General features: G+C 39.8%; 4 protein-coding genes across 6 annotated transcripts in view; all 4 read right to left on the reverse strand.

Annotated features, from left to right (window-relative positions):
- Positions 1-403: 403 nt before the first annotated feature.
- arhgap36 (Rho GTPase activating protein 36) lies at positions 404-39,708 on the reverse strand. The gene is made up of 12 exons (XM_062993292.1): positions 39,638-39,708; positions 29,457-29,613; positions 25,413-25,481; positions 16,766-17,046; positions 9,766-9,967; positions 5,674-5,729; positions 5,271-5,421; positions 4,176-4,324; positions 3,557-3,727; positions 3,351-3,439; positions 2,836-3,032; positions 404-941 (listed from the first exon to the last, which is right to left on the reverse strand). Exons 2-12 carry the CDS (start codon positions 29,590-29,592, stop codon positions 616-618), a joined length of 1,827 nt encoding a protein of 608 aa, XP_062849362.1. The 5' UTR covers positions 29,593-29,613; positions 39,638-39,708; the 3' UTR covers positions 404-615.
- Positions 39,709-79,748: 40,040 nt separating this feature from the next.
- On the reverse strand, positions 79,749-196,172 carry nhsl2 (NHS-like 2). Of its 3 annotated transcripts, XM_062994261.1 has the most exons (8): positions 195,807-196,172; positions 102,284-102,436; positions 91,063-91,202; positions 89,209-89,398; positions 84,458-84,586; positions 81,737-84,232; positions 81,521-81,653; positions 79,749-80,196 (listed from the first exon to the last, which is right to left on the reverse strand). In XM_062994261.1, the coding sequence occupies exons 1-8, from the start codon at positions 196,084-196,086 to the stop codon at positions 79,914-79,916; spliced, it is 3,804 nt and encodes a 1,267-aa protein (XP_062850331.1). In that variant the 5' UTR covers positions 196,087-196,172; the 3' UTR covers positions 79,749-79,913. The 3 variants fall into 3 exon arrangements, with proteins under 3 accessions (XP_062850331.1, XP_062850328.1, XP_062850330.1); XM_062994258.1 differs by lacking the exon at positions 84,458-84,586; XM_062994260.1 differs by lacking the exons at positions 84,458-84,586; positions 195,807-196,172 and adding an exon at positions 131,476-131,742.
- Positions 196,173-206,657: 10,485 nt separating this feature from the next.
- Positions 206,658-213,104, reverse strand: rps4x (ribosomal protein S4 X-linked). Its single transcript, XM_062994262.1, has 7 exons — positions 213,053-213,104; positions 212,445-212,522; positions 212,173-212,353; positions 209,616-209,713; positions 209,314-209,485; positions 207,169-207,326; positions 206,658-206,811 (listed from the first exon to the last, which is right to left on the reverse strand). The coding sequence occupies exons 1-7, from the start codon at positions 213,053-213,055 to the stop codon at positions 206,710-206,712; spliced, it is 792 nt and encodes a 263-aa protein (XP_062850332.1). The 5' UTR covers positions 213,056-213,104; the 3' UTR covers positions 206,658-206,709.
- A 6,035-nt stretch (positions 213,105-219,139) lies between these two features.
- cited1 (Cbp/p300-interacting transactivator, with Glu/Asp-rich carboxy-terminal domain, 1) overlaps positions 219,140-223,451 on the reverse strand; it is a 5,292-nt gene continuing 980 nt past the window's right edge. Inside the window, exon 2 of the mRNA XM_062993293.1 lies at positions 219,140-220,716. Coding sequence (XP_062849363.1) covers positions 220,239-220,703 — 465 coding nt within the window. The 5' untranslated portion in view covers positions 220,704-220,716 and the 3' untranslated portion in view covers positions 219,140-220,238. The remainder of the gene's footprint in view (positions 220,717-223,451) is intronic.

Raw genomic sequence — 223,451 nt, forward strand, 5'->3', positions numbered from 1 at the left:
TGGTGGTATAGTAAGTTCTATAATAGATAGATACTTTATTCATCTGGGGGGGGGGGTGCAACTTACGTTGTGACACTTATCACCCATTAAATTTGACAACACCCATTATAAATATAATAATCAGTGGTCTTTCTGCCAAGGTAGGGAAAAAATTTAAGGTCAACTTATGCTTAATTGAAAATTTGTGTAGATGGTACAATTTACAAAAAAGAACAACTTCCCTCTCAGCACAAATTAAAAATTTGAATATTTCTTCTAGACCTTGGTAGACAACTATTCCATGTTATTTTTTAATAGGTGCAGTCAAACTAGACCTATTTAAATGGGTGTTAAACAAAATTAGATTTCTACACCACCAAAATCAAAGTTGCTGATACGAAGTCGCTGTTACACGTAATCTGTCTTTTTATTATTATTATTATTCATTATTTTATTTTTTTAAAGCAGTTTTTTATCATTCAGCTGCAGAAAAAAACATATATGTTCTTTCTCTTGCAAGTGTGTGTGTGTGAGAGAGTGCAAGTGTGTGTTAAGGAGTATCACTGTCTCTATAAAGCAGGTAAATACTGTCTGCTATGCTAGTGTGCTATGCACAATACACTTGGACATCTACAGTCATACTACGGTCTCTGAGCCGGACACCTTGCCAGTGAAAAAGTCCCAGAAGTTGCTTGGCGTCTTGATGTCATCAGAAGTGATGGAGGAGGCGTTTGAGTTCTGTCGCACCCACACGGCACTCCTTTCATTTAAGCTCTGTGGCTGGCAGGTGTCATCCTGCTGCACTTCGCTGTAATCCGTTTGGCATGACAGCCCTGTGCCACCCTGTCGCTCCTGCTCATCAGGTTGGTGGTGGGTAGAGGGCTGGACAAGACTTAGCAGATTGTGATGGGAGTGGAAGTGTCGCATCTTGGTTATGGACTTGGTCGGAGCTTCTGAAGAGCCTGGCACACATTTGAACATAATGCAACCATTTATCTGAACAACTGAAAATCTAAAATCAAAATGAAACTACTTCTAGTAATTATAATTGTAAGTTAATACTGAAACACCTAATATCCAAGTTCAATTTTCTTTGTGTATACCAAAGAACTACTGGTCCTGACTTTCTCTACAATCAATACCAGCACAAAAACTGTTTAAGTTCCAAGCAGCCCCGCATACAAGCCTAAAATTAACATGCACATTTGGGTTGGTTGAGTAGTTTTAAATCTTATATTGACTTTAGGTTGTGTATTAGTAAAAGCACATTATCTGGACTGATGGATGGATCCAGTTTTGCTCAGAACACTAGACTATTGCAGTTGGCTCTCCCTGTTCCATCTCTGATGTTTGTTGAGGAAATACTATTGATCGCTCTTTTTTGATGGGTTGTGCTAGACCTTTACTTTTAATAAATACTGCTAATAATGTTATGGCGTACAATGGTGTTTTATAGAAATGTGTTTTAAACTTTAAGGCACAAGTTTGTGGATGGCCTTTTTTTTAGCATGGCAATACCCCAGTGAACCAAGTCTATAAAACCGAGTGAACCGAGTCTATAAAAAATCTATTTGGTATGGCAGAATATGACTCTACCACATTTGGCATGAATGAAAATACTAATTCTAAGCAGTCCTTATCATCCAACATCAGTGCATGGCCTAATAAATGCTTTCTTATGTTAATAAATGGAAGTAAATCAAATTTGATTTAAAGTCTTCTGTAAAGTCTTGCCAAAAATGAATGCAAATGTAGCAGCAAAGTGAAAACCAACTCTGTATTAATGCAAACACGATTGGATATGTTTAAGAAGCACATAATTTTGGGGTGTCCACTGGCCATATAATGTACACTGATTAGCCATAACATTAAAACCACCTTTTTGTTTCTACACTCACTGTCCATTTTATCAGCTCCACTTACCATATAGAAGCACTTTGTAGTTCTACAATTACTGACTGTAGTCCATCTGTTTCTCTACATACATTTTTAACCTGCTGTTACCCTGTTCTTCAATGGTCAGGACCCCCACAGGAGCACTACAGAGCAGGTATTATTTAGGTGGTGGATCATTCTCAGCACTGCAGTGACACTGACATGGTGGTGGTGTGTTAGTGTGTGTTGTGCTGGTATGAGTGGATCAGACACAGCAGCACTGATGGATTTTTAAAATACCATGTTCACTCACTGTCCACTCTATTGGACACTCCTATCATGTTGGTCCACCCTGTAGATGTAAAGTCAGAGATCATCTATTGCTGCTGTTTGAGTTGGTCATCTTCTAGACCTTCGTCAGTGGTCACAGGACGCTGCCCATGGGGCGCTATTGGCTGGATATTTTTGGTTGGTGGACTATTCTCAGTCCAGCAGTGACAGTGAGATGTTTAAAAACCTCATATCAGCACAACACACACTAACACACCACCACCATGTCATTGTCACTGCAGTGCTGAGAACGATCTAACACCCAAATAATACCTGCTCTGTAGTGGTCCTGGGAGAGTCCTGACTATTGAAGAACAGCATGAAAGGAGGCTAACAAAGCATGCAGAGAAACGGACTACAGTCAGTAATTGTAGAACTACAAAGTGCTTCTATATGGTAAGTGCAGCTGATAAAATGGACAGTGTGTGTAGAAACAAGGAGGTGGTTTTAATGTTATGGCTGACTGGGGTATATTGAGTATTTTTATTCGTGTCATTTCTACTACTGAATTTCAGTCTATTAAACATCCACTGCAACATAGTGAAAAAATCTTTTGCAGAAAAAGACCTCAGCAATACAACAGCTTAAGTCACTAGCCAGTAGAAACAGGACTACAGTACATTTATATTTAGACACTACATTTAGACTCACATTTTTTGTTAGCGTTGAAGCGTAGTGTGTTAAAGAAGAGCTCGCTGCTCAGACTGCTTCCACCTGCAGAGTCTTCAAATACAGAGGAAACAGGCTCGATGGGAGTCAGGTCAACACTTGATTGACCTACAGAGTCCAAAGATGCCTGAGTGTCCCTGCGTACTCCCAAGTCTGGCTCCACCATCACACCACTGCCACTGTTACAAAGCACAGCAAAACTGTAAGTACACTTATAATGTGTATGTCTTGACAGTCTTGGGTTTTTGAAGATTTCTGCCTATGTTTCAGCAGCTTCTTGTTCATGGCAGACCTGTTTTTGTTGCTTACCACAACCCTTAGGAACAGCAAAAGCAAATTACTATTCACTGTATTATTCAAGTGTCAGAAAGTAAATAAACTACAAAAGAACATCTTTCAACGTTTCATGTCATTAAACATTTTATGGACTGAAGCTTTAATATGCAATTAAATATCAAAGTCACAAGAGCATGGAGGAGCTTTCTCATTTGACTAACCTAAGCTTTCTGCGCAGCAGATAGTCAATAACATCTGGATCGGTCTGAATGAGACTCATAAGCACTTCCTGCTGGAGCTCTGCAGAAACCTGCCCACATCAAACACACAGAGTTTCACAGAGTGCAAACAGTGATTTAGGATCAGATTATAATAATTAAATCCACACGGCTATTGTTCTAGAATTATTTATGTATCTAGAACTCACTGTAAAAAGGTGTTTATAGTGTTGGATGAGCAACAGGGTGACGTTAATAACGACTGCGCTGTCCTCAATTCCCAGAGCAACAGAGTCTTTATCTGTCCCCTTTTCCCTCTGCAGCAAATTCGGCCCAAAGATCACAGCCAGGTTGGCTGCTGTCATCTTATTACCTGAAATCTAAGAAAAGTGTAGCTATAACAAGGGTAAATTACTAAGCCTTTAAAAGGAAAGAGAAATTAGCCCTTAAAACATCAATAATAATTTAGCAAAATACAATATAAATAAAACATAAATAAAATGAAAAAAGTATTGTTAAAAGAATAGATCAAAATAAATGATATAAGCAAAAGCAAAAATAAAAAGTAAAAATAAAATGGTTACAAACAAAAGCACCAAAGAAAAATATACATTTAGAAATCTAAGAATAAATACAAGTATAAAAGCAAGAAAAAAAAAATTAAAAGGTTAAAAATGTAATAAAATATTAAAATTGTAAAAACTACATATATAAAAACAAAAAAATTTTTGCAGCAGATAAACTGACAAAACTTTTAAGAAATTGTCACAGAAATCTTGCATAAACTAATACAGAGGGTAAGGGTTTATGCAGGGTGTAGTGTATTACCTCCTGTTGATCTGGGGTGACTGAGTCATGAGCATGTTCCTGTACTGTATGTAATAAACTCAGCAACTTAAACAAAGTGTCACAGTGACACGGAGGCAACAGGTACAGCAGCTGCTGCAAGTACGCCAACTGATCCACGCCAGATAAATCTAAAAAATAACATGAATGTACACACACACACACACACACACACACACACTTTTGATTATTATGTAATAATATTCATAATATTTGTACTCAGAAATAAATATCTGACTATGGCTCTTCTCTACTATTAGGATCACCACTGACCAAATGTTATGAGTGATGGACAATTTTCAGAACTAGAGTGACTTGATTTAGGAATTTTACCATAAAAATAAGTGTAACTTCTGGGCTTTATATAGTCTGTCAACAACAATATTTAGGCAGAAAATTGACCCTGAGGGGCTGAAGGAAAATAAGTGTTTACAGTTAGTGCCAGAGTCATTGCAACCCAGACATGGATTAATCACTTAGTCAATGTATGAATGAAATAATCATTGGCAACTAACTGTACATGCCGTATTTATACACGATTCTGTGTGTTTTCACACTCGGGTGGCACAGCAGTTTATTACTCTACCTTGACAGCACTAAGAAACATGTTTAAATCTCAGCAGTGCTATTGGCCGGCCGGGCATCTAAGCAGATATGATTGGCTATGTCTAAAGGGAAATTGCCGAAGCCTTGCAATGGATTGGCGAAACAAAAGAAAACTTTTGCAAAGTATATTGCATAATTAATATGTATGAAATATAAAACATTAAATGTGCTATAATGTTTGCTCATGCCACATTTTATTTTTGCTAATTTGTTAAATTCAGTAGATAAACATAAATTCTGCATTAAAATGCTATGGTAGCTCAGTGAATAAAGTTCTGGGCTATCAATAGGAATGCTGTGTGTTCAAATCCCAGCTTTGCCAAACAGCCACTGATGAAGCCTTAGGCACTACATAAAAGTGATGTTAAGAGGTTTGTTCCCGCTAGAGGGTGTGTTTTTTAAAAGTCATGGAATTTGACCATGTGGTATCCAAACATTTGCTAAAAACTATATGTGTGCATGTGTTCATACTGTTAGCATGCAGAAAGGCAGAGTACAGTTCCCTGGGCAGCAGAGGGTCAGGCATATCCCTCAGGAACTCCTTTAACAGTGCAGCCACATCATGAACACTGTGCTCTTCATCCAAAACTACATCTGTCCCACTGTCAAAGTCCTCACGCAACTGAGAACACACACAAAGTGGTCATATTCCCACACACACACACACACACACATTGAACCATTTGGCAACAATTAAACAGTACACACAAACATAGGACTATGAACTGTTCACAGTAAATACATAAAATACATAAAAATAAGTCACATATGCATTATGTATATTATGTCAGGTATCAATCAGGTAAATAAATCAAAGGAAGTTGCCAGGTTTATTCTGAACTGGCACTAGGGAGCAGTGTGAGAACACACTTACTTGGCGGACTCTTTTTTTGGAGCTGCCAACTCGGAAAATCCCCACTGTCTGCAGCCCTGGAACATAAAGAGAAAGAGGAAGAAACCCAAATTACTCAGAGTCTGGTGATGCTGATATTTTTGTCTTAATTTAGGTCCTTTAGAGCTTTGAGTCAGTTTACCATATTCCTTTGTTCTTGAAGGCAAAGTGCATGTGCTACATTTACATTTTCAGCATTTAGCAGACGCTTTTATCCAAAGTGACTTACAGCACTGAGACAGTATATTATCTAAGCAATTGAGGGTTAAGGGCCTTGCTCAGGGGCCCAACAGTGGCAACCTGGTCGTGGTGGGGCTTGAACCAGCGACCTTTTGGTTACTAGTCCAGTACCTGGACTAGCCCAGCTTTGGGCTATCAACTGAAAGGTTGAGAGTTTGAATCCAAGCTCTGCCATGCAGCCACTGTTGGGCCCTTGAACAAGGCCCTTAACCCTCTCTGCTCCAGGGGCAACGTTTGATGGCTGACCCTGCGCTCTGATCCCAGCTTCCAAACAGGTTGGGATACGCGAAGAAAGAATTTCGTTGTACTGTACATGTGTATATGTATAAATGACAAATAAAGGCATTCATTCATTAACCACCAGGCTACAACTGCCAATGTGCTAGAAACACATGTTGGCAACAATGGGAAAAGCTGGCCTCAAAGGGCATACAGCTGCATCACTGTATAGTTAATATTAGCCTACAGTTTATTTATTTATTTAAAACCATTTTTTGTAATAAATACTTACACTGCCTTCTACACAATCCTAGACCAAACATGTTGGCATATTGACTGATATTTATTAATCACATAGAACACTTGGTACATTTTCACCCAGTCTTCTTTAGAGTGCTTCTAGCATTAAGATACTATTGGGCCATCTTGCTTTCACAAAATTCAAATCTGCCCACTTTAAATCAGGGCTATTCCAAAAGTATATCATATTCTTGACATATATTATCATGGATTTTGATGTTTGTTTTGCCTTTTCATAACCACCAGTACAGTTTCTTTTTAGTGTCTTAAGAAACTGTCAAGTTAGCATTCAAAACTTGCAGATATTTTGTTATGTCTGTCTAGTCTTCCATATAATCATTTAATGTTTCTGGTGCTTCTGGCTGCCACACTATCCTAAACTATTGTTCTGAACTAAGGTGGTGCGAAGAAAGGCAAATATAATGGATACCTGTGGGGTCTTTTGGGAGATGTGTGGGTGAAAACGGAGACTCAGGGTTCGTGTGTTTCATGAGAGCTCTTGTAGGGCTTGGCAATCTAGACGATTTCATGCCCGTATTGTTGTGGACTGTTGGAGCTGATAGGGACTCTGTGCCAAAGAGGACTGTTGCGACACAGAGCCGCAGTGCTAAACTTGATGCAAGTGCCTGCTTTGTTACCATTTCTTCCTCCCTGCCCTTATTTAGTGACTGTTTGGGTATTGACCGTTGTGCCACACAGTTTTATGGTTGTGCATACTTTGACCTTTTCAGTTTAATTTTTAACTTGTTTGTGTTTGTGTGTTTTTCCTTGTGTTTTTTCTTAGCCCTATGAACATATTTATTTAAGTGGTTAGTAGGAGAATTTGCAGTGTTATTTTAGCTGTGTGGTGTTTGGGTGAGTAATTAATGAAGGATGTAGGAATTACACTGGTGTGGGTTAATGCATGAAGTGTGATTATTTCACTGCCTGTGGATTTAACTGATTTTACTATTCTACATAACTTAATTAACTCTTAGTAAGGGACGTTTAGTGGTATTCAAGTTGTTTTTCTAGTTGGCTAGTTGGTAGTTGAAATGAAGTGGTTAAACAGCAGATTTTGTTCTCAGACTTTGTCTTCCTCCATCTGGACCTACCCGGGTTAAACAAAAGTGGTGGCAACAAATTCTTTTTTTGTAATAAATCTTTAATTTCATCTTTGTGACTTTTCTGTATAACAGTTACATTTACAGCATTTAGAAGCTGCCTTTATCCAAAGTAATTTACATTAATCACCTTACAATGTAAGCAACTGATGGTTAATGGTCTTGCAGTGGCTACATGGCAGTGGTGGGGCTTGAACAGGCAACCCTCTAATTGTTTGTTCAGTCCCAGTCCAGTACTTGTTCACTTGTCAATGTATTCTTTTTTTTCCAAGCATACCTTTACCGATTGTGTTTGAATTGTGAGTAAAATTTGGGTTTAATGAGTCCACAGCAGTTGTTTTTGGCTCCGTTCTGAACTGCCTTTGTGATAAGTTGGATAAGTAATTTTTTGTTTTTCACAGCTCTTTTTTGCTGATCATGTCCATACAAAAAATGCTGCACTATAAAATAAAGCACAGTCACTACTGTGTTAGATGAACGTTCCAGTTCCTTTGCTGTCATATGGGGTTTTTAATTTGGTCCCTTTTGCCAGAATAAGATCAGAATAAGAAACTTTATTTATTCATCAAGTACCAGATTTACAAGGAATTTCTCTTGGTGCAGGTGTCAGCATATTTTGGATCTGTCAAAAATATAGAAAAGGTAGACTATACACCGATCAACCATAACATTAAAACCAACTCCTTGTTTCTACACTCACTGTCTATTTTATCAGCTTCATTTACCATATAGAAGCACTTTGTAGTTCTGCAATTACTGACTGTAGTCCATCTGTTTCTCTACATACCTTTTAAACCTGCTTTTACCCTGTTCTTCAATGGTCTGGACCCCCACAGGACCACCACAGAGCAGGTATTATTCAGGTGGTGGATGATTCTCAGCCCTGCAGTGACACTGTCATGGTGGTGGTGTGTTAGTGTGTGTTGTGCTGGTATGAGTGTATCAGATACAGCAGCGCTGCTGGAGTTGTTAAATACCATGTCCACTCCCTGTTCACTCTATTAGACACTCCTACCTAGTTGGTCCACCTTGTAGATGTAAAGTCAGAGACGATCGCTCATCTATTGCTGCTGTTTGAGTTGGTCATCTTCTAGACCTTCATCAGTGGTCACAGGACGCTGCCCATGGGGCGCTATTGGCTGGATGTTTTTGGTTGGTGGACTGTTCTCAGTCCAGCATTGACAGTGAGGTTTTTAAAAACCCAACCAGCACTGCTGTGTCTTATCCACTCATACCAGCACAACACAAACTAACACACCACCACCATGTCAGTGTCACTGCAGCACTGAGAATGATCCACCACCCAAATAATACCTGCTCTGTAGTGGTCCTGTGGGGGTCCTGACCATTGAAGAACAGCATGAAAGGGGGCTAACAAAGCATGCAGAGAAACAGATGGACTACAGTCAGTAATTGTAGAACTACAAAGTGCTTCTAGATGGTAAGTGGAGCTGATAAAATGGACAGTGAGTGTAGAAACAAGGAGGTGGTTTTGGCTGATCGGTGTATATAAACATACAATAGAGACATAAATAGACAGTACATACACAGTATAAACACAGAATAGAGACAAATAGCCAAAAAGTAAAATAAAATGTGCAATTGAGATATACAGTACACCGACAACTAACTTCAAGTTAAAATGTGCAATGGAGATATTAATGAAGTGACTATTTAATATGTATTACAAGTAGAAATGTGCATATGTGCACTGACTGCAGATGGGAAAATTGTTAGAGGCATTTGATCAGGAGGATTATGGCATGGTATATACAGTGGATACATACAGTATGTAAAGCATGTGTGATAAAGTAAGTTTTTATTGCCTTGACTTGAGAGTTTCCTTAAGCTGCAACTCCTAAAGGACATTTCTTACAGAGAATATTGCAAGCTTGAAGGCTTTTTATAGCCTTACCCTTCCTTGTAGGCCTCAAGTAGCTTTGTTTTTGTTCAGTTGCTTCTACTGTGTATTGTATAAATTCTACAGAATAAGTCACACAGTGAATATTGGCTTTAATTATAACATTGACTAAACATAGTTAATTCAACAGTGCCTAAACTCAACCTGAGACCCCCTTTTAGGTTTTAGGAGTATTAGAGGTAGAAAAAAACTACCTTGACATTTTATATAATCACACCTAATGTACTCATGTAGATGAAGAGGTTTTCTTTAGTGTCTATAATTTGTTTGTGTGTATCTGTCAGCACTCACCATATGTGTGAATGTGTTGACAGCAGCGCTCCATGACGCGGGGAACCTGTCTGTAAATGGGATTTAGGCTCAGCTTGGCCTGTGTGCGACCCGATTGTGTCTTTTTCATGTCCAGTTCATTAGGATGAGAGAGCTGTAATGCCTCTAGAAGTCTTGACTGACTTTCCACCAAGTCTGAAATAGAGTCCACTGACAGGCCTCCCTAAGATGAAAAGAAAATCATGAAGAGAAAAAAGGGTGTAAGAGAAAAATAATGTCATGAAATGGAGCCTTGTTTTCTTTGATATTTGAAACCACAATCTCAACTACATAGAAGAACTTTCAGTGTTTTAAGATGAAGTCAGACAGGCTCTAAAATTACTACCCAAAAAGAAAGCCTCAGGAATCGCTAACCGTGCAACAGAAATATTTTTAAATTCTGAAGAAGATTTGAAGTGATGATCAAATCTGGTTAACCATTTAATGGCCTGAAGTTTGTATTTTGTATTCCAAAACCAAAGTAAGGAAATGAAGAGCAAACTACTGTACAATCTCCCTCATATCACACACCATCAACAACCTTTGATATGGAGACGACAAAACACTCGCTGAATACTGAATATTTGGGTTGAATCATTCTGATTGCAACTGTATTTATGTATATCAAAAGTATTTAAAAACCAATCCACTATTTAATAATTTTAATTAACAATACTTTGTTGCAAAGTCATAAAAACACCTTAGCTATAGCACCTAGAAATGTCCAGAGTTGGTTTTTAGACCAGTTACATTTACATTTATGTCATTTAGCAGACGCTTTCATCCAAAGTGACTTACCAGTTGTGACCAAATACAGTTAAAGCATTTGAAGGCCTCGCTCAGGGGCCCAACAGTGGCAACTTGGTGATATTAGGACTTGATTGTTTGTTTATTAGGATTTTAACGTCATGTTTTACATTCATGACAGGAATGGTAGTTACTCATTACACACAAGATTCATCAGTTCACAAGGTTATATCAAACACAGTCATGGACAATTTAGTGACTCCAATTCACCTCACTTGCTTGTCTTTGGACTGTGGGAGGAAACCGGAGCACCCGGAGGTAAATCACTCAGACATGGGGAGAACATGCAAACTCCACACAGAAAGGACCCGGACCGCCCCACCTGGGGATCGAACCCAGGACCTTCTTGCTGTGAGGTGACAGTGCTACCCACTTAGCCACCGTGCCACCAGTATTAGGACTTGACCTGGCAAACTTCTGATTACTAGTCCAATACCTAATACTAGTCCAGTACTGAGCTACCACTGCCTTTGAATTTTTCATTAACAAAGCGCAATTCATGTTTCCTCTAATGATCTGTAATGATCTATAATGGCACAATATTACTGGCATACTTTATGTGGGTGTGTTTGGGATCAATCCCTCTTTCTTTAGATAGGACAAACTGATTATTGCCAACAAGTTTTATTTTTGTTTTATTTGACCATTTTGTAATTTGTTCGAAGTTTCAGGTGTAAATTTTACATGTGTTTCTTTTTTAGCAGAAGTAATTTGCCTGGGCTGTAGGAACCGAGATGATTGCAGGGTATACATGTTGTTCCTGCTGTTTTGAAGTCATCCTGGGACTGAGAGCATGTTGTGCAATCAAATTAGGCACATTTTGATTCAAGTTTTGTTGAATCAAAAATTATTAGCCACTTAACCATCTAAATGCTACTCATTGTATGAAAACTTCATAACCAGTTGCAACATCTTGGTAGCCTAGTTGGTAGAACTTTGAGCTATTAGTCAGAAAATTGTCTGGCTCTACTATGCAGCTGCTGTTGGGCCCTTGAGTGATTCTGCTCCAAGAGCGCTATACAGTGGCTGACCATGTGCTCTGACCTGTGCAATGTACACTATATTGCCAAAAGTATTTGCTCGTCTGCCTTCACACGCATATGAACTTGAGTGACATCCCATTCTTAATATATAGGGTTTAATATAATGAACAGTGTGTGTAGAAACAAGGAGGTGGTTTAAATGTTATGGCTGATCAGTGCATAACATTATGACCACATCCTTGTTTCTACACTCACTGTTCATTTTATCAGCTCCACTTACCATATAGAAGCACCTGAAATTCTTCAATTACTGACTGTAGTCCATCAGTTTCTCTACATACTTTTTTAGCCTGCTTTTACCCTGTTCTTCTATGGTCAGGACCCCCACAGGACCACTACAGAGTAGGTATTATTTGGGTGGTGGATCATTCTCAGCACTGCAGTGACACTGACATGGTGGTGGTGTGTTAGAGAGTGTTGTGCTGGTATGAGTGGATAAGACACAGCAATGCTGATGAAGTTTTTAAACACCTCACTGTCCCTGTAGAACTACAAAGTGCTTCTATATGGTAAGTGGAGCTGATCAAATGGACAGTGAGTGTAGAAACAAGGAGGTGGTCATAATGTTATGCCTCATCAGTGTATGTATGTGTGAGAAAAATAAAAGCATTCTTCTTCTAACATTTAGATCTTACCTTAACGCAAATTCACTTCTAAATTTCTCAAAAGAATCAAATTTAATGTATTAGAGTGGCCTAGTCAAAGTCTATACCTGAATGCTGTGGTCAGACACGCAGTTGATGCTCAAAAGCCCTTTAATGTGGCTAAATTTAGGCAATTCTGCAAAACAGAATGACAAACTTTCTCCATAGCAACAGTAAAGACTAATATTTACTGATGGGAAGCATTTGGTTGCAGCTGCTGCTGCTAAAAATGGTACAAACAGTTATTAAGTTCAGAGAGGGCATTTACTATGGATTATATGAGTTTACTCAGGCTCGTTTAGTCTTATACCATTATAAACATCTAAAACAATTACAGATGACATGCAAGACAAACTGGACAGAGGACAAATATGTTTTTACAGCACTTTAACCTTCGCAAAAATAGTAAATACATCTCTGAACAGACAAATACTACCAATTTAAAGCTTACAAATACATTTAACTGACTGTCTTATACTTGCCTTTAGACCTAAAGGTAAATTGGTATTATCTTTAAAATAGATTCTATAGTAAGAACCAGCAGTTGCTTGACAGGGCTTTGCTCTTTTGCTCTTTGATCTCATTCCTGCATTCTTAAACAGTCTCACTCCACAAGTGGCTACTTAAGTGAAAGGGCAATGGAAAATACATTAGCATGCAATTACTACCAATCCTGGTTTAGGTATGCAAGTTTATTCACTGGAATGTAAACAAATTTTTTTAACGGCTCCTCAGCCATCTACACATTGTCTACTGGTTGGGTCTGTGTTACTCAGTTTACAATGTAGACTTATACACATCTTATAATTTCACAGCTGTCACCCAAAGAGAGGCAGTCTCTGGTCCCACTCAGCCAAGGGTGCAACATCATAACTTTTTTATCTATGTACCACCCATCACCAGCTTTTTTACTCTCATAACACTGAGGATTTATGGGTATATGCAATTAATTTTACTAAGACAATTTTTATGATTCTATTTTTTATTGAGAAGACAACTCTATATATACAGTATACACACCTATATACCACCTGCATACCACCTCCTTGTTCTACACTCACTGTCTATTTTATCAGCTCCACTTACCACATAGGAGCACTTTGTAGTTCATCTTTTTCTCTGCATGCTTTGTTAGCCTACTTTCATGCTGTTTATCAATGGTCAGGACTCTCCCAGGACCACCACAGAGCAGGTATTATTTAGGTGGTGGATCATTCTCAGCACTGCAGTGACAATGACATGGTGGTGGTGTGTTAGTGTGTGTTGTGCTGGTATGAGTGGATCAGACACAACAATGCTGATGGACTTTTAAAACACCTCACTGTCACAGCTGGACTGAGAATAGTCCACCAACCAAAAATATATCCAGCCAACAGCGCCCCATGGGCAGTGTCCTGTGACCACTGATGAAGGTCTAGAAGATGACCAACTCAAACAGCAGCAATAGATGAGCGACTGTCTCTTACTAGGTAGGAGTGTCTAATAGAGTGGACAGTGAGTGGACACGGTATTTAAAAACTCCAGTGGTACTGCTGTGTCTGATCCACTCATACCAGCACAACACACACCAACACAGCACCACCATGTCATTGTCACTGCAATGCTGAGAATCATCCACCACCTAAAGCAGTTTAACAAAGTATGTAATGAAACAGATGGACTACAGTCAGTAATTGTAGAACTACAAAGTGCTTCTATATGGTAAGTGAAGCTGATAAAATAGACAGTGAGTGTAGAAACAAGGAGGTGGTTTTAATGTTTTGGCTGATATATATATATATATATTCTTCAAGTTCTTCAACAAATTATATCACTTTTCTACAGTCACCCTCCGATGCATTTTTCCCATCGGATGATGTTTTTGGTTGAGCATGTACACCTGCACAGTGCTATCAGTCTGGCCGGAGCAATGACCTCAGCTGCTCCAATCACCTTCAAGATAAACTGGAATGTGGGTCGCAAGCCAGGCCTTCTCGTTCCAACAGTAGTTCCAAAATTCACAAATGCTTTGTTAACTGAATTGACACACATTCAGAATACTGCACATAGTTTTAAAATACGAAGCTTAACAAGCTTATGATCATGTGTTCACACACTTTTGACCATGTGTAAGCTGTACAAAGCAAAGCAACTATTTCAACATTTATAGACAAGCTTTATAGACTGACTACATCATCGCAACACACTTTTTAGATTAACTGTCTTTATTTCAACCGTTCTGCTGAGTTATTTTCTCTGCTTTGATTGTTTTTTGCAGTTACCACACAGACGATCTGGTTTGGATCAGCTTTCTTCTTTGTTTGATGGGAAGTTAAAGATTCACTGGCACTTTAAATAATCAAGTCTAATTCTAAGTAAAGCAAACATGGGCAAGAAAAAACATTGGTCTTGCTCTAGCAGTTTAACCTTTTCACCCCAAGAAGATAAAATAGCAACAACAATCACATATTCTAGTCGTTACCAAAAACATACACAGACTTGATTTTGTTTATAGACTTGTAGAATTAATCTCAAGATCTAATCTGCATGCATTTATTTACAGTAGTTCACTTTTGCAATCTGTTTATTTTAACTCGTTTGTCTTGTATGCACTTTTAGCCTCCTAAGCATCTGTGTTTTAAAATAGTTATGCTTTTAGGGAAGAGAAAGTATTGCGACACAAATCCTTCACATGTACTTACTGTTTTAAACACACTTACTTTTAGTTCTTGATTTTGTTTTAGTATTTCAGTCCATGTACTGATTTTGTACTGGCTATAAAAAGTTTTTCCTGACCTAGTGTACTATGTTACACATTAGCTACCAATTTGGAAGGGTGAGTGTTGATGCCCCCATTGATGTACATGAAGTTAACCTCTGCATATTTCAGACAAATCAATGCTCTTGAAAGACTGCATAAATAACTTCTACATACTTGTGCTCACAGATGCATTAGTTTGATTAATGTTACTCTTATCAGGAAATTATTTTGGCATCCAAACACTCACAAACAGTAAGTAGTCTTGCAATAAATTTATCATTATCTTATCTGATCTTAATCTCCTGATATAACCAAGGACTTTATTTACATTCTTGAAGACTGAAAGTAAGTAAGTTGATAACAAAACCTTTATGCCAGAATTCAGGTGGGCTGGACCAGGTAGCCTAGACCAACTCTAGGTGGCAGTTGTAGTCTAGAGGTTAAGGTACTGGACTAGTAATCAAAAGGTCACTGGTTCAAACCCTACCATTGTCAGGTTGCCACTGTTGGGTCCTTGAGCAAGGACTTAATCCTCAATTGCTCAGACTGTGTACTGTCACAGTACAGTAAGTCGCTGTGGACTTACACAGTACAGTAAGTCGCTGCTAAATGTCATAAATGTAAATGTCTTGTTTACCTCCAAGACTTAACACAACCCATATTTTTTATTAGTACTCATCTAATTAGTTATGCAGTTATGCAGGCTCTTTAAAATAAAATAATAATAAAATAATAATAAAAAATACCTTACATCAAACCTTACATCGAACACTTTATTTTACATATGAGAGTTAAGGGCATTGCTCAGGATCTGAACAGTGGCAACTTGGTGGCAATGGGTCTTGAACCAGCAACCTTCTGATGGCAGGTCCAGTACCTTTACCACCATGCTACTACTGGCCCAAGCATTTAGCAGAGGCTTTTATCCAAAGCGATATATATTTTTGTTTATGCATTTTCTACCCTTTTTCTCCCGACTTTTAGCAAGTCCAATGTGTCATGCTTCCTCTCCACTAATGCTGGCCCTGATTTGAGAAGAACAAAGCTAATCCACGCCCCCTCCGACACGTGGGGAGCAGCCGTATGCAACTTTTCACCTACACTAGATGAGATTAGCTGCAGATCAGCTCTGTGTATGGAGGGACACACCCTGATCCGCACTCTTTTCCCCGCCTCTGTGCAGGCGCCATCAACCAGCCAGCAGAGGTCGTAGTTGCATCAGTTATGAGAATCCCTATCCGGCTTAATGCCCCGCCCCTATATGAACAACGGGCCAATCGTTGTTCATGTGGTTGCTCATCCCAGCCAGCAGGCAGATCTGAGATCCCAACTCTGGTGTCAGCGTGTGTTTTAACCGCTGCACCACCTAAGCAGCCTGAACCAGCAACCTTTTAATCATTAATCCAGTACCTTCACCGCTGAGCTACTACTGTCCATTAACATAAATTAACACATGACATAGTAACTTAACATAGCAACTGATATAACACAGTCACAAGAATATAACATTTTTAGCCTAATTTAAGATGTGGATGAAGAATACTAAAGATTTTTTTGATACACTGTACCAATGTTTAGGTGCTAAGACACTGAGTGCCCCCCAAAGCAGACAATCTAAAACAAGGGATTACCAGAAGCTCAGAGAAATTCCACCTGTGTATGTACTGGGGTGTAAATATTAACACATTCTAAAAGGTTCAAGGGAAGAAGACAGAATCCCAGGGAATAACCAGAATGTATCCTCTTACCCGTCTATGGCTGCGGGAACTTTTATCCAGGAGGGTTGGCGAGAGTGGCTTGCTGTTAAGCTCCAGCACTGATGAGGATGCAGCTCCAGGGCATGAAGCTGTGCTGGCCAAGAGTTGGTTTCCATTCTGTTGGTGTTTCTCAGCTCGGAAGCGCATGACGCTGGCCTCCAGCTCCAGACAGTCTCTGCGACTTTCCTTCAGAGCATCCTGACGCTGCTTATAAGCTCGGTCATTTGCAATAACTAGAGACAGCGGAATCCCAAATGCCTTGGGAGCTGTTTCTATAAGCAGGGAGAAAAAATTAGAGAAATATAATTAGATTCAAGTTTTTTGATACTTTTAAAATCTATGTTGTGAACTTGTGATGCTATTCATATACACTGATCAGCCATAACATTAAAACCACCTCCTTATTTCTACACTTACTGTCCATTTTATCATATAGAAGCACTTTGAAGTTCTACAATTACTGACTGTAGTCCATCTGTTTTTCTGCATGCTTTGTTAGCCTGCTTTCACTCTGTTCTTCAGTGGTCAGGACCCCCACAGGGCCACCACAGAGCAGGTATTATTTAGGTGGTGGATCATTCTCAGCACTGCAGTGACACTGACATGGTGGTGGTGTGTTAGTGTGTGTTGTGCTGGTATGAGTGGATCAGACACAGCAGCACTTATGGAGTTTTTAAATACCGTGTCCACTCACTGTCCACTGTATTAGACACTCCTACCTAGTTGGTCCACCTTGTAGATGTAAAGTCAGAGACGATCGCTCATCTATTGTTGCTGTTTGAGTTGGTCATCTTCTAGACCTTCATCAGTGGTCACAGGACGCTGCCTATGGGTGCTGTTGGCTGGATATTTTTGGTTGGTGGACCTTTCTCAGTCCAGCAGTGACAGTGAGGTGTTTAAAAATTCCATCAGCGCTGCTGTGTCTAATCCACTCATACCAGCACAACACACACTAACACACCACCACCATGTCAGTGTCACTGCAGTGCTGTGAATGATTCACCACCCAAATAAGACCTACTCTGTAGTGGTCCTAGGAGAGTCTTGACCATTGAAGAACAGCATGAAAGGGGGCTTACAAAGCATGCAGAGAAACAAATGGACTACAGTCAGTAATTGTAGAACTACAAAGTGCTTCTATATGGTAAGTGGAGCTGATAAAATGGACACTGAGTGTAAAACCTAGGAGGTGGTTTTAATGTTATGGCTGATCGGTGTATGTGTTGATGTACAGCTAATAAAATGAACTACAGAATTTGACTAAGTTGTAAAACCATTTATTTGGCTGGTGTGCTCTTCAGCAGTTTCAGGAACATCTGATACACCTTAAAACACTGACAAATCCAGTCTGGGTTACAGTAAATAATGATGGCTGCACTGTACCCTGCACATTATAGAACAATATCTAATATATAAATAGCTATTACTCATAAGTTCATAACAAAACTTTTCCTGTGGTTAAACTGACTGATAAGCACATGCATTTTTCAAGCTCATTCAGCAGGAAGGATATGTATAAAACATATCAGTCAAACAGTTCTAAATATCACATATTTCACATAAAATGCTAATCACACTCAATAATTTACCAGACTTGTTTTACAGTTATGGTATTTTGACCAAAAGGTACTTTTAATCTCATGATACAACAAATGACTTATATTTACATTCTTGAAGACTGTAAGTAAATAAGCTGATAAAATGTTTATGCTATGAATCAGGTGGGCTGGACCAGGTAGCCTAGAACAACTTCAAGATTAATGAAACACAACCCATTTTTCTTTTTCTATCACTCCTGATACACTTAGTTATGAATTCCTCTGTGAAATGAAAGTAGACCAGGTTTTGTGAATACTAGGGCTCTCCAAATAATAATAGAATAATAGAAATAATAATACAGCACCTTTCATCAAACCAAGTACATACTGCCAGGGCATCATTAATTAACATACTAAAATGTGTGACTAAAGTACAAAAATCGGTACAAAAATAATTACAGTATTAACAATGTAATTTACTGTATTTGGCACATTAGTTAAGCCAAAGAACACTTTAATTTACACATAACTAGTTTATCACAAATGAACATACAGAAGCTTTAATACAGAATTAACTAGCAGAACTGAGGTGAAGTGTTAAACTGAAATAATAGGTCACAGGAAGTTAAAATGATGCCAGAAACAGCAGAGAAAGAGTGGCCAGCTCATCAAACCTATCTGTTCTTGCCGCATCATACTGAGTTCACTGGTTTTCCTCTGTACTGTTTCCAGCAGGAAAGGGTGTCACTGTTATCAGTTTCTGGATTAAGAGATACAGCCTTTAGTCCATGGCATTCCACCAGCAAAAGCCAAATTTAACATCTAACACTTATATTCTTCTCATAAGGTATGCTGTAAACTGCAATTTGAAAACACAAATAATACACTACATGCTGAAACATACACCGATCAGTCATAACATTAAAACCAATCCTCGTTTCTACACACATTGTCCATTTTATCAGCTCCACTTACCATATAGAAGCACTTTGTAGTTCTACAATTACTGACTGTAGTCCATCTGTTTCTCTGCATGCTTTGTTAGCCCCCTTTCATGCTGTTCTTCAATGGTCAGCCCCCCCCCAGAGGACCACTACAGAGCAGGTATTATTTGGGTGGTGGATCATTCGCAGCACTGCCTGACATGGTGGTGGTGTGTTAGTGTGTGTTGTGCTGGTATGAGCACAGCAGCAGGTATAAGACACAGCAGCACTGATGGAGATTTTAACACTTCACTGTCACTGCTGGACTGAGAATAGTCCACCAACCAAAAATATCCAGCCAACAGCGCCCCGTAGGCAGCGTCCTGTGACCACTGATAAAGGTCTAGAAGATGACCAACTCTAACAGCAGCAATAGATGAGCGATCGTCTCTGACTATCTACAAGGTGGACCAACTAGGTAGGAGTGTCTAATAGAGTGGACAGTGAGTGGACATTTTAAAACTCCATCAGCATTGCTGTGTCACTCATACCAGCACAACACACACTAACACACCACCACCATGTCAGTGTCACTGCACTGCTGAGAATGATCCACCACCTAAATAATACCTACTCTGTAGTGGTCCTGTGGGGGGGCTGACCATTGAAGAACAGCATGAAAGGGAGCTAACAAAGCATGTAAGCAATATAATTTTTGTATAAGCTTTCTCATATTTTCATTAAAAATGTGTCCAAAGATAAAAAAAAATATATATGAAAAAATACTTATTAACAAAAATCTGTGCAAGTGGGTAAATATAAAATGTTCACAATCTTTCTAGAGAAGTCTTTTGTTCAGCATTATCATTCATTATGGTAACATCAAAGAACTTGCCTATATAACAATACATTCTGGACAGAATAATGAAGAACTTTTCAATTCTATTCATTTAAATTATCCTCCACGTCACCCAAGAAAGATGGGGGTCCCTGCTGAGTCTGGTTCCTCTCAAGGTTAATTCCTGTATTTTTAAGGAAGTTTTCCTTGCTACTGTCGCCCTCGGCTTGCTTAACAGGGGGTTTTGGTCTGTTGGTCCTGGAGTCTGTGAAGTTGCTTTGAGACGATGTCCATTGTAAAAAGCGCTATACAAATAAAATTTACTTGACTTGACTTGACTCTACTTACAGTAGAGTCAAGTCAAGTCAAGTAAATTTTATTTGTATAGCGCTTTTTACAATGGACATCGTCCATTGTAAAAACATTGCGCTTTTTACAATGGACATAAGCAAGATTCTGCTTTTTTGTGAAGTTACTAGTACTTACAGTACTAGTAACTTCACAAAAAAGCAGAATCTTGCTTATAACCTTAAAATATCATAAATATAATAACATAAACACTGAAATAGTTCAATTATTATTTAATGACGACGTTTAGTGCTGCTGAGAAACAAAAGGCTTTACAGAAGTGACATAGTTTCTTTAATATTAATGTATGCCAAGCCTTAACCCAATGAAGCACCAGCCTAAATTCTGCAATAATAATCATAAAAAAATTACAAAACAAACTTTATAACACTAAACATAGAATGACCCAGTTAAAGTACCAGCTTTCATACTATGACGTTTTAATCACTGAAAGATCAGTAGATGTACGCCGGGAAAGATTAAGTCACCTGTTATAGCTGTAATGTCAGCTCTCATGCCACCCCTAAAGCAAATGGTACCATCAGCTCCTCTACTCCTCCTCTATCATCATTAGGGTGTACAGGCTCTCTGGTGGGTTTGACTACTCTGCCTCACTGGCTGGCAGTCTGCCATTAATCTGTAAGGATATGGGGATTAATTTAGCACACTCTGCCTCCCTCTTCTATCCAAGTTCTTCTATTCCTTCATCCAAGCTCGCCCCCCATCCCCCCATCCATCACAGCATAAAGGCTTAAAGCTGGTAGCACGTGCCAGGCTGAGATGCCAGACTGAAGTGGCGGGTCATAGCAGACTAAATAGCCGTCTGGTGTAGTCATGCTTTGCAGTGTATTCATGCCTATTAGTGAACTAGCAGATGCATCTAAGATGATGCAAATATATTTCTACAGAAACAGTTAGTTTTTCATGAATTTGAACAAAATCTTTATTTATTTAGTTCTTTTATGGCATGCGTACACCATAGTTGTATTATACCATTTTTTTTCCATTATTTACCATTATTTTGGCCTGGTTAAAGGTATTGCTGGAGATTGTTGTTCCTGTGAGCACCTAGTACATTCAGTCATTAATTAATAGAAACATACAGTGTATCACAAAAGTGAGTACACCCCTCACATTTCTGCAGATATTGAAGTATATCTTTTCATGGGACAACACTGACAAAATGACACTTTGACACAATGAAAAGTAGTCTGTGTGCAGCTTATATAACAGTGTAAATTTATTCTTCCCTCAAAATAACTCAATATACAGCCATTAATGTCTAAACCACCGGCAACAAAAGTGAGTACACCCCTTAGTGAAAGTTCCTGAAGTGTCAATATTTTGTGTGGCCACCATTATTTCCCAGAACTGCCTTAACTCTCCTGGGCATGGAGTTTACCAGAGCTTCATAGGTTGCCACTGGAATGCTTTTCCACTCCTCCATGACGACATCACGGAGCTGGCGGATATTCGAGACTTTGCGCTCCTCCACCTTCCGCTTGAGGATGCCCCAAAGATGTTCTATTGGGTTTAGGTCTGGAGACATGCTTGGCCAGTCCATCACCTTTACCCTCAGCCTCTTCAATAAAGCAGTGGTTGTCTTAGAGGTGTGTTTGGGGTCATTATCATGCTGGAACACTGCCCTGCGACCCAGTTTCCGGAGGGAGGGGATCATGCTCTGCTTCAGTATTTCACAGTACATATTGGAGTTCATGTGTCCCTCAATGAAATGTAACTCCCCAACACCTGCTGCACTCATGCAGCCCCAGACCATGGCATTCCCACCACCATGCTTGACTGTAGGCATGACACACTTATCTTTGTACTCCTCACCTGATTGCTGCTACACATGCTTGAGACCATCTGAACCAAACAAATTAATCTTGGTCTCATCAGACCATAGGACATGGTTCCAGTAATCCATGTCTTTTGTTGACATGTCTTCAGCAAACTGTTTGCGGGCTTTCTTGTGTAGAGACTTCAGAAGAGGCTTCCTTCTGGGGTGACAGCCATGCAGACCAATTTGATGTAGTGTGTGGCGTATGGTCTGAGCACTGACAGGCTGACCCCCCACCTTTTTAATCTCTGCAGCAATGCAGACAGCACTCCTGCGCCTATCTTTCAAAGACAGCAGTTGGATGTGACGCTGAGCACGTGCACTCAGCTTCTTTGGACGACCAACGCGAGGTCTGTTCTGAGTGGACCCTGCTCTTTTAAAACGCTGGATGATCTTGGCCACTGTGCTGCAGCTCAGTTTCAGGGTGTTGGCAATCTTCTTGTAGCCTTGGCCATCTTCATGTAGCACAACAATTCGTCTTTTAAGATCCTCAGAGAGTTCTTTGCCATGAGGTGCCATGTTGGAACTTTCAGTGACCAGTATGAGAGAGTGTGAGAGCTGTACTACTAAATTGAACACACCTGCTCCCTATGCACACCTGAGACCTAGTAACACTAACGAGTCACATGACATTTTGGAGGGAAAATGACAAGCAGTGCTCAATTTGGACATTTAGGGGTGTAGTCTCTTAGGGGTGTACTCACTTTTGTTGCCGGTGGTTTAGACATTAATGGCTGTATATTGAGTTATTTTGAGGGAAGAATAAATTTACACTGTTATATAAGCTGCACACAGACTACTTTTCATTGTGTCAAAGTGTCATTTTGTCAGTGTTGTCCCATGAAAAGATATACTTAAATATCTGCAGAAATGTGAGGGGTGTACTCACTTTTGTGATACACTGTATATTCTGCAGGTAATTTGACTAAAATGTGTTTGCAAAATCTGCAGTCACAGTAAACTGTGCCCTTCACATTTCTTTTTAAAATACGTCATGGAGCTCGGAGATATTTTTTGTCTTCATTTTTGGGTGAGGCTAACTTGAAGGCACACTGATTTTGGTAGATGCAGAAATGGAATTAATTTTCTTATATAACTTTTGGGATGCTAAATCAATAAACTGTCAGTCTGCCTGAGTTGTTTGCTTTCTAACTTGAAGTTTATACAAAGTAACCCAGCCCCCCTACCTTCGCAAAAAAATCCTAACCATAGTTATAAAGTGATGCACCAGCCATGTGACTGATGGCAAACCATGAAACCTTTTTTTAATTAAACCTTGTCAGGAATAACATAAAATCTCAGCTGATCCAACACTAAAATTAATGCTTCCTCCATACTAAATCTGTTGCACTACGAAGGAAGCTTGTATACAGGTCAAGAGAGCACAGCACTGGTAAAGCATTCAAAATATAATTGTGTTCAGAAAGTCACATCTACTGAAATTAATGTAATGTAATCTAATATGTAACATAGTTACATAAACATCACTGGGCATAAATACCATAAAACCTTACAAAAGTGTAACCAGAGTAACCAGAATTATTTTTACTATATTAAGTCATTCACAAGCCAGTCAAAGCAAGATAAACACCTTTGCACATGTCTCTTTCAGCAAGACACCCCTATTTTTAGAATGCAATTATAGTTTTAATTTAGCTAAATGTATATTTATGTAATTGAACACAACAATACACCAATGAGCCATAACATTAAAACCACCTCCTTGTTTCTACACACATTGGTTATTTTATCAGTTTTACTTACCATATAGGAGCACTTTGTAGTTCTACAATTACTGACTGTAGTCAAGTCAAGTCAAGTCAACTTTATTTATATAGCGCTTTTTACAATATACATTGTCTCAAAGCAACTTTACAAAATCCAGATCCAGGACCAACAGATACAAAAACCCCTAGTCCATCTGTTTCTCTGCATGCTTTGCTACCCCCCTTTCATGCTGTTCTTCAATGGTCAGGACTCTCCCAGGACCACTACAGAGTAGGTATTACTTGGGTGGTGGATCATTCTCAGCACTGCAGTGACACTGACATGGTGGTGGTGTGTTAGTGTGTGTTGTGCTGGTATGAGTGGATCAGACACAGCAGCGCTGACTGAGTTTTTAAACACCTCACTGTCACTGCTGGACTGGGAATAGTCCACCAACCAAAAATATATCCAGCCAACAGCGCACCGTAGGCAGCGTCCTGTGACCGCTGATGAACACACCACCACCATGTCATTGTCACTGCAGTGCTGATCCACCACATAAATAATACCTGCTCTGTGGTGGTCTTGATCATTGAAGAACAGGGTGAAAGGTTAAAAAACTATTTAGAGAAACAGATGGACTACAGTCAGTAATTGTAGAACTACAAAGTGCTCCTATATGGTAAGCGGAGCTGATAAAATGAACAGTGAGGGTAGAAACAAGGAGGTGGTTTTAATGTTATGGCTGATCAGTGTATATAGGTTACCTTAAACAAACACACTCACATGCTGCACAGATTGCAAGTGATAAACCCATGGTGGCACAGAAAGCCATGCCAAAACCTAATGTTCTCCTGCCAACTAAGACTGGCTAAGTAGCATGTCTTAAATATCTGCTGGAGAGTTCCCAGGAAGGAACTTGTGTACAACAGCTACAAAAGAAAAATGTTTTTTATTGCCCTCTTAATACCATCATAGCTCTCCAGAGATGAAGAATGTAAAAAGAAGAAAACTCGGAGAGAAGGATCACTGCCTGGGTTGAAAGAATGTATTTTAATTAGATTTTTTACAGTCTTAGTAAGACTGGCAGTTTTTTAACAACGATTTTATTTCAAACAGATGTAGACAGTGCACGGGAGTGACCGGATAAAATGTGGTGTTCTGGAAGGCTTTCAAAATGGGTATGATTATACTAGGGCCTTGATTTAACACTCCATATATTAACATCAAGTATTTCTCTTTTATGTGTACAGTTACATAAGAAATAACAGGGTGTGTAAAGTCCAGAAGCTGAGAGATTGAGTCCCAATTGTTTTACTAGGTGCAGGTCAGATAAAGCACAAAGAAGCCAGAGTCACAATCTTTTTATAAAAACCACACACATTGTACAAATATGATTTCAGCTAATTAAAAGGCTACAACATTACAATATCTCATCACTTACCTCTCTCTTTCTTTTCCTTGGAAAAAGAATCAAACTTTCTTCTCAGTGATTTTCTTATTTTGCGTGTTTCTAAATAAAGAACAAAAAATGTCAAATTTTAAGACAAATAAAAATGGGATAAAGGCATGACTTATTTCTCAACTTAAATGCTGTAATACTATGGAAAAAAGAAGAATTTTGTCATATTTCTCATGTCCTTATGCCACCCATAATTGTAGGACCATCTAATTGCTAAAATAATTTAGGTCAAAAAAATGTGTAACCCTATGTTCAGACTGGCAGCGATGCAACATGATAAAGTTACCTCCTGTCTGTCATTTTCAATTAAATCTGGCAATTTTCTGTGACAGGAGGCAGAGCGAACGTTAGCGATGCAAAGTGGATGGAGTTTGCGACAGAAAAGTCGAGCAAAGTTTAACTTTATGTAAATTAGGAGCAAAGTGATGTGGTGACTACCAAGAAGAATTAAGCAATGAGCAAAGCAGAACACAGTACCCAGTAAAACAGTACACTCTGTTTTTAGGTTCCTAAATAATAATTCCTACTAGAGATGAAAGAGTAACTAGTGTTAAACGCAGTGTTAAACGCCTACAAACAGACAGCAGCGGTCACAAAGAACAAACACAGTTTTTTGTCAAGTTGACTGCAAAGACAATGATGGACAATGCAGTGATGAAATGTATAAACAAGTGATTTCCCTTAAGGATATTAATTTTTTTGCGGGAACACATTTGCTCTGTAATCAAAAAGTTCTGTACAGCCAGTACAGTATGCTGCATGGTTATGGCATTTGCTTTTTTTCTTGCTTGACATCAGTTAAACCATAACAACCAAACATCCACAGGCAATGAAGACGCTTCCAGTGTGCACCGAGTGCAATGAATGATCAGCGATTCAGGTAACAAATCTAAAAAATCACTGTTGGTCTTAAAGTAGGTTTACAGGTAATCAATTCAGTGTTCTGCATTGCATTATCATATTCCTATTATTTAACTTTTAGCAAACTGAACTGCTGAAATATACCAGAACATTCTTGGTTTAGTATGTACTGCATGCATACAACTATTCTAACTGTTTGGCATATTGGTGCCAAACATATTCCTGTAGTTTTAGTTGTGTAAATCAAAGTCTCTAAATACAAAACTATGTATCCATATATTGCTGGAAGCCAGGAGTCGCTTTATTCCAGTCTGGGTAGCGATGGGTTTCACTACCCAATACACAGAGGGCCAATCCTTCACAGAGCATTACACACATGTAATAAGTACATACACCTAGGGGCAATTTAGAACAGCCAGTTTGTTTGGTTTTTTTTGTGGGGGGGATAAACCAAAATACTTAAAGAAAATGCTTGCAATGACTCACATAGAGTTACATCTACAGTGCAGAGCAGAAACTTCATTACAACAGTGTCCAGGAATCTTTTTTGGGCTTGAGATGCTCTAATGTATGGCAGAAATGTGTATTGTGGTCTGACAAGCATCTAATCAGGCATGGCTGAGTAATCAGAAAGTGCAGGTGCTAGACTGGCCTGTCTGCAGTCCAGACCTGTCTTGTATTTAAAACATGGCGCATTTATAAAGCACAAACTTTCACAGGTAAAAACTCCTGCTCTTGTCCATTTTTAAAAAATACATTTAAAATAATGCTGGACAAAGATAATTTTCAAATCATTGCTTTCTGTTTTTATTAGCAATACTTTACTCAAAAGGACACAACCACTATATCAGAATAAACATATGATTGTTTGTTTGTTTATTAGGATTTTGACATCATGTTTTACACTTTGGTTACATTCTTGACAGGAACGGTATTTACTCATTACACAAGGTTCGTCAGTTCACACAAGGTTATATCGAACACAGTCCTGGACAATTTTGTATCTCCAATTTACCTCACTTGCATGTCTTTAAACTGTGGGAGGAAACCGGAGCACCCGGAGTAAACCCACGCAGACACAGGGAGAACTCCACACAGAAAGGACCCAGACCGCCCCACCTGAGGATCGAACCCAGGACCGTCTTGCTGTGAGGCAAAAGTGCTACCAACTTAGTCACCGTGCCACCTGAATAAACATGAATCCTGTTAAGTAGCATAAATAAGTCCAAGCATAATGCAATATTGCAGCATTATATATGTATACCAAAATGTACATTTAAATCAGGGCATAGTTTGCACATTATGAGAAAGTAGTGACTCATTTTAATCTCTTTTTCCAAATATCCTATTTTACTGGAACAGACAGCCTGCTCCCTACAGACTGACCAAAATAACTTGTTGATTTTTACTGATTTGAGACCAGATATTGTTTTTTTGAGTCTACAGTTCAGGCAAAGTCCACATGTGAGAGCTACTGCTGTGATATGTCCAGAGGGAGGTAGAGAAATATCAAGAGAGAGAGGGTAAGAAAAAAGAGAGGCTATGACACCACGCTGGGACTTCAAGCATCATGTGAAGAAGCTTTAGGTGGGGTCAAATTCCCATGACTACAGGAAATGAGAATTTATTTCCACAGCACTTTTCCCTTCCCCCTTTCCACACCCCAAGGCATCACGGCCTATAAACGCTTCAGCTAGAGGGAGAGAAAGTTCATGCAAAGGTATGCTAGCAAGAAATCACGAAGTATGGAAGTAATTTAGCCAAGCAGCAGTGCGAGAAACAAAACAATGTCTTATAAGGTATGACTTTGAAATAAACCATACAGTTTTAAACAATTCAACCAGCATTACCAGGAAGAGGCTACACAAGACACAAACACAGCTATTGTATAAACATGACAATAAAACATTTTCACAAGGTTCCAGCAAAATACAGTGGTTTATGTTTGGACTGTGGTATTTCTAACAGATAAATGTTTCTGGAGAAGGAAAAGTTCTGTAACTACTCCTGCAAAGCCTCAATTCTCAGGATTGAAGCTGCTCACTGAGAACAAGCTAAAACTCACATCCACAGATTAAGGGCTAACATTCAACTGACCTATATTGAACCTAAGCATTGCTTGGCATAGTGCCTCTCATGTGTAACAAGATATATAGGCACATCAAGGAACATTCTGAAATTTGCATAGTGAACTCTCACACAAGTACAAGTACAGGGCTTGTTTGTAAAACATCCAAGGCTAGTGGTCACTTGAGTACTTGTGAAGAGGTCTGCAGTCATCTTTTTTAAAAGACTGCAAGAGGAAAATTTATGCCACCACCCATGTGAGAGTACAAAGAGAAGTGTCATTTGTCTTCCTTGAGTGCTGAGGACTGGGGAAAGTCAAGCCAGACGCATGACAAGAACTGCAATCCATTTCCAAAAGGGGAAACATGAAGAAAAAGAAGAAAACTGTTATGTTTTATTGTTACAACAATGAACTAGTAAATCCCTGGTTTTGTGGGTAGTATTGGAAGGTAGTGTTACGTAGTTTCAATCACCCAGGTTCCACCCAGATATCAAGCTGGTGGCCGCTCAGGTGGAGCAGCGGTAAAAACACACGCTAGCGCACCAGATTCCGGGATTTCGAACACATCGTATCAAATCTCAGCTCTGCCATCCGACTAGGCTGAGCGGCCACATGAACAACGATTGGCCTGTTGTTCATATAAGGGTGGGGTAGTAGTAAGCCGGATAGGGTCTCCTCGTAGTAACAAAATAAAGTAAACAAAATAATACAGAAATGCACAGAACAAAACCAAACCAAAGCTGCAGCCTCATGTAGTGCTGAAGAATAGAAATGACAGGCAACCTCATCATTGGAGCAGAAACACTGTGCTCCACACGTTCACAAAAAAAAAACACAGGAATATACAGGTACAGACTGGAGAACAATCAAAAATAGCACTGGAATGAAACTGCACCAATGCTACTGTATGTATTATAAGCATGTAGGATATATTTGTGTCTTACTCCTCTGGTTTTCCTTCTGGCTCTGGACTGTGAGCCTTCCCATGCTATGGTGGATAGTAAAAATGAATGAATGAATGAATAAATGAATGAATGAAAATAATGTAGCTAAGTGGCAGCATGTGTCTGTTGTGCATGGTCCTGATGTGAACACACCTTTTGGAATGCTAATCTTGAAGTCCAGGTCTCTCTCCTCCAGGTGGTAGAGAGCCACCTCCTGTAGACGGGCTCGTTCCAGCTCTGAGAGGTTCTGGATGGGTACTGCCTGCAGCTTCACACTCTGCCCCAGCATGGTGGCCCACGTGTGGTCTCCCTGAAAGAGACAGATGGTTCATTTACATTAACATCCACAGCATTTAGCAGACTCTTTGATCCAGTGGGACTTACAATTATCACTGAATACAATTTGTGCAATTAAGGGTTAAGGGCCTTGCTCATGGGCACAACAGTGGCAACTTGATGATGTCGTGGTGGTGGGGCTTGAGCCGGCAACCTTATTATTACTAGTCTAGTACCCTAACCACTGAGCTACCACTGCCCACCAAAAAGTTTCCTTCTTCAAATTCCAGATTGTTTGTTAGCCGAGGTCAGACAGAAAAAAAAAAACCCCACAACCTTCTAGTTGGTAACCCACAGCTCTACCAAAGGCTACCACCATCACAGTTTAGTGTTTTCACTCCTACTATCTTTAGCAGCACATCTATGTGATTATCACTGAGCAATATTGAAGATTGTCCTGGAAAAAATCTTTAATAAGATATGTATCATGACTGTAATAAAAGCATAAGAGCAGTTGTTTACTTTCTCAGTAAATGTGGAAATTTGACCCTATTCAGTCAATAGATGATTCATGAGGTCAGGCACTGATGCTGTATGATAAGTTCTGGCTTGCAACCAATGTTCCAGTTTAATCCAACTGTGTTTAATGGGGTTGAGGTCAGGGCTTTTGTCAGGGCATCTGGAAATCCTCCACTACAAAACTCATCAAACCATACTTTTTTATGACAGGAATAGACATTTCTTAAACTGTATAATTTATTTATATTAATGATTTTATACACCTGTTAGCAATGGGTAAGGCTAAACACCGTCATTATAGGAAGGGCTGCCCACATACTTGTACCATAAAGTATACTTTTAACTATAGAATGTTAACTATATAATTCATTAATTTATTCCTGTTATTTCTTAGGAACCTGTTGCTGTGGAACCTAAAAACACAAGGCACAAAACAGGAGCACACTCTGAATGATGTTCTCAATTATCAAAGGGTATATCATACACTTTCACATTCATTCACACCTAGAAACAGTTCAGAGTAGCCATCTACTTCCTCCAAAATACCCTGATGAAACCCACTCGGACACAAGGAGAGCATGAATGTGCGCTAGTAGTTTATAAATGAACATTTATAAACTGCTCCTGCATTTGACTCTCCTTTTATGACCAAGTCACAGCATCACTACATTTATATTTACATTTTTGGCATTTAACAGACACCTTTATCCAAAGCGACTTACAGTACTGTTACAATGTACAGTTACATTCAGAGCAGTATAGTAGAGGGGTAAGGGCCTTGCTCAAGGGCCCAACAGCAACAATCTGGCAGTGGTGGGGCTTGAACCAGCAACCTTCTGATTACTAGTCCAGTTTTTTTTAACTGCTAGGCTACAGGTAACTAAAAATGTTAGTGCACTAGTACTTAAAAACATTTATAAACTGCTCTTGCATTTGACTCTCCTTTAATGACCAAGTCACAGCATCACTAGACACTCACAGTTGGCATTTGGTGCATTAACACTAACCCTAACTTTTTTAGTTAATTGCTTTATTCTGGTGAGATAATGTGAGAGAGGACCACATCACTATCACACAGTTACTGACTAACAGTTTAGAGCTGCCAATCCATTATCATGTCTCTGTGAGGTGGAAGGAAGCCAAAGTAGCAGGACAAAAACTCATGGACACACAGAAAACACCACTTAACATTGTTTCACTCAGTAGAAAAAAATAATGTTGTCTATCTCATGTTTATCTAATCCATTTAGATGTTAGTCAGTTCAACAAAGCAGGTTTGGTGTTGATTGACAGTGTTTGACAGTTTATGCATCAAGGGTTTGCATACTGAACACATAAAGTCAATAATTAAAACACATATTTAAAATAATTTGTAGGATTTTCCTAAAAAGGTGATTGTACCCACAGCAAGATTATTTTTAACATGCACTGGCATAATAAAAGTCAACATTCACTAGTGCTGAGGTAGAGGGAAGAAAAATACTAAATGTTCTGGCAAATCATATTTCCTTCGATTGGCACAGTGTTGTTGTTACAATGTCAACTCTCAAACCAACCATCCAATCTTATTAACAGAAAAAGAGATGGGTGGGCGATACAGTTTTCTTTAAAAACATTGGGAAAATAACATTTGCAAAAGAGAAAGGAAGTGAATATTTAGTTCCTTATGGACTTCCATTTGCCCAAAGTAGAATAGAATAGAATACCTTTATTTGTCATATATACTGTACATATACAGATGTACAGTACAACAAAATTCTTTCTTCGCATATCCCAGCTTGTTTGAAAGCTGGGGTAAGATCACAGGGTCAGCCATCATTCGGCGCCCCTGGAACAGAGAGGGTTAAGGGTCTTGCCCAAAGCCCTACCCACTAGGCTACCACTGTCCCTAGGCTCTCAGTAGAAAAAAAAAACAGTTTGCACAAAAATTGCTATTTAGTAATATCTACAATACGACAACCCAATGTTCACTTTCCATTAAGCTGTTTCGAAGAAACACTTAAACAGCAAGTGAAATTGTGACACCAGTACCCCCTGTGGGTATATACATCCTGTGTGGAGTCATGAGAAGGCTGTGCGTGCCATGTTTATACGTCTCTGGGTATTTAGGACAATCACAACAACAAAAAATTACAGTTATTACCTCCCCTTACCAGCAGTGATGTAATAAGAAGTTGGACATGTGTTGACGTAGTAAAAAATTATAAAGACTGGCAGTCATCACTATACAGTATGCTAATGAGTGAGTGTTAACATTAACAGGGTTTCATTTTTTTGTATGCATGCAAACATTGGGGCACACTATTCCCAGTAGGCTTCAAATTGGTTGACTGCATTCTTGTTCAATCTTAAGCCAGAAATTTATATTGGGGTTTTTTTCAGATCATAACATGAAACCGTCAGTGTATGTTATTTTTAGTGGTGAAAAAACATTTTAAAATGCCAGAGTGTTAGGGAGGGTTATTTTAGCCTCCCTTTCCAAAAATTACTTTGTAGTAGCATAAACAGCTGTACATGTCCACAAACATCTTGTAAATAAGGGTGTTAAAAGGCTGTCTTTTCCACACAAACTGTTCACAATTCAGTTCAGCAAAAAACATGGCTATATGTTTATATGAGTTCTGCTTACCAATTCCTGTGCTTCACATATTTTTCCAATTTTAGGTCAAATCATTGTTAACTGGCTGGGCACATTTCAGGCTTTCATCAGCAGATGGAAATTACTGGTACTGTTTCCCTCAAATCAAGGATGAAAATGCTGAGACCATCATGCAGTTCACTTATGCTTTGTGAGTTTGGGGGAAAGATGATATTTCATTTGTTTCTTTGTTAAATTAAATTGCAATATGAGATGGTCTGGAATATTCATTATTATAATATAAAGCTACTGAAATACATTCTAGTATTCTTTTCCAAATGATAGATGGTTTAGCAGTTGTTTTCATTTGCGAATCATAAAATCTGTTACTGGTAAAATATGCCTGGATAATGGAAAGCAAACAGCGCTCTCGTCTGAGTATACTGCCAAAGCTCTAAAAGAGATACATTCCTTTGGGAAGGCTTTCCACAATATGTTCGGTGTTTGGGGGAATTTGTGCCAATCCACTCAAAAGAGTATTTGTAAGGTCAGGTACTGAATTTGGACAAGACAGCTGTGGTGTTATTTATTAAAAATACTTATTGTGTGTTTTTAATAATGCAATTGATTGTGAGTCTTACATATCTTTATAATCTAGCAAGGACTCTAGCATGAAAAATTTGGGAAATAATAGTTACTACCTCGTCTGGTAAAACACAAGCCCTGCTTTTGGTGTTACAGTTCGCACCAGACACACAAAAACCTATTAATACAGGTATTATTCAATTTACTATTAAAAGCCAAACTAATGTATTACAATGATGAAAAATGCCAAAAAATATTGCAAATATATTTTAATTAGATCTCTCACATTTACATTTTCAGCATTTAGCAGACGCTTTTATCCAAAGCGACTTACAGTACCATGACAGTGTATTGTTTTTGTGCAATTAAGAGGTTAGGTTAAGAGCCTTGACCAGGGGCCCAACAGTGGCAATCTGGCAGTGGTGGGGCTTGAACCAGCGACCTTCCGATTACTAGTCGAGTACCTTAACCGCTACGCTACAACTGCCCTCCATCTCGTAATATTATAAATAAAACACTATCAGCAGTTTGGTATTTTGCTACCTCAGATATAAAATATCACATATGCTTTTTGTTACAGTGAATAAAAAAACCTGAACTGATCTGTATTTGAAAAACCTGCTGCTCAGCTGGCGCAGCGGTAAAACACGCTAGCACACCAGAGCTGGGATTTCGAATACATTGTATTCCAGCTGGGCTGGGCGTGCTCATGAACAACTATTTGCTGTTGGTTACGGGGTGGGTAAGCCAGACCAGGGTTCCTCATAACTGGTGCAATTACAACCTCTGCTGACTGATTGGTAATGCCTGCGCAGAGTTGGGGAATAATGCTCATCAGGGTGTGTCTCTCCGTGCACAAGGCTGATCCGCATATGAACTCGCCTCGTCCAGGTGAAAAGAGGCAGTCAGTACTGAGCACGTGTCGGAGGGGGCGTGTGTCAGTTGTGAGGCTCCTCAGTCAGCAGTGGAGGGTTGTATCAGTAGAGGTGAAGTGTAACGCAATCAGGGTAATTGGATATGACTAGATTAGGGGAGAAAATGGGGGGGGGGGGGGGGGGGATTTGGAGAAAAAGGGGGGGAAAAAACCTAATAAAGCAAAAGAATAAACCTCTGTACAGTATCACATTTACTCACTTTATAGCCACTGCATTTTTAACTAGATAAGTTCTCTGTGAAGAACCAAACATTTTCCATACTACACATTGATTTTCTAATTTAGTTGTGGTTACACAGACTTGACTGAGGCAAATAGGATGTCCAGTCGATCAGAAAGTGCTGAGTATTGCCCCCTCTTCTTTGGAGCATTTCCCATCCGTTTCCTGGTGCCACTTCAGTGTCACTTTCCGCTATAGTCATCATCACACCACCTGCTGACCTTCCCGGGATGGAGTTCAAAGGTTAAAAGTTGTGTCCTGGTTTTTTTCTCTGATGTGCTGGAGTATCAGTGAATATGATCTGACCCGGAGTTGTTTGATCTTGGATCTGTTTATTGTAATACTATTTTTTTTATGACTTCTATATCTATTGTCTACAATACAGTAACAGTAATTTTTAAGTGGAATTGCTGATCTGGTATAGAATCAAGTTCCACTTATGTTACTGTTAATCCTAATTATTAGATCAAATGGTCCTGGTGTTGGTTGTAAACCGTGAGGTAATGGTATGCCTGAGTAAAGCTGTGTGTCTTGGCTCAGAAGTTAAGGCCGCAATTAGCAAAATAAACACGTCTTATTAGGGTGGTGAGAAAAAACAGCTGGCAACTACAAAGCAACAGATCAACCGAAACAGACAAAGAACTTGATTACTTAAAAAGAATGAGGGCACCCACAGGGCACATCAGTAAAGTGTTTACTCTACTAAAAAACCCAAAACCCAAGAGAGTCTAATTGATCCAGTGCTTTGGGGGGAAATTGAATTTTTTATATACTATTAATTACTATTAATTAAAGCAAAACTGGGCAGCAAGCACTTCCCCCAGTTCCTGACAAATGATGTTGCATGAGAGGCAGAAAAATAATACAGCTGCCTTTACATTTACATTTCATTTACAAGTTTTACAAAAAGTTTTCTCATTTTGCAAACATCATGTATCGTCAAAGATGAAAAGGACAAACCAGACATCTGACAAGGTATGGGGTGCTCAGTGCCCATGGCATGGGTGATTGGGTGGAATATTTGGTGACGTATTTTGCTTGGATGTCCATGGTTAGTTCAGCAAGACAGTGGCAGACCTTACTGCACACTCGCTACAACAGCATGACTACACACAGAGTGTGTGTGCTTGCCTGGCTGGCCTGCAGTCCAGACATGTTAAATTTATGGTGCATCATGACCCAGTTTAAGCTTGAGCAGCTAAAGCCTTGTATCAAGCAGGAATAAGCAAAAGATCCACTTGCAAACTGCAACAATAATTATCCTTAATTTATAAACAATTAAAAAGTATAATAAATAGAAAAGGTAATGTAAAACAGTGGTAAAATTTAGAATTTGATGCCTGTAGAGGCATCAAATTCTAAATTTCTGTCTATTTACGATTCAGTTGGTTATTGAAAACACAAAAAAATAATTTTCCTTTAACCAATGTCAGTTTAATAATGCTCTACAGAATCAACAAATCACAGATTTTTGTTTTTATTGCAGTTTACAAAGGGCCTTGACTTAATGTATTTATTATTTTATAAAGAAATTTTGCAAGTGTTATCCAAAACTCCTTACAGGCAGTGGTCAAAGATGAAGGTTAAAGATAACCTGGAGCCTGAAGCTGTGTGAAACCCACACTACCACAGCACTGTGCTGACCTTGTCTTAAATCGCAGTGACACCCTGAAGATGTCCCACATACTTGATTGGTTTGGAACTAAAACGAAATGCTTTGTCAGAACATAGTTACTTTTAGTTTTGGAGATCAGGGGTAATTAACAAAGTCTCTGGGCCAGTTTGGGAAAGTTGGAAAACCTCAATGCAGAATCTTATCTTTTACATATAAGTATTTGAAATCCCCTATACTATATTGTAAATAGATGTGTATTGCTTACCTAAATAATTGACCACACAAGAGATTCTTCGTGTCTTTAATCAAAACCTTATTTTAAATAATTCTGCTTATTTGGTATATGAGATTAACCCAGCAGGCATCAGTATTCCACTGTCAGTTCTTACCCTGCAGCAGGGTGCTTTAAAATCAACTGGATACCACAAACTGGGACAGTGGTCTCACACTGGCCATGTGTTTTCAATGCAGACAGGACAACAGTACATTCCAGACACCCAGTGAAATTAATCACATGATGCAGTAAGGGATGTTCTTTGGAATATCTGATCCTTAACAAGATCCCACATTTGTTTCGTGTGGATGAAGGTAAGTCGGTGATTTTAGAGATCAGCAAGCACAGAGTGGTGCACAGAGTAGTCTTGGGGTCATGAACTCTTAACATGGTTAAACTGCTTAATCCCTGTAATCCTGCTACCACAACACAGATACATGTCTGTATTACTGTCTGTGTTTTATATTGTAAAAACTTACAATATATGTTTACTGATTAAGTTTCAGTTTATTGGCACCGTACAGAGTACAATTTACATTATACACAGCTAAATCATTTATATAAGCCCAGTCTGTTCAAGATGGGATGTCTAGAACTGATCAAACAGAAATACAAATGAATACTTTTTAATACAAATTACTGATACACTATATAAACAAAAGTATTGGGACACCCCTTCCAGTTATTGAATCACGTGTTTCAGCCACATCAACTACTAACAGGTGTAATAAATCAACAATATAAAGGAATTAACATGCTTCCAACTATGCAGCAACACTTTAGATAAGGCCCTTTCATGTTCCAGCATGACTGCCCCTGTTAACAAAGCAAGGTCTATTAAGATTTGGTGTAAAGAAACCTCAGTGGCTTGCATAGGACTTTGACCTCAGCCCCACTGAACAGCTTTGAAATGAACAGGAAAATCAATTGTGACTTTCTTGACCAACTAGCTATACTGAATGGACAAAAATTCCCACAGACATACGTCAAAGTCTTGTAAGAAGCCTTGTCAGAAAAGTGACTGTTATCATAGCTGAAAAGATCACAAAGAGGTCACAATTTACTATGAGATCTTTTCAGGACCCTAATGTAGTCATTCATTTTATTTAAAAGGCAGCTAGGAGAGCAACATCTTTAGACAGCATTCCTAAACATCTTCGTCAGAAGCTCTTTAAGGTAATTTATTTTAGCCAAATTCAAGGGGCTGCATAAAGGTTGACCATCACATAATTTTGTTAACTGGAACAATTAACTGATAACTGGTAAGTTAACTAATAATATAACAAAACAGACATACTCACTAATGTATGGCTTGCAGTATTTCTCTGATTCACAGGTCCTGCTTAATATTCACTATGGTGAATATTTAGTTACCCCAGGAAGTCTGAAAATGTTCTTATAGAGCAAGAAACCTGAGTCAACATTCAGTGTCAGGTGGTTAAGGTAGTCGTTCACTGAAAACATCCAGGTGTTTGAATAGCAACATTTGCAATATTTGATGCATATAAAGGAGCCAGATGTCTTTGTGTTTGAGGTCATGAGGTGGAGGACGATACACAATACATGCGTTTATAAAGCAGTTTTAAGCCTTTGTTAAGGTGGAAAAAATGTCATCAAAAGAAACTGTACAGCTGCAGGCAAGTCACTGGTAAACAGCTATTATGTAAAAGAACATCTGGTCTTGTATCAACTAAACACGTTCATCTGAAAACCTAGCAAAAAAATCTGGACGAATAAAAGAGGTATAAAAGAATCATGACAGCCCCAGTGTAACTCAGATAAATCATCGCTTTTTAATTTTACTGAAAAAACATAGACACTTTTAGCCTAATCTAACCTTAACCTTTATCTATGTACCAGATTAGTAATTAGCACAGGCCATGATCTTAAAACCTTATTACTTAAAATTCACTTTATTCATTAAAATGAATAAATTCTGTCTATAAGCATTTGAAATATGCAACCATGTTTTTTTTTTTTTAGGATGTTTTAGGATAAAATAAATCAAATTAAAATGAAATCTCTGTTATCTAAACTCTCATTTTGTATAAACAGAATTCTAAACAGAATTTCCAGCAGTTATCGGCTGAGCGTGTACATACAGACATGATTGGCAGTTTGAGGGTGGCCGAGGCCCCACGATGGATTGGCGTCCTGTCTGGGGTGTGTTAGTGCATTGCTCCCAATGATTCAGAGAAAACCAGGATAACGCTGTAGTAAAACACTGAAAACTAAAAACATGATAACTACTATTTAAAAATATGTTTTACTTTTAGACACTGACTTTGTCACTACAACTCAAAGGCCACTTAGGGTTTTTTCGTTCCAAAATAAAAGAGCTCTATTGTGCTGTATGACAGTTAAGAGAATCACAATTTATAAAATAATAATTATAATAATAAAAGGTTTAAAAGGTTTCAAACATAAATCATGGCGAACTATTTAATTTTGAATTTTGACATGGCCTCAGTACACTTTTAATTTTATTTCTACATCTAGCTGACTGGCTTTTTAGATGGATTTTTATATTAACAGCTGGCTAGTCAGTAGAGTTTTAGACTTAGGAGTTTAAGAAGGCATTACTATTTTTTAATATTATATTATATATTTAATATTTGCAGAGTAACATGACAGATGTCATGTATGTATTAAATTATTTCAATTATTTAAAATAAAAAATAGAACATATAATAGGTTTAATTTCTCCCTCCATTTCTTGCCTCCTCAAGGCAAGAAGAGTTTTTTTCTGTTGTTTTCATAGTTTATCTTCAGGTACTCTGGTTTCGACCTCCCACAAACATGCCAGCAGTAAAATTTGTTGCTCTTATTGGCTCTTAAGTGAGTGAGTGAATGTGTTAATGTGTGATGGATGGATTGTCACCCTGTCCATAGGTATTCATGCCCTGAACTCAGTGATGCAAGTTGAAGCTAAAAGTAAAGATAAAAAATAGATAAATAATTCAACACAAAAAAAATGTGGTAGCCTCAAAAACTGCTTTTTTATTAAAAGTGAGTTTTATGTCATTGTTTCCTACAAGTGATTACACAGATGTGTTATATTATGGAAAAGACCAGCAAAGTCTAAATTCAGAGCAAAAGAAATAAATGTTTTAATTTTGACATCTTTTTTGGGAAAAAAAATCATGTTTTTATTCATCCTATAAACAAATAAGCTGTGCCCACACAGAAATTCTGCAGAAATTCCCAGCAAACAGATGTTTAGTGTAAAGCATGCTTCACCTATAAATGTTTGTTTACATAATTCTATACACACGCACCCATTATACACATATACAGCCATTATACATACATACATAGAAAACCTTACTGTACCTGTAGTATCTGAGCCAGGTGGTGTGTAGAGAGAAAAGTTATCAGTCACTGCTCACTACTAAAGTCAGAGAGTACCAGTCCAAATGAAGCAAGAGGAACCACAATCCAAACAACAGATAGAAACAATGTGTGTGTGTGTGTGTGAGAGAGAGAGAGGGAGAGAGAGAGAGAGAGAGAGAGAGAGAGAGAGAGAGAGAGAGAGGTCTGCTTTCTCCATCTGCTGCCTGAAGTAAATCAGCGTCAGAGCCACAGCCCAGCCAAGAGGAGCTCAAAGTAAACACTTACAGCAAACTGGAACGGAGGAGGAGGAGATGAGGGGGAAAAAATGAGGCATGAAGGAAACATATGAGGAGGCAGTGCACATATAATAAGACCTTAGATTTGAGCCCTATGTAGATATGAGAAAGCTTTACTTATATCCTCTGCTTCACTTAGTCAGAGCGATAATTCAGCTTGCCATTATGGTGGCCGGGGCATGATCAGGTATTGGCTGTCATAGTTTTTTTATACATATTTTGTTTATGCATTTTCTCCCCTTTTTTCTTTAATTGCCCCATTGCATTACGCTTCCTCTCCACTGATGCCAATACCCACTCCGATTGAGGAGAACGAAAGCCCCCTCCAACACGTGTGCAGTAGCCGACTGCATCTTTTCACCTGCACTAGGCGAGTTAATATGCGGATGCGCATGTGTCTGTTTATTACTCCGCTGTTTGTGTAGCGCAGTGCGCATATTTTTCCGCCCTAGGTTCGAATCCAGCTTAGGGTGAAACTAAAGTAACACAAGCAGGGCCGGTGCTATGGGGGCACTGGGGTGGGCATTGCCCCCCAGATTTACTCTCTGCAACCCCCCCCCCCAGCAAAGCAGTCCAGAACCGGGGCTGATTAGCCAGCAGAGGTTGTAATTGCATCAGCCATGAGAAAGTCCCTATCTGGCTCCCCACCCACCCCACAAGCCAATCGTTGTTCATGTCTGCTCCCAGCTCAGCCGGACAGCAGAGCTGAGTTTCGAATCAATGACTTCGAAATGTCAGCTCTGGTGTGCAAGTGTATTTTACCGCTGCACCACCTGAGCACCCTTGGCTGTCATGACTGACAAAAAATAATAAATAAAGATAAGCTTTTGTGTGTGACACATGAATTGTCATTTTATACCACAGCTGTATTTAATAAAATTCCATTTTTAATATTCCAATACTATGAATGTGTATGAATGAATGTGGTATGTGGTGTTTAGCCGAAATAATTTAAAAAAAAATGTTTAAAAAGGAAGTAAAATTAAAGGGACAATCTGACATTCCAGAAGACTAAAAGATTTGCACTAGTTCGGTCCTTATATGGGGGTTTAAACTAAAACAAAAAAATGTATATCTTTCTTTTTTCCAGTGTGAACAGCCTCACACAGTATTTGTCAATGCTGCAAAAACATCTGGGTCAAGCTACCATTTAGGATTAGCGTCTACCAATTAGTTTAAACTAAGCAGAGTTACACTGTAAAAGGCTTATTGGGGTCTATTATTAAATAAGAAGTTTAAAAGTCAAGTCAGGGAATCCAGAGGGCATCATCCCCCAGGGCTGTATTAGATCATTCCTAAGGTCTCATGATTTTACATATGGTTTTGGAAGACATTAGTTTTGAAAGACTCTTAAGAGACCTCATTATAATCTGAGGTAAAAATAAGAAGGATATTTAAATGCTTTTATTCCCCCTCAGACCTTTTCTTCCAGTCAGTGACAGTTATAAAAGTATTAAAAATGACCCTCTTTGTTTATGATATTTTTACCTAACTGTATAAACCAACGTGGCAAAAATGATAAGATTTTGGTAGAAGAAGCTGCTGCTAGAAATGTCCGGGGCAAGCTTCCTGTAGATATATGGATGGAAGTATGCTGTCAGCATGCACACACATAGATACACACGCAACACAACAAAACAAAGGAACCTCCTTTAAATAACTTTTCATTTGTGTGTGTGTGTGTGCGCATCATTTAGAGCATTCTTGCCTTTTTGTGATGATAATTATATAATAGCTTTTATATATTTACATTTACATTTTCGGCATTTAGCAGACGCTTTTATTGAAAGCGACTTAGTGACAGTATACCGTCTAAGCAAGTGAGGGTTAAGGACCATGCTCAAGGGCCCAACAGTGATAATCTTGCAGAGGTGGGGCTTGAACCAGCAACCTTCTAGGCTACAACTGCCCTATATATCAAACTCCCACCTGATTGTATGACATTTTACATTTAATGGTGGAAGTTGACCTAAGTTAGCTTACAATCCAAATCCTTAGTGATGCTATAAGCTGGTTGGGCGTCTATATACAGACAGGATTGGTAATTGGCGTCCTGTCCAAGGTGTGTTATTGAATTGAACCTGGGACCTAGCTGCCCAACATGACTTTTAGTGTAACAACCTCCGATACGTCGGCTGGATATACTTTAAAAGAAAAAAAGTAATTCATTTTAAACTGATTTGTAGTCATCAGGTATGGTGCGCACAAAATCTGCAAGCACAACTTCTAAACCACTGGTGCTGAGGTAACTGATTCAGACAGGCTTTAAAAACAGAATGTGGTCTAGATACCATCTAAAACCATTTTACTTTGTTTGATTTCAAATTTCAAAATCAAATAAGTACTCTGGTTTGGCGTAAACGGCATCATTATGCACTTCCTAATGAACCTTCCCAAAAGAGGAACTCCATCAGCAGCCAAAGACCCATGTGACCTAAAATCATTCATGACAGAGAGCGGAACAGAAACAGTACCCACTGTCCCAGTGGATTGACATTTTCCGTGAATGAGTGAATGTTTGTATCCGTCCAGAAAAAAAAGAATAAAAAAGAACTACTCAGCTTCATGTTTTTGACTTTTGACCTCCATCTAGGGTCTCTATATCCTGTTTTGTCCCTGAGAGTGTACTGTCAGGTAAATGTGTGACTCATACACACAATATAAAGTCAGCTGAATGTCAAAATGAGAAAAAAAGTGTTGACTTTAATGAACAAGACAATGAAATACGAGGGATTGTCATAAAGTTTCCGCACTTTTTTATTTTCATTGGAAACGGTGAGGGTGGGAGGAGTAGTAATTGGTCGTGTCTGAGAGAGCTGAGAGAGAGCTTATAGTCCGGATTTAGCACCATCTGATTTCCAGCCTTTTTGGACGCTCAAAGAAGCTTTAAGGGGAAGAAATATTCATGTGATGATGATGTGAAAGCACATGTGAATTTACACGCTCAACCAAAAACATTTTTGCTGATAGCATTAAAATGGTATGAAACTAGGAAAAATACATCGCAAAGAAAGTTGACTATGTAGAAAAGTGATGTAATTTGGGTTTTTTAAATTCTTATTAAATAGAGTTTTAAGAAAAAAAGTGTGGAAACTTTGTGAAGAACCCTCGTAGTTACATGTCTGAATATGACCATATTTACATTAGCAACAATTAAGAAATTAAAAACTTAAACCTGTAATGAACTATGGAATAGGAAGTTTGTATTCACTCACACACACAGTAAACAAAAAAGGCAATCATTTTCTCTAATGATTATGGTTAAAAACGAAAAGAAAATGGTAGCAATTTGTGGTCATTGCAACTGATAGCATTTCATGCAAACAAACTGTTCAAATGACATGCCAGAAAAAGCCTTTTCTATCTTACCACAAACAGACATGTGAAGTTCACTAGATACTATAAGAACTTTGACTGGAAGTGGTTGCTAGTCAGATGAAACACAAACAGTCTTTAATCATCAACAAGACAGTTATGCCAAATGTGTCCAAATTCACACAAAAATGTTTGATAAGCACAAAATCAAACCATCTCAGTAACCTGACCTCATCACCATGGAAACGCTAGGTGGTGAGCCAATACATGCACAGTTGCCAACTGCTTCTTTCTACCATCTAGCGGTGGATCCTTTAGTCATACTTTGAATTATCTGAATCCTTCAGCACATTTTCAAGTCTGTGTGCCATTAAGAACTGTTTTGTTACAAAGGAAAGTGTAAAAGCATGCATTATTTAAACGAAAAAAAGTAAATCTAGTAACCAAAAAGTCTTGGTTAATTAAATAAATAATTTCCTTTGTCTGTGAGTAAATTGTAACTCTATCCCAATAAAAACATCTCAGGAAAAAAGTGGGATGGTCACCACTCCATTGTGGGGCATTTCACAAACATCACACACATTTATGTATTCATCTGCACTCATTTCTTCAAACATAATTTGTTCACTGTTTACAGGGGTAAATTGGAGTAGCCAGTCCTGTAGCCCATTGACATTTTTGGGAATATGAGAAGAAATCGAAATACACAAAGGGACAAGCCAAACATCCCACAGACAAAATAAGGCTCATAATCAAAACTGAGATCCTGAAGTTGTGCAGCACAAAGACCTGTAAATGTAGTGATTTCTTATCTTACAGTTTAAATATCATATTGATACGTATAATGGTTCTTCGGTGTAGGTCCACTGAAGCTAGTGTACATTACACTGTAAAGCCGTTCACCGTCTTTGATCAAATCACTCCTCAGCAACTAAAATAAAAGTGAGGAGAGTTTCACATAGACTCCTGCTAAACCTGGAATGTCATAACTTTTAAACAAAAACAAAAAAAAACATAAAGTAACAGTGTGTTCCAGATGCTGAGAGAATCTTTATCTTGAGGCTATACATCTCTGACTCAGTAGAAGCTTTTAATGGTTTGGACTTCCGGGACCTACACTGTCTGGATTAGATTAGCAGAAAACCTGTATGTCAGATCACACTGTCTTTATACTGTAGATACTTCATACAGCAGAAGCTGTTATAACTTGTTGGCCAAGTATTCGTTCTAATTTTAGTCTTTATGTACAAGCATCTTTTTAATGGAAATGATAAAGTTGTTCATAAACTATTAAGAGGCAAGTTTCTACAGAACCCTACCCATGGATCCAGTTGAACACATACTGTACTGCCCTCTTCAGGCTGATGTGAGCAAAGGACCAAAACATAATCTGCTTCACACCAAAACATTTTCATATCATTAAAACACACTTAGTAACAATACTGAATAAAAACAACTGCAAAAATTGTATGTTAACCTTGTTGGCATTATTTCTGACTCCATTACAGACAAAACGTGGCTCAATGTTGTAAGTATAACAATACAAAATGTCTGAACTAGTAGCACAAAATAACAGTTTTATGGTTTTTATTAATTCTTTACTGCTTATGTGCAAAAATGTCAACCTTAGGGCTAACAACCTTTCCAAAAGTCATTGGTGGGTTTTTTTTCAGCCAGCATGAGCATGACAGGTTACAGTGAGCATCTGTGAACTGTTTGATTGGGTTTAAATATGAGCTTTGATTGGGCTACTCAAAAACATGTAGAAACTTGCTGCAAAACCACTCCAGTGTTGTTTTGGCTCTATACTTTGGGTCACTAGTTTTTATTTATTTTATTATAATTATATATATATATATATATATATATATATATATATATATATATATACATATATATATATATATATATATATATATATATATATATACTGTATATATATATATGGCAATGACCTGTCATATCAAGCAAGAATGGGGAAAGAAATCCCCTTTCACAACTATAACCATCCGTGTTCTCAGTTCCAAAACAATTACAGTAGTGTTGTTGTAGTGACATGCCCCTGTCCCAATTCTTCGGAAAGTGTTACAGCCATCAACGTCAGAATAAGCAGTCGCTCAGGTGGCGCAGCGGTAAAAACACACGCTGGAACCAGAGCTGGGATCTCGAATACATTGTATCGAGTCTCAGCTCTGCCTGCCGGCTGGGCTGAACAGCCACATGAACAACGATTGGCCTTTTGTTTAGATAAGGGTGGGATTAAGCCGGATAGGGTCTCTCTCATAACTAATGCAATTACAACCTCGGCTGGCTGATTGATGGCGCCTGCACAGAGATGAGAAAAGAGTGCTCTCAAGGTGTGTCTCTTTCTTACACAGTGCTGAGCTGCACTGCACTCGTCAAAGTGTAGCATACGGCATGCTGCCCACGTGTCAGAGGGGGCATGGGTTAGCTTTGTTCTCCTCAATCAGAGAGGGGATCGGCATGGGTGGAGAGGAAGCATGACGCAATCGGGCAATTGGACGCACTAAAAGGGGAGAAAATGCATTAAAAAAATATTTTAAAAAGTCACACTAAGCAAATATATCGAAAAAAATACAACAGTTTAGGAAAAATACATATTTTTTCTTGGAACTGTTTTTATTTAATTCAGTTCAAACAGGATTGGCAAATCATTGCTGTCTGTTTTGATTTTTACATTTTTTCACTTTCCTAACTGTTTTGGAATTCGGGTTATAAGATAACTGTGGTATTTGACCATGGTAAAGATAGTCTTGTTTTACTGAATTGTTCTGTAAAAGATCAGATAGGTAAGCATTAGTAGCTCTAAATGTCCTGATGCTATCTTGGCAATCAATGCACCTCTGTCTATACAGGTAAACTGTTTTCCTACTTGCTGTGCAAAAGAAATAAACGACCTAAAATGTGTTCACATTTTCCCCCTTTTTTTCTTTTCCACACACAACCAAATATTGCCTGTCTTCTATCCAACTATTCTGCATTATATCATCACTATGTTCTTTCAAAAATCTCCAGAGGTAATGAAGAGGAAATACTGATTACCAAAACAAACACAAGGATGCCATGCTTCTCTAAACAGGACATTCCCCACCCATGTCTTTGGCTTTTCCAATTATTCTTGTTGTACTGAGAAGCATGTTGTTCATACACAAACTTTGGAGTTATAGCACTGTAAAAAGTAATAATTTTGCCTTTTCTCCTTTCCTCTGTGATTTGGTCCTATCTGTTTTTACATCAGTAAATTTCATTTAATATATTTTGAACATTTTGTTAAGATGAATTATTTTGCTTCCTGTACATCGAGGATTTAGATTTTAACTCCAGTCTCAACTAATACAGCATGTACTTACCCACTTTTCACTATCTTTCACTATCTTTAGTCATTGCCAATACCCCCATCAAATCAGTCTAGGGCGGCACGGTGGCTCGGCAAGTCCTTTCTGTGTGAAGTTTGCATGTTCTCACCGAGTCTGTGTGGGTTTCCTCCGGGAGCTCCGGTTTCCTCCCACAGTCCAAAGACATGCAAGTGAGGTGAATTGGAGATACAAAATTGTCCACGACTGTGTTTGACATTAAACTTGTGAACTGATGCATCTTGTGTAATAAGTAACTACCATTTCTATCATGAATGTAACCAAAGTGTGTAAAACATGACAATAAAATCCTTCTAAATAAATAAATAAATAAATCAGTCTACCTTATTGCAGAGACAAACAGTGTAAGAAATATGGGAATAATTTACAGGGTCAAGCAAAGATGCATCAAGGGCACCAAATTACTCAAGAAAATTTAAACTGTCCAAGTTCTATGACATTTCTAGGACAATCACAGCACCTAGGAGTGAAAGAGCTAGCTTATACTTTCTCCAATAGCGATGCCAGACACCATCATTTTTTAAACTGCAGCTCATGCATCATCACTGACAGATCAACAAATCTGGAAAAGAGTGCTAACAGACTGCTTCTGTTGATGCCAGATACAGGCTAGTATGGCTCTGATTAATGACACTGACGTTCTGAATTCTGACGTTCTGACTCATTGTTTTTGTAATTTGGACTCATTTAGGAATTGTCATGCTGAAAACATCTAGCTTCTTCTGTGGCACAATCCTGGCATCTGCATGTGATACAAATCTTTCCATAAGCCACACAACCATTTCAGGCATACAATTTGTAGAACATATTCAGATCAAGGATGGCTTAAACTAGTCTCTTTAATTTTTGTAATCAGGGCAAAGATGATTCTCATAGAAAAGCCAGATAGCAGCAAGCTGTAGTGCTATCACTCAAATTCTGGAGCACCGCCTTTTAATATTAGAGCAAGACTCCACTCTTAGAGGGCAGTTGTATTAGGTCTCATTAAAATCATAGTTATGGCTGTATGACAGTTTTTAAATGGTCAGAATAGTAACTGGCATAAAAAGTAAGAATCTCCAGAATCTCTTGCCACTTCAACATGCATCCAATCAATAACAAAAAATGGTTGTGTAATGTGATATTCACTTCTGTATAAAATCAGAGAAATTACAAAACTGATCTTGTTGTAATTACTTCATTGTAATTACACCACATGGTGGGTAGCACAGTTGCCTTACAGCAAGAAGGTCCAATGTTCGATTCCCAGGTAGACCAGTCTGGGTCCTTTCTGTGTGGAGTTTGCATGTTCTCCCCATGTCCATGTGGCTTGCTCCAAGAGCTTGGGTTTCCTCCCACAGTCTAAAGACAAGCAGTCGAGTTTACTGGAGATACAAAATTGTCCTTAGATGTGTGTGTGTGTGTTAAGGTGTGTAAGTGTACCAGCAACCTTTCAATTACTAGCCCAATACCTAAACCACTAGACTACAACTACTTGCTTTAAATCAGTCAGTGATGCCCTGAGTCCAGCACCACCCAAAAACATAATAGACAATACACCATGGCCAACAGGCCACCAATCAATTACAGAGCATCACACATACACTCACATTAGCTTACTTTTTCCACACCTAGGAGCAATTTAGAATAGCCAGTTTACCTGCAAGTTTGAAAGAGAGGAAGGACACAGGAATACCATGGAATAACATGCCAAAATCCCTACAGACATCAACCAGAGGTGAGGTTTAAACCTATGTAGGTCCACAAGACCCATGTTACTGTGCAGCGTGCATTCTCCCATCTATTACATAATGCCACCTAAAGCTATTTACTTCACACAGATGTGGATGTCTCAGAGTCAGGTCCAGTGTATACATTATAATGTTACTGAAACCATGATAATATATATCATTTTCATTAAACCATTATACAATGTTACATTTTGCCTTTTGAGACACAGAGAGAAAGAAGCCTCTTTTAAATTGTAGTCATTGTTGATTTCAGTGTTAGCAGAACTTTTCAACAGTATTCATAACCTCACTTACACAAGCTTACACAAACCACATACTAAAACATTACAGAGCTGTGCAGAAAATGTAAAATAAAACCAGACAGAAATGCAGCCTGCATTTAATTACACCAATACAAAAACAATATTTAATGCTTTAACTAAACAATTGCATTGGTTTTTGTATGTACAGCACTGGAATGAATTAAGTGACCGCAGCAGAATTATCATTTTTTCTGGTTTAACTGTTTATATGTGTGTGTTTGAGTGAAACAAACATTTGTGTTATATTCTATTAACTGCTGAACATTTCACAAATTCCAAATAAAAATACTGCCATTTAGTGTTTTCAAATTTTAATACTGTTTCAACTTTTAGGAGTTAAAAGTGCTTAGGTGGTGCAGTGGTAAAACATGCTAGCACACCAGAGCTGACATCTCAGACTAAGTTTGAATCTCAGCTCTGCTACCGGCAGGCTGGACAATGATTGACTTGTCCATCGGGTTGGTTGCCGGAGGAGATTCATCATAACTGCTGCAATTACGACCTCTGCTGGCTGACTGATGATGCCTGAATCAGGGGTGAGGGATAATAGAGATCAGTGTGTGACTCTCCCAAATGAACTCATCTCGAGCAGGTGAAAAGATGCATTCGGTTACTGCACACGTGACCGATGGGGTATGTGTTAGTCACGGCTCTTCATGGTCAGAGTGGAGGTTAGCAACAGTAGAGAGGAAACAAAATGCAATCGGGTAAGTGGGCATGACTAGAGTTGGAGGAAAACTGAAAATGAACTTAATACTTTAATTTTCAACATTCTTGCTTTTCTCAAGTGTTTCACTTTCCTGTTGGGTGACCATGTCAGTTCGGGTGCAAAAAGTTCAAGCAGCTTGGCTTTGTTTCATAGTTTCATGATGTTTCATGATTACATTCTGGATGTTTTCCATGGGGTTCAGGGCTGGAAAGTATGCTGATCATGACAAGATTATGATCTGGTGGTCTTCAAACCACACTTTGATTGACCTGGCTGTGTGGTATATAGCACTGTTCTGCTGAAAAGACTGATTTTTAAAGTTGGGAAACAGTCAGAGCAGAAGGAAGCAGCTTTTCTTCCATGATAAGCTTCTACCTGTCTTGATTCATGCATCCTACACAATGACATTTTTCCAATGGACAAAGTAAGGTCTGTAAAGGCATGGTTGGGTGAGATAAAAATGGAAGATTCTCCACACTTGCCTGCACAGAGTCCTGACCTCAACTGCATCTAACACCTGGGATGAACTACAACAGAGATTGTGAGGCAGACCCTCTCGTCCAAGTGTCAGTGTCTGACCTCACAAATGCTCTTCTGAAAGAATGGGCAAAAATGACCACAGACACACTCCAAAATGTTGTAGAAAGCCTTTCCAGAAGAGTGGAAGCTATTATAGCTGCAAAGGGGGGACCAATACCATATTAATGCCAATGGATTATAAAAGCTTCTGTTGGTGTAAAGTGTAGGTGTCCCAATGCTTTTGTCCATATAGTGCAGCATGTCCAAACCGTGGCTAAGCCCTGTCTTGCTATAACAAGCAGGGATGCCATCTAGATGGATATGGTCTAAAATACATTTACCCCTCAGCATTACTGTCGCCCTCACAGATGTGTAGGTTACCCATGCAATTGGCACCAACACACCCACCAAATATGACAGATGTTGGCTTTTAAACTTTGTGTTGGTACCAATTGGAATGACTCTTTTCTGTTTTGGCTCAAAAACACAATATCTATTATTTCCTAAAAATAATTTAAAAGGTGGCGCCCAGGTGGCGCAGCCGGATATTCCACTAGCACACCAGCACCGAGATTCAGAACACCCCGGTTAGAATCTCGGCTCTGCTACCAGTCGGCTGGGCACCATCTAGCGGGCACAATTGGCAGTGCCTGCAGCAGACACAAATTAGCCACAGTGTCTGATGGGTGGGGAAAATGACCGGACTAAGTGGGTGGGGTCTTCAAACGCTGTGCAAGGACCCTGGTTACTAGATAGAGGTGTCTGTCAGAGGGCACATGAGCAGCAATATACCCTCCTCGAATGCAATCAGGGATCCACAGCAGTGGAAGACAATTTGACTACGCTAATTCGAGAAAGCTTGAACCAGGAAAGCTTGAACCAGGAGAATTTGACAGCATTTCTGGATGTAGCTATGCATGTTAGAGTCTTAACTTAAATTTGTAAGTGTAATGATGAACTGTCTTTACTGCCAAAAATATTCTAAAGTATTACTGAGCCCATGTTGGTATATGTAGCTTATGTAACTATATTTATTACGCAAGTTTGCCAGTCCTTTTTATAATGTTATGGACTGTAAAAGTGAAATAATTTCATAGAATTTAATTCTGTGCAAGCATGTGGCTGATAATTTTATTAATCCCCATTGCATCACATGTTTAAACCTGTAGGAGGTTTAAAGGTGTTAACAAGCAACAATAAAGCTGCCAAGAAATCTTTGAACTGCCTTATTCATTATATATGAGTTAACAGATTCTCACAATCAGCCAGTATAACACTGAAATGCCAGGGAGTACAGTACCGCTGTTTGAGTAAATGTTTTACTGTTGCTATTTCTACTACTCTTGTTGCTACTAAACTGTTCATAATATAAACCTTGCAGTGCTAAACAGTAATAAATGCAAATGTAGCTTTCCAAAAAAATACATAAAAAATATGTATAAAACAGTTTCCTTCTATCTACTTATTTAGATGAGCAGATTAGTTAAAAGTTACTGAGCAAAAAACCCAACAGTAGGTGTCTGGCCTCAGACAAATAAGTCCTTTGCAGATGTTTTTCAGATTTCCTTCAAAACAAATTTTTTGCACATTTCATGATTTTGCCCAAGTGTAGATTTATGTACAAGGCTCTGAGTAATGTTTGTTTTTTTTTACCAGTGAGGTTTTCCAGTTGTATTTCTGGTATGATTGGACCGTGACAGCAATAAAACACTCAGCACGGAAAGTAATAGAGGAGCAAAACATTTCCACCCTCATATCTACACTATATGGAAGCATTGGAAGCAATTTTTATATTCATGTGTATCAGTCACAATAATTGCTAACAGTTGTAGTATATGAATTATATGAAATTATATGATTCTAACTTAGGTTTTTTTCTGTCCTAGCATGTCTGTGCCGCCTGTGCACAAAGCAAGGTCTATAAAGACATGAACGAAAGCTTGGTTTAGTCCGCAGTAAAAAGTTAGAGAGAATCGTACTGAAGGAATTCTTACATTTTAAGTGGAAGCAAAATTTCAGTATGACATGACAATCGGATAGATATTGTATTCAGAATGGCCTCAAGACTAGTCTATTCATATTGTGGTGTTCCAGTTGAACTATTTTCTACTTAATGATCACATTGCAGTGTTTAATAATGTATTATACAGTTAGTAATAGTCTAAAATATGGCAATGATTAACAGTGCAGCAAAAGACACATTTAAATTGCAATTTGGTGTGACCAGCTTTTTACAGTATTAACAGCTTTAACAGTTTTTAAGAAAATCGGTTGACAGGTACAGGCATAATGGGAAGGGTTGATTTGCTATGTTTATACAATGCTCTGAAAAATTGCTCAATTTATTATTACTTCTGTTACTGCATGTTTGTCACACTAAATAATTCCAGACAAAAATGTAACACAAAGGAAACTAAATGTCATTTTTACATGACAATAGTATTAAACCCTTGTTAAAAAAAGCAACTACAACCTTACTTTAATACATGGTTGCAGCAACTAAATACAGTAATACAATTTAATATTAGTTTTATATACACTGATCAGCCATAACATTAAAACCACCTCCTTGTTTCTACATTCGCTGTCCATTTTATCAGCTCCACTTACCATATAGAAGCACTTTGTAGTTCTACAATTACTGACTGTAGTCCATTTGTTTCTCTGCATACTTTTTTTAGCCTGCTTTCACCCTGTTCTTTAATGATCAGGACCCCCACAGGACCACCACAGAGTAGGTATTATTTGGATGGTGGGTCATTCTCAGCACTGCAATGACACTGACATGGTGGTGGTGTGTTAGTGTGTGTTGTGCTGGTATGAGTGGATTAGACACAGCAGCACTGCTGGAGTTTTTAAACACCTCACTGTCACTGCTGGACTAAGAATAGTCCACCAACCAACAATATATCCAGTCAACAGCACCCTATGGGCAGCGTCCTGTGACCACTGATGAAGGTCTACAAGATGACCAACTCAAACAGCAGCAATAGATGAGCGATTGTCTCTGACTTTACATCTACAAGGTGGACCAACTAGGTAGGAGTGTCTGAAAGAGTGGACAGTGAGTGGACACTCACAAAACTCCATCAGCGCTGCTGTGTCTTATCCACTCATACAAGCACAACACACACTAACACACAACCACCATGTCAGTGTCACTGCAGTGCTGAGAATGATCCACCACCTAAATAATACCTGCTCTGTAGTGGTCCTGTAGGGGTCCTGACCATTAAAGAACAGGGTAAACTCAGTCTAAAAAAGCATGCAGAGAAATAGATGGACTACAGTCAGTACTACACTCACTACAAAGTGCTTCCATATGGTAAGTGGAGCTGATAAAATGGACAGTGAGTGTAGAAACAAGGAGGTAGTTTTAATGTTATGACTGATCAGTGTACATGTGTGTGTGTGTGTGTGTCTGTATGTGTGTGTGTGTGTGTGTGTGTGTTTATGTGTGTCCTAAACTATTTCTTATTCTATATTAACCAGGGGAACATACAACCTTAATGAACCACGACTATCCACTATAAAAAGACTGCCTTGTTTATTAATGAACAAATGACTAAATAAGTGTATGATTGCCACCATCAAACTAATGGTGAAGACGAATAAGAGAGGAAGGAAGGAAGGTCCCATTCTGTCATATGACACATAGTCCTAACTATATTCTGATTCATCCAACTGTTGAGTAATCTTGCCCAGAACAAGATGTTTAAAGCAATAAGCTTCTTTATTTCCCAAAATTATAGTGGACTTAAACAGGTACTGGTCATTTTATAGTCATTTCATTTAAACTTTATTTTTATCTTAGTGACCAAGGCACATTAAATAATTGGGATCGATTTTAAGAGATAAAACTTTTAGCAGTGCACATAATAAATCCCAAGGCTGCTTTTGGAATTTGCATTTTTATTATTATTTATTTACCATGCAATACACAGTACATTGTTGAACTTCTGATTACCCCTATACTTTTACATTTTTTGCCCTCTAGTGCACCTAATAAAGTCAGATATAGTCAGAATAGTGGGTAAGCTGATGGCAATTATTCCTAGATGAAGTTACTGTTTCTTCTACTCATATATGCAGACATTAAAAACGGTAAGTCCTTTTAGTAGAATACTAAATGCAGGAGAGTTGCATTAGTAGAATACTAAAATTCCCGGAAAGGTGCATATTAAAACCCACGTGTAAATGACTCAGTAATAGACAAAAGGTTGACGTTAATATATGATTGACTACTACATTTTGCATCACATGCCATCAAGTCATAAAGCTTGTACTGTCATGTCACAATTGCTCAACCAGGGCAAGAAATTAATATGCTTTTGTCTTCTATATTTTTCTAACACTGTCTTTCTTATGCATAGATGTTTAGTTCATGCCTGATTTAAAGCAAAGCAAAGCAAAAAACCTAATATTACACTTTATACAGCATTCAGTTGTTGCAACCACTTATAAAATTAAATTAAAAGAGTGAATACCTTTGTCCTGTGGAGAAAAATTTTAAATTTTTTCCCCTCAAGTTTTACATGTTTTTGTCGGAAATCATTTAGGTTGACAAATATGCAGCAACAGAGGCAATCAGAAAGTGAGCAATTAATTATTCATAGCATTGTATAAACATAGCAAATGAACTGTTCCCACTATGTCTGTACCAGCTGTCAACCGATTTCCTTTAAAACTGCTGGTTATACTGTGAGTTAAAAGCTGGTCAAATTGAATTGCATTTTAAATTTGACTTTTGCTGCACTGTTAACCCTTGGCATATTCCAGACTGTTACTAACTGCCTAATGCATTATTAAACACTGCGATGTGATCATGAAGTAAAAAAAACAGTGTGGCATCATTAATATTTTACACTGTAATTTCAAAATGACCTGTTTTACCAGTTTAAATTTTAGATGTCTCAGCAAGCTCTTAATTATGTCATGTGCAGCATGTTTGTTTAAGTATCTCACTTAATATGTGTAAAGAAAAATGTGAAAAAAAGGGTTTGCTAAAGCTGGTACAGAACCTGAATGTGAAAGCTTATCGGTGACAAAGGAGGATAATTTGCAGACGCATTTCCAAAGAACTTACCTCATCCTCACCCATGTTTCTTATTTATTGTCTGGCTCTCACTTTAAAGTAACTGAAAAGCTCTGATGACATTATGATTAAGACATTAGGACACACCCCAACCATGAATTGACTCTTACTATACTTTGGTGTCATAGTGATCTATACAGTAGATTTTTTAACACGTATTCATTATGACCAGGTATATATATATATATATATAAGTACTGAAAGTTCTGCAAGGGACGTTGTAGCCTAGCGGTTAAGATACTGGACTAGTAATCAGAAGTTCACTGGTTTAAGCCCCACCACTGCCAGGTTGCTGCTGTTGGGCCCTTAAGCAAGGCCCTTAACCCTCATTTGCTTAAACTGTATACTGTCACAATACCGTAAGTCGTTTTAGATAAAGGCATCTGATAAATGTCCAAAAATCTAAATGTAAATGAAAGTTCATAAGCATTCGGTAATTTATGCTGGGGTTTTACAGGATACAGGTACCTGTGGTTCCAAATTAGATTGTATGGTTTACAGTTTTATGACAAGTGTAATCTAGTGATCTCATACCACAACATCAAACACTACATTACCATGGTAGTGTAAATTACAATGCTAGGAATGGTCCACTGCCCAAATAATTTCAGGTCAGTAAGGGTGCTATGGGGGTCCTTTTTAATTTTAATTTAATTGACAAGGCATATAGAGCAACATCTAGTCTACAGTCAGTAATTATATACAGACAAAGTGCATCTATATACTGTATAGTCGTAGCTCATAAAGTGGCCAATAAATGTAAGGTGCTCATAATAAAGTTTTTGATTATTGAACCTACTTAAATGTAAATTAAAAATACATGGAAATCTGAAATATGAACTCAATTTTTGTATGTCAAAATACCAACTTGGTAGTCTGACAGTTGGTTAAATTAGAGTGACATATTCAGTGAACTTTATTCTTGTAAAAAAGTGTGCTCATTAAATGTAACTGAGTTACAAACCAGGTTTTAAAAAAGCTGTAAAAAAAACAGTGTAATTGCTAATCTTTGTGGGTTTTAGTGGCAAGAATTACAGTAATAAAGCATGGTCTACACTTACAGAATGACAGTAGCCAGTGTTTAGAAGATCATAACTCACCACATAGTAAAACTGCAGTTCCTGGCGCACAGGATCCTCAGGCTGCATCACTGTAGATGAGGCTCCATGCAATTCCACATAGAACAGAACCATACCACTACTACCATTAAAAGCCCATCACAGATGACCATCCACTTCTGCTGCTGCTGTGCCCACCTTCTAGAAGGGTCAGACATCTGGTGTGAGGAAGGGGTCCATAACCACAGGCATGCCTGACCTATGGACTAATGAAGTCCGGGAGACCTTCAGAACATCCTTGTGTCTTTCTATCAGTAAAGTGATAGCCCTTTTTTCCTGTGCAGTGCTTTGAACACGTGTGTGCTGTGTTTGATAAAATACGTAACATGCAGCCAGTCAGAAACAGGAAATGCTCCACAGACAGCACAGGGCTCAACTTGCTGAAGCACGTCTCTGTGTAGAAGAACACCTCAGCACATGGACCAACCAGGAATTTTCCTTACAATCCCTCCCCTTCCACTAGCTCTGAGTGCTCTAAGGTTACAGAGGGAGGTTTTACAGAGTTCTTGTACGTTTGGCAAGATGTGGACTTTCTAACATGTTTTGTTACCTTATCTTAGTGGTATCACAAAGAATGCATGTGTATTGTTCTTTAAAAAATACTTATTAACAGAGCCCAGCAAAAATGGTACAGGAATGCATATGTACCAGGTTATATTAATAAGACATGTTTCGTGAACACAACCAACTATTTGCTAGTAACTCTACTCCAAATATGAAAACTGAGAAATACAGAAAAAATACTTAATTAATACAGTAAACTCATACACATTTCTGCTAGTGAACCTGCATCTGAATTACACTGTGTAGGACAGAGATTCTTTACATTGTTTGTGGTCATGCTGGTGTTCTCATGTAGATGTAGTCCACATGTTGTCAATTCTAACACACACACACATTTTTCTCAAGTAGCATTCCTTTGTTTTTCCTAAAACATTTACTACAGGCAACATGCACTAGCAGATACGAATTCTTTAACATCATGTAGGAGACACGATTGAAAGTTGTCACCCAAAGTCTTGTCTAATGAGTATAAGGTCACATGACTTGGTGTATTAGTTTACATGACTTGGACTGCACGTTCTGTGTCATCAAATTTTGTTGTGTGATGGTACAGCTTGGCTCTTACCGTCATGCCACACAAGCTCACAGATTTCATAGTGCAAGATAGAGATTATTTACATATAATACAGTTAAGTGCAGTAAGTGACCAGATAAGTAAAAATGAAAAGACATATATTAAGAACAGTAAACAGACAATGATTGTACTAGTATATAATTGCAACGTTATGAAATGTGACTACAGTGGCTAAAGCAATTAACTACAATGGCTAAATGAATGACAATAAATAGAGTATATAAGTATAGCAGATAATACAATATATACATTATTGTTGTGCTGGTGTGATTAGTGCAGTAGTGCCATGTGCAAATATGAAAATACTGATATGTACACAGATGAGATGAAACACTTGTAAAAAGTACAAAGGTTTAGTACTTACCATATAGAAGCACTTTGTAGTTCTACAATTACTAACTGTAGTCCATCTGTTTCTCTACATACCTTTTTATCCTGCTTTCACCCTGTTCTTCAATGGTCAGGACCACCACAGAGTAGGTATTATTTAGGTGGTGGATCATTCTCAGCACTGCAGTGACACTGACATGGTGGTGGTGTGTTAGTGTGTGTTGTGCTGGTATGAGTGGATCAGACACAGCAGCGCTGCTGGAGTATTGAAACAAAATTCCCTGGTGCTGTGTGGCACTCACACAACCTGCGGCACCACCATGCTACCTGCTGACAGAAACGTCACTGAAACCATGCCGCAAATACACCGTTTGTGTTCATTTTGTATTTTACAAAGGTTTATTAACCTATAGAAAAGCTGCGAATAATTTAAAAAATGACATTATTTATATTGAATATTAAAATGATGGTAAATGAAAATGTAAAGTTATATGTATTTTTATTTTGCAAAGTAAAGAACAGGTATCACTAGTACAAACGTTTTCCACATTACTGCGCATGCGTGTTAGAGAGTAGGGGAATCTGCGCTTTTTTTTTTGATTGATCACGTGACGAAGCGGCGGCGCTGGGACGCTTCACACCTGCGCTGAGCCACTAGTTCTACCTACTGTGACGTCACAGAGCTCGGTGCTGCAGTTCTTGAGGAGGATGATGTGAGTTCATCATTTCATTTCTGTTCATGTGGAGAAACGCAACGCAGAGAGACGTGAGTACAAATAGCATCAGATCTAATGTCATCATTTATTTATTCATTCAGTGTTGAATGTATTTATAATGTTTTTATTTAAGAATTCAGTAATTGTAAATTATAATAATAAATAATAACAATAGTTAATAATAATAAATCCTTACAGCTGATTAGTGCATTTGTTCTCTGTGGTGCCACCCACCATTCGCCCTGTAACGCAGATTTAAAGCTTGCGGGGTTGGTAGGTGTGAAAGTGTTGGTAGGTGTGAAAATTAAAGTGTTATGTCTAGTCTCACATGCAGTCTCATCAACTACAGATGTGTGTGAATACTTTTTTAAACCAGAAGTAAACGTGACGAACAGGTCGCTGCTGATATGTATTTGATTGTGAGTTTTGTCTTGCAGGTCATTTCCAGATGCCAAAAAAGGGAAAAACCAAAGTTGTCGTCCCCATGAGGAACCTGAAGAGCTCGAAGGTTCATGTTCCTGTGGGGCGTCCCCAATATTACAGGGGCAAATTAGGAGAAAGTGTAAGTATCTAAGCAGGTTTTACTCTCCACTAGGGATGGGCGATATGGCCTTTAAATAATATCACAATATTTTGGGATATATTTGCGATAATGATATTCACTAGCGATATATATAAGAACACTTTTTAAAAAAGTTTTATTTCACTTTTGTTTTGCAGACAGTCAGGAAATCTAAGGTACAAATGTTACTAAATGTTCATTAAATTAAGCATCACTTCCAGTAGGGCTGGGCGATATGGCTAAAAAAAATTCATATCTCCATATGCTTTTGAGAAGTGGCTATATACGATATGATATAATGTAAACTTAAAGTACAATGGCAGGCCACTACCCGTATTTTACCTTATAATGTTTATAAGTTCTCTTAAAAACACAAAACATTGTAGTTCTGATAAATTCTGACTAATTACAGTGTTCTTTGTATTATTACAGGCTGTATTTGTATTCATATTGACAATATTTATATAAAACAAACCAGCAGAATCTCACAATCACATTTATGCTGTCCGTTTTACTTCAAATAAATGAGCATAGAAAAAAATCCTGATTAATATTTGATCATGCTTTGCTATCATTGCAAAATAAATATCTGTCAATTATACAGCAACCAATGAAAAGAGAGCTTGTAATTCCGCCCAGAATCTGAATTCAAAGCTCTGATTGGTTTACACATCTGAATCTCTTGAATTGGAGTTGTTTTGCCCACAGAGTGAGCAAAACGAATGAATCTTTACCACAGATAAGAGCACAGTTTTCTGATTCGATTCCAATGAATAATTCGTCTGAAAAGAGTCGTTTCTGACTCATTGATTCAGTGATTCAGTTTCCATGCTCATGCGCGAAGAAAAGCGTTCCGCGTAGCGCTTTTGTGTTTTAAACATTCTCAGATGGTAACCTGTGTATTCTATGTGACGCGCGTTTGCTAACAATATCACGAAATGGCAAAAACCATATCGAATTTACAACTATACCGGTATTATCGTGAACGATATTATATCGCCCACCCCTACTCTTCACTCTGATTATTAATCTCGATTATCAGATCGGTAGATGGATCAGACATGTTAGGTTTTTTTTTTTCCTGGATGTGGGATTGTTATCATTTTGCAATGTGTTTTTATTTTGGTTCTTTTTGTAGTTGAACCTGGAATCGGCAGGATTCAACCTGTCGGACCCAAACATGCGGGTGACGTGTGGATCGTATAACAGCTTCCATGATCCACACTTGAAGAGGTTCTTTTACCAACCAGAGAAAAAGAAGCAGCTGGTAAAACAGGGCCTCATCACCAAGGATGATCAGGTACACACTTTAGATCTCCAGGCATTAGGAGATCATATCCACAAGAACTAAACAATTAAGAACTTCAAGATTTCAATAGTGTTTTTAGGATCTCTGAACTAGCACTTGGTTTCTTTTAGGTGCTGTGCTTACTTAAAGAGCTGATCCAATATATGAAATACGTGGAAAACGTTCAGCTGAGCTGGCACAAACTCTTCCTACACGAAGAGGTAACGTAAAAAATAAATGTTCTTCTTTGAATTTACACCCCATCATCAGAAAACTCAGAGCAGAACTAAAACATCAACTTCAGTATAAAAGCATCACATTACTTCACTGAATTCAAGAGCTTTGTGTAATGGACTGGTTAAAGTGAAGTTTATTAGCACTGAAGTGAGCTTATAGTGTGTTTCTGGTTGTAGAAGCAGCTGCTAAAGAATTTCCTGCGGCTGAAGGCGAAAGCTAAAGTTGCTGAGAACATCAGCTCCACCCACTTTATAGACTGGCTCGTCCACAGAAGCAAGAGCTCCTTCAGGAACATGTACGCTTCAACAGCTTCTTCATTTCAAATCTATTTATTCTTTCATTCATTCCTTTACAGTGATATTGATCCATCATGATTGTTTTTTTTATGTGAAGCAACAAGACTTACCCGAAAACCAGCATCAATCCAAACTACGCTGAACTGGTATGACAAAACATTCATTACATATTATAATGAACAACTGGTGCTGGGAAACATTTTGTTATTAAATTCATTAATATTACTGATTATGTGCTCAGGTGTGGGAGATAAATCAAAGGGTCTGGCTGGAAAAACTGAAGAAAGAAATTTTACAAGAGCTCCGTGTGGAGCCTGGCCAGACGTCATTAAGTGCTGATAACCAGGCCACAGTCAACCATTCAGATCAGGACTCAACCCCTCATGGTTCTCTTGATCCTCAGCGTGGTTCGTCTCTAGTGGTTCTACCCTCTGGAAACCAAAATCAGTAAGTGCTTTTAACATTTAATCAGCATTTAGAAGGTTCAGAGAACAACAGCTGTGGAAACTTAAATAGTACTAAAACTCTTTTTTTGTGTTAGGAAAAGCTGCAAGTCGACTGATGGGGCTGAATTTGTGCTGGTGAGTTTATCACTATTTTATCTTCAGTGTTGTGATTAGATCAGGTTTTGCTCCAGATCATTCTGATTTACTTGAAACTTCTTCCAAGCAGTTTGTGTTGATCTCTTTGAACTCCAATTTTAGATTCAGTTCCAACAGTTATTGTTTGTATGTTTTTTCTTTGCTTGTTAGGTGATGGTGGATGATCTGCAAACGTTAATTAATGGAATCAGAACCAATACAGTGGAGGAAGTTCAAGATAATCTGGTCCCTGCTCTGGTGGAGTTTTTGAAGCCCACACCAACCACCTGTATGGATCTTCATGGCTCAGGGTCAAGTCAGGATAAAAGCTTGACATGTACAGATTTGGAGAGAAGGATTAATTCAGATAGTCCAAGTCTTCCTGACGGCTCAGTGTCAGTGTCCTCCAGCGAATCTGTTGAGATATCCTCCATGTATACGTCAGCTGAGCTTTTGGTGATGGAGGTGCTGAACCATTCAGTGACTCTGGTGAAACAACAGGAATGGGAACAAAGCAATGACAAAGCTTCAAATGTTGAGGACTCGGACTTGGATGGTAATAGTGAACAAAACTTTTTCGTGGAATATTCAAGTCCTTCAACAAGTCCGTCTCTTCTTTCTTTCCTTGAAGTCGCCTCAAATGAAAAGAAAACTCCACCTTGTGATGAATTCGCGACCTTTGAAGAATCTCTAATCAATCGGGTGACTTCTGGCTTGTCTGAAAGTATCCATTCTCAGACCACGCCAACTAACGAGTCTGCAGAAGTGGATGAAATTGAGCAATTAAGTAAAGATATTGTTGGACATACCATGGACATGGTGATATCTATTCTGGCAAGTCAAGGGCTTCTGTCATCAGATTCTGATACAACTTCACCATCCAAATCCACTACATCAGACTTGGGAAGTCGTGAATCTGTTGAATCATTTTTAAGCCAGAGTGACTCAGACAGTCAGTGGGAAGCCCTTAAAGGACAAGTAGAGAACACAAAACAGAGTTCACCCAGCACAGGTGTCCACTCACTGGACAAACTGAGTCCAGAATCAAAGAAGGTCCTCAGTGAATCTCTGATAGGAATCCAGGGTAAATTATCAACTGAGGAATTTCCTCTGCCATCAAATCAGATGATTCCACCAGACAACACAGATGCCATCGTGGACTTCATTAATGGCATCCTGAAGCAGATTAAGGAATCGTCCAGCTCAGATTCCATTCTTTCCGGATCATCCAACTCATCAAGAAGAACAAACATCTCCCCATCAAAAGACATTCAGTCTGGTTCTCAGGACAACAAGATCACAAAGAACACCCAGTCAGACATTTCACTTGAAGCTGAAGACATTATAAGTTCTATACTTCACAACATCACAGAGCTCAGTTACTGCAGCAAACCTGCTGACACAACAGATCTACAGAAATGTCCCCTTAAGTTCAGCGATGACGGCAAAAATTCTCCAGGTTCTGCTGATCTGATTAAGCTGTCCGACCCCTACAATCTGATTCCGGAGAAAGTTATGAACAAATCAGCCTCAAAAATGCTCATGGAGGAGTTCACCCTTCCTGGGTCGGTCTTTGAAGAAGAAATCCCTTTCAACCAGGAATCGCTTAGACCCTTGACTCCTGAAATCCAAACAGTTTTAAGGCGGCAGACATTGATTGCTTGGAAGACCATGGAGAATCTGTCTCTTACACAAACTGGTAACATAAACATTTAATATTTATAAAATAATTCATTTTTTCAAGCACGTATTTTATTTCTGTTAACTTCTTAAATTTCTTTCATCCAACAGAGACAATAAATGATGCAGAGAACAAATCCATACAAAATGTTCAGTCCATACAGATGAGAGATGAACCCAGAATAGCTGCAAATGATTCAGATGCTTTGGGTGCTGCTTCTGTCAGTAAAACTCCAATTAATAAACCAACCGGTGAGTAACAGCCCCACATAGATTTCTACATCAAATAATCATCCCATGAATTAGTGTTTATTTCACTGATATTTCATTGTTCTTTTCTCTGATCCAAAGGCACTAAAATGAAGAAGAAAAACCGGGTCCTTGCTTTCTTCAGGAGAGCCTGGCGGGCAGTGAAACGGACCTTTAACAAACCATCCAACAAGATTTACCCTGCCTAACTTTTCAGTTCTCCTCAATCCAGAAAGGACCAAAATTATATTAACTTCTAAGCTAGTCAGCACATTATGAGGAAAATCTCCTTGCACTTTTTCCACCATCAGGACTTGGCCTTTTGTTATTGTGTAGCTGCCTTTGTTTTTGCCATCCATCTGGCACTACTGTGTTCTGTCCCATGTTGGTCCCTCCAGATTTATAACACTCGTCAATCTTGTTCCTGTTCCCTACTCGGTTCTTAGCTGGAAGTTATGCAATCGAGAACTTTGTACTGGAATCTTCTCTGGTGCTCTTAGGGTAGGGTACTTAATTGTTATGGGGATTCAAACAACCCCTAGAGGTTAGTTTGGAACCACTACTCGGGAAATCAAGCTCAGAAACAGAAATCAATGAAAGAGGGTTTTAATACCAGTACCCCAAACTACAATCAGCAATGTAACAAAATACTACAGCGTAAGTAAAGGAAGTTAATGTTCATAAGCACATAACACATGTCCAGACGAACGGAGTCGGTTCCAGGGCTTCTAAAACGTAAGTGTCCCAATCTCCAGTATCGCCTGGACCGCTCCCACCTGCAACAAACAGAATAAACACAGCCGAGGTAAAGGCTCAACAAAATAGGAACAGGGATCTACTAAGAATGCTCTAGTCCGACGACCTAACGAGACCAACTGGCAACAAGGATTCCCACACCACTTCTATATATAGTGCTCGTGATTAGACTACTTAAGCCCCGTGCACCAATAAGAAAAGAACAAAAGGTGTGGCTAAAACCCTCCACCAATGTGACCCCGTAACAGTACCCCCCCCTTAACGGGTGTCTCTCGGCACCCTAACCAACTTGCCCGGGAACTCTCTCCGAAACTGTTGGATGAGCGAAGGGTCGAGGATGGCAGATCTCGGCACCCAGCAACGTTCCTCCGGTCCGTACCCCTGCCAGTCGACGAGGAACTGGATCCCCCTGCCCCGTCTCCTGGAGTCCAGCAGCCGGCGCACCGTGTAGGCGGGTTGATTCTCCACTAATCGAGGTCCTGGTGTCTCATTCGGGGAAGAATTAAGTGGAGAATGCAGCACCGGTTTAATGTGGGACACATGGAATGTGGGATGAATCTTCATGTGGCGAGGAAGCTTAAGCCGAATTGCCGATGAACTGATGACACGAGTAATGGGATAAGGACCAATAAATCGGGGGGCTAGTTTGTTAGATTCCACCCTTAAAGGAATGTTTTTAGAGGATAACCAAACTAGTTGTCCCACCTTGTACAGCGGGCTCGGCCGTCGCCGTCTATTCCCGGAGATGACCGTGGTCGCTTGGGCTTGGCGGAGAGCGATGCGCGTGTTCCTCCACATCTTCCTACACCTCCTCATGTGATGAGCTACTGATGGGACTGCTATGTCCACCTCGCCCTCCGGAAATAATGGTGGAAGATAACCCAAAGCGGCCTCGAACGGCGACCTTCCTGTGGCTGCGCTTCGTGCCGTGTTGTGAGCGTACTCCGCCCAGGACAAGAACTTGCTCCAGCTGTTAGGGTGTTGAGCGGCTACACAGCGCAGCGCAGTCTCCACCTCCTGGTTAGCCCTTTCCGTCTGACCATTAGACTGCGGGTGGAACCCCGACGAAAGGCTGACCGACGCCCCCAATGCCTTGCAAAAGGCTCTCCAGACCTGTGACACGAACTGTGGTCCTCTGTCCGACACAATGTCCGCGGGAATCCCGTGGACCTTAAAAACATTGTCAAATACCAAAGTGGCTGTTTCCAGCGCGGAAGGGAGTTTAGGTAAAGCAAACAGTCTGATAGTCTTGGAAAACCGATCCACCACATTTAAAATCACAGTCTTACCGTTCGACGGTGGAAGTCCTGTGATAAAATCCAGAGCTATGTGGGACCAGGGCCGCCCTGGAATCGGCAGAGGCTGAACCAACCCCGCAGGTGGTGCATGAGACGCCTTGTTGCGGGCGCAGACGGGGCATGCTGTGACGAACTCCCTCACGTCAGTAGACAAGGAAGGCCACCAGAAATGTCTCCGAACCAAATCTTCCGTCCTGGCCACCCCCGGATGGCAGGCGAATTTGGAGTCGTGCGTCCATTTCAGTACCTCCGATCTGGCTGTTGTAGGCACAAACTGGCGGTTGGACGGTCCTGTGCCCGGGTCAGGGTCAGCGCGTAGGGCCCTCTCGATGGATCGACGAAGCCCCCAAGAGACCCCAGCGATCACTCGAGCCGTCGGAAGTACGGACCCCTCTGCGTCTGTGTCCTCCGCCCCCGGATGGAGTCTCGAAAGAGCGTCTGGCTTAGTGTTCTTGGTGCCTGGACGATAGGTGAGGATAAAATTAAATCGATCAAAAAATAACGCCCACCTTGCCAATCTGGAGTTCAGTCTCTTGGCCGTCTGCACATAGGACAGATTCTTGTGATCGGTCCAGACCACAAACGGTTTCTCTGCCCCCTCCAACCAATGTCTCCATTCCTCCAGGGCCATCTTAACTGCCAATAGCTCCCGGTTGCCGATGTCATAATTCTTCTCGGCCGGTGATAGCTTCCTGGAGAAAAAAGCGCATGGGTGGAGACGACTTTCCTTACCCGAACGTTGGGAAAGAACAGCTCCCACTCCCGTGTTGGAGGCATCCACTTCAACCACGAATTGCAAGGATGGGTCCGGTTGAGCCAGGATCGGGGCGGACGTGAATCGGTCCTTCAAGTCCTCGAACGCGTCTTGAGCCTCTCTGGTCCACTTGAATTGTCTCTTCGTCGAGGTGAGGGTCGTCAAAGGGTTAGCTATATTGCTATACCCCTTAATGAACTTCCTGTAAAAGTTCGCAAAACCTAAAAAACGCTGAAGTTCAGTACGAGAAGAGGGCACCCTCCATTCACGAATCGCCCGAATCTTCTCTGGATCCGCCTTAATACTATTGGCCTGGATTATAAATCCTAGGAAGGAAATTGAGTCCTTGTGGAACTCGCACTTCTCAGCCTTTACAAATAGCTGATTTTCTAAAAGTCGAGTCAGGACCTGCCGGACATGTGCAAGGTGCTCTTGAACTGAACGCGAAAAAATGAGAATATCGTCCAGATAGACAAACACAAAATGGTCAAGGAAATCCCTTAGAACGTCATTAACTAAATTTTGAAACACGGCAGGTGCGTTAGTGAGACCAAACGGGACCACGCAATATTCGTAGTGCCCACTAGGTGTGTTAAATGCCGTCTTCCACTCGTCGCCCTGTCTAATCCGGACCAAATGATAAGCGTTCCGAAGGTCCAATTTAGAAAAAATTACCGCCCCTTGCACGGATTCGAACACCGTAGAGATGAGGGGTAAGGGGTACTTATTACGAATAGTAATCTTATTCAACCCCCGGTAATCAATGCAAGGCCGTAAGGACTTGTCCTTCTTTTCAATAAAAAAAAATCCCGCCCCCAGTGGCGACGAAGAGGCACGTATGAGACCCGTAGCGAGACAATCCGCAACGTAGGTGTCCATAGCCTTCCGTTCGGGAATTGACAATCGAAAAGACTTGCTCTTGGGGAGTGGTGCGCCCGGGAGGAGGTCAATAGCACAATCGTAACTGCGGTGTGGTGGTAACTGACAGGCATTGTCTTTAGAAAAGACTTCCTTGAGATCGTGATAAATGGATGGAACATTAGTTAAGTCAGTAGAGACCCTAAGCGACGCCACCTTCTTCCCTTCGTCCGAACGTAGACACCGAGATAGACATTCCCGGCCCCACGAAGTAATTCGCCCCTTGCCCCAATCGAACTGAGGGTTATGAGTACGCAGCCACGGATGCCCAAGAATCACTGGTGTGTCAGGAGAAAGAAAAACAGAAAAACAGATCATCTCTTTATGAGTCTGCTTCACTGTCATCCAAACAGGAACTGTGCGGTGCGTAATATGAGTTAATCTACGTCCATCCACTGCGATAGTGCTTAAGGGAACCTCTAACCTTACCAGTTTGCAACCCAAACTAACTGCAAACTTGGCGTCAATCAAATTCTCCTCTGAACCAGAGTCTATCAGTGCCCGAGAAGAGAATCTTCCCTTACTGGTGTGCAGGGAGATAGTTATATTACAACGGGGAACACGGTTAGTAGGGATTCGGCTCGACCATGCCCCGTAATTCACGGTCGAGCCTGATCTTTTGACCGATTAGGACACCAGGCAGCCCAATGACCCTTCTGACCACAGAAGCGGCACGTCCCATCCTTGTGAGGGGATTGGGCCCGCCTTTCAGTGATCTGGGTCTTACCCAGTTGCATGGGCTCGTGTACCTCCAAGGATCTGGGAGAGAATGAAGTGCCCCTTCTACCTATAGGTACCCCCCCACTAGGAGATTCCGCTCTAAGCCCCCCGGTCTGAAGTGCCCCCCCCTGAGTCATCCCATCCAGACGAATGGCCAGGTCTATCAGTTCTTGGAGAGAGTTAGGCTTCTCCCTGTTGGCCAATTGAGTCCGGATGTGAGGATTCAAGGCCCGTCTAAACACTGCCTTGAGGGCGGTGTCATTCCACCCTGCATCGGCCGAAATGGTAACAAAATCCACCGCGAATTCTGCCACCGACTTATTACCCTGACGAAGATCTAATAATCTATCGTCCGCGTCGCCAGCACGTTCAGGTTTATCAAAAACCGCTAAAAAACGCTGTAAGAACGCTTGGTAGGTACAAACCGCCGGAGAAGCGGTGGATTGTGAAGCCTCCGCCCATGCGAGCGCCCGACCACGCAATAAACCAATAATGTAAGTGATCTTGTGCACATCGGTGGGGAAACCGGAGGGACGGATACCAAACACCAATTCACATTGGTACACAAAACCACGGCACTTATCTAGGTCACCGAAATAGGGTTCAGGATGAACCGTAACGGAATCGGTACGAACCTGAGGTGAGTCGGCAGGTAGCGGAACAGCGTCGGCCGTGAAAATTCCCGACGAAGCCGGTCGTGACGGAGATGGAAACGGGGGGGCAGGTGCCGCGATGGCTTCCGAGATACGTTGCACCTGACGTGCCAGATCCGACACGAAACGTACGATCTCACGGTTGCTCTCCACGAGGGACGCCATTGTTGGGTCTTGGGAATTAGCTCCGGGTGGAAACGCGGGCGCAACGGGATCTGATCCGGGCTGATTTCCCGAGGGTTCCATAATGGGCCAGTTGGTACTGTTATGGGGATTCAAACAACCCCTAGAGGTTAGTTTGGAACCACTACTCGGGAAATCAAGCTCAGAAACAGAAATCAATGAAAGAGGGTTTTAATACCAGTACCCCAAACTACAATCAGCAATGTAACAAAATACTACAGCGTAAGTAAAGGAAGTTAATGTTCATAAGCACATAACACATGTCCAGACGAACGGAGTCGGTTCCAGGGCTTCTAAAACGTAAGTGTCCCAATCTCCAGTATCGCCTGGACCGCTCCCACCTGCAACAAACAGAATAAACACAGCCGAGGTAAAGGCTCAACAAAATAGGAACAGGGATCTACTAAGAATGCTCTAGTCCGACGACCTAACGAGACCAACTGGCAACAAGGATTCCCACACCACTTCTATATATAGTGCTCGTGATTAGACTACTTAAGCCCCGTGCACCAATAAGAAAAGAACAAAAGGTGTGGCTAAAACCCTCCACCAATGTGACCCCGTAACACTTAATGGTCTTTGCTTCAATCCTACTATGGTTCTACTTACTGTGCCACTGTCTTTAAACTACTCGGTGAAGGGTATGATTGGTGTTCCACAGACTTTTTGGTTCCATCTTTACTATACCAGAGTCTGTGGTTCTTGGTGTTTCTGTAGAGAACTGTTGGTTGCTAGAATCACTGAACGAGAAGAGTGGAGTTGGATTGTGGTGAGCTGAGCCTCATCTTTTTAGATGTTGGGCTCCTCCCATGACAGGATTCTCAGTTCAACAGCTTAGGTGTTGGATTACAAAACGAATACTGGGATTGTGTGAGCTGAGCTTCATCTTTATAGATGCTGGGCTCCTCCCATAACAGGATTCTTAGTTCAACAGTTTAGGTGTTGGATTACAAAACGAATACTGGGATTGTGTGAGCTGAGCTTCATCTTTATAGATGCTGGGCTCCTCCCATAACAGGATTCTTAGTTCAACAGTTTAGGTGTTGGATTACAAAACGAATACTGGGATTGTGTGAGCTGAGCTTCATCTTCATAGATTTTGGGCTCCTCCCACACCAGGATTCTCACTTCAACACTCCAAGCAGAGCGTCGTTAGTCACCTCAGCACCAACATATCTTTGACATGTACCTACTCAGCATTGTTCTAATCTGTGGCACTTTTGTACATCTGGAGGAGTAAATTATTTTCACTAGGGGGCAGAACAGAACTCCATGGTTAAAAAATTATGAAGACATCATGCGCAATGGAGACAACGATCTAGCTGAAGATGTTAATATCATATCTACAAGCCAGGACCAAGCACCCAGGTGTTTTAGCTGTGTTTCATCTCGCAGTGCCAGCCAGAGGAGGATGGGCTCCCCCTACTGAGCCTCGGTTCCTCTCAAGGTTTCTTCCTCAAAGCTCTGAGGGAGTTTTTCCTTGCCACTGAAGGCTTCGGCTGCTCACTGGGGGTTCAAGCACTGATCTTGGACCATCTGGTTTCTTCTCTGCATCATTCCTTTTAATAAAGTTTGTTTACATGAACGTTGGTGAAGGAATTGTGTTTGTCATTTCTCACAGTAGATTCTTTTAGAGAATCTAATCAAATGATGAAGAGCTTTTTACTGATTAGGTACAAATTAATACAAAAGAAGAACACAGGCACAAAGCTTTAACTCTTATTAATAATTAAAATACATTTATTTTGTGGAGCGCTTTCCAGAATACTCAAAGACGCTTTACAAAAGATACAAAATCAGGAGCACAACAAAAAACAATAGCAACAGGCTAAAAGCAGTTTTAAACAAGTGAGTCTTAATCAGTGATTTAAATTACTATATCAGAATAATCTTGAATATGTTTTAGGAAAAGAATTCCAAAGGGCAGGAGCAGCAATAAACACTTGGTATAAAGTAATGTCTGTGTATCCTTGTCATGCACATAATGTCAATTCTGCTTCATCATCTCAATTGAATACAACCCAGATAGTGCACCAGTCAGTTTTAATGGCATCGCTTACCCACTGACTCCTGAGATCAGGTTATAGCAGCTGATCTAACCACAAAAGCCCACGGTTAATCCTGTTCCCATCCCTTAGGCCTATGTGGGTCTGGCTTCCCTGAAATTACTGCAACACATCTGGCTGATAGCACAGCTGGGGATTCAATCACTGCATACCAGTGAAAGTGGGCAACTGTAATTTAGCTTCAACACCCAAACACCACTGTATCTGACATAAAAAATCTGATCTGTATCATCATGTCTTCACCACAATACGATACAGTTTCAATAGTCAAATTATTAAAAACTCTTTAGTTTATCTTATTCTTTACATTTACACACCATGACTTTTGTGTCTATAAATAAGAAGAAAAAATATGTGAGATGAGTTATGTGGCAATAAAATTAAGTCAGTGCCGACCTGAATGTACTGAATGTACTTCCTTCAGTGGATTTTTTTTCTTGATAACATAGACAAATTCCAGGATGACAATGCCAAGATTCAGGAAGGAATTATTTTTACACATTAACTAGTCACCACAGAATCCAGATTTAACGTTATTTAAATCTATAATTTATAATTATTTTAACCCTATTAAAGGTCTTTGAGATGTGCTGGAGACTTTGCGAATGGTTCAACTCTACCATCGGAAATATTAGTAAGCGACTTTTTTGGTCAGGCAGTGTATAAAAGTATAAATACCAAAAATGTAAAGTTTTAAGTAAACTTAAACTTAAAGTAAACTTTTAAAAGTATTCAGTCACAGTGTAGACAAGTAAAAATGTAAAGGCTACATAAAAATAAAACAAGTTATTAATAAAACTAGATATTAATGCCTCACATGCAAGCATAAGGTTGTGGCAAAAATTGCATTTAGTTTCATTATTAAAAAACGTGATTCGTTGAGAAGATTCTACACAGTGAATATCAATTTTGTTGAACCTTATGGAAGGAGATAAAATGATGAACCTCTTAAATGGAAAAAGCTCCAGAGTTGCAGCAAAGCCTTCAGCATCCCTGTCAGTGCAACTGGTTCCATCATCTACAAGTGGAAAGTTCACAGAACCACAAATGGTCCCTGTACAGGAGCACCACGCAAGATTCCACAACCTGCTCTCAGACTAATGAAAAGAAGGTAGGAGAGAAACCTGCAGACACTCATGCAGGATGACCTGAAAGCAGAAGGAACGATACACGGGCATACTGCCTGAATTGTAACGCTGATTTCTACACCACAAAAAACACATGACGGTTGCCGCTCAGGTGGCGCAGCGGTAAAAAAAAAGCGCGTCGTTTCTAATCCAGCTCTGCCTTCAGCCGGTCGAAGGCTGGGCGGCTATATGAACAACGATTGGCCTGTTGTTCAGGTGGGGGGGTGGGATTGGAGACCGGAGGGGGTGGGTCTCTCTCTGTCAGAATGCGATTGCGACCTCTGCCGGCTGATTAAGAGGCGCCTACACAAGTGATGAGGAAAGAGTGCCCTTAGGGTGTGTCTCTCCACATGCAACACTAGGTGGCACCAAACTCATCAATGTGTGGGTGGCAAAGATGCATCCGGCTGCTGCCAGTGTTTTGGAGAGGATGTTGGTTAGCTTCGATCTCCTCGGTCAGGGCAGGGTTCGGCATAGACAGAGAGGAAGCATGATGCAAATTGAACAATTGGATGCGCTAAAAGGGGGAGAAAAAAGGGGAAAATATTTTTTTTTTTTTAAACACATGACGACTCAAAAACATACTCACAAGGCAAAGCCTTATAACAGTTTCATTCAAAGCAAGCTGTCATTAATGAGTAAAAAAATGACTCTGCAAAAAAGGCTGAAGCCACCATGGCATTAGCTATTGCTGAACACTGTTCCATGCTGGCATGTGATCATATTGGGAAACCACTGCTGCTCACTTCAAAATGTACAGGACAAAGTGCATGAAAATGATTAATGGTGTTCTAGCACCATACTTTCTAAAAAAGTTGGTCGCAGATGTTGGTGACTAAAGTTTCAGCCTCCTCCTCGATGAGTCCACAGATGTGGTGTTTCCACTTTACACCACTGCATCAGACGCTTTGCATTGCGCTTGGTGATGTAAGGCTTGGATGCAGCTGTTTGGCCATGAAAACCCATTCCATGAAGCTCTCTACACACTGTTCCTGAGCTAATCTGAAGGCCACATGAAGTTTGGAGGTCTGTAGCGATTGACTGCAGAAAGTTGGCGACCTCTGCGCACTATGCACCTCAGCATTCGCTGACCCCGCTCTGTCATTTTACGTGGCCTACCACTTTGTGGCTGAGTTGCTGTCGTTCCCAATCGCTTCCACTTTGTTATAATACCACTGACAGGTGACTGTGGAATATTTAGTAGCGAGGAAATATCACGAGAGGACTTGTTGCACAGGTGGCATCCTATCACAATACCACACTGAAATTCACTGAGCTCCTGAGAGCGACCCATTCTTTCACAAATGTTTGTAGAAGCAGTCTGCATGCCTAGGTGCTTGGTTTTATACACCTGTGGCCATGGAAGTGATTGGAACACCTGGATTCAATGGTTTGGATGGGTGAGTGAATACTTTTGGCAATATAGTGTATTTAGGGTGTTTTTTTTACTCACTTTTTGTCTCTCCCACAACGTTATTCCTCTCTTCTACAACTTCCTTACTGAGGAGTTGGCAACACTGCATTGATTTGTTAGCCTAGCTCAAAAATGATCATGGTCACCAGTGATTACATAATAATCATAGTTATTTTTTATAACAATACCATCATTTCACAAAAAAATTACGAATTTTGATAAAATATTCGTGGTATTATTTAGCAAGTATTAAAAAGTATGTAGCACCAGATACTGCCAGATGATGGGTAAAAAAATTGGTCAGTGTGTAGTATTAAAATGCTGTTTTAAACAGGAAGACGTGTTAATATTTACAGCAAATAGAGATATTATCGTGTACATGTATGTATATTTTCCTGCATGGCATCATAATTAGCTCATTTATGGCAAAAGTCAGGCGAGTAGAGGAATAAGAGAGCAGCGTCCTTATTTTTATTAACTCATACATTTCCACCATAAGAGGGCGCCACATCCTCATATTTTTTATTGACTTACGTTTTAATTCTTTTTATCAATTCCAGTGGCGTAACTAGGAGCTCATGGGCCCCAGTGCAAAAAAAAATAAATAAATAAAAATTTGGGACCCCTCAAAATTGGTCTAGTAACGTTAACCCTTGCTGTACACTCACTGTGTATTTTGATTACATGTATTCTGATATTTCATTGTCTTTTAGTTATTTTAATATTTTACTTATTTGTGGGAATAAAGGCACACGACAAGGTAGACTTCACTTTAACTGTGTAGTCAGGACTTAAATGAGCGTTACAAAACTTTACACTGCCTAGCTCCAGCACCCGAACTTCAATGCTGGGACCACACGGCGAGTCTCATATACAAAACTAAGCGCAGAAAGTCCGAACGCACGTATATAAACCGGGTGCTGCATTGTGATTGGCTGAGCTGAATGTCACTCACATAGCGCCGCTACAATATTGTAATATAATAATAACGACCAGGCGAGTGCAACCAATGGGGGGCAGTGCGGTGGGGGGGTTGAGTTAATGTCGTGGAGGCCCCCCCGGCCATGGGCCCCATTCTTGAATTTCATCAGTTCTGTAATTTAATGTTGTCACAGTCTTTAATGATTTAGATCCATTTTAAACCCACATTAATTAGTCTGTCTTGAATTTTTTTTAAATTGAAACACTAGATAAAGACAAAACGGACTTCATTTTCACCAAATACACTGACTTTACATGGTCAAAGTGCGTAGTGTACTACATTCCCAACACAGGCAAGCCTCACAGTAAGAAGGTCCAGGGGTTGAAGCCCATTTAGATCCTTTCTGTGTGGTTTGCATGTTCTCCCAGTGTCTGTAAGAGTTTTCACCCACAGTCCAAAGACATGTAAGTTAGGTGAATTGGAGATACAACGGGGCAAACCGTAGCCTAGTGATTAAGGTACTGGACTAATAATCAGAAGGATGCTGGTTCAAGCCCCACCACTGCCAGGTTGCTACTGTTGGGTCCTTGAGCAAGGCCCTTAACCCTCAATTGCTCAGATTGTATACTGTAACTGTACTGTAAGTTTAGGGCAGCTAAAACCTAGTGTTTAAGGTGTTGGTCCAGTAATCAGAACATTGCCGGTTAAAACCTCACCACTGCCAGGTTGCTGTTGGGCCCTTGAGCAAGGCCCTTAACCCTCAATTGCTTAGACTGTGTTCTGTCACAGTACTGCAAGTTGCTTTGGATAACAGTGTCTGCTAAATGCTGAAAATGTAAATGTAAACATTACCTGTGACAGTGTTCAACAATTAATTTTTAAATCATGTGTAACCTGTAACTACCTGTCCTGAATGTAACCAAAGTGTAAAACATGACCTTAAAATCCTATTTAAAAAACAGGTATTCCCAACACAACAGTTATTGGGGGGAAACAATATTGCTAAAATCTACATATTTCCCTTAACTGTAAAAGTATATATATATATATATATATATATATATATATATATATATATATATATATATATATATAAGGAACATAACTAAGCACGTGTAGCATGTTACCATTCAGCTTAAACAAATACAGTACTTTGGTGAAAAGATTAAATAAAAAACTTACTTTGCCACTGAACAATATTAACAATATTAAAGACTACAAGAGTGTTTATGCAAGAAAAATAATTTATTTTATCATGTAACTTTGTAGCACATATGCAGGACATAGCTCCATGGAGAGCTCATAGCTACATATCCTTACTGCTGGAAAGTAAAGTTCATAATATGCAGAGTTTTATAGTATATGTCTTTTCAATGATAGAATAACAAAAATATAATTTCCCATATTTTCTTTCCTTAGTCCCAACTGTTTTAATCCCAAACACAAGGGGCAATTTGATATATTCTATGTTTTATATATCTTAAAGCTTTTCTGTTTTGGCATTCCGTCAGACTCCGTTCAGCGAGGAGGATTACTTTGATCTGTAATACTATAACTGTCATATTTTACATTTCATATTCATGTCTTTGTTAAATATAAGAAAGCTGTATTCTAATATAACATTCTGTACAGGTATTGGTTTTTCAATTTGGCACTGGCAAAATGAATGTCACTTTTTGCCAAACAACTGTCACTCTTTACAATATATAAGCCAATCATACACTGCTTAAAAAATAAGGGAACATCTAATCATCACATTATAACACCAAGTCAATTAAATTTCAGGGATCAACCTGCCCAGGTAAGAGACATAAGTAATTATGAAACAATTTTATCCTGGCTTAGTGCAAATAAAAGTGACAACAGGTGCACTGGAAAGGCAACAGGAAGATAACCACCAAAAAGGGAATGGTTTTACACTAGGTTTGGCCACAGATAATTATTTTCCTGACTGATTTTTCTCTAGTTTTTTGTTTTGCTAGTGTCCTTGTTACTACTGGTAGCACCCCATTCAGCCTGCAGATAGTCCAGCTCCTCCAGGATGGCACATCCATACATGCTGTCACAAGAAGGTTTGCTGTGTCTCTCAGTACAGTCTCGGTCAACCCAGCATCTGCTCCCTTTTGAGAGGAGGAACAGGAGGAGCACAACCAGAGCCCTACGAAATGAACTCCAGCGACCTACTGGTGTGCATGTTTCTGACCAAACTGTTAGAAACAGACTCCATGAGGGTGGCACACACAGGGTCTGACATCCTCTAGTGGGACCTTGCTTACAGCCCAACAGCCTGCAGCTTAATTGGAATTGGAGAGCAGCATGGTTGGCAGGATCAGCTTGTGATTTCCCTTTTACTTTGATTTCATCCAATTTCTTCTCAACAAATTACACAATTTACATTAGTGAAGATTTTTAACTTTATCTTTTTGTTTGTCAAAATCCAATGTGTGATTTAAGTGTTATCTTAATTTTTTTTAGCAGTGTACAAGGTTTTGAGGAAATTGTGCCTTACTTTGTGGGCTTGTCTTTTTTCTTTTGGGGAAGGGGATATGAAAACAAGTTTTTGTGGGTGCTGTAATAAAACAGAAACACAGAATAACAGCATGTTTTCACTTTTTTCCTTCATATAAAGCAATTCATATGTCACTGTTGTAGGTCATTAGGTCACTGTAGTTTGTAAATGTCTGTAATAGGTTATTCTGTATGTACTGTCTGACCCTGCATTCACACTAGTCAGTAACAAGCTGTTGCTATTGTTCCTTGAGAGCATACACACTTTTGTTTAAATTATTATTATTATTGAATTAAAAGCCATGAGAAAATAAAAGCATTTAAAGTTGTTATGTATGAGCTCCAAACGTGGCAACTAAATGCAGCTCAATAACTAAAAACAGAGGAACTGCTTACTATAGCAAGATTTATGCTCTATAATCTAACCCAAACTAACAGTCAGATGCAAGCTTAAAACAGATGGTGTAGCTGTCTCTTACTGTGCATTTTATTATTTACATTATTTACAGAGGTAGCTTAGCTTGCTAACAACTGATTCAGACAGGTCAGCAAGTGAGACAAATTGCCACTAAATACCCAAGGTAGAGTATTTTATTTACATGTAGAACTTAATTTGGTCCCACAGATAAATTTTAGGAGGTAAGAATTGCATTTACAAAGATGGCAAAAGAGTAAAAAAATTATGGATTATGATTATTATATAATAATTTTTTTAAATGCATTTTCTCCCAATTTTCCTCCCGATTTATCACACTCAATTTTGTCTTCCGCTGCTACCAGAGATACCAGATTGCATCCAAGGAGAGCACGTCGCTCTCTTCTCGCCCCTGCTTTCTGCACAGGCGTCTCTCTTCTGCCAATCAGGGTCTTTACACAGCGTATGAAGACCCACCCACCCACACATAGTCCGGCCCCCACCCTGCAGATACGGTGGCCAATCGGTATCTGCTGCAGGCACTGCCAATTATGCCCGCTAGATGGCACCCAGTGGACCGGAGGCAACACCGAGTTTCAAACCCAGGAGTTCAGAAACTCGGTGCTGGTGGTTATTATATAATCATAATCATGGTTGGTAGGAATAGAAAGATTCTGGAATAGCTGGTGGACCTGTCTGTGTTTTTCATTTTTGCGTCTGTTTATGTCAGATTAAATGTATTTAGTTTTAAAATGCTTGGGACACAATGCAGCAGATAAAATTATTTGCATAAAGTTGAGGTTTGTTCAGCTTTTGCCATGGGGGCTTGCAATGCCACAATTGTTCTGCATCCTGTGGATAAGGCAGAGCTCTTGTCCGAAATAAGGATGTAGCAGGGTGCAAAAAGCAAGTAAACACATACAGCTGGACTATTTGTGTGTTGGTCACTTGGATCTGTCACAATAGCATATTAATTTGCTTAAAATGACACTTGCCACTGTTGTTGGAATTATAGTTCTGTACTATGCTCACAATAGAAATGAACAGCTGCCTGCTATGCTGTCACTCTCTACTGTGAATACAGGGTTAGAAGCTAAATTAATTAAAACAATGCTTTTAAAGCACTGTTTTTAAATACCTTGGTAAGGATTGGCATTATCACCTTCTCTTTTTCCCACTCCCTTTAACCCTCCCTTTGAAAACTCTAAAAATGTTTGAAAAAAATATGAGACTATAATTTAGCATAAAGAGATGCAGCACAGAGTACACAAGAGTAATCTTATAGAAGTATTCATAAAAGGACAAAAAGAAACTCTGAATATTTCTACAGAAGTGCATTTCCAAGAAATAAAAAAAAAAAAAAAACACAGGCTTGACGCCGGGCTACAAGGCAAACAAACACTGGTTGTTTTTTCATTCACTAAATAGGTAAAACAAGCATCACACACTATTGTAATACTTTGTATTCTCTTGATGTTATATGTAGATGCTATGAGAATACCTGAAAAAAACAATATAAGAAAATTCATATTCGATCTTCATCCTCAGTTGTTCAGGAGAGTCAGATTCTCTATACAGGTATGTACGCTTTCCCTCCTGGACTGCAGGGGGTGCACTGGCTCAATAGCACCAGGTTTCTTGATTCTGATTGTGAGCCAGAGAAGCACAGTCACACATAAGAAGTGGAATGAAGTCTTCATGGCAGATGCTTGCCAAATGGTTTTCTTCATACATTACATGTATATTTGAACGTTCTTTAAGCAGTCCTGTATTACACCCTTTGGTCCTTCAATTCCTTCTTTGATGTGACGTGTGATGACTATACAAAAAATGCAAGTAAACAAAAAATTGAGCATTGCTCCCTCTTCCTGACATTCCTGGGCATTCACCACTAGCTCGCCTGTACAGGCAGAGAAGCAGTACATACAGCCCCAATGCATAGTATGAAATGGCCGTATTGTGAGTGACAAAACGCATTATGAGCATAGATAAAATGTTCTATACACACTGCAGCCACAATTCCACCTTTGTAGTGTTGGACGGAGCAGTATGCAGAACCTCAGTCCTTTCTCTGATTCTTTCCACTAGGAAGTTCCACAAAATGGACAGCCAGGATCAAACATCACACGACTTTTTGCCTATAATTTCTGACTAGTCATGGATCTTCTATTTCCACCTCTACTCTCATTTGGTACTTCCATATAATCTGCATTGTGTTGGTTTTATCTTATATATGGAACTTTGACACCAAATACAAATATCATCTCATTGGGAGGATATATTTTCTAGATAGGTTTCACAAAAGTGAACTGCAATAAAGTGGTTCTATGTTCAGTCCCTGTATTGTAAACATGCTCACAGTAGGCAATTTTCAAAGAATAGAATTTACACTTTATATTGTATATTTAGATTTGTACAGAGTATATAAACTCCATTAGGCTAAACATTGTGGATTATACCTATATTTTGGGGGTAAGAAAGATTTATAACATTTTGTAATTAAAAAAGTGCTTTGTTTGAAGGGGCACCAAACTGTCCTTGAAACCATTAAGGAATCATTCTGTTTCTGACCGAAACACTTTAACCTTCACTTTCATTACATTCCTTTTTCACAAAAAGATCCATTATATTAAAAATGGGCTTTGGTGATTTTGGCCATGAACACTGGTTGGTAAAGCATATTAACATATTTCCATAAGTGAGACCAAAAAACACCCATTTAGCCCATTTTTTTGGCTCCTCACATCAACACAGTTCCATTCCTCCATATGAACAGATCCCAGTGACATACATCAACCAGAGAAAATGTGAAATGCCAGTCTTTAAAACTCAAAAGCACTTTACTACAGATCTTTTGCCATCCTGTGAAATGAGGCCATTGATATTCTGAGTAGAGCGCTAAGTGGAAAAGTCATCACTGGACCCTGCGTTCGGTTCACTATTGGATGTATCACTGGTCAGGTAGAGTCGTTTTAGATGGTTCGGTCTAAGCATCTGAGTCAGACTGAGTAAACTCAGTGACACGACGAGCGAGAGGGTTTGTGCTCTTTAGCAGTTCCATGGCAGAGACCCGGGTTCCACTGCTTGACTTGTTGCTCTTCTTCTGGAGAAGAGCCATAAAGTTTTCGTTTCTGGAGCTTGATCTCGGAGTGCTGCCGAGGGTCAGTGTTCGAATGTCACTGCCGCTGCTTTTTACAGGGGACACAAGGTTTTGGCGGCTACCGAACGAGTCAACCGGCTCCTTACGACCTAGGACTTTCCTCTTAGATCTAGGTGAGAAAAAATGCATCATTAGATTATACAAGACGTGGTTAAAATTAAGCCATAACATATAACTAGACCCTACCTAGTTCAAACATTGTCAGCACACTACACCACAGAAATGTCTGTTACACTAGCAATCCTACGACAATTCAGTTAGCAACTGGTTAGTCCAAGATGTCAAAGTCTAAAGCAGCTAAAAACACTACTTGGGTAACTGAGTTTGAAAAACTCCCAACCAATTCTGTGGACAAAGAGGGGGGGTGTCAAAACATTGTCAAGTATTTTCATATTTGAGACGGTGCCTTACACCGATCAGCCATAAAATTAAAACCACCTCCTTGTTTCTACACTCACTGTCCATTTTATCAGCTCCACTTACCATATAGGAGCACTTTGTAGTTCTACAATTACTGACTGTAGTCCATCTGTTTCTCTGAAAGCTTTGTTAGCCCCCTTTCATGCTGTTCTTCAATGGTCAGGTTCCTCTCCCAGGACCACTACAGAGTAGGTATTATTTGGGGGGTGGATCATTCTAAGCACTGCAGTGACACTGACATGGTGGTGGTGTGTTAGTGTGTGTCGTGCTGGTATGAGTGGATAAGACACAGCAATGCTGAAGGAGTTTTTAAACACCTCACTGTCACTGCTGAACTGAGAATAGTCCACCAACCAAAAATATATCCAGCCAACAGCGTACTGTGGGCAGCGTCCTGTCTAACCAACTCAAACAGCAGCAATAGATAAGCGATCATCTCTGGCTTTACATCTACAAGGTGGACCAACTAGGTGGAAGTGTCTAATAGAGTGCACAGTAAGTGGACATTTAATGACTGCTGTGAAATGTGGTACTTTGCTTTAAAAATGAAATCTGTAATTTTTGAAAAACGAGGTCCGTGAAATTAAGCAAATTTACCCTTGAATTTAGTAAGGCCCTACATATAACACTCATTTTGATTATGGGCTCAAAAAGCATAAATAAGCAAATTCTTGACATTAGTCAGAAGCCACTGATGTACAATGCTTTCCTATAAAACTGCCAACCGCTTCTTTTCACCTGCACGAGGAAGGTTCACACAGGGATTAGTACTATGTAATAAAGTCTGATCCCCAAACCGATCACTAGTTTTCCCTGTCTCTGTGCAAGCGCCATCAACCAGCCAGCAAAAGCTGCAATTCCTGCAGTAATGAGGAAGCCCTTCAGACATAGTCAATCATGTCTGTGGAGGCGACCAGCCGGCTGATAGCAGAGCTGAGATTCTAACTCAAGAGCTCAAGATCTCAGCAGTGGTGGGTTAGAGGTAACATTTTTAAGCAAACTGTTGGCAAGACCTGTGTATGATGGTGAAGAGGTCCTCGGTTGTATGGGTTGAAGGTGTCTGCACTAACACATCATCATCTGTCTCTTCAGATATGTGGAGTTCCATCTTGTCACTGGCAGCACAATTTTCCTCCAGTGGAGTTTCTGTGGGCACATTTTTTTTAACAAATACTGTGTGTAACTGCTTGTATGAAAATCTTTCAGGAAAATGCATTTAGATAACCTACCTGTTACTACTTCTGCAGGGAAAGCCTGTTTATCTTGATTATATTCAGTCTCCGTAGGAAAGCTGTCCTCAGGTGCACCATAACTTTGCTGATTTTCAAGTGCTTCCACGTGTCCTTGATTTTCATGTTGTACGTGGCTTTTAGTACCTTCATGATTCTCCTTGTCTACAGGGGTTTCCTGGTCATCTTCATGATAAGATGCCTCCTCAGCTTCAGATGGTGGTGGGCCTAATGGTGATTGAGAACCGCTGTCCAGTAGAAAACCTTGCCTCTCTGTTGTACCATTACTTGGAACTTGTGAGGTAGGGGAAGGTAAGAGAAGGACATTGGGCTTTTTGGGCACTGGTGGGGGCACCTTGGGCTTCTTCTTGTCGAACTCTGCTGGACAGAAAATGGCACTTGGACTAGGAAAAGTCTTATAGGTATTGTCTTCTATTTCTGGATTTCTAAGAAACATAAAGTCTTCCTCAATTGGTATCCCATGTTCTAAGTCAAGTTCAGGATAAGTGGGTGGATGATTTGACTTCTCTTGAGGTCTGACTGCAGATGGATTAGCTGAAGATTGAGGTGACCTCTTAGGTTTGGGTTTCTTTACCACCATGTAGATATTTCCTACAGGCATGGGCCGGTTCACGGGGGAAGATGGTGGAGATTCATAAGCTTGTGGTGAAGATGTTGGAGACTTCAGAACCAAGTTCATGGGTCGTTTAGGAAGTGGAGGCTTCACTGCAACTGGTGGCTTGGGTGGCTTAGAGCTACAGGGGGTGACAGGAGGACTTATATCACGTCCTTGCTCCTCCTCTATGATGTCAGAGGAACCATCTGGACTGTCCTCAAGTTCTGAGCGACTCACTGAACGGAGTCTGATGTTCCGAAGGTCCGTAGTAGTAACTGTGGGCTGTGATGACTGACTAGAACCCGGTTTTCCTGGTTTGTTGGTAGTTGATGTGTCAGAGTGTCTTCGGTTAGCTTTCGGTTTGGGTCTGACAGAGGACAAGTCTACCTGAGAATTCACAGGTAGCTCGAAGGATAGACGAGAGCGAGCTTTCTCTTTAGGCGATGTGGCTGGAAGTGAGGACTTCCTCTCCGGGATCTTTGGGCGCATCTTACACCCTGCTGGGGTGGGTCCAGTGATTGCATTGTTTGCAATAGTTGGGGTAGGCGTTTCAGACTGGCTAGAGTAGCCACTTGAGGGGGACATAAGACATGGAGGCCTATAGGGAAAGACCTTAGTCTCAGCTTCAATGGAAAGTGGAGAAGGAGAAGTGGCTCGAGAGGTTGACGGTGAATTAAGAGACTCTGTACTTCCACGAACCTTAATACATTCAATCACTGTCGTACCTGTGGCGGTGCTGGAGCCTGATAAGGAACGATAGGGGTCATTATTGGACTTCCACTCATTTAGCTGCCAATGAGGTGGAAAGGCCAGGTCTCCTTCTCTGTAAAGGGCTTGAGGTGTGTTGTCAGATGCTGTCTCCAGACTGCTGTGTGTATCCTCATCTGGTCTGGCTGCCATTAGGAACTGGGGCTGAAACGAATCCTGTAAATTATGATCTCGAGGGATGTAAAGACTCTTGGGTCTCCCATCTCTGATATGTCCTTCACGATGGTGAAGCCCAATCCCACCAGCCTCTGACAAATTCTTTACTAAGGACACACTGCGTACTGGAGGTGGTGGCTTCTTTTTTTGCTTCTTCAGTGAAATGCTCCGCGATCGTGACCTGAGTCGACTCTGTGGGAAATAGTCCGACCCTGCTGTTACAGAGACATTGTCAGTGCTGGTATTATCCTCAGAGCTGTTGCTCGGGTAGAGCAGGGCATAGCTCTCAACTTCTCGGACCGCAGGCACCGACTCGACTGGACAACAAAGGTTATCTGTTGAGCAGAGTGATAAAGAATCTGTTGGAGTTGAAAGGGAACGCTCACGGAACATGAAAGCGTTGGACCGTGCTGACCTCCTCTCTTGTTCACAATTAAGGCCATTACCGGTACCTTGATTGAGAGCTGATCCATCAGTCTCATTTTTCTTAACATATATTACATTGTTATGTGTCACTCCATGTGCCGTGTGTCCAGAAGGATCTGAGATAGAAGTAAAGGAACTGGTATGTGACCCGGAGCTTATGGACATACCAGAGATGGTCTGGGAAGGGCAGATGAGGTTCCCTCCACCAGTATTTGGTGATAACATTCCAGGTTTAGACAAAGGATGCTTGGCAACCTGATTTGGAGTCAGACCATAGTTGTAGGAGTCATTCCAGGATGGAGAAAATGTTGAACCCTTTGGGCCATTCCAAGAAGGACTGGGGCACATTAGAGTGGCATGGTCCATTTTAGGGGATACGGGGATGCTGTGCTCAAGGTCACTCTGGGTTTTGCGTAAGGGTATGTGCTGCTCGCCTGTATGCTCTGTGGTGGGCTCCAGAGATCTGGGCTGGGAAAAGTCAGGAGAACAGGCACCTTGTATCAAATCAACTGCAAGAATCTTGCCATCACCTAAGAGAGATAAAAAAAAACAGACAAAGTAAAAACCAAGAACAAGCATACATATTTATTTAAGAAATACCTTTTGTTTTTACTCAAAGCATGAAGACCCATACATGTTTTTCCAGCAATGCCAAAAGAAAATATTTGTTAAGAAATTAAGAAATTGACTCTTTTTTAACTTCCTCTTGTTCTTAGTCCCACTCAGAACGTTTTTAATAACTTCCTATTCATCACCTTGACAGTGAAGCGTGACATCAGGGCCTGCAATCACACTCCTTGGTCGCCGAACAGTCTTTGGGTTTACCGCCTTTTCAGTTTTAAAGGGGGCCTGGAGTTCACTGGCGTGCTTATCAAAGCTCTGGCCTAAGGCAAGACATGAGATACCACTTCTCAATCTAAATGACAGACCGTTGTCAAAAAATTTGTAAAATAATATACAACTACTAATACTGGTTATATGGTCAGAGATTAATGACCACCTGACCTCAGCTAATATGCTATAGCCTATATTTTTAAGAATATAAGAATACCATAAACTACAAAATGTTGCATGATCGCTGTACAGCAATGATGAAATATGTACAGAAGCATGGCCAGCATGAGATGTCTCATGACGTGTGACTTGGTGGTGCTGTCTGAGCATTGAAAAATGAAATAAGACACTAGACAGTGGACAATGATTGAGAAAAGGGTCTGATATTCACCCCACCTATTTCCCAAATGATTTGTCTGACTCAAACCAAGAGTCGCATACATCCCCAAGCATTCAACAATTTCTTCTTGAGATATAAATGTTGCCTAATTAATAACTGGCAACCGATATTCAGCAGTTAATAACAGCCAACATTTGGGGATCCATAAAAAAAAGCTAAATAAATTGCTACATTCATGTAAAAAGCCTAAAAAGCAAACATTGCAGTTGATAACAGCTATGTTAAGTTAAATAGGACATACACCTTTCAGCCAAAGCATAAAACCACCCCTTAAAAATGTGCATACCACACAGGGATATATTTAATGTTGGGCTGATGGTACATAAACGTTACATGTGTTGAGTATAAATACAAGAAGGCAAAAAGATCTGAATGACTTTAATAACAGGCAAATTGTAATGGCCAGATGACTGGATGTATCCAAACAGCGAAGGGTGCTCACAGGCAAGGAGTACTCACTGACAGTGGTCCAAAAAGGGACAAGCTACAAACTGCAGACAGGTTGCTGAGCAGCCAAGACTCCTTGATGCCAAATGACATGTGGTGTCTGGTATGGACCAACAGAAAAGCTACTGTGGCTCATGTTGCAGATAATTTCAATACTGTTGATGAGGTGAATGTGTCACATTTACATTTTGGCATTTAGCAGACGCTCTTATCCAGAGTGACTTACAGAAGTGCTTCCATAGTAAACATTACCTTACTCTAGTTTAAGTAGACAACAGTTCAAGAACCCAAATCTGGTGAAAACCTGATATTACCAAAAGTTTCTTCCTCAAGTCCTGGGTGGATGATCAAGTCGAGCGAGACTAGTGGCTCGAAGGTTGCGTTGTACAGAGTGGGGTTTGATTGGACCTCGAAGGTAGCTTGGAGCTGGTCCATTTTTGTCTTTGTAGGCAAGCATCAGTGTTTTAAACTGAATGTGTGCAGCTACAGGAAGCCAGTGAAGAGAACACAGTAGTGGGGTGATGTGGCAGTGTTTAGGTTGGTTAAATACCAGGCGGGCAGCTGCATTTTGATTGAGTTGCAAGGGTTTAATAGTGGACATGGGAGAACCTGCCAGGAGGGAGTCACAGTAGTCCAGCCTTGACATCACAAGTGACAGGACCAGAATCTGAGTGGCTTCCATGGAGAGAAATGGCCGAATCTTTCTGATGTTGTAGAGGAGGAACCGGCACGATCTTGTTATGTTGGCTACATGAGAAGAAAAGGTCAGTTGGTTATCCAGGACAACACCAAGGCTCCTTACATTATCAGACGTAACACACAGTGTATCAAACACACAGTGCATCAAACACTTTCTGTATATGAGGGCTGTGTAGTCACAGGCCAGTCAAAGTGTCCATGTTGACTACTATCCACTATTAAAAGAATCTAAAGTGGGCACGCAGGCATGCGAACTGGACATCGCAGCAACAGAAGAAAGCTGACTGGTCCAGTTAATCTTGTTTTTCCCCCCCAAGATTATAGTGGAAGAGATGGCAGGATGCACTGTAGAATGACCCACCTCGCCATGTACAGTAGTAAAAGAATCTGCTGTTCTCGTACCAGATACCACAATACTCCTTCAGTTGTCTTGAGGAGTCCATGTCTCAGCAGGTCAGAGCTGTTTTGACAGCATATTAGGCAGGTGGTCCTATTTTTTATACTATTTTAGCACAGCTGTCACTACACTCATTACACAAATCCACCATGGTGGTCCTCTTAGAAAATGTTGAGAAAAACCTAAATAAAAAAAAAATTTATAACTATGTTTATTTATAAAATACATGTTCTTGCTAAATCTCCACCCTTGCTGTTACTATATGTCTGCCTCACTACCTCTCTCACTCTCTCGCTCACTCTCTCTCTCTGCAGTTTATTTCTCCTCACCAAGCTAAAAAGGAAGAGCTGGGCATTACCATGGCAACAGCTACCTGTTCATTTTCTTCAGCGGGCAGGGAGTGAAATGGCTCCTCTTTGGGATTTAGACCCCAGACTTCTAAACACGGTATTAACTGAGTTTACATGCCTGACCTACTCAACTGCAATACGCCTTAAAATGTATTAAGGGCTTAAAAAGGGCCAGTGATAGCTCAGTGGTTAAGGTACTGGACTAGTAAACAGAAGGTTCCCGGTTCAAGCCCCTGATGAAAGCAGGCTACCATCAAGTTGCCACTGTTGGGTCCCTGAGCAAGGCCCTTAACCCTCAGTTGCTCATCGTGTTCCGCTCATTGTGTAAGTCGCTTTGGATAAAAGCGTCTGCTAAATGCTGAAAATGTAAATGTAAAATGTAAAATCGGAGATGTACAGAGAAGCATAATCCCAAAAAAAGCTACTAAAGGGGAGGAGAGACCAGTGGAAGACGAGAACTCAGTGAGATAAACAGATGATCAGGAAGGAAGAGGAGTGAGAGAAGTCAGAAAACAGATAACTGCAAAAGAGACCCAGGGTTTGTCTGAAAACCTAGTGAGCTCTACAAATAGACAGCATTTTGTCATCCTTTGTGCACACTCCCAAGAACAAGCCTTATTCTGAGTGAATAATGAGGGAGCATTTAATGATTTCTAAGTGGTGAGGGCAATTCTATCATTCAGTGTGGCACAACTTTCTTTCAAATCCAATGAAGTTTCTTTGTCATATACAAGTCATACATGGTATAACTAACAGTAAAATGCTTGTTATAACTGCCTGGTCACATCAGAACACAACAGAAATAATTTTTAATAAATATAAAAACATTAAGGTAGAGACAAAAATAGAAAAAATAGAAGGGTGCAATACACTGTGCAATAAGTGCATAAAGCTAGTGTTGTGCAATTTTAGTAAGTTATGACTACATATAGGTATGCATACATACACTCACATGCACATATAAAATGCGCTCACTCGATCAGCCATAACATTAAAACCACCTCCTTGTTTCTACACTCACTGTCCATTTTATCAGCTCCACTTACCATATAGAAGCACTTTGTAGTTCTACAATTACTGACTGTAGTCCATCTGTTTCTCTGCATGCTTTGTTAGTTGCCTTTCATGTTGTTCTTCAATACCCCCTACAGGACCACTACAGAGCAGGTATTATTTGGGTGGTGGATTATTCTCAGCACTGCTGTGGTGGTGGTGTGTTAGTGTGTGTTGTGCTGGTATGAGTGGAAAAAGACACTGCTGGACTGAGAATAGTCCACCAACCAAAAATATATCCAGCCAACAACGCCTCACCACTGATGAAGGTCTCGAAGATGACCAACTCAAACAGCAGCAATAGATGAGCGATCGTCTCTGACTTTACATCTACAAGGTGGACCAACTAGGTAGGAGTGTCTAATAGAGTGGACAGTGACTGGACACGGTATTTAAAAACTTCAGCAGCGCTGCTGTGTCTGATCCACTCATACCAGCACAACACACACTAACACACCACCACCATGTCAGTGTCACTGCAGTGCTGAGAATCATCCACCACCCAAATAATACCTACTCTGTGGGGGTCCTCTGGGGGTCCTGACCACTGAAGAACAGGGTGAAAGCAGGCTAAAAAAAAAAGCATGCAGAGAAACAGATGGACTACAGTCAGTAATTGTAGAACTACAAAGTGCTTCTATATGGTAAGTGGAGCTGATAAAATGGACAGTGAGTGTAGAAACAAGGAGGTGGTTTTAATGTTATGGCTGATCAGTGGATATGTTATTTTTAAATGTAAATACATTCTAAGTGATTTTTCATTTATATACAGGTGTGCACGTGTCATTTATTTGCAAATTTGGGCTTGTCAGTGACAAACATTTTCGGTACATGGAGGGATATGTTAGCTAGCATGCTAGTGGGCTAGAGGGATATGTAATCTAGCATGCTAGCATTTAAATATTCTGCCTTATAATTTCATTGTCTTATTAGAATCCTCTCTACTTAGTTAGCTGGCTAGGTAGGCGGGAAGCAAAGCAGCTCAGGTTTTCAGACAGACCCCTGGAATGCTAGGTGTAATGACAAGTAGCTGGTATTTGTGACCTGACCACGAATGGGAGACACTTGACATGTGGTGCAAGTAATAGTTTCAACATACAAACTGAAGAAGGAAATGGGACCAGATAACAATGTAAGGACAAGCTGATGTGATGTGTGTAGGAAATCCTAAGAGCATCATCTGATTAAAAGCTAAAATACATAGAAATGAATTACTAGAAAACACTACTGTCTTACTAAATACTAAAATGATTTATCGTCAACTACAATTACAAAATGACCAAAAAATCACAAAAGCAGTTAGAGGATGTGCCAAACATTTGTTACCTGTGACATCGATGGGGACAAGGTGAGCAGAGGAGTGTCGATTTAGGTGCCAGCAGGGTTTTTCCGCTATAGGGGGCCCCACTGACGAATTCCAGCCCAGAAGGGAGCGGTCTGAGCCGCAAGCAGCCGGGTCCTGGGCCCGGATCCCTAATGACGTTGTCTCATCCTCGCAGACCTGTTTGTTCGCAGGCTACAGAGTAGAGGACAAATGCATCAGCTGAAGTGAGTTTAGTCATGTTATAACACCTAAGAAGCTCAGTTTGGAGGAATTGTGATTCCCCACATTCATTAAAACACTCAATTAATGACAAATATTGTTCTTGTTGATTTGAAGTTCTGGACAGAAGGTGGAAGGGTCGTGCTTTTCCTGGTCTAATGGGATGATACAGCCAGAATATATTGGTGACAAAGGAATTTGCAGCCACAGTCAAGCAATTTGTATTGAAGCTAAATATTGTTTTGTTACCCATAAAACAGAATAAAACGGCCGCTCAGGTGTCGCAGCGGTAAAAACACACTCTGGAACCAGAGCTGGGATCTCGAATACATCGTATCGAATCTCAGCTCTGCCTGTCGGCTAAGGCTGAGCGGCCACATGAACAATGATTGGCCCGTTGTTCAGATATGGGCGGGACTAAGCCAAATGGGGTCTCTCTCCCATCACTGGTGCAATTACGACCTCTGCTTGGTGATTGATGGTGCCTGCACAGAGATGAGAAAAGAGTGCTTTCAGGGTGTGTCTCTCTATACACAACGCTGAGCTGCACTGCACTCGTCAAAGTGTAGGTGATAAGATGCATACGGCATGCTGCCCACGTGTCGGAGGGGGCGTGGGTTAGCTTTGTTCTCCTCAATCAGAGCAGGGATCGGCATTGGTGGAGAGGAAGCATGACGCAATAGGGCAATTGGACGCGCTAAAAGGGAGAAAAAGGGGAGAAAATGCATAAACAAAATATTTCAAAAAATAAAATAAAATATATAACCGTGCATTTGACCAACTCAGAGTGAACGGAATCAGGCTTGTTTATTTCTGAAACATTTGCTTCAAAGATATTTGTTGTTTACTACAGTTTGAAATGTTTTAACCCTTCAGATGTTAAAAAGGGTGGGTTTTTTATAAAGCTTGGGGGTGCAGCCTGTGTTTGTTTTCAGTATAGTTTGTACCCCACATGCAAATCGTTTCCCAGATGTAGTTTGGTAGAGATCACCGGTGAAAAGTGTGATTTGTTACACAAACTAAACCCATAAGAAGAGAATTCCCTTTTGTGGGGCGCTCATGTGGCACCACGGTAAAACACACTTGCACACCAGAGCTGACATCTTGAACTCATAAGTTCAAATCTTAGCTCTACATGGCACCTACATGGACAATGATTGGCTCATTCGAAGGATGGGCACCCTAACCATGCACCTGCATGGAGACGGGGGATAATGGTGATCAGCGCATGACACTCCACGCGTGATACGGCTCTTCATATGAGCCCGCCTCATGCAGATGTAAAGAAGCTGTCAGCTACCTCACATGTGTCAGAAGGGGCATGTGTCGGTGCGGCTCTACTTGGTCAGGAGTGGAGGTCTGCAGCACTACAGGAGGTGAAATGCAATCGGGTAATTGAATACGACTAGATTGAAAGGAAAATCAGAAAAAATGCAAAAACACTTTTATAAATTAGTGTTAATAATTGATGAGTTTTTTAAAATCATTGTTATACATAAAAATGGTATATTAAGTGGTTTATATTGGTATATAAAACTAAAAAAGAAGAAAAAACACTAAATAAAACATCAAATACAAAATAAATGGAATGGAATGTTTTTTTTTGTTAATCTAAACACTGTTCAAAATAAAATTACCAGGAAGACAAACTCAGGCTTCTTGTTGTGTGAGGAGGGTGACTGGCTGAGCGTAGTGGAGGTATCCTCTGAACTCTGAGAGGAGGGGTGCCGGAACGTTTGTCCGGTTACCCTGTTATCATACAGCTGCTCCTCAAAGTCTGCACACAAACAATTAAAGAACAGCTAGCATTAGCACTGACTGATTATTCCCTTAACCACTGCTAGACATAACAAAACTACTATCATTAGTATGCAAACTATATGGAAGTTCTGTAAAACTCCAGTGTGTGTGTGTGTGTGTGGAGGTGGAGGAAGGGAGCAGTGAACTTGATCCCTTTCAGCAGAACTGAGATGCCGCTATCTTAAAGTTGGGTTGCCTAGCAATGAAGGGTGCTTCAAGACAATAACATACCTTTTAGTCTACAAAAGCCCCTTACTCAAGCCTACCCCCAAGAAACAGGAGACACACTCTCACGCACACACTGCACTGGAACTGGAAACTCAATGGACACAGAGACAAACAAGCAGGTACGTGAAGCATATGGGTTGATGTAGTGTTCTGCCAACAACTGACCCATGCCTATTATATACACAGCTGAAAATGGTCCAGACCCTGAGAGTTAATCGTGCTATTCTTAAGGGTTCACAGTCATTATATTGCAAGTTGTCCCCTTCAGGAAAACACTGGTTTCGTAGAGCCACATGCCTTTGTCTGGCCATAAAAATTAAAGCAGCCTGTATCCCAAATCACACACTACTGTACTGTAAGATTATACTACTGTAACATGAATAAATCGTTGTATAGGAAGTAAAAGTAAATAAAGGTGATCCTCGCTGACTATACAGTTGAAGAATGAAAAAAAAAATGAAAACTACGACTTGCATTTAAGCTAAGTGGTGTGCTGTCACCCATGATAAAATATTTAAGAGAATTAAACCAAACTCTTTGCTTATACATTTTAATTCACATTTTACTTAAATTTACACAGGAATTAATAGCCAACATTTAAAAATCCTCTGGAAATATGAAAAGAAATCTCATCTGGCTGCACAAGACTAGGTTAAACACATGAACAGGTTGTTAAAACATGCATTCAACAAGACAAAAGTTAATAGTAGGTCAGATGCTGTATAGATGAACTTAACAAAGCAAAGTTTAGGAATGAAGTTTGTTTGTTTATTAGGATTTTAAAGCCCTGTTCTAAACTTTGGTTACATCCACAACAGAAATGGTAGTTACTCATTACACAAGATTCATCAGTTCACAAGGTTATATCAAACACAGTCATGTCTTTGGACTGTGGGAGGAAACCGGAGCTCCCGGGAGAACATGCAAACTCCACACACGCAGACCGCCCCACCTGGGGATCGAACCCAGGACCTTCTCACTGTGAGACGACAGTGCTACCCATTTAGCCACGTGCCGCCCTAGGAATTACGTAAAAATGATACAATTCCTGGCCAGTACTATGTATAGTCCACCCATAGCCACCAAGACAAGAACATACCAAAATTAAGAGCAATCACAATTTACTGCTCAGTTCACCTATACTGCAAGTACTACAGCAGTACAGAGAATATCTTACAATAATAATAAAATTTAAGGCAGGTTAAGTTTGGAAATGGCTTGTATTTGGAGTTGCTCCTATATTTTGGGTTCGCAACGATGGATCTGGTCTGTATACCAGATCTTGCCCATTTTTTATGCTGGATGCCCTTCCTGACGTAACCCTTCATTTTTATCAGGGCTTGGGACCAACACTAGGAGCGCACTGACAAGTGCACCTTCCAAGGGCTAGGCTGTTTCGGCTTTGTTATGCCCATTCAGTCACACAATAAGGCCAGTTTCTATAAAACACACTGATAAAATTTGATTTCTACATGCACAATTATAAATAGCTAATCAAGTTCATTAGTTAGATATCTAAAAGATTTTAATTGCATTTTAAATGCAGTTTGGTGGAGGAAGATTTGTATCTTGTTTTTATCTGACAATAAATAACAATAAATATCTCCAATGTGATTAAAATGCAACACAGTATGTAATTATACACTATATGTCACATACATGTCTATAAACATAAACATGTAACAATACTGAAAAAAATCTAATATATAAATTTGTATCTAGTTTAGGCAGTTTAAACTCACCAAATAAAGAGCTGCATTAAGGACCAGTCAAACCACTTCAAAGATGTGAAAGCAAATCCAGCAGAGACACTAAATGTCTGTGTGCACGTGTGTACATTTCAGTGTGTATGGGAAGGTATTTTGGACACTCCCTCCCTTTTTTTTGACCTGGCTGTGGCCACTCACTTGCCGAACACTGCTAGGACACAGACGTCTCCATACCTCTAAGCCAATCAGATGCTCAAGCAGACCTGCAGCCAGCCACTCATGCACACTGAGAGCCACAGTGTCCATGAATAACCTCAAAGCATCTCTTCTAACAACATGCACCCCCGAAAGCAGCCATTTATTAAATATGGGTCAGTCCTTTTCTTGTGTATGCACACATAGCATGGGGTAAAGGACAGAAACAATGCCTCTTTGCTTGTCTATGCTGATTTAGTTTTGGTTTTTTGTGTGTTTTGTGTCTTTTATTTTCAGTCTCTGTTCTTGAATGAACAATCACATTTGATTAATGTTATGAAAGGGGAAGAACTGACAGCGAGTAGAGGATGAATTGTTTTTCTAAACTTCAGTAGGTTTTGGAAATCCAATTTTGCGCCCAAGGATTTGTTTTAAAGTACAGTTTATTTAATATCATTCTTCATTTTTTAGTTAAAGGTATTATGTACCAAAGGCAGTAGTGTTGTTAATAAATTGGCAGCTGTTGGTTAGTTGTAGGTACGTTTATAGCCACTTATAATTTATCCTATATGATCTGAAAAATTATTTATACTGAAAATATTATATTTACAGCATATGTTAACTTTTGTTCAGCTACACAAATATCTAAATAGTTTATTTACTGCAATATTATTTTTTAAATAGTAAATATTAATAGTTAATACACAGTATTATTTGCAAAGGTGGGCTGATTAGCCAAAACCCTTAGTCAAGTAAAACCCAAATCAGAAAAAGTTGGGACAGTATGGAAAATGTATATTTTTTTCTGAAATGCAGGAATGGATGTAAATGAATAAGTGAAATAAATAGCAGCCAGCACAACACACACTAACACACCACCACCATGCCATTGTCACCGCAGTGATGAGAATGATCCACCACCTAAATAATACCTGCTCTGTGGTGGTCATGTGGGGGTCCTGACTATTAAAGAACAGGGATAATGAAAAGGGACAATAAAAATTATGTAGAGAAACAGATGGACTACAGTTAGTAATTGTAGAACTACAAAGTGCTTCTATATGGTAAGTGGTGCAGATAAAATGGACAGTGAGTATAGAAACAAGGAGGTGGTTTTAATGTTATGACTGATCCCAAAAAGCTTTTAACTTTTTACACATACACTCCACACAGTGTATAAAGTAACAAGCCTGTGTAAGCACAGTATACCTGCCCATGAGTTCATTAGATAATTTATTAGAATTATAACGTCATGTTTTACACTTTGGTTACATTCATGACAGGAACAGTAGTTACTCATTACACAAGGTTCATCAGTTCACAAGGTTATATCAAACACAGTCATGGACAATTTAGTATCTCCAATTCACCTCACTTGCATGTTTTTGGGCTGTTGGAGGAAACCCGAGCTCCAGAAAGGAAACCCACATGGACAAAGGGAGAACATGCAAACTCCAGACTGCCCACCTGGGGATCAAACCCAGGACCTTCTTGCTGTGAGGCGACAGTGCTACCCACTGAGCCACAGTGCTACCCACTGAGCCCTGACCTGAACCTTCAACTTACTAAACATCACTGGGACTAGGGGTGTGCTATATCGTATCGTTCACGATAATACCGGTATAATTTTTCAAACGATACAAAAGGTACCATATCGGGATAAAAGCGATATTCTGCGTACTTTACGTAATGACATCACACAGTTACGCAAATGGCGTACGTTCGTTACGTGGGTCATTTGGGTACAGTAACGAGTATGGCAGAACGCGGCTCTGCGGTGGAGGAGATCGTTCCAAAAACTCCAAATCCACCATAAATTAATCTTTGGCAACCCAAACCCGCCGGCAACTTTTTTGCGGAAGTATTTCTGCACGTAGGTTTACACAGGGACACAATTCAACCGAGGACCTCCACCAACCAGTGCAGGAATACTCTTAACATTAATGTCAACCACCAACACAGATGTAGTACTACTATTACTTAGTATTAATACTACTACTGTACTTAGTAGTAATTGTGGCGCGCTACGAGTAAAGGCCCACCAGGCTCTGCGCGTTCCAGTGTTGCCAGGTTGGGCGGTTATCCGCCAAACAATTTAATAGCAGTTAAATAACACTTCTATTTAAAAGAAAATATTCCGTTTTAAAAAGCTCCAGCATTGAAGAAGGTTATTAAAAGTAAAGTCAATTTTCAATGCTCATTTGGCTTAATAGTGTTGGTCAGTCTGTATCATATTGTTAAAAGAAAATTAAAATGTGTTTTCCATGCATTCACACTGGTATGTTCTGGGGTTCAACTGAGTGTCATCATTACACACAAGTTAGCAGCCAAATGATACAGTATTGCAAAGGAATATCTTTGTTACATTATTTTTACTGGAAAGACAAAATAAAGAAAAGTGTGTGTAATTCTTACACACTTCCTACATTTTTTTACAATGTGTTAACTTATATTAATTCTAAATAAAACCTGAACATTATATATTTTTTGCAATAGTGTTTTCTCGAAATAAATAAAATATTTTTCAGTGTTTTGTTATATCGCCAAAAATATCGTTATCGCAAAAAACACCTGAAATATCGTGATATTATTTTAGGGCCATATCGCCCACCCCTAACTGGGACATCATTTGTGAGCCAGGACTTCTTGTCCAACATCAGTGCCTGACCTTTCAAATTCCCTTTTTACTTAAGGAATGGGTCTCCATATTTACCAAATACCATGCAGTCACAGTAAATAAAAGAATTGGCGGCTACAGTCATTAAAAAAAAATTATGATGGCAGTTTTCCGATGCTTGCCATCCAATTCGACAAAACGTGAGAGGATCGGTAATAAAAAAAATGCCCAAATCCAGGTGTGCAAAGCGTGTAGAAACATATTCAAGAAGACAAAACAGATGTTTTAAATTATAGCATTACATATTTATATTTTTCTCTTTACTGCCCACTATTCATTTTCCTCTTCCTCTTTTCATCCAGTTTTAGTGCCCTTGGGTATGTGAAATGTGATATACTGTATAAATTGAAATGTTCAGCAAAAATGTAACATTTTAGAAATAGAAATACTACAGTGTATTTACTTTCTACATTTAAACTGCTGGTTTACAAATAAACTTCAGTCTAAGACATCATATTAATTATAAAAACTGGTCACTGGTGTGGTTTACTTTAGCTTTTTAAAGACATTATACAGTATTTGTTCCTTTATGTTACTAAAATAATGGGCTGATGAACAACAGGATGAAGTTTTTCTATGTCCTTTACAATATTCCGTGTTCAACAATTTAAAGCAAGCTAACATAACCACACATTAAGATATGTCATCAGCAAATATTACATTAAGAGTTTGAGAGGAATATACTCCGACAAGGCATAACATTATAACCACTGACAGGTGAAGTGAATAACACTGATTATCTCTTCATCACAGCACCTGTTAGTGGGTGGGATATATTAGGCAGCAAGTGAACATTTTATCCTCAAAGCTGATGTGTTAGAAGCAGGAAAAATGGGCAAGCGTGAGGATTTGATGGCTAGACGACTGGGTCAGAGCATCTCCAAAGCTGCAGCTCTTGTGGGGTGTTCCCGGTCTGCAGTGGTCAGTATCTAGCAAAAAAGGTCCAAGGAAGGAACAGTGGTAAACTCGGCAACAGGGTCATGGGCAGCCAAGGCTCACTGATGCATGTGGGGAGCGAAGGCTGGCCCGTGTGGTCCGATCCAACAGACGAGCCGCTGTAGCTCAGATTGCTACAAAATGCGGATTCTGATAGAAAGGAGTCAGAATACACAGAGCATTGCAGTTGCAGGGCTGTTTGGCAGCAAAAGGGGGACCAACACAATATTAGGAGCGTGGTCATAATGTTATGCCTGATCGGTGTATGTTACCACACCTACAAAGCAAATGCTCAGCTGAAAAAACACTTTGATCTTTTAGTAGGTGTGCTTTATTAGGGAAGGACCATAAATGCATTTAACTGTCATGTCAACAAAAGCAAACCAGTAAATACTATTTGTACTGTGTTCTTTTGTTATTGCATAGATGAAAGATGACATTGCACTGGAAACAAGCAGAGTAAAAGTTAATTTACAATAAAACTGTACATGTATGAAATGTAAGTTTCATATAAGAAAAATTCACTCTTGTATTTATATACTCCTGATTTGGTTGAAGATTATTTAGTTGTGTAAGTTGTTATAAGAGTGCACTTCTCCTTTTATTTAAGTGAAAAAGGGAAGCTTTTATTGTGAAAGAACAAAAAGACGTGCTTTTTCCTTTCCTCTAATCTCACAGTCAGATTTCAGGAGGCTTTTGGGAGTTTATTCATTGTCTGTATTACCACCGCTTTATCCTATTCAGGGTGGTGAAAGGTAGGAAACACCCTGGACAGGTCACCAGTTCAAACACACACAGGGCAAACACACACACATTGACACCCAGGACATTTTAGTAATTCCCACTAATCTGATTGCATGTCTTTGGACTGTGGGAGGAAACCAGAGCTTCCGGAGAAAACCCACACAGACACTGGATGAACTTCACCCAAAAAAGACCCGGACCAGGGACCTTCTCACTGTGATGCGACAGCGCTACCCACCAATCTAAATTTATTACATGCACTTATGTGAAAGCCTTCATGGCTTAGTTACCTGCTTGCACTCCCTTTTAGTTATGCTGTAATAATTACACTGTAACTACATTTTCTGTTGTTTTACCCCGAGGTGGTTCTGACGGAAACCTGTTTATCCACCCGAGGTTGTCGAGACTGCCGTGCTAACAATGCTGCTCCAGCTAGATTTGACGGAAACCTGGCGTATTTGCACCAAAAAATGTCAGGAACTCACTGCGGACTTCATCACAAACTAAATAATGAAGAACTCCAATTATTTTTGCAAGTTATAACTTTTCGTTGAATTTAATTTTGTGTATGTATAATTTGTGTGGATTCTGCTCATTTAAGTTGTCCTCCCGCCCAAGGAGGATGGGTCCCTGCTGAGTCTGGTTCCTCTCAAGGTTTCTTCCTGCATTTTTAAAGGAGTTTTTCCTTGCCACTGTCACCCTCGGCTTGCTAAACAGGGTTTTTTGGTCTGTTGGTCCTGGAGTCTGTAAAGTTGCTTTGAGACAATGTTCATTGTAAAAAGCACTATACATATAAAATTGACTTTACTTGACTTGATTTATCTACATCCATTTTAAAATATGCCTAGCAGTTCTCCTCAAGGAGCCCAGGAGAAGCAGTTTGGCAGATTTGGAAATTGAATTCACAACATCCAGACTGGAAGGTAAAAGCCAAACAACTGAGCCCCCACAGGCTCCACTTCCACTGCCACTTCTTACCTCCTTTATAAGTCTCCCCATTACAAGACAGTCACTAATCCTGTGGGTTGGGGGCCATTATGTGCTTCCCCCCAATATATAAAGACAACCACTGCCACCTTTTTAAAACTACTACACTCTAATGCACCAATAACAACAGTGATGTAAAGTAATACAAACTTTTTATTTCTCTTTTCTCAGAATTTTTCCTCCAATTTTCTCCCCTAATCTAGTCGTATCTAATTACCCGTATTGCATTACACTTTATCTCCACAGATACAACCCTCCACTGCTGACTGAGGAGCTTCACAACTGACACACGCCCCCTCCGACACATGTGAAGTACCGACTGCATTTTTTCACCTGCATGAGGCGAGTTCATATGCTGATCAGCCCTGTGCATGGAGAGCCACCCCCTGATCAGCATTATTCCCCAACTCTGTGCAGGCGCCATCAGTCAGCCAGCAGAGGTTGTAATTGCACCAGTTATGAGAAACCCTGGTCCAGCCAATCGTTGTTCATGTGGCTGCCCAGCCCAGCTGAATGGCAGAGCAGAGATTCAATACGATGTATTCGAAATCCCAGCTCTATACTTGAGTGGCGTATAGAGTAACTTTTAGAAGAAATGGTCTAAAGTTTATTGACTGTCCCAATAGTTGCCAGTAGACCTCAATTATAGGCAATTATTCATTTTACCACGTTTTTCTAATTTATTTGGCTGATTTCCTTCCATAGATAAGTCTTCACTATAACACGGCAGTCCCTTTTCCTGGTGGGTAAATGCTAGCATGTTTTTTGTCCAAGACACATGATGCCAGGCAATGCCTTCTTGTAAGCTGCTGCCTATACATGGACGAAAACCTCTGTCATCCCTATACATCAACTCACAGACGGACAAAACTGTATGATTAAACTTTATCCAACCCATAAAAATTTAACATGCACCCAGTCTATAAATTGCTACAGGTAGGGCACGATTACACGTGCGTTATTGATCAGTATGGACCAAAAGCAATGGCCTGTGGATAAATATGTAGGGAGTTCCCCTCACAGGCCAGCCGTGCTGACCAAAAGATTGCAATGACATTTCGGTCCTGGCCAGCGGGGCTGGTCGTAAGATAAGGAAAGGTTAATAGAGACAGAGAAATGTCACCAAGAGTGCAAAAGCAGCTTCTAGCTACTGGACACAGTATGGCTTATAGCATCATCAGGGCTTAAACTGTTCTGCTCTCAGTACTACAACATGGAAACAAATGCTGAACTGTGGTAACTGTGGTAACGCATGACTATTAATTAAAAACTTATTAGCAGTTGTATATAATTTATGTCATATTTACTATATGACCAAATGTATGTGGACACCCCTTCCTCCTAATTATTAAGTTCAGCTGTCATACTGTGCCCCTGTGCACAAAGTGAGGGCCATAAATACATGGTTAGATGTTTGTGTCCAACATCAATGCCTGACCTCACAAATGCTCCTCTAACTGGGGTTGGGTATTATTTGTGTTTTAGCAATTCTGATTCTGCCTATTAATTCCGACTCTTATTGATTCCGTATTGGTATTGGTTTAAAATGGTAAAAAAAGGTCAAATGTTTAGTTACCAAAAATATATGTATTCTTTTAAGTGTTAACTCAGCAATCACAAAGTAAATAGACAAAAAAAAAGTTTTATGTTGTTTATGCATTTTCTCCCAAATTTTAGTGTATCCAGTTACCCAATTGCATTATGCTTCCTCTCTAGTGATGATTTCCACCCTGGTTGAGGAGAGCTGTGACTAACACACGCCCCCTTCCGACACATGTGCAGTAGCCGACTGCATCTTTTCACCTGCACGAGGCAAGTTCATATGCGTATCAGCTTTGTGTACGAAGAGCCACACCCTGATCAATGCATTAGTCCTTGTCTCTGTGCAGGCGCCATCAATCAGCCAGAAGAGGTCTTAATTGCATCAGTTATGAGAAATCCCCGTCCGGCTCCCACCCTTCATGTAGGCGCCCAGCCTGCCGGATGGCAGAGCTGAGATTCAAACTGACGAGTTTGAAATGTCAGCTCTGGTGTGCTAGCGTGTTTTACACAACTCAACAGTTCTACCACCTTTTCTAAACCTTGCCGACCTAAATGACAGAGATTTAACAATGACAGAGATTTACATGGTTTCCACATGTATTACACTTGTCGTTTTGTTTTATGAAGCAAAGACACACTTTTGACTATTTAATGCGGTCAATATTGGATGCTGTCTTAAAGTTAGCCCTGCAAGCCAGCTAGGGGGCGTCGTTGTGCTGATGTGTAGAATAGAACAGATGTCAGTTATACATATACAGGTGTACAGTACATCGAAATTCTTTCTTCGCATATTCCAGCTTGTTTGGAAGCTGGGGTCAGAGCGCAGGGTCAGTCATTGTACGACGCCCCTGGAGCAATGAGGGTTAAGGAACTTGCTCAAGGGCCCAACAGTGGCTGCATGGTAGAACTGGGATTCGAACTCTCAACCTTTCAGTTGATAGTCCAAAGCTCTACTTACTAGGCTACCATTGTCCCTAAATGTCCACTGTGTGACGTAGTAATGTAGATAACTCCAGAAGGCAGATATGTATGTAAGTCCTTGTAGATAGGTAATCTTTGTTTACAAAAATAAAGGGTTATCATGTAGGAACCGATAAGCAGAACCAAAATTTTGTTTATAATATAACCAGTACCTGCCGTTTTGTGTTTGGTTCTAAATCGGAACCAAGTTTCGGTTTCCAAGCCTACTTTTAACTAAACAGGGACAAAACCACAGACACTCCAGAACCTTGTGGAAAGCCTGCAAACAAGAGCAAAGGCTGTTATAGCTGAAAATTAATGTGGACTTAATGTTAATCGGCATGACTGCAGAAGAGGGTGGTGTCCGCATATTGTAAAATGTATAATGTCCATATAGAAACCAGAACCGTACATAGCCGCTCGAACACAGCGGCCACCCACTCTTTGCTGCTTAAGCAATAGCTGCCCTTTTGAGATAATGCAGGTTCAGCAAGTACTGTAACGGAGACACATACACAAACGTCAAGCGTGGCTAAGTGTGACTAACATCTGCTCATCCTCAACCGTAATCCATTAATGTTTAGAGAGCAAAGACCAGAGCGACACAGAGAAGAGGAAGGAGACAAGCCGGGAGCAGACGCAGCCTGCATATAAACACAAACACGCGCTGAGAAGCGACATGAGCCATCTGCATCGATGTATCCGTTCAGTCAGGTAAAAGAATAAAACACACAAGACTGACCGCACATTTGTCTAAAATAAAAAATATAAGCTAGATTAATGCGTAGAACAAGTATGAATCATAGCCCGAGAAAAAAAAGGAGGGAATTAAGTGACGACATGAGAGAATACACAGATCAACATCAACACAAGCGTTCTTTCCCCTCAAACGTAGATGTTATATAGATCTGCACTATGCAGCTGTACAGCATGTCCAGAAATATGTCCAGAAATCTAAACAGATACCAGCAATACATCAGTGAGGATCAAGTTCACCATCAAAAACATACACCTGCACCCACCACACACACACACACACACACACTCACACACACACACCCTGCAGCTCATGGCTCCTACCTTGAAGCAGGCTCTGGAGGTTGAGCTGAGCCTCTTGGTGCAGCTCCTGCACGCACTCCGGCCTACTCCAAGAGCCAAACACATTCACATGCTGTTGCCATGACGATTGGAAGTGGGCCGTTCGCTTGCTCTCCGAGTCCAAGTTGGTGGTGGCTAATAGAGAGAAAGAGGAAGAGAGGAAGACAGAGATAGTGAGAGAGAGGGAGAGAGAGAGAGAGATAGCAGAGGAGGGAGTGATCAGAAAATAGGCGGAAGAGAAAGTGGAGAGAGAAAGAGACATATATAAAAATGTGACACTTGCATCGACGGTGTTAAGACGTAAGAGCTTAAGGGTTGATTGATGCTCTGTGTGTGTTGGCAGAGAGGCAAGAAGATTCGCAGATGCACAGCCAGCCGCATTACAGTAAGCACAATAACAATTCATTCATCAAACTTGGGATGTGTTTATCTGCAGAGCAGAAATAAACAAGTCAAGGTTCTGAGAGTGCAGCTCATTAAATCTGATGTTTCGACATGTTAAGGGTTTAATCACGGTTTAATTCCCTTAACTAAATACATACAGTACTCTTTAGAACACAGTTGCTTGTTTGTTAAGTAAACACACTTCGTATGCACGATTAGAATTGTGTAGGAGCATTTACTTTAGACCATCTGGTGCTATTTAACAATGGAATGTCTTATTTGTCATATATACACCGATCAGCCATAACATTAAGACCACCTCCTTGTTTCTACACTCACAGTCCATTTTATCAGCTCCACTTACCACATAGAAGCACTTTTAGGTTCTACAATTACTGACTGTAGTCCATTTGTTTCTCTACATACTTTTTTAACCTGTTTTTACTCTGTTCTTCAATGGTCAGGACCCCGACAGAACCACCACAGAGCAGGTATTATTTAGGTGGTGGAACATTCTCAGCACTGCAGTGACACTGACATGGTGGTGGTGTGTTGGTGTGAGTGAATCAGACACAGCAGCGCTGCTGGAGTTTTTAAACACCTCACTGTCACTGCTGGACTGAGAATAGTCCACCAACCAAAAATATCCAGCCAACAGCACCCCGTGTGCAGGGTCCTGTGACCACTGATGAAGGTCTAGAAGATGACCAACTCAAACAGCAGCAATAGATGAGCGATCGTCTCTGACTTTACGTCTACAAGGTGGACCAACTAGGTAGGAGTGTCTAATAGAGTGGACAGTGAGTGGACACAGTATTTAAAAACTCCAGGCCGCTCAGGTGGCGCAGCGGTAAAAAAGACACGCTGCAACCAGGGCTGGATTCTGAGTACGTAGTATCGAATCCAGCCCTGCTTCACCGGTGCGAAGCTGAGTGGCTGTATGAGCAACGATTGGCCAGTTGCTCAGTTGGGGGGTGGGACAAAGAACCGGATGTGGGTCTCTCTCTGTCAGAATGCGATTACGACCTCCGCCGGCTGATTAGAGGCGCCTGCACAGGAGATGAGGAAGAGTGCCCTTAGGGTGTGTCTCTCCGCATGCAACGCTAGGTGGCACCAAACTCATAAATGTGTGGGTGGCAAAAATGCATCCGGCTGCTGCTCATGTTTCGGAGGGGATATGGGTTAGCTTCGATCTCCTCGGTCAGGGCAGGGTTCGGCATAGACAGAGAGGAAGCACGATGCAAATTGAACAATTGGATGCGCTAAAGGGGGAGAAAAAGGAAAAAAAAAAAAAAAAAACTCCAGCAGTGCTGCTGTGTCTGATCCACTCATACCAGCACAACACACACTAACACACCACCACCATGTCATTGTTACTGTAGTAAATAATACATGTTCTGTGGTGGCACTGTGGGGGTCCTGACCATTGAAGAACAGGGTGAAAGCAGGTTAAAACAGTCAGTAGTTGTAGAACTACAAAGTGCTTCTATATGGTAAGTGGAGCTGATAAAATGGACAGTGAGTGTAGAAACAAGGAGGTGGTCATAATGTTATGCCTTATTGGTGTATATCTTGATCTCAGGATTGTGTGCAGCTGCTTAGCTATGGAAACACAATTTGTACTTGTAATGCAACTGTACTTAGAGGTCCTGTTTTGTGAGTTTTATTAACATTAAAAACAATATTAGCTCTATTTTGAATTACACCAGAATTAGTCCAAAACTACACTTGATGGTGGTGTATAGTTGCACATACATTACTGTGACATGCTGGGGTTTGCTGGTAGGTCAGAGCTCAGTTGTACATCAGCTCTGAACCCACATCTGCCCGTTTAACCAAAAACATGTGATTAAAATTCAGCGTTTTAATTGCATAACCTTCACACCCTAAAGCAAGACTGTCTATTCACAGTGCAGTGATAAAAAGATGAGAGAGAGGAACAAATTCTCACGAGGTTAACTGTGTATATTTAATTATGTTTTTAGCACTTCATCTCGGAGAAGAACTTATGCTGTTAGTGTCTTTATGTAACCATGCCTGATGTAGAGGTAGATTTAGACAGAGGATGAGACAGAATGCTAACCTGGGGGCATGAGTACAGACAGTGGAGGTACAGACAGAGGAGGTGCTGGTGGTGGGGGGTTAAGGGAGACTAATGAGGGTAACAACCAAGGTCAGATGCAGAGTGTAGCTAATCTAACTAATGTGGTACAATAATCTAAATATGTTCATGCATGAGCACCAAATCAGGAAAAAATTAAAGACATCCCCACTGAACGTTGGTACAATATGTTTAGGTTTCAGTATGTTTTATCAATGTGTTGCTTCCTGCTTGTCTTATTTTATTTATTGTATTATTTTATTTTATTGTATTTTGGAGCAGCACGGTGGCTTGGTGGGTAAAACTGTCGCCTCGCAGCAAGAAGGTCCTGGGTGCAATTCCCAGGTTGAGCGGTCTGCGTCCTTTCTGTGTGGAGTTTGCATGCTCTCCCCATGTCTGTGTGGGTTTCCTCCAGGAGATCTGGTTTCCTCCCACAGTCCAAAAACATGCAAGTGAGGTGAATTGGAGATACTAAATTGTCCGTGACTGTGTTTGAAATAAACTTGAACTGATGAATCTTGTGTAACCAGTAACTACCTGTCCTGTCATTAATGGAACCAAAGTGTGTAAATCCTAATAAAATAAATAAGTTATTTAATTTTGATGGGTTTGGACATACACCCTTGTGCTCTCACTGAAGAACTCTCTGATTACACCTTCCACCATCAGACAAGTACTCCTACACTACTACACAACTGCTGTTTTACCACCACTGGAATCCTGTAGCTACCAACATCAGATTTAAAACAACAATTTCAAATGGAATCAAGAAGGACCCAACCCTATCTACCAATAAGCACTGGCTAAACACTGCTCTGTACCTCATACCTCTTGGGGCACAAGCATAGCTCAATTTTACCTACTTTTTGAAAAGCATCAAATCTCGTCCCTGTACTGGCACCCAGGTGTTAGAATATACCCCCACTGGCTGTCTGAAATTCTGAATATACACTTCACTTAACACTTTAACTAGCAGCAACATTTTTTTCTATATTATTGATGTATTTTCTCCCATTTTCACCCAATTTAGTGTAGTTAATTTGTCTTCTGCTGCTGGGGGATCCCCGATTACAGTCCAGGTGGGTATATTGATGCTCACGCCTCCTCTGACCCACATGCAGCCCTTAGCGGAACCCTTTTTCACCTATGCACTCTGCACAGGTGCCTCTCTATCTGCCATTCAGGGTCCTTACACAGCGTTTGAAGACCCCACCCACATAGTCCAGTCATCCCGCCCTAGCAGAACCATGTTATGCAACGCCGAGTTTCGAACAGAGGAGTTCAGAATCTCGGTGCTGGTGTGCTAGCGGAACATCCCGCTGCACCACCTGGGCGCCAACAACAGCAATTTTAAACTGATACAATAAGCATTGGCTAAACACTGTTTTGTACATTATACCTTTTGAGTGAGAAGTATAGCTCAATTTTACCTACTTCTAAATCTTGTTTCTGTACTGGCACCCAGGTGTTAGAATATATCTACACTGGCTGTCTGACATTCAAAAAAAGACTGAATATACACTTCACTTAACACTTAAACTAGCAATAACCTTACCTAAATTCAAAACATACCATATTTTGACTCGTACTCTTTTAGTACCTATACTAACTCCTGTCCTACAGTATTTAAACCTAAATGCAGCCTACGTATATCATTTGTATCTTAAACCCTCTGTAATAAAATGTCCACCCAGAACTACAAAGCACACCTCAGGAAGCAGTGGCGGCTGCTGGTCTGTCAAAGAGGGGAAGCTCATTGTCGGCTTACATCATAAAATTTGTCAATTTATTTATACATAAATTCTGCCCTCTGTTCCATTTCAAGAAAATGGCCTGAACTCGAACAAGGAAATGTTGAAATTATGTTAAACTGAAACAAATACTATGAGTGTGTTTTATTTACACAATGAACAATGGAAATGGTCAAGTAATTTCACCAAGCAAATACCAAGAAATGGGTTGCAGTTTGTCTTTCGACTTCACTCGCAAAATCCGCGATGGGACTGAAGCTCCCAGTGATTAAGTGACAGTGTAGATCTCAAAATAGCTGTCAATCAAAACGGGATTCAGCCTTTCGACTGATCCTCCAATCATTTTGCAGAAGCTCAGCGTCCAGACCCGCCCACAGCTCCATTCACCCCCAGAGATGCTCAGCGTCCGGGGGCGGGACAAAATCGTGGCATTTATCCAATGACCGGCGGGTTTCGAAGCAATGAAAAAAACGGTTCCATGCAGTCCCGTTGAAGTGAAAAGACGCTCAGCTTCTGTGGGCAAATGCATTGATGCTGCGGGAATGTATGAGAAGTTAACAAAATCGAGTCGATTTGTGATAAGTAGCTGATTCTGAACGAACTCGTCTACAAGATGAACGTGTTCTAACGCATTTGTAGTCAATGAAATGTTAACACAACTGTACACATTTGACCATTTCATTTTTGACATTTTGACAAGCTGAGCTTCCCTTGCAGTCTTAGAGAAATCGCCACTGTCAGGAAGACTGCATAATGCTGTAAATGTAAATATAAAGTATAAAACTTGTATCTTAAACCTTTGTATCTTAAACGCTACATGTCATTGTGCTGTTATATTTACAGACCAGCTTTAATGCAGAGTTGCTACCATGCTGCTGTGGATGTGTCTAAAACTACATATAAATGAATGCAAAACATTACACACCAAAATGTAGTGCTATTATTTCTTTTCAGTACATAGTTTGTGGTTTTGGCATGTAAAAAATCTCTACAGCTGCCAGCTTTGTTGGCAATATTTACTTTTAATTTGCATAGATTTTCCTTCCTCATCTTTCACTTTACACTGTTTTCTCTTCTCAGATAATCTATGCAGAAATTCAGCCCCAGAATGTAAAAATAAAAATAATAATAATAAAAGACAGGATAAGGAATATCTAGTTTTTATGTAAAATGATGTAGAATAATTGTGAGAAGGCGGTATTAACAAAATATTCTGCTACTCTAAAATTCATCATTTATTTTCTTTCTTTCTCTGTGGTTCCTTTTCTGTCTGTCCTTCCTTCCTTTTGTCCTTCCTTCCTTTCCTTTCTCCTCTTTTCCAACTGTAATATCATATGTAAACATAAAGAAGGTGCCCCAGCCAGCAGAAGCAAAGATCAAGCCTTTATTGTGCTATCTAAACTCTCACATGTACATTGACATACATGTTACGGTTAATTAGTAAAATTAATTCACTCTCATTAGCAGCTGATTAGCAGGCATTGAAGTGAAAGTTTCAGGAGATTAAAGAAGACCCAGAGGTGGCACCAAACCTCCACTCTGAGAAACTCTAATCACTGTGAAGGAGAAAGTTGTAAGGGGGGTTAAATAAGATCCACCCCATTACAGTACTCCCTAGGATACAATTTACCATTTACAAAATGCCATCAAAATACATAGCTCATGCTATGACCCACTGGCCCACTCAACTTAGATTATGCATAAACACAAATTCTTTCCTCTCCTCATTTACAAAAACCTTTGACCAAAGTGCAAACCGGTATACATTTAACATTCCAGCAAGCATAGCTGTCCTTGATTTCAGATTGAGACAGCAGGAGAAAAAGATGTAAGTCTCAGTGAAAAAGAGTGTATTTATTTGGCTGTGAATGGCAGGTGCTTCAGTTACAGGGACTGCTCAACTAGCAAAGTAGTGTTTTAAAGGAAAAAGGTTGCATGTGTGGCATATGTCTAAATACTGGATCTCACCAACCTGTGTTTAAGAACACATTACAAGTATAAGATAGATGGATGGATGGACGGACGGACGGACAGACAGACAAATAGATAGATAGATAGATAGATAGATAGATAGATAGATAGATAGATAGATAGATAGATAGATAGATAGATAGACAGACAGACAGACAGACAGACAGACAGACAGAACAGACACTATGGCCCTGTCTGAGGGAGGGTTATGTAGATTTGGATTCCTTTTCTTGCTGCTCTCACGCTAACTCAACTGTCTGGTTTAAGCACAAGCACAAACAGTAGAGGAATACAGAGAACACAGCATGATCCTCTAAGTTAGAGCAGTCTGTCTGCCACTAGATGTTATGATTAATGTCTGAAACAACATGTGATGTTTACTGGCCAACATGGAGTTCATGTGTATGGTGAAAGTGAAAGAGAAAATTAATTGTTCTGTACTTGTATATCTAAACTGTGTGAATGTTTTGGATCTTCAAAAGTTCTGGAATGAAACAAGTGAAGATCTCACATATCATGAACAAAAATATGCTTAAGATAGCAAATCACCAGCTGTCAATTGCTCTCATGGAGGGAATTCTGCTTGTTAGTGTTATCACACATGCATGATGAGCCATCAAAGCGTATTTGTGTGCCGTGATCACAAGTACAGAGCTGCCAACAGCAATTACTACCCCCGCCCCCAATTATTTGACAAGAATCCCAATTCAGACCCAATCCTCCCTCTCTCTTACCAATGATGTGTGAGATTGAAGTCTTTCCACTCAGTGGAGCAGAGGCAGCACCTGATGAGATTGTTATTGGTGCAGATAGAAACTAGTAACACTGATTAAAGCTGATAAGAGGCTTTTACACTGAGGTGGCCTGGAAGATCTGTATTTCACATCTGTACGTGTGCAGAATGTGGACAGAAAAGTTCTTAAGATTTGTTTACTTTTAATTAAGATTTAGGGCCTCACAGCAAGAAGGTCCTGGGTTTGATTCCCAGGTGGAGCAGTCCCCAACAGCCAGTGATGGCATAGTTACCTTGAAAAAGTAATCTGATTACTGATTACTCCTTTAAAAAGTAACTTAGTTACTTTATGGATTACTTGATTTTAAAAGTAACTAAGTTAGATTACAAGTTACTTAATTAGTTATATAATGTGGTCCGCTAATGTATCCCATAATGCAACTGGAACTGCGTAGGCGATTGAAGCGGAATAAGAAACAAGAAAGATAGCGGAAAACGGAGATAAATAAAATAAATTTTTTTAAAGACAAATAAATAACAAAAACACGATAAATATCCTAAATTTTGGCGAGTGGGGTTTGTAATGAGTCTGTAACTATGGTGATATTACGTCATCACGTCCTCGCGTCATCACTTGACGTTGGTAAGACTTTACCAGCCGAGTAGTGCATTCTTCTAAGTGTATACTACTAAGTATGCGATTCCGGACGCAGCTCGTGACTTAGTTGTCGCATAGGACAGACGTCACTCCCCGAGACGCAAGAAGAAAGCAAAAATATATCTTTTTACTAAGGAAAGTGACAAAAATAGTAACGCACAGTAACTTGGATAAGTAACTTTAATCTGATTACTGGATTGGAAATAGTAACGCGTTAGATTACTCGTTACTAAAAAATGTGGTCAGATTAGACCATCAGTGCCAACACTGTTTTGTCCTTTCGACTGGTTTGATATATCTCTGAAACAGCAATGGGTGCTCACAGACAGTCTTGGTAAAATACCTTGTGCCAGAAGTGAAAAACCGTGAACCGTGTTGGGTTGTTTGAGTGCAGTGAAGGCTATTGCGCCTGGTACGAACCAACAGAAGGGTTACTTAAATTGTGCCTATCCCAGCTTCTCAATGGGCGCAAGGCACATAGTAACACCCTGGACAAGGCGCCAGTCCAGTCCACACCGACACTCATACACACACCCATTCACCTATAGGGCAATTCAGTGTCTGCATGGGTTTCCTCTGGGAGCTCCGGTTTCCTCCCACAGTCCAAAAACATGCAGTCAGGTTAATTGTAACTAACACGCAATTGCAAATTAACATGCAATTAACCTGACTGCATGTTTTTGGACTGTGGGAGGAAACCGGAGCTCCTAGAGGAAACCCATGCAGACACAGGGAGAACATGCAAACTCCACACAGAAAGGACCCGGACCGCCCCACCTGGGGATTGAACCCAGGACGTTCTTGCTGTGAGGTGACAGTGCTACCCCCTTAGTCACTGTGCCGCCTAAAGCCAATACAACTACAGGAAACCAAAACTGACAAAAGCTGCGTCCGGCTCTACAGAGTACGTTCTACAGTAGATTGGAGGAAGTACGCACCGCTTGGCCAGTAAAGAAGTACATACTTTCAGTACAGAAGTATGCAGTATGCACACAACACCCTTACGTACCACATCCGCCATCTTACCAACGTCAAGTGATGACGTGGGGACGTGATGACGTAATATCACCATAGTTACAGACTCGTTACAAACCCCACTCGCCAAAATTTTGGATATTTATCGTCTTTTTGTTATTTATTCGTCTTTAAAATTTTCATTTTGTTTATCTTACTTACACTTGTAAACAGAGGACTCTCTGTTTTCCGCTATCTTTCTTGTTTCTTATTCCGCTTCGAACGCCTACGCAGTTCCAGTTGCATTATGGGATACATTAGCGGACCACAAGTGTGCATCGCTTGCATACTCGAACATGGCTGCCCAGAAGTAGGTCATCCGGGTACTTCTCGCGTACCTTTTTATGTATACTGTGTATTCGGACATACTAACCGCTCTCGCGTACTCATTTCGCGTACTATTAAGTATGGAAGTATGCGATTCCGGACGCAGCTAAAGAGTATGTAAAAATCCCAATAGAGAGTGACCAGAGGTGATTATTAAACCCAGTTCCCAGAACCCTAGTGCTGTTTGGCAACCACACTACCTGCTGTGTCACTGTGTCACCTCTTGAAGTCAATCAGACAAAACCTTTTTGGTGTCTGACCTACCTAACACTCAACAGGTTTAAACGGAACATTGGCAGAGCAAGTAGCATGGACGCAGTTGGTGTCCTGTACACCTGGTTTGATCTACTTCTCCAGTCACTGTTTTTAAGCATGTTTCTTGTCTGCATAGGTTTCTAGTTTGTTACTCATCTCTAGTCACCGTCTGTATTGAGTCTCTTGGCTGTTCTAAACTACCCCAAGGTGTCAACGTGTGATTAAATAGGTAAGTAAGTGATGCACTACAATGGATTGACACCCTGCCCAAGTACAACTAGGCAGCTGGTAGAGTGGATGCCACACAGCAACATAAGGCCCAGGTACCTGGTTTGATCTTCTCCGTAGGTCATTGTCTCCACATGTTTTCACAGTGTCCACATGGGTTTCCTCAGAGTACTTTAGTTTCCTCCTACCTCCCAAAAGTAACTGACAGTGTTTGGTGACCTGTGATAAACTGGTGCCTGTTTAGGGAATTTTCCTGCATTGAGCCCAGTTATTTTGAGAGATGCCCAGCCCACTATAAAGTGTACACACAGAATAAAGTGTATGGTGAAGATTAATGACTAAATTTGGTACTACACAGGTATATCCCCTATTTTATTGTATGGTCAAATGATTTTTTGGCCCTTTTGTGCCAGTTTGTAACAGTGCAGGCTTGTATGAATGGTTATATAATGGGGCGGTTATATAAAGTACCTTCAAGAATGAAATGAGAAATTGAAATATAGATTGCCCATTTTAGGAATGTAAACCTTCCTTTTAACCATAATTGTAAAATTAAACTTAAAATGAAATGTGTGTCAGTATACCAGCTCAGCTTAAGGCTTCTACTACACTAACTGTGCTAGAGAAACTAAGCTTGGCATGGTTTCTAACTGGTTTATCTCCCCTATTTAATCACACTCAGCTTGTATTGCAAGACCCAGAGTAATATTTGGCACTGACATGCGATATTGAGTGTTTGTGTATTGGTAGTGTGTGTATATACTCTGCAGTGTTTCAAATCCCAGTGGTGCTGACTAAAGAGTCTCCTGCTTCCTCACTGCCTGCTCTGTAACACATCTGCCCCTCCTACTTCATTTTCCTGCATGGCTATTCATGTGTGTGTGATGTTGAGTGACAGGGAGATGCAGATATGGAAAGTGTGTCTGTGTGTCAGTATGTCCATTACACACACACACACACACACACACACACAGTAAAAGAAGCATCTAAGAGACATTGGGAGGAAACTGAAGCAATGGCCTTTGAGAGGTAAATCACTATAGCTATCAGTCTGCTGTCCACCCATTCTGCCCTTTTTGCAGGTTTAACCATTTAACGTGGTTGTGTCATGGTTTCATGTTTAATTAAATGTGTATGATCTGATGTTTATTCAGTCTGCTTTAAAAAAAAAAATGGATATGGTCACATTTATGAATAGTATAAAATGCACAATACCCAGCTAATTTATTATAGAAACACCTACAGGAATACCTAAAGACCTGGTCATTCATTCAGCGCCACACAGCAACATGAGTCTTGACCTGGTTCAATTTTCATCATACTTCTGTTTAAAAAATATGTAATGAAGCACGATGTGAAGCCCGCATCTGCGAGATTAAAAAAGAACCCAAGTGCAAAAATGCTTGACCATGGTAGAACAATTGTGTAGCTAAGAAGAGAATAAATGTGAATAAAAAAGAATAGCCAAAATAATGAAAACAAAGTAACAAATGAAAGACACAGAAACATCCACAACTCGTAATGGAGAAAGTGGACAGAACAGGGATAGCGCAGAACTCAGAACTGGCTGTCACAATATGACAGGTTTGTGTCCAGCCTAAATGGCAACACAGAAGGACACGACTCTTAATGTAGCTCTACTTCAGCAGCTGCCATGTTACAGAATTGACAATATAATAATGTAAGTCACTACATGTGACCAACCTAAACACGTTTACAAGCAGATAGATTGCCAAGGTAAAATATATGCCTTAAGAAATGAAACTTACTGCACAGCATAATTTGTTTATACTAACAATCTTACTGATAGTGCACTAATTTAACATACTATTAAGTGTAATGTGGGGTTTGAAATGCAGCCAAAAATTTCAAGCACCACTGTTATTCACCTTGAGTAATGTGGTGGAAAAACCCTTAATGAAATACCTCAAAGACTGGATTGTGAGTAGAAAAGACTCTATGAATGCAGAGACTCTATGAATGCGATAACAGAAAAAAAATAAACACCCTTATATACTCTTGTCTGTGACGTTGTAGGACAGCAAAAGATTCCACCGTTAATAGAGATTTGTTCCAAATCAGCTAGAACTGGGTTTTGGATGTCATACAATGCAATTGATGCACTTCTTATCACGTACACCAGGTACACATCCAGTAACATTCTACTGTAGCAGTATATCTACATTTTCTAAATAATAATTGATTATGTATTAATACTTTTAGTGTAATTTTAAAAAAAATTCTCACAGTAAGACAATCGGCCATGTGCTATTAATATGATGTTCAATATGATGTTCAATGAATACATCAAGATTTTGACACTGAAATTCCAGTCCTTTTTGAGTTAGTATTTTAATAAAGTTTAGCAAGCCTACCTGCTAATATGGCCTGAAAAGATGGTATGAGATGAAACATTTAACTGGCATGTTTGTGCACACAGCATGGTGTGCCTGGGAATGATTCTGGAAAAATAACAATAAATACTTCATTACAGTGGTACCTTGTAACTCAACGTCCTCTAAACTCAACATCTTTGAAACTCAACGCCCTTCGTCGAGAAATTTGTACCCTTAAACTCAATGTTTCCCTTAAACTCAATGTGTTTAGTTTCTTTAAAAAAAAAATCTTTATTTAATTTCAAATTAACAATAACCAGCCGCTTTGTTCAGCGCTCGGCTTGTGCATATGAGACGAATCTGCATTTGTGTGGATTAACAGTCAAATCCACTCTGCAAGCATCCACATACATCTTTGTTTAGCTGGTTTTTCCCATGTTTTACTTTTAAATTGGTGTTACAGCTCAAGGTTCTGAGAAATTCTAAAACACTTATTGTTAAAAAGCAGCTCAAAAGCTAATGTGCCGCTTCTCATGTGAATGCGCCTTTACTGAATGGAATACGATATTCCAAGATCAAGCATCTCCATGATTAAGAAGCAGGAATTGAGGAAACAATTAACAAATAAAGGTAAAGTGCAGTTTTTATTGTATTTTTTATTGATTTTTAACTGTTTTCAATTGTATTTCAGTGTTCTTATAATGTATTTGTGTTATTTTTAGTGTACAAGTGTCAAAAACTACCCCATTATTTTACATTAGCCTACAATATATGCAGTTCCATGGGACCATGGAACACTCATGTAGGCTCATGTACATGTGCACTGATGAGATGTGGGATCAAAAAGTAAACACGCCTTTAGAAAATCAATTTTTTGCAAAAACCTGCTTAACTAAAAAAGACAGGGTACTAAACAAGAGCACACCTTGCACAGGGGCCAAGTCCAATGTGATGTATCACTCACATTTATGAGCAGTTAAAAATAGCAAATCACCTTCCAGCGTTTTTTTGGTGGTGGGAAAAAACCCACATGAAAACAGAGTAAAACAGAGTAAAAATTAAAAAAAAAAACTCTACACAAAAAGTAATGAATGACTCAAACATATACAGACGCTAGAGCTAGTAGAGGACAACACTCAGTGGTTAGGATACTGGCCTAGTAATCTGAAGCTTGCTGTTTTAAACCCCACCACCACCAAATTGCCACTGTTGGGCCCCTAAGTAGGGTCCTTAACTTTCACTTGCATTGTATTTAATCACAGTTGTATGTCGCTTTGGATAAAAGCGCCTGCTACATGCCAAAAATGTAAATGAGAAGCTATTTCTAAGATTATTACCCCTTGGCATACACTTGGTTCTGTAGAATTCAGTTATGTTTTACTTACATAATAAAGTATTAGGAACTTTACAGGACACACAAGTTCCTTTTGAATTATTTTCCTTAAATGTATTATTGCTTTCGTATGTATTGCGAGAAAAAAAACAAGTAGACCTCTGTATAAAATCATCAATTATGTGGCTCAAAACACTAACAACATTTCCACTGACATGCTAAAATGAATCAGTCTTTTTTAATCCTAGCATACGAGTAAGTAAATAAGCCCCTTGTTCCCTGCAGCGCTAGGTGTTAAAGGAGCCTTTAAAGAGCTTCTCCCTGCATTACACCAGTGTTTACAGATGAGTCAGGACCAACGGGAGATGTCTCGATGTTGAAACCCAGTGCTGCTGCTGTGAGATTATTACACACAGAAGAAATGAAGAAGCACATCTGTAACAAGTTCACTCCACTAGGGACGCTTCCCTTAATATGAGATGACAAGAGAAAAGCAGTGCACTCCCAAATACCTGTCATGTAATGTCTGTAAGAGACTGTGTGAGTCTCACAGATCTGAACAGAGGACGCCAGTTTTCCAGTAAGGCCCTATTTAGATATGGTCAGTTTTACATATGTAATGTGTAAACATATGTAAACAAAAAATGAGCAGAAATGCAACAATTAGTATCCTCAGTTCCCACACCATTAACAAGTAATTAATAGAAAAGGTAAAGCAGCACAGTGGTAAACATGCCTTTGTCCTAAGATTTTTGCAGGCATTTAATTCTAATTTTGTTCATAGATTTTGATTATATTTTAAAAGAAAATACAATTAAGTTGGTTAGTAAAACAATTGGAAATCTTTTCCTGAATAAGCAATTTACAGATTCTTGCTCTTTATTGCATTTTACAACATGTCCCAACTTTTTTTAGAAATAGGATTTGTAGATGAATGAGGCTTCTTGATGCTGTGCTATCTGAGGGATTGGAGATAACAGTTCTATAGCTTAGGTTTGAACCTTTGCCCTTTATGCTCTGGAATTCAGCCAGATTCCTTAAATTTTTCAATAGTTAAGCACCATAAAGAGTAAAATATCCAAGTCACTTCCCATCTTTCTTTAAGTAACAATGCTTTTAAACATTACAAGCTTTTTGTCATGCATTTGTTGGCAAACTGCTGATCTATTTATATTTTCAGCATTTAGCAGACACTTTTATCCAAAGTGACTTACAGTACTGTGACAGTATACAGTCTAAGCAACTTAGGGTTAAGGGCCTTGCTCAAGGGCCCAACAGTGGCAACCTGGCAGATGTGGGGCTTGAACAAGTGACCTTCTGATTACTAGTCCAGTACCTTAACCGCTAGGCCACAACTGGATGATCCTCAGGCAATATTTGCTCCTAAAGGACTGGACCTTTCCTGGATGCAGCTTTTCTACAAATTAATTTCAACCACCTATTTCAAACGACATCATTATTAAATTTTTTAACCTCATTACTAGCCCTAAAATGCTCAGTTTTTACTATTTTTTGTAATTTCTTGCAGGACTAAATGGCATAGTTGTATATTTACAAATTGAATGAAGTTGACCAGATAAAACATGAAATGTTTTGAGTTTCTACTGTTTGTAATTAAATACAAGTCAAAGTAAACTTTAAAAATTACTGTTTTCTTTATTATTCACATTTTCTAATTTGGAAATAGAGAACAATTAAATACACAGTGATCATTGAAGAACAGTGTATATGAGAAACAGAGAATAAACCACCAACCAAAAACATCCAGCCAACAGTGCCCCGTGGGCAGCGTCCTGTGACCACTGATGAAAGTCTAGAAGATTACCAACTCAAACAGCAACAATAGATGAGCAATCATCTCTGACTTTACATCTACAAGGTGGACCAACTAGGTAGGAGTGTCTAATAGAGTGAACAGTGAGTGGACACGTTATTTAAAAACTCCAGCAGCTCTGCTGTGTCTGATCCACTCATACCAGCACAACACACACTAACACACCACCACCATGTCAGTGTCACTGCAGTGCTGAGAATGATCCACCACCTAAATAATACCTACTCTGTGGTAGTCATATGGGGGTCCTGACCATTAAAGAACAGGGTGAAAGCAGGATAAAATGGTATGTAGAGAAACAGATGGACTACAGTCAGTAATTGTAGAACTACAAAGTGCTTCTATATGGTAAGTGGAGCTGATAAAATGGACAGTGAGTGTAGAAACAAGAAGGTGGTTTTAATGTTATGGCTGATCGGTGTATATTCCTCTTACTAGCTTTGTGTCAGTGTTTCTATATATTGTTAATACAGCAGGAATGTTTTAGAATGCCCCACCAAACCAAATACATTTAGTTGATAGATTTAGGTAAATCTATACCCAGCACTTCTATTGGTGTATCTACACATAAGAAAAGGCAATATGTCTATTTACAGACAATGTATTACCTGGAATTATTTTTACAGCTTGTTTTATTAAAGACGAAAAGGTGTAAAAGAGTGTAAAATTGTTTTGGATACAAATTACAAAAATTAATAACAGTATAATATTAAATAAAAAGTGCTTTAATAATATATGATTACGTAACAATGCCATGTAATAGTAATCCTGAAAAAAAAAACAATTTTACTGCAGTTTTAAATGAATATGAAATGATGGGTGTGATGGCTGTGATGTAAAACATTTATGAGTGAATCAGCAGTAAATGAAAGAAGGAAGAAAATAACAATGTAAAATATTTTAAACAGAATTCCTCTAGATCTAATGTTTGTGGGATTGTTATAGACTTCATAGTGTGGGTCAGCTGTTTATGTATTAAAATGTGCTAGCCAGTGAATGAACCTGTAAAGCCAGCATGTGTAAATGGCACAATATTAAATTTAATTCCTATCTGTAAAACTTCTCTGAGCTAAATTTATCTGTTATCTGTAAGAGCTGAGCCACTTAGCAAGTAGTTCAAAAAAAGAAAATGCCAAAATTAGACAGTGCAGTTTAAATAACATTTGCTAATATAAACACCCCCGCAGTCATGTACTTTCAAATGCTGTCACAAGATGTGGAGCAGTAAACTGAGTCAGAGAACAAGCTGGCAGAATGCTTTAATTAAAGGCAGGAGACAGCAAAAAATGTGTGAAATTCCCTTTCATGCCTGCTTAGTGTCAACTGATTTAATGGTACCCGTGTTGAAAAATCAATGCTTTACTTCTCTTAATTATAATGAGGTAGTTTTTGGAGTTTTGGAGACTGCAAAAAAGTCTTGAAAGATTTTTAAAAGAAGTACCTAGAACAATAATGGTTATCTATACACTGTGTGTCAGTTTATTAGAAACAAGGAATACACTTGTAGAAAGTTTAAAAAAAAACCTAGGTGACCCTGAAATGAACTGTTGCCATGTTGATGTGTTTTCAACCTATCTTGGGGAAAAATAAATGAACTAATAAATGGATGAATAATACATATTTCTCTCACAGTCACTGGAAATATGATCAGGTACATGGCATTATTGGTTGGGTCTGTTGAAGGTTGGCTGTGACATAAAACAAAGCTCACCCTGAGATTATTATCCCAAAGATCTTTAATGTGACATAAATATATATATATCATATATATCATATATATATGATATATATATATATATATATATATATATATATATATATATATATATATGAACAAGATATACATTAAATGTAAAAATACATGCATGTTGCTTAAAGTCAGAAATCACATGCAGCAGCATTTTGCAAGAAACAGAGTTGCAGGCTATGACATCTGCCAAACCGGAGGGTATTATATACTTATTTATTAGATTTCTAAATGCCAAACTTAGATTTAACTTTATTGTCATTGCTCAGTACAGGTACAACTGGAACGACATGCAGTTAGCATCTAGAAGTGCAAATAGTAGCATTGTGCAAAAAAACTGAGAATATCAATAAACATATATCCATGATTAATATTAATATATGGTTATAACTATAGCTATTTACATATATGAAATTATACATATGTACATAGCACTATATAAATAATAGTAGTAATAATAATAATAAGCATATGAATAAAAATAGATATGTATTATAATAAAAACAGTAGTACATTTACATTTTCGGCATTTAGCAGACACTCTTATCCAGAGAGACTTACAGAAGACCTTCCATAGTAAACATTACCTTACTCTAGTTTAAGTAGACAACAGTCCAAAAACACAAATCTGCTGAAACCCTGTTAGAACCAAATTTTGGTGTTTAGGTTGGTTAAAAATCAGACAGGCAGCTGCATTTTGAATGAGCTGTAGGGGTTAAATAGTGGACATAGGGGCACCTGCCAGGAGGGAGTCACAGTAGTCCAACTGTGAGATTACAAGTGACTGCGCAAGAATCTGAGTGGCTTCCATTAAGAGAAATGGCTGAATGTTGTAGAGGAGGAACCGGCACGGTTATAATAATAATAAAAGATGTGTAAAAAAAAAAAAAAAAATCTATGCAACTGTAACTATAACTATAAAAAAGGTGCTGCTAAATAACTATAACTATACAGATATACTGTATGTATGATAGTTGACAAATGATAAATAATAATACAGTCCAGTGTCTAGTCCGGGGTGTTGATGGTATTAAAGGTGCAAATGATAAATAATAAATAAATAATAGGTCCAGTGTGTAGTCCGTGGTGTTGGTGGTGTTAGCAGTGTAGTGTGGTTTTCAGTAAAGTTTTGAAGTATATGACAAGCTTTGACTGAAAGTGAGGATCAAACCCAGCTTTCAAAGTCATGTTCTAATAATTGTAATATTATGATGGGCTATGATCCTAGTACTAAAACTAAAAAGTCACATATTCACAAAAAATGGCATACATCCCAACACAGTACAGAGTGGAAAAGTAGACCAATGTCTCTAAATTTCTCAGAGGAAACAACAACTTTTCAACCTTCAGTCCAACCATACTGCTCTGCTCAGTGATTGCATCAACTGAGGATAATTAAGTGTAGCTGGCATGGCTAATACAGATGGAATTAGAAGTTCTAGTTTAAGAAGTGTTTAAGAAGAGACCAAGTGTCTATTAGTGGGCAGTAAAAGGTGAGGACAACCCTGTCTGTTAAACATCATAAACAGCTTAATAAAGCTAGTGGTATACGGGTCCAGCTGATACAACACCAGCTGTGACATCTTATTCTATAAATAGGAAATTGGTAACAAACACCAGTACTGTGCTAGTACTAGTCTGTGGCTCTCCTCTGCCAGTATGGTTGTGGTACATGCAGTAAAGAAACTGCAATGAGTACAAGACTCAGGTGGCGCAACGGTAAAACACAAGCTCTTTTATGGGCAGGTTGGGTGACTACAGGGACAATGATTGGCTCGTTAGTTGGGTTAAACTGACAGAAGTGATTCCTAATAGCTGCTGTAATGACGACCTCTGCTGGCCGGGGGATAATGGAGATCGGTGCGTGACTCTTCATATGCAATACTGATCTCCATATGAACCCTCCTCTTGTAGGTAAAAAGCAGAATATTGGAGTAAAAATGTTGACTAAACAAAAAATTTAAATTACATTTTAATTACCAGCTTTACACACTATGGGTGTGTTCGAAAACCTAGGGAGCTGCCTTGCTGTCTACATAGGCAGCTGCCTTAGTAGAGAGGATTCTAATAAGTCAGTGACTTATAAGGCAGGTTATTTGAACGCACTACTTAGACAGCGATTCCATCAGGTTTCGCATTTCGCTTTAAGCATTTAGCATCTTGCCATTAAAATCAATAAACTGAGGTAGCACAGCACGCTAACGTCAATATAACATCTTCCTTCATGTACCGATAACCGATAAATTTCCTGACAAGCCCGAACTTGCAAATAAAAACACTCGGTACAAGTTTATACAAGTTAAAAATCAGTAATATTTTATTTACGTTTGAAAATAACTCCATTTGTTTCTCCGCCCCGTCAGCCATGTTTATTTTTCTGTGAGAGAAGAGCACCCGACCCGCAATGAATTCTGGGATTGACTTGATCACTAAGGCAGCGTCGGATGCTCACTCGTTCTTGAGCCAAAATAACATTGAAATATGAAGATACCTCAGAAGTGAGGATTTTAAGGCATCTAGGATTTTGAACAGCCTCATTCTCGGGAGCGCGCACAGGATGACGTAAAATGCTGTCTATGTAGACAGCTCCCTAGCACACCCTTAATGTACAAAAGTATTGGGACACCTACACATTACACCTACACCCCAACAACATTACACCGCGCTGCAGCTTTAAGAGCTTCCAATCTTCTGCAAAGGCTTTCTACAAGATTTTGGAGTGTGTTTGTGAGATTTTTTGTGATTAAGACGTGTGTCCCAATACTTTTGTATAAATAGTGTGTATACATTCCAAAAAATTTAAGGAAAAACGTTTTATCAAAAAGTTTTACATATGTTTACCAGCTTAGTACACTCTTAACTGCTGTAGTTGTGGAAATACACTTTAGCTGCTTAATAGTCCGGGATCTCTGTTTTTGTATCTTTATGATGCACCACATGTGCAAAACAACTGCAGCTCTTAAACAAAGCCTCACTGTTTTAACACATGCAGAATTTGGCTAGCCATTGTCTTGCTGGAATGAGCAGGGATGTCTTCTACATGACAGCATTTTTTGATGTTAATCAGTGGAATTAGCATTGTGTTAAAAGAATATTGTAAATGATAAAATAATTATTGTGTGGTCATGTGGTTGCATTCATCATATAAACATATCAGGGATTAAAGGTCCCAGACATTTAATGTTGGTTTTAGACTTTGCCCTTAAGGCACAGAGTATTCTCTTAATTGTCTTGTAAAAATGTTATGAACTCATTTCCCTTCTTTCAGTCACATAAAAAATATGCACAGTGCCTAAGTGGTTAACACTGTCAAATATGTAAATATCTGCCCTGTGATAAACTGGCAACCTGTCCTGAGTGTTTCCTGCCCGACCCACCACGACCCTGACCAAGTATGAGCGATGGTGAAACAGACAATAAATGAAATCAAATTGTAACCACTAAATTCTACCCAACGCACCTACTGCAGTTTTCAGTCCTTCTCTGCAGTATGGATCTCTCTACTGTATCTAATAAGACTTGTCAGTAACAGCAAGGCAGTCAGAACTCAGTGTCTTCATTTTAAAACTCGTTAGCATGGAAATTCTATGAGAATTCTCTCTCCCATTCATTGTAAAGTGAATAATTACCCAGAATGCTTTAAAAAGCAAATGTGTGCAGATGTGTCTGTACGTGAGAGCTGGAGTGTGAGTACTGTGTGATAGTGAGAGTTGTTTGTGCAGAAATGCTGTCTATATTGTGTGTGTGTGGGGGGGGGGGGGGGGTCGTTTAATATGTGTTGGATACAGCAGAGATGGGCACTCAAGTTAGAGACTTAATTTAGAGACTCAAGTTAGAGACTCAAGTTATAGTTAGAGACTCAAGTTAGACTCAAGTTATAGTAAGAGACTCAAGTTATAGTTAGAGACTCAAGTTATAGTTAGAGACTCAGGCTAGACTCAAGTTATAGTTAGAGACTTAAGTTAGACTCAAGTTATAGTAAGAGACTCAAGTTATAGTTAAGAGACTCAGGCTAGACTCAAGTTATAGTAAGAGACTCAAGTTATAGTTAGAGACTCAGGCTAGACTCAAGTTATAGTTAAGAGACTCAAGTTATAGTTAGAGACTCAAGTTAGACTCAAGTTATAGTTAGAGACTCAAGTTATAGTTAGAGACTCAAGTTAGACTCAAGTTATAGTAAGAGACTCAAGTTATAGTTAGAGACTCAAGTTATAGTTAGAGACTCAGGCTAGACTCAAGTTATAGTTAGAGACTTAAGTTAGACTCAAGTTATAGTAAGAGACTCAAGTTATAGTTAAGAGACTCAGGCTAGACTCAAGTTATAGTAAGAGACTCAAGTTATAGTTAGAGACTCAGGCTAGACTCAAGTTATAGTTAAGAGACTCAAGTTATAGTTAGAGACTCAAGTTAGACTCAAGTTATAGTTAGAGACTCAAGTTATAGTTAGAGACTCAAGTTATAGTTAGAGACTCAAGTTAGACTCAAGTTATAGTAAGAGACTCAAGTTATAGTTAGAGACTCAAGTTAGACTCAAGTTATAGTTAGAGACTCAAGTTATAGTTAGAGACTCAGGCTAGACTCAAGTTATAGTTAGAGACTCAAGTTATAGTTAGAGACTTCAGTTGAAGTTAGAGAGACTCATGTTATAAGTTATAGTTAGAGACTTAAGTTATAATCAGAGGCTTGGGTCGTGTAGTGATTTGCTTCAGGTGATTTGTATGTAGATTGGTAGTTGGTTTGTTCTGGTGACCAGACCACTATAGTTTTATTAATCCATTTTATTTATTTATTCCTCCTAATGATTTGTTCTTTATTCTGAAGCAACTTTCAAGATCCTGTAAAAATACCACTCATTAGCATCTACCAGACATGACAAGGCATGCTAATAAAACCATTCCTTGTGCAATACTGTTTTTGAGCAATTCTTTTTAAAGTATTGTGTATTATATACCAGATTTGTAATAAACAATTTGTACATCAATTTACAGTCCTCCAAAACTAATGGTAGAGTGTTTGTGTGAACAGGGAACCTCTTTCTTGGCCATTTACCAGATCCATATTTCTTAAGATTCCCTCTTCTTTTAACTGGGATGGTGTAGTGGGTTACAAACTGAAACTTGCTTGTCTTAAGCATTAAGATAAATGTTAACAGGGCCCGAGCAGTCGTAAGTCCCGGAGCTCACATGGCAGTAAAACACAGCCCATTTTCTTGTGACGCATCACAACATCTGGATAGCGTAATGTCGGTGAGCAACGTCAAACGTTAACAATGCAGTGTAGCATGGCTTTGGTGGGAGCAACTTACGCGGTAGACTTTAGCTACAGGGAGTTAAGAGTGGAAACTACAAAGAATGTGTTTTTTTAATCTAAACTTATATATTAGTAGTTTATTTATACACTACATGTACCATATACGGTTGTCTATGTAATATTGACTCGTGACTTGACTTTGACTTTAGCCTAAAGACTCGTGACTTGACTTGGACTTATGTTTTGTGACTTGTGAACGTTTGTGGGATACAGCAGCGCCTGTAAATTGTCATCGTTATCATCTATGCTAGTGAATGGCCTCACTGTGCTGGAATCCAGTGGTGAAATGGGAACCAAACACTAAGTGGAAATCACAGTGGGAAATGGGCAATATGCCAGTGTGTGTGTGTGTGTGTGTGTGTGTGAGGCTAACAAGATCATGCAGAAGCTCAGGTTGCCCTCACATAGCCATGTTAAAATTCCATGACTCAAACTAGACCTCTAACACACACATACACACACACACACACACACACTGAGACACTAACCTGGTCGTGGCTGCAATGTGTCAGCAGCCACTCAAAAACACAATGTACCAAGCAGCAACACATCCTGTCGAGGCATTACTAACAACTAGGGGAAATTTAAAATAGTCAGTCCACCTTCTGCATGTTTTCTGAGGTGGAAGAAGCCAGAAGAAAGAGCAAAACATGCAAAACTTCAGAACCAATTTGCTGTGCAGAACAAATTTTACCAGCTGTGCAAATGCACCATCCGATGAGAAAACATCTGTGTGGTTAGTTAGCTCAGTCTCCTACTGACAAGATAATAACATATCACAATTGTTCAATTACTGACACTCATTTCTAAGTACTTTAAGGCACCACCTCCCTTACATAACACTACATTACTTTGCTGAGTCGTCTTCTATAATGCTTGATAAGAAACTGAGATCACTCCTTAAAAATGAATCTTTCTCAATCCTCCAGGCCCCAGGGTACTTTCTTGTGGACCTAGATTTTCAGTTTACACTACATTTAAACAGGGTTTGAGTCAGGATCATAATTCTATGGTATTTTTTATTTATTTTAGTGAGAAATTGACTCATTGTTTTGCTGGAAAGTGCAACCATGAGTTTTAGTTTAAATCTCCTGGTACATTATTGGCTGTAATGATGACATGCCTTCGAAAAGGGTTCTCTATGGAAAAAGAGTCAAAACATCACAGATCTTTACCATGGTACACAGTGGAAATTGGGTTACTGTTAATATGAATGTTGGATAACTTTGCCTCTTATAACATATCATTAATAAAGTTTTATTTGTGTGTTATGTTTTGTTAAATGATCTAAATAATGCACTGTGATAAATATGCAATCGTTTTTGCAGACTGTTTTAACATCTACAGTAAACAAAGTATTTGATAGATATAAAGACATCAGATCATTTGAAAACTCCTGACATTATCCATGATATTCTGAAATGTGTACCATGATGTTAACCATCAATGATTAATAAAAGCAATTTGCATTTACTTGCTCTGTGTCTTTGTATCAATTCATGAATGTGGCATTGTGGTTTGAACACTACACAATCTTTTACCAGGAAGAACTGCCATCGAGTCTGTCTTCTCTCTCAAACTATGTTTCGTCATGAAAACACACACAAGAAGTGAGAAGGGTTTGTCAGTAAGACAGGATTTTTGCCATCCAAAAAAAAAACCAAGTCGTTTGTGTGCTGATATGCAGCAAAATAACAACAGGGAAACTGGGTAAAGGAAAGGCTTGGGATACACAGCCAGCAGGGATTGTCAGGGATTAAAAGAGTAAATATATATTTTTTGCAATAAAAACATTTTTTGGTTTGGCATGGAACATAATTAGGGCCCTATAAATTCAAGGGGAAAATGTGCTTAATTTCACGGACCTCATTTTTCAAAAATCACAGATTTCACAGATTTTTCAAGAAAAGAGCCACATTTCACGACAGTCATTAAATTACACTCTTGAATGATAGAATAAATAGAAGCTACGATTCTAGACTAACCGATTGCTAACTGAATTGCCGTAGGATTGCTAGGGCTGCATCATAGCACAAGTTAATCAGTAAACATGAGACACTGAACACTACGTGAAGGAAAAACCTTAAATCGCTAAACACAAACCTTAAATTTTTAGTTTTACAGCAAATTACATATAACACGGGAAAAGGCTTGTTTCACGAACCGTGACGCGATTTTAGGTAGGGCTTTAAACATAAGGTCACAAATACTGTAAAGCTTGTGTGTGTGCCAGCGTATTCTGAAAGAAACTGTATTTTGCTGCAGCCATGCTTGACGTTTGTACAACTCCTCTCTTGTATCTTGCGTTCTCATTGGATGTCGCTCGACAGCGCACACTGTGCCAGTTATAACCTGATTGCAACACTTTTTACACTACAGGATTTGGAGTCGCAGACAAGTCCAGCATGCTAGATATTTCAAACATAGCAATTAAAACCTGATTTTTGAACTCAAGCGAAGGCCAATTTGTCTCTGAGTTGGTGCAAACCTGTTGGTGGGTGGAAAATCGGGGCAAAAATCGTGTAGTGTGAACTTAGCCTTAACAGTGTCAGTATATTATCCAGGTTTTTCAAGAACATACATTCAACGTGTTCTCCAAAACACTGTATATCTCAGCTTTAACTGACTAAGAAAAAACCCAGATTCATCCCAAGTCCAGAAATAAAAGAAATGCACATAATGAAATCAACTATAAATGCAAAAAAACTCTTAATGACTTAAAAATGTATACAATGCAATATTGTTAGTGACACAAAAATCTTTACAGCTTTGCTATTTCAGATGTTGTTCATGGTGAACCTGCTCTAACAGTCTGCTTCAGTTCTATACAAACTGCTCTGTAGAAGTCAGACTCAATATATACGTTTTTATTTCTGAAGGTCTGAACACAGCTGAGTCATAAGAAAGAGGTAAACAATGGAAGAGTTGATCCTACCTGCTCTGATCCTGGAAACATCTAACTTCTCCATGACAATATTCACGGAGAAATAGACAGGGAGCGGGACTGGAGACTAGTTTAGCGCCATGAAACTGAGTTGAGTATCGAGCAGGAGAGCAAAACACGGAGACAGTGTGGGAGGGAAGGAAGAAGGGGGAGAGAGCAAAAGCCAAAGAGAGAGAGAGAGAGACTGAGAGGTTAAAGACAGACCAATTCAAAAGTCTGGAGAAGGTATACAAAATCAAAGAGAAAGAGAGACAGATTAAAGACAGACACATACGCACAAAAACTAAACAGCCTGGACTAAAGAGGAAATGAAGGGGTGTAAAAACAAGAGAAGGGGGTCTAGATTTGCTTCCTCTGTGTGCCAGAGTAAAGGCAGGATACATGAGTTCCACGTGTTTTGAACTGCATGCTCCATCCTGCTCCATTGTAACCCCATTTCTATTCCCAAAAACCCCCATGTGCTTTCCTAACCAGTTAGAGCCGACATACAGCATGCCACCAAGCTCTGCAACACTCAAACACCTAGAGTCCCAACTGCACCTACCAAGATCCTCCAGGAGCCAGAGCTGATCACACAACATGCTGTGTATAATAAACAGCCATATAATTATTTAACAGCTTGGTTTGGTAAGAAGAAAAATGCCACTGTGACTCAGCAGCTTTATTAGATGCATGTGCTGAGTGAAGCAAACATCGTTATGATACAGTCTGCGAGAAACCAATAAGCACTTAATCTATCACTGTCCGGAGCGACGAACGTGTAGGAGTGTGCACACTCAAACTTGAACACTCACAGGTGAATGAACCACTAACTTTTTAGCTTTGGTTTTCTTTAAAATGGGCTTTTTTGTATTTCACTGCCTGGGCATATTTGCTGCCCACGAGATCACTCTATCATAGGTTCTAAAATAGTAGTAGTGAAGACAATCTTGATTCAGACTCTTTGTAGGTGGGGTTAGTAGTAGTAAAAAAAAAACCATTGGTACCAGTATGCTAAGCCAGACCTTAAGCTCTGCTGGGAAGTTGGCTCGTATCTTGAGATACCAGATACAAGCCAAATGACACAACTAGGGGTGTAATGATACACTCTACCCATGGTGTGATGCGACTCATGATACTGGGTTCACGACACGATTTTTTCCCGATTTGTTAAACAAAATGAAATTGAAGACAAACGATGACAAAGTTTCCTTTTATTATTTGTCTTAAAAAAAATAAAATAAAACACTGTATTTGTGCTTATCCTTTATTTATCTAAATAATAAATGTCCATTTATTTCTGAGGTAGGTACAAACTATGCAAAACAATGCTGTACATTTCCCTTTTTGTGTAAAAAAAACTGAAATGAAATTTTAAAACAAATCCCACATTAAATAAATAAATGAATAATACAAATAAATAAAGTATCCTCACATAAATAAATCTGGCTGGAAAATTCTGAACCTGGCAACCCTCTAGTGACGTCAACCAGGCGAGGTGAATAGCGCCAGTGCCCTCTGCTGTTTAAAGTGAATATCGATTCATTATACATGTAAACCGATTCGAATCGTTACACATGTGAATCGATTTTTAACTGTCTTGTGGTGCATCGTTACATCCCTTGACACAACTGCATTATATCACTGAGAGCAGTGCTTACTGCAAATGATTTAAAACCAGAGCCAGATATACAAGACTGATAAATCATTCATAGCATCAGAAAAGCTACAGTTAGTAATTATATCTACAGTAGAAAGTTTTGCACCTATAAGGTAGATGTACCTTATGACACTTATGACTACTGAATGAAGATTGAACCCTACCAGTTACCGGAAGATAGCCTCCACTGAACGATACACAGCACACTCCATATATACATTGAGCATTCGTCCTACCATGTGGTTCAGCTGTGGAACTCAATTGTACTCAGTCCCACTGAACAGCTTTGAAATGAACTGGAACATCACTTGTGGTTTTCTTGACCAACATTAGTGCCCAGCCATATGAATTCCCACAGACATTTGTCAAAGTCTTATGAAAAGCCTTTTCAGAATCAATAGTTGAAAAGGTCACACAGAGGTCACTACTTTAATACCATTTTTTGTGAAGTGGAATGTCCTACAACATCATGGTCAGGTGTCCAAAAACTTTTGGCCCTATAGTGTAGGTGTAGCAACCAACTCACTGATCAACAATAGTAATCAAGGCAGTATAATAGGAAAAATGATGTTTTAATGCAATACAGGTCATTCAGCAACACACACACACAGACACACACACAGTGACAAGCAGTGAACATGATTTTGATTGACTTCACCACCTATTGGTCTCCATGACAACGATTGCTCATTTGTACAACACACACTCACAGAATCATGTCATGGATAGTAAAAAAAAACATGAATGGAAAAGCAAGGACGTGTGAGCAAGAGTACCTCTCTGTCTAACTCATCAAGCCAGTGCATTTTAACACACACACACACACACACACACACACAGGTATACACACCAGCCAAAATCTAATACATATGGACCCATGGAAAAACCACACAGACCTTACATAGAGCTGCACACAGTCACGTCACACACTACACACACGAGTGTGTGCTAACAAGCGCTGTCTTACACACTGACGTGGTGTGGCACTGTACCATTTAATCAAACACACACACACACACACACACACACGATAAACCAGTGCCAGTGATACAAAGCCACACAGCCACAAAAACAGAGCTATTGAAGGGAATAGAAATGATCCAGTGTGGAGGTCTGACTGTAGAGCCAGACGTCATGCTTTTACCAAAACAGTGTGTGTGTGTGTGTGTGTGTGTACGCTCACGTACAGTCATGCAGACAGTTAAGCTTATACACAGCTGTGCATGTGCAGGGTCGTACTGGTACTGATATTAACCTACGATATAATCATGCATCTCTATCTCTCTCTCTCTCACACACACACACACACACACACACACACACATTCATGCTGTTCATGCTTGCAGTCCAATTAACACACACATACGAACACACCTAAACATGTAGTCACACTGCCATACATGTACACACAATGTGCACTTGTATTTACACCTGCAGTTGTAGAACACACACACACACACACATTAACCCCATGCCTACTCATACACAAACATGTTTACACTTATGCATATAAAAACACATGCTTTTTGCAGCATACATTGTCATTACGAAACACATACAGATACACGCATGCACACACATACACAAACACATTTACACTCACGCATATAAAAACACATGCATTTTGCAGCATGCATTGTCACTGCGAGACACACACAGATACACTCATGCATGCACATACACACACACACTAAGCACATGCTCATTCATACACAAACACATTTACACTCTTGAATATAAAAACACATGCATTTTGCAGCATGCATTGTAATTGCGAGACACATACAGATACACTTATACACACACACATTAACCCCATGCCTACTCATACACAAACATGTTTACACTTATGCATATAAAAACACATGCTTTTTGCAGCATGTATTGTCATTACGAAACACATACAGATACATGCATGCACACACACACACACACACACACACACACAAAGCACATGCCCATTCATACACAAACACATTTACACTTACGCATATAAAAACACATGCATTTTGCAGCATGCATTGCCATTGCGAGACACATACAGATACACGCATGCACAAAAATCATTACGACATACAGATACACGCATGCACACATCCATGCACACACATTCACATGTATACACACGTACACACACATGATATTACCATTTACACACATATTCCCGAAAAAAGCATGCTGACACAGCCCCTTTTCGGTGCTAAACATACACAAACACACGTGTGTGACTGTTGTGGGGTATTTCCATCGAAAGTGTGTATTACTATGGGTTAATTACCCTATGAATTAAAGCTGAAATGAGATCAACACTGCATTTTGCACAAAAACATTATTTAAATTCCTAGTATTGTATGATTATGGTGCTCATATAGAGCTAACAATACGCTCCACTACACACACTTATGTAGTTGTGCGCCAACGACATGGGATGATCAGCATGAAATGAATGAATACGAATTAATGAATGAATGGACTGATAGATGGATCCATAGCATATGTGTGGATGTATGGATCTATAACACAATTGCGTCTACGTTTGCTCGTGCATTTAAATGTACAAGGACTGCAGGTAAAATACAGGTATGCATGTATATTAATATTCACTGTACCTGTTGCCCCTTTGGTTTTGTGCCTCCCTTTTGCCCGGCGTTGGGAATTGCCCATGGTTCCGTGTTTTCTGTCCCAAAACATCACCTCATCCCAGGTTTACTGACACAGACTGACAAGCAATGTGTGTGTGTGCGTGAGTGAGTGAGCGCGTGCGTGTGAGGCGTGTGAGCGTGTGCCAGTCCGAGAGCACGTTCAGAGCGTATTGAACGGTGCTGCCCGTGAGCCGGGGTGTAATTGTTGGGTGAACGTTGAGTGTGCGAGTGAGTGTATGAGTGTGAGAGAGATGTAAAGAGAATGTGTTTGGCTTTTCACAGCCAGTGAGAGAGCTGTGTTCACTTCACTGAGGGGCAGACATGCTTTGGCGTATGAAGGGAGAGAGGGAAGAGAAGGAGGGATGGATTGATAGATGAATGGGTTGGGAAGGGAGGTGAGTCGAATAGAGGGAAGAGGGGAAAAGAGAAAGTGAGGAGGGGGCTGCTTTATCAGTGCTCAGTGCTTCTCGAGGAGAGAGATCAGGATGGAGGAAAACGAGGATGTGTGAAGAGATGCGGCAGAGAGAAAATGGAGATCAGAACTCTGGGTGGTGAGGACGGTAAGGAGGAGCGAGAGAGATAAACGGAGAACAGATGTGGTGAGGAAAGGTGAGGAAAGGACACGGAGAGGAAGAAAGGAGGGGCGCTGTGAGGTGATGGTGGTACGGGTGTTCAGTAAGCACTCCACATTCAATCTGAATCTGAATCGTCAAAACAGCTGGATGCTGGCTGCACACGGCCAAGTAATGATGCTCTGCAGCATAAATAATGTGGAATGATAAAGTAAAAGCCAACCAAGTCCATGATAAGCTAACAGTGCTCACACACTGCAGTGGATGGTGCAGGTCCCTCCCTTTACTGCAGCCTGAAGCTTAGCATTCTGAACCACAACACCACTCAGCATTACCAATTCATCACATCCAGCTGTCTGGCAAACATCACGTGCCCCCACACAGGCGAGGTTACAAAGAAAAGCGCCCAGTTAATATTAATATTAATATTCATATTCATGCTTTAAGACACTGATCATGCTCAGAGCTGACATTTTTACAGTTACCATGTCGACTCAAATGTGCTAACAAGTTCTACAAAATATAAAGGGCATGATGCCAAGTAATTATAGAATGTGGGTGTTTCAGTCACGCACTAAGGTGGCACAGCGGTCTGTTACGCTAGCCCACCGCTGCTGACATATGGATTTGAATCTTATCTGTGCTATCAATCAGCCAGGCGTCTACACAGACACGATTGGCTATGTCGGAGGGGGTGGCCAAAGCCCTGCAATGGGTTGCCGCCCTGTCCAGAGTGTTCCTGCTTAGCGCCCAGTGTTTCCCACTGAAACTGTTTACAAGCGGTGATGGATTGTGGGTCACAACTCTGTTCGCAGGTTGGGGGTTTGGGTTGGAGCCTATCTCAGCTTTTCAATGGGCGCAAGGCACACAGTAACACCCTGGACGGGGCGCCAGCTCATCTCTGGACAGACACACCTACACATACACACACACCCATTCACCTACAGGGCAATTCAGTGTCTCCAATTAACTTGACTGCATGTGTTTGGACTGTGGAAACCCACACAGACACTGGGAGAACATGCAAACTCCACACAGAAAGGACCCGGACCGCCCCGCCTGGGGATCGAACCTAGGGCCTTCTTGCCGTGAGGCGACAGTGCTACCCACTTAGCCATAGTGCCGCCCTTGTGCCAAACGTTGTGGGAGAATTTATGAGACTTCATGAGAGAATTGCCAATCAGCTCAAGAAGAAAATTTCTCAGTGCAGGAATTCCACTCGAGCACCATGGAGAAAGATCTGACTGTAAAATAAAAATATGTTTAAGCTGTCTGTGCACTTCTAGAGTCAATTGAATTATTTATTAATATGAGTCACATATTAAAGGTCTCTCGGTTTCTCACACACTCACAGATCTTTATCACAGCTGCCCTTTACACACACACACACACACACACACACACACAGCAGTACACCCTGTTATCAATCAGCATAGCACACACTTCACTGACCACAACCTGCCTGAGAGCCCCCATCAATCTTACACACACACACACACACACACACTCATTAAATAAATGTCATCAAAATCTGTGCATATTTATTTGAAAGCTCTTTTTAGAAAGTAGGCACTTTTGCTGAGCAGACTAACCCGCTAGCCCAACACTGCCCTGACTCAAGTCTCAGTGGTGCAGGCAAGAAAAGAAAACACAAAATAAATGGAGGAGTTAAATTACTGATTCATTCCTTTACTCATGTTTAGTAATTGCTCCATCCTGTTCCCTGTTCTTGGTCGTATGAGTACAACAGAAATACAACCTGGACAGAGCACCAATCCTTTACTGGGCACCAATCCAACACACTCAACCATCCACTTGCACTCACATCTAGGTACAATTCAGACCAGTCAACCCATTGTATGTTTTGGGGAGGTAGAACAAAATCAGAATTACACCAGCCAGTGACTGAGGCAACCAGAATAGATGGTTATATAGATAGATATAGATAAATAGATGCGCTCAGGTGGTGCAGAGGTCGATTACGCTAGCCCACCATCGCTGGGATCCGGGTTTATATGGCAGCGATGCTTTCGGCCAGCTGGGCGCCTACACAGATTGATTGGAACAGGGATGGGAGAGGGGAAATTACTGAAGCCATGCAACAGATTAGCAACCTGTTCAGGGTATTCCTGCCTTGCGCCTAGTGTCCCAGAACAACTAGACACGTCGCAAACCTGCCCCATGTTGGGCGCCAAATTGTGTTGGAAAAACCCCTAATGGATTGTGAGTAGAAAAGAGTTTTAATTTTGTCTGCAGAGAAGGATCACACCGACAGAGAGACTCTGTAAAATGTGAAATCACAGAAAAAAATAAACACCCTTATATACTCCCGTCGGTGAGCTTGTAGGACAGTGGAAGATTCCACCATTAACAGACATTTCTTAGCTAGAACACAGGAACTGGTCTAAACCAGCTAGAACTATGTTTTGGAGGTCATACAATGCAATTGACACACTTCATATCACGTACATCAGGTACACATCCAGTAACATTCTACTGTAGCAGTATTCTTGGAATATTGGAACATGACTACTGGCAATCATGCCCTAAGCATACACCGATCAGGCATAACATTATGACCACCTTCCTAATATTGTATAGGTCTCCCATTTGGTTCCAAAACAGCCCTGCAACTGTGATGCACTGTGTATCCTGACACCTTTCTATCAGAACCAGCATTGTCTTCTTCAGCAATTTGAGCTACAGTAGCTTGTTTGTTGGATAAGACCACACGGGCCAGCCTTCGCTTCCCACGTGCACCAATGAGCCTTGGCCGCCCATGACCCTGTCGTCGGTTTATCAATGTTACATTCTTGGACCTCTTTTGATAGATACTGACCACTGCAGACCGGGAACACCCCACAAGAGCTGCAGTTTTGGAGATGCTCTGACACAGTTGTCTAGCCATCACAATTTGGCCCTTGTCAAACTCAAATCTCAAATCCTTATTTTTCCTGCTTTTAACACATCAACTTTGAGTATAAAATGTTCACTTTCTGCCTAATATATCCCACCCACTGTTATTTACTTCACCTGTCAGTGCTCATAATGTTATGCCTGGTTGGTGTATAGATACATACATACACATGTTCTAAGTAGTAATTGTGCCACACGAGCCACCCAAATACTGCCTACCTACAGAGCTGCCTTCTGATTAAACCAGTGTGTTTGTGAAACAGGGTTTGAATAACTTTTCTGTACAAGTGTAATTTATTTTTAATTTTGGGTTTGTCAATGACAATTACTAAGGGAGATGTGTTGCCTCGACCCATTGGTTTGAATGGTCTAAGGCTAACTCTGTATGCTAAACCTGTGGTGATGGACGGAGATGGTCGATGACGTAATTGCTGTCTAAGTAGAGCATCTCAATAATCTGTCTTCTAAAGTTCAATATCAATTAGAATCCTCTCTACTTAGGCAGCTGCCTAGGTAGGCATTAGGCAACAAGGTAGACCTAAGGGCTCAGTTGACAAATTAGTCTTAAATGTGTGCATCTGACTTTCCTGTATAAACATAGTGGCAATCTGTTTTCCTGTAGAGAGCGCAGAGAGAGGAAGGATGGGGCAGAGGACACGGCACAGGACAAAGCAGCTCAGGGTTACACTACACAAGCTAGGGGCAATGTAAGGTCACACACACACACACAGGGCAGGCTTGGGAGTTCAATGATTTCCGGAACTTCTTTTTCCTGTGACTCATTCCTCTTTATCATATATATACATGCACGTAGATTTAAATATCATAGCCCAGTGGTTAGGGTACTGGAATACTGAATCGGTTCATCTGGACACAAGTTTGGTGTAGAGATACTTTCTTCGAAGTCACTTGGATGAGTGACAAAACGTATCTCTACACCAAACTTGTGTCCAGATGAACTGATTCAACTTTGTGGATTTGTGTACCTGGATTATTGAGCATGCATTAAGAGTAGGGCTGGCACCGATCCGATACTCTGTATCGGTCCGATATCGGATCGAATATCGGAAGGGAAAAAAACGTGTAATCCGATACGGTACTGTTGCTTAATGTAAATAACGCTTAATGTAAATAAGTCCATTGTTTGTGTGTAAAGCAAGATACTTTCCAACAGAGTGCCGTTTATTACCAGCTCACTCGGCAACTGTCGTAACAAGGTGCATCTTGATGACATCGTTAACATGTGCCACTGATCTACAATTCATCTGCAACAGCCATTCAGAAATTAAAACACACTGATGTACTTACACTTTTAGCATTTAAAAAAAAAAGATCTATTACTGCCACATCTAAAAACACTGTTTAACCACAATAAAATAAATGATAAATTGCTCACCTGAGATAAAGAAAATCTATCTTGTCCCAGCTTGGAGATCTCTCACATCCTCAACGATTAATCCATTAGTGTTATGAAATAAAACTTCACTGTTTCCCGTTTAGCCACAGATGTCCTCTTCAAAATCCAGCAGGGTTTAATAATCTAAAAACGTGATAGAACTTTAACGAAAAATCTCAACTCTGCGTCAATTCTAATTGGTCCATCGCGTTTGATTGACATCCACATCTTCCAATTGTAGACACTTCGGACGACACGCCGTAAAGCGAAATGTGTCACGTGAACAACAGCTCGAACGTAAGTGAAACCTGTTAGTAGCGCAGTCGTCATGTAAAAATGCTGTGTGTAAAAGTGAAAATAAAAACAGCCGTTTTGCATAAGTGTGATGTTGTAGGTTCTGTATTTATTCCTTTAGAATATTTGTTTCACAGTCTGAGCATTGTTATTTAGATAGCTAGTTTAACCATGGTGCATTGAGATGTATTATTACTGCTTAGTTGTTTGAGAGGAGAAATGACGGTATCGGATTGGTATCGGTATCGGCAGATACTCAATTTGCAGTATCAGTATCGTAAAAAAAAAATCAACATAAAAAAGTGGTATTGAGCCAGCCCTAATTAAGAGTACTGGAATACTGATCAGAAGTCGCTGGTTCAAGCCCTATCACCACCCACTCTTGACGAACACCCCTAACCCTCACCACATTTAGTCACTATGGATAAAATCATTTACTAAATGCTATTAATGGTCAGGATCACAGTGTTCATAGCCATAATCCAGCTTCTGGTTGAATCTTTCACCACACTACCACTCTAAAAGTAAGTAGAGTTCAACCAACTTTGTTGGTTTTCTGGCACAGACTTGTCTTGATAACATGTATCACACATTCTGTTATGATATTAATTATTACAAAGCTCAAAAACTGACTCCCAGACTAAATAAAATCCATAACCACAGTGAAATAATAAGCAAAAACATTTACATTTTAAGCAGACACTGTTATCCAAAGCGACGTACAGTTGTGACAGTATACAATCAGAGCAATTGAGGGTTAAGGGTCTTGCTAACAGACCCAACAGTAACAACCTGGCGATGGTGGGGCTTGAACCGGCAACCTTCTGATTACTAGTCTAGTGCCTTAACCACTATCCCTACAACAATCAATAACTGATGAATCTGGGTCCCTAGGTTGGGGCACCAACACTAACCACTGCCTATTGTAGTAAGTGGCCCATAATGTTTTCCCAGGTTGCATCTATGATCACCAGGACGAGGGAGTTGTGTGGTGCCACAATGACCTACTGCTTTACTATGCCAACCACATTCGTAAGCTACTTTCATTTAATATGTAATTGGAATTTTTTTATATAGTGGCACTACATGTGTGTGTGTGTGTGAGCTTATTTGGTCTATTTCTCTGGGTGTGTTTCCTGCTGAGTGTTGGCACCATGATGACAAGGCTAAAAGATACATAAATAATTGCTGAAACAGCTGATATTCAGCTGTTATTCACAGAAACACAGAGTCTCACTGAGGAAGAGTGAAGCAACCAGAAATTCAGAATAAATATACACACACACACATTCATTTGTATAGCTTTAGCTAGTGCTGCAGGTCACTGTAAAAACTACTAGCTTATTATTATTTTCTCTCATTTTCATGCCTTAATACCAAACAATCTGTTTCATATATTTAATATCTGTTAGGATAACCACATTGTGTTCATTCATTAACTCTAGCAACGATCTAAACAACATCTGGGATGTTGTCCCAGACTGTGTCAGTGGCCACCATAAGATCATTTAGCAACCAAGGACTCCATGATACATTGCACTCTTGACCAAGAAGCACAGGAAGGGTCGACTGGAATAAGCCAGAAGGAATTTTGGGACACAGTTCTATGGAGTGATGAAACAAAACTGGAACTGTGTCCATTTGAATCACCACAAAAAAGAGGAACTTTCTGTGGTGAAATTGAACCTTGGAGATAATCGGACCCAGCAATGATTCCAAGCACATTTCCAAGTCAACCAAAGCTTGATTTAGGAATCAGTCCTGGAATATCCTGGAATGACCTCATAGAAAGTCTTTGGTGGGATTTAAAGAAAGCAGTTACAGCATGAAGGCCATCAAACCTCAATGAGGTGGAAGTCAGGGAAGAATGGAGGGGTGTAGCAGCTACCAAAATTGCTTATTAGAGGACATCTAGATGAAAGAATGTTCCACCAAATACTGAGGCAGGGGGTTGAATGACATTCGAACATTTATTAAGAGAACTAAATGTTTTTCTCTGGAACTCTAAATTATGCCAACTTATTTTATCAAAATTGCTTGTATGTATGTAGCAATAAAAATTATTTCTCTGTTTACTGAGACTTTCATTCAATTCTATACACATCACTATAATACAGTGAAACCTCGATTAAACGGACCACTGGGGGGGCACTAGTCGTGCGATTGTCTGAAAAAGCGAGGTTTCTTTCCAGGGGGAGCAAATATATACTAAAACACAGCACTAAGATCCACAAAAGTGCTAAACATGCACATATTACATGCACATAAACAGTCAAATGAATAACGTAAATAGATATTTTAATATGTAATGTAAAACCTGTAAATAAATATTAAAATTGGTGTACTGTACTACTGGAGATGTTTTTTTTTTGCTGTGATTGTATAGTGGGGACTCAGAGTATCTATTATTCTGAGTCTGAAGCACTTCTGGTGGCTACTGGAGCAGTGCTGGTGCATAACTAAGCACTAGTAGAAAAAGGCGAGAACAAAGAGAGCTTCCCAACAAAATAAAGCCTATCACTCATGTAAACAGAGAGACGTGTGCCGGCTAGTGGACATTCTCTGAACTACTGGTGTAGTTACGCTTCTCGTGGGAATTTTAAACAATCAGACCAGACATTCAGTTTTCCTGGTCCGTTAAATCTTGGTTCTACTGTACCTTTGAAAGTAAATAGGGGTTGAATATTTCCAATTGCAACTGTAATGCTAAAGTCCACTGTTAACACATTTTTGCTACTTTATTTAACCAATGTAAACAAAATGACCAAAATTAAATTTAGACAGTCTAATGAGTCATTTTTCAGCCTGGATTGATTCAGCTATTTGAATCAGATCTGAATGAATGGAGGCACCATGTGGATGGAAATGCAACTTGAACAAAAAAGAAATTCCTGTATAAACACTCACTCACTTTCTTAACCGCTTATCCAATTAGGGTCGCGTTGGGTGCTGGAGCCTATCCCAGCTTTTCAATGGGCGCAAGGCACACAGTAACACCCTGTATGGGGCCCCAGTCCATCGCAGGGCAGACACACATACACATATACACACATTTACCTATAGGGTAATTCATTGTCTCCAATGAACCTGACTACATTTTTTGGACTGTGGGAGAAAACCGGAGCTCCCGGAGGAAACCCACGCAGTCACGGAGAGAACATGCAAACTCCGCACAGAAAAGACCCGGACTGCCCTGCCTGGGGATCAAACCCAGGACCTTCTTGCTGTGAGGCGACAGTGCTACCCACCGAGCCACAGTGCTGCCCCCTGTATGTGAATTTTAAATGCTTTATGACATCACAATGATGTGTTAGAATTAACTGTGGTTGTGAACTGGCTCAAAAGATTTATTCCAAAATATATCTAAAATTAGTTCATGATTTGGACATCATGAGAATGATCTGCATGAGCTTCTCCCAAGATCCAGAGATGTGAGTCCTGATGTAACCTACAAGCACTTTATCTTTCACTCTCACACACACTTAAACACTCATAAACCCAACACTGCACTGTCTCACAGCTGGTCCCACAGCTGCACTGATCTTATTGCAATCATGCCAGCTACAGTGTGGGAAAGAAAAGAATGATCCAAAGTGCCATATCTCAAATATTTACAGTTACAAGCATAATAATGAAAATAAATCAAAATCATTCCACAGTCTAGAACTTTCTCAGAGAATCTGATCTTTGTGTACTCAGCACACTCTTTCTGTCTCCGTCATCGACTTCTGTGAACTGTGAACTGATATAACACCTCATTTAACACTTTCTAAAAAGATTCCAGCATCTCTGTGAAGTCGGCACCCAATCAATACTCTCCACTCTCAGGTTTAAAAGAATCCTGAGGTTTGAAGTTCTTAAAAACTGAAGTCGCAAATCAACCTACAACATTCATTTACAGTCTGTTTTACCACCAATTTATCCTGGTCAGGCTCTCGGTGGGTCTGATTAATTGGACAAAAGGAAGGAAACTCCCCGGATAGGTCATCAGTCCATCACAGGGCAAAAACACACAATGAGTAATGGTAATTTTTAGTTTCTCCAATTGGCCAGCATGTCTTTGAACTTGTGAGAGGAAACCAAAGCACTTGTGGGGAACCAAGCAGACACAGGGAGAACATGCACACTTCACATAGAAAGAACCCTGGCCATCCAACAACAGCGCTACCCACTACACCAGGGGTGCCCAATACGTCGATCAACCAGTCGATCGCACAGTGCACTCTGGTAAATCATGCCTCATTCAAACAGGTCAATGTGATTGACATGAAATGTGGCCACTGTTTCTTTAATTTGCGGTTTGTTGATATAGCTACGCTAATCTGCTAATCTAGAAAGTTTTCATTCATCAGTAGCCTGTTTGCGCCATTTTTGCATTTTTCCTTTTGTAACCTACACTGTTTGTGAAGACGAGTGCGCAACCAAGGACAAAGAAACCAAAAACGGCTCAGTTCGGGCAGGAACACTGCAAAGACGGCTGTTTTGCTCATAGATGGAAGAAGCTGACAGAGAATATTTAGATCTCATGTTACATACAGAAATTTTAACCCTACAATCTGACATTTATATGAAGTCATGAATTTGCTGGCTAAGGAAAAATATCCAAACGCATAAAATGTGCCACATATTTGACAGCATTTTTGGATCAACCTACTTGTGTGAATCAGCCTTCTCCCATATGAAAATAATTAAGTGTAAATATCAGTCCACCCTTACTGATGAACACTTGCTTCTCAAGGAAACCATTCTGGCTGAAACCATTCAGTGCAGATCATCAGAATAAGGTTAGTGTGATTTTTCAGTCATTTGCCCTGTAAAGCTGAATATCAATATAGGAAACTGAAGCGCATTTAAAAAAGTATTTTTTTTATAAATGATGACGCCAACCTTTTTAAAGTAGATCGCAATGACCCGTTGACTGAAATAGTCATGAAAGTATGGGCACCCCTGAAATACACCAACATGACACTTTGAAAAAAACATGATATGCCAAAAACAAAGATATCAGACCTAAGTACTAAATTTGTGCATCCTTTAAAAATCACATTCTTTTTTATCATGTGAAACACCAGCTTTACAAAGATGATTCAAATATGTAATCTGAATTCTGGAGGTTTGTATGCATTAGCTAATCAGATCTCTCCACCACACATCAGCAAATTAATCACACTTACTGCCAGCTCCTTTAGCCCACTCAGTAAAACAGAATTTTTAACCCTGTGATACAGAGTGTATTTTAACATGGTGGATGCTGAATGAAGATTCGGCTGTTCACCCACATTAAGAAGTGTGCCCTGCTGTGTGGCCTACTTTGACTGACAGAGGGAGCATGGAGTCACAGTGTGATTTGTCATTCTCTTCACCCTTGTGTTGTCTTAACAATCTGTATACTCAAAAATGACAGCAGCTTAATTACATTTAAAAAACCCAAACCTATTTTGCATAGAGAAACAATCTGTCGTTCATCACAAACTGTGTGAATATCTGGGGTCACCGATCATACACAGATCAACCATAACATTAAAACCACCTCCTTGTTTCTACACTCCAGTGTGCAGGGCCAGTGATAGCTCAGTGGTTAAGGTACTGGACTAGTAAACAGAAGGTTGCCGGTTCAAGCCCCGCCATCACCAAGTTGCCACTGTTGGGTCCCTGAGCAAGGCCCTTAACCCTTAATTGCTCAAAAGTGCAATGAACAAAATAAACGAACTAATTAAGAAGGCTGGCTCTGTTGTTGGAGTCAAATTGGACACTCTGTAAGAAGTAGCAAAAAACCGGACACTCAATAAGCTGCTTTCTATTATGGACAAAACATCACACCCCCTGCACACTACAGTGGAAAAACAGAGAAGCACATTCAGTGGTAGACTGATACAGCTGCGCTGTACTAAAGAGCGCCGTGTAAGATCTCCTCTTCCCACTGCAGTAAGACTCTACAATAATTCTCCTCATTCCAGAAACACTACGGATCTCCTGCCACCTGAACAGTGTTGATTAATTTCTTGCAGTGCAATATCTTTTTATCTCTTTTAGTGCAATATACTTTTGTAAAATAATATATTTATATATTTTTCTCTTAGTGCAATAATACGTATGCTGCTGTTTTTTGATAATGTCCTGTCTTTTTGCCTATGCCCTGTTATGTTTAATTGTGTTGTTTTTTGTCTGTCTTCCCTTGTGTCATTTGTACTGTAATTTGTAAATTGTAACTTGTAACTGTGTAATTTGTAAAGTACTGTGACACTGCAATTTCCTTCGGGATCAATAAAGTGTTATCTTATCTTATCTTATCTTATCTTATGTGTCTGTGTTTTATCAGGCAGAGTAGTGCATCAGCCATATGGGCTACAGATGAGGATTGTGGATAATTCCCTTAGTTTAATAATCCCACTCCAGGAAGGACTGTGTGGAGCAGAGTAATCACTGCTTGTGTCACTCAAATGGCAGGATTACACAGCAAAACATCTTTTACACTATTGGAGCAATCATACCCCTACTGTAATCCAGTACTGTAATCCAGTACTGTAATCCCATTTTACACGTCCATTCACTTATTATTTTTTAGTGGATTATTTATTGAATCCAGTCTGTTTTATTATGCAGTCTGCTAGTTTTACTGCATGTGTGTCTCTTTCTGGTTTATAAACCAGCCATACAAGTGGATTAGTAGAATTAAAATTTAGCTAACCTGTGGGTGTTTTTATTTAGGTGGATGATAGCTAGCCAGAGATCTTTAAAAGGTCTGCTGCTTCATTTATGATCCTATTATAATACAAGGAAGATGTACCAAGTGCCTGGATTCAGAGAAAGTCAAATATCATTGAAACAAACCCAACAGAAAAAGAGAATAAATGTCGTTACTATGGCAATAGCATGTAATTAACTTCTATAAGTAGTTACAGTAAAATATTCTGCACAGTAACCTGTCTTGATTTTACCTCCCTGTAATAATTGAACTAAGTGATGAATTGATTGCTGGACCCTTTTAATTCTCAGATTTCCACATGATAATGGCTAAATGAAAGCATGTGCAATGATTATCACTCCCCCTGGATTGGATGCCAATCAAGTGCATGGCAACACACACACACGTACACATTCAGAAAACTTAAACCTATAAGCAATTGCAATTGAAATCAGTCAATCTACCTTTAGAATGATTTAGGAGGTGGAAAAAGTACCTGAAGGAAACCCAAAAAGACATGACAAATTCCTTACTGTGACAGGCTGTGACTCCCAGTAGCCTCTTTTCATGGATCTGACCCTGGCTGAGCGACCGCAGAACCAAGATTCACCTGATTACTGACACCTAATGCCTAGTTCACACTACACGGTTTTTGCCCTGATTATCGCTCGGAGACTGGTCGGCACTAGATTTGCCGGCTCGGGAGCAACTCCGCCAGCACTCGGCGACCGGATCGAGATTTCTAGCATGTCAGATATCTGATCTGAGTTGCACGACTGGCAATGAGTGCTATGTCGAACAGCCAATTAGAACGCAAGATACAGTGTGAGGGGAAACACAGGAGAGGAGTGTAAACAGGTGGGACAGGGGGGTAATATAGTTTATATCAGAATACATCGGCACACACACAAGTTTTACAGTATTTCTGACTTGATCGTTCTCTACAAAACACCAACGTTGCTTTGCAAAAATATTAATTAACCTCCAACTTACTATAGAACAATCCAAACTGTTCGCATAGCCAAATCCACTCAGATTCATTTATTTTTTCTCCTTGATTTTTACGCTGCACATCAGCGCACAAACAATTTTGATCGCTTGCTGCTTGTTGACGTGCATTTTTGGACGTGGTATCATTAAACCCCTTGTCACTTCTCGCGTTTGTTTTCGCCTGCGATTCCAGTTGGTGATAGGTCGTGTAGTGTGAAACCCCATATCACCGATCAGTCGTGTAGTGTGAAATATACACAGACTGAAAGACTCCCGAGTGCAAAAGATTCAGCCGTGTAGTGTGAACTGTACAGCGACCCGGCAAATCAGAAAGTCGTGTAGTGTGAACTTGGCATAAAGCTCAGTCATGACATTCAGTCTAGTTCAAAAGCCCTCTGCTCCACAGCACTGTACTCTCCATGTACCTTCACTCTGCTCCTTCTTTCCTTGTGTTTTCCTTGTGTTTTATTGCAATTACTAGTCTTAGCCCGACAGTGGTAGTATTTGGTTTGTATTCTTCTACAGCAGGGATTAGTGGTGTGCAATACTGCAAAATTTGGTATCGATCCGATACCAAGTAAATACAGGGCCAGTATCGCTGATACTGATATCGATACTGATACTTTTTACTTATAAAGCAGCTTATTTACTAGCAGGGGTGGGCAATTACATTTTACATTAAAGGGGCCACATGAGAAACTGGGACTGTTGTGGATAGGCTGTTGTTATTTCTGCTTAATATTAATGTTATCTCTGTATGAAGGCAGTAAATTGTATGTTTTTGATAAGCTGTTACTGGAAGAGTAGATGTTACAATCAGGCAGTGAAAATGAGAAGCAGACAGAGTAAAAACATCAACATTATTTAACTATTTAATCAACTTAATCTTATTTATTTAACTATTTAATCAACTTTAAACTAATCAACAGTTTTGAACAAAATGTGCAGGTTTTAAACTTTACACAAAGTCCTATTGCTATTTTGTTAATTATTTGCTGTTTTTCAGTTCTTGTTGGATATTATTTTTGGATATCACAAAGCTGTTCTTAACTGCTCCTGTCCCGGATTTGGAAAACTTTATAAAAGAAATCCTTGTTGCTTTTGCAGTTCAGATGTGAGCACTCTACTTGTGCTTCTCTGTGTGTTTAGCACCATAATGGTGATTTAAATTATAATCCTTAAACACAGCGGTCTGTTCTGCATAGACTAAACACACAGCTTTACATCTGACTTCAGTAAATAAATACTTAGAAGTCCATGTCTCGTTTTGTATCAATCATTACGGTGAAGCTGGGTACACACACACACACATATGAACATACACATTTAAGTAAACAGTCCGTTCAAAATAAAAACAATGTTATTTTATTGTATGTATGATGTACACTTATTAACATACAGTGTATCACAAAAGTGAGTACACCCCTCACATTTCTGCAAATATTTTATTATATCTTTTCATGGGACAACACTATAGACATGAAACTTGGATATAACTTAGAGTAGTCAGTGTACAACTTGTATAGCAGTGTAGATTTACTGTCTTCTGAAAATAACTCAACACACAGCCATTAATGTCTAAATGGCTGGCAACATAAGTGAGTACACCCCACAGTGAACATGTCCAAATTGTGCCCAAAGTGTCAATATTTTGTGTGACCACCATTATTATCCAGCACTGCCTTAACCCTCCTGGGCATGGAATTCACCAGAGCTGCACAGGTTGCTACTGGAATCCTCTTCCACTCCTTCATGATGACATCACGGAGCTGGTGGATGTTAGACACCTTGAACTCCTCCACCTTCCACTTGAGGATGCGCCACAGGTGCTCAATTGGGTTTAGTCCATCACCTTTACCTTCAGCTTCCTCAGCAAGGCAGTTGTCATCTTGGAGGTTGTGTTTGGGGTCGTTATCCTGTTGGAAAACTGCCATGAGGCCCAGTTTTCAAAGGGAGGGGATCATGCTCTGTTTCAGAATGTCACAGTACATGTTGGAATTCATGTTTCCCTCAATGAACTGCAGCTCCCCAGTGCCAGCAACACTCATGCAGCCCAAGACCATGATGCTACCACCACCATGCTTGACTGTAGGCAAGATACAGTTGTCTTGGTACTTCTTACCAGGGCGCCGCCACACATGCTGGACACCATCTGAGCCAAACAAGTATATCTTGGTCTCGTCAGACCACAGGGCATTCCAGTAATCCATGTTCTTGGACTGCTTGTCTTCAGCAAACTGTTTGCTGGCTTTCTTGTGCGTCAGCTTCCTTCTGGGATGACGACCATGCAGACCGAGTTGATGCAGTGTGCGGCGTATGGTCTGAGCACAGACAGGCTGACCTCCCACGTCTTCAACCTCTGCAGCAATGCTGGCAGCACTCATGTGTCTATTTTTTAAAGCCAACCTCTGGATATGACGCCTAACACGTGGACTCAACTTCTTTGGTCGACCCTGGCGAAGCCTGTTCCGAGTGGAACCTGTCCTGGAAAACCGCTGTATGACCTTGGCCACCATGCTGTAGCTCAGTTTCAGGGTGTTAGCAATCTTCTTATAGCCCAGGCCATCTTTGTGGAGAGCAACAATTCTATTTCTCACATCCTCAGAGAGTTCTTTGCCATGAGGTGCCATGTTGAATATCCAGTGGCCAGTATGAGAGAATTGTACCCAAAACACCAAATTTAACAGCCCTGCTCCCCATTTACACCTGGGACCTTGACACATGACACCAGGGAGGGACAACGACACATTTGGGCACAATTTGGACATGTTCACTGTGGGGTGTACTCACTTATGTTGCCAGCTATTTAGACATTAATGGCTGTGTGTTGAGTTATTTTCAGAAGACAGTAAATCTACACTGCTATACAAGCTGTACACTGACTACTCTAAGTTATATCCGAGTTTCATGTCTATAGTGTTGTCCCATGAAAAGATATAATGAAATATTTGCAGAAATGTGAGGGGTGTACTCACTTTTGTGATACACTGTACCTCATGCGGGCCGGTCTGAGACACCAAACGGGCCGGATGTGGCCTGGGGGCCGTACAATGCCCAGGTGTGTTCTACAGTATTTTTTTTTCCCTTTTTCTCCCCCTTTAGCGCATCCAATTGTTCAATTTGCATCGTGCTTCCTCTCTGTCTATGCCGAACCCTGCCCTGACCGAGGAGATCGAAGCTAACCCATATCCCCTCCGAAACATGAGCAGCAGCCGGATGCATTTTTGCCACCCACACATTTATGAGTTTGGTGCCACCTAGCGTTGCATGCGGAGAGACACACCCTAGGGGCACTCTTCCTCATCTCTTGTGCAGGCGCCTCTAATCAGCCGGCAGAGGTCGTAATCGTATTCTGACAGAGAGAGACCCACATCTGGTTCTTTCTCCCACCCCCCAACTGAGCAACCGGCCAATCGTTGCTCATACAGCCACTCAGCTTCGAACCGGTGAAGCAGAGCTGGATTCGATACGAGGTACTGAGAATCCAGCTCTGGTTGCAGCGTGTCTTTTTTACCGCTGCACCACCTGAGCGGCGTTCTACAGTATTAACAGTGTTGGGTTTATAGACATATTTGTAGACATGTTGTAGAAATATTTTAGGCCTCAGTGACCGCGCTATCCAGCCCCCTGAACTAAACACTTTTGAAAAGTTGTAATTTGTAGGCCCACTTAAAAAAAATAACAGGCTTTAGGAATCTACAGAGGTTTTGATTCTATATTGAAGAGTTATCTTAAAGTCCCTTCTCACCAATGACCATCAACCTTTGCTATTTATTATCACTTACCTTTACCAGCTGGTTAATAAAACATACGAGGGTTCTTCAAAAAGTTTCCACACTTTTAAAACTCAATTTATTAAGAATTTCAAAAACAAATGACATCACTTTTTTACATAGTCACCTTCCTTTGCATTTTTCCCAGCATCGTACCAGCTTTTTACTGAAATCAGCAAAAAATGTTTTTCGTTGAGCGTGTAACCACAGATGCACCACTGCTTTCACATCATCATCACATGAAAATCTTCCTCCCCTTAAAGCTTCTTTGAGCAGTCCAAAAAGGTGGAATTAGATGGCACTGAATCTACAAACTACGGACTACAAACTCTCTCTCAGTCTCTCAGACATGACCAGTTACTACTCCTCCTGCCCTCAACGTTTCCAATGAAAATATAAAAGTGTGGAAACTTTTTGAAGATCCCTCCCTCATATTATTACAAAGCTACTGGACAGTTCTGAAAACCTTAAATGTTCTGTGTTTTTAACAAAAAAAGTAGTACACCATTCTCTGTTGCAACTTTGTTAACTTCAGATCTAATTTTCTAAGCAAAAAATATCACAATGGTTTGTAAAATATTCTTTTAGAAGCTGGAAATGTACCTGGCTTTGCTGGGAGTTCTGGTTCACAGTGCTAACATTCACCTGCGGCTACGACTGAATGCTAAATCCATTTGGTAGAAGCAGAGAGGAGAGAGAAGGGCCGGGTGGCATTCTGTCCTGTCCCTGATGTGGTATAAAAGCATTGGGGTGCATACAGGGGAACGAATTTTGGGGGCTTAGAGGGAAAAGTAGGAGGGACTGGTGGGTTGAGCGAGTGGAGAACAAAAAAAACAAGAGGAAAAAAGTGAACGAGACCTTTTCTCTAGTTTTTTTCCATGGCAGACTTTAAATTAAATCCCTTAAAGGTTTAAATCCCTGTGAGAATCCCTGGCTCAGGCGCTCATTGTTGGTAGAAATTTGTTGACAAATCTAAACAGAGAGAAAGTCTGGCATGATTTTTGAAAATGAAATTTAATCTGCCATGTAATTGCCATTCAACATATTTAAATTAACATTTTATTGTAATTGTCTTTATGTCCCACATTTTTATATTTCATTATATGGTCGTCTAATAGGGCAGTATGGTGAGACAGCTGGTGCTAAAGACCAGGGTTTGACCCAAGATCTTTGTCAATGGCTTTAGGGATCAATGTTTTTGGAGTCAATGTCTTTAAGGATTTTTACATGTCATCCCTGTGTCTGTCTGTGTTTCCTCCAGATACTTAGGTTTTCCAATATATGCAGATGAATGGAGTGCTGGTCTAAACTATACTCAAGGGTGAGTGAGTGAGTGAGTGAGTGAGTGAGTGATTGAGTGAGTGAGTGAGTGAGTGAGTGAGTGAGTGAGTGAGAGAGAGTGTTAGTGCACTGTGATGGATTGGTGCCCAGTCCAGAATGTATTCCTGCCACTGCGCCCAATGTTTCAGGATGGTGCTGGATCTACTACGATCCGAATCCCTTCCCATCATGAGAATGCTCTAAACTGACCTCAGGTGTGTGTGTGTGCGTTTGTGTGTGTGTGAGTGAATGAGTGATTGAGTGAGTGAGTGAGAGAGAGTGTTAGTGCACTGTGATGGATTGGTGCCCAGTCCAGAATGTATTCCTGCCACTGCGCCCAATGTTTCAGGATGGTGCTGGAACTACTACGATCCAAATCCCTTCCCATCATTCTTTGAGAATGCTCTAAACTGTCCTCAGGTGTGTGTGTATGTGTGAGTGAGTGAGTGAGTGAGTGAGAGAGAGTGTTAGTGCACTGTGAAGAACTGGTGCCCTGTCCAGAATGTATTCCTGTCACTGTGCCCATTGTTTCAAGATAGTGCTGGATCTACTACAATCCAAATCCCTTCCCATCACTCTTTGAGAATGCTCTAAACTGACCTCAGGTGTGTGTGTGTGAGTGAGTGAGTGAGTGAGTGAGTTATTGCACTGCGATGGATTGGTGCCCAGTCCAGTATGTAATCCTGCCACTGTGCCTAGTGTTTCAGTTGGGCAGTTGTAGCCTAGCAGTTAAGGTACTGCAGTAGTAAGCAAATGGTTGCAAACCCCACCACTGTCAGGTTGCCACTGTTTGTTCAATGAGCAAGGCCCTCTATTGCCCTTAAACCTCTAATATTAGGAAGGTGGTCATAATGTTATGCCTAATCGGTGTATATCAACATAGAAAACTATGTCTGTATAGTCTCCACACAAATTGTTTGATTTAAAACACAAAATAAATTATGAACAACGTTAAAAACAGAGTGTAGGATTTCCATGCTAATGAATCTGAAGGAGGGAAATGTTGGAAAGACAGAAAGAAACAGAGCGAAGCTTCATATTGGAACAAAGACTCTCTCTGATTGAGCCGAGTCCTAGGTGATACGTGAGAAACGTCATGGGTGGGAAATGAAACCCAAGTCACCGAGCAGATAGTCCAGTTTTCCAGCACACACTTGGCCAGCTGAACACCACCTGGCTGTTCATCCAGCCTTTCCAAATCTCAGCAGTCAGAAACAGGAGAGAAACGTGAGAAGTGGAATGAGGATGAAAAGAGAGTAGTGTGAATAAAAAACACTGACCACTACTCAGCCAACTAAGAGGATTAGCACTGGAACGGAGGTTCCCACAGAATCTGTTCTTTTCACTGACCTGTCTTTTTGTTTCACCAGTAAAACCTTACATCCTGATTACTACATGCAGCCATGTTTACTGCTGTGTAATCCGTGCAACTTTTGCACTCTGCACTAATTTGTACTGTGAACCTGCACTCTCTAAAACTTAAGATTTAAAGCCTAAAGAAACTTGTGAAGAGCTTCAGGTCCTGAGGTGAATGTAAACTAAATCTAATTAAGTCTATTTGGCAGGACCAAAATCAGTTTATGTCTACTGGACAAAGTTTGTCTAATTAAAGCACCACTGACAATACATTTGCACCATATGCAGCATGAAGGATGTGGTTTTAAAAGAAGCCAAAACCTCACTGCATGTGTTGTGTAGACACTGTCCACCATTCATAATCATAAATGTTTAATGTAAATATTCTTCAAAATTTTTATGGCTTAAGCATTACCAGAAACCTTGTCAATTTAAGTGTGTAGAACAAATTTTTCCATTCATTTTCACTAACTCAAAATACAGCGCCAACCAAAATGAATGAGTGGAAGGTGGAAACCAATCTGGATGTGGCACCAGTCCATCACAGGGCAACACATAATTACATATTAAAGATGACATACAGGATAACAATAGGATAACACACTAATAAACAAGCTAATTTATAATAATAATAATAATATAATTACTAATGATAATAATGGTAATATTAGTAGGCCGTTCAGGTGAGCGCAGCGGTAAAGTACGCTAGCTCACCGGAGTTGGGATTTCGAATACATCGTATCGAATCTCAGCTTTGCCTTTCCGACTATGCTGGGCGGCTGTATGAACAACGATTGGCTGTTGTTCAGGGTTAGAGGGTAAGAAAGTCGGATCATAGGTTTTCATAACTGGTGCGACTGCGGCCCCTGCTGGCTGACTGATGGCGCCTGCACAGGGCTGAGGAATAATGCTGATGGGGGTGTGGCCCTCCATACACAGTGCCCGTCAAGTGTATGAACTCGACTCGTGCAGGTGAAAAATGCACTATCTGTACTGACTGTGCGTACCGGAGGGGGCGCAAGTCAGTTGAGAGGCGTCCTCAGTCAGCGGTGAAGAATCGAATCAGTATAGAGGACGCTTTCAGGGTAATTGGACACAACTAGACTGGGGGATAAAAATTGGGGGGAAAAAAGAGTAAAAAATTTATTTAAAAAAATAAAATAAAAAATAATGGTAATTTTAGTAATAATTAATATTATTATTATTACCTTTATAAATGCTAATAATAATAATAATAATAACAATAGCAACAATAATAAAAATTACTCTCACTTACTCACTTTCTTATCCAATTAGGGGTAAGGGGGTGCTGGAGCCTATCCCAGCTTTTCAATGGGTTCAAGGCACACAGTAACACCCTGGACGGGGCACCAGTCCATCGCAGGGCAGACACACATACACACACACACACACCCATTCACCTATAGGGCAATTCAGTGTTCTCCAATTAACCTGACTGCATGTTTTTGGACTGTGGGAGGAAACCAGAGCTCCCAGAGGAAACCTATGCAGACACATGGAGAACATGCAAACTCTGCACAGAAAGAACCCAGACCGCCCGCCTGGGGATCGGAACCCAGAACCTTCTCGCTGTGAGGCGACAGTGCTACCCACCAAGCCACCGTGCTGCCCAATAATATTAATTATTACTATAAAATATCTACAGTATTTTATCCATAAACTGTTTTCAATTAAATGCATGTAAAAGACAGTTTACAAATCCTTGTTTTCTGTTTTTATTTGAATTTTACCTACTGTCCCAACTCTTTGGAACTAGATTAACTGGATTAAGTAGTTTATGATTTTGATGTTTTTAATTGTTTTGGTTTTGATCTACCCCTAAATACTACAACTGTACAAAATAAACAGAGATTTATAGCAGCCTTTCTCAACCGGGGTGCCGCAGCACACTGGGGTGCCGTCTGGCTTCATCAGGGGTGCCGTCAAAAATATTCTGACGTTACTGATATTGAAAATGAAATAAATTTAAAATACAAAAAAAGTCAACTTATCATGAAAATGTAGACCATTAGCCGCCTCAAACATCAAAACTTGTCTCACACGCCCCTTTCCCCATGCTACAACGTCAACGCAGGTTGCGTGCGTTGCCTATAGTGATGAGTCGTTCGCGAACGATCCGATTCTATTGAACGGCTCTTTAAAATGAACAAAAGGAACCGAGTCGCGCCTCTGGGAGCCATTATAATATATATTTATATTTCTGTGCAGTTCTTATCGGCTGTAATTCAACCATTCCGCTTCCATCCGTAGAGGGAATTAATCAGTCATAATAAGAGCTGTTTATTATCGAAATTCAAATCACTTTCAGTATCGTGGAGAGAGCAAGCGACACACACACACACACACACACACACACAGAGAGAGAGAGAGAGAGAGAGAGAGAGAGAGAGAGAGAGAGAGAGAGAGAGAGGTAATTACCTAATTAATGTAAATATTATAATTTTTATTGTTATTATTTTGCACTGTTTTTATTAATACTTTTTTCTATTTTATATTTTTGCACATGTAACTTTTGTATATATTTGTTCTTTTTTATTGTTATTTTTATTATTTCTCTCTAACTTGCTTTGGCAATACAAATGTCCTTATTTGTCATGCCAATAAAGCTTCTTTTGAGTTTGAGTTTGAGAGCCGTAACCGAGCTACAGAAAAACCATGCAGACAATGAGCAGTGCTAGTGGTATAATGACAAATAATTGAGAAATAAACTATAAACTTGTTTAATGATGTTAAATCTGGTGCTTTCATGGCGCATCTGTTTTAAAGCAGAAACAAACACAGGTACATCTCTGCACAAGAGAGGATTTTTCTGAAACTTAATGCAATGCAACCACAGTACGTCTCATCCCTGTAGTGTTTTTGTGTGTTAGCAGTACGAGGGATGTAAGTTTTTTAATACATTTTAGACTGGGGTGACTTGAGATTTTGAATACTTTTAAAGGGTGCCGTGACTGAAAAAAGGTTGAGAAACACTGGTCTATAGTGACAAGGAACAAATAAAGTGTTATTGTACATCAGTATGTTCAGGATATTTTGTATTTATTATTGCTATTATTAGAGTATCGATAATAAAAAAATCAACAATAAAAACAGTTTGCCCTCCTCCCACTACACTAAGAACAGTAAGAAGCTGCATTCCAACAGTGTACACCTACTAGTGCAGTAGCAGGTTTGAGACATAACAACCTTGTTCTAATCCGTGCTCAACATGCATTTTCATGTAATACAGTGAGTTTAAAGAAATATATATGCTAAATTAATATTTGCAAACTATTTAAAGCTGTATATAGTAAAATAATGCTTCACCGGTTACCAGAACTACAGTGTCAGATCATGTTTCCCCCCTGCTATAGTACACCGCAATATCATAGTATGCTAGCTAGAAGGAGTCTGCCATGTTTTCATTTGTAAGCACTAAATTCTACAGTGGCATAAAGGGCTTTGTGGAGCATATTTATAATGTGACTAAGAAGAAGAATGTAATCACGCTAACCATTCTTATAATTCCCTTCCTTTAATCACATTGTTTCAACAATTTTGTTGTTTGCCAGATTTTGCTACCTTATTTGCAATAGTAAGACCAATTAAACATTGACCAGTGCACTTCTAACATAAGAAAAGAACTAAACAGCTCTGTACACCTTGACCTGCTTGCATTACTTGCGATTTTAACCCAAAGCAGCAAAAACGTTCTCTAAGTCTTTCATCATGAGCACATTTTAAATAAAAATTATTTCAGTTCTTTTACCAGATGTGGTAGATAGAAATAATGCTTGCTTATTCTTTACAACTATATTGTTATAATAAGATCAGCTGATACTTGTGAATGACCTGTAAAAGGCTGATATGTGTTTACACATTTAAAAAAACACAATTTAAATACTGTACATTAAGAATACTGTAACATTAAGAATGTTATAGTGATCAGTCGTTGTCCGCCTACACACACATTTGCTGTAAGTGTAAACTGTTTGGTCAGGCAGATGGGATCGAGATGCTTGTTATTCTTTCACATCAGGAAGATGAAGTGTCTGTTACATTCAGTAAACACAATTCTTTTAATCAATGAGTTAAGGCTGGATTCTAGCACTGTTGTCTCAAAGCAAGAAGGACCTGGGTTTGATTTCTGTGTGGAGTTTGCATGTTCTCCCAGTGTCTGCGTAGGTTTTCTTTCAGAAGACTAAATGCTATGCTAATCTCTAAGCTAAATGCTAATCTAATCATACATGAACTAAGCTAAAGCTAAACATGAATCCTAAGCTAAACACGAACTAGAATAAGACAAACAGAAACAAGACTAAACAAGGTATGAACCGTAACAAACAGACGTTAACAAACAGACAGGAGCTAACTAACAGAAACTAACTAACATGAGCTAACTGGAACAAAAAAGGGACAAACAGACAAACAAACCAAAATAATGTTAACATTATTATATTATATTATACAAAATAAAACACATTCATACCTGTAAACATTCACATGTGCAATCCACATTGTGGGTTAAAAGATGCAGTGCTTTTTGTGCAATATAGGAAATTAAAAGTGATTGTGAAAGACCAGTGTATTGAATGTTGTGTCATTATATAAATTAAATAAGTAATTTGTAAATGTACGAGTACAAGCGTCCTGAGGACTAACAGTTTGTGCATTCAGTAGTGTTCAATTGTTCATGAGCATAATGGAGTGTGAGAAAAAGCTTCTCTGTAGTTGATTAAAATTAACACACACTGCGCATGAAATAAAGAAAACTAGTCTACAACTTTACATCTACAATGAGTGCTAACAGGGCACGTGTTCCTAATGAAAAGGCCAGTAAGTCTGCACTCAATACACTTATACCAGAACTACACACATTGCCATATCATTACCATGATAGTGTTGTTGCAGAGCTGAGAATGGTCCAGCACCCAATTATCTGTTCACTGGGGGCTATGGGGTCTCTGTTGACTGATAAATGGGATACAGGGGGTGAAAAGTGAACAGAGCAATAAATAGGCTACAGTAATGTACTGCATGCCTACTAAATTAATCTGTATGGTAGTGTAGCTTATAAAAGACTAAACATAAAAGTGCATGGTGAGCATACACTGATCAGCCATAACATTAAAACCACCTCCTTGTTTCTACACTCACTGTCCATTTTATCAGCTCCACTTACCATATAGAAGAACTTTGAAGTTCTACAATTATTGACCATCTGTCCATCTGTTTCTCTACATACCTTTTTAGTCTGCTTTCACCCTGTCCTTCAATGGACAGGACCACCGCAGAGCAGGTATTATTTGGGTGGTCATTCTCAGCACTGTAGTGACACTGACATGGTGGTGGTGTGTTAGTGTGTGTTGTGCTGGTATGAGTGGATCAGACACAGCAATGCTGCTGGAGTTTTTAAAAACCTCAGTGTCACTGCTGGACTGAGAATAGTCCACCAACCAAAAATACATCCAGCCAACAGCGCACCATGGGCAGCGTCCTGTGACCACTGATGAAGGTCTAGAAGAGCAGCAATAGATGAGCGATCGTCTCCGACTTTACATCTAGAAGGTGGACCAACTAGGTAGGAGTGTCTAATAGCGTGGACAGTGAATGGACACGGTATTTAAAAACTCCAGCAGAGCTGCTGTGTCTGATCCACCCATACCAGCACAACACACACTCACACACCACCACCATGTCATTGTTACTGCAGTGCTGAGAGTGATCCACCACCTAAATAATACCTGCTCTGTGGTGGTCCTAACCATTAAAGAAGAGGGTGAAAAGCATGTAGAGAAACAGGTGGACTACAGTCAGTAATTGTAGAACTACAAAGTGCTCCTATATAGTAAGTGGAGCTGATAAAATGGACAGTGAGTGTAGAAACAAGGAGGTGGTTTTAATGTTATGGCTGATCAGTGTATTTAGCATATGTAAAGCTCCTGCTTGAAGTTTAATGTAACAATGCTCTCCTGCTCTCTGGTGGATTGTAATGGCTCTGCAGTTAGTGCTACACACGGCTTCACAATGCTGTGTTTGAAAACATTAAGAGACAAAGAAAGACTGAACGACTGTTTTCAATTGGGACCAGTTCTCTTATTATACACACACTGAATGCAACTGATTCCAGTGATGGAAGCTGGGAAAACGTTTTCTGTTTGGATTTTTTACCCTTTTATGGGCAAAGACTCTTAAAACAAACAGTGCTGAGGCTACCAGCTGCTGAGAGAAAATGCTAACTCACAACCAGCTAAATACGTTTCAGTACAGTACAGTTCAGTACATTAGGAAGAAATTCCATCAACACTGTGTAAACTATTCCCTATTTTAAATTGTGTCATATGTGTGAGAACTTTTGACATTTTGACATGATATCCTGTCATCAGAATAATAGTTAAACTTGTTCCTGTTAACTTTTTATCCGCAATACAGTTCAGTACATTTGGAAGAAATTGCATCAACACTTTATAAACTAATCCCTATTTTTTTATTCTGTCATACGTGTGAGAACTTTTGACATTTTAACATGATTTCCTGTAGTCAGTTTTTTGTTTGTTTATTAGGATTTTTCTTTTTTATGCATTTTCTCCCCTTTTTCTCCCCAATTGTTCTTCGCGTCCAATTGTTCAACTGCATCATGCTTCCTCTCTGCCTATGCCGATCCCTGCTCTGACCGTGGAGATCGAAGCTAACCCACGCCCCCTCCGACACGTGGGCAGCAAGCCGCATGCATCTTATCACCCACACATTGACAAGTGTTGTGCCACCTAGCGTTGTGTACGGGGAGACACACCCTAAGAGCACTCCCTCGCCTCTAATCAACCAGCAGAGGTCGTAATTGCACCAGTCTGACAGAGAGAGACCCATATCCGGCTTAGTCCCGCCCGCCTGAACAACCGGCCAATCGTTGTTCATGTGGCCGCTCAGCCTTCAGCCGGCAAGGCAAAGCCGAGATTCGATACGATGTATTTTTACCGCTGCGCCACCTGAGCGGCTGTTTATCAGGATTTTAACGTCATGTTTTACACTTGGGTTACATTCATGACAGGAACGGTAGTTACTCATTACACAAGGTTCATCAGTTCACAAGGTTATATGAAACACAGTCTTGGACAATTTTGTATCTCCAATTCACCTCACTTGCATGTCTTTGGACTGTGGGAGGAAAATCCACGCAGACACAGGGAGAACATGCAAACTGCACACAGAAAGGACCCAGACCGCCCCAACTGGGGATCGAACCCAGGACCTTCTTGCTGTGAGGTGACAGTGCTACCCACTTAGCCAGTGTCACTTAGCCGCCCCTTTCCTGCAGTCAGAATAATAATAAAACTTATTCCTGTTACCCGTGGGCTAGGTTCGGCTAAGTATTTGTTTTGGCTGACCTGCTATAACTCAACCAAATGTATTCAAGTGTATACTTTTAATATCTGAAAGCAAACCATTTAATTCTTTAATCTCTACAAAAACTACTTTTTAGGTTAATACAATTTTAATAGTAGTATGTATCAGACATCAGCTTTGATTTTCTTATCTAATTTTGCTGCACCCATAAACAACCATCACAACATCCAAAATGGGTACCGCTGCTTTACAAAAATTCCTCTCCTCCCATGGGAAATGTTCAGGAATTGCTTTGCCCTGTCTAAATCTGAAACTCTGCATTATTCATGGCTTAACTGCATGCCTACAATAATCGTAAAAGCATTAACAGCCGACACACATTTACCACAGAAGCACAGCTGTGAGTGGAGAAAATTGCAAGTCTGGTGAATATTACAAGGATTGGTTACATTTCCACATTTTACATTACATGTTCATCATTTATTCTTATCTTTTATATAAAAAAGCCAAACTTAAAACTCCAATAAGACTCCAATATCTTGTGTCCACAATCTAAGGCGTCCCACAACAAACAGGTGGTTACTCACCTGAGGTCTTCTCACCCTCAGATACAGCCAATTGTTTCTGTTGTAGGCCCTACCAGGCCAGTAGTACCACTGAAACTAAAAGCATGCAGTACCTACTAAGGGGATGCACACACACACACACACACACATACAACTTTAGCAACAAGAAAGTAAATAAATACAGTTAATTTATGTGCAGTAATCAATTCATCTTGGTCAGTGTCACTGTGGTTTCAATGCCCAAACCAGAAATATACTATACCATGAAGAGATCAGCAATTAACTGCAGTGCACCATATGCTTACTCACATCAAGGGGCAATTTAGAATAGCCAACTGTAATGAAATTGAAGTACCTGGTGGAAACCCACACAGACATAAGGAAAACAAAGCACTGTCCTTACAGAAAGAGACCAAAGGACAAAAACAAACCAGAACGCTGACGTAGTGTGACGCCCACACCTGCTGTGCCACCTGCTATGCCACACTACTGTTTACTTTCTTTCTAATTAGCTATATAAACCATATACAATCTCAATGACAGCCAGTAGCCCTTTCAGTACTTCAAATACTGTAATTAAGTCAGTAACTATAATGTAAAACTAAAAATATGACCCCCTGAATGTGATCTTGTACATTTTTACAGTGGAAAGTAACCAGAATACAGTAATTTTTCCAAACACTGCATTCTTCCCATGATAGATTGTTGGCTGTGTTCAGTCCAAACAATGCCTTTTTTATTTTCTTGTCAATCAGTCCAGATGTTAAAGCAGGTGTTTAGCAGTTTCTCCCACTGCTAGTTTATAAATAATGTACTCATAGAATGAGCCTTTTTGTAATTTAACAAATGCACCAATAACTAGTCGTCCACCATTCAGAGTATGGACTCTCCCAAACATGGTTTCCTATTACCTCATTTTCAGACTGTAATGTGGTCTCGTCATGTGATGGACTGGCAACCTGTCTGAAGTGTTTCCTATATTTTGCCCAGTAAATTAGACCATTACCCTGAATTAGATAAAGCAGTGGTAAAACAGACAGTATGATGTAATGCCGTCTTTTATTTTCAAAGTCATTTTGCTAACTGGTTTCACCAAACAGTTGAATTCTACCTGCAGAACAAAAGATTACCTTATACTTTAATCTTTAATGTTCTTCTAATAGTGCATGGGAGTGTTTTATTTAATTAAACCTACAGCCTGCGATGAATGGCGTTGTGGCCTACATTTATCTTCTTTAAGCATAGTGTTACTATACATTTATGCATTCAGGCGGCAGGGTGGTACTGCATGTAATACATGCTGGACAGTCACCGCCAAGAATTCTGCCTTACAGACAGTGACCAGAGGCAATTGAATCCTAGCAGTATTCCTTCATTGTCTGTTTTATCACAACTTTATTCTCTTCAGGTCAGATTCACAGAGCAAAAGGCAAGGAAACACCCAGGACAGGTTGCAGTCCATCACAGGGCAAACATACATACACACACTTGTACATACAGGGACTTTTGGTATCTCCAATTAAAGTTTGGACAGTGGGAGAAACCCTGAGCACCACACACACACAGGAACAACATGCAAACAAAAATGAAAATATATACACTCGCTTGTTCACACAATGTTGCAGGCAAGGCAGGCCTAAAAACACTGCAGTTTACACACACACACACACACACACACACTCTCTGATACAGTACCTATGTACAAATCAAAAAGAGTCTCTTGATGTCAGCCAAACATACATATGCCTAACACACCCCTTCAAACACCCAAAACACACACACACACACACACACACACACTTCCAATGATGGTTTGTTTGACTGGGTTGTGTGTCTCTCCCAGCTGCCTTCTCTTTCAGGGCAGCACATAAAGCTTGTACTATCTGCACTCTCAACTCTCTTCAAAGTCAATTAGCCTGTCAACTATGCTTTCTCTACCCACATCCGCCTCACTCTCTCCCAATCTCTCTCACCCCCCACCCCCCCCCTCCTCCCTCTGTACTAGGATTCGGCAATTTGTCAAAGATGTCATAACACACTACTTAGAGATGTTTTCATAATACATAAAAAGTCATATCACTGCTGTTGATACAGGTGGTTAAATGAGTCATTTTGTGGGCAGCAGATCATCTAACTAGCTGGGTGTCACAGATGGCTGTGGACAGCACCGGAGTCCCCCAGGGCACTGTGTTAGCCCTATTTCTGTTCAACTTGTACACCTCTGATTTCAGATATAACTTTGGGTCCTGTTACCTAAGATAACACAGACATTCCGGCTTTATTAGAGAAAGCAAGTAGGGGGAATACAAAAACCGAGCGAACGACTTTGTTGAGTGGTGAATCGACTCCGAATCGAACTTGACCAACTCCACCCAGACTTTAACTGCAATCGAGGATGGATTTTGGGACTCAGTGTTTTAGTGTAAGAGTATTTAGGATACTGTGAGGAATGCACATCGTGACCAAATGAAGTTCAAAAACAAAATCATACTATATCAGAAAATCCTGCTCTCTCCACCCTGTCTGATTCCATACCAGAGATTGACCAAATGGAATCAAATAATAAGAGATGTACTTGTTCAGCTTTTTCATATACACTCTCTAAAACATACAGATTTCTTTTATTTATATAAAATTCATATTTTATCTGCTGCATGGATAAACATTCACAAGCTGAGACAGACCAGCAAATTAAATAAATTTGGTATTTAGTTAGGCAGACTTGACTGAGTCATGTGTGAGTGGTCACATGTGAGTGATCACGTACTCTTAACATTAATGATAACCACCAAACTCAGAGAGTCAGGAAATCAGAAACCAAAGATGCATAACACAGCTATAGTTCAATGGAAATACACTGTTATATGAGACATCAATAACTGAACAATAGATTAGGGTCATTGTTTGGGTTCCAACAACAAACCTTTCATATTTCATGGGAGACAGGATTAGCTGTTTAAGCTTTTAAGTGTTTTGTCAAACATTTCACAATTATTGTAATCTTAAAATGACCTTAATGTGTTGCAGGCATCACAAAATAAAGTTTGTTTATATTTATTTAATGGTTTTAATTTAAATACATGTGAAAGTAGATTTGAATTATTTGCATTTTACATAGCACTGTCGCCTCACAGCAAGAAGGTCCTGGGTTCAATTCCCAGGTGGAGAGGTCCGGGTCCATTCTGTGTGGAGTTTGCATGTTCTCCCCGTGTCTGTGTGGGTTTCCTCCGGGAGCTCCGGTTTCCTCCCACAGTCAAAAAACATGCAAGTGATGCCTAGTTCACACTACACGATTTTTGCTCGTCGACTGGTCGCTACTAGATGTGGCAGCTCAGAAGCAACTCGGCATTTGCTTGGGGATCAAAACTCGGCTCCTGATCGCTATGTGTGAACTGTTCAACTCGATCCGAGCGACTCAAGAAAAATATCTAGCATGTTAAATATCTGAACCAGTCGCTGACTCGAAATCATGTAGTGTGAAAGCTGTTGCGAGTGGCAGCAAGTGCTATGTCAAACTACAGCCAATGAGAACGCAAGATACGAGGCGAGGGAAAACCCGGGGTAGGAGTGTAAAAACGTGGGAGCATAATATAGTTTCTATCAGAATACATCAGCACACACACAAGCTTTACAGTTTTGTGATCTTATCGTCCACGCCAAACCATAATACCCACGATGTATTGCAAAAAAGATTTAATTTTAATTTAATCCAACTCACTACAGAACAGACAATCCCTGCTGGTCACATAGCACAATCCACTCGGATTCATTAATTATTCCTACTTGCTTTTACGCTGCACATCAATGCACAAACAACTTTGTTCGCTCGCTTCTGTTGACGTGCATTTTTGGACATGGTATCATTAAACATGTTACTTCTCGTGTGTGTTTTCGTGACAAAACGCAGTTTAGGAGACCAGACAGACTCTGTGATTCCTCATGGTGATAGATCGTGTAGTGTGTAATCCCCTATCGCCGATCAGTCGTGTAGTGTGAAAACCACAATGATTTAAAAGACTCCCGATTGAAAGAGATCCAGTTGTGTAGTGTGAACTGTACAGCGATCTGACAGCTCCGAAAGTCATGTAGTGTGAACTTGGCATGAGGTAAATTGTCCATGACTGTCCATGACATTAAAGCCTTGAACTAATAAATCTTGTATAACCAGTGATTACCCGTCCTGTCATGAATGTAACTAAGGTGTGTAAAACATGACGTTATAATCCTAATAAATAAATAAATAAATAAATACATACTGTCTCACGTTCTGTCTCTCTTTTGCTTAAAATAGATGAAAACTCACCTGTCCACACAGGTCCCACACTGGACGCATTTATGCATTAGAAACAAAGTGATTCAGTTTGATAAATAACATAGTTTAGCCTGGAATGATGGTGTATCATGACGTGCTGTGTCTTATTGTTTCTGTTTCACTGGAAAACTAGAGATTCTCAGGAAACAATCATGATAAGTGACATTCCACAGAGTGTACAAGAGCGACGCAGGCCTGAAAATGTCACGTGAAAAGCCAGCATGAACTTACTACTGCACAAACTTAAGGTTTTTACTGAGAGAAGTAAGAGCACACACTGCATTTTTCCTCTAATTCTGTTACTCTAACCAGTTCACCCTGACCCACTGCTAATGCAGAGGTTGCTGAGTGATGCCGTGAAGAGCCCTGTGTGTGTTTTTGTCACTGGCTCGCCTCTGGCCATGAGCTGATCCCTGTCCCACAATGCCTTTCTCTAGCTCTCCACCCACTCACATAGCCCTCTGTCACCACTATTAAATCTGCTGCACATCATATTGTGTGCATGGGAAAGAGAGAGATTGAGAAACAGCAGTGAGTAAGATGGGCACATTTTACTTTGATTTATTCCACATGGCATTGTCTTGTCCACATTATCAGCTGAATAGAGAAAGTAAAACTATACTAAACATATTGAGAGCTAAAGTAAATGTTTACTCACTCGTGTGATGTTGCATGCCAGTCTGGCTGCAGTCCGGGTACAATGGGCATGTCCTTTTGTATATGACGGGTGTGTGGGGGGTTTGTGTGTTTGCTCTAGAATTCACTGCATTGCTGATCCTGTTATGACATCAGTTTGGCATCTCACACTGAGACTACAGGCTCTGTCCAGCTGATTTAGATTTCTGTATTAGAACTGGACAACATGATTGTGTTAACAAATAAATATATATCACAACATAAGGTTTGTATGGACTGATGTTTCTTTTATACAGACACTAATTTATTCATTGTTGTTTTACCAGCACTTTATCCTATTGGGTCGTGGCGGGTCCAATTAATTGGGCGAAAGGTAGGAAACACTGGACAGGTCGCCAGTCCATCACAGAGCACACACACACCTAAACACACTTATACCTAGAGCAATTGTAGTAGCTCCAATTAACCTGACTGCATGTGTTTGGACTATGGTAGGAAACCCACACAGACACAGGGAGAACATGCAAACACCACACAGAAAGGACTCTGTGTGAGAAAGGATAGAAAGGAATCAAACCCAGGACCTTCTTGCTACCCACCAAGCCACTGTGCCGCCCACTCATTTATTTAAAGGAAATTAAATTACAACAGGTGGCCCAGCGGGATATTCCGCTAGCACACCATCGCCGAGATTCTGAACTCCTCAGTTTGAAACTCGGCGTTGCCACCGGTCGGGTGCCATCTAGCGAGCATAATTGGCAGTTCTGCTAGGGTGGGATGAACTGACTATATGGGTGGGGTCTCCAAACGCTGTGTAAGGACCCTGATTAGCAGATAGAGAGGTGCCTGTGCAGAGTGCATAGGTGAAAAAGGGGTTCTGCTGGGGGCTGCGTGTGGGTTGGGGAAGGCATGGATGGAAATACATCCTCCTCGACTGCAATCAGTACAAGACTCCAGTGAATCCATCACAAGACCTCAGCCATCCCTTCACCTTTAGACATAGCCAGGCATGTCTGCATGTAGGGCAGGCTTGCTTGTCCAACATCAGTGCCTGATGCTACAAAGGTCCTCAGTAAGAGGAACGGACACAAATCCCCACAGACACTTCACAGTAGTAGCCTAGTGGGAGCTTTGGGGTATCAATCATAAGGTTGTAGGGTTGAATCCTGGCCTATGCTATTCAGCCCTCTTAGCTTCAGGGGTCATACAATGGCTGACCCTACACTCAACTTCCAAACAAGCTGAGATATGCAGAAACAAATAATTGAAATGTATACCTAAATGGGTATATATGACAAATAAAGGCATTCCATCTGCCCATATATTATTATTATTATTATGTTTCGGCTGCAAGGTTCCGGCAACTCCATATTGCCTATGGTTTTGGAATGGAACGTCCAACCAGCTAACGGTCAGGGGTCCACATACTTACGGCCGTATAGTGTATACCTATTTAACATTCATAAAATGTCACTTCAATCATTTTTGGCTCTGGGTGCTATCAACCAGTCAACATGTTGGTTGGGCCAGTGGCTCAAAATATATGGAAGCTTTTAGGTCCCATTTACATTTTTGGCATTTAGCAGACGCTTTTATCCAAAGCAACTAACAGTACTGTGATAGTACACAGGGCCTTGCTCAAGGGTCCAGGAGTGGCAACCGGGCAGTGGTGGGGCGTAAACAAGTCAACTTTAGATTACCAGTCTAGTACCTAACCCACTTGGCTACAACTGCTCTAAACCCACATCCCATACCACACTGAGAACAATGTGCCAGTGAGCAAATGAGAATAGGCTAACGCTACACATTATTTCCAGCTCTTAAACCTGCATGTTTGTGGTAATTTAATGTAGTAGTGTGTAACAGTGCCTGAGCAACATCACAATCTGTTCAACATGAAAGGCAGATCAGCTGAGGTTCTGTGTAACTCGATCAAACCATTTTTCAGCTAATCACAGCAAGAAAGCTTCCTCTGCAGATCCTAAAAATGAGGAAGAAATGGAGAAATAATCTTTGATGTGAGTGGTGCTCTTGGCAAGCTGGCTGCCGGTTACCACATGGTTATATAAGCGGGGAGGGCTGTGTCCTCTGTGTAGCATTACGAGGTGTGTGTGGTCAGCCGAAAGACTCCTAATGCTCGCCTACGGCATCCAAGATCCGAATGTGAGCCAGAACAATCAACCAGCATCAGAAAACACACTAAGAGTTAGTGGAATGCATAGTACAACATTTCGATACAAAAACACTAGTTACATAATCACACACACATACACACACGGAGGAGAGGTTGTGTAGTGCTAAATTAAGCAAAAAGACACCCGCACAGGCATGCGGGTCATCCAACATCCAGGCTTATGTGTCTGAAGTATTCAAGTATTTATTACAGTATGTGTACATGCAATTGGCATTATGAGCTAGCACGACAGCACGGCCAGTTTAAACCCACCGAAACAGTTCAAGTAGAGTTTTCCACTGGAGACCAGCCACAAACTGTAAAACTTCACTCGATCTGAACTGACCTGTCTTTCTGTTGTTCACCCTAAAGATTCAGTGTAAAATTGGAAGAATAATGTTCATAGACGTCAGTGGTACCAGAGGCAGCCTGTAAACATAAACCAAGCGCTTTATCACTCCTGTGCTTTCTCCCAAAGGCCTTATGGTAGATATAAACAAGCTAATATAGAGGAAACCAACTGACTCGTTAGAGAAGATAAACTGCTGAATGTGCCACAGACTTAAAGTGCTTCTGTTACACTTCACCAAAGGCCTAACATTGGGTATCAGAAAAACTGGCACTTAATGATAATAATAGCTGCAGTTTTCTTGCATTTCTGCCATGAAAAGAATACACCAACCAGACATAACATTATGGCACCTGACAGGTGAATTGAATAACACTGATTATCTCTTCATCACGGCACCTGTTAGTGGGTGGAATATATCAGGCAGCAAGTGAACATTTTATCCTCAAAGTTGATGTGTTAGAAGCAGGAAAAAATGAGCGTAAGGATCTGATCGAGTTTGACAAGGGCCAAAATGTGATGGCTAGATGACTGAATCAGAGCATCTCCAAAACTGCAGCTCTTGTGGGGTGTTCCCGGACTGCAGTGGTCAGTATCTATCAAAAGGAGGAACAGTGGTAAACCGGCTACAGGGTCATGAGCGACCAAGGCTGGGCGCCATCTAGCGGGCAAAATTGGCAGTGCCTGCAGCAGACACGTTTCTGCTAAGGCAGGATGACCGGACTATGTGGGTGGGGTCTTCAAACGCTGTGTAAGGACCCTGATTAGCAGATAGAGAGGCGCCTGTGCAGAAAGCATGGGTGAAAAAGGGTTCCGCTAAAAGCTGCACACGGGTCGGAGAAGGCGTGAGCAGCAATATACCCACCTCGACTGCAATCAGGGATCCCCCAGCAGCGGAAGACACATTTACTTTTTTTTTTTATTATTAAAAGCTGTATAAAAATGCTTCGTCTAATCAATTTAATGTTTTTTTTTTCTTTTCCAGGGACAGTAGTAGCCTAGTGGGTAGAGCTTTGGGCTATTAACTGAAAAGTTGAAAGTTTGAATCCCAGCTCTGCCATTCAGCCACTGTTGGGCCCTTGAGCAAGGCCCTTAACCCTGTCTGCTCCAGTGGCTGACCCTGTGATTTTACCCTGGTCTCCAAACAAGCTTTTGTATGCATTTCAATGTACTGTACTCCTGTATATGTATATATGACAAATAACATGTTCTATTCTTCTTCTTTTAGTACAATAGATTCAGAAAACATTCAGACGTCTTTTCAATATATATATATATATATATAGGTAATTTATTTCTGAAAAAAACAGTATGTTTTCATTTTGTCATTATGAACAATTAAGTGTAGACTGATGGGTAAAAACGACTATATATATATATATATATATATATATATATATATATATACTGTATATATATATATATATACAGTATATACGTATATACTGTATATATAGTTCTCATTTTTACCCATCAGTCTACACTTAAAAATGACATATATATATAATTATATATAATATATATAATTATAATATATATAATAATAATATATATAATTATATATATATTATTATATATAATTCTCTGTACAAGTTTCTTTGGCAGCCACTACAACTGTAAGTCATCCTGGATATGTCACTGTAAGCTTTGCACAGCTGGATTTGAGCAGTTTAGTCCATTATTTATGGTAGATCGTCTTAAGCTTTGTTAGACTGGATGGCAAGCATCTGTGAACTGCAATCCTCAAGCCTCTCCACATATTTTTTTATAGGGTTTAGGTCTGAGCTGTGGCTGGTCCTTTAATGAACGTTCAGAGACTCCTTAGGTCACTGCTGTGTTAAAAGGTAAACTGTTGCCCCAGTCTGAGCTGAGCTGTTATATGCTGCAGAGGTTTTATTCAAGGACGTTCTTGTATTTGGCTGTTTGTTTCTGCCCCACAATTCTTACCAGTCTGCTGCTGCTAAGAAGCAGCCCCACAGCAAGATGCTGCCACACCCATGTTATACCAGAGGGATGGAATTTGCCAGGTGGTGTACAGTGCATGTTTTACACCAGACAGTGCTTTAATTCAAGTTAGACATCAAGAATAGATTGCCGGTTGCGTTGGTGGTATAGTGGTGAGCATAGCTGCCTTCCAAGCAATTGACCCAGGTTTGTTTCCAGCCAATGCATATCCTTTAACCAGCAAGTGCTGAGGGACCAAAAAGTCACTTGAAACTTCTTTCATAGTTCTCGCTGCAACACAACCCCACAATTTCAGTCAGGAAGGTCTAACACTGCGCATGTGCAGCATTGTTGGTTCAGTAGTAGAGCTCTCGCCTCCCATGTGGAAGGCCTGGGTTAGATTCCTGGCCAATCCATCAGCTGATTTTCTTCACTAGAAGCAAGCTGTCACACAAGCCAATCTAAAATCAAGCAAAATCCACCAGAACAGCCACAAGCTGCACAGAGGGACAGTGGCCATCATCTAATCCCATAGAAAGGCCCTTGTTTCTACTTAATGTCACTAAGGCCAAACAGTGTTACCTAAATGGAATGTACCATGTGCAGTTTTGCTCAAAAAGAAAATAAGATATAAACAAGTAACTCTAACAAGTCATGCGCTTAACATTTTGAGTTCTATTACTGGCACCCTGGCTGGTTTCTAATGTAATATAAAAGTATTCAAATAAAAATGAAAACCAATTCTATACCATATGCAAACTGACCAGCCGTGCTGGGGCAGTGGTCGGCATTGAACTGGAATCTATGGTGACTGTGGCTGAAAGAAGGACACTAAGCAAACTCCACTTCATCATGGACAATGTGAACCACCCCCTGCACACAGTTGTTATAAAACAGAGGAGTATGTTCAGTGACAGACTGCTGTCACTGAGCTGCTCCATGGACAGATTAAAAAGGTCATTTGTCCCCAGAGCCATTAGGCTCTATAACTGCAGCATTCGTGGACAACGGATGATCACTAAGGACTGAGCGTATATACATGTATATATGTGTACTTAAGTATATTCATACACATGCATATGTATGCTAATGTATATATGGCTATATTGGCCCAATCCAATGTGCAATATTTGTCACTTATCCCTTTATATTTAATATTTAATCTATATTTAATCTAGACCGTGTACTGTATACTTGGAACTGCACCTCCCTGCACTTTTAATTCCATTCCATTTGTTTATTTTGTTTATTTACACTCAATCCATCCACATCATAAATAACTACTCTGTAGTTATGCAATATATGTAAAACTCAGGTTACCTTCAATCTGTGAAAGTGTTTGTACTTTTTCGAAACTATATTGTTGTAATTTTTTTTAGTGTGTATTTGATTTGATGTACAATGCTACTGGGACTCTAATTTCCTTCGGGATCAATAAAGTATCTGTCTGTCTGTCTGTCTGTCTGTCTATCTATCTATCTATCTATCTGTCTATCTATCTATCTATCTATCTATCTATCTATCTATCTATCTATCTATCTATCATATGAAAGTGAGCAAGATAACTAGCCACTAATCAGCTGCATGATCTGTTAGTATGCACATACAAATTAGCATTGATAAACTAGGATTTTATTATTTTTTATTATATGTGTTTTGTGCTTTATTTATAAGACTAGGTGCATATTACTGCTTACCATGCAGTTTAATCAATCAAAAAGCACTTTAGATCTTATTAAAGAGCTACAAAGACACAACAAGAGATAACAGGATTAGGAAACGTGATTGCTATCGACAAGGCTACCCTGTCTTACTATTTCACAGCTCACAAGTTGCCATGTCAGTGCTTCACTGCTGACTACATCATATAAACAATTTGTCTAATTGGTGGCACTTTGCAAAGGTCAGCGGCAACTGGTTCGATGGTCAGTTACATGACCCAAAACCTCAACTTCTGTTTGTTTCCATTCAGCGGGGGAATATGCATAAAACCATAACCATAATGTCCCATTTAGCACTAAAGGTCCTTTTCACAAATAAGGTATAATGTCAATTAGGGTGGGTGGTGATGGTTAAGAATAAAGCAGCTGAGGACATTGTTGCTTTGAAATAATCAACACACCGAGATAACCAGCAGTTCAGTCGGACGGGCAAGAAAACAGACTTGTATTGGAACAGCCTGCACCCCTGTGGGTCACATGACTTTGGACTAGTGGGAGAAGAGAGAAAGGAAAACATCTGCTTTGCATTATGGGCTGTTGGTGGACGCCCTCATGGCTCTCACCTCAGTGTGACACCTCCACACACACACACACACGCACACACACCAGCATTCAATCCAATGCTATATTTCTCTGCAACTAAACAAAGCTGGATCATCAGCACAATTTCTTCAAGTCTACGCACCCCTCCATTTTTCTCTCTTCCTGTTTCATGCAGGGAAGCTTATATAAAGCCTGAGAATACAGAGCTGACTGAGGTGAAAATGGTCAAGTTTTCATAACCCGATGACATAACCCAAAAGCCCCTTATTAAAACCAAAGATTGGATCGATTCTGACTCAGATAGAGAAACAGAGGATAAATGGTTTAGCAGAAAAGAAAGCATGACATCACTCCACATGGGGAAAGTCAGACTGGAGGCATAATAAAAAAGTATTAAAGGCTTTACAGTGCTCATTTACAGCCGTGAGATCATCATACAATACAATAAGGATGAGATTTTTAATGTGGAGTTGATATACTTTTGTGTGAGATGCTTTGACTCTCTGTCGCTGGCATCCAGATGCCAGTACTCCATCAAACCAACCATTAAGAGTCTCTGACAATCACAAAAATATATCTTACTAGACATATAATATTCCATACTATCTACTCATAAGTAGTATTCAACACTGGTAATGATTAATACTTAACTTATGGGTGGCACAGTGGCATTGCACAAAATGTTGGTGCTACTGTGTAAGTTTTGCCAGTTCTACCTTTGTCTTGTTGTTTAATTTCTCTGTTCTTCAAAACTCCAAAACAAAACGTGTCAGTTGGTGAACTTATGCTAAAACAAGTGTACAGTTGTAGTCAAAAGTTGACATACACTTAGGTCTGAAGTCATTAAAACTCATTTTTATTCCTTCCACAGATTCCATGTCAACAATTTATAGTTTTAGCAAGTTGTTTACTTTATGGGACAGTGGGACACTTTATGGGACAGTGGTAGCCAGTGGGTAGAGCTTTGGGCTATCAAGCAAAAAGTTAGGAGTCTGAATGAGCAAGGCCCTTAACCCTCTCTGCTTCAGGGGCGTAGTACAATGGCTGACCCTGTGCTCTGACCCCAGCTTTCAAACAAGCTGGGATATGCGAAAAAAGACTTTCATTTACTGTACATGTATATATACACCGATCAGCCATAACATTAAAACAACCGCCTTGTTTCTACACTCACTGTCCATTTTATCAGCTCCACTTACAATATAGGAGCACTTTGTAGTTCTACAATTACTGACCGTAGTCCATCTGTTTCTCTACATACTTTTTTAGCCCCTTTCATGCTGTTCTTCAATGGTCAGGACCCCCCACAGGACCACCACAGAACATGTATTATTTAGGTGGTGGATCATTCTCAGCACTGCAGTGACACTGATATGGTGGTGGTGTGTTAGTGTGTGTTGTGCTGGTATAAGGAGATCAGACACAGCAGTGCTGATGGAGTTTTTAAATACCGTGTCCACTCACTGTCCACTGCTACCTAGTTGGTCCACCTTGTAGATGTAAAGAAACGATTGCTCATCTATTGCTGCTGTTCGAGTTGGTCATCTTCTACACCTTCATTAGTGGTCACAGGACGCTGCCTATGAGGTGCTGTTGGCTGGATATTTTTGGTTGGTGGACTATTCTCAGTCTTGGTATTACACACATCTAATCAAACAATAATATGCAAATTCATACAAATTATTGGACCATGCAGCCATCACATCTTTCTCACAGACTAAATATTCATTGAATTTAACTATTATTAGAAACACCTTACAGCATGATTAGAGCAATTTATATCAACATGAAACTATTGAGAACACCAGAGATGCAGCTATCCCAGCATGCTCCCTGGAACGACCTCTGTCCCTGCTGGCAAAAACTTAACACAGTCAGCAGACTAAAACCTGCTTGTTTTGTATTACCTACTCTGCAATCTGCACCAACAGATAATAACATGAAAATAAATGCAGGATGAGCAAGCAGGTAAATCTGCCAGCTATGAGCTAATGATTTTTTGCTGCACACAAACAATATAAAGCCTAGTGGAAATATTACTACAGCAAAATGTGAAGAATGTGTAGGAGTAATACAGATTTGGAGGGTGCTTTATTTAGATTCTTATGTGCAAGCTATAAATAAAGCTTAATCATTTTTTGTGAAATAAACATAAATCACATTTAATAATAATAATAATTTAATTTAAACTATTTAGACTTTTTTAGGATAATTGACCTTCCATGAGCCAAAATATTAGGGTCATCCCACAAAGATGGGCATTGCAATGCTCGTTTTTACTTTTTTTGCATTTTTCCCCAATTTTCCTCCCAATCTAGTTGTAGTCAAATACCCAACTGCATTTTGCTTTCTCTCTACTGCAGCTGACCTCCACTTCTGACCGATGAGACTAACACACACCACATCTGACACATGTGCAAATTCATATGATGCTCAGTATTGCGTACAGTGAGTCACGCACTAATCTTTATTATCCCCCATCTATGTGCAGGCACCATCAATCAGCCAGCAGAGGTCATAATTGCAGCAGTTATGAGGAATTTCCTCCAACAATCCAACCCAATGAATTAGCCAATCATTGTCCATGTGTGCGCCCGGCCTGTCGGTAGAGTCCGAGTTGCACGTAAGTTGCACACACATCGACTTCAGACTCGACTCGGACTCGTTTCAAATGACTCGGACTCGACTCGTGACTCGCAAAAAAATTACTTGTGGACAACAAAAGTCAGCACCATTAGTTACGTGTGACAATTATATAAATATATATATGATCCTACATCATTCTGATCGTGTCATTTTCTGCTCTCTAATACCGCTCCAGCCCACTTAACCCGCAACGCACGCAACGGCTAAATGTTCCAGCCAGCTTCCGGCGTAGTGATGAAGCATCGCTCCCTACTCCCTACTTTGAATTCGAGTCTCACTTAAAATGGTGGAGTACGTAGCGCACTTCACAGTAACAGATAATGTGAATGGAACGCTTCTACAGAATTGAGCCAATCACACCTTCTAACATTTTAATTGTTAGTAAGAAATGCTGTTATTTGCATGTATTTAGTTTGCAGCGTCACACAGATGATGTGTCAATGAAACACTTGATTGGCTTTCTAACGAGTTCGTGTTTTACTTCACAACCGGGAAAAGTTTAGAGGTTTTTAATTATAAGCACATTTACAAAATAACAGATTATATTCCTAATGGGACAACACACGGTTATAAATTTAATACATAATAAGCTAACAACATAAGCTAAGGTAAGCAGTATTATTGATTTTTTTGCTGTGTTTTGGATTTTGGCAGCTGTGCCGTAATTTACAATGAATACAAAACGTCAGTTTAAGCTTTTAACTGGTACCTAGGAAAGTAAAGGCACTAAGTAAAACGGCAAAATACAGTCGCTAATCTGTTGTTGTTTTATCTGAACTTACATATTATTTCTACGCTACATTTCCAAAATATGTTTTGTGTATATTATATTGACTTGTGACTTGACTCGGACTCTAGCCTGAAGACTCGTGACTTGACTCGGACTCGTGACTTGACTCGGACTCTAGCCTAAAGACTCGTGACTTGACTCGGACTCGTATTTTGTGACTTGTGAACATCTCTGAGCAGGTATGAGCAGTTACGGGCCAGGCGACTGGGTTAAAGTATCTCCCAGACTGCAAGGAATGCTAACAAGCAGCTATGAGTACCCACAGACAGTGGTCTGAGAAGGGACAAGCCACAAACTATCCAAAGGTTGTTGGGCAGAATAGAACAGTTATTGCGGCTCAAACTGTCACAACACACAGTGCACTAAAACCCTCTGAGTATGGGGCTGTGTAGTCACAGTCCATTCAAAGTGCTCATGCTAATCTCTGTCAATTGTCAAGCAGAAAAAGAGTAAACATCAAGAATATGTCTGGTTGTAACACTGAAGATCAGTCCTTGGACTGCTATCAGACAACTTCAGAAACCAAGTCTCATGAAATAAGGATTAAGTGAAACCCTAGCAGCCGGAAAGAACTCAAAAACATCCTGCTCTCATAGTGCATTCATTCACAGATGAATGAAAAGCTTAATGTCTGCAGTGCATTCACATTATCATCTTCCTGACCTCATTCTGTTATTTACACATAAAATAAATGTTACATAAGCTTAATAAATCATTAAAAATACATTCACAGCCTTTCAGTCTAACATTCATTCAACCTAGAAGAATCCAGAATCTTCTGCTCAAAAACACAAACACTTTAATGTTTGGTCATGTCATGTGATTGATGGGAGAGAAAGAGCGATTCCATGCCCATAGGCCAGAATGCACGTCTGAATGTCTTATTCTTCCATTCCATCTCTTTTCCTTTTTTGTGGTGCAAATGAGTGCAGATGTTGAGTCAGGCTGCAGGCATGCAGGCTCTGTGTGATCCAGAGGAAGACTGTATACACAGCTGAGCGGAATGACAGGCATGAAACTCAAATACAACAACTACACCAGCTTAACTGAAGGTCCATCAGCTAAACATCAGATTTAACCAGCTCATGACCTGCACTGTAAGCGCTTTAGCCCCATGTGCCAGTAAATGGCCATACCATGTGTAATATGTAATATTTACCATATTTGTCAAAGCATCACCACCTCTCTGTTCAGGAGACAGCTGTCTAGGTTTTTTGGCTGAAAATTTGTGCACTTCAGAAATAAGCACTGTCCAATTAACAGACAAAGTTTAAGTAGTATTTTACACTGGTAATGATGAATACTTTGTTTTAAGGCTGCAACTATCGATTATTTTTGTAATCGAGTATTCTATCGATAATTCCAGCGATTAATCGAGTAATCGAATAAGAAATACTTTTGCTTTAATAAAGAGCAAAAATAAATACATATAAGATTAAAGACATGTGTCTTAAAACAAACTGTAAATTTTTATTCCTTGCATAAAGTACAGTTTAAAGAGAACACTTTTGAAATGCAAAAACAAATGAATCAACTCAAAATCCTCTGTTTTTTTGTATATATATTTTTTTCTTTTAATTTTTCCCCTTTTTCTCCCCTTTTAGCGCATCCAATTGTTCAATTTTCATCGTGCTTCCTCTCTGTCTATGCCGAACCCTGCCCTGACCGAGGAGATCGAAGCTAACCCATATCCCCTCCGAAACATTGATAAGTGTGGCGCCACCTAGCGTTGCATGCGGAGAGACACACCCTAAGGGCACTCTTCCTCATCTCTGTCGAGGCGCCTCTAATCAGCCGGCAGAGGTCGTAATCGTATTCTGACAGAGAGAGACCCACATCCGGTTCTTTGTCCCACCCCGCAACTGAGCAACCGGCCAATCGTTGCTCATACAGCCACTCAGCCTCGAACCGGTAAGGCAGAGCTGGATTCGATACGAGGTACTCAGAATCCAGCTCTGGTTGCAGCGTGTCTTTACCGCTGCGCCACCTGAGCAGCTAACTCAAATTACTCTTAAAATTTTTAAATCTAAAACTAAGGCATAAATTATAATAAACAATAATACATGAACATTGCCTCTAAAAGTTTCAGCTACAGCTCACGCAGAACACGCAAAACATACACTTTTAATATTTTGTTGGGAGGCTTTGTGGCATTTGTAGGAGGTTCTGTCATGATTGTATCTCCTAGATGAGGTAGATCTGGCGTTTGTGTGAGTGTACATGTGTGTTTGCCTAAGTCTTCAAAAAAAAGCATGTGGTGGTTACAATGAAGAAAAGTCAGCGTATCAACAAGACGCTCTGATGGTGTGGCTGTTGTACTGAGTTTTTGTTTTTTCCAGCTTAAAATGATCTCACAGAGTCTCCTCTGTTCGCTATTTTCTCTCTCTCTCCAGTTTGCAATCCGTGTTATCAAATCTCGGCTGTGTCTCAAACCACTACTTTCACAGTGAACAGTACGCAGGAGCTGCAAGCGTGTACAAATATGTAGTATTCATTGAACTGTACGCTAAAAGTACCCGGTTTGAGTCCGGTTAAGTGCTGTTTAAGTATGAGATTTCGGATGCAGCTTCTTCACGTCACCTGCCCACAGCGTAAACAAGTTGTGCAAAAGTGCGAAACACCGTGAGCTGTATGTAGTTGTGTGGATTAAACGATGCCTCGATGTGGAAAATTTTAATCGATGATTTTTAGTAATCGAATTACTCAAGTGTCTTGGGGAATCGTTTCAGCGCTACTTTGTTTACAAGTGGCACAGCTCCAGCAACCCGAGTTCAACCTCCAGTTACTGTGTTCATTTTTGCAAGTTCAAAACTCCCAAATAAAAAATATGCCCATTTATAGTGGGGGTCTTTCTTTCTTTCTTTCTTTCTTTCTTTCTTTCTTTCTTTCTTTCTTTCTTTCTTTCTTTCTTTCTTTCTTTCTTTCTTTCTTTCTTTCTTTCTTTCTTTCTTTCTTTCTTTCTTTCTTTCTTTCTTTCTTTCTTTCTTTCAGCTCTTTTACCAGCTAGCTCGTTGCCTCTGCAGACACTGCTTAGCTGTGTGTCTGTAAGCAGTGGGACAATGGCTGAATGGGGTTTTCTTATAACTGCTGCAATTACGGCCTCTGTTGGCTGATAGATGGCGTCTGCACAAGGTAACAGGGGACAATGGAGACCAGTGCATGACTCTCCGTGCATGTAATGCCAAGTTCACACTACACGACTTTCCAAGTTGTCAGATCGCTGTAAAGTTCACACTACACGACTGGATCTCTTGTAATCGAGAGTATTTCAAGTCGGTGTGTATTTCACACTACACGACTGATTGGCGATAGGGGGTTTCACACTACACGATCCATCACCAACTGGAATCGCAGGCGAGCTTCTCTGGTCTCTCAAACTACGTTTTGTCACGAAAACAAACGCGAGAAGGGACGAGGGGTTTAATGATACCACGTCCAAAAATGCACGTCAACAAGTAGCGAGCGATTAAAGTTTGTGCGCTGATGTGCAGCGTAAAATCAAAGAGGAAAATAAATGAATCTGAGTGGATTTGGCAACGCGAGCAGCAGGGATTGTTCTATAGTGAGTTGGAGGTTAATAAATATTTTTGCAATGCAACGTTGGTGTTATGTTTTATAGAGAACAATAAGATCAGAAATACTGTAAAACTCCTCCTCCCCTGCGTTTCCCCACACAGCGTATCTTGCGTTCTCATTGGCTGTTCGACATAGCACTCATTGCCAGTTGTGCAACTCAGATTCAGATATCTGACATGCTAGAAATCTCACTTTGGTCGGATCGAGTTGTTGAGTAGTTCACACTTTGAAAAGCCGAGTTTCGATCAGAGAGCGAACGCCGAGTTGCCCCCGAGCCGGCAAATCTAGCACTGACCAGTCGCCGAGCGAAAATCAGGGCAAAAATCGTGTAGTGTGAACTAGGTACAACCTGCGCCAAATCTCTAACCATGTAACGCTTACAATCCTCCTAGTTCAGGAGAGGAGGCGAATTACGATCGAATAACTGGATATGACTAGATTAGGAGAAAATTGGAAATTAGATTAGGAAAAAATGCATAAATAGAAAATGCAAAAAAGTTAAACAATCTTTTTTATCACTAGTGCTCCATGAGTAAAATGCTTCATGCTTATTTTTACATTATAAATATTCCATACCCCCAGAGTTGTGTTTAAGACTGAGGTCATATTTTATGTTGATCGTTTTACCAGGTGCTGAAATGATTCTGGTAATGTAATTTTTATTATTTAGTGAGGCACAAGGGGGTCAAGATTGACAAAGGTTGACAAAGGCTGTCTCTCCTTGAAACCTTGAAAATCTTGCCAGCTAGGTCATGACTCTAGAGTTAAGACGCTATCTGTTAAGATACCATATTGTCCTAGTAGTAGTTGTATCGTGCCTGGTTGCTTTTTTAAGTGAATTTTACTGTACTTTTTATACTTTAAACAGATACTGGCAGTATGGTGGCTCGATGGGTAGCACTGTCGCCTCTCGGCAAAAAGGTCCTGTGTTCGATTCCCAGGTGGAGCGGTCTGGGTGCTTTCTGTGTGGAGTTTGCATGTTCTCCCTGTGTCTGTGTGGGTTTCCTCCCACAGTCCAAAGACGTGCAGTCAGGTTAATTGGAGCTAATAAAGTCCCCCTTAGATATGTGTTTGTAGGTGTGTGTGTGTGGTTGTTTGCTTTGTGATGAACTGGCAATCTGTCCAGGGTGTTTCCTGCCTTTCGCCCAGTGAATTGGACCCAGTGCGATCGTGAATAGGATGAAGCGGTGGTAAACCAGATAAATGGATGAAGATAATGATACTGGCTGCTTTTATAAAATACCAAAAGGGCATGAATTGATGAACTTGACTACAAGATAGTAAAATGTAAACATGATAGAACACACTTCATGGCAGTCATTAAATTACACTCATAAATTAAATGATAGAATAAATAGAAGCTGTGATACACAGCACAGCCTACCTTAATAGTTCTATGTAAAACTAGATCATTCAGCGACGGTGCGAGGCTTCATGTTTGTCTCAAAGCCGAAAATTCTCGTCCGTGTTCATAGAATTGTCTGGGAGTTTTCCAAACTCAGTTACCCGAGTCGTGTTTTTAGCTGCTTTAAACATCTACATCTTGGATATTTTGACTGACCGAATGCTAACTGAATTGCTGTAGGATTGCTAGGACCATCTAATAGTGCAAATTAACCAGTACACATGAGACACTTGAATGCCACGCAAATGAAAAATGTTAAATCACTAAAAAAAGGCTCATTTCACAGTTTGTGATGCGATAGGGCCTTACTCATACAGTATGCACAGCAGGTACAACTAACAGTCATTTACACTTTTACACACACACACACATCTAGATATAACTGACAAATCAGTTATGGCAAAATGAATCATACATTACACCTAACACCCCCCCCCACACACACACACATACACACACACACTGCATTACCTCTGAAGAACGGCACGCTGAATGAAGCGTTCGGACTCTTCGCTTCTACCTGCCTCTCCTGACCCGGAGACCTCCTCCGCTTCCACCGCATCGCCGTCCGCATCCGAAAACACTCACACACTCACAGACTGTCACATATTCAAACACACACTTGTGCACTCTATCAGAGGCTGTTCATTTCCCATGTGGCTTGACGTGTAGCAGATACAGCTGTCGATCAGAAGGCGTGTTGTTAATCTTCGGCTGATCTGCTGTCGGACAGAGTTTAACGTGAGTCGGAGAGAGAGGATGCTGCTGCGTGCATCTTCCTCCATCCCAACTCAGACTCTCTCTCTCTCTTTGATTAGCTTTGTGCTGCTCCATACACACTGCAGCAAATCCTGCAGCACCCGTGCCATGCCACAAATCTCTCCAACCATTACACACACACTTGTAATAAGTAGAATTCTATACGGTTGCTCCGAAAATAAAATAATCATAAATGTATATATTAGAAAGGAATTAAATGTATTATGTTTTATGTATTATGCCCATATATGCAGATTGCTATGTACCCTGCTACATTAATTATGCCAGTTTTTTACGAGCACCTCTTGGTCCATTAGCACATCTTAAAACCACACCCAATACATTAAAACAAAACAGATACTGACAGCAACCAGGCTTTGACTTTACAGACAGATAAAAGCACTCAAACTAAAAGCTGTAACCTCAGGTCTGTTGTTGGGCAACAATTATTGCTCACCAAAGTAGCGTCATTTGTGAACTTTGGCTATATGCTGCAGCATGACTAACCATTTCTCAGTCTTATTAGAGGTGGTGAATGAGGCGTGAACAAACATGGACCTCCGGTTTCCATCTAAATATAAAGCTGCCTAGTGTATTGTGTAACGGGCCCAACTGCCATGGAGATTGGCAGGGGGCGTAGGTTACAGAATCATGCCCACATGCCATGCCATTACGACCAGCAGTGAACTTGGAGGCATAGATAAGTAGCAGTGGCCTCATTAGCATTAATTCGATGCAGCAGGGGGAGAGCTTTAAATAGCAGCTTGATTAGCCACCTGCAGACTTATTGTATTGTGTTCATGTTTCACACTCTGCAGCATGACTGCTCCAAACATTATTTACTCCGCAACTACATAGGTGAAGTTTTAGCTGACTGTACCGTCAGCATATTGTTTTTTTATTAGGCTGGCACCAGATATTGCAATGAATTTCAGATGTAAAATCAGGCCAAGTATGTTTTGACAGCCTCCTATTATGCTAGCCCACCAATGCTGAGATCCGGGATCGAATCTCAGCTATGCTGTCAGCCGACCAGGTGTTTGCACAGACATAACTGGTTATGTCTTCAGAAGGAAGGGGGATGGCTGAAGCCCCACCATGAATTGGCACCCTCTCCAGGGTGATTATGCTTTGTACCGGGTGGAACCAGGACATAGCAGTTGACAAACATAAAATAAACTTAAATGAACGATCAGATTAAACAAATAATTGTAAATGATACAAGGTGTATAGTATTTGTGCAAAATACAAAATCAAAGACAAATTAAGGCCTGTGTGTAGCAACTAAGTATTTTTGATTAAAAAAAATACTCAAGAAAAACTATTCAATAATGTTACAATAACTTTTCTTTTTTAACTTTCAACTTCACTACATTTTTAAAATAAAATTAATTTCATGCTTCATTATTGTCTCACAGATATGTACACATTTTGGGTTTTTGCCAAGCTCATCCAGGGTCAGTCTAAAAGCTAAATGCAATCTCACTTCAGCATGACCTGCTCAGCAAGGAGTATATTGCTGCAAACTCTAGATTTATATTAGCACTCAACATATTTTGTATAGGTTGGAATCTCTAGCCTCAAGAGCGTGGGCATAAAAGAGTATTTTTCAGGGAGGTCAAGCCTATTTTACAAAATATCGTCTCACAGATTGTAGTTCAGTCCTTGTATTTCATCATTCAAAAAAGTATCTATTCATCTTTCACAGCCTTACAAAACATAACAGGAGGCACAGATTTGATATCTAAGCTAGGTCTTTAACTGCTGCATCCTCATGTTGTCCTTTATTGCTGATCTAATACATGGAATGTTGAATGAATTTTCCTAAATGCGGGAGGAGAATTATTTGTATGGCATGCATTTGCAAGTAATTTGATATACAATTATTTCAATGTATGTTACATGCATAGTGAGTTTCTAATTCAGAATAAAATACTACAGTGAGTGGAAAACAGTAGTAAGGGAAGAAATTACAGGGAACATATTTATTTTAAACATATTTATAGGCTTTGAGAGTGAGTAACTTTGAGTTCTGGCATAATCAAGGCAATAAGGAACAAGAAGTGAAGTCGGCAATTATGGGGTCAGGGCATATTTTGCAAAAATCTCCCTACTTTCCAGCAAAATATACACTTAGAGAGAGAATTATGTTCTTTGTGGTGCCCCATCCTCTATATGCAAAGTAAACTGATCATATGGAGCACCAGCTTCTAACCAATCAGGATAATGAAGTATCTCATGTCTTTCAATTAAAGCAGATAAGCAGATTTTTTCTACAGTTTGTTGTAAGGCTTTGGCGAGACCAACCATCACTACAGCCTAAATGAATGCCTGTACCTTTAACACACAGAAATCGGTTCAGTGCAGACATCATGGAAAATCTTTCTGAATTGTTTACCAACAGGACCAGCAGAGAATTTGGAGCTGTGCTACATACGCCCGGTCCAATCTGGGTGGAGCTGGGATGCCTGGGGTCCACTGGAACGCAGAGGTGCTCTCACACATACGCTCCCCCTCATGAGAGCAGAATTAAAACTCAGCATGAGATTGAGGAGCAGCACCGTTTGTTCTCTTATTGCCGCTCGCACCTTACTTCTCACACTGAGTAATGATGAAACCTGCCAACACTGCACAGCACCGTGACTGCAGTCATTCTCTATTAGATAGTCTATAAAGATACTGCTTTGTTTTACTTTTTAATGAAACACAATTGCTCTACAGCTGTGGTATATAAACTTTTGGCAGATTCCCGCATACATCTGGTATCTTGCTAAAAATGCATTTCTATGTCAATCTTTTCTCTATGTTTGCTTTCAGTGTTGTAGTTTTCTGGCCAGGTCTCAGTTTCTTCTTCTGAGCCAAAGTCAAATATACTTTTGACTAATACATGACTATATGTCATACCTTTTTAAAGTGACCCACATTTTGTCTATGACTTTTACTGCGACATAGGCAACACAAACGATGCATCAAAACAAAACACAAAACAACATTTACTTAATTAATAAAAATGGTGGCAATTTGGTCCCACTGTGGTTTACAAGATGTAATGTAAAGCCTCCACAAGGGAGAAGTCGTGTGCAAATTTATTTTGTTTTTGTGCCCCTTAAAATGTGTTGATTTAACTATTAATATTTTTCTCTGAGACCCACTGTTTTGGCTCGACCCAGGGTTTAAGATACCCTGTTCTATATGACAAATAATAGCATTCTATTTTATTCTATTTACTGCACCACATATAGTAATATTTATAAATATTTGAATACTTTAATAATTTCATAAGATCAAAAGTATTCTTAGATAGCATTAAATAAATGCAAACGTGAACTAAAAACTGGAAAGTTATGAACAAAGGGAGCCAAGGTGGCACAGCCAAATATTCCGCTAGCACACCAGTGCTAGAATTCTAAACTCTCTGAGTTAAAATCCCAACTCTGCTACCAGTCCGCTGGGCACGCCCTAGCAGGAAGAATTGGCAGCGCTTGCAGCAGACGAAATTGACCACTCGTGGGTGAGAAAAGACCAGACTAAAAAAAGGGGTGGGGTCTTCAATGCTGTGTCAGGACCTGGTTAGTAGCCCAAGGCAGAATAGAGACTGACGCGAATCCACAGAAGTATGGGCAAACTGAACTGCGACAGAGGGAGCATGTGTCAGGCAAATGTACTCTCCTCAGATGCGATCGGGGTCTAATGGGCTATGCTAAATTGGGAGAAAAGGGGAGAAGATGCTAAATAAAATAGTAAACAAAACAATTATGAACAATTGTGGCCTGGTGCCTCAGCTGACCGAGTGCTGCTACCTCATAGCATGGGTCCTGATGACTGGGATTTGTTTGTTGAGAGAAATGAATGCTCTATTTGTGTTTAAAAACATACAAAAGATAGGTTGGCTGCTCTAAATAGCTTATAGGTCACTAGTCAGCTTCAAGCCTAATAGCCTATAAATGTAGAAATAACAAAATACAGTTAGATTTTGTACATTTAATGTTGTCTGTAGTGAATAGTGAATATTTTGCATTAATTTTTTACATTTTACTTTGAACACATTAACAAAATAAAGATTTAAGTTATATTAAATGTACTAGAATGTGCTTTAGGTCTAACGAGAGATTAGACTGGCCTTCCTCTTTTCCCTCTCAGCATTTCATCTGTGTTTGGCTTTCTTGCCCCTCCCTCTGAGTCGTTCTCTCCTTTCTGCTCCGCAGAGTTCATAGTCATCTGGAAATAATTTCCCACCTATTACAACAGGCTGACTTGGCCTGTTTGTTGATCCTGACAAGAAGTTATTCTCCAATTTAGTAGAAATTCTATTCCCTGTTAGCGGTATATTGATACAACCAACCCAGCCCGAGAATGGAATTTTCTTTTAAGACGCTGCATTCTAGCACAATTACTGACACATAATGTAGCTAACTGAGTGCACAGCCATTCTGCAGCATCACAAGGCCGGTCATCAGCTATTTTAAAATCTGACATTTAGGAAAGTTGTGTAAAAGTTGGCTATGAGCACCGCTGAAAACAAGCAATGTTACTGGGTGAGATTTGTTCCTGTTTATGGTTGAGTTTCATCCATAACACAAGCAAAACAAATAGCTTAAACAACCTAAATCTTTAAAAATGAATGTTTTAGAAATAGACTCAGAAATAGACTTTGATTTAGTCCTCTCAGAGCTGTTTTTATTACACTGGTATCTGTTTGGCTACCTTTCTCCTATTTATTGTGTTAAGGTGTTTCAGGTACTCACTGCTAACATATTAAGTATAAAAGCAAAAAAAGTATTTGCATGCATATTATTGTATGCTGTAGCAGCAATAAAAAAACCGACTTACAGTTATGACTGAGTACAATTTGCTCAGGGGCCCAACAGTGACAACTAGGTGTGTGGGGGGGGGGGGGGGGGGTGCTTGAACCAGCAACCTTCTGATTACTAGTCTAGTACCTTAAGCACTAAGATACAAGTGTCCCAATCTACCAGTGTCTCAATGCCCAACCTCACATTATTTGACTGAATGAGCCCACAATTCCACAGACACACTCTGGAATTATTATTGATGATTTTCATAAACACAAATAGATGTTTAATAGATGTTTTAAAATACTACAACTTTTAATTATGCTTTCAGCTGTTGTCACCAGTGCCTATATTTAACTGTTACAATATGCCAAAAGTATATGGGCACCAATCCTAATTAGATTTAGGAGTTTAAGGCAACACCTAAACATCTGATGATTCACTTAATAACAACATTGTTTTACATCTGAATGTATTCATGTTTGAAGAAAGCCATAGGATGCCTTTAAACTAATTTTTTTCTTTCGGCTACCCCCATATTAAGGGGTCACCAAAGCGAATCGTTCTGGTCCACATACCTGATTTGGCACAGTTTTATGTCGGATGCCATTATTGACGAAACTTGGCACTGGCACTGAGAGCACACTGACAAGTGCACCTCCCAAGTACACTGTGTACCCTGTGTCTGTTACACCTTTAGTAAGTTATTTATCCAAAAAGACAAATTCATTGTAGGTTTTACCACCAATGTATCTTATTCAGGGTTGTGGTGGGTCCAATTCCCTGGGCGAAAAGTCAATCCATTACCAGTCCATCACAGAGCAAACGCACACACTCACTCACTCACGCACACACAGTGCAATTTTGTATTTCCAGTTAATCTGACCGCATGTCTTTGGACTGGGACCCAGAGACAGCTCCACCTGGGAATCTACCTTCTTGCTACACCCAGAATCTTCTTGCCGTGAGGTGACAGTGCTACCCACAAAGTCACCGTGACACCCAAAAAGACAAACTTTGCAAACTGTGGGACAGTGGTAGTTAGTGGGTAGAGCTTTGTGCAATCAAAGGACTGTCGGTTTGAATCCAGGCTCTGCTATGCAGGCACTGTTGGGCCCTTAAGCAAGGCCCTAAACCCTGTCTGCTCCAGGGGCTGTACAATGGCTGAACTTGTGGTATGCGGAAAAAGAATTCAGTGTACTGTACTTGTGTATATGTATATAAAACAAAATTGTATGTATATAAAACAAATTTTGTTTATCTGTTTTAAAGGTTAATTAATGGTTTCAGTGACGTTGACAGTTTGAATATTGCTGGCTTTTGGTGTTATGGTTTTGGGCTTTAAAACAATTGAACCTGCTCAGTTTTTAACACAAACACCAAAGACGAAACACAGACTTGATCGCAGCACAAAGATTACTGCCTCTTACAAACATCAACTTGCTGGGAATCTCCCAGTGAGAGATGTGATTGTGTGAAATGTAAGACACTCTATGTGTGTGTGTGCGTCAGTGTGATGCTCCACAGGAAGTAAAACTATGCACTTTCTGACTAAGGGAATCATTGAGGATGAGTGGACAAAATAAACACAGTGCAGGATCCAGTGTGTGAGAAACTGACTTTTCCAACCCTGTCAAAATATAGTGAGAAAAAAGACAGGAAACAGTACTTGCTAGTAAGTAACGGAAAACTTGATTGTGGATGTACAATGAAAATGGAAAATACAGTTAATAGTTCATGTCAGGCTTACTGATGAGCTCTTAGCTGTGTACTTTTCAACACACATGATCACAAGAGTGATGACAGTCCGGAGACCAAACAATCCAGTGCATCGGGGTAAAAGAACGTCACTGGTGCTGCAGGTCACTCAGCAACAACTGATACTGTATTAATCCTGACATTCCTAAAGCAGCATAGGTTTTTTTTATTATCAGTAAAATTGCATAAAACTCTTATTTTAATCTGGGCACATTTTCTTCTTGAGAAACAGAACATTGGAGCATCATAGCACCCTCCCTAAGGTATTCCTGCCTTGGATCCAGTCTTTCTAGGGTCACTGCAACCCTGATCAGGATAAAGTAGTTGACAAAAAAAAAGTGGCCAGGTGGCACAGCAGGATATTCTGCTAGCCATCAGACTGCTGAACAGCAATGGACAAGCACACCCCTCATAATCAACACAGTGACCTCCACAGGAACCCCCACCATACACACCCCATACAACCCATTCTGCACTTTACTCACTCAAACTATTCACCACATCTGCACACATACCATGTATAATTCATATATTGTACAATAACTGTACATCTCAAACTTATTATTCCAAATGTTATATATTTATATTATTCACATTTCATAAATTTTGTACATCTGTACATAAAGAGTCTTTAATCAATACCTGTATATATTGAACAAATGGTGCTAGTTTTCTGTAAGTTTTATGTAAGTTAATGTGTATATTTTTGTAATTAATGTGTATTGCAACTGTGATGGACTATGCACCTGTGACATGATTTGTAAAGTGATTTGATTTTGATTTTTGATTTGATTAGCACAACAGCACTGAGATTCTGCTACTGGTCAGCTGGGCACCATCTAGCAGGCATCATAGGCAGTGCCTGCAGCAGACAAAATTGGCCATCAGTCTGCTGGGTGGAAAAGTGTGTGGGGTCTTCAAAATGCTGTGCAAGAACCCTGGTCAGCAGCCCAAGGTGCCTGTACAGAGGCGAAGGAGCATGAGGATCGGTGCGTGTGGCTTGAGTCAGGCGAATACACCCTTTTCGAACGTGATCAGGTTTCCCAGCAGTGGAAGACCAACTGACTACACTAAAATACATAAAGATGTATGTATTTTATGATTGCTGCTGAATCCAGGGTCAAATCCCCAGTGGTGCTATCAGCCAGTCAGCATCTATATACAGACATGATTGACTGGGTGTAGAAATACCCTGAACATGGCATCCCCTCAGACATAGCCATGTCATGTCCGTGTAGACGTCATGTCGGGTAGCATAAATCATATATTTAAAAAAATAAAAAATAAATAAATATATATATATATATATATATATATTAGGGCTGTCGAAGTTAACGCGATAATAACGCATTAACGCGATTTCAATTTAACGCGATTAAAAATAATAGTGCCGTTAACGCAAATTCTAGTTAATGTTGAGACTTGACTGGTAGAACTACAACGCTCGGTTACATTATGTTAACATTATGTTAAAACAAACGTTTTAATGTCGGACTTGCCACCGTTTTTCATTTGCGGTTTGTTAGCATAATGTAACCGAGCGTTGTAGTGATGCACTTATAAAGAAATAAATACACGCTATATTCACAAGTTGTCGGGAGCAGAACACTTTTATTAACTTATTCTGTTAAGGTACCAAATACCGGAAAGCTGAGTCAAGCACGTTAGTCCATGAACTATGGAAGCCCCAAAGGGTCAAAACACACTCACTTCGTGTAGAAACGGCCATCAAACCATTGTCACAATACAACCACAGAAAAGTCTGTTACAATAACTACGCCTTATCCCACCTAAAGCACCGCTGATCTACAATGTTTGCTGATGGAGAAATTCTAAACTACAATCTGACATTTACTGCCTAGTATGTGAGTGAATAAAACTCCCTTACAGTTTTCTCTTGTCCCAGCAGTTTTTAACATCAGTACATTTAGCATAAAATGTGTTCACCATTTTAATTGTAACATTTCACATAAAAATCCTTGTTTTCTATAACATTTACACAGATTTTTTTTTAATGCGATTAATCGCGATTAACTATATGAAATTCTGAGATTAATCGCGATTAAAAATTTTAATCGTTTGACAGCCCTAATATATATATATATATATATATATACTGTATATATACAGTGTATCACAAAAGTGAGTACACCCCTCACATTTCTGCAGATATTTAAGTATATCTTTTCATGGGACAACACTGACAAAATGACACTTTGGCACAATGAAAAGTAGTCTGTGTGCAGCTTATATAACAGTGTAAATTTATTCTTCCCTCAAAATAACTCAATATACAGCCATTAATGTCTAAACCACCGGCAACAAAAGTGAGTACACCCCTTAGTGAAAGTTCCTGAATTGTCAATATTTTGTGTTGCCACCATTATTTCCCAGAACTGCCTTAACTCTCCTGGGCATGGAGTTTACCAGAGCTTCACAGGTTGCCACTGGAATGCTTTTCCACTCCTCCATGACGACATCCCGGAGCTGGCGGATATTCGAGACTTTGCGCTCCTCCACCTTCCGCTTGAGGATGCCCCAAAGATGTTCTATTGGGTTTAGGTCTGGAGACATGCTTGGCCAGTCCATCACCTTTACCCTCAGCCTCTTCAATAAAGCAGTGGTCGTCTTAGAGGTGTGTTTGGGGTCATTATCATGCTGGAACACTGCCCTGCGACCCAGTTTCCGGAGGGAGGGGATCATGCTCTGCTTCAGTATTTCACAGTACATATTGGAGTTCATGTGTCCCTCAATGAAATGTAACTCCCCAACACCTGCTGCACTCATGCAGCCCCAGACCATGGCATTCCCACCACCATGCTTGACTGTAGGCATGACACACTTATCTTTGTACTCCTCACCCGACTGCCGCCACACATGCTTGAGATCATCTGAACCAAACAAATTAATCTTGGTCTCATCAGACCATAGGACATGGTTCCAGTAATCCATGTCCTTTGTTGACATGTCTTCAGCAAACTGTTTGCGGGCTTTCTTGTGTAGAGACTTCAGAAGAGGCTTCCTTCTGGGGTGACAGCCATGCAGACCAATTTGATGTAGTGTGCGGCGTATGGTCTGAGCACTGACAGGCTGACCCCCCACCTTTTCAATCTCTGCAGCAATGCTGACAGCACTCTTGCGCCTATCTTTCAAAGACAGCAGTTGGATGTGACGCTGAGCACGTGCACTCAGCTTCTTTGGACGACCAACGCGAGGTCTGTTCTGAGTGGACCCTGCTCTTTTAAAACGCTGGATGATCTTGGCCACTGTGCTGCAGCTTAGTTTCAGGGTGTTGGCAATCTTCTTGTAGCCTTGGCCATCTTCATGTAGCGCAACAATTCGTCTTTTAAGATCCTCAGAGAGTTCTTTGCCATGAGGTGCCATGTTGGAACTTTCAGTGACCAGTATGAGAGAGTGTGAGAGCTGTACTACTAAATTGAACACACCTGCTCCCTATGCACACCTGAGACCTAGTAACACTAACAAATCACATGACATTTTGGAGGGAAAATGACAAGCAGTGCTCAATTTGGACATTTAGGGGTGTAGTCTCTTAGGGGTGTACTCACTTTTGTTGCCGGTGGTTTAGACATTAATGGCTGTATATTGAGTTATTTTGAGGGAAGAATAAATTTACACTGTTATATAAGCTGCACACAGACTACTTTTCATTGTGTCAAAGTGTCATTTTGTCAGTGTTGTCCCATGAAAAGATATACTTAAATATCTGCAGAAATGTGAGGGGTGTACTCACTTTTGTGATACACTGTATATATACTAAATGTACTAAATAAGGAAGGACAGAATGGCACTTTAGAAGCTACATTCAGCCAGACATTTTTTAAAGTTTATGACATGCACTTTAATAGACAATTAATATATGAAATAATAATATCAAGTCAATAATAACTAAATGCATATGTATGCTGTCCTGAATTTAGTAAGCTTTCTTTTTCTACATAAGGGTCAAAGTTAAATAAAATCCTTTTATAAACAACTTACAGTGAATTTAAATAAATGAACATGCATTGAATATGATAGAATATATTAATTGTGAAAATGAACACTATTGGAACAGTAAAAATGTATTAAAATCAGATAAGAGTAACAGGAATGAATCTTGGGTAAAGCGCTCTTATGCATGTGGGTCAATTCAGTTGTGTAAACAAATTGTAAACAACCTAAAAACAACATTCCAAACCTAATAATGTAAAGCTGGTGTTTATAGAGCTCTGCTGCATTGTGTGTCAGTGTTGAGGTGGGAAGACGGCTGTTGCAGAGCTGCTCGGTATGTGTCATCAGCTCCAGAGCCAAAGATTCATCAGAAGAGAGAATGTGCGCCACAGCCCTGATCCCGAACGCACCACGGGAACAGGAAAAACAAGCACTGTACAGCACATGTTCAACATCATCCCCATCCTCACGCACACACGCTTCCCCAGAAGTGAGCACACTGACTCGCATCTGGCTCCTAGCCTGCAGATAGTTGCACGTTTTGTTATGAATCCGCTCGCTAAGCCAGAGTGACTTCATCATCAACACTAATGTGGTTACTGTGAGAACCCAGCCATGTTCATTCCACCTCCATCCACCAATCCCAGAGCTGGAGGATGCCTGAGAGAACGAGAGACTAACAGAAAGAAAAGTCGACCTGTTGTGTAACACTTGCTTTCAGTTCAGCTTGAAGATTAGTTTCTTGTGCGCCGCTCTTGCATCTCTGGAATATTATTATATTATTATGTTATATGATTTGAAATTACATTATAGTATATTGTTATGTTTTTATGTTATGTATGTTAAATTTACTCACTCACTCACTCTCTTCTTCTCTCTTCTTTACACTTATTCAATTAGGGTCGCAGGGTGGGGGGGTGGGTGCGTGCTGGAGCCTATCCCAGCTTTTTAATGGGCGCAAAGCACACAGTAACACCCTGGACGGGGCGCCAGTCCGTCGCAGGGCAGACACAGACACACACCCATTCACCTATAGGGCAATTCAGTGTCTCCAGTTAACCTGACTACATGTTTTTGGACTGTGGGAGGAAACTGGAGCTCCCGGAGGAAACCCACGCAGACACGGGGAGAACATGCAAACTCCGCACAGAAAGGACCCGGACCTACTTGCTGTGAGGCAACAGTGCTACCCACCGAGCCACAGTGCCACCCATGTTAGATTTTGTTATTATATATATATATATATATATATATATATATATATATATACTGTATATATATATATATATATATATATATATATATATATATATAAACAGGACGTCAATCCATAACGAGGCCTCAGCCATCCCCCTCAGTACCCAAACATTGCCAGACCCCATTCTGCACACTCTACAACAGCTTGGCTTAGTAGACACAGAGTGTGTGTGCTTGACTGGCCTGCCTGCAGTCCAGATCTGTCTCCTACTGAAAATGTATGGCACAACATGAAGAGGAGAGTCAGACAATGGTGAGCACAAACTAAAGTCTAAGCTAAAGTCTTCTGTCTAGCAAAAAATTCTACAAGCAAAACTGAAAAAATAATATGGTAAATATGCCTCTGTTCCAACTTTTTTGAGTGTATTGCAGGCTTGTTAATTACAAAATACAATCAAGTTGATCAGTAAAAACACTGGAAATCTTTTCTTTGTATTTTTATCAGTAAAATAAAGGTTCAAGACAATTAACAAATTCAACGATACTTCTTTGACCAAAAACAAATAATGCTATTTTAAATTATAGTATTAGCTAGTTGTGGCTTTTTGGCAACATGACAAAATCTGCTGGGACAAAAATATACATACAGCAACTTACTTCAATCTGATCTGGTACGATCTCGTTAATGATTATGATTGATTATGATTACAGCTGGTGACATGCTTATATAAATACTGCTAGTTTTACTATACCCAGTAGATAAAACCACAAGCATTACAATAGAAAGCCTGCACTGATTATTAGTTCTGCCAAGTAATGTGGTCAAAGCTCCAGTCAGACCTGTGCCAGAGGCTTGTTGATTTCTGTTAAAAGAGTTTTGTGAATCGAATTGTGGGACGAAGAAAAATATAACCAAATATAAAGTGTGCTATATGTATATGTTTAAGAAAATTACCAATAAAATTAATAATGAAATTAAATCAGTACAACAAATGTAATTCTTAATATTGCCATGACCTCCATGGCCCTACAAGTGTATGTAAACTTCTGACCTTATCTGTATAAGGAGTAGTTCTTGACCTTGGAGCTCGTAAACTAAGATCAACAATTCAAGCTGCTTCTGTTTGTCCCATGTCCTTATCAAACACTAACAAAACCTCTCCAGTGGGATCTGAACTTATCATGCTGAGAGGGGAAAACTGTCCCTGCCTAAGTGCACTATATGGACTAAAGTATTGGGACACTTTCTAAATCCATAAGCATTAATATAAAGTTGGCTTCTCTTGTTTGCAGCTGTAACAGCTTCCATTCTTCAGTAAAGGCATTTAACAGAATTTTGGAGCGTGTCTGTTTTGGCCCATTAATTCAGAAAAGCATTTGGGAGGTCAGACGAGAGTTGGACGAGAGTGCATAGCTACAATCTCCATTCTAGTTCATCCCAAATTTGTTTGATAGGGTTGACGTCAAGGCCCTGTGTGAGCCAGTCAGGTTCTTCCACACTAAACTCACCCAAACATTGTCGTTATGGATCTTGCTTTGTACACAGTGGTACAGTCATGTTGGAACAGGAAAGTGCCTTCCCCAAACTAGTCCTACAAAGTTGGAAGCATACAACTGTCCAAAATACCTTGGTATGCTGAAACATTACGATTTCCTTTCACTGGAACTAAGGAGCCTAGACCAGCCCCTGAACAAACAACCACATAGCTTTATCCCTCCACCAAATTCTACAGTAGGCACAATGCAGTCAGGCAGGTAACATTCTCCTGGAATTCACCAACCCCAGATTCGTCCAGGATTCGTCACTCCACATAACACGTTTCCTCTGCTCGAGAGTCCAGTTTCAGCTAGCTTTACACCACTCGATCTGATGCTTGGCATTGTGTTTGGTAATATAAGGCTTGCATGCAGCTGCTATGGAAACCCATGCTATGAAGCTCCCAGCACACACTTTTTGTGCTGTTGATAATGCCAAAGAAGGTTTGGAACTCAACAGTGTTGATGACTTTTATGTATCATGTGTTTTAGCACTCGCTGACCCTGCTGTATAACTTTACATTGTCTTCCACTTGCTGTGATTTCTAAATGCTTTGGTTTTTCAATAATAACACTCACAATTGTTTGAGGGGCATCTAGGATGGAAAAACATTCACACACTTGTTGCAACCGTGGAATTCTACACTTGAACTCACTGAGCTCTTTAGAATGACCCGTTCTTTTACAAATGTTTGTAAAGGCAGACTGCATGGGTAAGTGTTTGATTTTAGACACCTGTGGCAATGAGACCAAGTGAAACACCTGAAAGATGTATGTCCCAATACTTTTGTCCATATACAGCATACACTGATCAGCCATAACATTAACCACCTCCTTGTTTCTATACTCACAGCCCATTTTATCAGCTCCACTTATCATATAGGAGCACTTTGTAGTTCTACAATTACTGACTGTAGTCCATCTGTTTCTCTGCATGCTTTGTTAGCCCCCTTTCATGCTGTTCTTCAATGGTCAGAACCCCCCACAGGACCACCACAAAGTAGGTATTATTTAAGTGGTGGATCATTCTCAGCACTGCAGTGACACTGACATGGTGGTGGTGTGTTAGTGTGTGTTGTGCTGGTTTGAGTGGATCAACACAGCAGCGCTGCTGGAGTTTTTAAACACCTCACTGTCACTGCTGGACTGAGAATAATGGAATAATGGACCGAGAAACAAGGAGGTGGTTTTAATGTTATGGCTGATCGGTGTATGTGTCTATCAGGATCTACCAGATCTACCAGTTCACACCAGATGTGTTAGATTATGTGCAAAGTAAAGAAGACGCTTCTATTTATCAGACAAAGGAAGTGCACCAGGAAAATATTCTGCTCTTCTTCAGCTTAGCAACACAAAGCAGCGTAGGAGGCACGAGAGTGAGTGCATGCCAAAACCATGGAGCAGAAATGAAGATGAAAAAAAAAAAGTAAGGAAAACACATGATAAATTTGATAGATTAATCTAATGGAGACTAAGACAGCACGAGAGACGGATGAAGCTGTTTTTGCTGTTTATAATGGCCTGACAAGAGGTCCATTCAACATGAGGTCTGGATGGCTGTCCACTGACCTCCTCTTTGAATGAGTGAATCTTTCACTTATACTAAACTCCATGGCTGTTCTAGTTTGAAATCTTTTGTGGGCCAATAATACAGCCTTGTGGTATTCTTTGTGTGCTAGTTTACAGTGGAAATCACTCTGGGACTAATACAACTAAACAGCTCTTGATGACCATGAACACCACTCTGTGCCTGGCAGCTGTCATGGCACTATTTGTTCCATAGAAACTTAGATAGATACAAAAAGCAATATATACTGTATTTTAAAAAATGCTTTATTTCCTAATTGCGATCTGAATGTTTCTGATAAATACCCCAACAGAATGCAACAATTTGAGTCTATTTCTTCTTGATTTAGTCTCACATCCAGAATTCATTCATGTTTTTTGGAACTGACTGTCACTTGACATTATTAGTTATAAACTAATATTTACAAATAATAAAAGGAAAATTTTAAGCTTTTTGCTATTGGTTGGGTTTTTGGATATCTCTGATCATTGGTAGATTAAAAACTGTGTCCCTATTCAGTTGTTTATTTATTTATTGTCATATTTATTCATGTATTTATTTATATATATTGTTTTACAAAGATTTTTGCAAGACATTCATTCATTGTCAGTTTTACCACCACTTTGTCCTGGTCAGGGTCACAGTAAATCTAAATAATTAGGCGAAAGATAAGAAACTGCCCGCACACGTCGCCAATGTATTACCAAACACTATCATGGGCAATTTTGTTTCTCCAATACACCAACATGTCTTTGGACTGTAGGAGGAAACCAGAGCTGCTGGATGAAACCCATGCAAACTCCACATAGAAAGGACCCAGGCCGCTCCACCTGGGAATCGAACCCAGGTTCTTCTCGCTGTGAGGTGCCAGTGCTACCCACCGAGCCACTCTTTTAACAGAACATTTATCAAAAACCTTTGGTGTGTCTGTTCTTTTAGTCAATGTACTTAATTATTAACTGATTTAACCTGGTCAGGGTTCCAGTAGGCCCTGCTCTATCCAGTGAACACACATGGACAGGGTTCTAATTCATCCCAGGGTAAGACACACCCATACATTTACTCATTCACTCAGATCTTCTGCATTTTGGGAAGTTGGAAATCGGAGTATCTGGATGAAACGCACAAGTGTAGGGTCGAACCCAGGTTCTCAGGACTCATGTTGCTGTACAGCACTCATTCTACCTGTTGCTACACCCTACTTTAGCCTCTTATGAACAGATGAGCTTGAATAAAGCGTAAAAGCGCAACTCGTAACTGCACATTTATACGGTAAAGGAACAAGCTAGTGCGCTCACAGTATAATACTTTCCTTATCATGTACAACTCCAGCTTCTGATATTCCTCCAAGGTCAAATAACACAGACCCCAAACTCGAGTGCAACAAGTGATCCATACATAATTAAAAGTAACAAAGCGCGTCTTACTTCTGAGCGGTGGTTTACTGGATGCAAGTGCAGAAACGTGTCTTTGCAAGCCGAGAACTTTCTTCTCTAACGTTCCGGATCGATGGCAGATGAAGGTAATTTCTCCCTCCAGCTCCTCCAGGATGCTGACTGACTGCCTGCACAGGTCTGAGAGCTGTCTGAGGATGGAGCACAGGCTGTAGCCGCAAACATCCGCCAAGTCCGCAAACGGCGCTCCGCTACTCCTCAGTGCGCTTTTACACACGTCCTTAGGAGCGATAATGCGTTTACAGAACGGCATCCTGCTTTCTGTCCTTTCGCTTACTGCTGCACTTTTCTGAAGTCTGCTAGTATCTGGGCTTCCATGCTCTGAACTCGGTGGAGAGATCCGAGACGCGGGTGCAGTAGATTAAGCATGTTTTTAGTGTTGTAGCTGACTGTCCACTGCAAGGAGCTCTGTGCGCTGTATGAGTGAACCAAGCTGTGAGGGAGGAATCAAAAGTCCCGAAAATTTGTATCCACCAGGTACACATCCACATTCAGCCGCAAGTTCTCATCTACATCCAGCTACAGGTACACATCTCCATCCAGTAGTGGAAAGTAACGTCTCTACAAGTAGTACAGCGTTCGATTAAAGTGGTAGCGCCTTTAATTTTGGTCAAGTTGCTTAAAGTAAACTAGTTCTACTATTATATAATCCATCTGCAGATAGAGCGGCTCTAGAAACGCTACTTGCTTGGAGTCTGCGAGTCAGTCCAAAGAAGAGCCGAACGAATGCGAGTCGGTCCAAAGAAGAGCCGAACGAATGCGAGTCAGTCCAAACAGAGCTATTCAGCGCACTCAGAACTAAGAGTCAACTCCACCGTTTTGGAGTCGATTCCTCACAAAGACACAAATTCGCAGTTCAGTACAAACTACTGCGTACAGTGTACTTTTTTTGTAGTATTTAACCTAAACTTGCGTATATCTGCTCCAGATAAAACAAGGTAAACCAGTGAAGCAGATTGTGTATTTATTATACTCACGGTATCATTAGATGCTAGTCATTTGCTAGTAGTAGCTAAATACTGTTGAAAGTCGCTTCAACGTGTCTAACATGATTACCAAGAAAAATGTAAACAGACATTTTAAATATAACTCCCTTAAATATAACACTTTTGTAGCTACTTGCCTGAACATTTAAGCTTTACCACTTCAGGTTATATCTTTGTTTAGGATAGTGCACCAATTTACTGTAGGAGTATTTTGCTTAATACAGTAATTTTGTAGCAATATACTTTGTGAGATGACAAAACATGAAAACAGAATGCATCCTTTATATTTATTATTGTTAGTAGTAGTAGGCCTAGTAGTAGTAGTTCTTGTAGTAGTGGTAGAGGTAATACTGGTATTACACTTCTAGACAGCTTTTTAAGCTTACTGTACATTTATTTTGGGCAGCGGCGTCACTAATAAAGCAATAAGGTTATATTTCTTCGGTAGACAAATTATGCTTAAGCATGCTTAATTTATAGCCTGTATTGTAATGAATGCAGTCGCCAACCCTGGTTTTGTTCGTGTTCAGATTTGAATGGTTTAGAGCAGGGGTCTCAAACTCAATTTACCTGGGGGCCGCTGGAGGTAGAGTCTAGGAGCGGCTGGGCCGCATCAAGTATTCCACAAAAAAAGGGTTTCAGGTATTCCAAACAAAAGTACAACTGATCCAAACTTCTCAATCTTTATTAATAACAGTTCAGAACATGAACAATTCTTCAGAACATAGGCTTCTTTTACCTACTCTTTGCTGCCAGAAACCTAAAGATCCAGCTCCCTTCAAAGATCCATTACTCCCAGAATTGTCTTACATCTTGAAGGTTTTCTTTGGGTCATTTAGTGCAAGTCACAGCACCTGTAACCGTGACTTGTTTTGAGTTATGAGATCTGCAGTAGGATGTTGTTTGGTATTTGTTGGTGATGAAAAGAAGGCTGGTCTATAGAATCCACAATTAATGCCAACTTCAGTGGTTATACAGTTTGAAAATGTTTTATGGGATGGTCTGTACTAAAATAACACATTACATTCCTAAATGCTTTAAATGTTCTATCAACATGTTTTTTCTATTATATTTCAATTAAAAACAACTATTGTGAGATATATCCACTTGTCCTGTTTGCATTACACAGGAGAGAACCCCCCTGCTGTTAAGAATTTTTTTTTACTAACACAAGTAACGAAGTAACGTTTACTCCGAGTACGTTTTAAATTAGTTACTTTTTTACTTGAGTAGGTTTTTAGACTAGTAATTTTACTCGTATTTCAGTAAAAATTATTTAAAGTAGTAGTACTTTAACTTGAGTACAATATTTTAGTACTCTTTCCACCTCTGCCCAATACCTGAGTGTTTGGGATATTATTCAGAAAGCCCTTTCTATATATTCTCAGAGGAATTTTATCATTGTTCATAGCTTTTTTGAGCACTTTGAGTTTTTTTTTTTTATCATTATTAAATTTATCTCGCAGGTGTTTATACATTTCACATTCATAAATAAAGTGATCTAGATTTTATTCTTTTTGTTTACATCCTACACATCCTTCTGCTCTACCAAATTTCTCTGCCACTGAGCTAACTCTGGTGTCCATGTTACTTCACCTGTCTTAATTCTTAATATCAAGTGCATTGTCTGTTTTATATATTTTAAATTCTTGCTCTTTTTTTCTGTCCTCTGTATCTTGCACTGGCTGACAGGATATATTTTCCTTCCACTTGGTGTCGCTCTGAATCACGTTTCAGCCAAGTGACGTTGCTAATACGTTGCTAAGTGAAAAAATAATGAGTTGCGCAACGACTCGGCAAAATAGGTGCGTGTGAGAAAACCGCGCGGGCCGCACTAACAATGAACTTTGACGTTTAGTCGGGGGCCACAAAATACCGGCCTGCGGGCCGCAATTGGCCTGCGGGCCGCGAGTTTGAGACCCCTGGTTTAGAGTCTGTCGAATACGAGTCGATTCTCTAATTCCATGGCACTAATAACTGCGATTCGGCTCCAAAGTTTTTGAACCGATTCTTTGTTCCGATTCCGCTCGCTCAATATAATATATAAATTGGCGTTTTTTATCATAAATGTTGAAATTGTTTAGTACCAAAAATGTAATAGACACCATGGTTTAAATTACAGGGGAGTGGGGTACGGGGTTGTCTGATCCTCCTAATTAATTCTTGGACCTCCCAAAAAAAAGGTAAAAACAAGAGCTGCGTCCGGAATCGCATACTTAGAGAGTACGTACTAGATTGGAGGAAGTATGCACTACTCTGCTGGTAAAGAAGTACATACTTTCAGTACAGAAGTATGCAGTATGCATACAACACTGCTACGCACTACATTCGCCATCTTTCCAACGTCAAGCGATGACGTAAGGACATGATGACGTAATATCACCATAGTTACAGACTCATTACAAACCCCACTCGCCAAAATTTTGGATATTTATCGTGTTTTTGTTATTTATTCGTCTTTAAAATGGTTTATTTATCTTATTTATTTATCTTACTTACACTTGTAAACAGAGGACTCAGCGGGCCGCTATCTTTCTTGTTTCTTATTACGCTTTGAACACCTACGCAGCTCCAGTTGCATTATGGGATACATTAGCGGACCAAGTGTGCATCACTTGCATACTCAAACATGGCTTCCCAATAAGTAGGTCATCCGGGTACTTCTCGCGTACCTCTTTGTGTATACTATGTATTCGGACATACTAACCGCTCTCCCGTCCTCATTTCGCGTACTATTGAGTATGGAAGTATGCGATTTCGGACGCAGCTAAGGTTAGGCCAAAGCTGACGGTATAGTCAACTTTAGGGGTGTCTGAAATAATGTTCTTCAAGGCTTGAAATGTGATATATATATATATATATATATATATATATATACAGTATATATATGTGTGTGTGTATATATACAGTGTATCACAAAAGTGAGTACACCCCTCACATTTCTGCAAATATTTTATTATATCTTTTCATGGGACAACACTATAGAAATAAAACTTGGATATAAGTTAGAGTAGTCAGTGTACAACTTGTATAGCAGTGTAGATTTACTGTCTTCTGAAAATAACTCAACACACAGCCATTAATGTCTAAATGGCTGGCAACATAAGTCAGTACACCCCACAGTGAACATGTCCAAATTGTGCCCAAAGTGTCAATATTTTGTGTGACCACCATTATTATCCAGCACTGCCTTAACCCTCCTGGGCATGGAATTCACCAGAGCTTCACAGGTTGCTACTGGAATCCTCTTCCACTCCTCCATGATGACATCACGGAGCTGGTGGATGTTAGACACCTTGAACTCCTCCACCTTCCACTTGAGGATGCGCCACAGGTGCTCAATTGGGTTTAGTCCATCACCTTTACCTTCAGGTTCCTCAGCAAGGCAGTTGTCATCTTGGAGGTTGTGTTTGGGGCCGTTATCCTGTCGGAAAACTGCCATGAGGCCCAGTTTTCGAAGGGAGGGGATCATGCTCTGTTTCAGAATGTCACAGTACATGTTGGAATTCATGTTTCCCTCAATGAACTGAGCTCCCCAGTGCCAGCAACACTCATGCAGCCCAAGACCATGATGCTACCACCACCATGCTTGACTGTAGGCAAGATACAGTTGTCTTGGTACTTCTCACCAGGGCGCCGCCACACATGCTGGACACCATCTGAGCCAAACAAGTTTATCTTGGTCTCATCAGACCACAGGGCATTCCAGTAATCCATGTTCTTGGACTGCTTGTCTTCAGCAAACTGTTTGCGGGCTTTCTTGTGCGTCAGCTTCCTTCTGGGATGACGACCATGCAGACCGAGTTGATGCAGTGTGCGGCGTATGGTCTGAGCACTGACAGGCTGACCTCCCACGTCTTCAACCTCTGCAGCAATGCTGGCAGCACTCATGTGTCTATTTTTTAAAGCCAACCTCTGGATATGACGCCGAACACGTGGACTCAACTTCTTTGGTCGACCCTGGCGAAGCCTGTTCCGAGTGGAACCTGTCCTGGAAAACCACTGTATGACCTTGGCCACCATGCTGTAGCTCAGTTTCAGGGTGTTAGCAATCTTCTTATAGCCCAGGCCATCTTTGTGGAGAGCAACAATTCTATTTCTCACATCCTCAGAGAGTTCTTTGCCATGAGGTGCCATGTTGAATATCCAGTGGCCAGTATGAGAGAATTGTACCCAAAACACCAAATTTAACAGCCCTGCTCCCCATTTACACCTGGGACCTTGACACATGACACCAGGGAGGGACAACGACACATTTGGGCACAATTTGGACATGTTCACTGTGGGGTGTACTCACTTATGTTGCCAGCTATTTAGACATTAATGGCTGTGTGTTGAGTTATTTTCAGAAGACAGTAAATCTACACTGCTATACAAGCTGTACACTGACTACTCTAAATTATATCCAAGTTTCATGTCTATAGTGTTGTCCCATGAAAAGATATAATGAAATATTTGCAGAAATGTGAGGGGTGTACTCACTTTTGTGATACACTGTATATACAGTATATACTATATATATATATATATATATATATATATATATATATATATATATATAGAGAGAGAGAGAGAGAGAGAGAGAGAGAGAGAGAGAGAGAGAGAGATTACAAGTAAAACTTCTTATACAGACCTCAAACTCAGGACCCATCAAACCTTATTATTTTCATTCATTTGTTAAAAATAAATGATTAAGTGAATATACGGCAGGTTTGCTTCTGTGCAGCTAGGGCCACACAAAGGTTACAAAAGGTCATTTAGAATTATTTGGTGCTCACATCTGCATTCTCATTCACATTCTGAAGAAAAGAAGTTCATGAGTAACAGTTTGAAATAGAGCTTATGTCCAATGAGAAAGTATGCTTGGCAACCTTGAGTTTTAACAGCTGCATTCCAACACTGAAAAGAAAAAAAACACCAAGGTTTAAAAGAAAATAAAAACCTTACACTCAGTCCAGATGTTGGCCACTCCCAATGCTCACATCTGGTGCATGTGATGTTTTCACTACAGCCTAAACCATAACTTGGCTCACCTCATGTTGTGTTTTTGTTTCCCAGAATTGGAGGCTGCTTGGCAAACTAGTGAAATTCTGAGGAAGAAGAGCATGTAAAGATGGTGTACATCATCTACGGCCTTTTGTCTCGTTAAACATGTTGCATAGATTTATGGACGTCAAAGACTTATTGATTGGAAACATGTGGGGGCCCAGGCCTGACTGCTACAAAAATACATGACTGTCTTCATTGTTCCAGGTCCCCCCACTTTACTACACTCAGGCCAAACACATGAGTGCAAGTATTCCTGGAGGACTGTGAGATTGACCTTACTTGAGCTCGTCAGTGTCATTAAAATATTTTTGTTCTTATCTGTTTGTATAATTTTCCTTTCTTTCCAGTGCATCTACTGGCCAAATGTAACCCTGAAACTAAAGATCTCTTGTGTAATCAGATTGTTTATCGTTAATCAGATCACATTTAATTTTCAGAAAGGGCAACCACAGAGAAGCTTCTTGAATAAAGACACAAAAAAATACAAAACACAGACCGCTGCTAAAAACAGAGAAGGTCAGTTAATGTTTTCATATTATATTTATGCTAATGTTTACACACTTGGGATGCAAGCTCTTTTACTTGAGTATTGTATCAGCTGGACTGGGAGATTAGATTGTATCAGACTGTTACCAGATCTGATTAAAATCTGATGTATTTTTATACACTGACCAGCCATAACATTAAAACCACCTCCTTGTTTCTACACTCACTGTTCATTTTATCAGTTCCACTTACCATATAGAAGCACTTTGTAGTTCTACAATTACTGACTGTAGTCCATATTTCTGTACATGCTTTGTTAGCCCCCTTTCATGCTGTTCTTCAATGGTCAGAACTCTCCCAGGACCACTACAGAGCAGGTATTATTTTGTGGTGGATCATTCTCAGCACTGCAGTGACAATGACATGGTGGTGTGTCAGTGTGTGTTGTGCTGGTATGAGTGGATCAGACACAGCAGAGCTGCTGGAGTTTTGACCAACTCAAACAGCAGCAATAGATGAGCGATCGTCTCTGACTTTACATCTACAAGGTGGACCAACTAGGTAGGAGTGTCTAATAGAGTGGACAGTGAGTGGACACAGTATTTAAAAACTCCAGCAGCGCTGCTGTGTCTGATCCACTCATACCAGCACAACACACACTCACACACCACCACCATGTCAGTGTCACTGCAGTGCTGAGAATGATCCACCACCTAAATAATACCTGCTCTGTGGTGGTTCTGTGGGGGTAATTGTAGAACTACAAAGTGCTCCTGTATGGGAAGTGGAGCTGATAAAATGGACAGTGAGTGTAGAAACAAGGTACAAGAAATGTTATGGCTGATCAGTGTATTTCACGTTTTAGGGCCTTATCTATAACACACAAATTTAGATCTTTATTTTTGACATCAGGATCCAAAACTGAGCATGCAGTACACCTACCTGGAAGCATTTGCAATTGTAACATTTCATTTTTTGCCTCTTACAAGTCATTTTATATAGCATATGCAACAACAAAAAACAGAATCTTGATAAATCCATTAATGCAGCTTTAGTAATAAGCAGTGTGCAGCAAATGTCATAACGATCACCAAAAAGACCCCCTGAACGACCCAAAAGCAAACACAGTGTACATTAAGATCAAGGACACCAGGCGTGTGTGGGTGTTTCATTCTGGACACGAGCCCTAACAGTGCTGGAACGGGATGAGCTGAGCCATACTGCAGTGCTGTGGATCATCAGGCCAAAGACTTCAGGACAGACAGGCTGAAACCCAGCAGGACCCATATGGTATTTTGGAAATAAGACAGAGCAAAGAGGAACACATATGCAGGTGTACATTCCTGTACTGATGAAGCTCCTCTAGGCCAGTTATAGTCACGATTCCTTACAGATCTAACCAAGGTTGTACACTGTATATACACTGCTTTAAAATTAAGGGAACATTTAATCATAACACTGTTAAATTCCAGGGATCAGTCTGTCCATTTATGAAGCATATGTTATTGTCATTTAATTTCCCCTGCTTTGGTGCAAATTAATGTGACAACAGGTCCACTGGAGAGGCAACCTCAGGACAACCCCCAAAAGGGAATGGTACTACATATAATGGCCACATACAATTACTTACTACTTATCCTTCCTGACTGTTTCTTCTCTAGTTTGGAGTCAATCTGGAGATGCCATGATAAATGTTATGCTTCCTGGAACATTAGCCAGCATGACCAGTTTGGCGGAGGGTCAGTGATGGTCTGATGAGGCATACCCCTAGAGCAGTGGTTCTCAAACTTTTTAGACCGAGTACCACCCATTATCAAACCGAAACTTCCAGGTACCACCTATGTTTCTCATCAGAGAACCACATAAGGCTTACATTCATTAGGTGTGTGTGTATATATACAGTATATATATATATATATATATATATATATATATATATATACAGTATATATATACACCTAATTAGAGCCGTTCAAAAAGTGACTCTTCACGCTACTAGGTAAACTAGGTAAGACACCCTCGATATTAACATCAAATTTGCATTAAATGTAGGGCTAATTCAAACATCACTTAAATAAGAAAGATTAATTTCAAAAGGCAAAAACACTACAGGGAAGAGGCAGACTGTGGTTGCATTTCATTAAGTTTCAGAAAAATCCTCTCTTGTACAGAGATGTGACTGTGTTTGTTTCTGCTTTAAAACATAAGCACATTGAAATAATTAGATTTAACAGAATTAAACAAGTTTATAGTTTATTTCTCAATTATTTGTAATTATACTACCAGCTCTCTCTCTCTCTCTCTCTCTCTCTCTCTCTCTCTGTGTGTGTGTGTGTGTGTGTGTGTGTGTGTGTGTGTGTGTGTGTGTGTGTGTGTGTGTGTGTGTCTCGCTCTCCGCAATACTGAAAGTGTTTCGGATTTGAATACCGACAATACACAGCCTTTATTACGATTTACGATGAATTCCCCTTTACTGATGGAAGCTGAATGGGTGGATTACAGCCGATAAGAATTGTGCAGAAATAAAAGATTCGGCTCCTTTCGTTCATTTCAAAGATCCGTTCAATAGAATCGGCATGTGAGTGAGTGGGATGCGTCTGTTTAGCGGAGCAGCCAGGAACGAGATCAGTGAGCTTCAAACGCAGATCTGATCTGATAAAAGCGAGAGATCTACTGATAACTTTACTGATAACTTTACTGATACGTTTCGGAAATTTCCAGATGGAAACCGCGAACGTGAAGTATAGACGTAATGAAGTACGGTGTCTGCGTAGCCCCGAATATTTTAAATAACACATTAGTTTGAATACGATTTGTTTTAATTAAACTGATTTTATTTAAACAGAATTATAAGAATTTTATTAGTAATTTACACATTTTGTTATTTTTTTATTTATTATTATTAATTTTTTTTTTCGGTGCATGTAATTACTTTTCCGAGATTATCTGGCGTACCACCTCGTGCTGCTTCACGTACCACCAGTGGTAGGCGTACCACAGTTTGAGAACCACTGCATTAGAAGGTTGCAAAAACCTCCATGTGATAGCCAACAGCATTCTCACTGCTTTTAGGTACTGGGATGAAATCCTCAGCGCTACTGTCAGACCGTACGCTTGTGCAGTGGGTCCTGGGGTACTACCGGTGCAATACCTGGCATAAATGTGGCCAGAGTGTGTGGACAGTTCCTGGATGGTGAACTGCTGCAATTATGACCTCTGCTGGCTAAAACAAAATGGTAGGGAACTACACTGTCTGAAGTGGCGTGCGGTAGTCACGGCTCTCCTCGGTCAGGAGTGTCAGCAGCAATAGAGGAAGCGAAATATGATCAGGTAATTGGAAACTAGATTTTGAGGAAAAATTGAAATAAATTGTGACTCCTGGTATTTCTTCTTTAAACACTGATGTACACTATGAACAAAAGTATTGGGACACTTGCACGTCACATCTAAAGGAGCTTTAATGACATCCCATTCTAAAGCCATAGGCATTAATTTGCAATTAAAACGCACTTTTTTTTTTAACAGCGTCCACTCTTCAGGGAACGCTTTCTAAAGCATCCGTTTGCCCATTTATTCAGAAAATTTGTGAGGTCATACACTGATGTTGGACAAGACAGCCAAAACTTTACAGTTGACACAATGCAGTCAGGCAGGTAACTGGTATTCACCAAACCCAGACTGCCGGATAAAATAGTATTATTATTCACTCTACAGAACATGTTTCCACTGCTTTTGAGTCCAGTAGCACTCAGTAGTAACCAGTTATGCATCACTTCATCCAAATCTTGGCATTGTGCCTTGCCATAAAAACCCAGACGATAAAACTCAGTCTCCACAAGGGGGCATTCGCGCGCAAGTTTATTTAATTATTATTATTCTCGGCAACCCATTTTTCAGCTCACAACCTAGGGTTTGAAAAACCCTGTTTTACACCATTATTTTAGTTTTGGCTTGTTCTGCAGCAACATTTTGCAGTTGATCCACATGTTTAAATTTACTGCCATTTTTCAACAACCAACACTTAGCAGCACCAAGCTTAGACTGATTAGATTTACTCTTAAACCAAAATACAGATAATGACAAAAGCAATCCCATAGCCTTTACTCCCCCACATAGAGGGGGTGTGTGGTGAATTCACAATCAAAAATGACAAAATCAGGAGATAAAGGAGCTTACTGGAAGTTAAAATGCTGGTTCCAAAGCCTAAACTACTTAGCAAAATAAATAGTAAACAATGGTGCTGCATATTACATCTAGATTAACTACTTTCACAACACACACAAAAAAAAAAGACCTTCTCCAATATTTTTGTAAATATTTTATTTCAAACATGTGGGAGCTAGTCCTAAGTGGACTTAGCTGCTGCTCTGCTTAGCAGCCAATCTCTTGTCTCTCTCCTCAGCAATGGTCAGACGGATACCCTTTCCACGAGGAATGGACACCCATGGCTTGTTGCCCTGGATAAACAAAACAAAAGAACATTCATATAAAATACTGCAATGACATACGTCACTGAAGCTACTGAGTAGAACTAAACAAACTTCTTACTTTTAAAGTTAGCATACTTTGAAAAATAGTAAATTAAAGTGTAGAATACTAGCAGATCCCATGCTAACACACTGAATTTACATTTGTATTACAGACAATGCCTGTCTACAAGTGTTCTGGCTTACTTAGACATTTACTGACTTAGTTCAATAAGATTTTTTCCCAATTACATACATTTGATCAGGTCTGCTTTTTCCTTTAAAGCAGAAAAAGCAGCCAAATGTAACAAACGAATAAACAGTGAGAGGTTTGTGTCACTTTCTCACCTTGCCAATGACAAAGATGTTGGAGAGCCTGGTGGCAAAGCTGTTGCCAGTGCTGTCCTTAACGTGCACCACATCAAAGGAACCAGGGTGCCTCTCTCTGTTGGTGATTACACCAATACGTCCCAAGTTAGCACCACCAGTCACCATGCACATGTTACCTACAAACAGCAGGACAAAGACATTATTACATGAAGCTGAGACTCAACAACAACTGTTAAATAAGATCATTTTACTTCACAATACAAAACACAGGCAGTATTTTTTTTAGAACCCTGGTAAGTAGGCAGAATTCTTTTGTCATACATGTGGCAAATTGCTAGATTTATAATACTGAGTAGGGCTGGGCGATTTTCACGATTAATTCGGTTAATTCGCATGAACGTTTTCACATGATGTTAGAATGTGACAATCGCGATTGTTTACATACTTTACATTTTCATTAAAATACCAACATGTCACGAGGCAGAAAGTGACCAGACGCTCGCGGAATATAAATCAGGGAAAGTTTAATATAAAAAGGGCAAAAACAGTGTACAAAATCAGGTAGAGTCCAAAACCAGCGAAAACTAAAACAGTAAACGGAAGACAACAAGGATTATACACGGTAACGGTTAGATTCAGTAATAAGGAGCGTAAACACGATCGGCAAAACGAGACACGAACAGAAGAGTTTAATTGAGATTCACTGAACAGTGAGCCCGATCAGGATTGGCTGACCGGGACATGACAGTCACGTGACATTCCGTGAGAGCTTGGGATTTGTAGTCCATATTGTTAGAAGCAGAACTGGCCCCGCCCTTCATCCACCCCCCCAATCACAAGAGGACAAAATCAAAGCTGAGCTGAGAGATTACTTGATGCCCCCCCCAGTGTAGATACTGATACAGACTCACTCAGTGGTGGAAACAGTAAACAGGCTCATGTTCCTTTTAAGAAACCTGTAAAGAACTTTTTGTAAGGTGGTTCTGCTGCACAATATTTAAAACAAGAGTTGTTTGTGAGCTATTTATATAAAGCATATAGATAATTTAGATTTCTATTTTGTTTTAATTATTGTGTTATTGTTATAAAGTTTGAGTCCCTTACAAGGATAATTATAGGTGGTGCTGTTACTATTTTTGCACTTCTGCAGTCTTTTAAATTACAATGCAAAAAAAGGAAATTTGAGTCTTATTTCAATTGCATTATACAAAAACAAACAAAAAAATCGAAATCGTAATCGGCAATCGGTTATAATTTTAAAATAATCGAGATTTTTTTTTTTTTTTGCAAAATCGTCCAGCCCTAATACTGAGCAGGAAAAACAAACCAAGTCAGTGTATTTTTACCTTAGTTTCGTAAAACATATAATAACAATTATTTCAAAAATTTTGAAGTATCCGCATAATTTCATTTTTGTAAAATCGTGCAAATGAAATCGCTAAGACCTAAATTGGCAACAAATGTAAGAGTCAAAACGAAGTTTTACAGCTTACAAATTGTCATTTAGTCACATGTTTGCAGGATAAATAAGGACAGGTTAATCTGATTACATAATTTAGGTAACGCTTCAAGAAAAAAAAAAAAAAGAAAAAAAAAAGTATTTTAAACTGATTAACAGCAGACAGTTGGATAATGAACAGAAATGCAGATCTGACTCAAAGCATAAACAGTGACTAGAGCTGAACAATCTAAGCACATAAGCATGTATAGTGTTTCATTTTAAGTGTTGACACTGAACATTTTGCAAACAGAAAAATAAATAATACAAACACTCATTGTTAATGCCAAGGCAGATTGATTTAAATGAAAAGCCAGAATATGAGGCAGAAAAATGCTGACCAAGTTATATTACATTATATTGCTGGGAAAAGCATAGAGATCAACTGCATTTCATTTGATTAGTATATTCAGCTGTAATGAACTATTGGCAAATAAGTATACTCTGCATGCTGAGCAAGGCTAGGCTTGTAAACTTCTGACCTGCTTGGAGAATAAATCGAGCCATTTAAGCTGTAAAGCTAAATTCAAATGTTTGTGACTAGTTAAACACAGACTGACTCCAACTAACCACAAAAGGATACTATGTCAAATGCAAATTTCACTATTACACTATTCTAAATTAAATTTTCTTAGTCAACTACCAAAAAAAATACTGATACTGACCGGTGTCAAACTTGATAAAGTCTGTGATTTTGCCAGTTGCCAGGTCAATGCGAACTGTGTCGTTGGCCTTAATGAGGGGGTCAGGGTAACGGATGGTGCGAGCATCGTGGGTTACCAGGTGTGGGATTCCCTTAGTGCCGACGAGGAGTTTCTTCACCTTGCACAACTTGTACTGCAGATAGGAAAACATTTCGTTGTAAAACAAACTTTAGAGAAGGAAAGAAGAGGTAAGAATTTGTATTCATGCACTCAATCAAATGGGTCAGTGCAAGGCAAGACTTCGCTAGTTTTAGGCTGCTTACCTTAGCCTCCTCATTGGTGATGCGGTGGATGGTGAAACGTCCTTTAACATCGTAGATCAGACGGAAGTTCTCGCCAGTCTTCTCAATGCTGATAACATCTGCACAACAGTACACAACAGTCAATCAGCAGCTTGCCTTAATGTTAAACTAGTGCTGTGGTTCAACTTTCTTGTACATCTTTGATGGCTAGACATCACATAGTGCAGTATTTCCAGGTTTTAACAAGTCATGCGAGATTTACATACTCTTGGTAATTCTTCCCATGCTGGAAGAATAAAGCACATCAACATGACATGTGCCGGCAGAAAGTCATCAAATGCATTTGCATAGCACGTTTTACATTTATCAGTCTAAAAGCAACTACACAAATTCCAGATCCAAAAACTCCTAATGAGAAAGTAGAAGGCAACACTGGCAGGGACAAACTCACTGAATTGTATAAACAAGAAACCCAGAGGACCCAGATTTAAAAGGGACTAATTCACATTAAGCAAAAAGGACATGGCAGCCCAACATCAAAATAAAGCATGCTTCACTACATAGCACTGATAGTCAAAGACAGTATACACACACACACAAGTCCAACCACAGGACTTATCTGCTTCCAATCAAACAGCATTTACAAAAGTACACCCAAGCTACAGTTGCACATGACTGGGACAAACTGACAAGAAAAAGCAATATTTGATTACTATATTCTATCAGACAGTGGCAGCCTAAGAGGGTAAAGCATTGCACCATTAGTCAGAAGTCTGTGGGTGTGAATCCTTGCTTTGCCATCCAGCCACCGTCAGGCCCTTGATATGCTTACCTCCAGGGGCACAATACATGTCTGACCCTGCACTCTGACCCCAACTTCCAAGCAAGAAAAAAAGTACTGTGTACACATGCATATATAAAGGCAGTCACATGTATGTGTATATATGAAAGGAGTCATGTGAACAGTGAAATCCAAAAAGTCAATTGTGTTCAATTCAGCAACAATTAATTTCATAAGTTTGCTATAAACTTCCATAAAGCCAACAAAAATGACAAACCAAAGATGTTGGTCTACATTGTTCAGTACAATGGCATTTTTAACTAAGAGAGTAGAGTAGAGAGTATTGAAAGTTACATCAGGGATCACATGAACTATGCACATAGCAATTATTTGAGGAAAAAGTAGATTGTTTATGGTTTTGGGCTTGAGAGCTACAAAAAGAATACTAAAGAAAACATCTTCTGGACAATGTCATGGACGTAAAATATTATCCAAAGTGGTACACTCACAGACTTTGTGAAGATTGTTTTGCACAAATCCTTGCACTTTCAAGCAGAAATTATGTATATGTTGAATACAAATATATACAGACCGCAGCAATAAAATCACAACTAAAAGGTAATTTATGGCCTTTTCACTCATGAGGTTGCCTGTTATTTTAATCACATTCATTTTGTAATGTAATGCTCGTCAGGTAGCTAGCATGGACATAAAGCCTGGGGGCAAGCAACAACGAATCAACAGCTAATTACAACTGATCAGTTGGCAACAAATTTCATTAAATAGTTGTTGTATTACCCTACCTTGTATAACTCATCCAAGCATGAATACACTGATGTCATGCAAGCGAAAACCTAATCCCAAATCCACAATGTTCAACAGGTACTTTTTCTCCACATTATGCAGCTAATTAAAGCAATTAATAATTTATCCTAGCAGCTATTAGTACCAACAAAATTTTCATTAAGTCTTTTAGACCAAAGAATTGAAGAGAAAGCATGTCAGTTACACATAACGACAGGGGTGCAAACGAGCAATATTTTTCTAAAATTGCCAACAAATAAACATCTAGTTGAAACAGTACTGCTTTATAGAACAGTGTTTGTTCTAATGTATTTATGTGCAGTGGCAGGGCCACCCCTTACTAAATTATGATTATTACTGTTGGGTAATGTGTTTTGTTTGAGTTGTCCAACTGTTCCACATACATGAAACAACTGCCGGTCAGAAAAAAACGTTGATGAGAATGGATTCAAATGGCTGAACATGGTTTCATAAATTAACTAGTCAACCTGACGAACATATGAACTATAAAAACATAAACATGGCATTGTGCATTATATTTGACCACCTAAATGATTTAAGAAGTTGTCTTTTTTGTAAATATCTTGGCCATAATTTTTTTTACTGCCAATATATATTGAGAATCAGAATATGGTAAAATGTGGTGATTTTCAGACTTCTGAAAGGCGAAAAGGTTACTACTTTGTTTATCTATTTAATCTGCTGCACCCATAATTGTATGTCTGAGGTTTCCTGAATTCAGCATGTTACATTAAGGAACAGGGAAGCCAGGTATCCATTACTTCAGTGTTCTACATCCAGTGAAAATACTTTAGCAGTAGCCAGCCTGCTTTTTGTAGCCCAGGTTGCCCACATATTCATGTTTAATCATCTCTGTACACTGATCAAGGTTCCAACATTCAGTGTGGTACACACAGCAATTTTTAAAGACTTACTGTGTGGTAATGTTGGGCAGAAATGCTCTAACAGCAATCAGCCTGTTCACCAACTTACCCATGAATCCAGCAGGGTAGGTGATGTCGGTGCGGACCTTGCCATCAACCTTGATGAACCTCTGCATGCAGATCTTCTTGACCTCATCTCCAGTCAGAGCATACTTCAGCCGGTTCCTCAGGAAAATGATGAGGGGCAGACACTCCCTCAGCTTGTGGGGACCGGTGGAGGGCCGAGGAGCCTGGACATGACAAAAAGGGTGTCAGTAACATGCAGGTTTATCTGGACTACATGCAGAATGTCGATATTAATAACAAGTACGAGTTACTTACAAACACTCCAGTCAGTTTGTCAAGCATCCAATGCTTGGGAGCGGCGACGCGCTTCAAGTGCTTCTTCGGTCCTCTGGCCTGAAGCACACAAAGTTCATTTTAATATAAATGCCCCTAACAATGATTAATATTGTGTTTTATTAAAGAGCGAACAACTTTGGAATAAAATAAACACGATTTAACATGCGGAGCTTCCTCAGAGGCTAACATGCTAATGCTGTAGCTACATGCACATCAGGAGAGAAACTACTGAGGCCCTCACGGTCCAGCCGGCTACATTTTTATTATACACGCTATTACACATAATTATGGTTTTTATTCCATGTAAGTATTTAAACAGAAGTGTACACACTATAGTTTTAAAACTATCGGTTCAACTAATACTCGGTTAGTGTTGTGTCCAAGTGGTACAAGAGACTATAACCGGACATTTTTCTCGCAAACATTTCAAATAATAAAACAAAGACACTGGGGGACAATATATGGATTTATCGACACATAAATGTTGTAAATATAATATGTGAAGGGTCCGGCTGAAGAAAACCGTGTACAAAAAGCAGATGATTGTGGATAAAATCTTAAGAGAATCGTGAAAAGAATCTGCTCACCATGTTGGACTCTGCAGAAAAGGGCCTCCTACATCCGGGGAAAGAAAGATATGCGGCAGTACGGCTGGTAAAGAAGGACAGTCAGAGCGAAATGTAAACACCACACAAACTTTTGCCATCTAGTGTCTGGGATCACAATGACAACTTAACCACTCGCTTCTTAATAACTCTTGGTTTTAAAGAAGCTATATTAATGTTAAAGTCAAAAGTCAAAAAAACTTCACGTTTTGCCAAAGAGCAAGACATTGCGTATGAATTCAGCAATAAATTTCATAAACTTACTATAAACTTCCATAAAGCCAACAAAAAAGACAAACTAAAGATGTTGGTCTAAATTGTTCAGTACAATAGCATTTTTAAACAGTCTAAACTAAGAATGATACTCAAAGTAAGATTTATGTAGAGATTATTAAAAGTTATGACTTAATAATAATAATAATAATAATAATAATAATAATAATAATATGTTACATTTATATAGCGCTGTACATACTTGAGAGATTACATGCACTGTGCAAACAGAAATTATTTGAGTAAAAAGTAGTTTGGTTGTTTATAGTTTTTGGCTTTACATTTTTAGCAGACACTTTTATCCAAAGCAACTTACACAATGAGCAATTGAGGGTTAAGGGCCTTGCTCAGGGACCCAACAGTGGCAACTTGGTAGTGGCGAGGCTTGAACCAGCAACCTTCTGTTTACTAGTCCAGTACCTTAACCACTTAGCTATCACTGGCTTGAGAGCTGCAAGAAAAATACTAAAGAAAACACTTTCAGGATAATCTGTCAGGGATGTAAAATAGTATCAAATCTCCCAGACAAAGCAGTACACTAACACAGACTTTATTATGCTGTTTTGCTTTAATGCAGGAACTATGTATACGTATGCAGCCAACAGCATATAAAAAGGTATTTAATGGCCTTTTCATACATATGGTTGTTTGTTATTTTATTCACATTCATTTTGTAATGTGGTGCTGTAATGCTCGTAAGGTAAACCCTGGACACAAAGCCTGAGGGAAAGCAACAACGACAGTTGATTACAATCTATCAAAATAATTGGCATCAAATATTTGTTGTCTTACCAACTCAACTAAACATGAAACCACATGAATGCAAGTTATATGTATGTACAGTGGAATTTTTATTTTTAAATAAATAGCATTATATTTGACTGCCAAAATATACTGAGAATAAGAATATGGTCAAATGTAATAATGCATTTTACATTTACGCCATTTAGCAGACACTTTTTTCCAAGGCGACAATACAGCGACACTATATTGCCTATGGCCTTGCTCAAGGGCCTAACAGTAGCAACCTGGCAGTGGTGGGGCTCGAACCAGCGACTTTTCGATTACTAGTCCAGTACCTTAACCACTAGACTACAACAGCCTACCGGTTTTTTAAGGTTATTTTTTGAAAACATGAATGAATTGTTTTTTTCGGCTGCTCACGTTAGGTGTCACCACACCGGATCACTTGTCCATGTATTTAACACACAGGATGCCCTTCCTGACACAACCTTGTTATTTATCTAATTTAAACACTATGCACCATCTGTATTTGTGTATTTGTGTCCATCAGTGAATTCTTAATTTCCTTTTTTAATTTTATTTTTTGCTCCTTGGTTTCATGTAAAACCTTGTACAGTGATACCTTGTAACTCGACATCCCCTAAACTCGAAATATTTAAAACTCGACGCACTTCGGGGAGAAATTTGTACCCTCGACGTTTCCTTAAAGTCGACGTGTTCACTCCACTCAATGTTTAGCTGTACTTTCCTCACTGTATCACTTATAAACTTATGTTATAGCGGGGGGGTTCTGAGAAATTGTGAGAATCAAATAATAAAGTGTAGGTTTTATTGTATTTTTATATTAATTTTAACTGTTTTTCAGTGTATTTTCAGTGTATAAGTGTCAAAAACAACCCCCTTATTTTACATTAGCCCAAAATATACAGTGGGGGAAATAAGTATTTGATCCCCTGCTGATTTTGTAAGTTTACCCCCTTACAAAGACTTGAACAGTCTATAATTTTTATGGAAGGTTTATTTTAACAGAGAGAGACAGAATATCAACAAAAAATCCAGAAAAAAAACATTAAATAAAAGTTATAAATTAATTTATATTTAATTAAGGGAAATAAGTATTTGATCCCCTACCAACTAGCAAGAATTCTGACCCCCACAGACCAAAGAGCTCAATTTTGGTCTCATCTGACCATATCACATTCTCCCAAGCTTTCTCTGAATCATTCAGGTGTTCATTGGCAAACTTCAGACGGGCCTGTACATGAGCCTTCTTGAGCAAAGGGACTTTGCGGGCACTGCAGGATCTCAATCCATTACGGCGAAGTGTGTTACTAATGGTTTTCTTGGTGACTGTGCTCCCAGCTCTCTTGAGATCATTGACAAGCTCCTCCCGTGTAATTCTGGACTGACCTCACCTTTCTCAGAATCATTCTTACCCCACCAGGTGAGATCTTGCATGGAGCTCCAGAGTGAGGGTTGACTGTGATCTTGTATTTCTTCCATTTTCGAATTATCGCACCAACAGTGGTCTCTTTCTCACCAAGCTTCTTGCTGATGGTCTTGTAGCCCATTCCAGCCTTGTGCAGGTCTACAATCTTGTCCCTGACGTCCTTTGATAGCTCTTTGGTCTTGCCCATGGTGGTCGAGAGATTTGAACGGAAGAAACTGATTCTGTGACAGGAGTCTTTTATACAGGGACAGGACGAATTTGTGTGCCTTTTGTGCACATAACCGGTCTGTGGGGGTCAGAATTCTTGCTGGTTGGTAGGGGATCAAATACTTATTTCCCTTAATTAAATACAAATTAATTTATAACTTTTATTTAATGTTTTTTTTCTGGATTTTTTGTTGATATTCTGTCTCTCTCTGTTAAAATAAACCTTCCATAAAAATTATAGACTGTTCAAGTCTTTGTAAGGGGGTGAACTTACAAAATCAGCAGGGGATCAAATACTTATTTTCCCCACTGTATGCAGTTCCACAGGACCATGGAACACATTACCAGGTTTCCCATAAATTCTTATTTTCAAAAAATACCTTGAAAATCATCTTTTAAACTCAACGCCACTCCCAGAACCAGTTAACATCGATTTTCAAGGCACCACTGTATAGATGTTTGTTTGATTAGGATGAGGACAGAAATGGTAGTTACTCATTACACACAAGGTTCATCAGTTCACAAGGTTATATCAAACACAGTCATGGACAATTTAGTGTCTCCAATTCACCTCACTCGCATGTCTTTGGACTGTGGGAGGAAACCAGAGCTCCTGGAGGAAACCGGACCGGCCCACCTGGGGATTGAACCCAAGACCTTCTTGCTGTGAGGTGATAGTGCTACCCACTTAGCCACCGTGCCACCCCCACTGTATAGATGATGATGAATGCCTGTATTTGGCATCATATATTTATATACAGGTATACAGTACAATTAATTTCTTTTTTCCCCCGCATATTCCAGCTCATCTGGAAGCTGGAGTCAGAGCACAGGGTCAGCCATTTTATAGCGACCCAGGAGCACAGAGGGTTATCAACCTTTTGATTGATCGTCCAAAGCTCTACCCACTAGGATACCACTGTCCCAATAGCAATATACGTAACATACCTGTTACATTTTTAAATCCAATGATGATAGGATTCTACGATAACAGTGTAATCCTAGGTTAAGTGGTCTCTTTCTATTGCCAAATGATCTATACTATACCTAAATGCTAAATTGGGTTATCCTAGCAGGCCGTATGAACTGGGCAGGAAACAGCCGGGAGCTTAAAATGTATTTTTATGAAAGTGGTGTCATAAAACACAAAAATTAAAACAGGGTTACAGAAAGTATAACAATGGAGCAAAACAAAAATCATCCTGTTGTTGCTACTGATATTGTTTACTGATATTTCTTCCTTCTGCTGTCAGACTCTATAACCAGCATCGCCCCAAACACAGACAATCATCACCATCACAGTAATTTATATGGTTCTATATCTGCACTCTTTTAATATAAACCTGAACCACATGTGTTACCTTAAAATCTGTGCAATACCTGTTGTACCTTGTGCAATACATACGTACATGTGTAATACCTTTTAAATATCTGTGCAATGCCTGTTGTACTTTGTGCAATACATTTTATAAAATTAGAATGTCATTTTTTATATAGCTTTTATATATCCTTACATTCCTATTTTTAATACTTCTGTAAACACTTTTAATTCTTTATATTTTTGCTGTCTGCTGTAACGTTACAAATGTCCCCTGTGGGATAATAAAAGGGCTATCCTATCTTATCTTTACAGTTACAGTTGGGTTTTGCTCTCAGTGTCTGGTAGAGAAGCCACCACAGACTCACTTTCAGCAAACTCCTCTTCTTTACACTTGTACTTATACAAGTAAAAACAAACAGTAGCACATTGGGTATGGCACGAATGATTATGGATTTATACCGTATTGTACTGTCTGCCCAATGATGGGCTGTTTTCCTGCCTTCGCCCAATAAATCGGACCCACCGCGACAACAACCAGGATAAATCTGTGGAGTTGTTTGAAACAATGAGTTGTACTTACTAGCCTCCATCAGATGGCATTATAGAGTTGGTTTTAGGTTTTCCCACATTGAGGTAAAAATTGGACTGATTAAATTGTCTCTGGATGTGAGTGATTCTATACATGGGTGAGTGTGTGATGTAACGTGTGTAATCCTGTGTGTTTCCTGAGGAACGCTCCATACTCAAGAGAAATCGATTAATTAAATTGGTGCGCTTTGCAAGGTCTAAATGTAAGAGCATGTTATTCAGTTATCTCCACCAGATGGCAGTAAAGACTAAATAAAGATTTAGGGATTATATCAGTTTTACCACTGCTTTATCATATTCAGGGTCGCGGAGGGTACAATTCACTGGGCTAAAGTTAGGAAACACCCTGAACAGGTCGCCAGTCCATCACAGGACACACACACACGGCAATTTTAGTATCTCCAAAAAATAATAAACTTAATAAAGTTTTCTGGAGACGGGGTGGACAGAATTTTAGATTCTGACTTAGTATGACTTTTTTTGTGACAAAATGTAAACCAGTTAAGCATGAATAACAGCAGTTCATATGTTCTTTATTTTACCAACACACCCCTGACTAGTCAACAGACTGAATGATTGGTTGCAGTTCACTTGTTAGGCTGTAAAAGTACCTGTTGATGCATGCTCAATAATCCAGGTACACAAATCCACAAAGTTGAATCAGTTCATCTGGACACAAGTTTGTTGTAGAGATACGTTTCGTCACTCAATCCGAATGACTTCTTCAGACTGATCTCTACAACAAACTTGTGTCCAGATGAACTGATTCAACTTTGTGGAGCTGTAAAAGTACATTTCATGATGTGTGTCATGTGCTTTCTACTGGGCCCAGGTTATATTAAAAGAAGAGAAGGGTAAGCAGCATCCCTCATTTATTTAACAGACTTAACAGACTTTTGTGAAAATAAGTGTAGTCCAATATCCATTAGCATAATACACTACTAGCTTTCTTCTGGGCATGTGACACTCACACAGTAGTGCTTTTTTTTCCAAATAGATGTACTAGTATCATTTGCAAAAACCTTCAAGGTGGGCATTGCTTTCAAGGGAAAATAATACAAACTTTAATGTTAAACTACAGTTAGGCATATAGATTAAATACATCTCAAATAAGAATAATTGGCAAGATTTATACTTGCGTTCAGTCACAATAATGCACAATGTTTTTTTGCTGTATGCATTCATACTGAAATGAATGTCTTACAGCCATGTAAAAAAATATCAGACATGATAATGGAGTACAAATGCATACAGTATGCCTTAAGTTTTGATTAATGGGTTCCTCATAGCAATCACTGTTAAGAATGATAGAAAATCACTGTTAAGAAAATATAGAAACCATAAAATACTGATTTTTGGGAAGCATGTTTCTTGCCAACATACTGGATTGTATACTGTTTGACCACCAGAGCTACCAGCTGAAAGCTGTCCACCAGATTAGGCTACAACAATCAATGTGTAAAAAAAAAGACTGCCAAAGCAAATATTGTAAATTATTTTGTTGGCTTTATTTACTTATAATTCAGAAAAATAGTCACATATGTTCATTTTTATACAAAACAATAATCATATCTTTTAAGAAAACAAAAGATGCCAGGAAAGTGCTAAACAAAATCACCACTTCGTAATTGAAAAATGTTAACAGAAATCATTCCATACTTTAACACAGGTTTGCATTAGTCTACACTAAACAAAAACACAACAGAATAGCATTTTTCTATTTTTTAATTATACAAGATAGACACTTGATTAAATATTTACAAATATAGTGCTTTAGTAATAGGATTCATATTCAAATTACTTTCTTTGCTTGAATTGACCTGCAGTTTCTTCTGCTTTTCACAGCCTTCCAAGAGGTGGAAGAAACGGACACGTCCATCATTAATATATTTAACCATGGAAAGCTGTCTACTAGATCAGGTTACTCCAGTGGAAAACTCTTGTGATGACATGCATGTTGGAAGAGAATTGACCATGCTGGTTCAGGATCACCTTCCATTACAGAACAAAAACAACATCCGGCTGGTCAGATCTGACAGATGGTGACTGGACAGTGATGAAACCACATCCATATCTCATCTTACAGAAGCAATAACTTGTTTGCTAATGCACATTTAGTATTTAGGTGGTTAGGACAACCATTAATGTAAAAAAAAAGAAAAAAAAAAAATACATATGAATATCCAGTCGACCAGGTCACGCTGCAGCTGGATTGAGATTTTGGGGGTCCATGAAGTAACAAATACCATGGGTTCCACACTTTTGGTACAGCTTGTGCTGGAGGTCTAGTCCATGTCTGAACCATGACGACTCCATGTCTGGTCACTTGAGAAATTCTTACATCACTTAGAAATGAGAGCTTGGAGGGGATTCAAATAAGTAATTGATGTAAGGCAATTCACATCAAATTACCCTCAAGTCCTCCCTCGAAGATGTGTTCAAGTAGTCCACTGCGTGTACGTCCTCATCTAGACCACTTTAACTTAAATATTCAAAAGGGACCGTTCAAAAAAAAACTCTTGCGTCTACACCATCCAAAGTGCAAAAGTTAGCCAATCACAACACAAAATTGTGGATGTTAAGTGTCAGCAACCAGCAGGAACATCTGATATGAAGTCAAATTCATTCTGACCCAGCCAGAGCTCCGGGAGCTCATTAGCCCTGTCCAAACCAAGCTCGACCACTAATGACATCAAAACATCCTCATCCACTGGATCAGAATCAATAATCCCAGGTCCTTGAGCCAAACCTGGAGCAGAGATCTGCGCTGGGCCCATTGGACTTGCTCCGAACCCTCGGTTTGGACCAGAAGGGACCACTGAAGATCCAGCCAGGCTCTGGTAGTGGCTGTTAAGTTTCTGGAGCTGCATTGATGCAATGAGGTGCTGGCTGGACTGCAAGCAGAAGGATTGAGGCTTGTTGAGCCCTGGAGATGAAGAATGGATGTTGGGAGTTGGGAACTGTGTTGCTGTTTTGCCCGTGCTAGAGTAGTGCAGGAGGGTCAGAGAGTCACGATCCTTCATGGTTGAGTTGAGCAGTAGTGAGCTCATAACCAGGGGGCACCTGTAAAAAGAGAAAATGGTTGAAATCAGAACATTAACAATCCCTAATCAAGGAACTACAGTTTTCAGCCAATGATTCCTATTATTTGTGACATTTACTGTAGGTTACAAAGTGTCTTAAATGTTGACCTGAATCCCACAATGCTTTTGTTAACCTACTTAATGCTCAAGTTCTCAGCTGAGTCATGTTACTCCAAATCATCATGCTTGAACTAAATTACCAAGGACTAATTACTTACCTGCACCTGTATGCTCTCAATAGGCAGCACATTAAGAAGGTTTTTTTTTGGAAAACATAGCACCTCTTAGGAACTACCTGCTTATTTAACTACTTCAACTGCTGTTATAGAATAACACGTAACCTACTACAATTAGGTAAATCCTTTTTAACCTCTACTTTCTTTGATGTTGTTGCCAAACTCTATTTACCGCTAGGTCTTTGCCACAATTGCCACAAGTGTGTCCAATCTCACTCTCTTTAAATAGGAACGGTCAAGTCCAAGCTTTAAAAATGTCATTATGTTTCTATTAAAATTCTTTATATCATTATTTATCTTCAAAATTCTCTTTAATTCTTTAAAACTGCCAATGAGAAAGAAGTCAGCAAAATTGACTGGGTCTGTATTGTGTCTGTATCAAACAGGATAGGATTGCAACTTTACTTTCTATATTTAATTTACTTATTATACTAATAAATCATGGACTAATGAATCCTAGCTTTGGCCACTAAAGTATTTTAAAACTGAACCAGAGTTAGACAAGTACAGACAAGTAACATGCATCACACAAGGTTATTTAAATTGGTCCATTTTTTAAAACTCTGATATAAACAGCATTTATTTACTCTACAAAAGAGTTACATTGATGTTGGTCTTAGTCTTTTAAATACTTAGACTATTTAGTTAACTGAAACATGAGTAGCCCCTGCTTATATAATAATGCAGCAGGATTCCAGAACGTCTGTCCCAGATGACTGGAATCTTGTACAGTTTGGTGTTTTGCTTTAACACCTATTAAAATATCATTTGCTGAGTTTATTTGGGTATCTTTAAGCAGGGGCAGTCACCAAATTGTGCTGTGCTAGACCCTGGCCTTTTAGGACAAAAAACAGGGAACTCCATCAGGGGTTGGCAATATGGCAAAAATGAGCATATCCTGATGTTTAAAGCTACTTTAAGAGCAGATCAATAGTTGTCCAATCTCAACCACAACATATTGTTGCGGCAATAGGTTTGTATGCCAAACCATACACAAAGTATCATCAGAGTCCCTTGTTTTAATTAGTTGGCTCTTTTTTTTTTTAGTTTCAACTCCGCTTGTGCTAGATTGGTATAAACAGAAACAGCCATGCTTATCCAAACCAAGGCTTTAAGTGTATATTGTTTTAAAAATGCCTAAACAAGGGAAATATTAAAAAGTATCAAGCTATGTTTGAGATGTAGTAGTAGTAGACCTAATTATATCTACAGTATTCCCAGATCACCCAGCTATATGGATTTAACAAGTATCACTGGAACTAAAATTGTTACAAGTGGAAACATTTACAAGTCTATGAATGTAACAGTACAGGCATGTGGTGGTGCCCTATGACCCAAACACACACTTACACTGACTGAGAGTCACAAGGCTGTCGTTTGAGGCACTTAATCGTTTAATCAAATGCACTACCCTATTCTCCTCAGTTCCTCTTCAAGCTTGTGCGTATGGGAAGGGTATAATTACTAAAAGCTGGCATGCAGCTGCAACACACAAGCTCATCTGATCAGGCATCCCCGATGCTGACAGCTGTAGGGCATTCAGCTCAGGATCTTTGTGATAGGCCATTGTGTGTGCTATGCATGGCCTGGAAGCAGTTACATACATAGTTAGTCCTACAACTTAAAAAGCACTGAAGTCTTGTTGCTGAGGGAGAAATTTGGGCTGGCATATGGCCTCTTGTTCTTTAAATGAAAACCTTCCCTACTTTTTAGAAAATACAGCTAAGTCTAAGCAGATCAGCATGTGTTTTTGAAACTGGTAGCTGCCGAGGCCAGTATTGGCTAGACCAGTTTTCTGTATTACCATCTTCAAAAGCATTAGCTGGAAAAGCTCAGATCAAATTGTCTTAAAAGAGGTTTAGCTGTTCTATCAGCTAAACCATCTTAGAATAAAAGATGGCTTGATGCGTTTTTGTTTTCAAGCAGGGTTCCTTATCACTATGTCAGCTTTGTGTGTTACTTAACTGTTAAGGATTCATTTACTTGAACACACAGTGTAGATTGTTAAGTTCAATACTCTCCATAAGATGGCATGTCCTGAATCCCTACAAGCTTAGACATTTTCCCAGTGTATAATGCCAAAAATGTCACAGATAAGACATTGTTTGAAATACTGACCCACAGCCAGATCTCTCAGCTATCAATACCAATGAGATGGCAGGGATTAGCCAGTCAAGGGGTGTATGTTACATAGTTGTGTTACAATAGCAATTTGTTGCTGATGAATACCAATTTACTTAACTGATTAATTTTGACCAGTGGTGTACATTGTTTGAACTATAAAGATTAATGCAAAGTGAAAAACATTAGTAGTAGGCTGGTGATAAAATACGTTCATATAAAGTAAACTGCTTGATGAGTCATTGTGATAGTGTTTAGAAACATGTGGTAAAGTAAAAACACTCTGTATGCATCCTTTAACCTTTATATAATATATATATAACAGCTCAAAAGACATACTATTATTAAAAATATATAT

The sequence above is a fragment of the Trichomycterus rosablanca genome, chromosome 4 (genome assembly GCF_030014385.1).
Source record: "Trichomycterus rosablanca isolate fTriRos1 chromosome 4, fTriRos1.hap1, whole genome shotgun sequence".
NCBI lineage: Eukaryota > Metazoa > Chordata > Actinopteri > Siluriformes > Trichomycteridae > Trichomycterus > Trichomycterus rosablanca.

Coding starts and splice junctions, on each gene's coding strand:
- arhgap36 (XM_062993292.1), bottom strand. CDS start 29,592: ATGCTGGGGCAGAGTGTGAAGCTGCAGGCAGTACCCATCCAGAACCTC. Junction 4,325..5,270: donor TGCCTTTCTGCATGCTAACA/GTATGAACACAT, acceptor GTTATTTTTTAG/ATTTATCTGGCGTGGATCAG. Junction 3,728..4,175: donor TCACCCCAGATCAACAGGAG/GTAATACACTAC, acceptor CACTTTTCTTAG/ATTTCAGGTAATAAGATGAC.
- nhsl2 (XM_062994261.1), bottom strand. CDS start 196,086: ATGCCGTTCTGTAAACGCATTATCGCTCCTAAGGACGTGTGTAAAAGC. Junction 102,437..195,806: donor CAGTAAACCACCGCTCAGAA/GTAAGACGCGCT, acceptor TCTCTCTATTAG/CCACCACCAACTTGGACTCG. Junction 89,399..91,062: donor AGCCTGAGTTTGTCTTCCTG/GTAATTTTATTT, acceptor TCTACTCTGTAG/CCTGCGAACAAACAGGTCTG.
- rps4x (XM_062994262.1), bottom strand. Junction 207,327..209,313: donor CTTTATCAAGTTTGACACCG/GTCAGTATCAGT, acceptor TGCTGTTTGTAG/GTAACATGTGCATGGTGACT. Junction 206,812..207,168: donor ACATCTTTGTCATTGGCAAG/GTGAGAAAGTGA, acceptor TTGTTTATCCAG/GGCAACAAGCCATGGGTGTC.